Here is a 251,787-nt window from a genome sequence, read left to right as displayed (position 1 = left end):
ACTATATATATATATATATATATATATTATATATATATATATCTATATAGTATATATATATATATATATATATATATGTATATATATATATATATATATATATATATATATATATGTATATATATATATATATATATATATATTATGTATATATATATATATATGTATATATATATATATATATACATATATATATACTATATATATATATATGTATATAATTATATATATACATATATATATATGTATATATATATGTATATATATATATATATACATATATATATATATATACATATATATATATATATATATATACATAATATATATATATATATATATATATATATATATATATATATATATATATATACATATATATATATATATATATATATATATATATATATATATATATATATATATATATATATATATATATATATATATATATATATATATATATATATATATATATATATATATTGCTACGGTTTTGAGATTGGCTCATTGAAGTCATTAAAGGCTAAAGGGTTGCCCCCCATAGTTAGTCACATGAGCAACATATAGGCCCATCTGTAGCATAGTTATGTCTTAGTATGTGTAAGAATAGGCCATTTCCCCTCTTTGTGCCTGCGTTGTGTAAAGACAGGAAAATAGGCTTTACTTGCCACCGATTTCCCAGTCACCCTAGCCTCGATCCAGTTTGTTAAGCATTGGCTTCCCACTAGTCGAGTAACACGAGGTGGGCCTGAGAAGGAGGAGCGCGGGGTCAGGGTGGGCGGCGTTGAGATCGGAGCGGCAGAGGCGATGACTGTAAGAGCCACCAGCCAATCAGGGCTCTAGCGGCATGGCGTGAGAGGGCGTGTTGAGGCGCCTCTGGTGAGTTTGAGAAGGTTCGTGGGGCATGCCTATATAACGCGCTGCGCAAAGCCCTAGGCAGGACTTGTTGGGAGAGGACTCGCACGCCAGGACCCCGCAGAGGAGAGAGAAAGGATTCGGACTCGCAAGATAAGCGCGTTGTTTGGAGAACTTGCGGAGGATACGCGCGTTGTTTAAGGACTTGCGCAGAGAGAGAGAGAAGAAGAGGCGTTGAACTGTGCCAAGTACGTGGGCTCAGCCAGACGCACCGGTAACGCTTATTGCGCTTTCCAGCCACGCGAGTAAGTGTGGCCATAGCCGCAAGTGAAATAACCGCCAGCCGCGTCAAAGTCCGCTCCCTACCATTTCACCCCATGATAACTCGCTCCGTTCGGACGACACGCAGAGAGCTCCTGCCTTCACCTACTCCAAGGGACGTGCCGGGGACCGGAGAGAGAGCTGCACACGAAGCCATCCCTGGACGCGCTGGTGAACATCGTCCTGCCATCTGCAATCCCTGTGTGAGTGTGTGTGTGAGATGGGCCCGTGTCCTTGGGTATTAAGTAAGACTGTTTTTAAGGATTGCTCTGTATCTCTGCTCTTGAACCATTGTACATTGTAAATAATAATAATTAAACCTGTTATTCCTTTGCTTCCCAATTCGATCGCCTTTTTGATTTCTCCATTGACTAAGCGTGGTACGAATAAGAACCGCTTGAATCGGGGTCTAGTAAGTGATAACGGCGCGGATCGCGTGTACCCAACCGCTCAGCGTATCCACACACGTGGTTCATGCGGGGCTTATCTCCTCGCTTCAGGGCAGCGCGAGTATTTAGGTAATAGCGAATTTGGTCCTAATACCCTATTTCGCACTGTCCGGAAGGGACGTCATAGGTCCGGGTCGTGCTGGTCAGTCAAAGACAAGGGGACTAATCCCCCCTTGGTAAGGGGAGAAGGCCAGCGACAGAGCCGCATCAATATATATACTAGCCGAAAGCACCCGGCGATGCCCGGGTTCTTTTTGAATGAATTTACTACTATAATTCAGCTTTTACTTGCAGCCGTAGAAGATTGACTACTATAATTCAGCTCAGCTTTTAATTGCGAAATGGGCCCAGCCCAGCTGAAGTGGCCTCGACCGGCCTCGCCACCTAGCCTATAACCTTCCCGGGGCCCGGCCCCAACATTTTTGGTTCTTTTTGAATGAATTTACTACCATAATTCAGCTTTTACTCGTGGCCGTAGAAGATTGACTACTATAATTCAGCTCAGCTTTTAATTGCGAAATGGGCCCGGCCCGGCCGAAGCGGCCTCGACCGGTTTCGCCACCTAGCCTATAACCTTTCCGGGGCCCGTCCCGACATTTTTTGTATTGGAGGTTTCTTCCTATCTTTCCCCATTCAGATTAGCTTGCGCAGACAAACAAACAAAAACTTTCTTTTGTAAGATAGAGAGAAGAGAAGAGAGAAGAGATATTGAAGGAGCAGCGCTCCTGCTTGAGACGGACGAAGTGACGGACAAGACACAAACTCGTCCGAGAAGATGTTTATTGTATAATCATCTCGGGAACTCTGAAAGTCCGTTTATCGGGTTCGCATATATATATATATCCAAACCAAAAAGCATACATCAGAACCAAAGCCCCGCCTCTCAGACGAGGCACGCTTTGGTGGTCATGTGACCGACAGGTGCAAAGGATTATAACCTCGGCGCCGCGGTTTGGCCGCCGGTTACGTCACCGGCTTGGGCCAGGAGATTCTGTTGCTGGTCTCGAGCTTTGGGGGACCCATGGGTCGCTACACACGCCCCCCCAGAATCGACTTGGTCCAGGAAGGTCAACCTGAGGGGGGTCTGGATGACCCGACCGAAACGACCCCTGGCTAGTCGCGGGGGGGGGGGGGGGGGGGGTCCGGTGTGGTGGCGGGTGGCCGGACGGGGGGTGCAGTGGATGGGGGGCGGCCACGCCGCGGTGGGAGAGCCAGCCATGGCGGCTGGCCGACGTCCATGTGGGCCGGCTTGAGGCGGTCCAACGAAATCCGGTCCGCCCGGCCGCCGATGAAGGACTTGTTGTCCCGTCGTAGGACCCGGAAGGGTCCGTCGTATGGTGGCCGGAGCGGCCCCCGGTGCGCGTCGTGGCGCACAAAGACGTTCTCCGCCGTGCGGAGTGCTGGGGGGGACAAAGGATTGGGGGGTCGCCGTGGCGGGACGTGGGCACCGGGGCGAAACGTTGGGCGGCCTCCTGGAAGTCCATGCGCTGGCGCGCGGCGGACCAGGGGCTGGTGGCGTCGGGCACGAACTCGCCCGGGACGCGGAGGGCCTGGCCATACACCAGATTGGCGGTGGATGCCTGGAGGTCCTCCTTTGGAGCCGTGCGGAGGCCCAAGAGGACCCACGGGAGCCGGTCGGCCCAGCCGTTGTCCTGGAGGCCGGCCATGAGTGCGGCCTTCATGGAGCGGTGGAACCGCTCGCACAACCCATTGGCCTGGGGGTGGTAGGCCGTGGTGCGGTGCAGGGTAACGCCCAACGTGCGGGCGATCGCGCCCCACAGTTCGGACGTGAACTGTGGGCCGCGGTCCGACGAGATGTCCGCCGTGTGCGCCGAAATGCACGACCCAGGTGGCGATGAACGCCTGGGCCACGTCGGCGGTGGTGGTGGAGGTGAGGGGCACGGCCTCCGGCCACCTGGTGGTCCTGTCCACCATGGTAAGCAGGTGGGTGAACCCCTGCGATGGGGGCAGGGGACCCACCAGGTCCACGTGGACGTGGTCGAAACGTCGCTCGGGCACGGTGAAAGGAGCCAGCGGAGCCTGGGTGTGATGGTGGACCTTGGCCCGCTGGCAGGGTGTGCAGGCGTTGGCCCAGTCGCGGACGTCCCGTCGCAACCCGTGCCAGACGAAACGTGCCGACACCAGCCTCTGGGACGCCTTCCGGCCCGGGTGTGAGAGGCCGTGGAGCGAAGCAAAAATGCGCCACCGCCAGGTGACTGGCACAACGGGGCCGAGGTCGGCCTTGGGAGACGTCACAAAGCAGGACCGTGTCCGCGAAGGGGACGTCAGCCAAGCGGAGGCCCGTGTCCACCACCCGGAGCACCTGCACCATGCCGTCGGTGGCCTGGTCCGTCGCTATCAGGGCGAAATCGACGCCGAGGTGGACGGCGTTGGCGCCGGCTCGAGAAAGGCAGTTGGCCACGGCGTTGTCCTTTCCGGCGACGTGCCGGATGTCCGTGGTGTATTCCGACACGGCGGAGAGGTGGCGCTGCTGGCGGGCCGACCACGGCTCCGTGACCTTGGCCATGGCGAAAATCAATGGCTTGTGGTCGACAAAGGCCGTGAACGGGCGGCCCTCCAGGAGGTGGCGAAAATGGCGGACGGCCAGATACAGCCCGAGGAGCTCGCGGTCGAAAGTGCTGTACTTCAACTTGTTGGGCAGGAGTTGCCGGCTGAAGAACGCGAGAGGCTGCCAGGCCCCGTTTACCCATTGCTCATGAACCGCGCCCACGGCGTAGTCGGAGGCGTCCGTGGTGAGGGCGATGGGAGCATGGGGTACCGGGTGGGCCAGCAGCGTGGTGTTGGCGAGGGCCCGTTTCGCGCCGGTGAAAGCAGCGTCCATGTCCGTGGACCAGACGACGTCACGCTTCGCCGGCTGGCCGCGGAGGGCGGTGTACAAGGGCCGCATGATTTGCACAGCTCGGGGCACGAAGCGGTGGTTAAAAGTTCACCATCCCGAGGAACTCCTGCAGCGCCTTGACGGAGCGGCGGCACGGGAAAGCGGCGATAGCCTCGACTTTGGCCGGTAGCGGTACGGCGCCGTTCCGGGTGATGTGGTGGCCCAAAAAGTCGATCGTCGCCGCACCAAAGTGACATTTGGCTGGGTTGACGATCAAGCCGTGCTCGCTGAGGCGGCCAAACAGCATCCGGAGGTGGAGGAGGTGCTCGGCTCTGGACGTGCTGGCGATGAGGATGTCGTCCAGGTAGGTAAAGAGGAACGGCAGGTCGCGCAGCACGCCGTCCATCAGGCGCTGGAACGCCTGTGCCGCGTTTTTGAGGCCGAAGGGCATCCGGAGGAATTCGAAGAGGCTGAAAGGTGTAATAACGGCCGTCTTCGGGATGTCGGCCGGGCGGACGGGCACCTGGTGGTACCCCCGAATCAGGTCCACTTTTGAAAAAATGGTCCGCCCCGCCAACCGGGCGGAAAAATCCTGGATGTGCGGGACAGGGTACCTGTCGGGGGTAGTGGCGTCGTTGAGGCGGCGGTAGTCGCTGCATGGCCGCCATCTGCCCCCCGGCTTCGGGACGATGTGCAGCGGTGAGGCCCAGGCGCTGTCGGAGCGCCGCATGATGCCGAGGCGCTCCAGCGCGGCGAACTCGGCCTTGGCGACGGCGAGTTTGGCTGGGTCGAGACGGCGAGCTCGGGCGTACACCGGCGGGCCCGTAGTGGGAATGTGATGCTCAATGCCGTGACGCACCGCGACGGCCGAAAACGTCGGTCGCGTGAGGGCCGGGAACTCCGCGAGGAGACGCGCGAAGTCGTCTGCCAACGGGAGGATGCAGGAAAGCTCGGTGGCACTCGGCTCAAGGCGCACGCCAGCGAGCTGAAAGTTTCGGCGTTGACGAGACGCCGACGTTTAACGTCGACCAGCAGCCCATGGGCGCAAAGGAAATCGGCCCCGAGCAAAGCCATGGGGACATCCACCGTCACGAACTCCCAGCGAAAGAGCTGGCTGCCGAAGCGGGAGGGCGACGGTGCGTGGGCCGAAAGTGCGGATGGCGGAGCCGTTGGCCGCGATTAAGGAGGGGCCGCAAATGGCGGCCCGCCTGTCCTCCGCCGAAGCGGGAATGACGCTCAGCTGAGCGCCGGTGTCGCAGAGAAAACGCCGCCCCGACGCTTGGTCCGCGATGGATAGCAGGTTTCCGGAACGGCCGGCGCTCATGGCTGGTAGTGAGCGCCGGCCCGACCGTTTCCCGACTTGCCGAATGTGCACGGGGGTCGACATGATCGGGCCTGCCGCCCGAACCTGGCATGGAAATAACACCAGGCCGGGTCTTGCGGGGGCTCCGGTCGACGCGTCGGGGACCGGGCGACGCGGCGTCGCCGCTGCCAGTCGCGCCGGCCCGGCGGCCTCTGGGAAGGAAGCTGCGTCGCGGGCGTCGGGCGGGTGGGGCGGGAAACTGCGCCGCGGGCGCCGACTGGGCGGCGGGCGGGCTCCCGGCAGCCACCGCGACGAGCTGGCTCGCCGCTCCGACGAGCTGGCTTGCCGAATCGAACTTGTCGGCCTCCCTGGTGAGGTCGCGGGGGTTCGTGATGGTCGTGCTTGCCAGGGCGACCCGGACCTGGGCCAGGAGCTGGCGGAGAAAAAGCTCTTGGATAAGGAAATCCGAGGGATGCTCGCCGAGCAACGCGAGCATGTAGTCCATACGTTCGGACGGGCGCGTATCGCCGAGCTCAGGAAGGTCGAGCAGGCGTCTGTGCGCGTTCAGCCGGGGAGAGGGCGAAAGTGCCCAGAAGAAGTGCCTTGATGGCGTCGTACTTGCCGTCAGCGGGCGGGCTCTGGAGGAGGCTAAGGCAGCGGGCGGCGGTCACGGAGCCGAGCGCGGCGACCACGTAATGGTATTTTGTGGTGTCCCCCGTAATGCCACGCAGGGCGAACTGGGAGTCCGCCTGAGCGAACCAGACGGCGGCATGTGCTTCCCAGAACGTGGGCAGTTTGAGGGACACTGCCGTGTCCATCGCGTGTCGTAAACTCAGGGCCACCAGTGAAGGAGCAGCGCTCCTGCTTGAGACGGACGAAGTGACGGACAAGACACAAACTCGTCCGAGAAGATGTTTATTGTATAATCATCTCGGGAACTCTGAAAGCCCGTTTATCGGGTTCGCATATATATATCCAAACCAAAAAGCATACATCAGAACCAAAGCCCCGCCTCTCAGGCGAGGCACGCTTTGGTGGTCATGTGACCGACAGGTGCAAAGGATTATAACCTCGGCGCCGCGGTTTGGCCGCCGGTTACGTCACCGGCTTGGGCCAGGAGATTCTGTTGCTGGTCTCGAGCTTTGGGGGACCCATGGGTCGCTACAATATATATATATATATATATCCGATGTACCTTGGTTTTGCCGGGGCAGCTTCTTGTTTTAGGGCTACTGGGTGTTTTGCCATCCCTCTCCCAGTAGTAGTTATGGCAGGATTTTGTAATTTGACCATGATGCAGGCGATAGCTCACCTACTCTTCAGGAAGAACACCGTAGGATTAATGCCAGCAGACGGCCAGACTGGACACAGGACACCCAGGTTAAGGACGCGCACACCAATCAATGAACCACCCTGCCTGGGAAACACCGGGATGGCTTCCGCGCGATACTCACACTCACCTCCTAGCTTTGCAGCTTGGGTTCGAATCTCGACCCAGCGATAGACTGCCATCCTGGTCCTTAATATTACTGTGAAATTACATCAGGGAAGAAGCTTGGCGGTCTGTCAAATGTCCTTGGGTTCATTTGGTGGATGATGCAACCTGCAACCCTGACAGCTTTAGTTCATTATACAACCGAGAATTGAAGACTCCCAAGATGATGTCATCATCTGGCCATTGATGCGTTCCCAAAGAAAGGGTGCGGCTTTGTAGAGGATTTTCGAAGAGACTATCGAAGGTGGATGATGTAATAATTGAGGGCAATTAGTGGGATGTCATTCCCGGGAAGGTTTATGGAGAAACTATTGGAGCGATCGATCCTTCAGCTTAATTATATGGATGAAGAGGGGGGTATGTAAACGTCAGAGTACAGCTGATTCATGGGCTGGTAGAGGATCAAGGAGGGGGGTTGGGGGGGGGGGGGGACAACCAAACAAACAAAGAAACACAACAACAAAAAAAAAAAATACTTCGACTGCGTGATTTCTCCTTTTTGGTGTGATGTTAAATTGAGGAGAGGGATTAATGGTCAAGGCAGGGTGTCGATTCCAGTCTTATGGGACATGCGGAGCGGGCTGGCTCGCTATGACGTCATCCGCACCAGCACGTTATCCCAACACGTGGGGCTCTCAGTGCACGTGCTCCCTATCGCTCAATCTCCGTGAGTCGATTCGCCAGATCGCGAATCCTGTCCACGTGGCGAAGCATCCGGGTGGTGCAGCGCGATCGAGTGGAAAACACGGTGAATGACGAGAGGAGGGAGACTTTGTACTCCTGCACTTCCACCGCGTGAGGGGTTTCGAGCAGCGCGCTGACGTCACCGGTGACCGTGGCAAGCCATGTGGTGACGTCACCGGCGACCGCACGAGTGGGGAGTCGCAAGCAGCGCTGTCGATTCTTTAGCAGGACAAATAAAAATTAATAAGAATAAATATTTCATGGCGATGGGGGCAATAAGCGTTCGCGAAATGACGCAATAAACCAGAGATTCATCATCACGTTCGAGATAAACATGGTTGATCGCAGATATATTAAAACGCACACTCTGGCCGCGCCGTCCCGTTCCTCACAATGCCAGGGCGGCCTCCGAGCTCACAGAGCCCCTCACCCCTCACTCCTCCGCGCCCAACCCCAAACCCCGCCCGTTCAGCCGTTTAAAAGCGTCTCCAGGTATCGCGCGCATTCATTTGGCCGCGTGTGGCTCGCGCGCGCGCGTGGAACGCCCCCTTCCCGTCGGAGCGCGTGTTCGCGCGCTCTTCGCGCGCGTCATAAATCCAGGCCCCGCCCCCGGACAGCCGCTCGTGGGAGCCTCGTCCCAGAACTGCCCAGAACCGGCGAATCATCCCACCGGAGAAGCTGCGAGAGAGCCCGTGAGTACCTCGATTCCCTCCGCGTTGCCATCCCGTCTCCAGTGCGTCGGTGTCGATTCCCGGGGATCGGAGCATTGCAAATGGTACGAGACTATACACCGCTTTATTCGAACCACCTTTATTTCGCGGACCGGTTCGTATTTAGTGAATGAAAGGCTTCCGCACAAGCTTGTATTTTTTTCACACCACCCGTGTGTATTGTGCGTACCGTCACCCGAACTCGTACCTGCATCCTAGATTACCACGCTGCAAATTAAATAAATACGCGCGGTCTGCATTCTTTGCGATAGTAAATTAAATAAATAATCAAGCGCGCTGACCTTTGGACGTCTCAGGTCAATTGCCGCTCCTGCCTCTGGAATCGGCTGTTTGCTGACCTCGCAAAACTTAGCGCAGGTAGTAAATTCTTGGCAAACCCGCCGAACGGAGCTCTTGGTATTGTTTGGCGAAATCCAAGCCTCGGGACTTTGAGCCTTTTATTGTTTTCCTTTCTACCTGAAATCGACACTGCTACGGTTCGTTCCGGGCTGGTTCCAGTAAAACAGCTGACTGTCGCGAACCGTGCGGTGTATAGGCACGAAGCGCGCGCACGCGGAGACGCGCCGTTCGCGTCTCCTGACAGCGGGAACGCAGCGGGGTGCGGAGCCTTTAATGAGCATAATTTGCCTGATTTTGTCACGACGAGCCAAAGAAAACAACAACCTGCGATATTGTAGCCACGTGATCATGCACTTTTTTTTTCGTTTTCAGTTCGATACGTCGTCGCAACTCTTTAGCTGTCTCATGTCTCTTATTCACCAGCACTCTAATTTAACAAACTTGCACAAATATTACTACCTTTCATCCAAATTCACGGGTATATCATCTGATCTGACCTCACTGGGCCAGCACGGCGGTAATATAGACCAGGGTTTGTCCTCCATCCTATCCACCAGGTCAAGGAGAGTTCAGATATGGACCTGGGTCTCATCAATCGGTTCAGTCGGTCTGCATGCAGGTAATTTGATTCATGATGTCACATATTGTAAGGCTGGCGTGCTCCGCAATGCACCCCCTCCTCTCCAGGCGATTGTGCAATTAAATAAATAAATAAATATTTTTTGAAAAATAAATAAATCAATCAATCAAAATCCAATTTTCTATTTTTTCCCATGTTTACTTGTCACTCTTCCCATCAAGCACACTCTTTGACACTCCGAGCATATCGCCCGACGATTCACTCCTGCCACGTTTGAGCTCGGAACTCTACGCAAGTGACCCCCGTCCCTATGTCTGTCTCCAGCGTCTGACCTCTGCTCACCTCTTAGCCTTTCCAAAGCCAAAGATGTACTTTACCACGTCGGCAAGTTGGTGTGCACATCTATAAATATAATCTGCCGGCTCTACGAAACTTTGTCTCTACCGTTCTAGATCTGCTTTTTATCTACCACTACTTTTTAATGAGACCAGAAACTTTACTGGAGATAAAACACGTTAATTAATCGTTCTTTCTGCCTAATAAGGTCCACGATTTGCTGCCAGTTTCCAAAGCCCCCTTTCTTTCCAACCTCAAACAAGGTGGAAAGAAGCGAGCGGCATTTTATTATTACCTCCGCCACCAAAGGTGGATGGAGGTTGTGTTTTCACTTGCTGTCTGTTTGTCCGTTTGTTTGTTTGTGAACAAAATATCTCAAAAAGTTGTCGACGGATTCGGGCGACATTTGGTAGAGATGTAGAGTATGTCACAAGGATGAAATGGTTAGATTTTGGTGAAGATCCGGATTCGGCTACTCGAATTTTTAAAGTGATTCTTCACCATTGGGGGATAGGGCCAAAAACGATACATAGCAGGATATCTCAAAAAGTTGTCGACGGATTCGGGCGACATTTGGTAGAGATGTAGAGTATGTCACAAGGATGAAATGGTTAGATATTGGTGAAGATCCGGATTCGGCTACTCGAATTTTTAAGTGATTCTTCACCATTGGGACATAGGGCCAAAAACGATACATTGCAGGATATCTCAAAAAGTTGTCGACGGATTTGGACGAAACTTGGTGGAGAGGTTGTGTTTGTGACAAGAACAAACAGATTCGATTTTGGTGAAGATCTGAATATGGATTCGGATGTGAGAATTATTTAATTTTTTAAGTGATTCTTCACCATTTGGAGATAGGGCCAAAAATAATACATCGCAGAATATCTCAAAATGTTGTGGACGGATTTCGACGAAACATGTTGGACCGGTTGGGTGTCTGACAAGGAAGAATCGTTTCAATTTTGGTGAAGATCTGGATTCGGCTACTCAAATTTTTAAAGTGATTCTTCACCTTTGGGAGATAGGGCCAAAAACTATACATTGCTGGATATCTCAAAAGTTGTGGACGGATTTGGACGAAACTTGGTGGACAGGTTGGGTGTCTGACACATGCGATTCGATTCGATTTTGGTGAAGATCTGAAAATGGATTCGGATATGAGAATTATTTAATTTGTATGTGATTCTTCACCATTGGGAGATCGGGCCAAAAACGATACATAGCAGGATATCTCAAAAAGTTGTGGAAGGATTTGGCCGAAACTTGGTGGACCGGTTGGGTGTCTGACAACGACAAATAGATTCGATTTTGGTGAAGATCTGAATATGGATTCGGATATGAGAATTATTTAATTTTTAAGTGATTCTTCACCATTGAGTGATATGGCCAACCAGTCTAGCTATTTCTAGTTTTTTATGTATTTATTTATTTTGAATGAGACATGTAACCATAAGTGATATCAATTATGTACCAACGTGGGTTTTGAAAGCCTCTTGCAACATCTGGTAGAAACAATAACATTGCCTGTGGCTCGTGGAGCACAGCAATAATATACTTCTCCCGAAACTGCGGCCCGTCGTCGGCTGCGCCAGGAGGTGCAGGGCGAGCGTTTGGCCTGCAGATGGGCCAAGATGCGCCGTAAACAGACGTCCGCGTGCCCTGGCGCAAGGAGAGCACTTGCAGTTTGAAATATCGTTCATTTGAAGATCCTTGGATCCGAACGAGATGCTGATGGTGGACGGGCCAGTGGAGCTGCTTGCTCAATTCTATCCCTGGCAAGATTGCTCTCCCCATCCATCTGTCATTTAAGACCGTATCGATTTTCATTGCATTCAATCTGCTCTGCACGAAGTAAAACGACGCAGGTGGAGAGAGAGCAGGTCGTAATATACTGATTTTGATTCCGATGTGCCATATTCTGTTACAGCGGTGCTGCCGAAGCTGTTTCTTGGCAAGTGATATGCTGGGTGGTTTGCCGTTGCCTTCGCAGCAGTAGTTACGGCAGGAATTTTGGAATATTTGGCCATGTTTCCGGAAATAGCTCACCTACTCTTCGCAAAGTACATTGGGATCCACCAACTAATGGCTCAGAGGCCACCCTGTTAGCCCGGGCAAAATTCGAGTTTTTGGTAAAAAAAATTAAATAACGTTGTTATTAAGGACCCCTCTGGACCAACATCATGGAGGATGGAAGGCATTTCATGGAGCTAACAAGACCATAAACCTGTCGATGGCAAAGCAAAGCACGTTAGAAAACATTGGCTGATGCATAAACCATCCTCTGGAGGATCCTTGGAGTTGAAGCTTCGGGTACACCCGCCTGCGGTCTTGCCGTAATGAGCTTGCTCCGGCGGCCCTGCTGTTTTTCATTTGATGACATTTTGCCTGTTGGGGATTTTGTGGTATGAATCACGTGTAGGGTCCTCTGTTCTGTTTGTGTAGCGAATCCTGTGCAGTGGGACAGCAGTACGTTGATAATGGAGCATGCGCCCTGCCGAAGTGAGTAATGGCGGTGGGTGAGCAGTTTGGCAGGAGGACTCTCATGCTGGATTCATTTGTAGTGCTCGTTTCAAACTAGGCAAATGATGGGCTAGCCAAGTGGGGTCTCAACTGAGTACATCCTACCGTGGGCCCGCAAGGAAAGTGTCACGGTGAACGCAAGATGTGATTCCGTGGGACCGAGTTCAGTCTTCTCTGTTCTTCACAAATCACTTCCTTTGCCCATCCCCTATATCCTTTGCTGCTACACCCTTTGCCATTCAGCTCCTCCATGAGCCAAGACCTTTGTATAAAAAAACAGCCAATTAAAAATCTTGCGAATAACAACATGGGACCCCTTAAAACTGTGCAATAACAATAAGCTCATTCTCACCGTGACCAACCACAACTCATCAAATCCGAGCAGAAAGCCATAAAGTTTCACAGCCGAGTTCAACCCAAGCATGACTCTTCAGGTTCTTGAGTTTTTGTGGGAGCACGAACATCAATGCTGTAGATCTCAGGATGTGGGCGGAGCACAGCACGTGCTGTTTGTTTATAGGGTGACACCCACAAGCCAGAGAACTTATAATTTCCAATTCCGTTACCGGCTCCATCCTAGAAACCAGTTTGAGGGCAAGCTCCATTGTCTTGGGTCACGTGACCCGCCATGAACAGAACGACGCTGCACTGGCCGACTTTTATTCATGAATATTTTTGTTCAATAAATTTTCTGCCGGTTTTTTTTCCCCCTGGGATATTGAGTTGCATCAGTATGTGAAATCTCAGCTTTCAAGCCCACCTAGAAGTTACTAAACATTTATATCAATTAGTGAGTCAGGTGGCCGGTTTAGATTGCAGATCAGCTTTGAATGAAGAAGAAAATCTTTTTGGATTATGACGGGAGTATCAAAGGAACGTCAAACTCTTCAAGAGGCTTGAGGATTCGGTTTTTCCGTCATAATTTCTCCTCTCTTTGTGCCATTGCAAATTCCTGTTCATCCACGTCTTTTGCCTGTTGGCTTTGAAAGGTGTGAAAGTGTTTTGTTTCTGTTTTGATCGCGCTCGGAGTTTTTGCTGTACATCACCTTCCTGTCAATGTCCAACCTCCTCCCCCAACTTCCACCTCCCTTCCATCCTTGCTCCATTGAATTTCCTGTATCCACAAGCTATTCATTCCCCAACCTCATGTTGCTATTCTCACCTTCCACCGTTTCCTTCCCTCATTTTGCACTCTTTTCCTGGCCGTTCAGCATCCGGCCACCTCTTAGCCCTGCCGATGGTATGAATATATAACAACCCTTCCAGCCGTGACAGATCATGACCGATAACTTCAGTTAATGGGAAGAAAGGAAGCTATGGGAAATGAGACGCACAAAACAAATTGTCCTGCTTTTAACATTTCCTATGCATTTCCTGCCTCCTCTCCTCCCCCAAGGCCGTGAGGCACAAGGACTTCGCCATGAGGTGCGGGACCGCGCTCTGCTTTCTCCTGGTCCTGCCCCTTGCCCTGGAGGCCTCCATGGAAGCACAACAGTCCGCATCCAAGCCCCGAGCACATCTTTCCTACAAAAGTGAGTCCCTCGGCGTGCCGTGGTTCCGAGCGCCCTCAAACCGTACCATTTGCTCCTTCTCAGCACTTCTGGTCCAAGTGCCGTAACACTTCTGGTACATCTCCCAAACACGACTGCCTTGAGAAGCTGCAAAACAGAACGGCACATAGTAAATCAATAACGAACTTGACTAACACTTAAAAGAATGCAGGGCCTCGCGTGACAGATTCCAGCATGAAGGACTGCTGGAAACTTCAGGATTCTTTAACACTCCCAAGCAATTCCGAGTGGTCATTGGAACCTTTCCTTCCAGCGAAATGGCAACAGTTTTGAGAATCTGTCAAAAGTGATGTTGTGGGGTTTTTTTTTTCCTCCTTCAATGCTCCTGGGGAGTGTTGCGGGGGCCATGTGGCATGATATTCCTGCTGGGGGCTCAGAAGATTTTGCAGCATTTTGTTTCTCGAGGAATCTAGCCCTTGGGCGCAAGACCATCTGTGGCCTGGTGACCAGCTGTGTCGGTATTTTGAGGGAAAAAAAAAATGGAATTAAAAAAATCCTTTTCGCAACCGAGCAGATGTTGTCTGATTGCAACAGATGACGAATCGAATGGTCTATAATTCTTAACAGATTCGCTGAATGGTCTTCCTCACGGTGTTTGTAGGATCGTCGAGTGATACGTAATGAAACCGCAGCGCCTCATTCCTCTGGAATCGAGCCGTGCCAGAGGAAACCGCATATTGACCGTTTCGATTTGCCGCACCGATAGGCAGTTGCCTCGAAGGAACAAAGTGCGAATGACGACACTTTATACATTTACAGGATGAGGAGGACCACCGGAGGGTCGAGGGACAGTTCATCCAATGGTTGATCCATTGCTAAGGGCCTCAAGAAGTCAACTTTGCTCCACATTTTGCATAACTAGATTTTTCTAAACAAAGCGAGCACCTGACATTCACGGTGAGGGTTTGTACAACCTGTGCTTTGTCAACTCGGGTAGATATGATTGTCAACTCAGGTAGTCTTCTCCCCGGAGCACGGTGGGCTTTGGAATGTGTAACCGCTTGTGGGAGCGACTGAATCAAGGAAGCAAACCCCCATTGGCCTGGTCAAGGCTGCACGTGTGCCGTTGTGTTCCTTCCCTAATTGCTTTACCGATGCGAGCGGTATTTGCTTCCAGGTGTGTTTGGCCCATCTGTTTTCCCATGGGAGGCAAGGTGTAGAGGACAGATGGAGACGCATTCCTGTTGTAGTAGTTTGAAGGGGGAAATATGTACTTGGGACATGCCTATCTCATCTTCCTCTTCACCGAGGTCCTGAGCATGTTTGTCCTCAAAGTTGTCCATCTTGCATGCTTTTCAATGTGCATTTTGAAACTGTTGTTGCTTTGTTTCCAGAAATAGTTCCCAGCAACTTACACAACAGCATAGCAACCAGATTATTTTGCATCGAGATAAGAACAAATGCTTTACTGTCGTTTTTGCACCGATATAATATCTACTGGTTAATTTGACTGCTTCTATCGCCGGACACGGTGCAATGTACCTTTGTCTATTCTGCAGCCCTCCAGGCTACGCTCGGTGCTGTCAAGGTAATGGGGAGAGTGCAGCCATAATCACTCCGTACCTCCAGGCAGCGCAACCAGAGGAACGCCACCACGTAGGGCCCCATTCTTTGTAAACGAAGCCAATTTTGTTTAAACCTTCAGGAGTTCCTCCCTTGTGTTTCTTTGGAGATTTAACTTCCCCATATACCTGCTTTCCATTTCCTCGTTGAACCGGCAGGGTGCTGTTCTGGTTTGGGGGGACAGGGGAGCGGGACGGTGGGGGTGTGACCGAATGGAGTCGGGCTTAGAAATCTGCATCCTAATGCTGCCATCCAACAGAGGCGAATGATGTTGCACCTTTTATTAGGTAGTATTGTCAGTATTTTCACTCCAAGCACGGCAGGATGCTGAAGGCTGACGCAGCTTTGTGTTCCCCGCCGTGCTGTCGGGTGGAAAGGTTGCAGCCGACATGGGGCGAACAATAATTGCCTCGGATAATCTCTGTGAAGGACTGGGACCACATTTGCTCTCCGCGTTTGCAAATGAGGTTTTCTTGCAGGTTTTCCCCTCGCTCGTGTACCCCGTGCCCACGAGGACTGCGAGCGATGGAAGAACCTCGCTCGCTGTAAGGAATAAAATACATTTCGAGTGGTTATAACACTTTTCATACTTGTGTGGCTTTTCGTTTCCCCTGAACTGAAAACAATCTTTCCCTATGAGGGCGAGGAATTGCCCTCAGTCGAACAAATGCGACACTAATTGAGGCAGTTTTCTTCCCTTGCCTGTCTCTAACCAAAGTTCTATACCTAAGAGGTGGAATGATGACCCTGCAACTGAATCCTCACGTGTTCTGAACTTTCCTGCATTCAAACTGAGCCGAAAGGGTTTTGTATGCAAGCTACAGATTCTTGAAGCACAGCTCAAGGAGATGAACAATCCATCTTCACCATTTTTGAGCTGGTTGTCCTACACTTGCTCATGGAAGCTGAAAGAAAAAAGAAAGATCTGATTTCCTGTTGGGGGATTCCTGTGGCCATACGTTAGCGGTTCGAAGCTAAATGTCGAGTTGTATTTCACAAAAGGTTAGTAATTGGAGTCTAACGCTCTGGGCCAAGTCGACATCCCAGCCCAGTTAGGATTTGTGGTGAAACGCCCCTCGCAAATATCACTTCTTTTGAGTCGGATATAAATCTATGATTCTACTCTTGTGTGGATTATTTTTTTCTGATTTACTTTTGTCTCTGCATAAGCTCGATCTGGAGCCACCAACACATCCTCCATTAGCAAATCTGCACTGGAGTCGTGTTACCATCTTTTTGTAACGCGCAAGTTTATTTATTAATTTTTTTAGGTGTGACCTTGGAGTGGGGTGGATGAAACGTCATTTTTGAACCACTTATACGAGATTGATTGTTTTTCGTGAAGATGCTCCAATTTTTTTGTGTCGACACAGTTTACCATTTTTGCGCCGCACGCATAATTAGTAGGCCACTTCCTGTTTGAAAGCGAACGGAGTCCGTTTGATTGCGCATGCTTCCGAGCATCAAGAGAAGCCAATAGCTATTTCCAAGATGAGGTCTTTTTAAGATTGGTTCCTACCTCCATCCTGTTGAGATGCATCAGATTTATGAAAATTTCTGTTTTTTCCTTTGGGTAGCTGCAGAGAACGCACATTGTGATTATTTCTTGTTTTGCCAGTTTGACCTAAGAATCAGAACTATCGACCCCATTGGTGCCCAAAATTGGGACCGTAATGAACAATGATGGCAAAAGGGAATTGCCTTAAGAGGACATTGTCTTCCTGTTGTAGGGGTTTCTTGATTCCATGGTAATTAATCCTCTGAACTAATGGTTAGCTTATTCAGCCTCCCTCGAAAAAACTGCAATTGTACAAGCGAGAAAAGGCACGGGCACAGTGTTTCTCACCGACCCGCCGATATCGATCGACGGGCATTTGGCAGGGTGTCTTTCTGGCTAGGCCGCGCGGCATGAGGAGGTGCAACAGATAAGCGAGCATGAGTGCGCAACTTCAATGCACATGAAAGGGCCGGTTTAGATTGCAGATCTGCTTTGAGTGAAGAAGAAAAAAAATATTCTCAACTTCAAAGCATCACGTCACCGCAGTGGTGTCAAAATATCGGTGAATTCAAACCAATACAACAATCAACAGGTTTTTTGAGGGCTTTATTGTTACCGCGTCACTGTTTCATAGTTTGCTGATAAACCACGCGAGCCTTCTCGGCTTCTGACCAGCGATCCTTCTCGGCTTCTGACCAGCGATCCTTCTCGGCTTCTGACCAGCGATCCTTCTCGGCTTCTGACCAGGAAACGTACGGTGTGTTGAGTTGAGGGTGCCAGGTAATTATCGCTGGGTAGCTCATGTTATTGTGGCAACGCCGTATGGTTCACATGTGCGTGACAATTTGGTTATCTAACGATGGGTGGCACCACCTCATGCGTCACCTCGCGTGTACGGTTTGGCTCAATGCGACCGGGTGTGATCTCCAGTTCCAGAGCGTTATCTCATTGGATGCTTTGGCCGATGATAGGCTACACTGCTTGTTGTGGCCTGGGCTCTCTGCAGGGGAGTTTCAGAAGAAGTTGGGAGTGGGATCGAGAAGGGGCTTGAGCGAGGGATTGGGGGTTGGGGTGGTCAGTCAGTGTTAGACAGTGAGAGGTGGGAGGCGTAATCGGATCAGTTTGCTGTCGGCAAGGCCTGTGGCCAGGAGTTGTCACATTTAAGCTCAGGGTTCTGTCTGTTTGAGTCATAAATCCAGCATGTCGGGGAGGCTAGCAGCGAAAATTATAGTCGAGAAGGGTTTCGTGTTCATGAAGCACGTACGTGTGGTGGGGATGAAGGTGGGGGAAAAGTCTTGCTGTCAAAGCTGGTGTGAATATTCGGCGCTTGTGGGAAAAAAGTCACAATATATGGGAAAGAAAGATGAATGGTGCTTTCCCTGTGCATCATTTCTGATGACTATCCTTGTTCCGACTGCATTCACTTCGGGTCAGCCTGCTGGCACAATGATCGATCAAAAATATTTTGACATTTTGGAGCCTTTAAACCTGGATTTTAATTGATAAAGGGCAATTCCGGCACATGATTGTTGTTGTTTGTTGGATGAAAAGTATGGCCCAGATGTATACACCCTCGCTCTAAGCTGTTCACATCCAGACTGGGTTTGAATCCAGACCCAGCTATAAACTGTCATCCTGGTGTTTCACAGGCAGTGTGATTCATCAATGTGTGTGCCGTCCCTCAGATGGACGTTACACTGGGCATCCAATCGGCTGGCATTAGTTTGTGGACGTTAAAGATCCCAAGGTGTCCTTCATAAAGAGTAGGTGAGCCACCATAGGCACCCTGAACAAATGACCAATTCCTGCCCTAACTACTGCTGGAAAGGCAAAGGCAAACCACAGAGGATAGGTAACCTGTGCCAATAAACTACTTTGGCAGCAATGCTGTAACAGAGTGTGGTATGTCGGATCAGATCAGAGTATCCAAAGTCTCATCTCGTGGAAGAGCTAGGACGAACAGAACGGATCAGAATATCAAACTAACATGAACATAGTGGAAGTGGAGGGTGGGGGGCGTGGGGGGAGGGGCAGGGGGAAGGGCATACTATACTGTCTAGATAGAATGTCACTGATCCACACTTACAATCCTCTGCAATTACATGGAGGCCTTGAATTCTTTCTTTGAAACCTCGATATAGCATACAGCGAAGCTTGTGCAAAGTGGGTCAAATGCTCCGCACAGCTAGGAAAAGTGGCCCCGACCAAACTGCTTCAAGCGAGCCTCGGAGGGGTGACAGAACTCCGGCTCAAAATTGTCCGAATCACTCAGACCTCACAGTCGGGACGTTTCGCGATCAGATGACGCGAGCGCGGTTTCGCTCAGGGGATTTGAGCTGCCAAAGGGCGGCGGTTCTGAGCTCAGGAGATTGGGAGTAAAATCTCTAGGGCTGGGTGGAGTCGCACTCACCGAGGGAAAGTTGTGCCTTTGTGAGAAGGACAATGTGAGGCGCTCTCGGGTTATCTCCATTGATGTTCCGATAGGATAGGGCAGGAGAAAGAAATGGAAAGGCCGGGGAAAATAATCTCCTGTTAGAATGGAGCGATCACAGGGTAGAGTTTGGCAAATTTTATTTTATTTCTTTTGTTTATTCTTTTCTTTTCTTTTTAACATTCCTCGTTGCCTGCGGATGCGGAAAACTGTTTTGAGTGAGAATGGTGCGCTTCTCTTTCTCTTCCTACCCCCTTTCTTGATGGTACGTTGAGCATTTCAAAGCATGCTTGCCATATGTCGTTGGCCTCGTGTGCTGAGGGTATCATCTGCTTTTCTCAAACAAACACGCCTAATGGCCAGGAAATCCTTATTGCTTCATCGCAGGTAGGGCACAGTCACGAGAATCAACCGCAGCCTGCGTCCATGAAGGGTCACCTTGCACACGCGTACATTAGTGATGGGACTTTTCTCATAAACTTGCCAAAAATTTAGCCCCTATCTACCAAGCCACCCACTACTCCACAATCAATATTTACAATTGATTTACGAAAAGGATATCCTTTCTTATTCTCTCATTATGTAGAGTGGGGACCTCTTGTTGCGTAGCCGGACTTGCGTTGCCGAATGTGGTTGGATCACGCTGGACGTGATCATGCATTCCAACATCCTGCTGATCATGAACCCGCTCTGAGGTCTGAATCCTTGCCAGGGCCTTGGCGTATTACACAATGCCGCGTTGTGCTCCATGCATAGGAAACGTGTAGCGAGCAAGCATTGGGAATTGCGCACATTCTTATTTCTCGTCAATGGCGGATGCCCTGAAAAGCCCCGACAAATCTTGACTTTTTATTGTTATTATTTTTGTTGTATGCAAGTTCGAGGCTCGTGTAAGAGCTAACATTAATGACAAAAATAAATAAATAACGGACACATAAGACGAAATAAAGGGAGTGGGAGACAAGATGGGGAGAAAGGGGGAAGCACACAAGTACAACATTTGAGAGCAGGGACATCGGGAGATCTGTGGGAGATAGAGGGCTTGGGGGGGGGGAGGCATGGGAAGGAGGTGGGTGTGGGAGAGGTAAAAAAAAAACACATGGACACTGCTCGGACTTCCAGGAAAGAAGTCGGTAGGTACTGAGACTTTGATAAAATGTGTCCTTGCATTGCACAACTTTGAGGTACTGAGAAATTCTGATTTGCTATGAAGCTTTTTTTTTTACCTGAAAACATTACCCTTACTCTTTTTCTTTCACTTACTTTTGGAATGACAACTATGACTTTTTTAATGGGCCCAATTATTCCAACCTTCTTGTGGGGTCGGCCACGGAAGGTTTTGTTTTCCCCAAGTCCTCCGTGACCTGGCTGGCCAGGCCTGATGTTCGACTGAAGGTGATTTTGGCATGGATTTGTACTTTGTTCATGGTGATAACTCGCCTACTGTACTCTTGATGAAGGACACCATGGGATCTTTAACCTCCCCCAACTAGTATCCCTCCAAGGGATGGCTTCACATCCATTCTAGGGATGGCATGCTTTCTGACGCAACGCTCTGCCCGTGAAACACCAAACTGACGGTTTATAGTTGAGACGGAAATCAAACCCACGCATCACATCTCAATGCCAAATGTGCTACACTATTCTTTTGGGACTTTAGAACAATAATACGCACACCATGTATAAACGAAACACACACGCACAGTAATTGGAGTCCATGATGAAGAAAAGGGTAGTGGCTTGGGAGAGCCACTGTCCTTGTGTGGGAAATGGCTCACATCCTGAGGCCTGGGAGACAGGATGAGCGCAAGGCCTCACCCTTAGCGTATCGCCCATGAGTTCACGCCAGTCACTGCTCTCTTCCGTGAGAACCACTTTACGAGTTCAGGGAAACACACAAGTTCACATCCAATGCCCAGTTGACGCTGCCAAACACTCCAGCACAATCTTCGCTTTGTTCTAGAAAATAATATGAATTATATCATAAAATCAATTAAATTGATTTGTTCCTTCGGAGGCTTGGAGGTGTCTTAAGGATCTGCCCAAGCGAATGGTTCATGTGGTTCTGAGCATGGAAGAATGCATGGAGGCAAGACAATCAAGCACTGACTCACTGAGCATGAAGGCATCATTTCGTAACCACAATACATGCTCGAAGGGATAAGAATATTTAATAGTATATATTTTCTGAGGATGTTTATCGTTTCCAAGCACGTCCATGATAGGATGGTGCAGATTTAGCGCAGTTACCCGTGAGCTGTGGTTTCTAGGTTTGATTCCCGAACGGAATATAAACTGTCAGACTGGTGCTTCACTGGCAGGTGAAGCAGGGTTAAAGCAGGTGAAGCAGGGCAGGTGAAGCAGGGTGAAGCAGGTTTATATTCAGCAGGGTTAAAGATCCCACCTTATCTTACTATAATTCACCAAATGTCCGTCTGTCTGTCCGTTCCCAGGTACCGCAAAAACGACTGATCCGATCGCAACGATATTTTGTGTGGGTAATTCTGAGACCCCCTGGAGTAAAATAGGCTATATTGTTTTTCCAATTTTTCCAATTTTCCAATTTTACAGTTTTTCCAAACACGATGGAATAATATTTACCGATATGAACAGTGATGTGGCTTTCATTGAGATTTCACAAATACTGTTTAGATTTTGATGACAATTATGAACCTGCCGTGAATGCGGAAGTGGACAGATGACGGCAATGCGCGGGTTTGATAATATCCAAATACAACCGTCATTCAATCGTAATGTCAAATCGTTAAACGTTAATCGTGTTAATCGTTTTTTTAAAGTATCAATTGATGATTGGAATTGAGTGAATACAATTACGATTTTGAATTCGTAATTGTATTCACCCAACCGTAGGAACTTCACATCAGGATTTAAATATTTGTTGTCACGATTTAAATATTAAATATTTGTCACGAATGTTGTTAAAAGTTTATTTTTTATATTAATGTTATTTAATTTGTGATTGGAGTTATGCTGTTTGGAATGAAAAAAGAGATATCGAGTTCAAGTGAATGACGAAATGCCGTGACGGTTTTACGTTCTAAACATGAAATTTGCGGATCCCCATATGCAGATTCGCCATTGACTTGAAATGGAACACACATACCTGTTTGTATGCGAACGGGTACGTTTTTCATGGAAGTCCTTCACGAACTTGCTGTCCATGTCTGACGTGCGATTGAAGGTGCTATAGGAATGTGGAATTTATTGGTTTCATGCTTTAGCATTCACCGTATCTGCATTGTCTGTTTGCTTCTGGCCTCCCACGCGTGCGTTGCACGGGTATCTCACTAGTATCATAAATACAAGACTTTCTTCAGATGGATGGTAACCTGAGGAGTCCAATCTACCAGCATTAGTTGGCGGTTGTCTAATGACAAATAGTAGGTGGGCTATGACTGACAGAGCAGAACCTATACGGGGCACCGCATCAGTGGCACGGCCATGCTCCCGAGCAATGATGCAAAGCAGCAGCCATGCATTGCCCACTGGAGAAGATTGCTTTTTGGAGCTGAGATGGGGGGGACAACACAGAGGATGGTGGGTGTTTTCCATGACTGAAGATTTATATTCAGCTGCGGTGTACTTCATTAGATGGTGCTGCCGTACTTGCACCGCGAGATAATGATTCGAGCCCAGCCAGTGACAAAATGAAAAGAGATTTAAAAGTGCCTTTTTCATCATTCATGAATCTTTCATGCAATGCTCACAAGCCTGCACTTGAATGATACGGTGAAGGATTTATCAGAAGTCCGTTGTGATGATGTCCCGCAGGCAGGGATTTGGACTATTCATCAAAACGCTTTCATCTGATTGGAACTCCTGCTTTGACCAGAGACCATTGGTAATGCCTGATCTACTTTCGGCTCGTAGAAGAGCTTGTCCGTAAATCTCATGCATAATTATGACGTTGGGACGTGTCGGTGTACCTTTACATGAACCTACAAGGACATGAGGCAGTAGACAAATTAACATGGAGTCTGGGATTTTAAAAACATCTATGTTTCAGCATCATCATGGAAATGCTCAGATGGGAATGTCATTGCAAGGCAAACCCATTTTTTTTTGCAGTTTGCCATGTAATCTCAACCCATTTGTCTTTAGATGGCGATTGTATGTGTTTGTGTTGTTTAATATACTTGACCCCAACGATGCGCCAAACTTGACAACGTACCTCCAAAATTAAAATGGAAAAACGTCTACAAGAGTTATTTAATAAATTCCTCGTGTTCTCCAACCTCACCTCCTGATTGCTGATCTGGCATTATGTGGTGATTACATATTTTTCCTTTATTCGGTGTAAGAAACGTGTGCTTTAAAAATGCTTAGCAACGATAATTCAAAATGCTCTCAGAACAAGATACACACAATAGTTTGATTCAAAGATACGCCAACATGTCTGATTAGGTATTAGTGATAGATTTATAAATATATTCTGTGGTGCTGACAGAGTGCTCACGCAAGCCTAGCTACCAATCAACGTTGCAGATCTCCGGATGTGGGCGGAGCACAGAACGTCCTGTTTGTTTATAGGGTGACGCACAAAAGCCGGAGAACTTATAATTTCAATTCCGTTTCCGGCTCCATCCGAGAAACCAATTTGAGTGCAAGCTCCATTGTCTTGGGTCATGTGACCCACCATGAACAGAGCGAGGCTGCACTGGCCGACATTTATTCATGAATATTTTTGTTGAAGAAATTTTCTGCCGGTTTTTTTAATTTTCCTGGGATATTGGCTTTGAGATGCATCAGTATGTGAAATCTCAGCTTTCAAGCCCACCTAGAAGGTACTAAACATATATATATATATATATATATATATATATATATATATATATATATATATATATATATATATATATATACGAGCCGAAAGCACCCGGCGTTGCCCGGGTACTTTTGAATGAACTTACTACAATAATTCAGCTTTTACTCGCGGCCGTAGAAGATTGACTACTATAATGCAGTTCAGCTTTTATTGCGTAATGGGCCCAGCCCGGCCGAGGCAGCCTCAACCAGCCTCGCCACCTCGCCAATAACCTGCCCGGGGCCCGTCCCGACATTTTTAGTTCTTTTTGAATGAATTTACTTCTATAATTCAGCTTTTACTCATGGCTGTAGAAGATTGACTACTATAATTCAGCTATGCTTTTAATTTCGAAATGGACCCAGCCCGGCCGAGGCGGCCTCGACCGGCCTCAACAGCGAGCCTATAACCTTTCCGGGGCCCGTCCCGACATTTTTTGTATCAGAGGTTTCCTCCTATCTTTCACCTATCTATCTACAGGAGATTAGCGCGTGCAGTCAAACAAACAAACAAACAAACAAAAACTTTCTTTTATATATAAATACATACATTATATATATATAATATATATATAATATATATACATATATATATATATATATATATATATATATATATATATATATATATATATATATATATATATATATATATATTATATATACAGACTTGGCATTTAATATGGAATTTTTTTTTTTCTTGACGGGTTTACTTTCTTAACTCAGTATATCAATCTGGTGAGTTTCTTTTACACTTTGGTGATTTATTTGTTAAAAGAACCACGTCACTGATTGTCTGTCGCAGCAAGAGGTCAACAACAGGATAATATCACAGGTGGCATGGCAAAATGTAAGGACAGGTACATTTGACGATTGGCCTCACAATCGTGTATATAAGGGTTGTTGCGTTATGTATTAGTGGAAAACAACTGCTGCACATCTACAAAAGTTATTGCCGCGTCCTCTGGAGATGGTCCGTCAACTCGACAATGCTGTTTGCCATGGAGTGGTGGCTTTACGAAATTCTGGCATGACACAGTGTGCTATTGCTCGGCAGTATGGCATCACTCAATGTCAGGTGTCAAAGATCCTGAAACGAAATGCTCAGAGGGGTGTCCCTACTCCAATACCGAGGCCAGGACGTCCCCGCAGAACCACAAGGAGAGATGATTGCCAGCTGCACCGGTTAGTCCGCAATGGCCGTACCAAGTCAGCTAATCGGCTTTGGGCTGAGTGGCAGGAACTGACAAATGTGCTTGTATCCAGAAGGCTAGTCAACCAACGACTGGTTCAAACAGGCTATCGTGCCAGGCGTCCCCTGAGAAAGCCACGCCTGACCAGACAACACCACCAGTGCCGATTGCAGTGGGCCAGAGAGCACCGTCAATGGCAGCCAGGACACTGGAATCACGTGATCTTCAGTGACGAGTCTAGATTTCTGGTCTATCGTCAAGATGGCCATGTCCGAGTGCACAGACAAGTGCATGAAGCCTACAACGAAGATTGTATTGTGCCAAGAGGCCAAGCTGGAGGTGGTGGGGTGACCGTTTGGGCTGCTTTTCATGCAGGGGGCAAAACTGACCTGGTTGTTCTGAATGGAAACCTGAACCAGTTCAAGTACAGGGCCATTCTGGAAGAAACATTGCTTCCATTTGTTCGTGCAGCCTTTCGAGGAAACTTTGTCTTCCAAGATGACAATACACGGCCTCGTCGTGCTCGCATGATCCAACACTTTCTTTCTGACCGTGGTGTCGAGCATATAGAGTGGCCTGCCATGTCCCCGGATATGAATCCGATAGAGAACTTGTGGGCAGAATTAACGCGTCAAATCGACACCTTGGACCAGCAGCCGACCTCTGTGCTTGAATTGCAGCAGGCTATTTTCACTGCATGGCAAGCGATTCCTGTCCAAAGCTTGGCAAATCTCGTGAACCGCATGCCTCGACGTGTACGTGCTCTCCTGAATGCTTGTGGGGGGTACATGAAGTACTGAACTGTAATTTTACTGTCCGTAATCCCAGTCATAATTTAACTTTTGTTTTTGTTGAAATTTTTTTTGGCTAATGTGGAAAATAAAGAGATACTTCTGGAGAACGTACAGAAGTTTAACACAGTACTGTCCGTGAATTGAGTTCGATATCAGTTTACATCACTTTCAAGGATCAATTTATTTACTTCAAAATGTGAAATGTGGTTTTTGTTTCTTTTAAAGGTCACATTAACAAAATCTAGAATAATTTCAACATAATTCTAATGAACTTTTGGTTCTAAGTCATCTTGAAAAGTAAGTTCACCCTCACAAAAAAAATATTCCATATTAAATGCCAAGTCTGTATATAGAAAGAGCTTTATATAAAAGAATATTTATAAATAAATTTGGATTTGAGATCAAAAGATGAATATGAGGCAAGAGTACAGAAGGTCAGATTTTATTTCTTGGTATTTATATGCATATATATATTTTACCATTGTAGAACAATAGTACTTTTTATGTTCAGTCCCCACATTTTAGGTAAGCACAAGTATTGGACAGTTTGTGACGGTGACTGTTTAAAAAGTTAATCATGCGTGTTTGTTGTTTATAATATTTTTTAAATATTTCTGGTCGGCCATGATGAGCGAAATGCCACGATGAGCTATTTATGCACGATAACACGGCCTTGGTCCAAGGTGGGCAAGCTTCTTGGGGAGGGGGGGGGGGGGGGATGAAGTTGCTGCAACCTACGTCGTGTGACCCTTAGTCTTCCTTTCAAGTTTTGTTGAGATTGGACAAGTAACAACCGAATGTATTGCGGTCAGACAGACAGATACCAAATTGCGTATTTTAGTAAGACAGATAATAGACATTTGTGTATTGAAAGACAAAAAAGATTTTGGGGTCCCTTGTACAATTGTATCTTATTCCGAGAACATTTTCAATACCACAAGTAAATGCAGTCATCACTGCAAAAAAATAGGTTATGAAAGCTGATTTTTTTTCAACAATCGATCAATTGAATTGGAAGTAAATTGCAACCATTGTTTATGATCGATATGAAAAATGAGTTTCCAAAGGTGGTATATATTTTCTGACATCAATTGTTACCTCCACCACCACGGTGGCTGGAGGATAGGTTTTCACCCCTGTCTGTCTTTTTCTTTGTCTGTTTGTGAACAAAATATCTCAAAAGGTTGTGGACAGGTTCGGACGAAATTTGGCTGGGAGGTAGCGTATGTGACAAGGATGAAATGATTAGATTTTGGTGAAGATCCGAATTCGGATCCGGCTAGTAGAATTTTTAAAGTTATTCTTCACCATTGGGAGATCGGGCCAAAAACGGTACATAGCAGGATATCTCAAAAAGTTATGGATGGATTTGGATGAAACTGTGTGGACAGGTTGGGTGTTTGACAAGGACGATTCGATTCGTTGTTGGTGAAGATCTGAATATGGATTCGGATATGAGAGTTATTTAATTTTTTAAGTGATTCTCACCATTGAGTGATAGGGCTAAAACCGACATATCGCAGGATATCTCAAATAGTTGTGGACTGATTTGGACGAAACTTGGTGGACAGGTTGGGTGTGCGACAAGGAAGAATCGATTCAATTTTGGTGAAGATCTGGATCCGGATCCGGCTAGTAGAAGTTTTAAAGTGATTCTTCACCATTGCGAGATAGAACCAAAAACGATATACTGCAGGATATCTCAAAAATAGCAGGATATCTTCTCCATGCACCTCCTGGGAAAACCACATTTCAAATCTGGCCTCTAAAGCCAGTCGCCGACTGCGCATCCTCCGTCGTGCAAAGTCCTTCCTTGGCACACCTGAGCTTCTCACCACATACAAGGCTTTCATCCGCAGCTCAATGGAATACTGCTCTCCTCTCTGGGCTGGTGCTCCTGCCTCACACCTAGCTCGTCTTCACGCTGTTGAAACCAAAGCATTCAGAATCATTGGAATCTCCCGCGATGAAGCTAACTCCAAGGGCCTCTCACTCACTCACCGCAGGCAGGTTGGTGGTCTTTCCATCTTCTACCGACTCCTCTCTGGCCTTGCCCCCCCAGCTCTCTCTGGGCTCTGTCCCGCAAATATTCCTACAGGTCGCACAAGATCTGCCTGCAACCCTCTTATGGTCAAACTGCCAAAATCAAGGCTCTCTGCTAACCTTCACTCTTTCATTCCCTTTTTCACCCGCCTCTGGAACAAACTCCCTCACTCTCTTCAATCCCACTCCACCCTCCAGGTCTTTAAAACTGCTGTTCACCACCATCTCTTATCTTCCCCCATCCAAAACCTTGATCTTTTCTACCCCGCTAATTTCACCCCAATTCCACTTTTTTGAAATACCAACTTCTGTCCTGGAAGTCCTTGGTGTCCTTGTGTTTTATACTTCTCCCTCCACCCCCCCCCCCTTCCCACGCCTCCTCCCCCCTAGCCCTCTCCCTTCCACACATCTCTCTGCTCTCAAATGTTGTGTTTGTGTGCTTCCCCTTCTCTCCCCATCTTGTTTTCCGCTCCCTCTTTTTGTGTGTTTTGTTTGTCTGGTTGATTTGTTTGTGAAGTAAATGTTAGCTCTTTCACGAGCCTCGATTCAGTATACAAAACAAAACAAAACAAACAAAAAAAAAGTTATGGACGGATGATTTTGATTAAATCTTATTCTGTATTGTGATTTTCTGGTCTACTCTGGGATACAAAACGTAAACTGTTCGTGCCGTCCTCGTTTACTCTCGTTTGCACGTCCACAGTATGTTTGGTTTTGCCAGTTATTATGCCCGTCCTACAGTAAGTAATCTTAGGCTCATGGTGGAGTCTCCATATATATCACGTGCAGGACAAAGACATTAGTAGACATCACTTGAATGCATTGTGACGTGAATTTAATTGTCGACCATGGACAAACACACGTGCATGTGATTTGAACCCGAGTTCCCTACATCATTTGCCAGATGGTCACGTGATGGCATTTCAATTGTCCCATACATGAGATTTCCCCAAATTGCCCAATTATCTGTTGTCCTACATAAGATGGTTCTATGAACGGGACATCAACAATTTATTTTTCAGGTAATGAGTGCATACATTCAATAGGTGTTTTTTATCTTCTCCATGCACCTGCACAAAGTGCTGTTGCAAAGAAAGTGTTGCACAAGTGTTTGTTATTTGCATGTAATGTACGCATTGGCCATTCGGGACAACTAAACGAGGCAACGGAGACAGCTGGGGAAAAGGTGTTAGATTTGTAAGGATAATTTTGGCCGCGAGAGCTCGGTCCCAGCCGAGCTCTAGCCATGCGCTCGATGATTGTCCCTGTGATTGTCCTTTGAAAGTGTTTGTAAAATCGACTCTTAAAGCTTTTGCTGCCTCTTCCCAAAATACACCTTCGTGCCGTTATTGAGGGGCGTGGGGGGCGGTGCCTGTGAAATCTTGGGGGATGAAATTCCATTACCGTTCGAGCTATCTTTCCCCGATCCCATCTGGAAATGGTGACCACGGTAGTGATGTTCAGATGTTTTCTTCTTTGCGGAATCCCTCCTTAGAGCGCATCGCGTGTGGCTGCCTGGAGGTTGTGCGGCGTCGGAGATACGCTCACAATTCAAGAATCGGCTTGGAATCGCAGTTCAAATTTGACCAAGGTGCTGACTCACAGACCGGGTCCACATCTTGCCTTGGTCTTTGAGCTCAAGCATACCATTATTTATTTGGCTTCCAAGCTCATTGGGTGATGCACACGAGCCAGACCATTATAGCTGGAAGCTTATTGCTCTTCCTGGGATTGGTATTATTTTATGTTGGCCAAATTTTGTTGTTCCTATCTCAAGGAGATGCTAGGCCGATAAGCTGTAAACTTCAGGAGGTTGCTCCCAGTCATAAGATCGAGTGCATCAATCCTGAAATGAATTCGAAAAGTGGTGGCCATTTTTAACTTTAAAATTTTTTTTCAATAAAATTTCAAATATCTTCTCCAAAACCATTTAACTGATTGATACCTAACTTCTGATGCATCATTGGTGGCCCAAACTGGAGTTTGGGAAGAAGAAGAAGAATCTCTAATTAATTAAGTGCCAGATAAGGCTAATCAAATTTGACCATTTTATGTTGTCAGGAAGTTGACAGCCTTTGATGAAGGAAACTGGTACAGATTGGTTGTAGACTATAAGGATTGTGATTTGAACACTTATCAGCACATCCCTTGAACCATTACTTCGCAACGAGGAACCGCAGGGCGCACGCAGTCCACAATCAACCCCCTTCTGGTGAAATACCCAAAATCCAGAATCACTACTCACCGCTACTCATTCGTTCCTCTTTTTTCCACCTGTGGACCAACTTCGACATTCTCTTCAATCTCATTATTCCCTCAAAAAGTTCAAGACAACTGTTCCATAATCTCTGATCATACCCCATCCAAAACCATGCTCTTTTCTATCCCCATTAACCTCCAGCCTCCTTCTCATTAAACCCAACCCCACCTCCTTCAAAATTTCCAGTTTTTCCTTCCTGAGAGTTTTCTCCTGTATCCATCTTCTCCACCCAATTATTTGTCCAAGTTTCCCTCTATTTTGTCCTTAAACCCTCCTGTTGGCGTCCCCTCCCTCTCTCTACTGTTCCTTGTATTATGTTGTGTCATGATGCATTCAGTGTCCTAGCTCTTCCAAGAGCCGTGTCTTTGTATCCAAAAAATAAATAAATAACATTCATCTCCATAGCAACCGAGACACTCATGCATGCCTATTTCAAAAATGCTAAATTTAAAGGTGTCTCATATTTCCTTATTTCAACTCGAGGTGTTGCTGATCGTGGGCCTTGATAGTTGCTAACAACTCGAGTTGTTTATTATTATGACTTCGATACGCGCCAGTCACCCTTTGAGATGCAGCTAAATGTGGCGGATAAGTTTTATTGTGAATTCATAATGGGACATTAATAAGACTGTGCCGAACCGTTCTGTTTCTGGATTCAGGGGAAATTAAGCGAGATTTAAATGGACAGTGTACAGCCAGATGTCCACCCAGGCGTCACATCACACCTGCAATTAATTAATTAACAACCAAAGACCACTTTGCTATTTCAATCCTCCCTGTGAATGTCGCTTTTCAACAGAGGCCATCTAATTATTTACAGTCAAATAATTGGCATTCTAGTTTCTCATTTGTCTAACGAATGAGCACAATTTTCTTCAGACTGTGAAGAACCTGTGCACTGAGGAGCAATCAAATAAGGCTACAGTGTTGGTGAGTCATTGTGACGTCATCACTGCTGTGAACCTCACTTGTGTTCAAAGGACTTAAAACTAGGACAATGCCAAAATAAGCCTGAAGATTTGTCCATCATACTAAAGTACGCCATTTAGTGTCTGTCTGTCTGATGAATTTTTGACGCCAATACATTCCGTCGTTACTTATCCAATCTCAACCGAACTTGACAGGATGACGAAGGGTTACATAATGAAGGTTGTAGCGCATTAATTTGCCCCCCTCCCCAAGGGAGTTTTCTCCCCCGAGCAGGTTTTCCCCTCCATTGCCGTCAATGGCGTTGCGTGTTGAGGTGTATAGCAATTTTAAATTAGCTTTATCGTGGCGTTTGTCCAAAGAAGAAGATTTATTGTTGCGTTTTTCCAAAGACGGTTTTAATAACAAAATTAATGATAATCGCATATTGTTAATGTTATTAGAAAACAATATTAATACTAATAATGTCCCACTTCCATAAGGCGTTTTTCCTGCAGTGATAACGTGTATAAATAGCTTATAGTTATAATGGCGTTTTCGTGGGAGCAACGGCTTCTACAGGAAGTAAAAATATTATAAACCACAAACACGTATGCTTAGCTTTTTAAACAGTCGCTAATGCTCTTTATAACACTAAATGAAGAAATTTGGAGGAATCCCGACATCCGTGATGTAAGGTTTACTTACAGAACTGAGCGAAGATCTACTGTACTCTATATAACCCACAAATGTTGGGTTAATAACATGGCCCTTTCTGCCAGTACCGTAGTATTTTTCGTAGTGAACTTTTGAAACTCGCTCCTGCTGTTTGATACGAAACTGAAAGGGAGGAAGACCGGGGTGTGCTCATTTACCAATCAGCTAGCTAGCGCTTGCCAAGCCAGCCGTTCCTTAACGGTTTTGAATGGAGTGCTTGCTTGAATGCTTAAACCACTTGGCGATCTCTTCACAACAAACTTGGTAAATGAGCACACCCAATGTTCTTGAGACCCGACCATAGATCGACTGTAATCTATATACCCCAAAGAGGAATGACCCTCCCTTCCACTCCCATAAATCAGCGGTTGTACTAGTTGTATACAAATGTCCCAATTCGGGTAACATGCATTATTGCTTCCTGATTGATGTGCAGGTTTCACTTACCGAATATGGATAATAAGCTCCTCTCTGAGTCTTGGATTACTCCGATGAAAAGGAAAAGTTGTTTACCGGGCTGAGATGTGGAATGAGTGAATACAGATATCTTTGAATTTTGTGTGTGTGTTTTATGTATGCATGTCTTCTTCTTGCTCTTCTTTTATTTGCAGCAGATAGCTGCAAGGAGCCTCATTTGCTGGGGGTGAGGCTGTGTCGTTGATTCAGCGCCCCCTGTAGGTTATAGCAGGAATTGTAATGTTGCTCGGTACCGGCGATAACTCGCCTAATCTTGGCGGAGGACACCGTGAGGTCTTTAACGTCCACCCACAAATGTTGACAGACGGGACGCGAAGTCTATCTTTAAAGAGGAAGGAAGGGGAAAGTGAGGGTGAAACAGAAAAGGAACAAACCAACGGACAACTAACAAGGAAAAAGAGGAGGAGGAGGAGAAGGAGGGGGCGGAGGGGGGGGGGGAATCACAGTAACCCAGAAAATGGAGACCTTGGAAATGGGGTAATTTGGGGTAGAGGAGATCATTAGTACTGGTGGGGATGAACAGCTGTCCTGGAGTTATGGATGGAAGAATTGGACAAAACAGACTGGGGAAGTTGTTTCCACTGGTAAAATAAAAGGTCAAATGATCGGTGGTGAACAGTGGCCCTGGACTTTGGGCTTTTAACAAGAAGAGGGTTTTTGGCAGACCGTGTGGGCCCTGCAGAAACTGGGATGGACAGCGCCAAGAGACGGCAGAGGGCACAAGACAAATAAGGAGGCTGTAGAATACAGAGAGGCCACCAACCTGTCTGCAATGTGAGACATGACTCGACACTCAGCTTCATCAAGGGTGATCACAATTATTTTGAGGGCCTTGCATTCCACGACATCAAGCTGAGCGAGGTGCGAGGCAGGTGCACCAGCCCAAAGGGGAGAGCAGTACTTCATCAATCTGCGGATGAAGGCCTTTTAGATTGTCAAAACTTAAGATTGGCCAAATAAACACCTTGTACGATGGAGGATGCCCAGTTGGTGGCTGGCTTTGGAGGCCATCTTGGAAATATGTTATGCCCAAGAAAGATCATGGCTGTAGTAAGGCTCAAAATCACTCGATTTATGCTCCTTGACTGGCTACCTGGTACTCCAGGGCCCTCGCTCTCCTTTCCTGCAATCCTGGTTCATATATCCCCTGCATGCTCGGTAGCTAAACCTGTTAGTGTTTTTGTTTTGTCAAGATTGATCTTCCAACTCCATCAGATGTTTTTAGACGTTTGCCAGTGTCATTCTCACTTTATATCACATGCATGACAGACGGCCTGAAAGAGGCATCCATGTTTGTTTAATGGTGTGGGTAAAAAATTCCACTGTGGGCCCTCGGTTGTTTTTTGGGGGTTTTGGGGGGGGGTGGGGGGGGGGTTCACTTCCCTTTATCTCGTACGTCACGTTCTCCAGGCCGCACACAACCCTTGTCCGTCTCGGATTGCTTGTACTTGGAGCGACTGCGAAGCAATCAAACACGGACCGTGTCTGGTCAATCCGTCAGCATTGGCTCGGACACCACCATTATAGGTCTTTCTGCGAAAGGGAAGATGTTTTTACCCGTGCGGACGAACAACCAATTTGACTGGAACCCTCGGAAACCTGTGTAAGAGTCCATCTACTTATTACGTATGTAGGGAGGACAATAGAGTTGTGTGTGCATGGTGAGCATTTGGGGTTTGGGAAGAAGGGTTTGAGAGGAGATGGAATTTGAAGGATGGAAGGGGAAAGGGTGGTGTGGAGGAGTTTTTTTTTTTTTTTTTTTTTGTATACTGAATCGAGGCTCGTGAAAGAGCTAACATTTATTTCACAAACAAATCAACCAGACAAACAAAATATACAAAAAGATGGAGTGGAAGACAAGATGGGGAGAGAAGGGGAAGCACACAACCACAACATTTGAGAGCAGGGAGAAGTGTGGGAAGGAGAGGGCTTGGGAGGAGGAGGCGTGGGAAGGGGGGGGGGGAAGAGGTGTGTGGCAGCATATGGAGGTTGGGGGTCAAAATTCCACCCATATTTGGGTATTTAATAAATATATATTCCTAAATTGTATCCACAATAGGCCGAGTAAGTGCTGTGATATCAAAAAGAAAAGATTGCGAGTTGGAATTTTTACAAGTGTGTCAGATTGTAGAGAAAATGAAATAATGGGATGCGGGAATGAGAGTCGGGGATAAGGGGAGTGATAAGTCAGGTTTGTGAGGGGGAGCGGGAGGGATGGCCGATGGTTGGTGGGGAGTAAAGGGGGGGTGTAGAGAAGGCAGAAACCTCATTCCTCCGAAATCTTTCCCAATTAAGCCCTGCAGTAAAATCATTTGCCCTTTCCGGGCATTCACTAGTGAAGTTCCAGGTGTGAGTTCCCAACCCAACAAACTCAGCCTGAAATCCTGGAGGAAAATGGGATGCAGGTTGACATTCCCCCCCACTCTTCCCATCCCCATCTGCAACACCAGCCTGCTGATTGGAAATTTCCGGCTCCTTGGAGGGGTTTTGGCAGCTGCCAAAGGCGGGGTGTTCTCCCACTGTCCTGCTGACGTACAGGATCAACCATTACTTGCTGACCCTTTTTTATATTTGTCGCTCATTTACCGGGAACGCCAGCTCCCAGCACGCCCGTTGCCTCGCAATTGTGACGTGCGCGGCTTGCCGGTGACGCAGATGTACCTGTCCGTAAATCATTTGAACAAAAGAAAATTCCTCCCATCTCCTGCCGCCAAATGACAGGGGTGACGAGTGAGGCACGTCACGAAGCATGTGCTCGTGGGCCACGTGATTCGCCGGCTTTCCACCATTGGGAAACTGTCTCTTCTTTGGAATTGTTTTAAACTCACGTCGGAGAAAAGTATAAAGGACGATCCATTTATGACGTACGCAAGGTTGCTTCATTTTCTTTTTTGCCTTCTCGACTCCGCTCTCTGCCCATTCCCCTTTACATCACCTCGTCCTCTCCATCCCGTTAGCTCAAATCTCCTCCCAACCTTCTTTCCAATCTGCACTGCCATCTTTTGACTCTTCCATTTCTCATTTTTAGTGATTGGTTATACATGAAGCCAAGGGAGAAAAAATCCTTTAAATTAAAATACCTCCTCTTTTTCCTATCATCTTCTTCTTCTTCTGGTTATTGTTCTTCTTCTTTAATCAGAGAGCAATAACAACGAGCTGGAAATCTACCGCTCATTTAAGATCTGCTCCTTGGCCTTTGGGAAAACAAGTTGGCTGACAAGAAAAATGTTTACTTAGGAGGAGGCCATTAATTGGCCCATCATGGCTGGAGTTTATTCCACCTCCCTTGGATTGTCCTATGAATTTCCTCATTTACAATGTACTAACCCACATACCTGCCATTTACCTTTTGTAACTTAATACATATCCTTTTGATAGACTACTAGGCCTCTAGGCCATTCTGGGAGAAGCTTTTTTTTTTAGTAGGCTCCAACCACATTATTTATACTAGCAACGGTACCCGCCCTATGGGCGGGGCTTCAATTAGGAGGCCCAAATGAAAAGGCTAAATCTATCTATAATTCCAGTAATCTCTGTGTGTATGTTTGTATGTTTGTATGTTTGTATGTTTGTATGTTTGTATGTTTGTATGTTTGTCTGTGACCGCTGTTTCTCGACAACCACGGGTCCGATATACTTGAAACTTGCCAGGTATATTGCTGGGGACCTGAGGATGTGCCTTTTCAAGGTTTCATATTAATCGGACAAGTAGTTACCGAGCTATGGCGATTTCTTTACCAAACTCCGCAAGCCGTTCGCTTTGGACCAAACCATTTCATGTAAATAGAGGGGGGGGGGGGGGGATTGTCACCGTACTCGCAAGCCGTTCGCTTTGGACCAAACCATTTCATGTAAATAGAGGGGGGGGATTGTCACCGTACTCGCAAGCCGTTCGCTTTGGACCAAACCATTTCATGTAAATAGAGGGGGGGGATATAATTTTAGATATATATATATAGTACCGGCATGCCCTAGTATCAGAAATTACGGACGGGGCTTAAATTTGGAGGCCCAAATGAAAAGGCAAAATATCAGAAATTCAAGGGTGTTTTTATATTTTAAACGATTTATATAAACATCCGTTAAATCATATCACACGCAAATCATCAAAATCTAAACAGTATTTGTAGAATTTCAATAAAAGCCACATCACTGTTCATATCTGTAAATATTATTCCATAGTGTTTGGAAAAATTGGAAAATTGGAAAAATTGGGAAAAAATTGGAAAAACAATATAGCCTATTTTACTCCAGGGGGTCCCAGGATTACCCACCCAAAATTTCGTTGTGATCGGTTCAGCCATTTTTGCGGTACCTGGGAACAGACGGACAGACAGACAGACGGGCAGACAGACATTTGGTGAATTGTAGTAAGATTTATTGGCTAAATTTATATTGTATGGAGGTCATTTATGGTGTTTGGCCATTCTGAAAAGTATTTACATGAGCCAGGTTTCTCATACTCCCCTCTAAGTTGTATAGCCTCGGTTTGAATCCCGACCAACTAAAGGTGTCATCCCGGTGTTTCACAGGCAGGTCGATTCATCAACGTGTGTGCCACCCCTCGTCCCTCGGATGGATGTTAAACTGGGCGTCCAGTCTGGCAGCATCAGTTGGTGCACGTTAAATATCCCACGGTGTCCTTTGCGAAGTGTGGGCGAGTTATTGCTGACTCTCTGAACAATTTCAAAATTCCTCCTCTGACTTCCTGTGTCGGACTGGCGACCCCACCAAGATTGGAACCCAAGCCAAATGAACTGCTCCGGCATATCCGACGCTCTCTATAGAGCATGATACATGATCTGATCTGGTTTCTCATGGGGGAAAGGTGAGGCTCTACGAGGAGCAGTGATGCCGAGAGACCAAACATTTAAGAAGTCTCGTTCCACAAAACCAACAATTGCATTTGAAAAGCCTCGGACTTATCATTTCAGCACAGTGAGGGCGAAAGGTCAAAATTATCCCATCTTGTGATGAAGTGCTCTCCAATCCAAGGCCTTGAGTATCATTATGGTTTTACTCTTATGACTCCTTGCTATCCCTGCGCTCAATAATTGCATCAAGTAAAACCTTCCTTCAAACTCCAATTGGAAAGTCTGCCCTTCCTTGAGCAGTTCTCTCCATTCTATCTGCACTTTCCTTCCTCCTCAAGGTCTCTCTTTCCCTCAAACTCCCCCTCATCAATCAATCACCACTTGCTTATCCCATTATTGATGCCCACACGCAAGACGAACAGGCTTTTTATCACACTGCAGTTGTCTCACTTGGATCGTCAGCGCATCTTTCTATTCCACTGCTGTCCACCCAGGCCTCGGGGCGTGCCATGAAGCGTTTGAAAAGTCGGACCAGACATCTGTGGCCAGGGGAGTCTTGGCATGTTTTGTATTTTATCCTTTTATCCTTTTATCCCGACACCATCTGCTTTTTTTCAACAACAGATGCCAAATCTGCAGTCGATGTTTTTCTCGCATTTTGCCGAAAAGTCAAGCGGGCAACGCCTTGCGCTTCTCTCTTTGAGAGTCAGCGGTCCATTACCACTGCAGTACCACCTGCAATGTAGTTTGAAAAAGTGCGAGGGCCTAAGGATGTTAGGCCATTTTAAAATCTTCATCTCTCAGCACACGGCTCTGCTTAGAACCGGTGACCTTATGTCCTGACTCTGGGTACGGCAAACGGCCTGTTGGAGAAGATGAAAGGCGCACCTGTTTGTTCTTCCTTCCTCAAGATTGGATTAAGAACTCGGCCTTGGTTGCGATTTGACACCGCGAGCGGAGACGACATGCGGCATGGATTTTCCTGGGTCTGGAAAAAAATTTCTGACCGCAGCCACGTGCTCGAGGCCTAAGGAAGTTCTATCTTTATCATCTTTCGGTGGTAGTTGCAAATGGAGGATTTAACTGAAATGTACTCTTTTCCTCTAAGCGGGAAGAAGTGTGCGAGATTCCAGTGCCACTTGTTCACACGCATTGGTGATTGGTCCTGGATTCGACCCCTGGTGTCCATGCTGTTGACCCTGAAGTAGAGGTAAGTTTCCTGGTATCAGCTCTTCAGTGGAGATCATTGTCATATATGACAGGACTCTGAAGAATTGTTCATGTTACTGACTTCATGTAAACCACAGAGAGAGGCCAGGGATGGGAGTGGGGGTGATTTGGGATGGGGCCGAATAATGAAAATCTTTCACCTTCAAACTTATGGAGAAGAAGAGTGCGCCATAGAGAAAGGACAATCCAATCAAGGAACCCAGTCATCATAAACCCTTGAATGCGCAGAGCTGAGCACACTCATTCTCGATGATAACCTTGAAACACGTTCTTTCTTGTGAAGAGCCTTATTTATTAGCATTCAGCTTGTGATTTGTCACCGTAATATCATTCAATCGATGGGAACCTACCTGAGACGGTCTTCTTTTTCGATTGAGTCAGTTGTTCACCCGAGGTGAAGGGCCTGGGCGCCACTTAGGCAGCCGTGTTGTGTTCCAAAGATCTCAAGGCCTGGACTTAAATTTGTTTTTTGAATTGATGCAAGATTTGTTAATTTTTTCCCTTGGGAGTTCTTAAATCAAGACTTTGGGATTTCTTCGGAACAACCTGTTTGTCACTCATACCTGAACATTTTAATGATGCTTGGAACCCAGATTTATATCCTACATCCTATACATCCTTCTCCATTTATCTGTATAATACGTAATACACTTGTTTGTCCGTCTGTCCATGTGTAACGCTCCTCTTCACCAATTGGTTGGACCAATGTCTCCACCCACAATTGTAACCTGAAAAATCATACGGCTGCCATTTTAGTGCTATGCGAAACCAAAGACATCTTCTGAGCTGTCATCTATCTATAATTCCAGTAATCTCTGTGTGTATGTTTGTTTGTTTGTTTGTTTGTTTGTATGTCTGTGACCGCTGTTTCTCGACAACTACCGGTCCGATATACTTGAAACTTGCCAGGTATATTGCTGGGGACCCGAGGATGTGCCTTTTCAAGGTTTCATATTAATCGGACAATTACTTACCGAGCTATGTACAAAAAACGATTCAACCAATCAGAGAGCAGCGAGCTATCGCGTGTGCCGAACGTGGCGGACACACTCTGCCTCGGATGGCACATTTGAGAGCGTATTCATTTATTTCACGTTTGCAAACTATGTTGCCGTTAAACTATGTTTTAAAACTAATAAAAACTAATTTGCGATTCATCGTAACTGCGATATACGACCTTCCGGACAGTGAGGACTGCACTTCCGGCATCCAATCACAGAACGCGTTATTGCGTAGGCATGGCCGATGTGAGAGCGAGCTGATGCTGAGCCCAGCGCGTGCGCCATTACGGACTTACGGTACGTAATTCGATTTCTTCCGGAGAAAATAATAATTTCTCGATTTCTTATGCGCATTATTTCTCCCAATTCAGTCAGAGCGAAGGGCGGAAGCGAAGAGCGTTGTTTTTTTTGTTTACGGGCGTACGGGCGGGGTAGAGCGTACGGGTAGCGTTTTTTTTTTTTTTTGGCACATTTGAGAGCGTATTCATTTATTTCACGTTGGCAAACTATGTTGCCGCTATGTTGGCGTTAAACTATGTTTTAAAACTAATTAAAACTAATTTGCGATTCTTTCGCTTTCCTGCGCATTTGTGCACGCTATGGCGATTTCTTTACCAAACTCCGCTAGCCGTTAGCTTTGGACCAAACCATTTCATGTAAATAGAGGGGGGGGATTGTCACCGTACTCGCAAGCCGTTAGCTTTGGACCAAACCATTGCATGTAAATAGAGGGGGGGGGGGGGGGGATATACTTTTAGATATATATATAGTACGGGCATGCCCTAGTATTTACAATCGGCATGCCCTTCCTATTAAGTTTTTCCTTCAGTGTAAACCAACCAGCGGGACTATTAAAAGGATCATCAAATATCGAAAGGTTGGAGCCGATACGAGTCACAGGCCTTGTTAAGGCCACGGTACGTATAGGCCTTAGGCTTCAGGCCTCTGGTGTCAACGTATGGACCAGTGCAATTGGAATCTATCTGAGCAATATAACCACGGTGTATTATATATGCACATGTAGGCAGTGGGTATGTTTTTGATTCAAACCTGCGTTATTGTACACCGCTCCTTTCCTACTCCATCTCCAGGCACTGCATGACGTCATCGCCGGGTACCGAAGGGGGCTCGGCGATGATGCGCGCCAAAAGGGAGTACTCAGTTTTCACTCATGTTTCTTTCTTGTTTGTTTGTTTGTCCGTCCGATATCTCAGCCATCCTTTGAGCTAGGAAACTAAAATTTGGGCATGATAGTGAGCAAGTGCATTGGCAAAAACAGTATTTTTTGTTTTTTGATTAATCAAATAATTGATTAGTTACTTAATTATTATCGATTTATTAAGTACTTATTTATTTTCTTTCTCATCTGGACAATATCTCAGGCACCTTTTGAGCAAGGAAGCTGATATTTGGACATGCCAATGACCAAGTGATTTGGCTGTAAAGGTTATTTTTGATTTATTGATTAATCAATTAATCGATTAATTATTTAATTATTTGATTAATTACCTTTTTTTTTTTTAGTTTTCGCTTTGGATGAAACACTGATGGTTGAGGTATGCTGTTAGGCAATTGAATAATAAATTATTTTATGATTAATGTTTATTGATTTTAATTACGCAATTAATCAATGAAGTATTGTACACCTCTCCCTCCCAATATCGTCTCGATGTGCTGCACGGTGGTATCGCCAGGTGCCTATGGCTCCACGGCAATGCCGTACTGGAGGATGTTATTTATTTATTTATTTGGCATGGGGCGGTGTACTTGGAATGTAGATGTACTTGTTTTTGTTTATTTTTTGAAGAGATTGAGGCAGCGATCTGTTACCTATACACGGGCCAAATAATTGTATCTGGCATTCTCTCGAGGAAGAGTTTTTACCACAGAGGTTCTGCTTGACCCTCCTAGTTATTATTATTTGCAACAATTTTTTTTACAGGGTCCAAGGCTCATGGAGGAGCTGCAAACTCAACTCAACTTCAGACAAACACAGATACTGAGCTTCGGGAGAGTGACGTGTCTTCCCAGTAACACTATGGATACCGTGACATCATATTTATGACGTCACTTCTCTCTCCACACTCATTAGAGCAATTAAGGAGAAGTTTCCTCCTTGGCCACGAATGCCAACCCCTGGTGTTATTCGTGCTCTATCCTCCAAATGCTGAACTTCAAGCAAGGAAGCAGCACATACAATTTCTAAAGTCTTTGGTATGACTCCGGCCGTGGGGGACTCAGAGCAGAGCCTGGTAAGACTTTCTCAGAGCATCGTCCACCAGCAGCCTTTGTTATTCATGAAAAAGCACATTGGTGTCTTCCTGGCATCTTTGTCCTGTATGAAATTTATCAACAAACTCCTCCATGAGCCTCGACTCACTGAAAATATATAAATAATGCAATAAAGGCTGCAAAGTATAAAATAAATGGCCACAGTTCATGTACACACCAACATGCAACATCAGCTATCCCAAAACACTCATGTGGGTACAAACTGGGCAAATATGTATCTCGATATACTATATTAGTCGGAAAAATTAGGACTTGAGAAACTATGAGTTTATTTATAGTTTTATAATTTGGCGATAGTTACCGAGCATTGTGCTAATTTAGTCTGATCGTCGTCAGACGGGGCTTCTATTTATGCATTTATTTTTCTGCACATAGATTCTTCTCTGAACTCACATGTGACCTTGGTTTTATCAAACAAAATTCACATTATCTCAGTTGTATCGGATGACATCGAACTATAGCTCAAGATAAGTGCCAATGCGACCACCATCTGGGATTCCTTGGCGCTAATAGGCCGGCTGTCCCATCCGCTCGCACGAAATTGTGAATGTCTAAAGTATCCGTGATGTAATGCTCAAGAGGACACTGCTTCTTTATCGTACGACGGACAAATTCCAGATGTGGGTGTACCATGCATTGTCCAATAAAGGATCCCTTGTCCGGACCTGCTGAGATGCTGCACTGTCCAGGCCGAAACTTGAGCCCCCCTCTGTTGCCTTGCCATGGGATCGTATTCGATTTGACTGCATTTATCAAATGGCTTTTACTTGCCCAGACAAAGGCAAGCTGTAAAAGCATACCCTGGCGAAGAGCGTTCGGGACACACTCCATGGGCTTCGATTCCAAACAAACAGTGCAGATCGGGCCTCGTTCTCCGGGCCATATTGCAGGTTTGAGTTGCATCGCCCGAAGGCCGTGCAACATGCTTTATATCACTGTGTGTTGAAATACCTGGAACCAAAACAAAGACCCCGCTCCACTCACCTCCCCGCACACTGACCCACTTCTCCCTTCCGCTCTTATCCTCATCGATCTTGTCCTGTCACTGGCATGAGCAATGATTTGGTTTTATCTTGAAGCAGATTTCATGGAACAATTACCAATGTGAACCCCTCTTTAGGTCATTCTATGACTTCATTATTTGCAGCTTGGGCGTACTGACCGGAAGAAGATTGACACGCGGAGAAGCCGACCGGTCTGGCTCCCTGGGAGGCCTTGTTCCCATGCCTTGGCTGTTTGGCCGAAGACTGGAATTTTCCCACATTCTGAGGCCTACGGATTAAACTGTCGCTCGTGGATTGTCGTCCCGCGATGTCCCTAGCTTTTTTATTCTCTTCGCTTGCCATACTGTTGCTCCTTTCAACCTTGTAGTCTGATTCCAGTCATGAGCTGCCATGCAGGTCCCGTCCTGCCTGTCAGCCGAATGAAAGGCCAGAGGCGGGCCTTGTCTATCGTGCGGCTAACCGTGCGGACGTTTTAAATACATCCTTTCTCTGTCCACCCATTCCCCGGCCTCGCCACATCCCCCATACATTATCTCATCTCTTTGTCAGCCGATGTTCATCCATCCCTCCCCTTTGTACCACTGGTCCTATAGTTCAGACTACCCCTCGGACGTTAATGATTAGCCTCGCCATGTTACGGCTAGAACCATGGTCCCGGAATCATTGTGGTTGTGACATCCCTTGCCAGCCAGGAATGCTGTCTCATTGTCCACTTTTCCAACAGCCAATTTTGCAGACCATGCCACCAATCCTGCCTATGTGGCCTTGTGGCCTTTATTTGCTTTAATTTGTTTATGGCTTCGCCCCCATCTTTACACACCCATGGCTCATTTCTCCCTTCTTTGTCCTGGGCAACATCTGTGTACCGGACAGTGAGCGAGGTCGAGGATATTCGCTGGCTCGGCAGAGGTGTAGCATATCTGGGTCATTTGCACCTTGTGTTGTACATCTAACAGGTTTGGTGCTTGCGCGTAAGATGTGTTTTTTACGCTTTGAGCGGAAGGCCCTGCTCAAACGAGATTGTTGCAATTTCAGGAGACTGTCATGACATGTCTATTCCTGCTCTTGACGTTGGCACTGATTAATTCATGTGAAGTGTCTGTTAGAATCGGGTAGGCCTTGCGACAGTAGGTGGAACGGCGATGATCTGCGCAGTCTACAGTGTTACGGTGGCAGGTAGTTTGGCCCTCCGTGTAATTGTCAGTGGCAGAATCATGACTTCATTTCAACCATTTTCCTCGTGCGATAAAGGGAAGCGAGGGAAAATGTGCATAGTTGGTTGAGGGAGAAGCTATGTTGGATTTATTGTCCCCCGTCGCACCGCGGAGCGAAAGGGGGACTATGGTTTCCCCTCCGTCCGTGTGTCTGTCCGTCCATCCGTCCGTCTGTCCGTGCGTGCGTGTGTGCGTGCGTGCGTAAGCGAAGGACCACATTCGAATTTGGTGTGTGTGTGCAACTCACGTCAAAATCCAAGATGGCCGCCGCCATGTATGTCTGATGCCATGTATGGCTGAACCTTGTGAGCTGAATATCTTGAAAAATAAGCGAAGTACCAACTTCTAATCTGGTGTGTGGGTGTATCTAGACATAAGGAAGAACGCTATTGAAAATTGGGTCGCCACGTCAAAATCCAAGATGGCCGCCTTGCGTCTTCCACTTTGTCAACTCGCATCACTTCACCGACGGGGGACCTAGGCGTAACGCTTGTTTATTTACTTATTTTGTATACATTGGTTGAGGCTCGTGGTAGAATGGATTGCAGCAAAATATAAAGGGGGAACACTAACAGTGCAGTGGAAGTGAGAGTGAGATCAAGAGGAGGGGGAGAAGGACACATGGGGGTGAACAAGCTGAATGAAGCACAACAAGATGAAGGGGGAAGCGGATGAAACAGATAAGCAACAAACCCTCCGACAACTCACAAACGACAAGAGTTGAAGAAGAGGAGTTAAAATAAAAATAACTCGGAAAAGGAGAGTGCTTGCGAATGGGGTTGCTTGGATAAGAAGACACCATGAAGTTGAATACATGAGGTCGTGGTCAACCGCTGCATTTAATCCCTGGAGGGAATAATTGGACTGAAGAGACTGGGGAAGTTGGTTCCAGAGTTGAGAGAAAAGAGGAACAAATGAGTGGAGGTGAGCAGCAAGCCTGGATTTTGGGATATTAACAGGAAGCGGATTACTGCAGAGAGTTTTCACCCTACAGAAACCTACGAGGGAAATTGAGACAAAACTACCGAGTTACTTGCTCGTCAGCGGAACGAAGCGTGCTTTCTCGGGTGGCAAAGTGTCGGCGCACATCGCGATGAGGAGGAGTTTTCGGGCTGGCTTTTTCTCTTAAGCTTTACATTTTATTCTCACTAACGTATATTTGGCAAAAAACCCCAAGGAAGTGTTTGCTCACATTCAAGTTTACTTTGGCAGGTCACCGTGTGTGCCAAGTTGTGTAATTCCTGCAATCCTCTCGTCCAGTTCTCAAAAAGCACTAATAACCACCATTGACTCCTCCGATGATGTCTTCCTCTGGTCTGTTGCGGCCTGTGTCTTTATCGCACAATCAAAGTACGTCACTCTAAAATAGAGAAGGGCGAATTAAATACTAATATGGGTTTTGGGGGATGTGAACCCCAAATAATGCTTGGCCTTAGGACATAAGATTATTTATGGTTTGTGTCAGTAATTTCTTCGTGGTTCACTTTGAGGACTAGTACAACCTTGACAAACATTGACTCATACATAATAGCCAGGTAGAATGCGAGTTTATTCTGCGAAAAGTATGATGTACATAGAAAAGTATGAAAAGTATGTAAATAGTATGATCGCCGGCACCCTGGCCAAATTCCGAAATTCCTGCTATAACCTACAGGGGGCACTGGATCAGCGACACAGCTGCACCCCGAGCAAATGAGGCTACCCACAGCTATGTGCTGCATATGAAAGAAGAAGAAGTTCCATGCATTCTTGTAATGTCTTTTTTCGGTAGAGGGAGGGACAAAAATATAAAGAGACTTGGACAAATAAGTGATGTGGGGAAGAATGAGGCCTAGGGGAGGACACAGGGATTGCACACATAGGATATAGTCGCAAATCCTCACGAAGGAAAAACTGGGAATTTTGAGAGAGGTGAGCATGGGGTTGCTTTAACGGGAATAGAAAAGATCATGGTTTTGGATGGAGGATGATCTGAGATGGTGGTGAACAGCTGTCTTGAAGTCCTGGAAGAAAGAATGATATTGAAGAGGATGTGGAAGTTTGTTTCACCAGCTGGAAAGAGAGAGGAATGAATGAATGTAGGTGAGCAGTGATTCTGGATTTTTGGACTTTCACCAGAAGGGGGTTGCTGGCAGATTGCATGCGTCCTGTGGAAACCCGGGGAACAGAGGGGTCGTGGGGGAAAGCAGGAGAAGAGCAAAGGATGTACTTGTTCCAGCGATTTCATAATGACTCATTTCGTGTCGGATGAATTATTTGTTGTGGCCTTGAGGATTTGTAGAACCTTGGACAATTTGGGAATCGGTAAATATTTCTGAGTCCATATTACAACATTCTCCTCCGTTCAAAGAACACAAACATCGTTTCCGTATTTACATTTGCAGCCCCAGGTTCCTTGAAAACTACTCATGCCGAGGGTGAGCGTCTCCATCCGGAGAGTGTGCTCGCTTTTCATCGCACTGTAGATTGTAGAGCACCAGAAACACACATGCGAAGGTCATCCAAAAAGTACCACCACCCCTCTAGGTGATTGCGAAATTAGATGGACACTGCCTCATCATTTACTGATATGTCTGGGAATTTTATTTCAGGTATCTTACTAGAATTCACCAAATGTCCGTCTGTCCGTTCCCAAGTACTGCAAAAACGGCTCAATCGATCGCAACGATATTTTCGGTGGGTATTCCTGGGACCCCTTGGAGTAAAATAGGCTATATTGTTTTTCCAAAATTTTCCAAGTTTTCCAGTTTTTCCAAACACGATGGAATATTATTTACCGATATGAACAGTGATGTGGCTTTTATTGAAATTCCACAAATACTGTTTAGATGTTGATGACAATTATGATCCTGCCGCAAATGCGGAAGTGGACAGATGCCGGCAATGCGTGGGTTTGATAATATCCAAATACAACCGTCATTCAATTGTAATGTAATCGTGTTAATCGTTTTGTTAAAGTACCAATTGATGATTGGAATTGAGTGAATACAATTACGATTTTGAATTCGTAATTGTATTCACCTAACCGTACGGAACTTCACATCAGGATTTAAATATTTGTTTATGTCACGAATGTTGTTAAAAGTTTATTTTTTTTATATTAATGTTATTTCATTTGTGATTGGAATTATGCTGTTTGGAATGAAAAAAGAGATATCGAGTTCAAGTGAATGACGAAATGCCTTGATGGTTTCTACTTTCTAAACACGAATTCGCGGATCCCCATATGCAAATTCGCCATTGACTGGGTATGGAACAAACGTAACGGGTACGTTTGTTTGGCAACGGGTACGTTTTTCATGGAAGTCCTTCACGAACTTGCTGTCCATGTCTGACTTGCGACTGAAGGTGCTACAGGAATTTGGAATTTATTGGTTTCATGCTTTAGCATTCGCCGTAACTGCATTGCCTGTTTGCTTCTGGCCTCCCACCCGTGCGTAGCATGGGTACCTCACTAGTTAAAGTAATGGCACCCGGTAATGGCTGTGGTAGAAAGCTTCAGTTGCGAACCCGTCTGAACTCTTTAGGATCTTGCTGGGAGTGGAGAGTTTTGCCTACACCATCTTCACCGGATTTAAGTCCACGTATCTTCCACTTACTCCCAAATATCCAAAACAAGCTTCGGGTAAGACGTCTGACATTCACCGGAGAGGTTGAGGACACTTCACATGGAAGTACATTGAAGGGGATTGAGATTGCGTAGAATCATGTGACTCCAATACAAATCGCCCACTGTGTACAATGCGTCGTAGGTGAAGTGTTATGTATAACTTACCGGCATGGATGCGGATGGCCTTCGTGTATTCGTGAGGCATCTCGTCGCACCTTGGGCCAATTAGAACGGCACTAGAAAACAATCCGTCGCTTCATTACCTAAAACAGGAATGAGAGAAAAAAAGAAAATGCTTCACTGCAACTTGTCAGTTGTGCTCCAGAGCAGAGAAAGGAGATTGCTTGCCTTTTTTTATTTATTTATTTATTTTTGCAATATTTTCCTTCGTGAGCTGAACGAGAATTAAAAGGAAACCCACTGATGCGGCAAAAACAAGCAGAAATTGCCAAGGAACCAAAGCAGGCTGCGGAATTGAGCGGGGCGAGCCGTGGTAATGGGGCTGCAGGTGGTCCGGACTAGTTGAGCGTGCGTTGGCAGCTGCCCTCGTGTCCGTAGCCAAATTGCCTGCGTGTCAGAGGGAGAGAAGGAGTAGGGGGGAAAAAGAAAAGAAAAACAAAAGATGCATGTGGCATTCCTTCTCAGCAACCAGCCTTATAATTGTGTTGTGACGCAGGGCCTTGCGCGCACGCAGCCCCCTTGGTGCTTCCAGCCTTCCTTCAGCACTGCCCATAGGGCGAGCGCCGTGAATGGACAATGGCGCAGCGGAGATCGCAATGCCAGGCCATTGTGTCCTGTAGTACGCCTTTCACATTGCAGCTGCTTTAATTGAGGCCTTCAATGTATTTTGCTCCAAAAATGTCTTGGTCTTTAAACATGCTTTTCCACCCGGCACGTTTGAGGCCTCGCAAATTTGTTCTGCTTCTTTATTCCGCGTGCATTGGACGGCAAAGGGGGAATCATACAAATTGATCTTTCTCATTCGGCTGAACCACTCATCATCAGTGGGCGTTCAGAGGGAAAGCATCATACTCAGAGGGTAAGTGATCTTAAAGATGGCGTGGCCATTTCCAGAGGTGGTGTTTTGGTGCCCGTCCCAAATTGCCCTGAGAGCGTCAAGTGTCAACGACCATGTGTGGACTGGGATCGCACATAGGCCAGACCAAGCAGGGCAGGTGGATATAGGACAATCATTCATGAGCCACCTGGGTTTTATTTGAAAATCGGATGGCTACTTCCTAATTCTGAGACGAGCTTGTTTCCATGAAAGTTCAGAATCAAAACCCTTTATACTGTTGCCTTCAGCTGGATTTGAACCAGCATCTCCTGGCGCATCAGTCCAGTGGCCAACAACATACTTTTGACATATGCATATCTTATTCTTTAATCTACAAGACAGTGATGGGTTTGTATCAGGAATTGGTCAGTTAAGCATGAAAGCGAGAACAGGTTGAGACATTAAGTTATTTATTTATATGCATTACCAATTACATCATTGCTCCCTCTCACTCTTTCTCTCTCCTTCTCATTCCCGCTCGCTTTCTGACATCTCTCTCTGACGTATGGCTATTTCTCTCTCTCTCTCTCTCTAACCCTCTCCTCTCTCCTACACCTCACTCCCCCATATATCTCTATCTTTCTCTCTCTCACCTCTCTCTCTTTCCCCCTCTCTCTCTCCCTCTCACCCCCCTCTCTCTCTGTCTCTCTCAATCCTCTCTGTCTTTCCTTCTCTCTCTATCTCATATCTCATGCCTGTTCTCTCTCTCTCTCTCTCTCTCTCTCTCTCTCTCTCGCCCTCTCTCTCTATCCCTCTCACCTCCTCTCTTTCTAACCTCCTCTCTCTAACCCTTTCCTCTCTCCTACACTTCACTCCCCCACATATCTTTATATTTATCTCTCTCTCCTGACCTCTCGGTCTCATTCCCCCCTCTCTCTTTCTCTCTCTCTGGCCTCTCTACCTCTCACACCCTCTCTCTCTTTCTCTCTGACCTCTCTACCTCTCACACCCTCTCTCTCTTTCTCTCTGACCTCTCTACCTCTCACGCCCTCTGTCTCTTTCTCTCTGACCTCTCTACCTCTCACGCCCTCTCTCTCTCTTTCTTTCTGACCTCTCTCTCTCTCTCCACGTCTCTGTCTTTCCTCTCTCTATTTCTCTGTGACCTCACTCTCTGACCTCACTCACTCACCTTCTCCTTCTGTTTTCTACCCCATCCCTCTCTCTTGAAATAAATCGTACCAATGGAATCCATCATAACCAACTGAAATCCCAAACTTGCCCTCTCATGGAAAGTTCAGAGAATTTCACTTGAGAAGTCTTCGGCCAGTTTGTCGTTTCAATACAGGTGGATTTCTCTCCGCACTCAACTCATATATTTACTACTATATAAATAAGAGCCCTATGGAATAGACCGAGCAGCGTTTTCAATATGAGACTTTCACTACAAGGTTGTCTTGCAGTTTCCAATTTGGTGAAATATAACATGATGTCTTTTCATGTAATCTGATGGCGTGAGCTTCAAGCTGATGCAATCACCCCCGCCGTGTCATCTTTTTTTCCAGCAGAATGATTCCTCTTGCATTTCTCACCATTATTTTGTTCTGTTTCTGTGCTCTGATCAGTGACTGCAGATTTTAACTAGAACAGCACTTGGTAGAGCGCATACCTCTGCCAGGCTGAACAGTTTATGTATTGTATCCCACTGATAAGGTGGATTTGCATTCGGACCCGAACCAAAATCTAATCGGCTTGTTCTTGTCTCCTACCCAACTCATCCTCCTAGTATTGTCATAATCTATCCACAACCTTTCGAAATATCATGATATATATATATATATATATATATATATATATATATATATATATATATATATATATATATATATATATATATATATATATATATATATATATATATAGTCGTGGCCAAACATATTGGCACCCTTGCACTTTTTCAAATAATGCACCATTTCTTCCAGAAAATTGTTGAAATAAAAAAATATTTTGGGATCCACTGTGTATTTCATTGGTTTGCAGTGGAACAAAACAAAAAAAACTGAAAAAAATACTAAAACTTAGCTTATTCCACACAGAAACCCTAAAATGGCCAAGACAATATTATTGGCACCTTTTAGAAGTTGTTAGAAATAATTTGATTTCAAGCAGGTGAGTCTCCTTTGCTTTGGAATTGAACTCACCTATGATGAGCTGCAGGTGCCTGCAATATAAGAATCACTCATTCAACCAGTTTGAAGAGAGAAAAGGAGTCATTCTGCTGTTTTGTGTCACTGTGTATACCGCAATGAGCATGGAGAAAAGAAAGAAAACCAGAGAATAATTGTCTGAGGAGGTCAGACAAAAGATTGTAGCCAAGTATGGACAATCTCAAGGCTACAAGTCCATCTCCAGAGACCTTGATGTTCCTGTGTCCACCGTATGCAATGTTATCAGGAAGTGTAAGGCCCATGGCACTGTAGCCAATAACCCTGGATGTGGCCGCAATTTTTTTTACAAGAAAGTGAAGTCCATAACTTGCCATTTATTTGTTGAAAAGAACATCGAGGAGATGCACACCATTTCGTCTGACACATTCCTCCAATCCTGGACGCCAATTATTCATGACGTTCTGCAACATGGCCACGTCAATATCATTGATTTCTTGTCTGATGTTTTCCTTAAGTTCATGAAGAGTTTGTGGACGGTTAACATACACTTTGTCCTTTAGATATGACCACAATAAATAATCACATGCAGTCAAATCGGGTGACCTCGCTGGCCATGGAATATCGCCGTTTCTGGAAATGACATGCTTTGGAAAGTGCGCCCTTACAGTAGTCATGGACATTCTGGCGGTGTGGGAGGTTGCACCATCTTGCTGAAACCACGTCATTGGGCTCACTTCTGCAAATCTGTTTAATTCTCTGGAGAAGAAGTTAGAAACCATATCGGTATATCGAGCTGCAGTAACAGTGACAGCATTTCCATTAACGTTCTCAAAGAAGTAAGGCCCTATTATGCCGAACTACGAAAGTGCACACCACACTGTGACTTTGGAACTGTGTAACTGTTCCGTGCATTAACGGCGGTTTCCCTTTCAAAGTTGAACCGGTCCTCTCAAACTTCTGAACCCATAACTTGATAGCACGAACAGACGGCACATTTCCATGATGTTGAACATTGAAATGGAGTTTGAATGGACGTTGTGCAGCAGTTGCACGATCATTATTCTTGTAAAAAGCTTTGATAGCGAAAGTGCGTTCTTCACCCGACCAGTTCCACATGGTCAATCAAGTGTTTTGCCTGCAAAAAATTAAACTAAATCAGTAAAAAAAATTATAAAAATGCATGTTATGTACTTCAATATCATGAATGAATTTGTTTTGAAATACAATTTTTTATTTCCTTCACACGAATTTCAAAAATGACCTTATTTCTGGCACACTCTGTGTGTATATTTACATATATATATGTAAAATTTTTAGATGAGCTCATCTCTCATGCACTTACAGTCTTACACATATGCTTACATATATACATATACACACTCACATTTGGGGTCTGCCTAGTTGGCACATAAGGTATCGGCCATTATATACCTTGCAGTGTTAATATGAGGAATTTCTGAGGCTATCCTGAAGACTCACTAGCTCAGTGGGCTGTCACCGCGTAAGTGATGACGTCCTTGGATTTGAGTCCTGGGTTGAGTCAGAATTTTTTCACACTAACTCCACGCAGGGATTTATTCCTGTTTGTTAAAAAATATATATACAGTGGCCTACAAAAGTATTTACCCCCTATTAATTAATAATGCCCCATTTAGATGAAATGGTACACCCACTCCCTACAAGAGCGGCTGGAACAGTCATGTTATTATCTTATTTGGGGCATATAGAGTGCAGTAGATCTAGACACTGGTCCATTAGTCTGTGTTGGATGCAATTAGCATAGATTGTAATGCCTCAAAGACATTGGGTTTCCTCCAGATTTCTTTCAGCTTAGTGTTATACAGCAGTAGTGACTGTTTAAAAAGGTAATCATATGTGTTTGTGGTTTATAATATTGTAAGCTGTAGTGGAGGGGAGTGAGCTATCCCCAACTCAATTATCAGGATTTTGACCTAACATATGGATACCCCATGGAAAGGCCAATATCGTGAAACAAGCAGCGTTCAGGATACAGTTTTACGTAGGTGACACAATATTAAATAATAATTTATTAAAGTACAAGGACCTTAGCATGGGACGCAATTATGGACAGATTCAGCACATTAAGGCAGGTCATGAATGATGATAAACATAAATTATTATACTCCAAAAATAACTCCAAGGGCCCAGATACACACTCATACATGCACTTTCACGATGAACCCGGCAAGGATTGTCGAAGTGCTCAAATGTCCAGGAAAGTCTTGATCTTGATCGGATGAAAAGCAAGGCCGGACAGTACAGTACAGAGCAGAGCAGTTTCCCGGCAGAGGTCACGGCCTTGAAAATTGTCTCCCACAAAAGAGGAAGTCCTCTGTAGCAGTATAGGACCCTAGCAAAAAAGCAAGATATCCAAAGAGCATCCCCTCCGGCAAAAGATGGCACAAAATATAGCACAAAACCAACAGTGCACCACATTTCTGCAGCAATGGGAGGGCCATCCCATGGGGCCACCCCAGATGATAACATTGCCAGCACCCGCGGTGACATCATGGCCTTGGGGCCACACCAACATCGGAAGGGGTTTGGAGAAAAGCAGTGAACTTTATTGTCGCCACGTACGACCTCGTATTATTTATCCTCTTGTGGATCCCTACATTTCTTTCTTTGGGCCTTTGCTGGTTAGATGAAAAGGACAGATCACGTGACACCCTAACTTGGCTGACTTTTCTACAGCTCACAATACCGCCTTCCAACAACATTCCAAAACAGGACCATCTTAGCCTGCATGGGCACACGGTCATGCTAAGGCCTTACACATACCTTGCCTGTGATCAGCCTTGTTGGATTGTGCCAAAGACCTGAGTGCCACACGGATGGCATCATAATTAAGAGATGATGTTTCAGCATAATATATATGTGCATGACATCAGTGTCATGTCACACCTACGGTTAGTGTGCCTCTTTTGCTATGTGTACACACACACATTGCTCTTATATATATCATATATTGCAAGTATGTTTAAGGGCACTCTTTAAGTCCATGAAATTCCTACACTTGACAACCTTTTTTGTGGTGCGCCTGGTGGAATTGTGCTTCCTCAAAGCAATCCTGGTCAGGCGGTGCTCAGGAGCTGCTTGTGAATCTCTGGAGGTAACCACCACAATACAATCATACAATAAAGAGCAATCAGAGATTGCAGACCCTCGCCAGGACGTGTTTTTAGTGGGTTTTAAGGCTTTTGTGTTAAAACAAATATGGCGGCCGAACCACATGACCGATGATGTGATCTTTTTTTTTTCTCCACCAATTTATCCATAGACGATGCTCCACAAATTTCATCTTTAACAGATGAAGTTTTGTACTTGTCGAATTATGATGTCATAATGGAGGCACCTATGACATCATCATTGCCATGTTATTCCCCATGTAGAGTTCTTTACAATGAGCCATGTCTCAATTTTTTATATACAGTGCTTTCGGGGATGTAAAGGTGCAAAGTTTTACGGTTTTTCCAAGATGGCGGCTGAACCACATGACCGACGACGTCATCGTTATTATTTTTTCACCACCAATTTATCTCTAGATGATGCTCAAGAAATTTCATCTTGATCTGATGAAGTTTTGTACTTCTCGAATTATGATGTCATAATGGAGGCACCTATGACATCATCATTAACATATTTTATTCCCCTTGGAGAGTTCTTTACAATGAGCCATGTCTCAATTTTTTCTATGCAGCGCTTTCGGAGATATAGAGGTGCAAATTTTTCGGTTTTTCCAAGATGGTGCCCGTACCACGTCACATATAACGTCATAATTATCATTAAAATTATACAGGTGGAGGTGTACCTATGGTGAAAATTTCCCGTCAATCGGACCAACCATTGCAGAGAAAATCATATTTATTCTGTGCGGACAAACAAATAGACAGACAAACAGACAGACAAACAGACTCAAATGCAATACCCTCTCCTCTGGCGACGGTAACAACCACACCGATTGAGTGTTCTTGGGCTGTTGTGTAGTCGGTGATCTTTCTGCTACAAATTATCTCTGGAATGGTCCACTCTATTGTTGCTGGCTAAATGAAATCCCGGCTTTCAGGTAGCCACAACTTCCAGACTTTCATTGCAAACACTGAAAAACCTGCGCATTTCCCAATCGATCTCCAGAAAATTCATCTCACGCACGGGAATATTCCTGATTCAAAACGAAATCACCCAACGTAATTAAAGTCACCCTTTGGAAACGCGACTAGTCAAAAGATTTCATTTCTCAAAAAACTTCAGTGTTGAGTACGAGGCACGTATGGGAGCGAACATAGTGAAGAAAATTGATGAGATGTAATGTTTATTTTCCCAGATTGCTCGATTCCGAATTGCCTATGACTAATGTATGAATTACGTTGAAGACTCGGGCCAAATGCTATTTGTGGTTAGTTTGAAAAAAGACATCATGCCTGGCAGGTGAGAACAAATTCAGTTCCTCGGAGATTTGCCGCAACAAATTCAGCGATAAGAGTCTTTGGGCGAGCAAATGGCTCGTAAAAGCATCAGGAGACTTTCGCTGAGACATTGGATATTGATTGCTCCGAAAATGCAGCCAAATTCCATGAATTTTTACTTTCCCCCTTGGGTGCTCTCTTAGCTTTGCATTGACCCAGGCGTCTAATCAACGGCCTTGCAGGCATGAGGAGTCCTGGAATGAATTCTTGGTTTGTGACTCGAGAATGCCTTGGAGGAACTGCTGAAGCCATTTTGGTGTGCCATCAGATGCCCTCTTCATGCAGTAACGTGTCTCTGCAAACTCGCCACTCACCTCTCTCTCTGACCAATCGTTTGTAAACCTACGGTCAAAGGCGATGGGCGGTTTATCACTCGGTAATGGAAGCATTGACTTGTGTCCACCCTGAAAATCGGCAAATGCACTATGCTCTCGGGAGACGTTCCGGTAATGGAGCTGCACATTGAAAACTCTAAGATTTGCATAATTTAGAAACATGTCAAACAACAGCTGCAAAAAACTTTCGTCAATCAATTTTAAATATATATAAATATATATATATATATATATATTTCTTTTTCCACCGGGAAAAAGAATTATTTTCCTGGTTTATTTTCCTACCAAATACTCCACAGAGAACGTTCCAGCTATTGCGGAGGATGTATGAGCCATGGAGGCTGCAGGATTCACGGTTAATGTGGAAATGGGACTAAAGAACGGCCTTAACCTCCGCTCGCTAGTCGAGGCACCCTGCGTTACCTCTTATTTCAGGGCTCACTTGGCAGGAACGCCTGTGGCAACACCGCCAACTAGGCTTGAGAGGGCTGTGGAGTTATTTGAATCGTCTTCTATCAAGATGTGGACTTATTCAATAGCTTTTCCAAAATCACATGCTGCCATTGCCCCCACACTTTCTTTCCGGGTCTATGACATTTGCGGTTGATAGTTACCATATTTATTCAGAATGTTTTAACAATACTCTTTGTAGAATACTACACAGAACATTTTATGTGGGATGATGCCACATAGAACCGCTGCTGATAAGTCCTCAGATGCAGGATAGCTCAGAGGTTGAGCACTGGCCAAGGGGTTGAGCACTGGCCAAGGGGTTGAGCACTGGCCAAGGGGTTGAGCAATGGCCAAGGGGTTGAGCACTGGCCAAGGGGTTGAGCACTGGCCAAGGGGTTGAGCATTGGCCAAGGGGTTGAGCACTGGCTTAGGGGTTGAATACTGGCCTATGGGGTGAGCACTGGCTTAGGGGTTGAATACTGGCCTATGGGTTGAGCACTGGCTTAGGGGTTGAATACTGGCCCATGGGGTGAGCACTGGCTTAGGGGTTGAATACTGGCCTGAGGGTTGAGCAATGGCCTAGGGGTTGAATACTGGCCAAGGGATTGAGCACTGGCCAAGGGACTGAGCACTGGCATAGGGGTTGAGCACTGCCCTATGGGGTGAGCACTGGTGTAGGGGTTGAATACTGGCCTAGGGCTTCAGCACTGGCCTAGGGATTGAGCTTTGGCCTTGGGGTTGAATAGTAGCCTAAGGGTTGAGCACTGGCCTAGGGGTTGAGCACTGGCCTAGAGGTTGAACACTGGCCTATGGGTTGAGCAATGGCCTTGGGATTGAGCTCTCGCCTTGGGGTTGAGCACTGGCCTAGGGGTTGAGCACTGGCCTAGGCATTGAACACTGGCCTAGGCATTGAACACTGGCTTAGGGGTTGAGTTCTGGCCCTGGGGTTGAGCACTGGCCTAGCGGTTGAGAACTGGCCTAGGGGTTGAGTTCTGGCCTAGGGGTTGAGTTCTGGCCTAGGGGTTGAGCATTGGCCTAGGGGTTGAGAACTGGCCTAGGGGTTGAGCACTGGCCTAGGCATTGAACACTGGCTTAGGGGTTTAGTTCTGGCCTTGGGGTTAGGAACTGGCCCAGGTGTTGAGCTCTTGTCTTGGGGTTGAACACTAGCCTATGGGTTGAACTCTGGCCTAGAGGTTGAGCACTGACCTTTGAGCTGTCTAGTCTGGTTTGATTTGCACCCTGACTATCAACTCTCAGACAGCTGTTTCTACAGTATTATTGTGATATGTGTCCATATGACTTTAATGTATCTGGTAATCACAGCAATGTTGAGTGAAAGTTTTCTCATTTATTTTATCTCATTTCTGGTAAACTTCTTGGTAATAGCTAGGTTCTGGCCAGCCCCAATCATCGACTTACTTCAAGGTAAGATGTTGGTCTTCAAAAACATCACTGTATACAGAGGATTGAATAACGGATATAACTTTCATAGTAATACATTCGTGCCGATGGAATACAATAATTGTAATACTGTACTTGGAGAAGATTCCCTATGAGTGATTTGTTGCCAAAGTCCAAAGTTGAGCCCAAGGCCGACATCACAAATAGAGATTGTTTTGTATACTAAGTCAAGGGTTGTGGAATAGCTACAACATAGAACAGATCTAAACGCAACAGTACAGGGGGAGGGAGGAGCACCAACAACAGGGTTGAAGGACAAAATGTGATGAGACTTAGACAAATAATGTGGGTGTGGGGAGGAATTTAGGGGAAGTGGAGGACACATGGGGTAGACAAGATGGATACAGAAGCAAACTCCCAAGAGGGAAAACTGAAAATTAATGGGGGTGGGGAGAGGGATTAATGAGGATAGAAAATAACATCGTTTCTCATGGGGGTGGGGGGTGCCTGATCTGAGATGGTGGTGGATAGCTGTCTTGAAGACCTGAAGGGAAGAATGAGATTGAAGAGAATGTGGAAGTTAGTTCCACAGGTGGGGAAAAAGAGGAACAAATCAGTGTCGTGGAGAAGTGATCCTGGATTTTGGGAGTTTCACCAGACAGGGGTTAATGGTGGAGCATGTTTGCCCGGCAGAAACCTGGGGAGGGAGGGGAAGGGGGCAAACTACGGAAGGAGCAGAGGGTACAAGACCATAATGGAGGTGGAGGAAGACAAAGAGACCACCGACCTGTCTGTGATTAGAAAGTGATAGGCCCATAGACTCAGATTAATCACTGGAGATTTCAATAAACATGCCAAACAATAGAAAAGAAGGGGCATTCAAAAAATCTTGTGTGCATGCTGTACTACCCTTGTTGTCTTAGGAGGAACCAAGTAATGCTCCAGAAAAGTTCATATAAAGGGGCGCCCTACATATATAGGTTAAAAGCTGTCAGGAAGTAAAGTTTTTTGAACTGTATAAATCAAATTGGCATCCCTTTATATGAACTTTTCTAGAGCATTGCTTGGTTCCTCCTAAGAACGCAAGGGTAGTCCAGCATGCACACGAGATTTTTTTGAATGCCTCTTCTTTTCTATTGTTTGGCATTTTCTACAAGCCATGGAATGTTCCTTCTTTTCTATAGTCACCCAACATGGCACAGACCATATAAAGAGGCCTTTTCTATGCCCCTGGAATTTCCCCAGGAATAAACTTGAAGGCCTTGATTTCCACAGCATCAGGAGGCAGGAGCGCAGCCTAGAGGTTAGTGCAGTAACCAGAGTGGATCATTTAAAAGATACCATGTCAGGTGTGCTATGTTTTTTTTTGTTCAAGAATGCAAATTTGTTTCTGTTGAAAGAGTATTGCACAGGTTTAATCACGGCAGCGTGCCTACATACTCTCAGCATTTGGCGGAAAGAATTGAAATTGTGACAAAGTGCATTCCATTGGCATTGAAAGTCGTGGCTGGAGCCGCATGTGTACGGAGTTGGGAAGAGGGGAAGGGTCACGAGAGGGTTGAGAGGGGAGAAATCCCTTGCAGTTCTCAGCTTCCAGAAACCTGCCTGACATAATCCAGAGCTTTTGAGGGCCTTTCGCCAAGGAGAGTAGCAAAACAAAAATGAGAGCAAAGTCCAAATTGAAAAGGGGTTCTTCAGTGGCTCAGCAGCGCGTGCAAGGGTCTTTTGTGGATTTCTTGATGGAAACGGATTTGGCACGCAGTGGGGTGACGCGGACATGACTCTGACCAGCTGTTGCTCCTTCCTCAATGCAAGGCCAGGTGTTGTCCGAGAGCTAGGCACTGGCTACTCTCTAAAGTAGAGCATTTCTACAAATGAGAAAAATATTTTCATCCAGTGGTGAACACTCCGAATTTGATCGAAGAATCAATAACATGTTGGAAAACCTCCAAATGTTCTACACCCATAGTTTATTTATTTATTTTTGGCTTTGCTTTGGTGTGTGATTTTTTTCCTTCAAAAGTTGACTCGTGCAAACACCCGCCGTATGGGAGTTGGGAGTGAGAGGATTAGGAGATAGGGAATTGGAGGGAGATAGGGGTTGGGGTCGGTGGGGTGAGAAACGTACTCGATTCCCGGATCATGACGAAGCATGAGCTCCACTCGAAACGTTTCAAAACGACCGATGGTGAAGGAAAGAAGAGATGAAGGCAATTTCTGAGCACCTGAATAACCTCAAGGAAATATCTGCTTTATGTATACACGTGCTCTTATTAAATGCGGCAATTTGAAAATTGTCAGGCCGGATTCTGCTGAAATGGGGCAGAATGCTGTCGACTTAGGGGACGACTCAGACGTATTGTACATGATTGAGGGGGGAATCCTGAAGTCCGGTAAGAGGAGGCCAAAAGGAATCAATGCTGAACAGGTGGATTGCACTGTTACGTCACAAAACCTGATTGGCCGGCCGGCTCATGCTACATTCCGGGGAAGAAATTGCTGCTATTCTGTGACTACATGCCATGGCTCTTAATACCATGGAGTCATTGTGAAGGAAAATAAGCGTTGGGATTGTTTCAAAAACTTCTTTTTTTTCATCTCTCTCTCACCTCAACTCCCTCCCCCCTCTCTCTCCACCCCAACTAATTATCCACATTATCTGCAGCTGGCCAACATTTTCCAAAACATCAGCTGTGTTTCGACAAGAGCACCATAAACATGAGACCCAATGCCATTTGTGCATACAATAAATTTTCGTTTCCACAATGTTGTCGAAGACTTGAAAGGTTTCTTTTTCAACACATTTGAAGATGACTGCTTTATGTCTCAGCAGAGCCCGCAACCACTCCCTCAAAGTTTCAATAAACACCCGCTCCCACGGGCGTGTGCGTTCCGCCCCGCCGATGATAAAAGCAACGGAGCAGCGAAGCGGAGGAATGACAGGGTGACTGGCTATAGACGGATGGCACACATCAATAATGGCCAGCACCCAGGGATGTTAGCCTCGTCGTCAAAATTGTAAGCGACAGTGCGGGCGCTCGTTCAAGGCTTTTCAGAGTGAGGGTTCCAGGCCTCTCCGATACTCATTTATGGCCTTGCCCAAATATAGCTAAAGTGTGTATGAATGATTTCATGTTTGGTCATACATTCTCCGTAAGCTTGGGCAAGTTGTGATGGATGGTGTTTTTTGTTTTTTGGATGGTGTTTTTTTGTTTTCCAGTTTTTTGATAAACAGAATTGAACTTTGTGGTTTAATTCAGATCCTGATGTACCATAACCTGTTACCACAGTGTTGGTGATGCCAAAGCCGTTTATTGGCAAGGGCTACATTGGGTGCTTTGCCATTGCCTTCACAGAAGTAGTTAAGGTAGGTGCTGGCAATAGCTCATCTACTCTTTCACAAAGGAAACCGTGGGATCTTTGAGGTCCACCAAATAATGCCGGAAGATTTATCCATCTGAGGCACGCACATTGATGAGGCGAGTATGCGGACCTCTAGGCCATCCTGCCATCTTAACAAAAATTCTGAAAGAATACGCTTTACTACCGATAAAACATAAGATTCTCCCGAATAAAAACTTCCAGTGAGTGCAGATCTCCCACGAGCGAATACTGTTTTTGATTTGATCCAATTAGGAATTGTGGAAAGCTCCTGGTGAGGGATTTCTGGATACATTACATGAGTGGTCTCTCATACCACTAATGCTGATGGAAACTCACAGGATGCGAGCACACAATGGCCTACTGTTTGTGAAACATACAATGTATGCATTGGATCTTGTTTTTGAAAACACCTGCTCGGAAGGTCAGCCACCTTTTTGAGCCGAAACATTAATCCACGAGGAAAGCACAGCTTTGCATTAGCTGATGGCCACGCTGGTCAGATTTGAGATCAATTTGGGACCGACGAGCACAGAGAGCATTGTCTGATTGTTTATTTTTTCACTCAAGTCGACTTTGTTTCGAAGTTGGTGGAGCATGCAAATTTTTTTGAGCTGGCATGCATGTGCGCATGCCTTACATGAGTGCATTGTGTTGCGGCAGAAACGCTGAGCATTGAATATACATGGTGTGGGCAGCTTTCCAAAGCAATGGCGGTCGCAGGTACAGCAGGATGCGTGCAATTTGTCTGCTGCGTCCTGGTGACGAAACCTGCTGGATGTAATTGTGGCAACATCGAGGTAGTTATTTTGTCGTTGTGCGTCCATCAGGGACGTCTTGTTTGTACAAGCGGCAGGTGGGAAATGAAGAAAGTCATTTGCCAAATTGTTTGATCGGGCCTTGTGAAAGTAGGCGAAGTTGCACGAGGACTGTGAGCGGAATGAAAAGCTCGCTTTGTTTCCACGGGTTTAGCAACAATTATCGTAATAAATGTGCATTAATGCACGTGCCGCTTCCGCCGAGTCCAACGGCACGGCGTGCAATATACCAGCGAGTCTGAGGCCCTCGCAGACTGCGGCCTACACGCATGTTGCTGCAGCTGGTTCTGGAGTTGCCTTACAAGCCCGGGGGAGCCGAGCCCCCCACCCTCCTCTCCATCACCTTTCTTTGCCATGACCTTACAAAAGCCTTTCCCGTAGGATCTCTCCGCAAAATAGTCTCCAATCACCCGTCGTGCCACTTATAACGATCGACCAATCTTGGCCTTCACCTGCCTAGGCCTTTACCTGGATTTGCATTGTCCATTGTTTTGTGGAAAAAATTGGCGATCATGATAATTGAGGAACGTTATCCTGCTTCTGATGTAATTTATCTGTTTCATTCTCATCTTTCTATTTCACTTCCACTTTGCCACAATTAGTTGAAAGGGCAGATATTGCTTGAGAAGTAATTTTGGGAACTCCGTGTAATGCATTTCACTGTTCCAGTGCTCTTCTGCTAATGCTATATCGACTAGGAGGAACGACTGTGACCGACTGAACAAATTGAAGTCTGCAATAGCAGCTGGAATGTTGTGGTTTGAGGATTGAATGACAGCATGTTTTAGCATGATTAGATTTGCAGGACAATGCCAAAGACCACAGGCAACCCGGCCGAAACCCTGTCAGTGATGGTGGGACAGTTCGTTAAACCTGTAGTTCCTGTTATCGGGGCAGTGGAATTGGATGAAAATGGAGGACACACTCTGGAATTGTAAAGGATAACTGTTTGACACATGGAGGGCTCTGTCGCTTGGGTTTGAGAGGCCTTATCAAAAGGGCTGCACATGTACAATCCCATCCACTTAGACGCTCACATTGTCTTTCTTTGTTTCGTCGCTTGCTTAAGAGTTCGATGTTTCCATCAAAAGCCATCCTACTGCCTCCCTTCTCAGCTTTCCGAAGCGTTCCTCGGCTCTTCTGGCACAACTTAAGAAGTAACACATGCTGGCGGTTGTCCCTCAGGCTTAGGGGGCGATTAAGCCGCTTTTGTAATTCCTGGATTGAGGGCAGAAAATTATGCTGTGGAAATTGGGAATGAAAGGTTATTACAATTATGATCTCCTATTGTCAGTTAAGTGGAGCCGTGGAATACGAGATCGGAGGTGGTGACGGCTGCAGCTGGACGTGATTTTGGTTGCATGGACTCGCGTCTGCGCGAGTTTTTCCTCTGCCCATCGTCACAAAAACACAGAAATCATTTTGAAGCCTCTGCTGTCTTGCGGTGCCGAAGGCCCATCCCCTCGTGTCTGAACTTCGAGCATATGTGAAATTGATGTAGCATTTCAGTTGCAGTTTGAGCGAATTGGCATACGGCTGGGAAATGTACGCAAAACAATTGTGAAATTGCTCTGCCGAGGTCCTGTGGGACTCGTGTTCCGGTAAAGTGCAGCCAAACTTATCAAGATCCCGACTTAATATGTCCAAAAGTTGCTGATTGCTGGAAGCATGCTCAGATGTATGTGTTTCGCAATATTTGTCACATTTAAAGTTTTCCTGCTGGGGCTTGTTTTTGTAATTGGCGCATCTGGAATAGCCATGCTCGATTGTCTCTTTTTTGGATACAAAGTCAAGGCTCATGGAAGAACAAAAGGAACAGCAGAAAAAGCAGAGGAAAATACCAGGAGCAGGGCGGAAGGACAAAATAGATGAAGACGGACAAACAAGGGATGGGGTAAGAATGAGGGGTCGCTCAGGATGCATGGGGTGGACAAGATTGATACAGAATGAAACTCTCATGAAGGAAAAACTGGAAATTTGGAAGGATGTGGGCTTAAGGAGTGGCAGGAGTTAACGGGAGTACAAAATATGGTTTTGTATTGGGGACGATCTGAGATGGCAGTGAACAGCTGTCTTGAAGACCTGGAGGGAAGAATGAGATTGAAGAGAGCATGGAATTGCTTCCACAGGTGGAAAAAGAGAGGAATTAATGAGTGGAGATGAGCAGTGATCCTAGATTTAGGGAGTTTCACCACAAGGGGGTTGACTGCGGAGCCCTGCAAAAACCTAGGGGGGTGGGGGTGGGGGGGGGGGGGCGAAGAACGGAGAGAGCTAAGTGTGCAAGACCAGAAACGAGGCAGTAGAAGACAGAGGGACCACTGACCTGTCTGTGATGACGAAGTGATAGACCCATAGACCCAGATTTATTGCGGGAGTTTCCAATAATCCTGAAGGCCTGGTTCCACAGCGTCAGCCTGAGCAAGGTGTGAGGCAGGAGCACCAGCCCAGAGTGGAGAGCAGTACTCCATCAAGCTGTGGATGAAGGCTTTGCGGGTGGATAAAACAGTCTCCCCGGCTTATATCAACTCCATAAGGGCCCAAGCAGTTATATCATTTGATGAGGTTGTCAAGCAACATTATCCGATCTATTTTACATTGAACTATTATTCAAGCTCTTATGTATAAGCAAATTCACCTGTTAAAATTAATATATCTGTCACTAGTCTTGGTAAAACAGGTGCAAAAATAAAATGTGAAGTATATAATCAAATATTCCTACCATTAACGAAGGACTTAAACATGTAACTGTCTTATCAAACTTTTCCTCAAAGACTTTGTTTTGACAAGAGCACTGACTGCATCGGCCATCAAAGTATTTTGTTGTGTTGCGAAATTTCGTCGAAAGATAAGCCGCGGGACTCGACAGATCAAATCCCTCTGTCGTGCTGAGATTAGGCCATAACACTGCACCATGGCAACACTCAGCACCTCGTTTTGTGGGTGATGTTTACTTTGCCCTTAGATTTCACTCGGTATAGTTTTTACCTTGCGCTCCCGAAGCGAAAAGCAGGGTGAGGCATTCGGGTGCTTGCGGGCTTGTATGTACGTACATGCGTATCTGTATTTTTAAAATTCATTTTCTCGGCAACCGTTGGTCCGATTGACACGAAAATTTCACCATAGGAGCGCCTCGGCCTGTAGAATTTTAGTGATAACTATGACGTCATAGGTCACGTGGTACGGGTGCCATCTTGGAAAAAATCGCACCTCTATATCTCTGAAACCGCTCTATGGAAAAAAAATTATTTAAATATGGCTCATTGTCAAGTACTCGCCATCGGGAATAAGATATGTTAATGATGATATATATTATCGGTGCCTTTGTTATGACATCATAATTCGACAAGTGTAATGCTTCATCCGATCAGTATGAAATTTTTTTCTCTGCAACGGTTGGTCTGATGGACACTAAATTTTCACTATAGGAGTGCCTCCACCTGTAGTATATTTTAATGATAATTATGACATCATAGGTCACGTTGTACAGGCGCCATCTTGGAAAAAACGAAAAATGCTGCACCTCTTTCTCTGAAACCGCTCCATGGAAAAAATTGAAACGTGGCTCATTGTAAAGAACTCCGCATGGAAAATAGGTGTTGTTAATGATGACGTCATTGGTGCCTTAATTATGACGTTATAATTCGACAGGGACAACGCTTAGTCTGATCAGTTTGAAATTTATTGAGAGTGATCTTTGCAAAAATTATATTAGAGGATCTAAACTCCTGATGTCATCGCTCACGTGGTCTGGCAGCCATATTGGATCAAAAAAAAACCCTTCAAAAACAGAAGAGTTGGCTAGCATCAAGTTGGCTGCGCATGGTAAGTATCTATGCACACAATCTATTTTGATAGATTGTTCGATGCTCATAAGGTCCAAGAAATAAAATGTTCACTCCAATGTGGAGTCCACCGTTACCGGACCATATGGTAAGCACAGTCCCTTGTGCATAACGTCAGAAAAATCTGAACATTCACAACAATTGTTGGAATTCCACTCCACAGATTGCATGCAGATGATTGGACGCAGATGATTGGACGTCAACGGCGCTTGTTTACCCCGATGCTGGACCACGTGACCACATTAAGCCTCTCGTGTTGTGCCGTCATCTTTAAGCGGTTTTGAGCGAGATGCAACATATTGCAAGCAGGCCTAAATGGGGAGAGCCATTAGCACAGGTTAATTGCAAGTGCCTTTTAATTGGACTCTCTGGATTTACTTAGGCAGGTGGTTGTGACCACCCTCTGAGGCCGGTCACAATCGTGCTACTCCCAATGCCCGACTATATTGAGTTGATGGAGTTTATTTTGTTTGAACAAAGCATTTGTAGTTGGTGTATGCCCTGTTGAGCCTGAAATTCTTTACTAATGACTCTTTGACAGGCGATTTGGCCTCTTGTCTTTTTAAGTCCGCCATAAATCATGGGACACTCTTGGCAGAAGCTTAGTGTGGCAGCCGTCACAGGCAGTTGTTTTATTTATTTTGTGATGGATTCTGTGTTTGTCAGGGAACCACAACTTTCCTCGGTAGTTGAGATGTAACCACTTAACCAAACAAGTCACGGCGAAAGTGACAACGAACGAAGCTGGATCTCCTTCTCAATAACACGCAACGATAATACCATAACCCTACCCTAACCCTAACCCTAACTCTAACCCTAACCCTAACCCTAACCCTAACAAGCCTACCCTACCCTAACCCTAACCCTAACAACCCTACCCTACCCTACCCTAACCCGAACCCTAACCCTAACCCTAACCCTAACCCTAACCTTAACCAGACTCCATGGCGTAATAGCGCCAGGATGCGGAAGAAAATTTCCAGGCCCATTACTGGATAGGACATAAAACAGCTGGGCCTTATCGCTCTTCATCCGAACTTATCTTCTTTTATTTCCTTGCTATTTGTAGCAATAGCAGCAGTCGCAGTTTCCTCTTTTTTGTTGTATTATTTCTTGAATACGTGCGGAAACGAACTGATTGTTCCATTTGGGCCCACTCGAGTTGTTGTGTAACTGTGTTGTGTAACTTATATATGCCCATTTTAGTAATCTCCTTAACCAATTAACCCGTTTAATGCAAACTAAATAGATCCAGTTGTTTTATAGAAATGACAATTATGAGGATTATCGGATCTGATCTTCCATTGAGAAATTCCGGTTTTATTGAGCCTCTTGGGGCCTCAGGAACGAGTATGGTCGAGGAGGGTGCTTACACACACGTGACTTTAGATTTTACACATGAGTTGTCTGAAGATGTATTTATATTGATCCGATGGGCTGAGCGAAGCTGGACCACTGGTGGGATGATAAGGCCTAGCTGGACGGCTTGGCTAGCATTCCATGTGGCGAGCGGTGAAATGTGCTCGATTCGATGACTGACGTCATGCGTGCATCGGCCATCTTTTGCACAAGTACGTATTCCGGTACATGTAAGTGTACTACAAGCTGCATTACACCTATCATAAGCGATGATGCACAGACGTATTAGACCACAGCTTTACTATGGCATGTCATGTGACACTTTAAACTTACGTGACACTTTACACTTACATGACACTTGTCACGTGATCCACTTGTCACGTGATCCACTTGTCACGTGACACTTGTCACGTGATCCACTTGCGTGACAAAAAAAATTACATAAAGAACTGAACAGGGACAAACAACCATAGGTTAGCAATCAGTGCGCAGTCTTTCAAGGGATGAATGGCCTCTTCCTGTATTGAAGTTACTTGGGAGAGAACCCATATAAAGCCCACTAAGTCTCACTTGGCCACTCTTTGTGACCTAGGCCTTACGAGCAGCCATACTTGGTGCTGCGCTGGCTGCTCACGTCATTTTAAAGCGCATATAAACACTCGTGAGCAGCCTACCTGACAAGAACAGTTGGCCTTTCAAACAGGAAGTACACTCTTTGAAAGGTCAGCTTCCACCATATATACTGGAGGAGTGAAAACAGGAAATTCATGCTTCATCCTCCTTTTGGAGTACAGAAGTTTTAAAGTGTATTTCCATTTTCATGCCATTTGGAGCTGGATGTTTATAATATGGACAAATATTGTGGAATTTCTTTTTAGCGGCACTCCTCCCCTCTCCCAACCCCAAATGCTTTCAGACATGCCCTTTCCATAACCTCCACTCATATATACGTACGCACTCCCGAACTTCTTTCCTTTCTCTCCTTACTCCTTCCACACTCCACTATAAGCTCCTCTCTCTCGTCTATTCCTCCATCGTCTTCCTTTTTTTTTTTTACAATTTCTGTTTCTAAATCAAGACTTTCACAGCCTGGTGTTTGCTTAGCGGTTAGGGTGCCGGCTTGGGATCCTAGGATCCTGGGTTTGAATCCCGGTGGATCGCTGAATTAATGCCAGGGGGGTTGACTCAGCCTGTCATTCTTCTGAGGTCAGCAAATTGAGTACCAGTTCACTGGTAATTCCCTGTGTGTCGCAAGAGGTGTACTAACAGGGTTGGCGGCAGGAAGGGCATTCGGCCATAAAACATTGCTTCAAAAAGGGGACCACGGTGCCAGAAAAAGGCCAACCCCTACTCTGCGGGGGAAAATGGCCTCTAAAGGTGGTTCAGTCGAGACTTTACACACTCCTCCCTTTTTAATGCCTATAAAAGTAAAACAGATGGCTTATAATGGAAGTTTTAATCAGAGTTAATGTGATTATCACTGCATTATCAACATCAAGTGTATTTTTAGAGGAGTGAAGGGAAGGTGTGGGTATGTCAGGTTGATAATCGACATGTCTACTGATTATCACTAAAAATTAGGTGGAAGTTTACGTGGTTTAAAAATGGGATTGTGTGTTTGAGGTCACACTTATCTAACTATCCCAAGACTTTTTGATATATGTAACAGCGATGACAAATGTTGCTGGGGATGATGTGCAGATAGCGAGGTAGGTAGGGAACAGGTGGTCAAACACAGACTGTAAACTAGAACGACACTTGGTAGAGCGCATACCTCCGCCAGGCTGAACAGTTTACATTTTGTATCCCACTGATAGGCCGGATCTGGATTCGGACCTGAACCAAAATATAATCGGCTTGTTCTTGTCACCGAACCAACCCATCCACCTCGTTTAGTCATAACTCTCCATAACTTTTTTAAATATCATGTTATATATCACTTTTCGCCCGATCTCTCAATGATGATGAATTATCATGTAAAATATTAAATAATTCTCATATACGAATCCATATTCAGATCGTCCCCCAAAATCTAATTGATTCGTCCTTGTCACACACCTAACCTGACCACCAAGTTTTGTCCAAATCTGTCCTTAACTTTTTGAGATATCCTGCCATATGTCGGTTTTAGCCCTATCATTCAATGATGAAGAATCACTTTCAAAATTATCTGATCTGGATCCAGATTCGAATCTTCACCAAAATTGAATTAACTATTCATTGTCACATACGCAATGTCTCCACCAAGTTCCGTCCAAATCCATCCATAACTTTTTGAGATATCCAGCTAAGCATCGTTTTTGGCCCTATCTTCCAATGGTGAAGAATCATCTTAAAATTTCTACTAACCGGATCCGAATTCGGATCTTCTCCAAAATCTAATCATTTCGTCCTTGTCACATACGCTACATCTCTGCCAAATTTCGTCCATATCCGTCGACAACTTTTTGAGATATCTTGTTCACAGACAGACAGACCTTCGGTGGTGGTCACTAGAACGTAACTCAGTGGAGCGCATACCTCCGCCAGGTTGAGCAGTTCATGTTTTGTATCCCATTGATAGGTCGGATCTGGATTCAGACCTGAACAAAAATCAAATCAGCTTGTTGTCCTCACCTAACCAACTCGTCCACCAAGTTTTGCCATTATCCGTCCACAATGTTTTGTGATATCTTGCTCACAGATAGACAACCAGGTAGTGGTGAAAACAAAACCTCAGTGCACCTTCAGCGGCGGAGGTAATAAGAGGAGTTTATATTTTGAGGGAGAGTGGAGGATGAAGATAAACTAAATAGGTTTGGTTAGTGCAGATATAAAAGTATCAGGATGTATTTAAAACATAAGGTGATGGTGTGCCACCACCTTCAAACTTTTGAGAGTAGAGAAAAGCAAAGCAATATTGGACCAAGGGAGGCAATTCCACAGATAGAAGAGGGAAAAAAAAGGCACGAAGGACCGACTGCAGGTGCGCAGAAAGATTTGACTCGGGAAGGTTAACAAGGAGAGGATTATAGGAGGAATGTGTGCATTCTGGAAGGATGGGTGGAGGCTCCATTTCACTCGTGGGACGAGACCAGTTGGGACGCAGTAGTAGACCGAGATGTGGCCCCGACATGTTTGCGACATGAAAGCATGTTTGCGACATTCGACCTCAACCTCCTGGCATGTGATGCCGATGATATGCTTGGATTTGCTCTCCACTCGCATTGCAAAATAACATTATTTTTAGGAAAGTTTCTTTTGAAACCGGTCCATACCCACTGAAGGCACCCAGATCTTGCTGCCAGATCATTATTAATCGCATATTGACTGGAATTCTGGCAACCTATGTTAGATCTGCTGCATACCATGGAAAGCTTGCTGTTTTCTTTCTCATCAGCTTGTTCTCTCACTCCGCATCATGGAACTGTTTTGGTCTCATCCTGGCATGCTTCATTTTCAGTGGGCGAATTGATCCGATTTTTGTGAAAATCCCAATCCAGATACTTGAAGTGATTCTTCACCATTGTGCGACAGGGCCAAAAACGATATATACGCACATACGGAGAGATTCGTATTTAACTTAGTGGAGGGGTTGGGAGTGTGACGAGGATAATTAGGTTCGATTTGGTGAAGATCCAGATTTGGATCCGGTTCCGGATATAAGGGTTTTATTTAATTTTTAAAAAAACTGATTTTTCACCATTGAGAGATGGAAACAAAAATGATATATTGATATACAGTATTTCAAAACGTTGTGGATGGATTATGACAAAATGTGATGGATGAGTTGTGTAGGTGACAAGAACAAGCTGATTCGATTTTGGTTCATGTCCGAATCTAGATCTGGCCTATCAGTGGGATCCAAAATGTATACTGTTCAGCCTGGCGGAGACGTGTGCTCTACCGAGTGCCGCTCGAGTTTCATATATAGTTGAAGGGGTTTTCTGCCCTTTGGTCCACAACTTCTCTTTTATATAACTACATCAACCTTTGAGAAAAGCTAATATATCTGTAAAGGTGCTTTCCTGAGTTATGGAGTTTGTGTTGGAGGTGAAAGGAAACGTTTGACTGTTTTGGCATTCCCATATGAGCACGCATCACATGATCTCAGCTCCAAGTCTCATGATATACATACCGTGTTGCCTTGTCCATTCGCAGTAAAAAACAGACGTTAGCTATGAACCGATGACAGAATCTAAATGTAGTCTTACCCAAATGTCACCAAGTATAGTTTCGGACTGATTAATAACCTGGTGAGTGTAATGGTGCCGTTTGCCATGATGTGCGGACCAGGGGAGAGGCATGAGGTGTGAAGTGAACTTGGGGGTGTGTTGGTGGATTCTGATGCTGGATGTTAGGTGAGAAGCTACGAGAGTGGTGAAACACTCCCAAGGAATTAGAGTCCTGTTCATAAGACATTTTTCGACACTGTGCTCTGATGTCGCAGACAAGAGTTGAATTGAGTGCTGTCTGAGAGAATAGAGCATGCGGGTTAAAAAGGTAATTGCAAGGTAAGAGAAAGCATCCAATACTTGATTGATTGGGCCTTGGCAGTGATCGAAAGGCTCTCGGGCTAGGGAGAAGAAGAATTACAAGACCTAATCCCTGCAGGACTGAGCTTCTGTATTGCACTGTGGATTCTATAAGATGATGGCATTTCGACGTATCATCTGAAGCACTGCGGTGACCTTGTGTCCATGTGATCACCACAGACCTGTGACGAGGTGGAGTGTTAACCCCAGCTGCTGTCTCACAGGTGGGATTGCCAAGGCGAGGGTGTGACCAGAAGGCCACCCCATCACAGGGGGTCGTCGCTCCATTTTCTGAAGAATGTGGGCCGGGCAGTGTACCCGTACGGGCACGTCGGGAATGTGGGAAATATCATTTGGAAAGGCAACAGCAGCTTTGGTACTCAGAACCAATCACTGACGCTTTTTAAAATGCAAAGGCAGATTTGGACGATGCCCCCCAAAAGAACAACACATTGATTCCCAAATAATCGATGCCCCTTGGGCATCCATGCTTTGCATTATTACTCTATTGATCTTTGCTTTGTGGTTCACAAAAAGAATGCATTTCGGTGGGTTTTCCTTATTTGATTCCAGGAATGTTCAATCAAAAACTCCGAGTTTATGCTTACAAGCATCTTCAGTTATAATAATAATGTTATATTCTGGATACGGAATCATCGGATGTTGATGGATTCTTCTCTTGTGATTGGAAATTCGACACATTTGAGTCGAAGCACAGGAGTTGTTTATTTTACCTGTGTGTAAAAATGTGATGGATTCCATATTCTAACAAGAAAGAGCAATCAGAGATTGCAGACCCTCTCCAGGACGTGTTTTTCGTGGTTTTAAGGCGTTTGTGTTAAACAAATCTGACAGCCGAACCACGTGACCGATGACGTCATCATTCTTTTTTTTCTCCACCAATTTATCCCTAGATGACACTCAAGAAATTTCATCTTGATTGGATGAAGTTTTGTACTTGTTGAATTATGACATCATAATGGAGGCACCTATGACATCATCATTAACATACACTACATGACCAAAAGTATGCGGACACCCTTTCTAATTTGTGGATTCAGCTGTTTCAGCCACATCCATTGCTGACAGGTATATATAATCAAGCACACAGCCATGAAATCTCCATAGACAAACATTGGCAGTAGAATGGGGCCGTACCTAAGAGCTCAGTGACTTTCAACGTGGCACCATCAAAGGATGCCACCTTTCCAACAAGTCAGTTCGTCAAATTTCTGCCCTGCTAGAGCTGCCCCAGTCAACTGTAAGTGTTGTTATTGTGAAGTGGAAACGTCTAGGAGCAACAATAGCTCAGCCGCGTAGTGGTAGGCCAGGTTCATTTGTCCTCGGTTGCAAAACTCTCTACTGAGTTCCAAACTGATTCTGGAAGCAATGTCAACACAACAACTGTTCATCGGGAGCTTCATGAAATGGGTTTCCATGGCCGAGCAGCTGCACACAAGCCTAAGATCACCATGCACAATGCCAAGCGTCGGCTGGAGTGGTGTAAACCTCGCCGCCATTGGACTCTGGAGCAGTAGAAACACGTTCTCTGGAGTGATGAATCACGCTTCATCATCTGGCAGTCCGACAGACGAAACTGGGTTTGGCAGATGCCAGGAGAATGCTACCTGCCCAAATGCATAGTGCCAACTGTAAAGTTTGGTGGTGGAGGAATAATGGTCTGGGGCTGTTTTTCATGGTTTGCGCTAGGCCCCTTCGTTCCAGTAAAGGGAAATCTTAACGCTACAGCATACCATGACAGGCATGACATTCTAGACGATTGTGTGCTTCCAACTTTGTGGCAACATTTTGGGGAAGGCCCTTTCCTGTTTCAGCATGACAATGGCCCCCATGCACAAAGCGAGGTCCATGCAGAAATGGTTTTCGATATCAGTGTGGAAGAACTTGAGTGGCCTGCACAGAGCCCTGACCTCAACCCCACCGAAAACCTTTGGGATGAATTGGAACGCCGTCTGCGAGCCAGGCCTAATCGCCCAACATCAGTGCCCAACCTCACTAATGTTCTTGTGGCTGAATGGAAGCAAATCCCCTCAGCAATGTTCCAACAACTAGTGGAAAGCCTTCCCAGAAGAGTGGAGGCTGTTATAGTATTATATAGTATTACACCATATTCATACCCATGATTTTGGAATGAGATGTTCGGATGCCCGCATACTTTTGGTCATGTAGTGAATGTTATTCCCCATGGAGAGTTCTTTACAATGAGCCATGTCCCAATTTGTTCTGTGCAGCGCTTTCGGAGATATAGAGGTGCAATGTTTTTAGTTTTTTCCAAGATTGCGCTTGTACCACATGACCTATGATGTCATAATTATCACTAAAATTCTACATGTGGAGTTACACCTATGGCGAAAATTTCCTGTCAGTCGGACCAACGGTTGCAGAGAAAATCATATTTAATCTGTACTGACAAACAGACAGACCAACAAACGGACTCAACTGCAATGCCCTCTCCTCTGGCAAGGGTAAAAATCCTGATTTGTACTGCAGTCAATCAATCTCTGAGGAACACGACATTTTGGGGTCATATAATGAATACGTTTGGCACCCTTGAGGGTGGAAAACGTTTCGAGAGCCCGACAGATGTTCCGGTGAATTTGATGGCACCTTGCCACGGAATTCTTCTTTATTTTTGGTCGGAATCCGGCATTTCATTTGGCGGCTCAAAACAATGGCTGTGCAGTATCGATATTCGAATGAATCGAGACACCTGCTAAAAAAAAAAAAAAGTTTCCAAAACAACGAGGAAATCCTTAAAAGTGAAGCAAACACATCAAATAAATCTCGCTGACATTCTTCGACAGTCAATCGATTGACAAAAGGAGAGATTGTCGACAAAAGAACAAAAAAAAAAAAAAAAACTTCGGTGATGACAGCTGCTGTTGGACTCGGTGGGAAAACCTGCCTGGAGATCGGCCAAGCGCCCAGGCCGCACGAAACCGTATTGCGTTTCTACTCCAAATATTGTGCTTTTGAAAATCGTGCAATGTGAAGATCATAAACTCGGGCACACCGGCTTAGCTGCTTTCTTTTTTCGGGCCTCTTGCGCCAAACTTGGTGATCCAGAGAGCTGTGCAGCGAGGCAGATGATACCTTCACATTGTCATCAACACATAAGTCTGTGACAATGTGACGAGTGCCCGTAGATGCAGATGCACTCCCCCGACTCCAACGGCACTTTCTGCAAGTCCAATCCAAACGGCTTGTGAATGTTTTGATACAGAACAGATACATGTCTCTCCAGCATTGTCGACGCATATACTTTTTTTCTTTTCTTGTTGTTGTGAATAGATTAACGCAAGCTGATGTTGTTTTTAACTTTTCCGCATTCGCCACGATCAGATACTTCCACACATTCTATACAATGTATATCTTGCTTTGAAGTTTGACAATCCTATATTTTTACCTCCACCACCGAAAGTGGAGGGAGGTTATGTTTTCACCCCTGTATGTTTGTTTGTTACTTGCCGGAAAAGATTCCGGCAAGTATGTTTGTCTGTATGCAAGTATGTTGGTTGGTTTGTCTGTCTGTCTGTCTGACATGGCTCATTGTAAAGAACTCTCCATGGGGAATAAAATATGTTAATGATGATGTCATAGGTGCCTCCATTATGACGTCATAATTCGACGAGTACAAAACTTCATCCGATCAAGATGAAATTTATTGAGCATAATCTATCTATCTATAATTCCAGTAATCTCTGTGTGTATGCGACCGCTGTTTCTCGACAACTACCGGTCCGATATACTTGAAACTTGCCAGGTATATTGCTGGGGACCCGAGGATGTGCCTTTTCAAGGTTTCATATTAATCGGACAAGTAGTTACCGAGCTATGTCCAAAAAACGATTCGACCAATCAGAGAGCAGCGAGCTACCGAGCTATGGCGATTTAGCCGTTCGCCGTTCGCTTTGGCTTTGCGAATGGACCAAACCATTTCATGTAAATAGAGGGGGGGGGGGGTTCTACCGTACTCGCAAGCCGTTCGCTTTGGCTTTGCGAATGGACCAAACCATTTCATGTAAATAGAGGGGGGGGGGGGATATAATTTTAGATATATATATAGTACGGGCATGCCCTAGTATATATAAAACACAGTTTGTGTGTGTGTGTGTGTGTGTGTGTGTGTAATGTTACCGATAGACTCCTAAACGGAGAGGCTTACGTGCTTGATATTTGGCATAGACATGGCCATTGAGCCTGGGACGAACATGGCCGAACTCAAAATATTTGACGATCCATATTTTTTATTCATATTTACCTCAGCGCATTTCAGCGCACGGAATCAACGGAATCAGAGCAGGTGGGCGCTGATTCGCTCAGAGCGACCACGTGATGACACTATGAACGCTATGACACTATGAACGCTATGACGCTATGAACGTTATGACGCTATGACGCTATGAAAAAAAAAATCGCTATGACGCTATGAAACGCTATGCACGCTATGACGCTATGAACGCTATGAACGATATGACGCTATGACGCTATGACGCTATGAAACGCTATGAATGCTATGACGCTATGAACGCTATGAACGATATTACGCTATGACGCTATGACGCTATGACGCTATGAAAAAAAAAACCCCTATGACGCTATGAAACGCTATGAACGCTATGACGCTATGAACGCTATGAACGATATGAACGCTATGACGCTATGAACGCTATGACGCTATGAACGCTATGACGCTATGACGCTATGAAAAAAAAAATCGCTATGACGCTATGAAACGCTATGAACGCTATGACGCTATGACGCTATGAAAAAAAAAATTGCTCGCTTTACCAAGGGGCTCGCTCTCCCCCCGTTACCCTCCCCTCCCCTTCCCCCTCCCTTCCCCTCCCCCGCCCGGCAATGCCGGGTACTTCTGCTAGTGTTGGAATAAATTAGTCTAGAAAAAAAATGACGTCATCGGTCACGTGGTTCAGCCGCCATCTTGGAAAAACCGAAAAACTTTGCACCTCTATATCTCCGAAAGTGCTGAATAGAAAAAATGGAGACATGGCTCATTGTAAAGAACTCTCCATGGGGAATGAAATATGTTGATGATGATGTCATAGGTTCCTCCATTATGACGTCATAATTCGACAAGTACGAAATTCATCCGATCAAGATGAAATTTCTTGAGCATAATCTGGGAATAAATTAGTTTCGAAAACAAATAATGATGACGTCATCGGTCACGTGGTTCGGCCGCCATATTTGTTTTAACACAAATGCCTTAACAAAAGCAAAACAAAATAAAAAGCAAAATAAACAAAACAAGTACACATACATTCAAAGTACACCGCCCCCATGCCAAATAATTAAATATCCTACAGAGCGGCATTGCCGGGGCGCCTCTGGCGCCCGGCAATACCGCAGTGCAGCTCATTGAGGCTGCATTGGGAGGGAGAGGTGTACACTAATTGATTGATTAATTGTATAATTAAAATCAATAAAAGATTATCACAAAATATTTTCATAATCAATTGGCTAATAACATAACTAAACCACTAGTGCTTCATCCGAAGATGTATCTTTCAGAAATTTAATTAAATAAGTCATTAATAAAAAATTAAATAATTAATTGATTACTCAATAAATAATTAATCGATTAATCAATAAATAATTAATCGATTAAATGATTAATCAATAAATCAAAAATATCCTTGATAGCCACATCACTTGGTCACTCATGTCCAAATATTAGCTTCCCAGCTCAAAAGGTGCCTGAGATATTGGCCAAATGAGAAAGAAAATAAATAAATGATTAATAATGAAAATAAATAAATAATAATCATAAAAAAATTAAATTATTAATCAATTTGGTCAGAAAACACATAAACTACCACTATTTCATCAGAATCTGTAACTTAAAAAAAAAAAAATTTTTGGTCATTAATCGAATAATTAAATAATTAATCGATTAATTGATTAATTAATAAATCAAAAATATCCTTTGCAGCCAAATCACCTGGTCATTGGCATGTCCAAATGTCAGCTTCCTAACTCAAAAGGTGCCTGAGTTAATGGTCAGAAGAGAAAGGAAATTTGATTAATTAAATAAGTACTTAATTAATCGCTAATAATTAAATAACTCCTCAATTTATTGATTAATCAAAAAATATATATACCGTTTTTGACAAAAGACTTGCTCACTATTGTGCCGAAATTTCAGCTTCCAAGCTCAAAGGATGGCTGAGATATCGCCCGGACAAACAAGAAAGAAAGAAAACAAGAAAGAAAACAAACAAGAAAGAAAGAAACCAGAGTGAAAACTGAGTACTCTCTTTCAGCGTGCGTCACTGCCGAGCCCCCTTTGGTGCCCGGCAATGACGATTTGCAATGCCTGGAGATGGCATAGGAAAGGAGCGGTGTACAATAAATAGCAAAAGGAGGAGAGACGACCATGATGGCGGGGAGTGGTTGGCAAAAAAAAGAAAAAAAAGAAGTACATTCCGGCAAGTCCTCGGTCTCTGACCGATATTTCATTTGTTTGTTTGTCTGTTTGTGAACAAGATATCTCAAAAAGTTGTTGACAGATTTGGACGAAATTTGGCAGAGAGGTAGTGCATGTGACATGGACGAAATTATTATATTTTGGTGAAGGTCCGGATTGGGGTCCGGATACTAGATTTTTTAAAGTGATTCTTCACCATTGGGAGAATGGGCCAAAAACGATACATAGCAGGATATCTCAAAAAGTTATGGATGGATTTGGACAAAACTTGTTGGACCGGTTGTGTGTGTGACAAGGAAGAAGTGGTTCGATTTTGGTGAAGATCTGAATATGGATTCGGATATGACAATTATTTTTTTCTTAAGTGATTCTTCACCATTGAGTGATATGGCCAACCAGGCAGAGGTATGCTTTCTACTGAGTGCCGTTCTAGTTCCAATCTGTTTTGGCCTGGTTCCCCCCACAAAGTCAAATTATTTTTCAGTAAAAGACATTAATTGGATCGTTCTTTGTGATATCTATAGCTGTACTTCTTTTGGTGTGATGTTTAACCTTCAATTCCTCCCTCCTTATGACTATGTTGTCTTACAAGGAACTTCATCATAGGAGGGGGCTGACCGAATGGCCTAGGCTAGAGGTGCACATACTCTCCTCTAAGCTGACTAGTCTGGGTATGAATGCCGGCCCAGCTATCAACTGTCACCACAGTGTTTCTTTCATCCGCAGAGTGATTCATCAATGTGTTTGCCATCCCTCGGATGGGCGCTAAACGGTCCTCCTGTCTGCCAGTATTCGTTGGTGGACATTAAATACCTCCTGGTGTCCTTCAAGAAGAGTCAGCAAGCTATCGCTCTCTCCTTTTTAAATGCTGAGTATCAAGCACGGAAGCAACATGCACCATTTTTCAAAACTTCGGTATGACTCAGCTGGAGGTCAAACTGCTGACCTTTCAGACTCGCAGCAGATTCTCACACCATTGCACCACCGAGTGTTTCAGTTTCTCTGGGCCTGACTGAGATTTATCTGCAGTTTGCACCTGAGAATGCTGTCACACAAGCTGATAATAGCAACCAAAATGAAGAGAAAAAAGATCACACTCCAGTTGGTACAACGAGCCTGCTTGTCTTTGCTAATTGTGTGAATTGTCACTTTTCCAACTTCATTAGCGAACGGTGTAGGGGAAAAAAAAGAAAAGATTAGTGCAACACACATCAAATTTCCACACTATCTCGCAATATGTCACGGCAGGTTACCTGCAGATCATCACGAGAGGAATATGGAAGAATGCTTGAAATTGCGGGCTTGGGATATGTTCCCCCTGGACTTGCTCAGCTGTTGAGTGCAGTGCTATCATCGAGCATTCCCGCACGAAAGCCTCAATTTTGCGGTGCTTTTCTGCAGAGCCAGCAGCTGTTTGGCGAGGACGTGATATCGCCAGAACAGCTGATGGACGAGCTCGCTGCTCCACCAGTTGTTCGGTGGGAATATACAGCACGCAATCCCACTCGAGCCATATCCACCTGGTGGCTCGGTGTCAAAAGTTCCTGAGCACTGGGTCCGTCTTTTACGTTGTTCCAGATATTGAGGTTCTTGAAAGGATGTTTTTTTTAGGTGGACAAATGGAGTAGTATAGGAAACTGGCAATCATGTGGTTTACAGGCAAGGAAAGTTTGGGGAAGAAAAGAAAGGCAACATGTTTGGCATGCGTGTGGGGATTTCACTCGAGATGGTGAGCTGCACCTTGAAAAAATATCCGAGAGAAGCCTCTGATCGAATTGGCATCGGAAGGCAATTGCATGAATAATGCGGATTGATTAAATTGAAGGTTTCAAAAGTGAAAACAAGAAAAAGAGCAATCGGAGATTGCAAATCCTCGCCAGGATGTATTTTCAGTGGTTTTAAAGGCTTTTGTGTTAAAACAAATATGGCGGCCGAACCACGTGAACGATGACGTCATCATTATTTTTCTTTCTAAACTAATTTATTCCTAGATTATGCTCAATAAATTTCATCTTGATCGATGAAGTTTGGTACTTGCCGAATTATGACGTCAGAATGGAGGCACCTATGACATCATCATTAACAAATTTTATTCCCCATGGAGAGTTCTTTACAATGAGCCATGTCTCAATTTTTTCTATTCAGAACTTTCGGAGATGTAGAGGTGCAAGGTTTTTCGGTTTTTCCAAGATAGCGGCCGAACCACGTGACCGATGACGTCATCATTATTTCTTTTTTCTCCACCAGTTTATGCCGACATGGCGCTCAAGAAATTTCATCTCGATTGGATGAAGTTTTGTACATGTCGAATTATGACGTCATAATGGAGGCACCTATGACATCATCATTAACATATTTTATTCCCCATGGAGAGTTCTTTACAATGAGCAATGTTTCAATTTTTTTATTCAGCACTTTCCGAGATATAGCGGTGCAAATTTTTTCGTTTTTTCCAAGATGGCGGCAGAACCACGTGACCTATGACGTCATATTTATCATTAAATAATTCTGCAGGTGGAGTTGCACCTATGGTGAAAATTTCCTTTCAATCGGACCAACGGTTGCAGAGAAAATCATATTTATTCTGTGTGGACAAACAGACAGACAAATAGACAAACCAACAAACAAACAAACGGACTCAGATGCAATACCCTCTCCTCAGGCGAGAGCAACAAAAGCAAATTCAGATACAGTCTTTTATACTGTAAAATATCGAGGCTCATGGAAGGGCGAAGTGACATGGTGAAATGGCAACAAACTGAAGGTGGGGATATAGTTTGGCCCAATGAGCAAGGGAATGAGCGGACAGGAAACGAGGACAGGGAGAAGGGCGAGCAAATGCAGTAACTCGTAAGAGAGTTGGGCTAGGTTTGGCTAATGGGGTAGAAAAGATCACCGGCAGGGGTGGAGGATGACATGAGATAGTGGAGAAGCTCAGCGGGAGTTAAGAGTGCGATTGAACAGCCTTTATTGAAAGCTGGGCCCGAGAAACGAGGAATGAAAGATTTGAGGTGTGCAATCAGCCTGGATTCTTGTAGTTTTATCAGGGAGGAGTTACTGGACGTATGCTGGAGATGGTCAGAAAGAGCAGAGGGACCTGAACCGGTGAAGAGGCGGTATGAAACAGACCACCGACATGTCTCCGATGTAAGAGAAACAGACATTGTGCTTCGGCCTCATTGCAGGAGATCCCAATAAGGCTGAGAGTTTTAGATTCCACAGATTCCAGGACAGGCAGATGTGATTAAATCACCATATTCCTTGTTTAGAACACCATGCTTTTTTGTTTTACTTCTTCCTTCATGCTCCACATTGAAGTTCAAGTTTTAATCTCCTGTTTTCTTGCATTAGTTCCTTCTCAGAAGATAAATTCTGTGGTGTGTGTGTGTGTGTGTGTGCGTGCACGCAAATGCTCGTGTGTGGCCATTCTGGGTAAAGTATTGCCTCCACAAAAGACTTGAACTGCTTCTTGGCTCGGTTCACAAACCAGCGGCTCAGATTCCTGGCTGTGGGCAAAGCAGAAACAGAAAAGGTGGTTGGTTGTATAAGGCCGAAAACTTTATTGAAAGGCCGACAAAGCCCTTCTTAGCAGTACGACAAATGAGCGTGCCGACAATCGCCGAGAGACTGATTTCCAAAGCTCATGTTCCGTACGACGGTACCCTGGAGTGATCCTGATTGATTGTCTGAGAGGAAGCTCTTCGTCTTATTGCTGTTGGTGAGTTACCGGCTCGGGTGAACTCTCCTGCAATTGGCAGCGTGACGTCATGTCACGAGCACTCCCACTGATTTGGAGGACATAGACAATGAGAGAGGGTGAGAGAGGGTGAGAGAGAGAGGGTGAGAGGGTGAGAGGGTGAGAGGGTGAGAGGGCGAGAGGGCGAGAGGGCGAGAGAGAGAGAGAGAGAGAGAGAGAGAGAGAGAGAGAGAGAGAGAGAGAGAGAGAGAGAGAGAGACTGACTGTTTCTTCCTTTTATTACAAGAGTACAAAAAATCAGTTATGTTCAGTCATAAAGAAACAAAACGCAATAAAAATGGTCTCAAGGAAAAGTTATTATCAAATCATCATCATCAAGTGTGCATATGACATCATTAAAAACCCACTTTTCTTTAAAACATGTTAAATTCTTGTTCATTTTAAAAAACCGGTACTCTAGCTTTAGTCTTGCATTTACAAGAGCCTTAAAGGTGAGCAGTACATCACATGACGAGTCAGAAGCGTTTCCCATTTTTTTCTTCCTGGATTTATAAATTGCAAACTTGGCCTGGCCAATTAAAAAATTCATTAAAACCACATTTCTAAGGGAAGACGGTCCTAAAACACCATAAATCAAAACATTGTGATTGAAGAGGGAACCAAGCTTCACAAAGCGTTCCTGAAGGAATGTAAAAAGAGGTTGCAATCGTTCACACTCAAGGTATATATGCGGTAGGGTTTCAATGGATGCACAGAAAGGGCATAGATTAGAGTTAGCAGTAGAAAACCGGTTCAGTAAAACATTATAAGGTAAAATCCAGTGTACAAGTTTCCATTGAATATCTCCAACATACTTTGGAGTAGGCAAGAGATAAAAACTTCGCCAATTGGGGCAATTGGGGGGTATTGGGGGTAAAACATCCCGCCATCGAAGCCTCGGGTGCTCAGAAAATGTTTTTGTGTATAAAATTTTAACGTACGCGTTGTACAAAGTTTTCTTTGGAAAGGCGGGAAGGGATAATGCAGTATCATCAGGGCTGTTCAGGTCAGGAGACAGATTAAGTGGCGGGCTGAAGACTAGGAGTTTGGGGAAGTCACCCGCTGTTACCTCGGGGGAAGGGCCAAGTTCCTCGCAGGTATTACGATACGTTGTGGATATCCCTCGAAGGAACCGACAGATGATCCTGACAGATTTTATTCCGGTTTTTTTGTGCCACAGCGGCAGCACTCAGCCGGCAGCTCCCAGACTCTGTCATGAGGTCTTTCACTCGCAGCAGCTTGGCATCAACAAAACGTTGAACGAGTCCCCTATTATTCAAGCTGTTTTCCAGGAAGGGGTTGTAGCATAGGGGCTCATTCAACAACATTTCCATGTTGTATGTTGTCATTTCATGGGAAAAGGACAGGGCTTGCCAGGCGTTCATCACCCCTTGGTAAAAGGTGGGCAGCAAGGATGAATCGATTTGATGAGGGTTCATCAAGAAAAGTTCTCGGTCGTAACCCAGCTTGCATGTAAGTTGCAATATGCAGTTAGCCAGAGGCCTCCAGAGTAGGGCTTCATCTCCATATACAAGTTGGCGCACGATATGAAGCCGGAAGACCATAATCCGGCTGCGGATATCAATAAGACCTTGGCCACCTTCAGTGAGTGGTAAGTATTCCACGGGGGGTTGGAGCCAGTGTTTCCCGCTCCAGAAAAAGTCGACAATGCTCTTTTGCAGTGTAATAAGAAGGCTCCCGGGCGGTTGTAGGCATATCATCTTATGCCATAGCATAGAGGCGACAAGATTGTTAATGACGAGAGTTCTTCCGCGGTACGAAAGTTGAGAAAGAAGTCCTTTCCAGCGGGCCAGTTTTGCCATTACCTTGTCCGGTAATCCCACCCAGTTCTGCTGCTCAAAGGTGTTGTCTCCTAGGAAAATACCGAGGTATTTAATGCCACTTTTCTGCCAGTTCACTCCTCCTGGTAGGACAATTGGCGGGCAATCTCCAGGTCCTATCCAAAGGGCTTCACTCTTCTTCCAGTTTACCTGGCCTGAACAAGCCTGACAATATGTCTTTAGTGCCTGAGCCACCGCAGTGACGTCAGCACTATTTTTTATATAAATACAGAAATCATCTGCATAAGCAGAGACTTTTAGCGGTGTGGTAAGAATTGATCCAGTGAAGCCAGAAATGTGCGTACGTAATTGGAGCAGAAGAGGTTCGATGGCAAGAGAGTATAAGAGTCCAGATAGCGGGCAACCTTGCTGTACTCCCCGTTGTACAGCAATGGGGCTACACAATACTTGATTAATTTTAAGAACACTGGATATATTACAATACAAAAGTTTAACGTACGAGATAAAAATAGGTCCAAACCCAAAATTCTCTAAAACTCTAAAAAGGTACATGTGGTCAATACAGTCAAAGGCTTTTCCTTTGTCAATGAAAAACAGACCAACATTCATATTAAAATTGTTACAAAACCGAATGGTATCACGGATAAGAAAGATATTATTAAAAATAGTACATCCAGGAATAATAAGGATTGATGTTCTCCTATTAGTACATTCATAAAAGGTTTCATTCGATTAGACAAGGCTTTGGCTAAGATTTTATAATCCGTACATAAAACAGAAATAGGACGCCAGTTCTCTATAAGTTGAGTGTCCGCTTTCTTAGGAATTAAGGTGGTGACTGCTCTCCGGCAACTCCACGGCAGTTGTCCATCCTCTAAACATTCATTCAATACCCGCAGTAGGTGAGGTCCAATGGCGTCCCAAAAAAACTGGAAAAATTCGCTAGTCAGCCCATCCAGTCCAGGGGCTTTATCAGGTTCCAAGGCCTTCAAAGCAGCGGTGAGCTCAGTTAACCTAAGAGGATCCTCCAACTGCTGCTTCTGATCCTCCGCCAATGTTGGAAGGTTAGAAACAAGTTCCGATATTGCATCCTGGTTAGTGTCATGCCGCATAAACCGTTGTTTAAAATGTTTCCGGGCACATTCCCTGATTCTGCCATCTTCATAAAGGAGTTCCCCATCATGGAGCAAGCGTGTAATCATTGACGAAGAGGCCCCCCTTTTAAGGCTGAAGAAGAATTTGGTTGGAGCATCAAGGTCGTGTATGTACCTCATCTTCAGGCGCAATAAGGCATTTTGTGCTCGCCTTTCGGATATGGAATTCAGTAAGGCCGTTTTTCCATGCATTTGTTGCCCCATTTCCCGGTAGCTCACACTTGCAGTTCCCTGAAGCTGTTCCTGTAATTCCATGATTTCATCTTCAAGTAAGGTTGTGGTTTTTCTTTCCTCTTGAACACCATACGCACGATATTGTTGGCAGAACAGTCTGATGTGCGTTTTGGCATTATCCCACCATTGTCTGAGGTTTGAGAAATTCCCTTGGGAGGCAACTAGAATATTCCAAATTTCCGGAAAAATGTCCTTAAAGGTACTATCATCAAGTAAGTTGTTATTAAATTTCCAAAAAGCACTCTTGTGTTTCGGGCAGGGGGCAGAAATTTTGAGAAATGTTGCGCTGTGGTCCGAGAATCCTGATGGGCAAATTTTGGATGACAGAACGAGGCGTTCAAGTGGAGGATTAATATAAAACTTGTCCAAGCGAGCAAGTACAATATTACCCTGAATGCATCGACACCATGTGTATTGCCTGATTGATGGGTGCTGTACCCGCCATATATCTGTCAAATTCATTTGTTTTAAAAATTTGGTGGGAGGGATTGTGGAGGCAGGATGGGGCTCTGCACTGTTCCTGTCTAGATGGGGTTGGAGGGTGCAATTAAAATCTCCACCAATACAAACATGATTGTCTTGGTTTTTTAGGGCGTTTTGGCTGTCGAGGGACGTTAGGTGTGTCCCAAGGTCATTAAAAAAACCCTCGCCGAGCTACAGGCGTACTTGGGGCATAGATATTAAAAATAGTATAAAATTTTCCACAGTCATGGAATTCTAGGGATGCTAGGGATCCCTTGTGTATTTCGTCAAATTTAAGCGATGAAGGCGAAAAGGAGGGGCTAAGAATTATTGCGACACCGCCTTTGCGGGAGTCACCGTTACTAAAAAAGGACAGGCCGGGGAAGAGCCTACACCATTATGTGACACAGCAGTCGTTGGCATGGGTCTCTTGTAAGAGGGCAATGTCGACTTTCTTCTGTAATAAAAAATCCCTTACTTGAACTTTACGGACAGAGCTACATCCTCCGTTAATATTCAGGCTACAAATGGAAAAACTCATTACAGCTACAAGGAGGAGTGACCACCACTCAATTTTTTGATAGCAGTTCATTCTTAGCTTTTTGCAACCACTTCTTTAAACGGTGACGTTGGGAGGAATTGAAATAAAAAACGTGGGGCCGTTTTACCATCAATCTAGCGGAAAGTATAAAATCAGGTAGCTCCGGAAAAAAGGTTTCTATAACAACATTCCTTTTTCGGAATGTGTCCTTAAGAAACCTTTTTATCTCGGAGGGAGGGATTGGAGGGGTTTCTTCTTCCTTAAGGCTACCACATTCACTAACAGAGTCATCTATATCAGATGGCTCAGATGGTGTGTCACACTGGTTTTCATCATTTATCTCCTCACCGTCATCACATCCCTCCACGTTATCGGATGGGGCATAGTCCATAAAGGGAGGGGACGGGGAGGGAGAGAAATGAGCCATCTTCGGGGGAGGGGGGGGGGGTACTAATTTTTGCGGTTCAATCATATCAGTTTCTAGGTCAGTAGACAAGAGCGAGGATTCATCCACATCTATGTCCTCCAATACCGAGAAACGATTTTCTGTGACGAGGGACAAATCTAGGGCAGAGAGGAGGGGCTGTCGGTTTTCAGTTGTAGGTTTTTTAAAGAGATGACCGTTTTCATCTGTTGTTTGCAGATGTCTTTTTCCTTTTGGGCAGACTAATTGAAACTCATCCTGGTTAGTGGGAAGAGATTGCAAGGGTTTGGGGGGAGGGGGGCGGGGGGCGTGATCATCGGGAGGGGATTCCCATCGGCTACCACGGCGAGAGAGGTAGGATCAGTTATAGCAGGCAACAAGCTGTGATTGGACGATGTCGCCTGGGGGGTGAGGTCTATCGTTAACAGGAGATGGCTGCAATTAGATCCTTCAGTAGAGGGAGGGGCCCCTGTTTCAAGGGGAGGGGAAGGGGGTACGGCGGGGGGGTTTGGGTCGGTGGTAGGAGGGCTTGGGTCGGTGGTAGACAGATTGGGATCAGTGGTGGTAAGGCTTGGGTCGATGGTGGGAAGGTTTGGGTTGGTGGTGGGAGGGCTTGGTTCGGCGGCGGGAAGGCTTGGTTCGGTGTTGGGAGGGTTTGGTTCGGTGGTGGGAAGGCTTGGGTCGGTGGTGGAAGGGATTGGATCGGTGGTGGAAAGGTGGGGGTGTTGCTTATTCCCGGTTCGGAGGGGAGGTTGTACTTGTGGAGAATTCTCTTTTCGGGGGCAGTCATGCTTAACATGCCCAAATTGTCCGCAGCCAAAACATTTTAGAACGTTGGTGGACACGTACACTGTATATTCGTTCTGTTGATGTTTAAATTTTATTATAAGGTTTAAATCCTTCTGGGAATTTTTTAAAATCATAAACACTTGCCGCCGGAATGAAACCACGTGCCTTAAATCGTTGTTTCGTGACCCGAAGGGAATCATGGAGATACGAGACACGATGGTACCGTATCGGGACAACTCTTTAATTAGTACATCGTCGGATACAAATGGGGGGCAATTGGATATCATGACTTTTATCGCTGGGCTATCTAGTGGGGAAATCATTACAAATAAATCTGGATCGATTGTCAAACCCTGTTCGACAATTTGTGGGACACAATCCACGTCGGACAAAAAAATAACGATCCGCTTGTTCATCCGCGAAGCGGCAACAACCTTGTCGATCCCGACAACACGACCGGTTGTGAGGACAACGTCCTCGACACTCACCTCACGTTCCGGAGGTACACAAAAGAACCCGTGCTTACGGGTCAGGCTCTGAAAGGCCGTAAATCGAGATAGTGCAGCTGCCATGCTGGAACAGCTGCACTTACAACCCCTCCCCAACTCGGGGAGGGTGAATATATAATATAATCTTCCCTACCCGAACTCCGGGAATGGGAAGTAATCAGACCTCTCCGATTTCCCTAACTTCGGAAAAGGGAGGCAACAAAACAAACTGAAGGAAAGATAAACGAAAGGAAAAAAGGAAATAGAGGTTTAAGATGAAGGAGCAAACACCGATCGGGCGACGCCCAAAAACGGCGAACCCTTACCAGCAATCACCCTGTGCTCTCCGGCTCTCTCTCCCGTCTCAACGTATATGGGAATCACCAGGAAGACTCCACGAACAGGCACAAGGACACGGAGGGGGGAAACGGGGGGGGGGGGGGGGGGAATGGAGCAACAACACAGAGCACTCACAGGCCTCCACAAGCAGACGCCATGACAGTACAACCAGCATACAAACGGCCAGCAGGTGGCGACAGAGAGAGAGACTTTTTTATGTGCTTTTATTATAAAAGTATGAAAACACACATGGAAGAACACCGCAAAATTTTTACAAGAAAAAGAAAGTTGTACAAGCAAAAAGAATGTATATACATGTATATGTGGACATTGAGCGTAAGTATAATTTACAAAAACAAACTCAACACCTCATCTGTAAAACAATCGTCGTTCACACTGCCGAAACCTATCCGGGCCGACACTATTCCTTTGAAGCAAAACAGCACATTTTCATCTCTGCCACTCAATTTGATCTTTCTAGTTTTATATATTGCGAGTTTAGCAATTCCGCACCGAAAATTCAAGAAAGGGACCGCTGTCTTGTTCTTGGTGCTCCTTTCAATGCCATACACAAAAATTGCAACAGAAAAAACAAACTGAAATTTATAAAAGAGCTGTTGGAGGAAACAAAAAAGGGGTACCAATCTCTTACATTTCACAAAAGCATGGGTCACATTTTCAGCCTCTTCACAAAAAGGACAAACATTCAGTACAGAAGGATCAAACTTATTAAGTAAGTATTTGGTGACCAGGGCCTGATGAACTAGTCTCCAATTTAAGTCTCCGGTTCGACCTAAGGTTGGAGACCTATACATCTCTTTCCACACTGGAGATAGGAACGAATTAGCCGGAATGATCTCATCCCACCGATTTTTTAAAGGTTTTGTGAAACCCGGTATAAGCACCTCTTGGCATATCCCATAAATAACTTTTTTTCCCATCACATGGAGCACACCGCAACCATCTGACTTTGAGAAGACACCCTGTTGTTTTTTTGAGGTGACTTGGAGCTCGGCGAAATAGAGACGAGAGTCCACCACTTCATCTGCCCCAGTCCACCCGATATTTAATTCCCTGAAAGTTTTCATCACAACTCTCAAAACTTTGTCCACCATTCTAGATGACCGAACCCCCACTTTTGATGTGAGAGAACCGGTGGATAACCATCCATTTAGGGAAGGCTTTATCAGGTCTCGCACTCTGTTTATTCCATTACAGGTGAAGCAATGCATAAATGACCTGGAGGTTGAAATTTCAGGGAATAAAGGATTCAGAACCAATGGCTCATGCATATATTTTTTTGCATTGTAGGACACCTCTAATCGTTGTATTCCAAGGACTTGCCAGGCATTCAGAAGGCTCTGATGAAACTCGGGGAGCAGAGTCGTGTTGACATGCTGCAGGTCCATGAGGAAGAGCTCTCGGTCATACTTCAACCCATCTGCTTCCTGCAGCCAAGCGTTTGTGAGAGGCCGCCACGGGACACACTCACCATACAATAAACGCTTTATCGTCCACATGCGGAAAGCCATTATCCGACTCGGAACATGTATCAAGCTTTGGCCACCTGCATTTCGGGGTCTGCACACCGTGTCTGGTCCAAGCCAATGGTGGCCTCCCCAGAAAAACTGAGTTAGAACCCTCTGAATGCCTGTGACCAAGTATCTCGGAGGTTGGAGGGGGATAACTTTATGCCAAATAAAAGGAACCACCAAGTTATTTATTATTGTCACCCTTGCCTTAAGCGATAGAAGGTGGTGCAACCGTTTCCATCTAGCCAGTTTCTGCTTAATTCTTTCCAAGAAACCCTCCCAATTTTTTTGTTCATATGCTTGGACTCCGAGAAATAACCCTAAATATTTAAACCCCTCTTTGTTCCACTGCATTCCTCCTGGTAACACAGGCAGAGCTGAGGAAGGTGGACTGTGGCCCACCCATAAGGCAACACTTTTGTTCCAATTTACCTTTGCCGTGGAGGCGAGCTCAAACTGGGACAGACATCGAAAGACCTCACCCACATCATTTTGGCTGGAAACAGCAACACAAATGTCATCCGCATAAGCTGAAGTAACCATTTTGTGGTTTTTTGTTAAGGAGACTCCTTCCACTGAGTTTCGGAGCAAAGCTAGTAAAGGTTCGACCGAGAGACTGTATAGCATTCCTGAAAGCGGGCAGCCCTGACGGATGCCTCGCTGAAAGGGAAAAGGGCAACATAAGCTGTTGTTTACCTTCAGCAGACAGGATGCATTTTCATACAACAACTTAACATAGGAAACAAAATTTTGTCCAAAACCAGCTCTCTGTAGTACAGCAAACAAAAAAGAATGGTCAACACTGTCAAAAGCTTTTTCTTGATCTAAAAGAACCAAACCAAAACCATGAGATGTAGTACGACCGAGACTGATCAAGTCTCTCACCAAAAAAATGTTATCGTAAATAGAACGCTCAGGAACACAATAAGACTGATCAATATCAATCAAAAGGGGGATGACTTCCTTTAGACGTATCGCGAGCGCCTTCGACAATATTTTATAGTCCGTATTTAGGAGTGACACAGGCCGCCAATTTGTGGCGTCTTGCAAGTTCCCTTTTTTTGGAAGGAGACACAAAACTGACCTCCGGCAACTTAGTGGCAATTCACCTTGTTCAAGGCTATCATGAAAGATGTCAAGTAGAGTAGGGCCTAGAATGTCCCAAAAGGCCTTGTAAAATTCAACTGGGAGGCCGTCAAGTCCAGGGGCTTTCCCATCTTGAATTCCTTTAAGAGCAACAGTAAGTTCTCCGAGAGAGATGCCAGGCTCCAGTTGTTGTCGCTGGTCTTCAGACAAAGATGGGAGCAGTTCAAACATCTCGTTTCTGTTTTCCTGGTTCACAGTTCTCAAGGCAAACAGCTTTGAATAAAAGTTTCGTAATTCATCTTTGATGTCACTTTGAGAAGACAGAAGCGCACCGGCAGCAGAGCGCAAAGCGTGAATTTGTCGAGGGGTCTTGGCTGTCTTTTCCAGGTTGAAAAAGTCTTTGTTTGGTTTGTCAAGTTGGATATTGTCCATTCGCAGTCGGACGAAAGCACCAGATGCACGCTCTCTCACCATTTCAGCCAGTAGTGTTCTTTTCTCTGACAACTGCTGGACATTTTCGTTGGACATTCCAGATTTCTGCTCACAATAAAGTATATCGTTTTTTAAGGCAGTTATCACACCGAGTGTGTTACAGGTATTATAACGACAGTATTGCTGGCAAAAACACTTAATTTGGGATTTTGTGCAATCCCACCATTGCCTTAAATTTAGGTAGGAAAACTTTTGCATTTCACATTCCTTCCATACCATTCTGAATGCTTCTTTGAAATGCTCACTTTGTAAAAGTTTGACATTGAAAGTCCAATATGCACTTCTACACACGTGATGAGGTAGGCCACATACAACAACAACCATGTGATGATCAGAAAAACCAGATGGCCTTATATATGAATTCTTGACAAGATTTACCTTATCATGGTTAACATAAATTCTATCCAAAGGAGCCATTGTCAAAAGATTTCTTGCGGCACAAACCCACGTGTACTGCCGGATGTTAGGGTTCTGTACCCGCCACACATCCACAAGTTGAAATTTTTTAATGAGCTGTGCCAAAGGCCTTGCACTCGGTGGATGAGGCTCAGGAGTGTTTCTATCAAGTTGTGGGTTGAGGGTACAGTTGTAGTCTCCCCCCAAGCAAACCAACATGGACAGGTCAATAGTGCTTAAAAAACCTGCTAACTTGTGAAGAAAAGCACTTCTTGCAGAGTTCGCACTAGGGCAGTATACATTAGTCGTGCAAATCTTTTGGTTACCGCTGACAAACTCCACAGATAGTAAATGGCCCTTGCAAATTTCTCTACATCTGATCTCCAACGGCTGGAGTCTAGGATGTAAGACTACTGCAACACCAGCCTTGGCATCAACAAAAGCACTGGAGAAAAAGTGACAACCTTTAAAGATATTACGCCACTCAACCTCAGAAGACTGATTTGCATGCGTCTCTTGTAACATCAGCACATCAATTTTTTCATTCTGAAACATTTGAAACACCTGGAGGCGACGCACACAACTGCGACCACCGTTGATGTTTAAGGATGCTACTTTTATCTCCACTCTGTTAACTATTCATAAAGTTCCTTGCCCGCTCGAGTTGCACATTTTCTTAGCCTCTGGAATTGAGGTTCTGACATGTTAACCTGATAAGGTTCACGAATCATGTTCTTTGCAGTCAAAATAAAATCATGCAGATTCGGAAAGTAGTCTTTGATTTTTACATGTCTTTCCTGAACGTTTCTTCAAGGAACTTGATAACATTTTCTTGAGAAACCATGGTGATGGTATTGTCATCACACGCCTCACTCTCTTGAGCACTTGAAGCACTAAAGAGTGGAGTAGAAGAGGTTTCATCAGAATCAAGTGCTTCATCTTGATCTGCATCTTTTCCTCCTATTTGCTGAACACTTAGTTTTGGAAACAGCAATTCTACAGGGTCAAGGACCTCCGCACTCTTTGCAGACCCTTCCAAATTTACCATATCCTCTGTGGCTATAAGTATGTCCCCCACCTCATCATCCCTTTCATTTTTATCTGTCAGGGAAGGGTTAACGTTATCCTCACAGTCGCAAGGACTTTCCCCTTTATCTATTTTTTCCTCACTAGCAGATCCAGCTGCTAACTCGTCTGAGCGAGTTTGGTTATCAGGACAAGGACTTACCACATCCTTACAGGATCGACTATTTTCCGGGTCATACTCAATCTCAGCAAGTGGTGCCAGCGAATCTTCCTCATGTACACACACTTCCTGTACCATCTCCATTACCGCCAAGGAGTTTCCGGTGTAGGCCTCACCCTGGAGGTCCTGCGAACCTGACACGATCTGAATCTTATTTTGTTTTTCTTCGGAATCACAGGATTCATCACTTGAACGCTTCTGACCTTTTTTCCTGGTGTCCACTACGGATACTTCCATGGTATCGTCCGCACTGTCGTGTACCGTGGACGAAATGAGAGAGGGTTCAACCACTTTTATTCCCACCTTAAGTGGAGGGGCAGGGTTAGTCACCTCACGTTCTAAGTCTATCACTCCCTCCCCCACCCCCCCGGTCGGGGGGGACGGGTCTGGCGCTTCACTCACCGCAGTCGGTGCGGTGGGTGGATTAACCACTCGATCCGCCTCCTCCCCTTCATGGTGCGGTGAAGAGGAGTCGCTCCTCACCAATCCTCCGCGTTCCTGCGGTTTAACCGCATTGGGACAGGCACTCCTCACATGCCCGTAAGCCCCACACTCGAAACACGTCATAGCCTCCGAGGAGGCATACATTTTGTATTCAAAGCCGTTGATTTTCACACTCAACACGACATTGAGCGTTTTTACATTTGCAGGCAGTATCATGTACACCACTCTCTTAAAGGACATGACATGTTTGAATCGATCGCAAACATTTCGCATCGGCACCATCGAAATCCTCGATACGACCTTACCGAACTTGTTTAATTGTTCACGTAACTCCTCATTTCTAATAAATGGCGGGATATTACTGATGTTAATCTTTACCGTCGGGGCTTGTAAAGCGAACACAGAGAGGAACGTGTTCGGTTCAATGAACAAGCCTTGTTCGACTACACTCGCTACCATGTGCTCCTCGGACAAAAAAACGACAAATTTCTTATTCATACGAGAGGCAGCGCGAATACTGTGTGCACCAACGATGTTTCCAATGGCGGAAAGCACATCGTTAATTTCCACCTCGTTGGGAGGAACACAAGCTAGCCCGTGTTTACGAGTTAGCGATTCGTACGTATCAATGCGGAAACGTTCGCCCGCCATTCTAACTCGACCAAAGAAAAGTTCGTAGCCAAGAACCGAGAGAACCCAATGTTTGTCGAACACCAACAAACAGATCAAATTCCCCCCCCCCCCCCCCTTGTCCGGACCGGACAAGAGGGTATCAAACCTAAATAATCGAGCTAAAGTAAATAAAAAACGTGCGTTCTAAGCACAAAAATGGCTTACAAAGCGCCGTCAAAGCCAGTAGGCCGCACCCAACAAGGGCCCGCTCTCAATCCTCTCTCTCTCTAAGACAAGGGTGCAGAACGGATGAAAACACAATGCCGAAGCACACAGGCTGGAGAAGGAGAGGGAGGGGGGGCAGGGGAGGGGAAAAACGCAATGGGCTCACCAAAGCACAGAGCAGTTGTTCACAGCCGCCATGACGCCACACCCAACGCACCGACAGCCGATAGGTGGCGACAGAGAGAGAGAGAGAGACTTTGACTTTTTAGTCCTTTTATTACAAAAATATAAAAGTAACAATATACACGTTTTGCAATAAAATCAATAATGCCAACAAAAAGAAGAAAAGAAAAAGAAGAAGAAGCACCCAATGATCATCAAATAAAAAACAATCAGTATCTCACAACAGTATTCTAAATTCATTTTCTTTAACCTCACAAAACCCACCAACACACCAAGTATCAACAAAGTTATGAATATTTCCAGCCTCGTTGGACAGGATAAATTCCAGTTTCAATCTTGCTGAGATTAATGCATTCAAACACAACATGATATTGCAGTGCTCTATCGGTTTGCCAGATAGTTTGTCTTTTCTTGTTAAATAAACAGCAAGTTTCGCAGTTGCTGTTAGGAAACTAAACAGTTTAGATGCAGGATTCTGTTTAGGGGCAAAACCAAAGACGAAACTTCTCAAAGAAAAAGTAACATGCATTTCATGTGCAATGTAATTCAACCAATGAAACAAAGGAAATAATCGGATACAGTCTATGAATGCGTGAAACAAGTCCTCATTGACTGTACAGAAGGGACAACAAACAGATACAGGAGAAAAATGTCTAATAAACGTGTTGGAGGGAACAATCCAGTGGGCCAAACGCCACTGGAGATCACCTGTTCTTTTGGATGTGGGCTCACTATACATGGCTTCCCAGATAGGTTCGGAGGGGGGTCCTCCGGGTAACAATCCTTTCCATCGGGTAACTCCATTTAACGAAGGGTTCCCATTTAACAGCTTGAGGCACATCTTGTAGATGCCCTTGCTGTCCATTGTCTGGAAAAGCTTTGACCCATCGCTAACAGGGGGCAAATCGTTTTGAATGGGTTCAACAATTAATTTAGGCACTGTCGGCTCATTTAGATCTTCTTCTGTACCTCGAGTCCAAGTTAGGCCAAGTTGCCATCCCAACTGAATCACTTTCCTCAAAATTTTTGCAATCATCCTATGGGACCAAATCCCTGTCAGGTCGGCGATTTCACTTACGGATTTCCAACCATACCCTGAGTCATGTCGGAGATGCCGCACCTTCACAATACCAGCTGCTATAAAGTGTTGGCAAAAATCTCGACTCTTTGGAATGTCGGGAAAGAGAGGGTTATAGAACAAAGGCTCGTGTGCCAGCATTTTCGTTACATATGTGTCCGCCTGACGACTCACAGAAAGGCTCTGCCAGGCATTTAAGAGGCTTTGGTAAAAAGCAGGGAGAACCGATATGTCGACATGCTGGAGGTTCATTTGAAAGAGTTCAAACCCGTACCCGAGCCTACCCGCTCGCTGCAGTACAAGGCGTGCAGGGAGCCGGCCTGGCAGATGTTCCATGTAGAGGAGACGTTGAATGGACCGCAGCCGGAAGGCCATTAGGCGGGCTTTGATGTCGACGAGGTTGTGGCCACCCTCAGCCGAGGGGCGACATATCACATCGGGTCGTAGCCAGTGGTAGCCTCCCCAGAAGAAGTCCACCAGTTTGCCCTGGAGTGCTTTGAGTAGGGCCTCCGGCGGTTGCAGGCAGATGAACCTATGCCACAACATTGTGGCAACTAAGTTGTTGATCACTAGCACACGGCCCTTGAAGGACAAATGAGGTAAAACCCTTTTCCATCGGTTCAATCTTTCTCCCACTTGCTCAATTACCCCGTCCCAATTTCTTTGAGCATACTGTGGGGAACCAAGGAATATGCCCAAGTACTTAATTCCCTCACTTCCCCACAGCAACCCTGCGGGGAGGGATGGGGGCGGCTGTGGTACAGGCTGAAGAAGGTTGCGATAAAGGGAGGGTATCCATAACGTCTTGCTCTTGTTCCAATTGATTTTTAAAGAGGAGGCAGCGTGAAACTTTGACAGGCACTCAACAACGATATCAATATCATCTTTATCTTTTACAAAGATGCAAACATCATCCGCATAAGCACATAGGGTTAGCGGTGCACTCATGGGAGAGAGTGCTATTCCAGAAATCTTCTTTCTCAGTAGATTGAGAAGAGGCTCTAAAGAAAGAGCAAACAATAAGCCAGAGACTGGGCACCCTTGCCGGACCCCTCTCCGAACCTTGATGGGGGGAGCCAGCACATTATTAATCTTAATTAAACTAAATACATCCGTGTATAGCAAGGAAATGTAGGAACGAAAGTTTGCTCCGAGGCCGCATGCCTGTAACACATGATGCATAAACTTATGGTCGATACTGTCAAATGCCTTTTCAAGATCAAGCGACATCATTCCAAAGTCTTCTTTAACACGGTTACCATCAATGAGATCTCTGATTAAAGAAATATTATCATGGATGGATCTTCCAGGAACACAGTAACTCTGTTCTGGCAGTACTAGATCACCAATAACCTTTTTTAGTCGATTAGCTAGTACTTTTGAAAAAAGCTTGTAGTCCGTGCACAGCAGGGAGATCGGTCGCCAGTTCACCAAAAGTCGGGGATCCTCAGTTTTCGGGAGCAAGCACACTACGGCTCTTCTTAGACTCAGCGGCATTATACCAGTCTGTATAGAAGTGTCCAAAACATTCAGCAACTCAGGGCCTAAAAGGTCCCAAAATGTCAGAAAGAATTCGGGAGGTAGACCGTCAATACCCGGAGCTTTCCCTGAATCCATGGCAGCAAGAGCACAGGTTAGCTCAAGGAGGGTGATTGGTAGGTCAAGCTCCAACCGTTGAGCCTCAGTTAGGGAGGGGAGGTGAGAGGTTAAATCCATCATTGTATCATTACAAACAGTCTGCTCCTCAAAAAGTTTTGTAAAGAATTCAATAATGTTTATTCTAACATCATCCTCGTTGACAACAACGTTGCCTCTTGAGTCCAAAACAGAAGAGATTAGCCGTGATGGCTTGCTTAAGGATTCTAAGTGAAAGAAAGACTTGTTTGGGGTGTCTGATAACTTTACATTCTGTATTCTAAGTCTAATTAATGTTCCGGCTGCTTTCTCTTGAACTAACTCCCTTAAAAGAGCTTTCTTTACAAGCAATAACCGGTAATTGGCGTCATTGTTTTCATGAGCCAATTTATTCTCCAAATGTAGAATATCCAATTCCAACCGGGCCATTGTAATGTGCTTGTCGTTTGTGCTGTGTGATTGGAAACATTGACAAAAAACCCGAATTTGAGATTTCATGTTATCCCACCATATGCTGGATGAAGAAAAGGAAGATTTCTTTGCTACTAGACTTGCCCAGAAAACACGAAAGGCTTCCTTAAACATACCATCTTCTAGAAGTCTAACATTAAACTTCCAATAAGCGCTCCTACTTGCGGGTTGAGGAAAGGAAAGGTTTAGGGTTACCATATGATGGTCTGAAAACACGGAAGGAAAAATATTTGAAGAAACCGCAGTATTTTTAAAGGGTACGTTGATGTACCATCTGTCAAGTCTTGCCAAGGATACTCGACTATTGGCGCATCGACACCAGGTGTACTGGGATGTGCTTGGGTGGTGCAACCGCCAAACATCAACGAGGCCCATTGTGCTAAAAAAATTGGATAAGTGTACATGGGACTCAGGATGGGGTTCGGCAGAGTTTCTGTCAACCGATGGGTCGAAGGTGCAATTGAAATCACCTCCGACACACACACAATGATCAAGATCAACTGATCTTAAGTGATTTATCATTGAGGTGAAGAAGGACTTACGCTCTACGCTATCACTTGGCGCATACACATTAAAAATGGTGTAATGGAAGTTATGGCTTACTAGTTTGAGAGAGCTAAGCCGACCATTTATTACCTCCTGAAAATGGCATGACTCACACACGAGGCCTGGCTTCAGCAAGAAGCCGATTCCAGCAGATGAAGCTGATAAATTGCTGAAATAGCATTGGCTCTTAAAAAGTTGATGCCAGTTATGTTCCACATTTGGTGTGATGTGAGTTTCTTGAAGTAAGATCACATCCACCTTTTTCCGTTGAAATATGTTTTTTACTTGAACCTGGCGGAGGTGTCTAGCACCACCACCGTTAATATTTAAGGTTGCAAGTTTTATAGTTTTCATCCTGTATTGATGAAATCAGCCTGTGGCTGGGAACACTCTACACCTGCACGTGTGATGAATTTTCTTAACCTGTGGTATTGTGACTTATTCAGGTCAAATTGTTCAGGCGTTTTAATTATGGATTTTGCAGTGTGGATGAATGCAGCCAAATCGTCAAAATGGTCTTTAATGACTATGTTACGCTGTCTGTACGTTTCGGCTAGAAACGACACGATGTGTTGGGGGGGTATCTGTGACTGAGATGCTGATGACTGTGACAGCTCAGTCACTTCCACCTCGTCCTCAGACTCTGACAGGTCTGATAATGTCCCACCTGGATCTTGGGCCTTACTTGCAGCTCTCACGAGCTCCTCTGGAGGCATCTCCTGAGATTTCGTTGGGTACTCTGGTACACACTCACGAGCAGACTGGTGCTTACTTTCTTTATGTGTGCTTTGGCAAATGGCTGCAGATCTCTGCGTAGCCGGGGTTACGATTTCTGTTTGTGAGACAGAGCAATTTATTTGGTCACCAGTCCGCTCAGCTACTGGAGGGGGGACCGGTGGGGCTTCGCGTTCAGGCTCAAGAATGGCCGCATTGTTCGGATCAATGTCGGCTTTATTCTCAGAGCTTGGGAAATCAGTAACATCTTCTTTACCACTTTGGCGTTCGATATTTTCGTTTGCTGTAAACGTTTTGCCCTCTTTTGCAGAGACAGTGTCTCTGCCCAAGACAGCCTTCTTTATCGCACCATCGGGGCTATTTGTTAGTGGTGCTTTCCGTTTTTTGGTCAGTATGACAAGTTCTTCATTCATGGGTTCGTCAGCAGTACTAGCATCACCAAGTGCCATCTCACTGGGTTTGGGTAGCACCGGGTCGTCGGGAAGCACGGTCGGGGCGTCGGGAAGCACAGTCGTGGCGTCGGGAAGCACAGTCGGGGCTTCGGGCAGCACGGTTGGGGCTTCGGGTAGCACGGTTGGGGCTTCAGGTAGCGTAGTCGGGACCTCGGGAAGCACAGTTGGGACATCAGGAAGCACAGTCGGGGCGTCGGGAAGCACGGTCGGGGCTTCAGGTAGCACGGTTTGAGAGCCAGGAAGCACGGTTTGAGCGTCGGGGAGCACGGTTTGAGCGTCGGGGAGCACGGTTTGAGCGTCGGGGAGCACGGTCGAGGCGTGAGGAAGCACGGTCGAGGCGTGAGGAAGCACGGTCGAGGCGTGAGGAAGCACGGTCGAGGCATGAGGAAGCACGGTCGGGGCGTTTTCTTTTTTACAGCCCACATTGGTGTGTCCCAATTTGCCGCACTTCGTACAAGATGCTTTGGGACAAAACCTTTTAACGTGTCCGAAGGCTCCACAAAGGAAGCACGTTAAGGTGCCTGACGAAGTGTACATTTGATATTGACGATCATTTACCGAAATTTTAAACGAGATGTTTAGTCCTGTATCGTCGCCGCGATCAGGAAGCACCATGAATACTTGTCTCCGGAAACTCATAACATGTTTCATTCGTTCATCCCGACATCCCAGGGGAATCATCGAGATTCGGGAAACAACAGTTCCATACCGGGTCAGAACAGCCATTAACTTATCATCTGTGATAAACGGAGCGACATTTGAAATAATAACTTTAATCGCCGGTGTGTCCATCGGGGAAACCATGACGAACTGCCCACCTTTCAATGACAGACCGGTACTAACAACATCATGCACGAACTTCTCGTCCGACACGAAAACAACAAACTTTTGGTTCATCCGCGACGCGGCGCGGACATTTTCATCGCCGATAACATTCCCTACAGCTAGGATAATGTCCTCGGTAGGAACACCTTCGGGAGGGACACACACGAAAGCATGCTTCCTTGTTAGGGTTTCAAACCCTTCCTGCCGTGCACGAACACTCGCCATAACGGCGATGTCTCACCTTTCCACCTTGACCAGGCGGAAAGGACACAAAATAAATAAAGTCGAAATGAAATAATGAATAATAAAGTTCACACGACGCGAGTAAGGTAAACAGCACCGACGGAGCAGGTAAACTGAACCGAACGGGTCTGCTCTCACCTTTGGGCTCTTCTCTCACTCTCTCTGTCTCAAGGGAGGGAAAGGGGCACAGGTGGTAAAGAAGGACACGACAAAGGCGCGATAGGAAAGGAAGGAATGGGGGGGGGGGCAACACAACACAAGCACGGAGCTACAGCACACGAACACCAGTGCACGCCATCTTGCCACGCCCAACACACAAACGGCCAGCAGGGGGCGCGAGAGAGAGAGAGAGAGAGAGAGAGAGAGAGAGAGAAAAAGAGAGAGAGAGGGTGAGAGAGGATGAGAGAGGATGAGAGAGGATGAGAGAGAAAGAGAGAGAGAGAGGGTGAGAGAGGATGAGAGAGGATGAGAGAGGATGAGAGAGGATGAGAGAGAGAGAGAGAGAGAGAGAGAGAGAGAGAGAGAGAGAGAGAGAGAGAGAAGAGAGAGAGAGAGAGAGAGAGAGAGAGAGAGAGAGAGAGAGAGAGAGAGAGAGAGAGAAAGTTGCCAAACCAACCAGAAAGCTACTTGTTTGCAAAGGAAGATAGTGATGTTTACTCGCGTATCCATGAACTTTTCATTTTCCGCGTCACATTTTTTGGAAGAAATCGCTCTGGCATCTCGGTTGTCGTCTTGGAAGTGCGCGTTTTCCTTAAACGACTAACAGCTTTGACATTTTGCAGTTCTTGGCCCATGTATACAAAACAGGCGTGACTGATACTCAATCCTTGCGCCTGCTGATGTGGTTGTCTCTGCGAGCTCGGCCCCGCCGTGCCAAACAGAGGACTCTCTGTGCCGTGATCGGTGGAAGTGGTTATGGGAGGGCCGAAGAAGAGAGCGCAATAGAAGGAAACTGTCGACTCAACCGTTCTTCTTTTTCCTTTTTTGTCATCAACCTCAAATTTCATCCGGCTGCGGAAAAGATCCCCAGCTCTGCCTGAGAGTGCTTCGTATGGGACTGTGCAAAGTTTTGCACCACTTCAATTTATGGATTGGTGAAGTTGGGAGAAGACTTCCAAAGGGTTTTTTTTTAATTTAACTTGTGATTTTTAAATGCCTGGGAAACAGCAAGCGACTTTAGCGTTGATTAACCTGTCACAAAATGAAATTTATTGTAGCACTTCTAACTTGAGCTTGTGGTGTGACTTCTGGTCATGGAAGTGCGACAACAGAACGGAACCACCTTTGGAGGCCATTTTTCCCCGCAGAGCAGGAGTTGGTCCTTTTTTGGGCACCTTGGTCCCCTTTTTGAAGCAATGTTTTACGGCCAGATGCCCTTCCTGTCACCAACCCTGTTAGTCGCCTTTTGTGACACACAGGGAATTACCAGTGAACTGGTACTCAATTTGCATGACATCGGAGGGATGACAGGCTGAGTCAACCCCCCTGATGTTAATTCAGCGATCGACCTGGATTCAAACCCAGGATCCTAGGATCCCAACCCGGCATCCTAACCGCAAAGCCAACACCAGGCTAGCTACAACAGAATGGAATGGAACAAAATGGAAAGGACGAACCACCGACAGCAGAGCAGAGGTGCGAGTGAGACTGAGATCAAGGGGAAAGGGGGAAGGACACATGGAGGTGGGCACGAGCTGAATGAAACACAACAAAAGGGAGGTGGAAGCGAGGATGAAACAAACATGAGTTAGTGGAGAACAGCTATCTTGAAGGCCTGGAGGGAAAAATAGACCTGAACAGACTGGGGAGGTTGGTTCTATGGGCAAGAGAAAAGAGGAACAAATGAGTGGAGCTGAGCGGAGAGCTGGGATTTTGGGAGTTGAACAAGAGGAGGCTAACTGGCACACCGTGTTGCGGTAAATCTCGGATGAAACGTCGGAAGTAATTGTTGTCATCCGAATGAGTATCGGACTTGCTGAAAGGAGCGATCCCACTCTTGCAGATCTGTGGCCCGTGACACGATTGTCTTTTTGTAATTAAATATTCACAATAGTTGTATTTGTGATTGTTTTTTTATGAGGCAGCCAACAAGCTTGGAATGCGGATCTCTTTCATTATGAATTGCCGCGACCTCCCATGTGAGTCGTCGGTGGATTTATTTCCATTATTTATGATTTGCGTATGCTACGATGATATCTCGGAGGTGTCGCAGTCACCTTTGCCTCGCCTCGCTGTTGATCCACTGCCATGATTTTCATCACAAAGCATGCCAACAAGCCAGCTGCTCCATCTCCCATGTGGAAAAATGATAATGAAAAAAGCCATGGTGTGTTCCACAAAGAGTTGGCCTTTGGTTACCTATATTCACAATGATCTCACCGAGTTCAATCGGAAGTCTGCTGACCTGCACTGTTAGGACCCTTATATTATCCGTAGCCATCTTGGCAGTACCAGGAAGCTCCTGGAAAAGGCGAACCTTTACCAGGAAGCTCCTGGTACTGCCAGGATCGCTCCATACATGGGTCTTCATTTGGTGATTGGATGGAATTTCCAAACGTTACATCGGGTTGGTCTGCTCAGCGTTACCCACCTCAGGAACACAGCTCAGAATGTTATGATCCCAGTGTCGGACTCCGTACACTGCGTTGATTTGTCCGTTGTCCTGTTGCAGCCTTGTTTTATACATGGAAAAGGTGTACAACCTCTACGAACCTTCTTAGATGTATGACATGAAAGTTAACGCATGCTTGCTACCTCTGCCACCGAAAGTTGACAGAGGTTATCTTTCACCCCTGTTTGTTTGTCTGTCTGTCTGTTTGTTTTTTGAGAGACGGATCTCTCAAAATGTTATGGACGGATTCAGCCGAAACTTGGTGCACAATTTGGGTGTGTGACAAGCACAAATTGACTTGATTTTTGTGATGATCCGGCTTCAGATACTAGAATTTAAAACATTTTAAAAAACGGATTCTTCTTCATTGAGAGATGCGGCCAACAACAATATATAGTATGATATTTCAAAAAGTTGTGGATGGATTCGGACGAAACTTGGTGGACAATTTGGGTGTGTGACAAGGACAAATTGACTTGATTTTAGAAAAGATCTGAAACAGATCTGAGAATTTCCCAGAAAAATTAAAGTGATTCTTCAACATTGAGAGATGGGGCCAACAACAATATATAGTATGATATTTCAAAAGGTTGTGGATGGATTCGGACGAAACTTGGTGGACAATTTGGGTGTGTGACAAGCACAAATTGACTTGATTTTTGTGATGATCCGGATTCAGATACTAGAATTTAAAACATTTTTAAAAAGTGATTCTTCAACATTGAGAGATGCGGCCAACAACAATACATAGTATGATATTTCAAAAAGTTGTGGATGGATTCGGACGAAACTTGGTGGACAATTTGGTGTGTGACATGGACAAATTGACTTGATTTTAGTGAAGATCCGAACCGGATCCGAGAATTTTCCAAAAAATTTAAAGTGATTCTTCAACATTGAGAGATGGGACCAACAACAATATATAGTTTGATATTTCAAAAAGTTGTGGATGGATTCGGACGAAACTTGGTGGATGAGTTTGGTAGGTGACAAGAAGAAGCTGGTTAGATGTTGGTGTGTGACAAGGCCGAATGATCCGGATGCAGATCCGGCCTATCAGTCGGATATAAAACATCAACTGTTCAGCCTGGCGTAGGTGTGCGCTCTGCCGAGTTCTGTTCTAGTGTAGTATGTGAACTGGCTTTAATTAATGTTTTGTCCAGAATGAGTTCTGCAAACCCACACATCTCATCACTTGTGATCTTTTGAAAATGCACATAAAAGCATTACTATGTCCAGCCTTGGTTATAGGCATGCAGACAACATGCAGACCGATCCTCATATGGCGTAGCGGATATTTCACAGAGTGCAATTCACGGCTCCTTATGTGAAAATGACCCAATATTTTACCACACTAAAGGATTTCTGTTATTAGCCGAAAAGGTCTGGAAAAAAAAAAGGAATACCCTCGGTCACTCAGCTTCAGGAATGAACTAAACCACGTGTCTGGGTAAGGGTACAGAATGTCCGGGAACGTGGGAAGCCGATGGAGGACTCCTCATCCTCGGACGCAGCCAGCTGGCCTGGAGGTTTTGCCAGGGCTTAATAAACTGGCAACGTCTTACATCTGCATTCTATTCGTCATGAGAACCCTGCTGTACGCATCTGTGCCACCACAATAGAATTACACGGAGAATGCCACGGTGCTTCCTTGGGCCGCTCTAGAAATCTGTTGATTTGCGCACCTCGAAATGCACCGCTCCGACGTTAAGTGTGAAATATCGTGCTTTTTGCCACTTAAAGTATGCGTGCCATTCTGGAGTAAATCCAGTGTAAGCCGGAGATGTTTAGCACATCTGCACCCGAGCTATCGGCGTTGGTCTTTTCTGATGCGCTGAGGCCGCCTGAATCTATTACTAAAAGGAGAAGATTTTTTTCCTTTCTGAAAACCATTAAAATGCATTAATCATCGTCTAATTTGAAGGGATTTGTTTTTTGAATTTTTTCGCCAATCTCAATGTGTCGATTTTTGCCAATGACGTCACACTCACAATCCACCTTGATCTTCATGGTGGTTTACATGGAGAAACAGTGTATGTCGAGCTCGGATTCCACCTTCATTAGCAACTCTGAAGGTTCTCATGAAGTTGAAACTGATCAGTGGGATTTTGTAGAAACTATTAGAGACAAAATTAGTGACGGAAATGCTTTCGGGGGAATTGTGGAGCCTTATCGTTTTCGAGCCATGTGCGACTGATTTGGATGAAGATGGTGTTAGTGAAGATGGCGGTGTTAGTAGCGCAGATGAAAACATTGGTCGCATGTTCACTGCAGATTGGTAGGTTTTGTTTTCCCGTTCAATTTACGGTTTATCGGGGATTTTGAATTAATTGATAAATCGGTTACATTACTTGAGAAGAAATATGGCACGACACAGCACGGACATGACACAGCCTGGACACTTCCCAGGCGCACTCGGACACCGCCGACCAAATGGGCGACGGATGCTTTGTCAACCCTGATGTAGGTTTCAGATGGTGACTTTCGGCATCAAAATAAAGTCAAGAGTTCAAGATCACTTGGAGGAATGTTTGACTGCTCCCTGGTGCCTTGTTTGTTTACATACCACGAGGAGAGCTTCCTTAGCCCGAAGGATTTCTGGCAAAGTGAACGAGGGAATACGGGGTGGTGTCTCAATCCCATGATGTATATGTGGATGAGCACCAATCTCACTGTATACTCCTCAACCTTCACACCCGGAACGATTGAATCTTGGACTCCCGGAATGATTGCATCTTGGACTGTGGACTTCCATTCCCAAGCCTTGGATTTTGTGGAAGCTGCTGTGAGAAACAGCACAAGATAATTAATTAAGTGGCCCCATGATGCTTGCTGTACATTCTTACACGTGAGGTCATTCCCCACCACCCCCAAGGAAACTATTGGCTCTCTTGGTATTATATAACAAACTCCTGTCAGCTAGGAGACCTTAGAGGCGGATAAACTGGATGCCGTCACGTGCCGTCCCTGACGAGGAGAGGCCTTGCAGTTGAAGTAACAGCTGGAATAACTGAGTGTAGAGTTTTTAGTGCTTGCATAAATGGTGGATGGAAGGGTGCGCACACAGCCAGGATTCTTGCATGAGGACACAGAAAGAAAATGACAAAAAGAGCACAAGATGGAATGAAGAATGACGAATTAATCGGTCTGCAGTGAAGGCAAGTGTCGATCTGCATTGGTGGACACGTGTAACGACAGATAAAATCGACAAGAAGTTGGTGGAGGTGTCAAATAAAGGAGAAGCTGACGTTTCGGCCATTTACCCTTCGTCAGAGCAAAAGAGTGAATGGTTAACGACTTCGATCAATGTCCTGTTGATTTTAGCCGTTGTGTCTGGATCAGCCTGTTCAGCACGAAATACAATGTTTATAAAAATGGAGCAAGTGTATGCATGTATGTATGTATGTATGTATGTATGTATCATACGTGTGCATGTATGTATCATATTTGTGTATGCATGTATGTATGTTTATGTATGTATCATATGTGTGTATGTTTGTATGTATCGTATGTATGTATTATATGTATCATATGTAGGTATCATATGTATGTTTGTGTATGTATGTATCATATGTATATATCATATTTGTGCATGTATGTATGTATGTTTATGTATGTATCATATGTATCTTTATATGTATGTATCATATGTGTGTATGTTTGTATGTATGTATCATATGTATATTTGTATGTATGTATCGTATGTATATATGTATGTATGTATTGTATGTATGTTTGTCTATGTATGTATGTATCGTACATATGTATGTACTGTATGTATGTATGTATGTATCGTATCGTATTTTTGCATGTATGTATGTTTATGTATGTATCGTATGTTTGTATGTATGTATCATATGTGTGTATGTTTTTATGTATCGTATATATGTATCATATGTATGTATGTATATATGAATGTATGTATCATATGTATGTATGTTTGTGTATGTATGTATATATGTATCGTATGTATGTAACATATGTATCGTATGTATGTATGTATCATATGTATGTGTATGTATGTGTATGTATCATATGTATGCATCATATGTATGTATGTATCATACGTATGTATGTTTGTAAGTATGTATTTATGTATGTATGTATCATATGTATGTATGTATGTATGTATGTATGTATGGATGGATGGATGTATCATACGTATGTATGTTTGTGTATGTATGTATGTATCATACGTATGTATGTTTGTGTATGTATGTATTGTATGTATGTTTGTAAGTATGTATTTATGTATGTATGTATCATATGTATGCATATGTGTATGTATGTATCATATGTATGCATATGTGTATGTATGTATCATATGTATGTATGCATGTATGTATGTTTGTATGTATATATGTATGTATGTCTGTAAGTATATATTTATTTATGTATGTATGTATGTATGTATGTATGTATGGATGGATGTATCATACGTATGTATGTTTGTGTTTGTATGTATTGTATGTATGTTTGTAAGTGTGTATTTATGTATGTATGTATCATATGTATGTATATATGTATGTTTGTATGTATGTATCATATGTATGTATGTATGTATGTATGTATGTATGTATGTATGTTTGTATGTATATATGTATGTATGTATGTATGTATGTTTGTAAGTATATATTTATGTATGTATGTATGTATATATGTATGTATGTATGTATGTATGTATGTATGTATGTATCATACGTATGTATGTTTGTGTATGTTTGTATTGTATGTATGTTTGTAAGTATGTATTTATGTATGTATCATATGTATGTATATATGTGTTTGTAGGTATGTATATATGTATGTTTGTATGTATATAATACTATATATGTATGTATGTATGTATGTTTGTAAGTATATATTTATGTATGTATGTATGTATGTATGTATGTATGTATCAATCATACGTATGTATGTTTGTGTATGTATGTATTGTATGTATGTTTGTAAGTATGTATTTATGTATGTATCATATGTATGTATATATGTGTTTGTAGGTATGTATGTTTGTATGTATATATGTATGTATGTTTGTAAGTATATATTTATGTATGTATGCATGTATGTATGTATGTATGACGTATGTATGTATGTATGTATGTGTGCATTATCTACTCCGAAAGGATTTGACTAAGGAATCTGAAACTTTGAGGAATTATTGAGGGCACCCTGAAGTATGCAAGTTTACTTTGATACAATTAAGTTTTGGAGAAAAAAAAATCCCTCTTTTTGGCAATTTATTCCTTTTGAGAGTGGGGGCGGATGCCATTGGAATTATCCGAGCTATATAACCACTATGTACTATATATGCACATAAGCAGTAGGTCTACTCATGTGTTTGTTTCATGTACATACCCCGGGTAATTTTTATTTACCGGAGCAATCGAGACAGCAATCTGTTGCCTATACACCACCCAAATAAAGGGACGCATCAGAAGAATGCTACCGTTTCATCTAAATCCCTGTGAACAATAATTACTCATCATCAAACACTAGATCGTGGCAGTTCTGAACCTTTTTCAGTTGGTGTTCCCCTTCATGGTCTCAGGGTGAGTGGTCATGTACCCCCTCTCAATGATGACTCAGTCATTTTTATATGATACTATGTGTACATGCAACCTCAAATTGCTGCCTCAAATTGAAATGTATCTAATGTACCCCCTGATGAGGCATCACGTACTGCGTGGGGTCATGGACCCCCGATTCAGAACTGCTGGTGATTAGATGAATGTCTTAGGATGAGTCATGTTAAGTAAGATTATGTAATGCTTTTTTAATATGGGGTTGGAAAATAATTAAATACACTCTGCTCATCATTGCCTGAATCATGTAATGTCATCATAGGGGATAAAGACGGCTAACGAAACGAAGAAGAAGAGGCAGTCGTGCAGATATCCCGAGGGATGGAGATGTAATGAAAAAGATAGTTATCCCGACAGATTAATGGGAAAAAAATTCTCATCTCTCTTCCTTTCCTGCCTGCAGAGTTGTCCCTGCGACGCTGGTCCAAGCGCTTCTCCCTACCTGGGGTGGTTGATGGGGATTACCGTATCCTCCTGCTGGACGAGGACCTAGATCGGGTGTTCTTGGGTGCCAAGGACTATGTGATATCGCTCAACGTCAACAACATCAGCAGGCTACCGCTCACGGTATGTATCGCCCATACGGTTATCCTCGCTAACTAACCACCACTCTACCTTACAGGTGCATTCTCGAGTCGTGGCCTCTACCCAACTGAGGTATCTCTTTATATATAGTGTTGTTACCTGGTGGAATACTTGTGTTGTGCCGTCCCTCGGGTGGATGGTAAGCCGGAGGACCCTTATGCCATCAGTGATTGGTTCAGGATGTTAAAGATCCCTCGGTGTCTTTGTTGAAGAGTAGGCGAGTTATCTCTGGCACCATGAACAAATTATACATTCCTACCCGAATCACCTTCAGTCGAACGTCAGGCCTGGCCTGCCGGATCATGAAAGGCTTGGGACTCTACTAGTAGTAGTTGTCCCATTATCTGTACTTGAGGCTAAGAACACTTCCAAACATGACTTCTCTTTCTTCTTCAGCCATGTGCAATAGTATGCGGTCGAGAGCCATAGATCATGTAAAATTGGGCCAAGTCTTTCATAAACCAGCTGACCAGTGCCGATGGTCTACGGGAACTGATTTGGAGGTGACTTTGTAATTTGTTCAGGGAGCTGGTGCTCATGAGAGACACCGTGGGAGCTTTAAAGTCCACCAACTAATGCGAGCCAGTTGGACAAGCAGCTTAATGTCCATATGAGGGGCGGCGCACACATTACAAGCACACACACCACTTACATGCACACACACACCATTTACACGGACACACACACACCATTTACACGCACACACACGCACACACACACACACCATTTACACGCACACACACACACACACACCATTTACACGCACACACACACACCATTTACACGCACACACACACACACACAACACTTACACATATACACACACGCACACACACCACATACACACACCACTTGCATGCACACACACACACACACCATTTACACGCACACACACACACACACACAACACTTACACACACGCACACACACCACTTACACGAACACACACCACTTACAGACACCACTTGCACACACCACCTACACACACACACCACTTACACACGCCACTTACACACATACACACCACTTACACACCGCTTACACACACACACCACTTACACACAAACACCACTTACACGCACACACACACCATTTACACACACACACACACACACACCACACACACACACACCACACACACACACACACACACACACACACACACACGTACACACACACAACACCTGCTCATCCATGAACCTTATAGACAAAGCCAGGTCAAACAACCAAACAAATCAGTAAATAAATAAACGAGGCTTGTCTATGGAGTTTTCACTTCATTGTGAAACTCCAACATGAATCCCTTCACTCCATGTCATTGTACAAAGACCCACCATTCTAACAAGGGTCGACGTGAATATGAAAAAACAAACGTCTGGTCCCCAACTTAATATTCACACAAACTGCTGCACGAAGGGTCATCATGACCCTTTGTGTTCGAGCTGGCAATATGTTATTGTATGATTTTTATATTTAACTGTACCCTGCCTAGTTGATGAAGTAGTTGTTCTTTTTTAAATGTGTTTCTTTCTCTAGATGACCTGTTGTTGACCATACTATGTTCCACACAAGGCCAAAAGACGCACCCACGGTACTCGCCATATTGTTGTGCCGTACCGCGAACTTTTCGAGGCCATATATTTACTACGTACGCATATCTGGCAGAAAGTTTGAAAACGCGCTTGCGTACGTAATAATTGGATGGATACTTCGATGCGACAAAAGCTGGCGGTACTGTTCAGGCCACTACTGTGTGCTGATAATTAAATAATGATAAGCGATGAATATCGGGTCAAGAAGAAGCCCCGCCATTGCGCACCGACGTGTGAATCGGGCTGTGACAACAGGTGTAACATGTGATGGACAGCCCCATTGGATTTACGGAGAAGATGGAATTGGAGCTGGCCGGATGGCATAGGCCCAATAGGAGTGTTTTCACCTCTTAGGTGTCGAGCCCGGGTTGGAATCTCGCCCCGGCTGTAAAATTGTCACCCTGGTGTTGTGCATGGAGGGTAATACATCAAGAGGTGGACCGTCCCTCAGATGGATGTCAAGCTGAATACCTGTCTGCTTATCATTGGCTGTTGGTGGATTATAAGATGCCACGATAGTGTCCGTGAAGAGTTGGTGGGTTATCGCTGGCACCCTGAACGCATGACAAATACCTACCTAGACTGGTAAGAAGACAATGGCAAACCATCTACAACAACCAAACCACCTAGTACAACCAAACCACCCAGTACAACCAAACCACCCAGTACAACCAAACCACCCAGTACAACCAAACCACCCAGTACAACCAAACCACCCAGTATAACCAAACCACCCAGTACAACCAAACCACCCAGTACAACCAAACCAACCAGTACAACCAAACCACCCAGTACAACCAAACCACCCAGTACAACCAAACCACCCAGTACAACCAAACCACCCAGTTCAACCAAACCACCGAGCATAACCAAACCACCCAGTACAACCAAACCACCGAGCATAACCAAACCACCCAGTACAACCAAACCACCCAGTACAACCAAACCACCCAGTTCAACCAAACCACCCAGTACAACCAAACCACCGAGCATAACCAAACCACCCAGTACAACCAAACCACCCAGTACAACCAAACCACCCAGTTCAACCAAACCACCCAGTACAACCAAACCACCCAGTACAACCAAACCACCCAGTACAACCAAACCACCCAGTACAACCAAACCACGCAGTACAACCAAACCACCCAGTACAAACAAACCACCCAGTACAACCAAACCACCCAGTTCAAACAAACCACCCAGTACAACCAATCCACCCAGTACAAACAAACCACCCAGTACAACCAAACCACCCAGTACAACCAAACCACTCAGTACAACCAAACCACCCAGTACAACCAAACCACCCAGTACAACCAAACCACCCAGTACAACCAAACCACCCAGTACAACCAAACCACCCAGTTCAACCAAACCACCCAGTACAACCAAACCACCGAGCATAACCAAACCACCCAGTACAACCAAACCACCCAGTACAACCAAACCACCCAGTTCAACCAAACCACCCAGTACAACCAAACCACCCAGTACAACCAAACCAGCCAGTACAACCAAACCAGCCAGTACAACCAAACCACCCAGTACAACCAAACCACCCAGTACAAACAAACCACCCAGTACAACCAAACCACCCAGTTCAAACAAACCACCCAGTACAACCAAACCACCCAGTACAACCACACCACCCAGTACAACCAAACCACCCAGGACAAACAAACCACCCAGTACAACCAAACCACCCAGCATAACCAAATTATCCAGTATATCCAAATCACCCAGTATAACCAAATCACCCAGTATAACCAAATTACCCGGTATAACCAAATTACCCAGTATATCCAAATTACCCACCATAACCAAACCACCCAGTATAACCAAACCATCCAGTATAACCAAATTACCCACCATAACCAAATTACCCCCCATATCCAAATTATCCAGCATATCCAAATCACCCAGTATAACCAAATTGCCCAGTATAACCAAATCACCCAGTAAAACCAAATTATCCAGTATATCCAAATTACCCAGTATAACCAAATTACCCAGTATAACCAAATCACCCAGTATATCCAAATCACCCAGTATAACCAAATTACCCAGTATAACCAAATTACCCAGTATAACCAAATTACCCAGTATAACCAAATCACCCAGTATAACCAAATTACCCAGTATAACCAAATCACCCAGTATATCCAAATCACCCAGTATAACCAAATTACCCAGTATAACCATAATCACCCAGTATAACCAAATTACCCAGTATAACCAAATCACCCAGTATATCCAAATCACCCAGTATAACCAAATTACCCAGTATAACTAAATCACCCAGTATAACCAAATTACCCAGTATATCCAAATCACCCAGTATAACCAAATCACCCAGTATAACCAAATTACTCAGTATAACCAAATTACCCACCATAACCAAACCACCCAGTATAACCAAATCACCCAGTATAACCAAATTACCCAGTATATCCAAATCACCCAGTATAACCAAATCACCCAGTATAACCAAATTACTCAGTATAACCAAATTACCCAGTATAACCAAATCACCCAGTATAACCAAATCACCCAGTATATCCAAATCATCCAGTATAACCAAATTACCCAGTATAACCAAATCACCCAGTATAACCAAATTACCCAGTATAACCAAATCACCCAGTATAACCAAATCACCCAGTATAACCAAATCATCCAGTATAACCAAATCACCCTGTATAACCAAATTACTCAGTATAACCAAATTACCCACCATAACCAAACCACCCAGTATAACCAAACCATCCAGTATAACCAAATCACCCAGTATAACCAAATTACCCAGTATATCCAAATCACCCAGTATAACCAAATCACCCAGTATAACCAAATTACTCAGTATAACCAAATTACCCAGTATAACCAAATCACTCAGTATAACCAAATCACCCAGTATATCCAAATCACCCAGTATAACCAAATTACCCAGTATAACCAAATCACCCAGTATAACCAAATTACCCAGTATAACCAAATCACCCAGTATATCCAAATCACCCAGTATAACCAAATTACCCAGTAAAACCAAATCACCCAGTATAACCAAATTACCCAGTATAACCAAATTACCCAGTATAACCAAATCACCCAGTATAACCAAATTACCCAGTATAACCAAATCACCCAGTATAACCAAATCACCCAGTATAACCAAATCACACAGTATAACCAAATTACCCAGTATAACCAAATCACCCAGTATAACCAAATTACCCAGTATATCCAAATCACCCAGTATAACCAAATCACCCAGTATAACCAAATTACTCAGTATAACCAAATTACCCACCATAACCAAACCACCCAGTATAACCAAACCATCCAGTATAACCAAATCACCTAGTATAACCAAATTACCCAGTATATCCAAATCACCCAGTATAACCAAATCACCCAGTATAACCAAATTACTCAGTATAACCAAATTACCCAGTATAACCAAATCACCCAGTATAACCAAATAACCCAGTATATCCAAATCACCCAGTATAACCAAATTACCCAGTATAACCAAATTACCCAGTATAACCAAATCACCCAGTATAACCAAATCACCCAGTATAACCAAATCACCCAGTATAACCAAATTACCCAGTATAACCAAATCACCCAGTATAACCAAATTACCCAGTATATCGAAATTACTCAGTATAACCAAATTACTCAGTATAACCAAATCACCTAGTATAACCAAATTACCCAGTATAACCAAATCACCCAGTATAACCAAATTACCCAGTATATCCAAATTACTCAGTATAACCAAATTACTCAGTATAACCAAATTACCTAGTATAACCAAATCACCCAGTATAACCAAATTACCTAGTATAACCAAATCACCCAGTATAACCAAATCACCCAGTATATCCAAATCACCCAGTATATCCAAATCACCCAGTATAACCAAATCACCCAGTATAACCAAATTACCTAGTATAACCAAATCACCCAGTATAACCAAATCACCCAGTATATCCAAATCACCCAGTATAACGAAATTACCCAGTATAACCAAATTATCCAGTATAACCAAATCACCCAGTATAACCAAATTACCCAGTATATCCAAATTACCCACCATAACCAAACCACCCTGTATAACCAAACCATCCAGTATACCCAAATTACCCACCATAACCAAATCACCCAGTATAACCAAATTACCCACCATAACCAAATCACCCAGTATAACCAAATCACCCAGTATAACCAAATCACCCAGTATATCCAAATCACCCAGTATAACGAAATTACCCAGTATAACCAAATTATCCAGTATAACCAAATCACCCAGTATAACCAAATTACCCAGTATATCCAAATTACCCACCATAACCAAACCACCCTGTATAACCAAACCATCCAGTATAACCAAATTACCCACCATAACCAAATCACCCAGTATAACCAATTTACCCACCATAACCAAATCACCCAGTATAACCAAATTACCCACCATAACCAAATCATCCACTATAACCAAATTACCCACCATAACCAAATCACCCAGTATAACCAAATTACCCTCCATAACCAAATCACCCAGTATAACCAAACCATCCAGTATAACCAAATCACCCAGTATACCCAAACCTTCGAGCACCACCCTTGCCATGATGCCTCTTCTCCGGTTCTCTGGTTCTGTAGTCTGGTACACTGATCACCAACATCACCATGATAGACAAGTTTCCCCACATGGTTCAGGCTTTGGAAGCAACGTCGAACCGATGGGAAACAAAACTAAACCCCTCAAATCCCAAAACGTGAAAATGAATAATGCAAAAGATCATTTAAAAATCCACCAATTTCGTGTAAAAATCTCATTTTCAGAGGATGTGCTTTTCTAAGACCTGGTATAGATTTTCAACAAGTTGAAAAAAAAAACAATGTTCCTCGAAAATTAAGTTTGGTACATTCGCCTCATCACCTGGAATTGTGCAAATTGATATTTTTTTTTTTGGAACTACATGTTATCAAGACGGAACATTATCAAGACGAAATGAAGTCGGAACATTTTTCTTAATTCTTGCCCTGCAAAAGTCGTTTGTGCGACAATACTTTGGGGATAAGTCGGTTTGTTTTTTGGGGGGGAGGTGGGAGTGGGGGCGGTGAGGCCTTTTGGACCTGCTGCACATCGGCCCCAAGGCAGGAGATGTGGCTGTTATCGAACTCCTACCAGCTGTGCGACTCTTAGAGGATTCCGCAATGGTCTGGCAATGGGATGGGGATTTCAAAGGTGTCACCTGATTAAATGAGCCGCCATTCCCCCCTCTTCTTTCCTCCCCTTTGTGTGCTTTGTAGGCGTACTGGCCGGCTGGAGAGGACAGCAAGGAGGAATGCAGTCTGGCAGGAAAGAATTACGAGGTGAGGCCAACTGGCTGCTTGGTGAGATGATGTACTGCTGTGATTAGGATTCATTAGTCCTGTTGGTTTATTACCCTCACCAGAGGAGGGGGTATTGCTTTTGGGTGCGTCTGTCTGTCTGTCTGTCTGTTTGTCCGCACAGAACGTGAGTATGCTTTTCTCTGCAACCTTTGGTCCGATAGACAAGAAAGTTTCATGATAGGAGTGCCTCCTCTTGTAGATCTTTTTGAATGATAATTATGACGTCAGAGGTCACGTGGTCGGGCGCCTTCTTGGAAAACAAAAAAAAATCCACCTCTATATCCCCAAAACCGCTCCATGGCTGTCTTTCCCTCGCAGTCCCCATGTGCTGTCTTTGTCTTTCCCTCGTGGTCCCCCTGTGCTGTCTTTCCCTCGCAGTCCCCATGTGCTGTCTTTGTCTTTCCCTCGTGGTCCCCCTGTGCTGTCTTTCCCTCGCGGTTGTCAGCTCTTTCGCGAGCCTCGATTCAGTATAGGAAAAAAAAAAAATGGAAAAAATGTAAACCTGGCTCAGTGTCAAGTACCATATATTCATGATGATGTCATCAGTGCCTTAATTATGACGTCACAATTAGACAAGTATAACGCTTGATCAGATCGGTTTGAAATTTGTTGAACGGGATCTACACAAAAATTGATGACGTCATTGGCCACGTGGTTCGGCAGCCATATTGGATTGAGCACAAGTCGACATGATCAATAAACCACAGAAACACAGCAGCTAATAAACACCACACAAAATACACCACATGATCCTGTCCTGGCGAGGGTGTGCGATCTACGATTGCTCTTACTTGTTAATTTGTGTGACACTTTTCCAACGGGAAGTTTCACTGTTTGACTCGATTGTTCTTGATTGTTTGTCGGGAATGCGCGTATATGAGTATGTCGCTCCACACGGTAGGCCTAAGTCAAACAACGCAACATTGAAAAAACCTGAAATTTTACTCACTGCTTCATTCACCACCATCTCTTATCTTCCTCCATCCAAAACCTTGATCTTTTCTACCCCCGTTAATTCACCCCAGATCCACTTTTTTGAAATTCCAACTTCTTTCTTGGAAGTCCTTGCAGTGTTCATATGTTTTATACCTCTCCCACCTCCCCCCAAGCCCTCTCCCTCCCACAGTTCTCTCGATGTCCCTGCTCTCAAATGTTGTGTTTGTGTCCTTCCCCCTCTCTCCCCATCTTGTCTACCGCTCCCCTTATTTTGTGTTTTATGTGTCGGTTTGACTTTTTGTGTGATTAATGTTAGCTCTTTCACGAGCCTCGATCTTGTATATTTAAAAAAAAAATTTTTTTGAGTCAACAAAGATCTGGTGACGTCATGGTGGCGATACTACGACTGACTGCTGAAGACGTCAGGTTCATATGTGAAGCTTTTCAACGATATCTCGGGAACATGGAGGAGGATGGCCGAACACCTTGATGGCAAACCTCAGTCTTCACGAGTTACGTCGCAGATGACGTCATCAACAAAGTGAAATCACCGGAATCGTTGCGTATTTATTCTCTCTGCGAACAATAATCGTGCGTGCTGGATTTGGTCGAATGACTCGTCACTAATCACGGAACAAGCTGGCATAGACTTCATCTCTCAGTGTTCGAACAAGTCAGATAGTGTGTAAATAATATTGTCAGTTGCTCTTTCATGAGAGGCGTTTTCACTTGGGATCTTGTGCCTCGTTCCTTGAGCTTGACCTTTCACCAGATGCATACTCATGGCAAGCCGTTGGCATGGCCGTAGATCGGAGTAGGCCTTTGTGAATGAGTGGCTCTTTTTTCTTTTTTTTTCTCGGGGGAAGCAAGCGGTCAGAGTGTTTCCTTCCTGCAGTGAATGGCTGATGTATTGGAAATCAGGCCCGAGGCCTCCAGTGAACCTCAACCAGATAAATGGGCAGACGCGTCACGGATGTGTATGCCAGGGCGATTTGAGTGTCGAGTAACGTCAGTTGAATGTTGAGCACTGCCAGTAATTTCAGGAGGTTTATGCCCAGCAGTAGTCCACATCATTGGGAGGAATACCATGCCTCATCACGCGCCAATCGTGTCTAGCTGAGCTCTCTGATTTTTTTTGGGTGCGACATCCGGGGGAGGTTAATCTGAATGAGACTGTAGTCCTGGCACCAATCTTAATTAAGCAGTGGTGAACCTTATCCAGAACTGGAGGCCCTTGAGACACCGGACACCCACGGAAAGCCCACTAAGAGATTCAATGAGAATTGGGATGCAAATTCGAATGTTCGGTGTGTACACAAAATGTGGGTGGTAGGTGTGCCAAGGAAGAAGAAGACTCAAACAATACTGTATTGACATGACAAAGGTACTTTGGGCACATTTATCTTTTGTGCAAATTTCCTTTTATGACCACATGGAAGAAAACACAGGCCTCTTCATTAATTAGTCACCACTGAAGTGGTATATTGACTCCATAATGCAACTGGTCCTGCATATTTCCCAGAATGCAGTGCAGTCAATCACAGTTCTGGTGCCAAGTAGGTTTTCCACACAAATGGGAATAAAATGTGAAACCTTTGGACCTGAAATCATTTCTTAACCCGTTGGCACCCACACGCATGTGCAGAAATAAACATACATATGTATGTTGATCCTGTATATAGATATGTGTGTGTGTGTGTCTGTATATATATATATATATGTATATTTTACTAGAATTCACCAAATATCCGTCTGTCTGTCTGTCCGTCCGTTCGAAGGTACCGCAAAAACGGCTGAACCGATCACAACGATATTTTGGGTGGGTAATCCTGGGATCTCCTGGAGTAAAATAGGCTACATTGTTTTTCCAATTTCAGCTTTGGCCTCCAGCATTTTCAGGTTTGGACTCCCGCATAACGTTATTTTCCCGGGTGCCGCACAAACGGCTGCACCAATCGCTGCACGGTTGCACCGATCGGACTCAGTGACCTTTTATAAGACCTATTATAAGGACATGGGTTGAATCACTGCTTGAGAGAATGCCAAACCCCTCCCCGCCATCATGGCCATCTCTCCAACACACAATCCCACGAGATATGCGGAAAGGACGACCCAAAACCAATTTTCTTCTTTTTGATTCATATATAAACATCATTAAAAGTAAATAATGACCTCGGCTAAAGTTAAAACGTGGTTTTAATCTCTACATGAGAGAATTACACATAGCTATTTGGGCGGTGTATAAGCTAACAGATCGCTGTCTCCATCGATCTTGCCGAGGCCGTAACACCTATCGGCTCAAAATCCTTTTTAACTGTTGACTTGGTAGTTTTTATAATGAAGGAAACATTAACAATGTTGTTAAACGTTTATTTTGTGACTAATTTGTGATTGGAGTTATGTTGTTTCGAATGAAAAAAGAGATATCGAGTTCAAGTAAATGACGACATGCCGTGATGGTTTCTACTTTCTGAACGTGAACTTCGCGGATTGCCATATGCAGATTCGCCACGGACCCACGATCGATGTTTCTATTCGTGAAAGTACCTGTTTGTTTGCGAACGGGTACGTTTTTCATGGAAGTCCTTCACGAACTTGCTGTCCATGTCTGATGGGCGACTGAAGGTGCTACAGGAATGTGGAATTTATTGGTTTCATGCTTTAGCATTCGCCGTATCTGCATTGCCTGTGTGCTTCTGGCCTCCCACCCGTGCGTAGCACGGGTATCTCACTAGTATATATAATTCACATCAAATTTTATCCTTATTGATTAACACTTAAAGTTTGCTTAATGAAGTTGAAACTTTACCTTGTGGCTTGCATTACATCCGTGTATTCTGAATGTGGAGAAACATTTGCTGATGGCATCCCTCCTCGTGGAGTGTGATTTATGGTACCTGGAGCCAAGCATCATGCAAGATGGATGGCCAAGACAATATATTCCCGCAAGATCTGGATGTTTAGGATACAGTTCAAGCTCCCTGGCCGTGAAGAAAGAGGACGCCATGATATCTGCATCTTTGTTGTTTGAGTCTACCTTGTGGCACGATTCACTGTTGCTCATGCCATTTCTGGTCATCGCAATGACTTTAACTTCCTGCAACATCTTGATAGGTATGAGAAGGTGAATTCTGCCCTCTCACAATCAAATATGCTGGACATCCACATATCTCAATGAGAAGCTTATTGCTTTGGCATTCTTTGATTCGGCCGTATCCACAGAGCCAAAACGAGCAATGGTAAAGGCCCTCAATGAAATGGAAAGCATGGATAAACTTCCAGAGTCAATCCAGCTGAAGATCAGGAAGTCTGACGACATGCCAATTGAAGATTTTTTGAGAAAGAACGCAATGGACTTCTTCAGATGCCTCAAAATTCCAGCTGGTTGTCTGGATTCTAACACCGAGTCATGGGAACTCAGGGAGGATTGAATTCCAAGGAGACACTACAGAGAGTTGGATGCTTGAAGGCGATAAAGGACAATGCTGAAAGGTGTGTGGCCCTTATTTAGGGATATAATGCCATTGTAATAAATAAAGAAAAGAAACAATTTCTCCTTCAAGTTGGGCATGACCAGAGAAGCCGCTTCTCCACCAGCAGATCAGTGCAAAGGTGCCGAACCACAACAGGCCAGAACTTCAACCTCATTGAGCAACCTTTAAATATGGTCCAAGAAGGATGAACTTTCACGTCATTTTGTTTTGTACACTGGAAAAATATTAGGGGTGACAGCTTTAGAATTCAGACTTCCCTAATGTAGATATATGTAGAAACCTGGAATGAGATATTTGCAGTCATTCATCAGGAAGTTTGGGAAGTTTGGGAATCAAACCCAATCTCTAGACATCTCAGAGGTAATTGTGCTACCTCCCGTTGAACTGGGAATTTGAGATATTCGAAAAAATGTTTGCTGTTCTCATTGAATGCAACTAAATTGGGCAAAATGGAGAAGATTGTCATGGGGCCCGCAAGGCTAACCCACGCTCTAGCAGGGAAAATGGCCTTAAAATGCCTGTTGTGTTTGTTGTATTGAATGCAACTACAGTGATCATTGATTGAATGTCATGAAGATCAGACCCAAGGGAAGCTGTTAATTCCTTTGGGTGCTCTCAATGACATTGGACTTGCTTGGGTGGCTTGCACCATTGCTGGGAGGTCTGTTTCCCTCACACACATCTCCATCATGGTTGTCCCCATGGAGAATCTGGGATTTCTGGGATCAAGCTCTGATCCACCTGCCACGTGAGATGACTGTGACCTCATTTACAGCTGTGAGATCACACACTAAAAGTTTGTGGCCAGGTTGCAGCCATTCCCACTATCCACATTCCCAAGGTCAAGGGCCTATGTTTTTGAAGCTGGCTTGTCGGTAACAGCTGTTTCAAAACGTTTTATGATGGTGACGTCATTATTCAATGGGGTTTTAGCTTGAACGTTGTTTTTTGACATTCATTTCACTTTGATGAAGACCACCCTATAGTGGGATAAGAATGAATGCTAGAAGATTTCCAAGATCATGTCATTTTGAGAAACGAGCAATGATAGATTATCTAGCTCTTTTTTGTACATTATTTCACAATTTGTCAAAAAAGAAAGAAAAACTACATTTTATTCCTTGGTGTTGGCCATGTTATATCTTTGCCACCTGTTTGTCAGAGTATCATCTTTGATGGTTTTTTTGTATCATTGAGAACTTGCGATTTTTTTAAATTCATGATAAAAACTTGGAGTTTGTTTATTTTTAACTTTTATAAAAACTTTAAAGGCATTTATAACTTTTACAATAGCCATTGAGGTATTTTTAACTTTTACAAAACCTTTTAAGGTATTTTTTACTTTTACAATTACTAAAGGCATTTATAACTTTTACAAATAACTGTTGAGGTAATTTTAACTTTTTTCAAAACTTTTAAGGTATTTTTAACTTTTACCAAAACTTTTATTTTATTTTTAACTTTTACAAAAACTTTTATTTTATTTTTAACTTTTACAATGGCCATTGAGGTATTTTTATCTTTCACAAAAACGTTTACGGTATTTTTAACTTTTACAATGGCCATTGAGGTATTTTTATCTTTCACAAAAACGTTTAAGGTATTTTTAACTTTTACAAAAATTTTAAAGGCATTTATAACTTTTACTATAACCATTGAGGTATTTTTTTTAACTCAACTGGACTTCATCACATACTGAACCCTCCGGCGTCCGTCGTCTGTCGTCGTCGTCGTCGTCGCCTGTCGTCTGTCGTCCGTTAACTTTTCGACGTTAACACTCCAGCGTCCACAAATATCAACCGATTCTGATCAAACTTGACATGCAGCATCCTTACCCCAAGGACCAGGTTGGTATTACATTTCAGCCCGATCCATTGAAAAATTGCGAGATTAGGCGACCATTTTGTTTTTGGTCATGAAAACGACGGCACAAATATTAACAGATTTTGATCAAACTCAGAATGTTTAACCCTTAACACACAAGGTAGGTTGCTATTGCATTCCAACCCGATCCGTCACAAAATGGCTGCCATAGGCCGCCATATTGTTTTCAGCTCCGAAACGACATTAAGACTTTAACGTCCACAAATATTTATGGATTTTGATCAAACTTGGTGTGTGAAGTTGTCCAGTCAGTTCAGTTGAGTTCTGCTTCCCTGGGAGCTCTAGTTGACTTTTAAGGTATTTATAACTTTTACCAAAACTTTTATTTTATTTTTAACTTTTACAAAAACTTTTAAGGTATTTTAAACTTTTACAAAAACTTCAAAGGCATTTATAACCTTTACAGAAACTTTAAAGGCATTTATTACTTTTACAATAGCCATTGAGGTATTTTTAACTTTTACAAAAACTTTAAAGGCATTTATATCTTTTACAATAACCATTGAGATATTTTTAACTTTTACAAAAAACTTTAAAGGCATTTATAACTTTTACTATAACAATTGAGGTATTTTTAACTTTTACAAAAACGTTTTAGTTATTTTTAATGTTCACAAATCCTTTGAGTTATGACAAAGATAGTTAAGATTGACCTTTCCCGACAGAATTGTTGTTGTATGACCAACGTTATTTCTGTACTTACGTTTAAGAACAGTTTCCAAAACTTAAACTTTTTCTTTTTTCAATTTTATTTTTGGTTACGGGTATTTTGGACTATTTTGAACTTTTGTGGATAGCATTTGAGTGACCGTAAGTGATCCTGAAGGCATGAAAAGTCAAGTATAATGTGTCAATTGAATGGCACGTTGAGTGATGGAGGCAGATTACCCCCTCCTGAAGTTCGTTATTTTGTCAGCATGGTTGAATTATCAATCCATTTGAGACATGGAAATTCATACGAGGTCATCCCAGGGTTCTCAAAGCTAAGAGTCTGATTCATTAATGTTGTTACCTTTCTTATATTATTTTATTTTTATAGGGTTTGATTGAGGTTCATGGAGGATCCGTTGCACACATCTCACACACAAATGCAGACAGAGACGTTAGAAAACACCGAACATAACTTCAAACAAACACAGCCGATGACCTCGGGAGACCAGTGGGTCCGTTGTTCCATTGGACCAAATTTTCATTAGTCCTTCAATGCCTTCTAGTATACCTGCCTGCTGTATTGCTTGAGCATTAGCTTGCCTTTCACCAGGCCCAGATGTGCTTGGGCCAGGGTGAGGGAGGTGGAGGGATTATATGTTCGTTACTATTATTGCCAAATTATGCTACTATTATTATTGTTGTTAATATTATTACTTACTAGCCGAAAGCACCCGGTGTTGCCCGGGTTCTTTTTGAATGAATTTATTACTATAATTCAGCTTTTACTCGCGGCCGTAGAAGATTGACGACTATAATTCAGCTCAGCTTTTAATTGCGAAATGGGCCCAGCCCGGCCGAGGTAGCCTTGACCGGCCTCACCACCTAGCCTATAACCTTCCCAGGGTCCGTCCAGACATTTTTAGTTCTTTTTTAAATGAATTTACTACTATAATTCAGCTTTTACCCAGAGGCCATAGAGGATTGACTACTATAATTCAGCTCAGCTTTTAATTGCGAAATGGGCCCAGCCCGGCCGAAGCGGCCTCGACCGGACTCGCCAGCTAGCCTATAACCTTCCTGGGGCCCGTCCCGACATTTTTAGTTCTGTTTTGAATGAATTTACGACTATAATTCAGCTTTTACTCACGGCCATAGAAGATTGACTACTATAATTCATCTCAGCTTTTAATTGCGAAATGGGCCCAGCCCAGCCGAAGCAGACTCGACCGGCCTCACCACCTAGCCTATAACCTTTCCGGAGCCTGTCCTGACATTTTTCGTTCTTTTTGAATGAATTTAGTACTATAATTCAGCTTTTACTCATGACTGTAGAAGATTGACTACTATAATTCAGCTTTTACTTGCGACTGTCGAAGATTGACTACTATAATTCAGCTCAGCTTTTAATTGCGAAATGGGCCCAGGCCGGCCGGGGTGGGCCTCGAACGGCCTCGCCACCTAGCCTATAACCTTCCCGGGGCCCGTCCCGACATTTTTTGTATGAGAGGTTTCCTCCTATATTTCACCGTTCAGGAGATTAGCGCGTGCAGACAAACAAACAAACAAGCAAAAACTTTCTTTTATATATATAGATTAGTATTATATTTGCTTTGTAGCAATGTTGTCATTCATTTTGTTCCTTCTTTTGTAATTAGAATGCCATGCTGTGGAAGAACCGATTAAGCTGCTCTATCCACCTTAACATGGCGTGTGTTCTAGACATCGGCATTCTTCCGGATTATTTGTCGTTAATGAGTCCAATCAACTCGGAAGGTCATGACGATCATTTTAATGTATCACACTCCACATCAGAAAGCTCCAGTAGACCTCCACAAAAAACATGCCTCACACAGCTTAGCACAGATGCTCTGAACATTATGCCACTGAGTCTGGTGGAAAAAATAAACTATGGCTACAATAAGTAAATAACAACAATAACTCTAAAATATAAGCATTGTAGTAATTAGCTGTGTTTGATCACCTTCTAGGAAGTCAGTCCAATGTCCTCATCACTGATCCCACTCATAATATTGGTGATCATCATTCAATCTGTATGTACGTACATCACAAAGCGATCAATGACATCATGGTATTAAAAAATTAAAATCACGTTTTAAATTGTCCCAATCTTCTCTCACCTGAATGACCTTTTCCCTAAACTTCTTAACGAACATGTTCACATTTGATATTCCAAGGTAAGGCCGGCAAACTTTAGGACATACGAAGAACAATAGGACCGCTGAATTTATCATTTGTGACATTCGTTATATTTTAAGGGCCTGTGCAATCAGAGGAAGGAAATGTTAGTTGAGATAATGATTGGACATTAACTGATGTGGATTGGAAGAGATTGTCTCTAGAGGCCGTTCCACAGGTGAGAGAAGATCGGGAAATGAGCGAGTGGAGATAAGGCGGAATTTCTGATGAAGGAAGAGGTAAAAGAAGGCCGTCAAAATGCGTGCGGATGATTGCATCTGGCGTTGAGGTCATGGGAAAGGTCATGTGACAATGAGAGCAAGGCCAATGAGAAAGCGATGGGAAACAGACCTGGTTGATGCTGAGAATATGCTCTGTGAGTCAAGTAGCCATGTTCCTGGGTGGGAAGGGACAATGGTGATTAAATTTTCCCACAATTTTCAGTATCACCAGAAACCGATATCAAGTGCTTGGAAGTGCGGAGCCTCCCACTTAACAAAGTATGAGTGAGCACGTCTTGCCCGCTTAACGTCTGCTCCTCCTGCTCCTCCAAGGGGAATTCATCCATGCAATATGCAATTAAAAGAGACTGCAGTTTTCAACCATTGAAACTCTACCTTGGCAATATCCCCAATACCTCATGGAACAAAGAGAGTACAACGACCAGGGTGAGTGATGGTGCAGCCGGGAAAAACAGGGGTATGGATGTTGTGCGCAAGATTTAAGGTCAAGTCCTATGCAGGATGTCGTAGGATGTTTAACATCTAAACAGACGGAGCAACTAGCTGACATTTGTCAAGATTTAATATTGCACAAAGCAAAGGTTTTGGCCACCTGCCTGTCGTATTGCCTCACAAGGACGTTATAAATGGTGGACGGTTAAAGATCTCACATGGTCCTTCGTGAAGAGTATGCGAGTTACCCCCAGCTCCCCGAGGAGGCCTGAACAGATTACAAATTCCAGCCCAAATAACCTTTTCCATCCGATCCCACAAGAAGATGGAAATGGAAATAATTGAGGCCATTAAAGTAGTAGTCTGCCTGTCATGCAACATCAGGCCAACTTGCAGTCACATCGTATTTGGGCTGCCAGGATGGCCGAGAGATACGCAGACTCTCCTGCAGCCTGTGTTTCAATCTCGGTCCAGCTAAGAACGGCCATCCTAGTGTTTCACTGCCAGGGTGATTCATCAATGTATGTGCCGACCCTCGGTTGGACGTTAAGCGGGAAATTACTTGGAATCCCACCCGATAAGGTTCTCATCGGGCTCTTATCAAACCTCATCGGATCTGATGAGGAGTGCAGACAGGCTTTATTTATTGAGCGGAACCAGTTACACTGCTGGTACAAGTGTAATTGCAAGTGGACCCTTTAGCATTCAGGAAGTTTTATCGATCAGGCATAAACATTTTTTTATCAATCCACATAACGCATCCAATAATGAATATCCTCAAAGAGTGGCCCACAATTTTTGTACGAATCTGTGAAGATAAAAAAAAAAAAATGGGACAACTCAAGAGAAAATATGACATAATAGTTCCGTGGCCGAAGTACTTCTTTTTCTGTCATTTTCAAATCCTAAATGCACGTGTGTCTCCAGAAATTCCGCCAGGCCTTTCAGAGGACCTTTACTTTGTTTGAGGTTCATGGCAGAGAATCAAAGGTTAACCGGGAGACAAGCAACACACACACACACACACACACACACACACACACACACACACACAAGGGGATGAATTGCAGAAAGGATTCGGGCATGGGAGAGCATAAGGGAAAGGAGCACCGGAAGTAGAAAAGAGCATGGATGGGTGTTGGAGGAAGCATGAGGTGACTATGGGCAGCGCTCTTGAAAGACTGGAGTGAAGGGCATGAGGAGACAGATTTAAGGTCAAGTCGGTTCCGCGGTCGAGAGAACAGTTGGATGAAGGAATATGAAGCCATCATGGTGGTGACGGAACATTGATTTTTCACGCCGGGTAGATTGAGCGAGTCTGGAAATTTTCGAACTCCTGTAAAGAATTTGCCATGACAGGAATTCCGCCTGTAAATTAATTCCCTCGGAGAGAATGAGACGTGCGTGTAATTTATTTCCAATATCCTATAATAACCGTCAAATCAAATCAAATCAAACCCAGACCGGAGAGCTCAAGCGCGAATGCGCTATCTCCGTGACTGCCCATCCTGTCGGCTGATTCATTTACTCCCCATTGACAGACTGGTTATTGTCCGTGAAACTTGATTCTTTCAAACTTTCAATTTCCAAATGCTTCATGTCTCGCACATTCTTTTTTTTTAGTGCAAAGAATTGCTTTGGAATTAAATAAATCATTTCACTTCTCTTTTCACTGCAGTATGTCCGACAGGATGGTGAACAGGTGACCCTCTTGCATTTGTGCTGTCTACCCAGGTATTAACCGTCCGATTGGTGCTTCACAGGCGTTGCATCCCAAAGTGTTCCATCCCTCAGATGGACCCTCAGCTGGGTTTTCCATCTGCTGGCATCGTCTTATGGACTTTTAAGACCCCATGGTGCCTTTCGCGAAGACTGGGCGAGTTATCATGGACAACCTGAAATAATTACGCATAGGCCACTCCACCGGGGACGCAGCCTCACCTTAGTTAACTGCAGAATAATTGAAGTTAAATTCAGCACCTAACTGCAGAATCGACACCGTCTGCCATTGTGACGTAATATTCGGTGATATCACTCGGCCTTGCAATGGAACTGCGGGATGAGAAGCGACAATTGATTTAAAAAGAAAGCCATCTTGTTATCTGCTCAATGAGAAGGAATTATCTAACTATAATTCACCAAATGTCCGTCCGTCTGTCCATTCAAAAGGTACCGCAAAAATGGCTCAGCCGATCGCAACGATATTTTGGGTGGATAATCCTAGGACCCCCTGGAGTAAAATAGGCCATATTGTTTTTCCAAGTTTTCCAAGTTTTTCCAAACACGATGGAATAATATTTACTGATTTGAACAGTGATGTGGCTTTTATTGAAATTCTACAAATACTGTTTAGATTTTGATGAGAATTACGAACCTGCAGCGAATCCGGAAGTGGACACATTACGCAATGCGTCGGTTTGATAATATCCCAATACAACCGTCATTCAATCATAATGTTTAATCGTTAAACGTTAAACTTTAATCGTGTTAATCGTTTTGTTAAAGTATCAATTGATGACTGGAATTGAGTGAATACAATTACGATTTTGAATTCGTAATTGTGTTCACCCAACCGTAGGAACTTCACATCAGGATTTAAATATTTGTTTATGTCACGAATGTTGTTAAAAGTTGAATTTTTACATTAATGTTATTTAATTTGTGATTGGAGTTATGCTGTTTGGAATGAAAAAAGAGATATCGAGTTCAAGTGAATGACGAAATGCCGTGACGGTTTCTACTTTCTAAACGTGAACTTCGCGGATCGCCATATGCATATTCGCCATTGACTGTGTGTGGAACAAACGTATCTGTTTGTTTGCGAACGGGTATGTTTTTCATGGAAGTCCTTCACGAACTTGCTGTCCATGTCTGACGTGCGACTGAAGGTGCTACAGGAATTGTGGAATTTAATGGTTTCATGCTTTAGCATTCGCTGTATCTGCATTGTCTGTTTGCTTCTGGCCTCACACACGTGCGTAGCACGCACACCTCACTCGTATTCTTTAAATCGCAAAGACCTCTTGCAATGTTCAACTCCCTTTTCACTGAAATTGCACCGATGAAGGATTCACTTACACGTCCTACGCTTAAACACCCGGCACATTTACCAACTGGAACCAGATGTAGCCTGTGATCATACCATCCTGGATACGATCTGGATACGATATATCAATGCTAAGGAGGTCCGGGCCTGGTTTATTACTTGGAGGCCTAACTAGTCTTTGTGGCATAATGGTTAGAGTGCCAGCTCTGAGTCTGGGAGTTCGGTCGTTTGAACCAGGGCCGAGCTAAACCAAAGACTTAAAAATGGTATGGGATGCTTCCTTGAAGGCAACGATTGCACAAGCTTTGATACGCCAAATGGCTTCTGCTGCATTGAAATTCCTTGTTAGGAAAGTCATGTTACTGTTATTATTATGATCTCATCCAGATATCAACGTTTCTCTGACTGGAGTTATCAAAGGCTAGCATGGCCAGTACAGCCTAGTTTGGGCTAGTATGTCCAAGTACGGATAACATGGACTGGTATGGGCTAATATAGGGCCAATAAGGTCAAGTATGGGCTAGTAGGGTCAGTATGAGCCAGTATGGCCTCATATGTGCTAGTATGTCCTAGTATAAGCTATTGGAGGCAAGCCTTCATATCGACCAGTATGTCCTATTTTTAGGTAGTATGGCCAAGTATAACATTGATGCTTCAAATCAGCCACCTGCATACATAACGACGATTATGCCTGGAGTATTGATTTTGTGGTTAGTTTATTTATTTATTTATTGTTTATTTATTTATTTCTTGCTTCTAGTCATCACTGCTATGAATATCATGCAGTTTTTAGAGGTACTCACCAGCACACCTTTAAATATCAATTGGTCACTGAAGTCCTTCAACGATATTTTGCCAATTTAGTGAATCCTTCCTCACATTTATTTATTTAAATAATGCACAGGATGCAATGCAGACAGGAATTTCTAATCTTTTACTACTGAAGCATCGTAATTGGTTTAAGTTTTGTGCAAATCCATTATTGCCATAATTTTGAGTTTTCCTGCACGTCCTTTTTTGTGAATTTATGATAATCGTATTTTTATACGCCAGCTGAACACCAATGCGGAGCATTTAATTTTGTCCAATGTACCGCCTAAGGTGAGCACAGCAGCCACACGGGGTCAAAGGTTACCAAACAATTATTGATGGTTCAAAGCGGTTTTTCTAAGCCCTTGATGGGCTGGCGAGGAAAAAAAGACGCGGCTCTGTCAGCAACACAGTGGCCGGGCCTAATTAGCGTGCCCCTGAAAATAACTGAGCTTCGGCCCTCCGGGGTAGGAAGGGTGAGGGTAGAGGGAGGATCGACTCCCACCCTTATAATCCCTACGCTTTGTACAATGCACCACAAGCACCTGCATGCTGCTCCCTCTCACCTCTAACCTTGCAAAGTGTCTGCATTTTTGGACCAATCTCCTCTGAGCCAACCAAGCCCGTGGCTCTTCGGGGGCACACAGAGTGGCAAGGCGAGTCTCAACAAAGGCCGCACGCCTTGTACCCACTAAGCGCTTGGTTAGTAAACAGCCGCTCGTGCCCACAAACCACCCGTGAAGGGAATCTCATGTAGGGCGGCTGAAAGCTCCGAGGTCCGGATACTGCTTAGAGTCGATTGTCTGCTTAGAGTCGCTCTCAAATTATGTGCTTTGTGCCTTCCCTGTTACAGGCACAGAACCTTTTGATTCAAATCCAGACCAAATCCTTCTGCCATTGTGACTGCCATTCAGGGCCTGGCCGCACAGATGGTAAATTGGAAATGCCAGACAGCTACAGGCACAAAGACCTCTTGGGGTTCAACTTGACTTCACTTGACATTTGACTCTTGCTAGAATAATTGCTATTGTTATTCTTCTTCTCATTGTTTCGACTTTTAATCGCAGAGGTTTGACTAGAAGGCGCTTATTTTAAGCGATACTGTTTGAATGGTGTTGTACTAAACAGAATGCTTTTTCAAGACTGCAGGTCCTTCAGCACCTAATGTTCACTCCGATACAGAGCTTTGAGCTTTTCGACTGCCGCAAACACTGATGCCCTTCTTGCTTACTTGACTTCCATATTCTTGCTCATTCTTTCCCTGCCTATGACTACTCTTATAATTATCTACCGGTATCAGGCAAGTGTGTCTGTAGTATGCGCTATTTGTCTAACTGTGGCCCTCAGCTCAACTGGTGATTTGTCAGACTTCCATCCTGAGTAAGAACCTGTATGAATAAATAAATAAATGAAAAATCACTCATAGAGCGACACTTGGCAAACTGGACAAAGTAGAATGGCACTCGGTAGAGCATCCTTTTGACTTCACAAATAATTGGTGGTTGAATTATGTGACCTGATATGCAAATCTTCCTCAAATGAAGTTAATCGGATGAAATTTGTCAATTTTAGAAATGTGGCCTATGTTGACCTTTTGGCCTATGTTGACTTCAAAAATTGTTGGTGGTTGGTTTCTGTAAGTTAATATGCAAATCCTATTCAGATTTCAAGTCAATCGGATTAAAATTGAGGATTTTAGAAATGTGGGAAAAGTGGTTGACCTTTGGCCTATGTTGACCTTTTGGCCTATTTTGATCTCAAAAACAGTTGGTGATTGAATTCAGTTAGCGGATATGAAAATCCTATGCAAATTTAAAGTCAATCGGATGAAAAGTGACAATTTTAGAAATTTGGCCTATGTTGACCTTTTGGCCTATGCTGATCTCAAAAATAGTTGGTGATTGAATTAAATTAGAAGATATGAAAATCCTATTCAAATTTAAAGTCAATCGGATGAAAATTGAGAATTTTAGAAATCTGGCCTCCATTGACCTTTTGGCTGATGTTGACCTCAAAAATAGTTGGGGGTTGAATTCAGTGACCAGATATGCATATCGTTTTCAAATTTTAAATTAATCGGATGAAAATTGACAATTTTAGAAATTTGGCCTATATTGACCTTTTGGCCTATGCTGATCTCAAAAATAGTTGGTGATTGAATTAAATTAGAAGATATGAAAATCCTATTCAAATTTAAAGTCAATCGGATGAAAATTGAGAATTTTAGAAATCTGGCCTCCGTTGACCTTTTGGCTGATGTTGACCTCAAAAATAGTTGGGGGTTGAATTCAGTGACCCGATATGAATATCGTCTTCAAATTTTAAGTTAATCGGATGAAAATTGTCAATTTTAGAAATTTGGCCTATGTTGACCTTTTGGCCGATGCTGATCTCAAAAATAGTTGGTGATTGAATTAAATTAGCAGATATGAAAATCCTATTCGAATTTAAAGTCAATCGGATGAAAATTGACAATTTTAGAAATTTGGCCTATATTGACCTTTTGGCCTATGCTGATCTCAAAAATAGTTGGTGATTGAATTAAATTAGAAGATATGAAAATCCTATTCAAATTTAAAGTCAATCGGATGAAAATTGAGAATTTTAGAAATCTGGCCTCCGTTGACCTTTTGGCTGATGTTGACCTCAAAAATAGTTGGGGGTTGAATTCAGTGACCCGATATGAATATCGTCTTCAAATTTTAAGTTAATCGGATGAAAATTGTCAATTTTAGAAATTTGGCCTATGTTGACCTTTTGGCCGATGCTGATCTCAAAAATAGTTGGTGATTGAATTAAATTAGCAGATATGAAAATCCTATTCGAATTTAAAGTCAATCGGATGAAAATTGACAATTTTAGAAATCTGGCCTATGTTGACCTTTTGGCTTATGTTGATCTCAAAAATAGTTCGGAGTTAAATTCAGTGATCAGATATGAATATCGTCTTCAAATTTTAAGTTAATTGGATGAAAATTGTCAATTTTAGAAATTTGGCCTATGTTGACCTTTTGGCCAATGTTGACCTTTTGGCCTATTTTGACTTCAAAAATAGTTAGTGGTTGGTTTCAGTAAGCTGATATGCAAATCCCATTCAGATTCCAAATCAATCGGATTAAAATTGACAATTTTAGAAATTTGGCTTAAGTTGACCTTTTGGCCTATGCTGATCTCAAAAATAGTTGGTGATTGAATTAAATTAGAAGATATGAAAATCCTATTCAAATTTAAAGTCAATCGGATGAAAATTGAGAATTTTAGAAATCTGGCCTCCATTGACCTTTTGGCTGATGTTGACCTCAAAAATAGTTGGGGGTTGAATTCAGTGACCAGATATGCATATCGTTTTCAAATTTTAAATTAATCGGATGAAAATTGACAATTTTAGAAATTTGGCCTATATTGACCTTTTGGCCTATGCTGATCTCAAAAATAGTTGGTGATTGAATTAAATTAGAAGATATGAAAATCCTATTCAAATTTAAAGTCAATCGGATGAAAATTGAGAATTTTAGAAATCTGGCCTCCGTTGACCTTTTGGCTGATGTTGACCTCAAAAATAGTTGGGGGTTGAATTCAGTGACCCGATATGAATATCGTCTTCAAATTTTAAGTTAATCGGATGAAAATTGTCAATTTTAGAAATTTGGCCTATGTTGACCTTTTGGCCGATGCTGATCTCAAAAATAGTTGGTGATTGAATTAAATTAGCAGATATGAAAATCCTATTCGAATTTAAAGTCAATCGGATGAAAATTGACAATTTTAGAAATTTGGCCTATATTGACCTTTTGGCCTATGCTGATCTCAAAAATAGTTGGTGATTGAATTAAATTAGAAGATATGAAAATCCTATTCAAATTTAAAGTCAATCGGATGAAAATTGAGAATTTTAGAAATCTGGCCTCCGTTGACCTTTTGGCTGATGTTGACCTCAAAAATAGTTGGGGGTTGAATTCAGTGACCCGATATGAATATCGTCTTCAAATTTTAAGTTAATCGGATGAAAATTGTCAATTTTAGAAATTTGGCCTATGTTGACCTTTTGGCCGATGCTGATCTCAAAAATAGTTGGTGATTGAATTAAATTAGCAGATATGAAAATCCTATTCGAATTTAAAGTCAATCGGATGAAAATTGACAATTTTAGAAATCTGGCCTATGTTGACCTTTTGGCTTATGTTGATCTCAAAAATAGTTCGGAGTTAAATTCAGTGATCAGATATGAATATCGTCTTCAAATTTTAAGTTAATTGGATGAAAATTGTCAATTTTAGAAATTTGGCCTATGTTGACCTTTTGGCCAATGTTGACCTTTTGGCCTATGTTGACTTCAAAAATAGTTAGTGGTTGGTTTCAGTAAGCTGATATGCAAATCCCATTCAGATTCCAAATCAATCGGATTAAAATTGACAATTTTAGAAATTTGGCTTAAGTTGACCTTTTGGCCTATGTTGACCTCAAAAATAGTTGCTGGTTGAATTCAGTTCGCTGATATGCAAATCCTATTGAGATTTCACGTTAGTTGGATGAAAATTGAGGATTTTATAAATTTGAAATTGTTGTTGACCTTTGGCCTATGTTGCTCTTTTGGCCTTTTTACCTTTTGACCTCAAAAATGTATAGGATTTTGTCGGACCACGAACTCTACCATTTGGTGAAGTTTCGTGAAGATCGGTTTAAAATTGAGACCTGTAGGCAAGTATAAGTGAGCGGACAGACAAACAAACACGCACACAAACAAACACACAAACAAACACACAAACTGGAGTGATCAACATACTTGTCCAAAATAATTTTTTTGGCCAAGTAATAAGTAAATGGTGTGTGTTTATTTAATAGTGAATTCGTTTTATTGTCGTGATTTACAGTATTAGACATGACATATCATCCAATGAAATCGCTGAGCCTTTAAAACAGCATGAAGGTCATTGTTGCTGCCATCGGGTAAACGTACAATACCTTAATACAAAGGTACCTACCGGTCATATATTCTTCCTGTTTTCCTCGTCCTATTGTCAACATGATCATTATTATCAGTGTAAATATTTTGAGTCCCAAAGAATCAAGACAACATCACAGATTAGACCAATGGAAGATAATTTATTTTTTACATGTGGTGTCTGAACTTTGACCTCAGCGTTCCCAATTGTGCATTCATGTGGTGGGTGAGCTTAGACAGGGAGATATAAAATTGCCCGAAAACTTTGTTGCCATACTTGTATCAACAATATCTACTTTTTGTGTTCGAAGATTTGCAAATTCCCTTTAAAATGACAGATGCACATGTGTCGCGACCCTCCCTCCACGTGTGTATCATTCTTTCCTGACGACCTTCACGAGGAAATTAAAAGCATGTTTATGTTGCTCCAATCACCGAGCACAACGATGTCAAGCGAGATGATGAGGCCGGCGAGGCCAGCTTTGTTAGTGTTTATTTAGTGGGCAGCTGTCCTCGCTGGCGCGCCATCTTACCTTGTCCAAAGGTAAACGTGATGACGATTCCTCGAACGTGGTTATATGACGGCACCCTAAGATCACAAAAAGACAAACTGAAATGTAAAACATATGATAAAGGGAGCGGGAGACAAGACGGGGATAGAGAGGGAAGCACACAAGTACAACATTTGAGAGCAGGGACATCGGGAGATCTGTGGGAGGGTGAGGGCTTGGGGGGGGGGGGGAAGAGGCATGGGAAGGGAGGAGGGGAAGGGTGGGAGAGGTATAAAACACATGGACACTGCTAGAACTTCCAGGAAAGATGTCGGAATTTCAAGAAAGTGGATCTGGGGTGAATTAACGGGGGTAGAAAAGATCAAGGTTTTTAATGGGGGAAGATAAGAGATGGTGATGAACAGCTGTTTTAAAGACCTGGAAGGAGGAGTGGGATTGAATAGAGTGAGGGAGTTTGTTCCGGAGGTCGGCGCTTTGCAAATGGTGTGGGTTCCTGCGGTGTCGGATACTCATGAGGGTTTAAGGCACATAAATGTTAGGGGATTGAACTACCCAATCAGAATTGCTGGACATTTGAGCACAAGTAAACCTTAAGGTCATTTGGCTTGTCCAGTCTGTGCGACATTTGCCTCCCGACATTGTAGCTAGTGCTAAATATACATCCTCCTGTAAGCAAAAGCATGAGAGCAGGATACCAACAAACAATGCATGACCTACACATGGCCGCTCCAATAATAGATTGCGGCCATTGTGAATTAAAACTGAAAAAAACTGACAGTACAAGTACATTTGTATCAAGACGAGCAATTACAACTAGAACAGCACTCGGTAGAGCGTGTACCTCCGCCAGGCTGAGCAGTTTACGTTTTATATCCCACTGATAGGTCGGATCTGAGTTCGGACCTGAACCAAAATCGTAATTGGCTTGTTCTTGTCACCTGACCAACTCATCCACCACGTTTAGTCATAAGTCGTCCATAACTTTTTGAAATATCATGTTACATATCGTTTTTGGTCCTATCGCTCAATGGTGAAGAATCGCTTTCAAAAAAATGAAAAAAATTCTCGTTTCTGGATCTTGATTAGGATCTTCAACAAAATTGAATCAATTATTCCTTCTCACACACCCAATCTGTCCACCAAGTTTTGTCATAATTCGTCCACAACCTTTTGAGATATCCTGCTATATATCAGTTTTGGCCCTATCTCTCGATGGTGAAGAATCACTTTGAAAATTATACTATCCGGAGCCAGATCTTCACCAAAATCTAATCAATTCGCCCTTATCGAACACTCAAATTGTCCAGCAAGTTTCATCCAAATCCATCCACAGCTTTTTGAGATATCCTGCTGAAATTCTTTTTGAGATATCCTTTTTTGAGATATCCTTTTTGAGATATCTGCAGCCTCCTCACTCTCTGCAGACCTGGACAAAATCACAGACTGGGCAAACAAGTGGAACATGTCTTTCAATCCTGACAAATCTCACACTCTTACGATGTCTCTCCGAAAAGACCGACTGGACAACCCTCCCATCCACTTTCTGAATAATCCTCTCCAAGAAGTTCTGTCACTCAAGCTTTTGGGTCTCTCTATCTGCCATGATCTTTCCTGGGAAAACCACATTTCAAATCTGGCCTCCAAAGCCAGGCGCCGACTGGGCATCCTCCATCGTGCGAAGTCCTTCCTTGGCACACCTGAGCTCCTCACCACATACAAGGCTTTCATCCGCAGCTCAATGGAATACTGCTCTCCCCTCTGGGCTGGTGCTCCTGCCTCACACCTAGCTCGACTTCACGCTGTTGAAACCAAAGCGTTCAGAATCATTGGAATCTCCCGCGATGAAGCTAACTCCGAGGGCCTTTCACTCACTCACCGCAGGCAGGTTGGTGGTCTTTCCGTCTTCTACCGACTCCTCTCCGGCCTTGCTCCCCCAGCTCTCTCTGGGCTCTGTCCCCCAAATATTCCTACAGGTCGCACAAGATCTGCCTGCAACCCTCTTATGGTTAAACTGCCAAAATCAAGACTCTCTGCTCACCTTCACTCCTTCATTCCTCTTTTCTCCCATCTCTGGAACAAACTCCCTCACTCTCTTCAATCCCACTCCACCCTCCAGGTCTTTAAAACAACTGTTCACCACCATCTCTTATCTTCCCCCATCCAAATCCTTGATCTTTTCTACCCCCGCTAATTTCACCCCAATTCCACTCTTTTGAAATACCAACTTCTTTCCTGGAAGTCCTTGGTGTCCTTGTGTTTTATATTTCTCCCCCCCCCCCCCCCTTCCCACGCCTCCTCGCCCCCAAGCCCTCTCCCTCACACACATCTCCCGATGTCCCTGCTCTCAAATGTTGTGTTTGTGTGCTTCCTCTTCTCTACCCATATTGTCTACCGCTCCCTCTTTTTATATATTTTGTTTGTCTGTTTGATTTGTTTGTGTGATAAATGTTCGCTCTTTCACGAGCCTCGATTCTGTATACAAAAAAAAGAAAAAGAAAAAGACAAACAAATAGACAGGGGTGAAAACATCACCTCCAGCCACCTTAGTTGGCGGAGGTAGCAAACGGCAGAAGGGAACGAGATAAGGGAGAAATCTTTCCTTCCGCCAATTTAAACCAACATAACATCTTAGATCTGTGCTTTTAAGGTTCTTTTTCACAGCTCAACCTGTGTCAAACCACACTTAATTAATTCTGAAGCTTTAGAAATGCATTGGGCATGAACAAAAAATTCACACTCAGCAAGCACACATTGCATGACTGTGTAATATTGCCAAAGGCGAGTGCACTAACAGGCTTGCTTTGCTTATATATATATACACACAATGTTGCGGCCTGACATTGTCATCTGGTCAGGTGCAACAAGACAGGTCATCTGAGGGGAATTGTCTTTACCTTGGGAAGAGAACATTGAGGAGGTGCACGAGAGGAAGAGAGGAAAGTACAATGAGCTGGAGGCAGAGTGTCGTGAGAAGGGTTGGCGAGTTTCTTGTCAGCCATTTGAGGTGGGGTGTGGAGGGTATATTGGCAATTCCTTTTCTGCATTTCTTGCTCGGCTTGGAGTGTGTGGGACAGAAAGAAGGAGGATGTGTGACAGAGTGGCCCAGGTTGCCTTGAAAGGCTCACTTTGGATATGGAGGAAGTTTATGGAGGCACGTCAAACGGTGTAGGTTGAGTTTGTGGGGGGTGGTTCATTTCAGTCTAAAGGGGTAGTGACTGAGCACGGAAGAGAAATGGAAATGTGTGAATGGTGTGTGTGTGTGTGTGTGTGTGTGTGTGTGTGTGTGTGTGTGTGTGTGTATGTGTGTGTGTTGCAGAAGTGTGTGTGTGTTGCAGGAGTGGGTGTATGTGTTGCAGGAGTGGGTGTGTGTGTTGCAGGAGTGGGTGTGTGTGTTGCAGGAGTGGGTGTGTGTGTTGCAGGAGTGGGTGTGGTGTTGCGTGAATGTGTTTTTGTTTCAGTGGTGCATGTTGCAAGGGTGGTGGTCGGGTTGTTTTTTTGTTGTTGCTTTTTTTTTTGGTGTGTGAGTGAGTGGATGAGGGGCTGTTGATTCTGGGAGTGGAGGCGGTTTTGTTGTTGTAGTCGGTGTTCTCACTGGTTGGGGGTGGGGGTATGTATGCAACCGGGTGTAGCTGCTGCATGTGGAGGCATATGTGCCCCTGCTGGCCCACCTTAGCTGACTGTATCGAAGTTGAAGGGCTGAAACGGGATGATGCCGAGGACCTTGACTGAGGACCCGGTCAGTGAGGCACACTTGTGACCAGGTGTGTTTTGAAATTAATTATATATATATAATATAATATTATCATGTTATATGTCGTTTTCCCCCGATTTCTCAATGGTGAATAATTATTTTAAAGATATATATATATGTGTGTGTGTGTCTAATATCGAGACTGGTCAATTATGTCAACTCTCACCTGACCCAATTATTTGTGCCAGCCATACCCAGCAAGTCCACCACCGACCTCACATTCATTACCACCTGGAATTATAGCACTTGTTAGTTCACAACCTGTCTCAATTATGGCTATTTATTGGTTTATTAGAACACTTGATAAATAGCAAGCAGTTATTACAAAGGTTATTAGACTTTAAGGAGTGAAATTTATGTCCGACATTAACCACACCCATTTAGGTGTGATTGGCACATGTGCCGTTGCCCTGCCTGCACAATGTTGATTGACTACACCCATTTAGGTGTGATTGGCACATGTCGCCATGGCCCCACCTCCACAATGTTGATTGACAGGCATGGTCCCACCCACTCCTGTTTTCCTTCATATTACTATGCCAAGAGATAGCTTTCTTTTCGTGAAATCCTTTAGAGTTATAAAAATTCCGAGTAGTCATGGACCTTCCCACTATAAAATGTACTCGAACCATGTTTAAACCAAGTGCTGAGCTTAAACCATTTTTTAGTTTGGCTCTCTGAAGAAAATAATAATAAAATTCAGAGGAAACCTTATAAGAAAAATTAACAATCGCCTGTTTTGGATCAGTCAATTATTTATTTTATTGAAGTCCAAAAGTTCATTTCATGTTATTGGATGTGAAATTCCCCGCATATGACTGGTAGGTACTTTATACGTTTAAAAGTTTGTATTTTGGTTCATTTTTATATTTTGAGGATTGATGTTGGTTTAAACCTATTGAGTGTCTGGGTCATTCCTACATAGTAAATCTATCTACTCCCTGATATATATATATATATACATACACATACAGGGTGAGTTCGAAATATGGTTATATTTAACACTTGTAAAGGTAATAAAATGTTGTATTTCAAAACAAATTCTTACAAGAAAGTGAAGTACATAACATGACATTTATTTGTGAAAAAGAACATCTCAGAGATGCGCACCATTACGTCTGACACATTCCTCCAATCCTGGATGCCAATTATTCATGACGTTCTGCAACATGGCCAAGCATTCCCTCACAAAAATCTTTCGGGCAATCTCATCATCTTGGTTTAATTCCTGGACAGTTTGAATTTTATAGGGATAAAAGTTTAAATCCTTGTGCAATATGTGGCGAAGTGACGTGTGAGAAATTATTAAGGCTGATGCAAGCTTTCGGATGGAGCGATACGGACTTCTCAAAACTGACTCCCTTACATGCTCAATGTTTTGTGCCGTTCTTACTGATTTGGGTGCTCTCGGCGGTTTCTCTTTTAAAGTTGAACCGGTCCTCTCAAATATATATATATATATATATATATATATATATATATATATATATATATATATATATATATATATGCGGAATTCACGACGCACAACCTGCCAGTCCCCAGGGCTCTGCCATTCTAGCACTCGAGCTTTGATGAAAGGTTCCCCGTTTACCTAAGGTTCCCATTGTCCGGAGTCAGTGAGGTTTCAATGAGAAACCATCAGGTTCCCCAGGAAACGCGTCCACTCTGCAAAGTGTGACCGTGAAAGTAGGGCGAAATTAATTGTGTCATAATGAAAGTGTTTCAAACAACTGTTTGGGTAATAATCTCGTTTTTATCCACTACATTTGGTTAGTTCGTGCTCCCCATCTCAACCGCTGCCTCGTGATTTGTGGAACCCAGGTTTAAATTCCATCTTCCATGTGTGTTTGTCAATTGTCTACTCTTGTCCTTGCACTTAATTCTGGTGTAAACTTGAACAAACGTATAAACTCCAAGCGAACACCACGACTCCAATATTATTTAGGCACAGAGTGATGTAAAGAAGAGGAAGGATGTGTATTTGGAATATAGAGAAGGCTATGTTGAAATCCAAGCCAAACATATTCACTTTATGTAAGTCATTGGAGGCAATCGAATGGCGAAAAACCCAAACGGTCCGATTGTTGTACACAATCAGCCGCAATTTTTCCAGTTTTATTTTAATGGATTTTACGACTTGGTCACGAATCGGACAGAGATTTGGGAAGATTTTGGCAACAAGTGCCATACTAAGCACTCTAAATGGAAATTGCTTTCGCTCACCCAGTGAGTGCTTGGAAGCCACTGTGGCCTGAATTTCAGGCTTCTTAACTCCGATGATGTCGGAAAGAAAAGAGAGGAGAGAATATAGGAACCCAACATGATCCATCCACGGTGAATGCAATTGGAAGCCATGGCAAGCCCCAGAAGGCTTAACACATCCTTTACAAATGCTTCTAGTAAACAGGTGCAAACAATGCTCGAGTGTGAGGCAGCCCGGTTTGACAAGAAGAATCGTCGTGTTGTGCAAACATCCCGTGCAGGATTTTCAATGGTAATTCACATCCTTTTTTTGGTTGGAGAGCTCAATGAAATATCTTCCACACCAAGCTGTTAAATTCAACATGATGTTTACTGCAAGCTACCAATACTTCCTCAACTCTCAGGCCCTGAAACAATCAATCGCCATTCGGGAGTAATCGTTTATTTTTCATTCTTGTCGACTCGGCATGTTTTAGGCCCATCCATCTCGTTAGATGTTACCAAATAGAATATGTCTCCATCTGCAAGGCCTACCATTGTTAAAGTCGACTGAAGACTTCCAGCCTCTCCCGAAAGCACCTTCGGTTACAACCCTGCGCCTGTGCCATATCAGGTACTGGGTCGTGCACTTGATTTTGATTAATTAATTATAGAAGGCTGTTCTCCACTTGATGTCAAAACCCACATTATTTGTGTAATCTTAACCTGACTCTGTTAGAGTCGCCATAGGCAGTCTGTGATGAAAGACCATTGGCATTCAGGACTCAAACTTTCATCGTCGGGTGAAAAGGTCAATATTGTCTTCCCTAAACACCTGTCTGTTCTCACTCGCAATTTGCTCTCATCCTTTCTCATATGTATGTATGTATATATATATATATACATACTCGTCTGTGATAAACAGCAAATTTCAAATCCAAGAAGAAATAGGAGCTTCAAATCAAATATCTAGAACGGCACTCTGTGGAGCACGTTACTCCGCCAGGCTGGACAGTTTATGGTTTTATCCCATTGATAGGCCGGATCTCGATTCGGACCTGAACCAAAATCAAATCGGCTTGTTCTTGTCAACTAACCAACTCGACCACCAAGTTTAGTCATAAGTCGTAAATAACTTCTTAAAATATCATGTTATATATCGTTTTTCGCCCGATTTCTCAATGGTGAACAATTATTTTAAAATTAAATAAATCTCGTATCCGAATCCACAGTCCGATCTTCACCAAAATCGAATCAATTCGTCCTTGTAACACACCCAACCTCTTCACCAGGTTTCGTCTAAATCCGTCCATAACTTTTTGAGATATTGTGTTTTGTATCGGTTTCAGCTTTATTACTCAATGTTGAAGAATCACTTGAAAATTAAATAATTCTCACATCCGAATCCATATTCCGATCTTCACCAAAATCGAATCAATTCGTCCGTGTAACACACCCAACCTCTCCACCAGGTTTCGTCCAAATCCGTCCACAACGTTTTGAGATATCCTGCTGTATATCGTTTTTGGCCCTGTCTCCCAATGATGAAGAATCACTTAAGGAATTCTACTATCCGGGTTAGTGAATTTGTCCCCTTCCCACCCCCGTCTGTCGCCGAATATTACCATCGGTGTCCATCGGCACCACACCCATCCGATCGACCTCACCCGTGATGGAGCCACACACATCCAATGGACCACACCCATGATGGAGCCACACCCATCCGATCGACCTCACCCGTGATGGAGCCACACCCATCCGATGGACCACATCCATGATGCAGCCACACCCATCCGATCGACCTCACTCTTGATGGAGCCAAACCCATCCGAATAAGCACACCCATGATGGAGCCACACCCATCCAATGGACCACACCCATGATGGAGCCACACCCATGATGGAGCCACACCCATCCGATTGACCACACCCATAATGGAGCCACAACCATCCGATGGACCACAAGCGTGATTTCACCACACCCGTCCATCCAAACGACCACATCAATGATTTCACCACACCCATCCGATCAACTACACCCATTATTTCACCACACTCATCCGACGGACGACAACCGTGATTTCACCACACCCATCCATCCGATTGACCACACCCATTTTATTCGACCACACCCATTTTTTTCCACCACACCCATTTCATCCGATGGACCACAACCGTGATTTCACCACACCCGTGCATCCGATGGACCACGCCCATTGTTTGAAAAATTGACAATTTTGATGTAATTGGACCACAGGCATGATTGAAAGAAAAAATATATGGAAAAACACCAGACTATTGGAAAATGTCCGTGTCTGCTGGATTTTCATACAGACAAGTCATGAGTAGAACATGGACAAGTCAACTTACTTAATATTTGGAATTTGAAGCTTGTTTTGCAATTTGGAATTTGAAGCAATTTGAAGCAAATTTCATCTTCGGAGATAAGTGCTCAATTGTTGGCGTTTTTTTTTGAAGTTTTTTTTGAAATTCGGATGGGTTTTTTCAAAAGTGAAGATGAATTTTGTTGAAAGCTTCTTTTGTTGAATTTTTTTTTGAAAATTGAAAGCGCTTTTTAAAAGTCAACATTCGTGAAGATGAATCTGGCCACCAAGGTGGCCGTAGACCACCGATGGATTGTGCTGGTGTTCCAGTTATAGCCTGCTGAATTTTTGCTGCGGTGTTTAATGAAGTTTGTAGGAATCAGAGTTTCCTGTTTATGTTAGATTGAGTTTGGTGGAGGTTACAATGACCTCGGCTTGTGGGCCTGGGTCACTCTGACAGCACTGCGTTGCAAATGATATCAAAGAAAAAGCCCGACAGGAACGTGATTGGAACGTCAAACCTTTGGTAATCGAACATAAATAATTATTAAGTTAGCAATTCAGTTGTATTGGTACGTGCCATTTGTCCTACCTTGGTATGTACGCACAATTGTCCTGTATATGGAAACGCTGATGCTAAGCGGCCGTGCGTGGAGCACAAACTTGGGAGGTTGGCTGCTTTTTACATTTTTTTCTATTTTGTATACAAGATCAAGGCTCGTGTAAGAGCTAGTACTTTAAACACAAAAAACATAAACGGACACATAAAACAATAAAGGGAGAGGGAGACAAGATGGGGAGAGAGAGGGAAGCACACAAGCACAACAGTAGAGAACAAGGACTTCGGGAGTTCTGTGGGAGGGAGAGGGCTGGGGGGGAGGAGGCATGGGAAGGGGGAGGAGGCACTGGGAGAGGTAAAAAAAAACATATGGACTAGGACTTCCAGGAAAGAAGTCGGTATTTCAGAAAAGTGGATCTGGGGTGTATTAGCGGGGGTAAAAAAGATCAAGGTTTTGGATGGGGGAAGATAAGAGATGGTGGTGAACAGCTGTTTTAAAGACCTGGAGGGAGGAGAGGGATTGAAGGGAGTGTGGGAGTTTGTTCCAGAGGTGGGAAAAAAAAGAGGAATGAAAGAGTGAAGGTGAATAGAGAGTCTTGATTTTGGCAGTTTCACCAGAAGAGGGTTGCTGGCAGATATTGTGCGACCTGTAGGAATATTTGGGGGACAGAGCTGGGGGAGCAAGACCGGAGAGGAGTTTGGAGAAGACAGAAAGACCACCAAAAAAAAAAAACTTGTGCTCAAAACCTGTTTTGTAAACCCGCATTGAAAAGGTAAATAAAAAAACCTGCATGCCATCCATCATTTTAATGACATACAGATTATGAGCTGAACATTATTTATCGATAGTCCAAACAAAATGTCTTGGAACTGCGCGTGTTCCACCGAACTACTTTTTGATATACAGTTTATTGCGCTCTTTGTATTGATTAGGAAGGTATCTCCATTGCTCGCTCGGTAGTTGTTACCCTGAGCTGCTTGAGTCTGGGTTCAAATAACTGGAGAGAGGGATCAAAATATTCCATGGAATGGGGGGAGTTGGGGCAACCCATTGTGTCTCACACCTTTCTTTTGAAGAAGTGTAAGGCCGGATGTCCACTCTGCAATAACTTAGGTGAAAACATTTCACCGTTAGCGTTTTGCTAGAGTACAGGTCCTTGGCTTTTGGACAGACAAATTATGAATCCTCCATACAGGTACAGGTCGATTGCAAGGTTGACCTATTTGCCCTTTCGGACCCCTTTCTGTCCTGTAACTGGCCCCGGGTGGCATTGCTCGGTGATGTTCTAATCCTGCCTGCATTTTGAAGAAATCAATTTGTCTTTTTATGCCTCCGCCCCTGAAGGTGGCCGGAAGCATTGTGTTTTTGTGTTGTCCGTCCGTCCGTCCGGGCTAAACCTCGTTTTTCTTAGCAACCATATGTCCGATTGAGACGAAACTTTCAGGGTAGGAGTGAAACCCATGCAGAATGTTTTCATGATAATTGTGGCGTCATAGGTCACGTGGTATGGCAGCCATCTTGGATTAAACAAATAATTAAAAATATATTTATCGGAAACCGCGTAATGGAAAAATTTGAAACTTGGCACATTGTCAAGTACTCCCAATGGGGAACAAAAACATCATAATGTTGACATCATAGGTGATGTGGTATACCAGCCAAAAATGTTTTAATCGAATTCCTTATCCTAAAAATCTGAAATTGCATGCACATGATCTATGACCCATTTGTATTGAAATATTAAAATTTATGATATCATAGGTCACATGGTTTGGCAGCCATATTGGATTTAACCTAAAACCTTAAAAAAAACATCTTCTCCCTAACCACCAAATCGATTGACTCAAAACTTTACTTGTGTCATTGACTCGGCATGGTGATAAAAAGATGATCACGAAAACATCATTGGTCACATGGTGTGGCAGCCATATTGGATTGAAGGAAAATATTAAATAATTATATTTCTGAAACCGCTTACCCTATTGATGCTAAATTTTACAAATATAATCTAACAGCACTGTTGCATGTAGTTTGAAAATGATTATGTCGTCGGTCACATGGTATGGCAGCCATATTAGCTTGAAAGCCGATATTTAAAAAAATCCCTACTCTGAAACCGCTTCACTGATCGATGTGAAACCTGTCATGGATGGTGAAAATGTGATGCTTCATAACAGCTGAACGGATTTAATCAAACTTATTTATTTTTAGTACAGTGAACGACGGCATCTACTCGTTGTGGGACTATGCGGAGGCATATTGGTGACACAGTCACATTGTTCTAGTTTTTTATATTTATTTTTGTTTAGCCCATTTGAACTTCATAAATCAGCCTATTGTGCCACTATCAGATATAGAAAAACGTTTTTTAAAATATGTTTTGTTTTCATCCAGGTAAATGTCATTTGCCTGCCCATTATATTGAAGAAACGTTCACAATGTCATGTTTTTCACACTAACCCTCGAATTGCCGTCCGCAGGGTGAATGCGGAAACTTCGTACGAGTGATCCAACCGTACAACCGTACGCACCTGTACGTGTGTGGGAGCGGAGCTTATCACCCCGTGTGCACTTACGCCCTGATCGGAGCTCGTGCGAAGGTTTGCTGCTCAACCACCACGTATTCACCATCTACCGCGTTTCTCACTTTGTTCTCATAGGACATGATCTCAGCTCATCACCCTTCCATAAATGTCCCCGGAGTCTCGTGAGATTATGATCTGATCTCTCGATAAACTGTAGATTTTTGTAAGGGTTATTATTGTATCGATGACTGGTGCAACCTTCCTCTCATGGCAAATTTTCATCCATCACTCGTGCAACAAATCGATTAACATCCCTGATGGCATTTTGCATTGCACAAATCTTACTTATTACATTGTTTTAACTGTAAAAAATATTAGGTCTCGTCTCTGATGTCTCAAATCATGATTTCTAGTTTCTTTACAAGATGGAGGCTCGTGTAAGAGCTAGCACATTAAACACTAAAAACATAAACGGACACATAAAACAATAAAGGGAGAGTGAGACAAGATGGGGAGAGAGGGGGAAATCGAACTTTGTCTTTTTCTTCCTCCATATGTAGCACATGGGAAGCCTGGTGTTGGCTTAGCGGTTAGGGTGCCGGCTTGGGATCCTAGGATCCTGGGTTCGAATCCTGGTCGATCGCTGAATTAACGCCAGGGGGGTTGACTCAGTCTGTCATCCTTCCGAGGTCGGCAAATTGAGTACCAGTTCACTGGTAATTCCCTGTGTGTCGCAAGAGGCGACTAACAGGGTTGGTGACAAGAAGGGCATCCGGCCATAAAACATTGCTTCAAAAAGGGGACCAAGGTGCCCGAAAAAGGCCAACCCCTGCTCTGTGGGGAAAAATGGCCTCTAAAGGTGGTTCAATATGTAGCACATGGCTGGCGTAACATAATTTACTGGGAGTGTGGCTGTACCATTGATGCAGTCCCTCTTGTAGGTTAGAGAAGAAAGTTGTTACTTGTTCATGGTGTAGACTCTTCACGAAGCTGGACACCGTGGGATCTTTAAAGTTCACTGGCAGATGCGACGCCCAGTGCAACGTCCATCCGAGGGACGAAACACACATTGCTGCTTCACCCTGCTAATTCATCATTGTAGTGTAATTTAAGCAGAAAAATGAAAGACAAAATATAATTAATAATTCACCCCAGATCCACTTTCTTGAAATACCGACTTCTTTCCTGGGATTCCTAGCAATGTCCATGTGTTTTATACTTCTCTCACCCCCCCCCCCCCCATTCCCACGCATCCTCCCTCAAGCCCTATCCCTCCCACAAATCTCCCGATCTCCCTGTTCTCAAATGTTGTGTTTGTGCTTCCCCCTCTCTCCCCATCTTGTCTACTGCTCCCCTTATTATATACTTTGTTTGTTTGTCTGTTTGATTTGTCTGTGTGATAAATGTTAAAGAAAAAATAAAGAAGAGTGTGAAGAAGAAGAGTGAAGTAAAGTGAAGTAAAGTAAAGAAGAGTGAAGAGTGATAAATAAAAAAAAGTGTGCTTTACGTAAATGCTGGAATATGTTAGGCGTGTTTACGTTGTGGTTGAACGGCCCACGGTTTATCTTGGGCAGACCTCTCGGGAGCATTTTATGTCCCTTGAACCGTCACGAGTGGCCAACCTGGCTGGAACCACGCACCATTCATTTTGGCCTAGGCTGAGGGGCGGCCGAGCAAGACTTGTAAGAGGACCGTCGCCAACACGTTTGGGCACTTATTTGTGGACGAGCGAGGGAAAATGGCGAGCACCTGCGAGGATACACTCTCACTACAGAAATGCTAAACCAGCCTCATAATCTCACTTTGCCTGGTTCTGCTAGGCCCAAAGGAGCAATACATGCATGCAGATGCACGGTGGAAGCTGTGAGTTTTGAAACATTAAGATTACATCCGTATGCTGCGCTGTGCACTTTATGTACACATTAGTTTTGTAATAATTTCAGGGCTATAAAAGCCAAACTGTTTTGCTCTCTCATTTCCGAACATTTTTTCGCTCGCTCAGATAATCAAGAAGCTTGTCTGAAACGTTTGGAATTGCAATCTCCATATACATGTGAAGTTCGTGACAACACAAATTGCTGAGCATTCCGCCTTTCTCATGTAGCTTTACATTTACCAGAAACATTAAATAGATTGTTTCTAAACACCGATATTAGCTGGCGCATTTGTATTTCTTGGCTGCACCTGCTATTCCAATTCACGCAACCGGCTCGTTTCAAGAATTGGCTGCGGTTTCTTACGAGGGGTTCACAACCGATGAAGTTACGTGCAAATTGTAGTTAACGCAGCGGAAGCAATTTTCACGTGGTAATGGCGGCCGTGCTCGCTTTGTGGTGCTGAGCAGCGCAACGTGGTGCAAATTTGGCGCAGAGCATAGAGCAGTGGATGGCGGCTTTGATTGTGCACGGAAGTAAGAAGCACCTGTTTAGCTGAACTGTCGGAGAATCACCTTCGAGCACACTTTTCCGCTTTCATTCTTGAGCGTTTGTTCTTTACGCATCGGTCGGTCGCACAATGGCGGGTGGTTTTGGTGGAAAGCGCGAAGGCCTACAGCTCAGAGAGAATACACGTAAAAAGGCCTTTGTGAGGAGCACGTGAAACGTCAATTGGTGCTTAGTTGTGCGAGGTATAGGATCAGCAATCAATACTTGCTCTGTTTTGTATTCGAGCGTCTGTGCATCAACAGTTTCCTATGCACTGTAATGGTTTGGAGAGCAGGGAGATTGCAGGCCAAGGCCTACGTCAGGCCGCGCTTCTACTGTCAGGACCTCCTGATACAAACTGATGCATACGTTGTGGCCTGCAACGGTCCAGCCCGGCCAGCTGTCCCAAAAGCTGTACTTCTATCCAAGCTTCGATCCAAGCTCTATCCAAGAAGCTTCTATCCATGCTTCTATACTTCTATACTTCTATACCTCTATACCTCTATCTATACTTCTATCTATACTTCTATCTATACTTCTATACCTCTATACTTCCAGCTATACTTCTATACTTCTATCTATACTTCTATCTATACTTCCATCTATACTTCTATACTTCCATCTATACTTCTATACTTCTATCTATACTTCTATACTTCTATCTATACTTCTATACTTCTATCTATACTTCTATACTTCTATCTATACTTCTATACTTATATCTGTACTTCTATACTTCTATCTATACTTCTATCTATACTTCTATACTGCTATCTATACTTCTATCTATACTTCTAACTATACTTCTATACTTCCATCTATACTTCTATACTTCTATCTGTACGTCTATGCTTCTATCTATACTTCTATCTATGCTTTTATGCTTCTATCTATACTTTTATCTATACTTCTATACTTCTATCTATACTTCTATCTATACTTCTATCTATACTTCTATCTATACTTCTATACTTCTATACCTCTATACCTCTATCTATACTTCTATCTATACTTCTATCTATACTTCTATCTATACTTCTATACTTCTATCGATACTTCTATACTTCTATCTATACTTCTATCTATACTTCTATATATACTTCTATACTTCTATCGATACTTCTATACTTCTATCTATACTTCTATACTTCTATCTGTACTTCTATACTTCTATCTATACTTCTATCTATCCTTCTATACTTCTATCTATACTTCTATCTATACTTCTATACTTCCATCTATACTTCTATACTTCTATCTGTACTTCTATGCTTCTATGCTTCTATCTATGCTTTTATGCTTATACCTATACTTCCATCTTTACTTCTATCTATACTTATATACTTCTATCTATACTTCTATCTGTACTTCTATCTATACCTCTATCTATACTTCTATCTATACTTCTATACTTCTATCTATACTTCTATACTTCTATCTGTACTTCTATCTATACTTCTATCTATACTTCTTTACTTCTATCTATACTTCTATCTATACTTGTATACCTCTATACCTCTCTCTATACTTCTATACTTCTATCTATACTTCTATACTTCTATCTATACTTCTATCTATACTTCTATCTATACTTCTATACTTCTATCTATACTTCTATACCGCTATCCCTCTATCTATACTTCTATCTATACTTCTATACTTCTATCTATACTTCTATACTTGGATCTATACTTCTATACTTCTATCTGTGCTTCTATACTTCTATCTATACTTCTATACTTCTATCTATACTTCTATGCTTCTATCTATACTTCTATACTTCTATCCAAGCTTCTATACTTCTATCCAAGCTTCTATACTTCTATCCAAGCTTCTATACTTCTATCTATACTTCTATCCAAGCTTCTATACTTCCATCCAACTTCGATACTTCTATCCAAGCTTCTATACTTCTATCGATACTTCTATCCAAGCTTCTATACTTCTATCCAAGCTTCTATACTTCTAGCCAAGCTTCTCTACTTCTATCCAAGCTTCTATTCTTCTATCTATACTTCTATCCAAGGTTCTATACTTCTATCCAAGCTTCTATACTTCTATCCAAGCTTCTATACTTCTATCCATGCTTCTATACTTCTATCCAAGCTTCTTTTGTGGTGGCCGCTGAGCATACACAATCGCCTTACGCCTGCCGAAGACGCAACCAGGGAGCGATCACTGGACCGGGCTCGCCCAGACCGCCCGGAGACGCTCAGTCTCGCCTTTCCCGGGCATGTCCAGACTTGCCTTTCCCGGGCTCGCCCAGACCGCCCGGAGACGCTCAGTCTCGCCTTTCCCGGACATGTCCAGACTTGCCTTTCCCGGGCTCGCCCAGGCTGCCCGGGCACACCCACTCTCGCCATGTTTGATTGCATATATATATTGCTGCCCGATTAACGGGCTTTTCAGAGTACCCGAGTTTGGTTTTGCTGAAGAAAGAAACTCGGATGAATTCCTGTCTTTTGTCGCGTCAATCCTTTCAACTCGCGTAGGAGCACAGCACCTTCATTGGTGACCCCCGACATGGACACAGCAGTTGCCCTTAAACTGCCTACCTTCTGGGAGGCTCATGCGGCGGTTTGGTTCGCCCAGGCGGACTCCCAGTTTGCGCTGCGAGGCATTACCGCCGACGACACCCGCTTCCACCATGTAGTAGCGGCACTCGGCTCCGCCACCGCGGCCCGCGCCCTGGGCCTCCTCCAGCACCCGCCAGCCGCTGACAAGTATGGGGCGATCAAGACGCTCCTCCTCGACGCATTTCCCTCTCACCGTCGGAACGCACATGACGCCTGCTCGACCTGCCCGAGCTCGGCGACACGCGCCTCTCCGAGCGAATGGACTACATGCTCTCGCTGCTCGGTGAGCACTCCCCGGATTTTCTTTTCCGAGAGCTGTTCCTCCGCCAGCTGCCTAGCCAGGTACGCTTTGCCCTGGCAGGCACGCAGATCACGGATCCCCGCGCCCTCGCCAGGGAAGCCGACAACGTCTCCTCGGCAGGCCAGCACATCGGGGCGGCTACCTGGAGCCCGCCGCCGTCTGAGGCGACGCCGATGGCGCACGAGCGCCCGGTGCAGTTGCAGGCCGAACTGCCGGTGCAACTGGCGGCCGCCACGCCGCGCCGACCACTTCCAACACGACGGCCGGGGCCTCCACCTGACCAAGCGTGGTGTTAGTACCACGCCAGGTTCAGACACAAGGCTCGGACATGCCGACCCCCGTGCACTTTCAGCAAGTCGGGAAACGGCCGGGCCGGCATTCATTACCAGCTATGAGTGCCAGCCACTCGGGCAACTTGCTTTTCATCAAGGACAAAGCGTCCAGGCGGCGTTTCCTTTGTGACACCGGCGCCCAACTGAGTGTCATACCCGCCTCCGAGCAGAACAGGCAGACCGCCGTTTGCGCCCCCTCCTTGGTCGCTGCCAACGGATCGGCCATCCGCACCTTCGTCCCGCGCAACGTCACCCTCTGCTTCGGCAACCAGTGCTTTAATTGGACCTTTGTGGTTGGCTTTGCGAGGCGGCGACTTCCTCTGCGCACACGGGCTGCTGGTCGACGTCAAACGGTGTCGCCTTGTCAACGCCAAGACTTTCAGCTCCCTGGCATGCACGATGAGCAGCTCCACGCCGACTGAACTAGCATGCGCCCTCCCGGCGGAAAACGAGTTCGCTCACCTGCTCGCAGAGTTCCCGGCCCTCACACGGCCGACGTTTTCGGCCGTCACAGTGAGACATGGTATCGAGCACCACATACCAACTACGGGCCCGCCGGTCTACGGCAGAGCCCGCCGCCTCGACCCAGCCAAGCTCGCCATGGCAAAAGCCGAGTTCGACGCGTTGGAGCACCTCGGCATCGTGCAGCGCTCCGATAGCGCGTGGGCCTCGCCACTGCACATCGTGCCGAAGCCGGGGGCGGCTGGCACCCATGTGGCGACTGCCGCCGCCTCAACGACGTTACCACCACCGACAGGTATCCGGTCCCACACATCCAGGACTTGTCCGCCCGTTTGGCAGGGCGGGTCATTTTCTCGAAAGTTGACCTAATACGGGGATACCACCAGGTACCTGTCAGGCCGGCCGACGTCCCAAAAACGGCCGTCATCACGCCGTTCGGCCTGTTCGAATTCCTGAGAATGCCGTTTGGCCTCAAGAACGCGGCCCAGGCATTCCAACGCTTGATGGACGGCGTGCTGCGCGACCTGCCGTTCCTCTTCATCTACCTGGACGACATCCTCGTCGCCAGCACGTCCCGGGCCGAGCACCTCCTCCACCTCCGAACACTGTTCGGGCGCCTCAGCGAGCACGGCCTCATCGTCAACCCGGCCAAATGCCACTTCGGCACGACGGCCGTTGACTTTTTGGGCCACCACATCACCAGAAACGGGGCCGTGCCGCTGCCAACCAAGGTCGAGGCCATCACCGAGTTCCCGCGTCCCCGCTCCATCAAGTCCCTGCAGGAGTTCCTTGGCATGGTGAATTTCTACCACCATTTCGTGCCCCGCGCTGCTCAGCTCATGCGGCCCCTTTACGAAACCCTCCGGGGCAAGCCAGCCAAGCATGACGTCGCCTGGTCCGCAGCCATCGACGCGGCATTCACAGGCACAAAGCTGGCCCTCCCCGACGCAACGCTGCTGGCTCACCCGGTGCTCGACGCTCCCATCGCCCTCACTACGGACGCCTCCGACTACGTGGTGGGCGCCATACACGAACAATGGGTGAACGGGGTTTGGCAGTCACTCGCTTTTTTTAGCCGGCAACTCCGGCCGAACGAGCCAAAAAATAGCACATTTGACCGTGAGCTCCTCCGTCTATACCTGGCCGTTCGCCATTTCTGCCACCTCCGGGAGGGCCGCCCATTCACGGCTTTCGTCGACCACAAGCCGTTGGTTTACGCGATGGCCAAAGTCATGGAGCCGTGGTCGGCCCGCCAGCAGTGCCACCTCTCCGCCATGTCGGAATTTACCACGGACATCCGGCACGTCGCGTGAAAAGACAACGCCCTGGCCGACTGTCATTCTCGGGCCAGCGCGAACGCGGTCCACCTCGGCGTGGACTTCGCGCTTATGGCGGCCAACCAGACCACCGACACCACGGTGCAAGCCCTCCGGGCGGCGGACACGGGCCTCCGCCTGGCCGACGTCCCCTTTGCGGACACTGTCCTGCTCTGCGACGTCTCCCAAGGCCAGCCTCGCCCCGTCGTGCCCGTTACCTGGCAGCGCCGCGTTTTCACCTCCCTCCACGGCCTTTCCCACCCGGGCCGGAAAGCTTCCCAGAAGCTGGTGTCAGCGCGTTTCGTCTGGCACGGACTTCGACGGGACGTCCGCGATTGGGCCAACGCCTGCACCGCCTGCCAGTGGGCCAAGGTCCACCGCCACACCCAGGCCCCGCTGGCACCTTTCACCGTGCCCGAACGGCATTTCGACCACGTCAACGTGGACCTGGTGGGCCCCCTTCCCCCATCACGACGTTTCACACACCTGCTCACCATGATGGACAGGACCACCAGGTGGCCCGATGCCGTTCCCCTCGCTTCCACCACCACCGCCGACGTGGCGCAGGCTTTCATCGCCACCTGGGTCGCCCGTTTCGGCGGACATCTCTTCGGACTGCGGTCCGCAGTTCACCTCCGAGCTGTGGGGCACGGTCGCCCACAACCTGGGGGTCAAGCTCCACCGTACCACGGCCTACCATCCCCAAGCCAATGGGTTGTGCGAGCGTTTTCACTGCTCCATGAAGGCCGTGCTCATGGCCGGCCTTTAGGACGGCGGTTGGGCCGACCGGCTGCCGTGGGTCCTTTTGGGCCTCCGCACGGCCCCCAAGGAGGACCTCAGGCGTCCACCACCGAGCTCGTCTACGGCCAGACGCTACACGTCCCGGGCGAGTTCGTGCCCGACGCTACCAGTCCCTGGTCCGCGGCTCGCCAGCGCTTGGACCTCCAGGAGGCCGCCCGACGGTTTGCCCCCGTGCCAACGTCCCGCCACGGTGGCCCCCAGTCCTACGTCCCCCCAGCGCTTCGCACAGCGGAGTACGTTTTTGTGCGTCATGACACATACCGGGGGCCACTCTGGCTGCCGTACGACGGACCGTTCCGGGTCCTGCGAGAGGACGACAAGTCTTTCGTCGTCGACGGCGGCGGCAGGTCGGACCGGATTTCGGTGGACCGCCTCAAGCCGGCGCACGTGGACGTCGACCAACCACCACGGTTGGCCCTTCCTCCACGGCGAGGCCGCCCCCCGTCCACGGTTCCCCCCGCTCGACCACCCACCACCACACCGGACCCCCCCGCCCCCCCCCCCACGACCCTCCAGGGGTCGCTTTGGCCAGGTCATCAGGACCCCCCTTAAATTGACCCTGCCGGTGCAAGTCGATTCTGGGGGGCCGCGTGTAGCGGTTGCCACTGAGCATACACAATCGCCTTACACCTGCCGAAGACGCAACCAGGGTGCGATCACTGTACCGGGCTCTCCCAGACCGCCCGGAGACGCTCAGTCTCGCCTTTCCCGGACATTTCCAGACTTGCCTTTCCCGGGCTCGCCCAGATCGCCCGGAGACGCTCAGTCTCGCCTTTCCTGGGCATGTCCAGACTTGCCTTTCCCGGGCTCGCCCAGGCTGCCCGGGCACGCCCACTCTCGCCGTGTTTGATTGCATATATATATTGCTGCCCGATAAACGGGCTTTTCAGAGTACCTGAGTTTGGTTTTGCTGAATAAAGAAACTCGGATGAATTCCCGTCTTTTGTCGCGCTATCCTTTCAACTCGCGTAGGAGCACAGCTCCTTCATTTCTATCCAAGCTTCTATACTTCTATCCAAGCTTCTATACTTCTATCCAACCTTCTATACTTCTATCCGAGCTTCTATACTTCTATCCAAGCTTCTATACTTCTATCCAAACTTCTATACTTCTATCCAAGCTTCTATCCAATCTTCTATACTTCTATCCAAGCTTCTATACTTCTATCCAAGCTTCTATACTTCTATCGATACTTCTATCCAAGGTCCAATAAATGCAAAACTAGGAGGGCATCACAAATATTGCGATTTTAATATGTTTTTCCTAATTACCATAATGATTCACAAGCTTCATATTGCATCCTCCACTTTGGCCTACAATTTTACAATTACTCATTTCAAGATGGTAATAGTTCCACCAATAACATTCGAGTACGGCATAGGTGAGTCATTGCCACCTTGTAGATGAGTCTGCTTTACTCTATGCCCTGAAGACTATTCAGAACAGACTGACATGATCGCTCACAGGTAGCACGCTCACCTTTGAGTTGTCTTGTCTGGGTTTGATTTTCGACCCGACAGTGAACTGATCCCGGTGCCTCCCAGGTAGGGTGTTTGAAGGACAATCGTCCAGGTGTCCTGTCTGCTAGCACGATTTGCTTACTTACGTTGAATATTCAATGGTGCCGTTACGATAAGAGCCCTCTTCCGCAGGGGCGCAGCAGCCCATCGGTGATGATGCAACTGGCGGGTCGGATTCATCATTGATTCGCGATGCAATATGCTTTCGCTCGAATAAAATGAAGAAGAAACAGATGGAGTTCCCAGCAGTATGAAACATCATTAAACCCCTGTGCGCCCCCCCCGCACCCCCCCCCCCCAATAAGAAATATGCCAAGTCTGCTTCTCTGTCTTCCTCCCTCCCCAGGACCACGTCCTCCATTTGACCTCGGAAACATGGGAGTCTGGAAAGGGCAAGTGCTCCTACAGCCCCAAGCTCGACAGCATATCGCTGATGCTACGTAAGTACATCACTTGAGTGACACACGCAGATAATTCTTACAATAACGAGTTGGCTCCAGATGGCTCGGGGTTGGAGACTAGAAGGTTCCGTACATGGGCATGTTCGATCGAGACCCGAGGCACACTACCTTAGGGACATTAGAATCCCAGACAGCACAGTTGCCGTGCATCGTTGAGCTAGAGGAAGACGAGTTTCGAAATGAACTCGAGCGAATGAGGTGGGTCGAGGGTTCATGGAAGATGTGAAGAACCATCAGCAGTTCCCACAATGCTTCTTGCTTAAATAAACACGGCATAGAACCTGACTCGTTGGCATAATGGTGTTTGAGCGAGGACCATCGCCAACGTAAAGAGGAGGGCACAATTGGAAGAGAGCATTCACTCTGAACATCAGTGACATCAGTCATCATCATCATCATCAGTCAGTCACATCATCATCATCATCAGTGACATCATCATCAGTGACATCAGTGAGTCAGTCATCATCAGTGACATCGGTGAGTCAGTCATCATCAGTGAGTCAGTCATCAGTGACATCAATGAGTCAGTCATCATCAGTGACATCAGTGAGTCAGTTATCATCAGTGAATTCAGTGAGTCAGTCATCATCATCATCATCATCATCATCAGTGACATCATCATCATCATCATCAGTGACAGTGAGTCAGTCATCATCAGTGACATCAGTGAGTCAGTCATCATCAGTGAGTCAGTCATCAGTGACATCAATGAGTCGGTCATCATCAGTGACATCAGTGAGTCATTCATCATCATGATCATCATCAGTGACATCATGATCATCATCAGTGACATCAGTGAGGCAGTCATCATCAGTGACATCAGTGAGTCAGTCATCATCAGTGACATCAGTGAGTCAGTCATCATCATCATCATCAATGACATCATCATCATCATCAGTGACATCAGTGAGTCAGTCATCATCATCATCAGTGACATCATCATCATCAGTGACATCAGTGATTCAGTCATCATCAGTGAGATCAGTGAGTGAGTCAGTCATCATCAGTGACATCATCAGTGACATCGGTGAGTCAGTCATCATCAGTGAGATCAGTGAGTGAGTCAGTCATCATCAGTGACATCATCAGTGACATCAGTGAGTCAGTCATCAGTGATATCAATGAGTCAGCCATCTTCAGTGTCATCAGTGAGTCATTCATCATCATCATCATCATCATCATCAGGGACATCATGATCATCATCATTGACATCAGTGAGTCAGTCATCATCGGTGACATCAGTGAGTCGGTCATCATCATCATCAGTGACATCATCATCATCATCAGTGACATCAGTGAGTCAGTCATCATCAGTGACATCATCAGTGACATCAGTGAGTCAGTCATGATCAGTGACATCATCAGTGAGATCAGTGAGTGAGTCAGTCATCATCAGTGACATCATCAGTGACATCAGTGAGTCAGTCATCAGTGACATCAATGAGTCAGTCATCTTCAGTGTCATCAGTGAGTCATTCATCATCATCATCATCATCATCATCAGGGACATCATGATCATCATCATTGACATCAGTGAGTCAGTCATCATCGGTGACATCAGTGAGTCGGTCATCATCATCATCAGTGACATCATCATCATCATCAGTGACATCAGTGAGTCAGTCATCATCAGTGACATCATCAGTGACATCAGTGAGTCAGTCATGATCAGTGACATCATCAGTGACATCAGTGAGTCAGTCATCATCATTGACATCATCAGTGACATCAGTGAGTCAATCATCATTGACATCATCAGTGAATCAGTCATCATCAGTGACATCATCAGTGACATCAGTGAGTCAGTCATCATCAGTGACGTCATCAGTGAGTCAGTCATCATCAGTGATATCATCAGTGAGACAGTCATCATCAGTGACATCATCAGGGACATCAGTGGGTCGGACACCATCTGATTCATACAAAGACATTCTTTTTAAAAAATCTTCCCTGCTAGACATTTCACATTTAAAAGCAATGCGGATGAACAATGCGAAACCACCCAGTATAACCGCAGGCCTAGGCCTAGCCAATAAACTGCTTGGGCAGCACCTACACTCTGTAAAGATTACAGTACATCAAAAACATTCACAACAAGGGATGTTCAGCTTATTGTAGTTGGAAACGTCGTCTGCTGTCACTCATTGCTTTGACGAATGGTCGCGCCGTTGCCAGTTACGTCCGAAGCTTGCGGAGAGGGTGGACCAGACGGAGCATATCTCTGCTTTAGGAGGCAATCATGGCCTGCACTTCAGGACACATCCTGTGCTGTTGCTGTGCCCATGGACAAAGGTTATCTGCAAGCTGTATGCACAGGCTGGCTCATAAACGGCTTGTTATTCCCGTAGCTTGGACCATACATAAGTCGTGCCTGTTTCGGGACGTACAGCCAGGTGTCCCATCTGCGGGCATTTGCTTGCGGACATTAAAGTTCCCACGGTGCCTTTAGAAAAGGGCAGGCCATTATGTGTGCCGGTACCGCAGCCTGAAATTGAATGGTGTTTTTAAAGAAGGATGTTGATGGTTTTCGGTTGTTTCTCGATAGAAATTACGTGTACATGTCTCAAGCCACTTGATCGTATCGTTCCTGGGTATTTCTTGACATCGGGCATTTTTTTTGTTGTTGTATCCAAGATCGAGGCTCTTTTTTTTTTTTTTTTTTTTTTTTTTGTATACTGAATCGAGGCTCGTGAAAGAGCTAACATTTATTTCACAAACAAATCAACCAGACAAACAAAATATATAAAAAGAGGGAGCGGAAGACAAGATGGGGAGAGAAGGGGAAGCACACAACCACAACATTTGAGAGCAGGGAGATGTGTGGGAGGGAGAGGGCTTGGGGGGGGGCATGGGAGGGGGGGGGGTGGGAGAAGTATAAAAAAACTTGGACACTGCTCGGACTTCCAGGAAAGAAGTTGGTATTTCAAAAAAGTGGATCTGGGGTGAATTAACGGGGCTAGAAAAGATCAAGGGTTTTGGATGAGGGAAGATAAGGGATGGTGGTGAACAGCTGTTTTAAAGACCTGGAGGGTGGAGTGGGATTGAAGAGAGTGAGGGGATTTGTTCCAGAGGCGGGAGAAAAGAGGAATGAAGGAGTGGAGGTGAGCAGAGAGTCTTGATTTCGGCAGTTTCACCAGAAGAGAGTTGTGGAAGATCTTGTGCGACCTGCAGGAATATTTGGGGGACAGAGCCCAGAGAGAGCTGGGGGAGCAAGGCCGGAAAGGAGTCGGTAGAAGACGGAAGACATACAGTTTGCCTCTTTATGGGACCTGCGTTCAAACAAACCAGATACAGTACTAGAACGTCACTCGATAGAGAGCAAACCTCCGCCAGGCTGAACTGTTTATGTTTTGTATCCCACTGATAGGCCATATCTGGTTCCGGATCTTCCCCAAATCTCATCAATGCGTTCTTGTCACACACCCAACATGTCCACCAAATTTCTTCCAAATCCGTCCACAATTTTTTGAAATATCATGCTCACAGACAAATAGACATGGGTGAAAACATAACCACCGTCCTCCTTTGGTGACTGAGGTAATGAAGGTCACCTGGAATAAAATCGGAATGTAGGCCCAAATGTGACGAAGGTTCAAAAGAAGCTCCGTGTGCCAGGTGGCATGATCCAGGATTTGTCGGTACTTTGCGTGTGGCTGAGTGATCGTGTACATGTGGAGTGATCGTGATGTCTATGGGAGGTTCTCATCGAGGAGTGAGTGTGTGGCCTGAGACGGATTTGTTTGGTCAGGTGTTGGTGTACCACAGGCATGATAGGTTGAATGGCCCCCTCCTGCATCCGTTAATTGTTACCTCCGCCACCAAAGATGGATGGAGGTTATGTTTTCACCCCTGTCTGTTTGTCTGTCTGTTAGTCTGTCTGTTTGTTTGTATGATTGTGAACAAAATATCTCAAAAAGTTGTGGACAGATTCGGACGAAATTTTGCAGAGATGTAGCGTATGTGACAAGGACGAAATGATTAGATTTTGGTGAAGATCCGGATTCGGATCCGGCTACTAGAAATTTTAAAGTGATACTTCACCATTTGGAGATAGGGCCAAAAACGATACATAGCAGGATATCTCAAAAAGTTGGGGATGGATTTGGACGAAACTTGGTGGACCGGTTGGGTTTCTGACAAGGACAAATAGATTCGATTTTGGTGAAGATCTGAATATGGATTCGGATATGAGAGTTATTTAATATTTAAGTGACTCTTCACCATTGCGAGATTCGACCAAAAACGGTACATAGCAGGATATCTCAAAAAGTTATGGACGCATATGGACGAAACTTGTTGGACTGGTTGGGTGTCTGACAAGGACAAAGAGATTCACTTTTGGTGAAGATCTGAATATCGATTGGGATATGAGGATTATTTAATTGTCCTCCCTCACACCGCAGAGCGAAAGGGGGACTATGGTTTTCCCCTCCGTCCGTGTGTCCGTCCGCGCGTGCGTCCGTCCGTACGTGCGTGCGTGCGTGCGTAAGCGAAGGACCGAATTCTAATTTGGTGTGTGGGTGCAGCCCACGTCAAAATCCAAGATGGCCGCCGCCATGTATGTCTGACGCCATGTATGTCTGAACCTTGTGAGCGGAATATCTTGAAAAATAAGTGAAGTACCAACTTCTAATATGGTGTGTCGGTGTATCTACGCATAAGGAAGAACGCTATTGAAAATTGGGTCGTCACGTCAAAATTCAAGATGGCCGCCGCCATGTATGTCTGACGCCGTGTATGTCTGAACCTTGTGAGTGGAATATCTTGAAAAATAAGCGAAGTACCAACTTCTAATCTGGTGTGTGGGTGTATCTAGGCTTACCGAAGAACCCTATTGAAAATTGGGTCGCCACGTCAAAATTGAAGATGGCCACCGCCATGTATGTCTGAACCTTGTGAGTGGAATATCTTGAAAAATAAGCGAAGTACCAACTTCTAATCTGGTGTGTGGGTGTATCTCGGCATAAGGAAGAACGCTATTGAAAATTGGGTCGCCACGTCAAAATCAAAGATGGCCGCCACCATATATATGTCTGAACCTTGTGAGCGAAATATCTTGAAAAATAAACGAACTACTAACTTCTAATCTGGTGTGTGGGTGTATCTAAGCATAAGGGAGAACGCTATTGAAAATTGAGTCGCCACATCAAAAATCCAAGAGGCCTCCTTGCGTCTTCCACTTTGGCAACTCACATCACCTCACCGACGGGGGACCTAGGCATAACGCTTGTTTTTAAATTATTCTACACCATTGGGAGATAGGGCCAAAAACTATACATAGGAAGATATCTCAAAAAGTTATGGATGGATTTGGACGAAATTTATTGGACAGGTTGTGTGTGTGACAAGGAAGAATCGATTCAGTTTTGGTGAAGATCCGGATCCGGATCCAGCAAGTCGAAATTTTTTAACTGATTCTTCACCATTGAGTGATATGGCCAACCAGGTGGAGGTACGCTCTCTACTGAGTGCCGTTCTAGTTAATCTTTGTTCTTCCTTGTGGTAAGTGGTAGGCAGGCTTCGCTGAGATACGGCACAATCGGAGGAGAGGGAGAAGAAAAAGCATGAGCGCAACTTTCCTGTCTGGACATGACCTATTTATTTACGAATCCAACCAGTAACTATTTACTACAATAATTACTTTCCGTGTGTGTTGGGAAAGCACACTCAGTGTCACGTGACTCAGCGTTTGCTTGGAGAACGGGTCACGAGTGCCGCAATAACTCACTGATTGGTTTGCAAGAGTGATAGGTAACTGGGAAACTCAGTCATTGGTAGAGAGAGGGGTCAGACCAGTGAGTTGGAGATAGATGTTAGAGCAGGGGTCAGGAACCTTTTTGACTGGGAGAGCCATAAAAGCCAAATATTTCTAAATATATTTCATTGAGAGCCATATAGTATTTTTAACGTATAATAAATTAAATATGTCTTACTTTTAATGCGACTTCTGGTGCTGCATGGTTTTGCTGATGGCCTTGTAGTCTGGTTCATACGTGGTGAGGTTGAGCTTCATGCAGGCGTTGAGGCTTCCATCAGTTAAACGTGAGCGTAGGTTTGTCTTAATGTTCCTCATATGCGAGAATGACTGCTCACATGCATATGTAGAGCCAAACATGGTCAATACGGCAATACTCACACGCTGCATTGTGTGGTATGTCACAGGAAGCTCGTTCCAAGTTTTAAGAATCAGCTGGTCTTCAGGTTGAAGATTTTTCATTTCTGTCCACTTGTGTTCCCTCGCCAGCTCTGCTCGCTGTCGCGCAAGACTTTCCAACTCTCCATTAAGTGACTTGAACTTACTCATCCACATGTCTGATGCCTTCAGGTCAGCAACTTCCAGCTCAAAGTCTCCGATAGAGACCCCGGGGATGCATGTCAGGTCGATTTTGTCCACTGCACACTCATGTGGATGAGTGATGAACTTGAAAAGACCAGTGCGTGCACGAAATTCTCCAAAACGTGCTTTGAATGACTGCAGGAGATTGGACGTAAAGCCAGCTAGCTGCTGGAGATCCAGATGTTGAGTGGAGTCACTTGCTAAGCATGCATCTCTAAATTGTTGCAGTCTTTCAAAGTGCAGAAGACGACCTGTTTCAATGTCCCTGAGAAAGACTTCCAGCTTGCTTTCAAATGCAAACACTGCTTGTTGAAGGGATGAGATTGTATTTCCAATACCTTGCATTTTCACATTGAGCTGGTTCAGATGGCCAGTTATGTCCACGAGATAGTGAAACTGCAGGAGCCAGTCAGTGTTGTCTCGCTCAGGATGCTTGACGCCTTTCATTTCAAGAAAAGTCCGGATTTCACTCAGGCAAGCTGCAAAACGGCTGAGCACCTTCCCCCTTGACAACCAACGCACGTTGCTGTGTAAAAGCAGACCGGGATAATGATTCCCAACTTCTTCTAACAGAGCTTTAAACTGGCGATCATTTAAAGCTCGGGCAACAATAAAGTTGACCACTCGAATGACCAGCGACATCACCTCACCAAGCTCCTGGCCACACGTCTGAGCGCAAAGCGCCTCCTGGTGCAGGATGCAATGAAAACTTAGGATGGCTCTCTTTTCATGTTCACGGAGAAGCGCTACAAATCCTTTGTTCTTCCCCAACATACAGGGTGCACCATCAGTACAGACAGAAATAAGTTTATCCATCGGTAGTTTTTTTTCTTTAGCAAACTCCATGAAAGACGTGAATAAATCCTCTCCTCTTGTTGTCCCTTTCATTGGCAAAACAGCCAAGCTTTCCTCACGCAGTATGTGTCACCTGCAGCATACCTGGCAATTATACTGCACTGAGATAGATGGCTAACGTCTGTTGACTCATCTAACGCGAGAGAAAAGTATGTCCCGGCGTTTATGTCCTTAATTTGTGTTTCCTCGACTTGATTTGCCATCATGATGCTACGATCGTGCACAGTTCTTGCTGACAGGGGCATGTCTTTTATTCGTTTGATTTAGTCCTTGAGCCAACCGGCCATATTTTGAAGTGAATGCTCCGGCGGGGGGAGTAATTCTCATTATGATTTTCCATTAGACCAATGTCTCAAGTGTCAGAAAAGGTGTGATGGACATCTGAGAACGGTAGCTTAGTGCCCGGATGGACGCCATCTTTGAAACCACCCAGCTCGAAAATGCCCATTTGGTGGGGTACATTGTTGCACGTGTATCTGGACTTCTATACTAGCTATCGATGTGCGGTTGACGACTAAATATACGTCCGATGTGTACCGTCTAAATAAAAAATAATATGAAGCATTTTGTTTTAGATTAATTATTATAAAAATCAATTATCGAAAAAAAATCATATATTTTTCAATATTTTATTATTAGACTTGTACTTTTTTTAGTGAAACAACACTGGTATGATTTTCCAAATTATGCATTGTGCTACACCGTTTATCTGTCTATAAAAATAACTCAAAAACTAAAACATATCATCCACCACGAGTGTACACAAAAAATATATGAAAAGGCATGCACTTTCCACAAACCGAAACTATGTCAGTTGGAATTTCCCGCCGATAATCAACCCACAGAACCCAGTGCCGAAAGTGACGTCAGTCTATTCTATATCTATATTCTATATTCTATATCTCAGTCTGAGATTTGTTGCGGTGACCTGATTAATTTCTGAGGGGGGGGGGGGGGGGGGGTGGGTGGCTTAAGAACTAAAAGTGAACATGTTAGATGGCGCCACATACAACTCTATTATAGAGTTGTATTGTGGCGCCATCTAACATGTTCACTGACTTGGATGAGTATGTCTATGTAAGCTGGCGAGCTTTTCGGATATCGGAGTAATCTAACGTCAGTCTTTTTGTTCTTCGCTCATCTTCGCTCATCGCTCATCTTCTTCAATGTGAAACACCGTGTATACTTGATGCCCGATAATCTGACAAAGCGAGAGATTGCTGCAGAGTGCGTAAACCTGAAAGCAGAAGTGAAAGCATTTGAACGAACGGACGGTGAAGGTAACATTGTGCGTGCAGCTACTTCACTGCGACACCAGATCAAAGATGCTCATTACAATGAACGTTGGCCGCCTCAGCCAGCAGAACTCACTTCAGATTACGTGAAGATACCAGATTCTCTTCGTGTATTTCTGCATACTTTGATTTGCGGGAGTGGGGGTAGCTCTGCGCGTGCCGACACACTGGTATGGTCGATGGCTCAAGATATCATCAATGCTGTACACCGGGGTACCATCAGAACATCAAAGCATGTCCTACTTCCGTGGGTCATGAAAACGCTCACCGGTAATACAGAGGTCATCAGAATATTGAATCGACTCGGGCACGGATGTTCGTACACAGTTCTGGAAGAAATCGAGACAGCGCTATGCATAGACAAATTAGCAAGTGTGGAGAAAGATACAGTACCACTTCCGTCACATGTGCACCCTTCGGTCCCGACTGTATTAGCATTCGATAACATCGACAGGCTAGAGGAATCGCTGAGTGGTGGCGGAACATCGCATTGCGTCAACGGTATCATCGTCCAACCGAAGTCGCAGTCGTGTTTGCCGCCCCAACCTCCATCGGCAGTATCCAAAGCAGATAAGAAGCGATCTATCCCGTCATCCAGCGATTTAGTTCCAATATACAGCGGTGGGAAACGAGAGGGCCCACCTGCAATCAAGCCTGCAGATCTTTCTGACACTCTTGCAGGCGCAACATCCCTTGCGCAGCGCCGAAATCACGTATGGATTATGACTCGCATGCTGGAACCATGCGACCAGACAATCAGTTCGTGGACTGGTTTCAACATCATGACTAGAGATCGTGTTCAGGTGACGGAAGATGTAGTTGGCTACCTGCCGACTATAAACGCGCCTGCCACAGATATGGCAACAGTGCAAGAAATCCTCAGAGAAGCTCTGAACATCATGTCATCACTTCAGCTTGAGCGTATACCGGTGGTGCTAGACCAGGCACTATTTGCTAAGGCGACCGAAATAGCATGGAAAGATGTCGATCGATATGGAAGAATCGTGCTCATGATGGGGAACTTCCATACCATCTGTAACTTCATGTCGAGCATTGGGAAAATGTTTGGAGATGCAGGCCTTCGGGATGTAGCTGTTGAGTCAGGAGTAATCGCTGAAGGTTCCATCAACAGGGTTCTGGAAGGCAAGCAATACAACCGTGCTGTGCGACTCCACAAGTTGATGTACGAGGCACTAATGCGCATCATTTGGAAGGGCTTCCAGGTGTGGATAGAAAGCAATCATCCTGACAAGGAACCCCAGATTCGAAGCACTGACCTCAAAATTCGCAGCATCAAGGAGGATGTTTGCCACGAGACTCTCGCTGCTGCTCTCGATGATGATTCATGTGTACAGAGCTTTGACATGTTCGCGAAATACCTACATTTTCTGCGAACCAAACATGGAGACCTGGCTCGCTTCTGGATGATGTATATTGATATGGTAGAGACCCTGCTGGGGTTGATTCGTGCGGATAGAGAAGGCGACTGGATGCTTCACTTGGCTTGTGTCAGAAGAGTGATCCCTTGGTGTTTCGCAATGAACAAGGTGAACTATGCTAGATATCTACCAGTGTACTATGCACAGATGACGCAACTCCACGAAACATGCCCCGAGTTGTACAGGCATTTCAATCAAGGCTACTTCTCCGTACAGCTTAGACAAGGGAATCCATTTGCCAGAATCGCTGTTGATCAGACAACAGAAGAAACAGTAAACAAAGATACGCAAACAGCTGGAGGAACACGAGGTTTTAGTCTTCGACAAGGGGCTGTGTCACGATACTATCTAACTGCAGAAAATCGGGCTACTGCACTGAGGCAACTACGAGAAACTATCCTTGTGAATGGCAGCGACACATCTCACGCCAAGCACCCTGACTTGTCTACTTCTCGCATCAAACGTGATGAGTCTGGCGTCACAGCTATCTGTGATCTACTGGAAAATGACTGGACCAATCCATTCGCCGATGATCCGTCATGTCTTCTCAGTATATCTACCGGAGCGGCTGCGAGGGAGGACGTTTCTAATGACCTACTCAACACCCTGCAAAAGGGGGAAGCGGCGTATCAAAGCTTCCAGAAACGTCTTGAAGAGGGAACAGGCTTTCATGACACATTGAACAAGCTAAACTTGAAGACCTTTGGTAAGATCAAGCAGAAAGTTGTGAAGGGCACAAACAAGGAGATCGTCCTGAGAGCTGACAGACAACTGTTTGCCACCATGATACTCATCGCCAAGACAAGGAACCTCGACATGCAACTTGTCCTTTGTCACCCACTAGGGCCGTTACCATGGTCTTTGGCAAACGTTGATGGGTCAATGAAAAAAACGAACAAAGCTGCACTTGCGAAACACATGGAAGGTCTTGTGGAACCAGCCGAGAACGTTGACAAGCGAAGTGCAACAATAATTGATGCGATGGCTCTCATACAAAAGATGCATGGCGAGAACGACACGTTCGAAGAACTATCTGACCGCATCCTTGCTGCAGCGCTTCACGCTGGTCAAGGCAGTGAGCGCATCGATGTTGTCTTTGACACATACACAGAAGAATCCATCAAAGCAGCTGAGCGTGTGAACCGCGGTTCAAATGAAGGCATCAGTTTCAGCGAGATCAGACCCGCACACAAAATCATGAACTGGCGGCGTCTCCTTGCTTGCAGCCAGACAAAGGAGAAACTGGTTGTGTTTCTGGCGGAGTCGTGGAAACATGAAACAAATCGCGAAAAGCTAGGCAACAGAACACTGTATGTCACCTGTGGTGAAAAATGTCTGGTACTGACCCGCGATAGGTGGAAGTTGGTGCAAGCACTCGAATGTAGCCACGAGGAAGCAGACACGCGTATGTTTCTCCACGCAAAGCATGCCGCTACCCACTACAAGACGATCATCTTAGTGGCAGATGACACCGACGTTCTGATCATCAGTCTTCATCTCAGCAGAACCATCGATAGTCAGCTCTTCATCAGACGAGGAACAAAGGTTCGAGTCAGAATGATCGACGTTGGAAAGTTGGCTGCGGTATTGGGGTCTGGAGTTTGCAGTGCATTGCCAGGGCTTCATGCATGGAGCGGGTGTGACACTGTGAGTGCTCTGGCTAGCCAAGGAAAGATAAAGGCTTTGAAGCTTGTGCAAGCGAATGAGCTGTATCTTCAAGCATTCACAGATCTGGGATCTTCGTGGAATGTACCAACAGACGTCTTCAATAGCATTCAGGCCTTCACGTGTCAGCTGTACGTCAAGAACACGAAGATCGTCGGTGTTAATTCGCTCCGTTATCACATGTTCTGTGCAAAGAAGGGCCAGATCGAATCTGGACAATTGCCGCCTTGTGAAGACTCCTTGATGCAGCATACGCTTAGGGCCAACTATCAGGCGGCTATCTGGCGACGCAGCCTTGAAAACCTACCAGACGTCCCAACACCATCAGCAGGACATGGTTGGGAACTCGATGATGGCGGTTCGCTCACAATCCGATGGATGGCGGGTCTACCAGCTCCAGATGTCGTCTTGAATCTCATATCATGCACATGCAGAAGGACGTGTCGACCATCAGATTGCTCCTGCATACTGAATGGGTTGAAGTGCACTGTTGTGTGTAAGCTGCAGGGATGCTCCAACATGGTGCAGGATGATGCTATCGTGGCTCAGGATGCCAATGACTCTGATGGCGACTCTGATGATTAACTTTGTGTGCACTGTATATTGTATAGCATATGTTGTTCTCTATTATAATGCAGGCCAAATTGCCTGAAAATCTTTATAGACAGATAAACGGTTTAGCAAAATGTATAATTTGGAAGATCATACCGGTGTTATTTGACTAAAACATGACATGTTCAATGATACCTCCGCTTGCTTATTAGGAATATACATCGTATGGTGTTAAAATCAGCTCCATACGTCTTTCCAAACTCTAGTAATGAATAATTAATATAATTGGCGGCCATTTTGAAATCCAAGATGGCCACCAAAGTGCAGATTTCCTATGTAACAATTTCCGCCTGCTTATTAGATATCGTATGGTGTTAAAATCCTCTCCGTACGACATTCCTAACTTGCGTTATCGTCAGAATAGATAATGCCAGCGGCGGCCTAAGTCATTTTATGCCTCTTTACATTTATTTGTTGTAAACTCGTGGTGGATGATATGTTTTAGTTTTTGAGTTATTTTTATAGACAGATAAACGGTGTAGCACAATGCATAATTTGGAAAATCATACCAGTGTTGTTTCACTAAAAAAAGTACAAGTCTAATAATAAAATATTGAAAAATATATGATTTTTTTTCGATAATTGATTTTTATAATAATTAATCTAAAACAAAATGCTTCATATTATTTTTTATTTAGACGGTACACATCGGACGTATATTTAGTCGTCAACCGCACATCGATAGCTAGTATAGAAGTCCAGATACACGTGCAACAATGTACCCCCCCAAATGGGCATTTTCGAGCTGGGTGGTTTCAAAGATGGCGTCCATCCGGGCACTAAGCTACCGTTCTCAGATGTCCATCACACCTTTTCTGACACTTGAGACATTGGTCTAATGGAAAATCATAATGAGAATTACTCCCCCCGCCGGAGCATTACTTTTGGTCTGGCTCAAGGACTAATTATCTTGTCTTTATTTGGGAAGTCATCAAACAGTTCATTGGCCACATCAAGCATGAATGTTTTGGCATACTCGCCATCTGTGAATGGCTTTCCATTCCTTACTATTGCCAAAGCACCCGCAAAGCTAGCGGAATTCCCGTCACCTTGCTTGGTCCACACACGTAGTTGCTGCTGACTCGTCTGCACTCTCCGCTGTAGCTCCTCGCATGCCCTTTTCCTGCTGTCCCCCGCTGGATATTTCGATGCAAATGAAGCATGGTGCGTATCGAAGTGCCGCTTTATATTTGACCGTTTCATCGATGCAATTTTATCATTGCATATTAGACATACCGCAGATCCTGCTCTCTCACCAAATGCAAATTCCTCTGTCCACGCAGCCTGGAATGCACGGTAATCATCGTCTTTTTTTATTTTCGCCATCTTTTCCGTTACAAGGGTTGAAGCGGATAAACTAGTTGGCTATCTGATAAAATTGATTTCTTCACCTTTACAATGACGCGGACATGCTCGCGAGCCATTGGGTCCCGACCCGACCCACGGGTGACCAGTGACCCGTGAAATTTATCTTCAAAACTAATTGCTGTTTACTTTAAAATGACACAGTATTATTAAGAAATATCACAAGTATTTTAAAATCAGTTCCAAACTGATTTTTTTTTTAATTTTTTTTTTTCAACTCAAAATTGTCTGGGAGCCATATGCCGTCACCGGAAGAGTCATATATGGCTCGCGAGCCATAGGTTCCCGACCGCTGTGTTAGAGCATGGTAACCCTGGCGGAGGCAGCTGGAGCGACAACTGGGCTGGCACGGCAGACACAGGTCCAACGATTGGCAGAGCTGGTTGAGTAATTGGTGGGGTAGCGATTGGTGCTGGAGTGGTGAAGTACTGATCACAATTGTAAATCCATGAAACTCCAACACCTTGTCTTTCAATTCCTTTAGCCTCGTCACAATCATTCTGGAGATCATTTCACCTGGCTTCTTCTCCAAAAACCAATGCCACCTTTCAGGAACCTGCGGATTCCATATTTTTTAATACAGACCGGCATTTTTGTAATCATGCATTGCAAGCTGTAACGTCCACCAATCTAGTGTTTAGCTCTCCATTCGGTTGTCCAAGCCCTCCAATGGTCGACATCATCAAGAATGTTGCACCTGCCTCGGGGGCATGGTTTGCTAGCTCTACCTTCCTTAAGGGCACTGCTCAGCTTTCTGTCTGCTTCGTGTCGTTCAACATAGGATTACCTTGTTCTGATGCTGGGCAGGCCTGTCATAATCTTGGTATTTGATAAAGTTGAATGATCTGGAAAGTTAGACAGCTGGTTAATCTGGGGCTAATAAGCCATTATGCACAGAAACATTGGCGGCATGTTGGTTCGACTCTCGGTGTCCTCCGCGCGCTTGCGCACGACAGATGGCGACGAGACCCCTGACTTGTCAGAAAGAGACGTGTTCCTGCTCAGACGCAGTTTATTACAAGACGGAAAATTGTGTAATATCGTTCAATATGTTCTGCGGATAGCTTTTAGCGGTTAGGGTACCGGCTTGGGATCCTAGGATCCTGGGTTTGAATCCCGGTCGATCGCTGAATTAACGCCAGGAGGGTTGACTCAGCCTGTCATCCTTCTGAGGTCCGCAAATTGAGGACCAGTTCACTGGTAATTCCCTGTGTGTCGCAAGAGGCGACTAACATGGTTGGCCACAGGAAGGGCATCCGGCCATAAAACATTGCTTCAAAAAGTGGACCATGGTGCCCAAAGAAGGCCAACCCCTGCTCTGTGGGGAAAAATGGCCTCCAAAGGTGGTTCTATGTTCTGCAGATAACAAGCTTTGTGTTGCACCAGCTGGATTCCCTCAATAGACCCCGCGACCAAATTCGCGAATCCGCTCCGAAGCTTTTTCAGCCCTTTTGTTACCTCCGCCACCAAAGGTGCATGGAGGTTATGTTTTCACCCCTGTCTGTCTGTATGTCTGTCTGTGAACAAGATATCTCAAAACGTTGTGGACGGATTCGGACGAAATTTGGCAGAGATGTAGCGTATGTGACAAGGACGAAATGATTAGATTTTGGGGAAGATCTGGATCCGGATCCGGCTACTTGAATTTTTAAGTGATTTTTCACCATTGGGGGATACGGCCAAAAACGATCCATAGCAGGATATCTCAAAAAGTTGTGGACGGATTTGGACGACACTTGGTGGACTAGTTGGGTATGTAACAAGGAAGAATTGATTAGATTTTTGTGAAGATCTGAATATGGATTCAGATACGAGAATTATTTAATTTATAAGTGATTCTTCACCATTGAGAGATAAGGTGAGAAGCAATATATAAAATGATAATTAAAAAAGTTATGGACGAGTTGTGTCAAAACTTTGTGGATGAGTTGGTTCGGTGACAAGAACAAGCCGATTAGATTTTGATTCAGGTCCGAATCCAGATCCGGCCTATCAGTGGGATAGAAAACAAACTGTTCTGCCTGGTGGAGGTATAATAATAATATGTCTTTATTCTGCCATATTCTGGGAAATTATTCTTTGGTGACACCGGAAGTTAACCATCATAAAAAACATAAAACACAAAGGGAATAAGAAAACAAAATAAAAACATAAAATATGGAAGATGGACTAAACAGCAAAATGGGCAGGAATTTGATTTTGAATTTAGCATTTGAATTCCACATGGTGCAAATGACTTTTTGAAAATGTTCTTCTTCATCCTCCTTACATGAAAGCATCTGCCTGATGGCAGTTTTTTTAAAAGTCCGTTCAAGAAATGGCTTTCATCGGTACACACCTGCACCGCTTTCCTTTTCAATGCCCGCAAGTATAGAGACTCCAGACTGGTTGAAGGCCCACCCACTTTAAATGCCAGTATAATGACCTTTCTCAATCGTGACTTATTGTGCACATTTAGATAACTGTACCAGGAAATCAAATTCAATCACAAAACACTGATCAATAAGGAATTCGGCTACATCCGCATCTCACGTGAGCGAACACCAAATGAATTCAACTTCCTGAGAAGATACAATCTTTGCATTGATTTCTTGTACACAGCATCAGTATTAAATTTGATAACAATTTCCACCTTATCACCAATTGTGGTTACAGGCTCATGATTGTGACCTTTCCGAAAGTCAAAAATCATCTCTTTAGTTTAACACACATTCAGAGTTAGACAAAAGTCCCCACACCACTTGTTCAATGTGTCTCAGAAACTCCACATGTATGAGCTGTACCGAGTGCCGTTCTAGTTCCTCTTGATTTGCTTGATAGTTTAATTGTTGGTTTGTGACCTTGCAGCCATTTTTGAATCGAATAAACCTTCCTTGATGTAGTTGCAGAGCACTGTTGTTGAGAAATGTAAAACCTTGTATCATAAGCAGCACACTAGTCGAAAAGTTTGAAACCGTGAGGTTTGGAGCCCAATTGAATCATTGGTTATGTCGTTATGCATCAAAAACAAAATTTATTTTTGTTGTTGTTGTTGTTGTTGTTCTGGTCCGTCAGGAAAGGAACTATACTCTGGAGTATACCTGGACTTTATGGGGACAGATGCCACGCTCTCACGGACCCTGGGGCACCGACATCCTCTCCGCACTGACCAATACAACTCCCGCTGGCTTAACGGTGAGCTTGATATGGAGGAGGTGGACGAGGGACAAAGACGAAGTCACTTTTATTGAGAACGACTTCTGATTGTAACGACCTACAGAACTCGAGAGTTTGATTGGTTGAGACGCGTACAATTTTGCTAAAGTAATGCTAAACTGGAGGCTTTTGGAAGTGCCAACAAGGCCATTTGGGTTGCACAGTGTTCAAATATATAATTTAATTTAAATAAAATAAAAGTTTTAAAGGCCGTAAAAAAAGCATTGAATCGGAAGTTTACTGCTGTTGATGCAGTGTCTTTTACACCACCTTATTTAATATGTTGAATTAGCTATTTTTGCCTGTTTTTAGCTCACCTGAAACGAAGTTCCGAGGAGCTCATGCGATGGCGGGCCGTCCGTCCGTCAGTCAGTCCGTAAACACTTGCAACTTCTTCTCCGAAACCACTCAAGGGATTGTGACCAAACTTGGCACAAATGATACGTGTTGTGTTGTGATTAAAGTTTGTTCACGGCATTTAAAAAATCGCGGTCTAAGGGGGTTTACCGGGGTCAAAGTGGTTCCAGGTTTGACCCCCCAAAATAGGAATTTGCTTTTTCCTCTGAAACTACACACACTGTTTCGATGAGACTTGACCACAACCTTCATCATCCGTGATGTACCAATGTTTGTTCAAGGCATTAGAAAAATTGGGGTCTGAGTATATGGGATGGGGGGGGGGGGAGTTACCCCCCAAAATAGGTATTTTTTTGTTTTTATTACTTAAAGTCTTATGATTATGTTAGTATGATTCTACATGCTGCCCTGACTTCTAGCAACCATTGAAATTGGTTTAAAATACCCTTAGTTAGTGCAGTATACTGTTTATTCTACCAGGTGGGCACCAGGGGTATTGCCCCTATGTTTTGTGTCCTTTATGACGTCATTAAAAAAACAGCAAGTTTCCCATGAAACGATTTTAAAGACTAATGCTGCAATCGCGTCTTATGTTTGCAGAACCCGTCTTTCTGGATATACACATGATCCCAGACAGTGGAGACCGCAACGATGACAAACTTTACTTCTTCTTTCGCGAGAAATCGGCCGAATCTGGCAGCCAGAAGTCTGTGTTCGCACGCATCGGCCGCGTTTGCCTGGTACGTGTCTTCTAATGTCCGTGTGCCTGGTAATATGTCCGACGGCGATCTTAGCACGATGCTTTGACCTCAGACTCTCATTGTTACTGCAGTGGTGCCATGCGCTCGCTCGTGGTAAAACACACGACAGATGGCAATGAAATCACTAACCAACCAACCAACCAACCCGAAACCTTTTGTTGCAGTAGCATCTGCTCTTTTTACCCGCAGAATGACATTGGAGGCCAGCGAAATTTGGTGAACAAGTGGAGTACGTTCCTCAAGGCACGGCTCGTGTGTTCGGTCATGGGAAGTGATGGGATTGAGACACACTTCGACGAATTGCGTGAGGACTCTATTCCTTTACCATCCTCTCGTTGTTTTCATTCTCACACACATTCTTGCATTGCTCGCTGAAGGACCTCAACGATTCACGCGTGGGTATAACTTTTTGAAATTTGACTTTCGAAAATCAGAAGGTGGAGGCATTTCAAACGTGCTTTCGCCTTGCCCCCTTTCGCCTTGCCCCATCTAACAATGTTTATTTTTCTTGTTTCAGAGGACATATATGTCCGGAAGACGGAGGACTTACGAAACCCAATTATTTACGGAGTCTTCAGTACAAGCGGGTGAGTACGTTTTACTTGAATTTGGTTTACCTGGACAGGAAGGAATCTTTTTAAAGGCACAAGGAGTAATCGTCAGTGTGGAACAAAGGGAGTGGCTGTCGTTTAGCTTCACTACACATTACGTCTCCATAATTAGTAGGATCTGGGCACAGGTTGCAGTTGGGTATTCAGACTGTACAAAATAGGTCAACCTGATGAACTGCAAATGTGTGAGATATGTATCTCACCAGGGGCCGTTTTCTTGTTATGTAGATAGAAAATGAAGTGGAGCAGCAGAATATAAGTGAGAGTGAGATCGGTGGGAGGGGGAGGAGGACACGTGAGAGTGAACAAGCTGAAAACAAGCTGAATGAAACACAGCAAGAAGAGGAAGGGGAAAGTGGGGATGGAACAGAAAAGAAACAAATCAACTGACAACTGACAAACAAAAAGAGGTGAGGGATCATTTGGTGGTTGAAGAGATCATGAGTATGGATGGAGGATGACCTGAGGTCGTGGTGAACGGCGGTCTTGAAGCACTGGAGGGAAGTTTGTTCCACAAGTGAGAACAAGAAAGAGCAATCAGAGATTGCAGACCCTCGCCAGGACGTGTTTGTGTGTTGTATTTTGTGTGGTGTTTATTAGCTGCTGTGTTTGTGTGGTTTTTTAACGACGTAGATTTTTGTTCCATCCAATATGGCCGCCGAACCATTAGACCATTGACGTCATCAATTTAATTATCCCATACAATTTTTGTGTAGATCATGCTCAAGAAATTTCAAACGTTTCAGATCAAGCGTTCTACTTTTCTAATCACGACGTCATAATGAAGACACCGATGATAATGCTTGATAATGAGCCATGTTTTAATTTTGTCAATTTCAGCGGTTTTGGAGATATGGAGGTGCAAAGTTTTTAGGTTTTTCCAAGATGGCGCCCGTACCACGTGACCTATGACGTCATAATTATCTTTTTAAATCTACAATAGGAGGTGCACCTATGGTGAAAATTTCTTCCCAATTGGACCAACGGTTGGAGAGAAAAGCATACTTATTCTGTGCGGACAAACAAACAAACAAACAAACGGACCAAAATGCAATACCCTCTCTGACGAGGGTAATAAAGAGGAACAAATGATTGGGGGTGAGCAGTGAGCCTGGATTGTGGGATTTTAACAAGAAGAGGGATACTGGCATACCAATGTGCAACACCCTCAGAAACCTTGGAGGGACAGATCCAAGAGATGGCAGAGGGTGCAAGACCAAAAAGGTGGCGGTAGAATACAGAGAGGCCACCAACCTGTCTGCGATGCAAAAGTAACATGAATAGACTCTCAGCTTTGCCGCAGGAGATCCCAATGATTTTGAGGGCCTTACATTCCATGATATCAAGCTGAGCAAGGTGAGAGGCAGGAGCACCAGGCCAAAGGGGAGAGCAGTACTCCATCAATCTGTGGACGAAGGCCTTTTAGGTTGTCAAAAGTTAAGATTGGCCAAGGAAAGGCCTTGCACGACAAAGGATGCCCAAAGGATACCAACTGATATATGTAGTTGCAGAGCAGTCGAGGCTCGGGTCCGATGTTTCGATCTTCCCCCGGGACTGTCCAGGCGTCTTTTGAAAGGTGTTAAGTATCTACCCAACGTCGTTATCACCTCCAAACTCATCATAGGGTTGCTTCAAGTTTGCAAAATAAGCTGATTGTATTTGCAAAGATCCATATAAAAAATGAAGGCCCCACCAACTAGTGTAGCAGCCCAGAAGATATTGCTACATCTATGATTTTGGAACTAACCCTCCCGTCCCAGCCTCCCCACACCCGTTTGCTCGTCTGCTCAGAAGTAACATTACAACAACATGAAGCACACAAGGTGATGGCGCGTAAATCTCGAAACAACATTCTGCGCAAACTGGAGTTGGTCACAAATTCTTTTGTATCTACCTCTGCCATTGAAGGTTGACGGAGGTTATATTTTCACCCACTGTCTGTCTCTCTGTTTATCTGTGAGCAGCATCTCTCAAAAAATTAAGGACGGATTTGGATGAAACTAGGTGGGCAGGTCTCGTCTGTGAGAAGGACCGCTTGATTTTATTTTGGTGAATATCTGGATCCGGAGACGATAAGTTTTACATTTTCGATGTGATTCTTCACCTTTTTTTTTTTTTTTGTATACAAGATCGATGCTCATGTAAGAGCTAACATTGATCACAAAAAGACAGACTAACACATAAAACACAAAACATGATAAAGGGAGCAGGAGAACAAGATGGAGAGCAGGGACATCGGGAGATCTGTGGGAGGGAGAGAGCTTGGGGGTGGAGGCATGTGAATGGGGGGTGGGGGGAGGTAAAAACCACATGGACACTGCTAGGACTTCCAGGAAAGAAGTTGGGATTTCAAAAAGTGGATCTGGCATGAATTAACGGGGATAGAAAAGATCAAGGTTTTTGATGGGGGAAGATAGAGATGGTGGTGAACAGCTGTTTTAAAGACCTGGAGGGAGGAGTGGGATTGAAGAGACTGAGAGAGTTTGTTCCAGAGGCGGGAGAAAAGAGGAATGGAGGAGTGAAGGTGAATAGAGAGTCTTGATTTTGGCAGTTTTACCACAAGAGGGTTGCTGGCAGATCTTGTTTGACCTTTAGGAATATTTGGGGGACAGAGCACAGAGAGAGTTGGGGGAGCAAGGCCGGAGAGGAGTCGGTAGAAGACAGAAAGACCACCAACCTGCCAGTAGTGAGTGAGTGAAAGGCCCTCGGAGTTATCTTCATCGCGGGAGATTCCGATGATTCATTGGGGATTATCAATAATCAATCTTCAATTTACCAGTAGATTCATCAATCTACCATTCAAGAAATGGGGCCAAAAACGGCATATAGCACAATATCCAAAAGAGTTATGGAGAAGTTGTGACGAAACTTGGTGGATGAGTTGGTTAGGTGACAAGAACAAGGCGATTTAGATTTCGGTTCAGGTCCGAATCCAGATCCGGCCTATCAGTGGGATACAAAACATAAACTGTTCAGCCTGGTGGAGGTATGCTCTCTACCGAGTGCTGTTCTAGGTACATACATGATGTAATATGTAGATGGTCCCTTAGTCAGCACACTTGCAATACCCACCCACTTATTAGTCCCCTACCGGTGTACACCGGAGGGGACTATAGGTTTGCACTCCGTCCCTCCGTCTGTCCATCCATCACGCAAAGACCAGCTTTCTGGACTTTTTTCTAAACTCTTAATGCTAATAATTTCAAACTTGGTACATGGTTTCCTCATGATAAGTTACAGATCAAGTTCGAACTTCACGACGTTTCGATCATTTTTGAGAAAGTTATGGCACTTTGAACTTTGGTAATTTCACCAACAGTTTTCCGGACTATAATTTGGAGTGCGGTAAGTCAAAGCTGTTAATATTCCTTGTTTTAACTCCAATTTACATTCTTTTCCCCCTTTTAGTGAGAAGTAGGGGTCTGTGCAACCATTCATGAACTTTATTTGGTGCAAATCGGATAATTTTTAGCCGAGTTACCTCAGACCGTGAGTTGGTAATTATATAATTCACACAGTGCAATACGTGCAGGCTGCCCCAACAGTTTTCTGGATGACAGACTGCCGGTAGGGGACATGTATTGCAGCGCAATACTCAAAATGCTTGTTTGTAATACCTCTCCAGGGTCAATATGATGTCCACCATCTTGGAAAGAAAGCCAGTTTGTGAGGTGTGTTAGACAACTAGAATGAGGTGATTCATTCAGAAGTTAAAAAGTTTATGAACCATTTCCATAACATGTTAATCACTTGAGCATTGGAATAAGCGAAACAATTTGGAGAAAAAGGGGGGAATGGGAGTAAAGCGTGAAAGAAGAACATTTGCATGACTTATGAAGAAGGGAAAGGAGGGGACATTATGGATTCCATTACGTGTGGTAATGATATAGTATACTGCCATTTTAATGCCTCCGCCGATGAAGTTATCCATCCGTCTGTCCGTCCATCCGTCCGTCTGTCCGTCCGTGATAGTTATTCGTTACCGCGATAATTTGAGAACGGCTGAAGGTATCTTAGTTAAACTTGGTGCAGGTATGTATATTTAGGTAGAAATGAACTCATTCGATTTTTGGGTCATGAGGTCAAAGGTCAGAGGTCATATTAGGTAAAAATCTTTACTGCGATAACTTGTGAACCAGTGATGGGATTCCGATTAAAGTTGGTACCAGTGTGTACTGTGATGCAATCATGAACTGATTTTATTTCGGAGTCAAGAGGTCAAAGGTCAAAGTCTGTAATTGACATGTATATATTATGATGCAAAGATGAACTGATTATATTTTGGCATCAAAGGTGAGGAGTGAGGTGATTTTGCGATTTTGGCGAGGTCAGAGGTCATGTGAGGTAAAAATATGATACCTGAGAACAGCTGAATGGATTTACATCAAACTTGGTACAAGTATGTATAATGATGTCATAATGTGGGAGGAGGCATATCGGTCGACGTGGTGACGTCGTGACGTCGAAAAGTGTTGTTCTAGTTTAATGTAAAATGCAGATGGCCTTGCATACCTGGAAACAAATCCTCATCTCTTTGCAATCAAACAATATGAGCGTGAAAGCACAGACTCTGGGATTCAAACTTACCATGGTCCAATTGTCTTTCCGCAGATCTGTATTCAAGGGCTCGGCTGTATGCGTTTACAATATGGCCGACATCCGGATGGTTTTCAACGGTCCTTTTGCACACAAAGAGGGGCCTAGCTACCAGTGGGTCCCTTACCAAGGCAAGATTCCTTATCCTCGCCCAGGAACTGTAAGTACAAAAACGGTGGACATTTTATCACACTTAACATTGATGTTTTCGCAGCAATGAATGATTGTTAAGGTTAGTGTTGATTCGGAAGACGTCGTACTTGAGAGAAGCAATTATTTGGACCAAATAGTACTTGATGAGTTTTCACGGAGGATGTGGCCATGACCTGACATGTAGGGTTATAATGCTTGGCCGGTCGTTTTCAGGGAAACCGAAGCTATATATAGATAAATTACACCTGCACCAAACACCTTAAGTGAGATGGATTCAAGAGATGTAATCCATGAAATCATTTACTTGAAAGGATCACTGAATGTGCCTACTATTGTGTGTGTGTGTGTGTGTGTGTGTGTGTGTGTGTGTGTGTGTGTGTGTGTGTGTGTGTGTGTGTGTGTGTCTATATATATATATATATATATATATATATATATATGTATATATATATAAGTTTAAAACACACCTGGTCACAAGTGTGCCGCACTGACCGGGTCCTCAGTCGAGGTCCTCAGCATCATCCCGTTTCGGCCCTTCGACCTCGATATGGTCAGCTAAGGTGGGCCAGCAGGGGCACATACACATCCACATGCAGCAACTGCACCTGGATGCGTACATACCCCCACCCCCAGCCAGTGCGAACAACAACAACAACACCTCTTTTATGGCCGAGGCCTTTTTTATTATAGAAAAAGGTAAAAAAACACGCTCAAAAGACAATCAATAAACCCATCACCATCACCACCACACAAGAACCCAGGAAAATCAAAAACCAAGAATTCAAAAGCCAGGAAACCAGATATCAAACAATAAATAGGAACTCAAAGAGAGAAAGCAAACCAAAGGATCAAGAAAACGCAAGAAAACAAGGTTCAAAGACCAAAATGAAAATCAAATCAAATTCAATAAACCATAAATCATAAAAACCAAAGTCCATCATCCCTATCCCAAACCCCCAAAACCCCTCTCCCACCCCAGGCAGCAGACACCTAACTCTAACTAACCAAAGGGGAGGGAGAAAGGAAAGAAGACCCTATCCCCCCTCCCACCCCCCGAAAACAACCAAAGAAGGGACACCTTAAAACAATAAGGGTCAAGGGGCCTTTTTTCCTTTGCATACCGAAATCAACAACCGGCTGCTAACCGCAGCCGGGAACATGCAGCCACGAACACGTTGAGGGCTCGACCCACCGCTGGAAATAATAATGAAAGAAAATAAAAATCAAACCAAGGCAAAATCGAGATCAAACAAAAGGAAACCCAACTGCCCCCACCCTCCCCAGGCCGCGCCCGGGAGGGCCCACCCGGAAGATGCCCCACAAGGAAGGCCCCGGCTCCCTGAGCTGCCCACGAGGCGTGAGTGTCCCAATGAGAATCACCGCCCGACAGGGCCCGCAAGCACACCTGCCGAAGCACCCCCAACCTTTCCAAGCCCGGGCGGCAAGCTCGGTCAGGGACTACGGCTGCACATGACTGTCGCCCGCACATTTGGAAGTAACCTCCCGCGGGACCCCCCCCCCCCCTTCACCACGGAAAAGCCCGGTCGTATTCTCCGCTCCAGGGAGGGCTTTACGACACACCTGACGCATCGTTGCGGCCAGCGCCCCGCCCCGTCGCCCGCAGGCTGTCGCCAAGCCTGTACCTTTGGAGGCAGGATTGGGCCATGCCCCATATCTGCCCAGGATCCAACCACAACCTGGTATGGAAACCTCTGGTTCTTGCTCGCCACAAGACGGTCTTGATTGTACAGACCGTTCTCCAGGCCTGCCGCCACTTGCGGCCAGGCACTGGTTGTGGTAGGAGCCCGCTAAACGCAAAGACGTCCCGGCTGACCATCACCAGCCAAGGCACATAGCATTCGAGGAGGCCAGCCGCAAGCGACCAGACCCCCTCGGCGACAGGGCAGTCCCAAAGGACATGCCTGACGGTTTCGTCCCCTGTGCATCCGGGTCGGGGACACTGGACCGACACGTTCAGGTCCCTCTGGAACTGAAACACCCGGACCGGAAGACACTCATGGGCGGCTTGCCACGCGACGTCCTTCTGGACGTTGGCGAGACAGCGAGCCGAAACGTTCTCCCAAACCTTTCTTGCCGTACGTTCTGCGAGAGGCCTTCCGCGAAGGATACGCACCTCACGCAGCACCTCCCTTGGGCGCAAGTGATCCAGGACCCGCGACAACTGCCAACCGATGGGCCGACAGGTCAACAGGCCCTGCTCACGGGCGAACCCCTCAAACATCCGGAAATGCCCCGGACACGACCCGGAAAAAGGCCGAGACAGCGGGAGGGACCGCCCTTCCAACCGCGCGACGGACGGCCCCAGAAAGAAAAACAGAAAGTCCCGCGCCAGCTGGCGACCCGGGTCCTCAGACACGAATAACTCCATGAGAGTACACGCAAACGCAGACATACATACAAACACCGGGCAGGGGACACCCTTCCCACCCAAGGACGGGCTCATCTTCACGACCCTCCTACTCCTGCGCTCTGCTCGGGTACCCCAGAAGAAAGTGAAAATTATTCCTTCTAGAGCCCGTCCCACCGCAGGAGGAGGTGGGGAGATTCTCGCCAAATACAACAACTTACCGATCAAAACATTCTTGATAATTAAATTTCGCCCCTCCATGGTTAGGCGACGAGACCGCCAAGAAGCGACCTCCAATTCCAATCCCCCAATGACCGTTCGCCAGTTCTCAGCGGCCATGCCGCCTGGGTCAAAGCAGACCCCGAGGATCTTTAATCGATCTCTCCGCTCCGTGTACGGGCAAGGGGGGGCGGAGCCCGTCCTGTGCCGACCAAAGTGCATGACCTCACTCTTCTGAGGATTGATTTTAGAAGAGGAGGCCAACCCAAAACGCTCGCAGAGACCCACCAGTCTGCACATGGCGACTGCATCGGTGACAAACACCGACACGTCGTCCATGTACAGACTCACCTTTAGGCGCTCCCCATGGGTTCCGGGAATCCACAACCCAGGGAAGGATGGGTCCGCTCGCAGTGCACAAGCAAACGGTTCAATACAAAGGACAAAAAGGACTGGTGACATTGGGCAGCCCTGACTGACCCCAGAAGCGACTGGGAAGGCTCCCGAAAGGTGTCCGTTGACCAAAACGCGGGCTTCAACGTCCCTATACATCAGGTCTACCCAATGCATCAAATTTGGCCCAAAGCCAAAACGGTCCAAAACGGCCATCATGTATTCATGTGACACTCTGTCGAAAGCCTTCTCCTGGTCCAAACTGACTATGCTCAGTGGGAGGCCTCTCTCCTCCGCTAGCTGGATCGCCTCTCGAACCAGGCCCAGGCTGTCGGACACTCTGCGTCCCGGAACAGCACAAGTCTAGTCCGGGTGCACGAGGTCCACCATGACACCGTGCACCCTCTTAGACAGCACCTTTGTTAGTATCTTGTAGTCGACATTCAACAAAGTGATCGGGCGCCAGTTGGACAGATCCTCCCGATCACCCTTCTTGTGCACGAGGTTTACGATGCCCCGGCGCATCGAATCTGGAAGCCTCGCAGAGGTGGCTAGCTCCCTCACTACCTGCAGATAGTCCTCGCCAAGGACGTGCCAAAGGCGGCGATAAAACTCCACAGGCAGGCCGTCGTCACCCGGGGTTTTATTCGCGGCCAAATCCCTAACAGCGGAGGTCAATTCCTCCAGGCTCACCGGCTCCTCCAATCGCTCCTGCTGTTCGGGGCTCAGATGATTCCTCAGATGGCCGAGAACGTCGGCCATCTGGATTTGGTCAACCGGTCGTTTTTCAAAAAGCCTGGAGTAATAGTCCTCCACTGCTTCAGTAATTTGGTCCGGATCCGAAACACGGCCTCCCCCCACATTAACCTGGGCCAAGTCGCCCCTCTGCCTGGCACATCGTTGGAAGAAAAATCTGGTACACCTTTCGTTCCCCTCCAATGCCTGCACCTTGCTCCGGAAGATGACGGCCCTCGCCCTGGCTTCGAGGAGGCAAGAAAACCTCCCCTTCACCCGGCGGATTTTCCCCGACACGTCCCTCCCTTCGCAAAGTTTCTTATGCAGGCGCTGGAGGTATGCCTGCATGCGCTTCAAACGCTCTCGTTTCCCCGCGGCCCTCATTCGCCCGGGCGTACGGAAAAACCCTATGGTCCTACGTTTCACCTCCTCCCACCAGGCTGCCGAGGTAGGGAAGAGGCACCTAACCGTTTCCCACTCCCTATACTTCCGAACGTAGGCATGCACTAAACTGTCATCCTGCAAAAGGCGACAGTTAAGCTTCCAGAGTCCAGAGCGCCGGGGACGCACCCCATTTAATTCAATACCCAGAGACAAACGACAGTGATCTGAAAATGCTACCGCGTGAAGTACCAGGTCCGGGTCGCCAAAATTTGGTGTCAAAAGGATGTAATCAAGCCTAGCCCGACTGGTACCAGCCGCATCGGTCCAGGTGACCTCATTCCTTTCCGCACCCGTGTCCCTCAACCTAAGATCCTGAACAAGCCCTTTAAGGGCCCGCGCCGATGGCCCCAGGGGTAACTTGTCCAATCTTATATTAAAATCTCCCCCGACGATCACGGGGCCAGAGGTGGAGAGGAGGGGCCCCAACTGGCGCAGGAGCTCCACTCTTTCTTCCCCCGTCGTTGGAGCGTACACGTTGACCAGGGTCAGTGGGGTCGAGGACACCACCACCCTGAGCACGGCCAACCGCCCCGGGATAATTTCTTCTAAACTAAGGACCTCGACATTCGGGCTCTTAATAAGGAACCCTAATCCTGCCGCCCTGTTAGTATAGCTGCCGGACCAATATGACTCTCCGTACCGCCAATTTGCACGGAGGTATCCATACTCACCGTGCGGAATATGGCATTCCTGCAACAGGCAGACATCCCATTCAAAATTGCGCAGTTCTTCAAAAATAGCGATCCTCCGGACCGTGGTACGGACTCCCCGTACATTTAAACTCGTTAGTTTAAAGCTCATAGGTGTTAGTGTATTAATCACCAACCCTAGTGCAAACCACGAAAGGGGAGTCATAGGACTTATGAAGCTCCTCCCTCCTTGCCAAGACACGACGAGCTACCATTCTTCCTCCCCCTGCGGTTCTTCCCACAGCCGGGAGCCACGAGGGTGCCCGGGAGCCAGTCCCCATCTATGCAGACATTCTCCCCGGGTAGCAGGGAGAGGTCCTCCTCCTCGGGGGTCAAATAAATTACCCCCCCTCGCCCGCCACCCGGGGAAGAAAGCCACCAGTCCTCCGCGAGCAAACCCTCCTTGAGGCCCATGGCCACAGCTGCCCCCGGAGGAGGGGTAAGGTCAACGGGTGGGGAACGACTCACGGGGGAACGGGAACGTGAGCATTCAGGGGAAGACGGCATTCGGGCCCTCCCCCGGAGACCTGCTGCGGCCAACCCCGACTGCGCCCCACCCCTACCACGAGCAGGCGATCCCCCAGGCCTGGATGGGTCGCTTGATGCACGGGGGGCTCTGCGCCCCACAGGGGTTTTCTTGTTTGACGTTCTTGTGTTCTTTCCCTGTGGGGCTTTGCCCAGAGGAGCTTTTCCTTTGTCCTGGCCCCTCCTCCGACGCTTCTTCTCGATCCATTGTCCAGGGTCACTTTGCTCATAGCCGGAGGAGGAGCCATCACTTCCAGCCTCCGGCAGCGGGGTTTCTGGCACCGAGGATGTTTCTTCTGACCCCGCCACCGGAGCCACCATTCCTCGTGCATCCTCCCCTCCCACCGCAGTGGGCCCGACACCCGGCGAAGCCACATCCAGGTCCTGATCTAACCCTCCCTCCTCCATGTTCTCCTTTCCCTCCACCTCCCTCCCTTTACTTTCTACGGGCGGGGGGCTGACACACACACAAACACATTAGTCCCCCCCCCCCCACCGACCCCAGATGCAATACCCTCCCCTGTCCCTTGGGCAAACCCCTCCCCCACCCCTTGGGCAACCCCCTTCCCCACCCCTTGGGCAACCCCCTCTCCCACCCCTTGGGCAACCCCCTCCCCCACCCCTTGGGCAACCCCCTCCCCCACCCCTTGGGCAACCCCCTCCCCAGCCCCTTGGACAACCCCCTCCCCAGCCCCTTGGGCAACCCCCTCCCCCACCCCTTGGGCAACCCCCTCCCCCACCCCTTGGGCAACCCCTTCCCCTATCCCTTGGGCAACCCCCTCCCCAGCCCCTTGGGCAACCCCCTCCCCCACCCCTTGGGCAACCCCCTCCCCCACCCCTTGAGCAACCCCCTCCCCCACCCCTTGGGCAACACCTCCCCTGGTCCCTGGAGGCACACCGTCCCCTTTCCCTGTCCCTGGGGGCACACCGTCCCCTGTCCCTTGGGCAACACCCCCACTCCCGCCCGCAGCAGCACGCATCTTGCTCGCGTAACTCTGCGGGCAGGAGCGGAAAGTGTGCCCCGGCGCACCACAGAGGTTGCACCGCACCGCTTGGGTGCAGCGCTCCCTCAAATGTCCCAACTGACACTGGGTGCAGATACTCGCTGTACACCCAGTAATCAAGTGGCCAAGTTGACCGCATCGGCGGCATAATTTCGGCTGTCCCGCGTAAAAGACTTGGCCTCGGTCCATCCCAACCATAATTCCATTAGGGATATGGGTGGCCGTGCCGTCCTGCCTCGTCCGCAGCTTTACCCGGAACTGCCGAGAACCGGTCCAAATACCGAGGCTGTTCCGGACGAGCCGTACTGGGCCTCGGATGTCCGCGTATCGACTGAGCCAAACCTTGACATCATAGTCACTCACGCCTTCATTGTACAGGTGGACGGTCACGACTCTCTCCTGTGTTTCTGAGAGAGCCTCGACCGCCCAGTCTGCCAGTTTCCCAGCAGACCGAGCGGTAGCCCACCGGCGCCAGAACTCGGCAAGTCCCTGCCCTGTTTGAAAGGACACGTCGAAGCCACGGGCGAGGGAGATCAGGCAGAAAAAGTCAACAGCCTTGAACCCCAGCACACCCAACAATACATCTTTCCCGAATCTATCTCCAGCCGGCACACTGCAAGCCACATCAACCAACCGAAACCGGACACAATTATGGCGCCTGCTCGCCATGCCGGGGTTCTAGGAGGGGCGGAGGACAACACTCGGGGTAGTGGGGGGGGGGGAGGGAGGGAGGGACGGGAGACGAAGGGGGGCACAAGACTCCCCCCTGTCTGGTGGGCAACGCCCCCCAAACAGGAGGAAGATGGGGGAAAGCAGGGAGGGAAAAGACGAACGAAAATGCAGGACAAACAAGCAATAATCAAAGCAATAAGTAAATAATAAGAAATGCAAACACAGCAAAACACAGGAAACGAAAACACCGGCAAAGGAGAACAGAACTGGTTCACTATAGCCGACACATCCAGAATCCACAGCACCAAACAAACATGGTGGAACACTCAAACACCCACCTTTATACCCTTCACCACTCACCAACAAAACACACCAGATCATTCATATGCACACCCATACACACACATACACACACACAACACCAACCAACCAACCACCTACCCTTACATCATACACCACTCAACATACAAAAACACACACTCATGCAAAACTTAATTCATGCAAAAACACACACCCTCACCCACTCACTCATATACACAAAATAAGAAATAATAATAGAAACAACAAAAAAAACAAATAAAAAAAACACAACCAACCTACACCGTTCGACGTGCCTCCATAAACCTCCTCCATATCCAAAATGAGCCTTTCAAGGCAACCTGGGCCACCTTGTCACACATCCTCCTTCTTTCTGTCCCACACACTCCCAGCCTAGCAAGAAATGCAGAAAAGGAATTGCCAATATTCCCTCTGCACCCACCTCAAATGGCTGACACGAAACTCGCCAACCCTTCTCCCGGCACTCTGCCTCCAGCTCACTGTACTTTCCTCTCTTCCTCTCATGCACCTCCTCCATGTTCTCTTCCCAAAGTACCGACAATTCCCCTAAGATGACATGTCTTGTTGCACCTGACCAAATGACAATGTCAGGCCGCAACCTTGTCACACAGATCTCCTCTGGGAATACCAATTGTGGCTTTAGGTCTGCCACCACCTGCCCATCACAAGCATCTGACAGCCCTCTTGCTTTCCACCTCCTCCTCTTTCCACCTCTTACCACTTGGCCCTCTTTGACAAACCACACCTCTCCCCCATCAGTCTCATTCTCCACTCCTCTTTCTCTCGACCTCAGCACCTCTTGTTGCACCATCTGCACCACCACCGCCAGCACCTGATCATGTCGCCACCTGTATTGTCCTGCTGCCAATGCTACTGAACATGTACTCAGTGCATGCTGCACCGTTCCCACACCTCCACACAAATAACATCTCTCCTCCTGCAACAACCCCCACATTCTCAAGTTTACTGGTGATGGAAGCACATCATACATTGCCCGCAACAGGAAATTCAACAATATTGGCTCCATCCTCCAAATCTCTTGCCACTTCAACATCCTCACCCGCACACCTTCCCACTTAGTCCAAGCACCTTGCTGTGCCTGACCGACTGCTTTCACATATCTCCCCTCCTCTTCCTTTCTTCTCACCTCCCTCTCAACCATCTTCCTCCTCTCTTTCACACATGCCTTTCGCCATCGCTCATGCTCCATCCACCCCAAGCCATGCTTCCCATGCTGTACCATCCCCATGACCTCCTCCTGTTGCAACCGCTGCTCCATCTCGTCCACCTCTGCTCTTGCATTCCACTTCCGACTTCCCTTCTTCTCTGGGAGAGCATTCTTTACCACTGAATCACTCGAATCCCGCAACACCATGAACTCCCGCACCCTCACCACCTTAAACTCCTCGGTTAATGATGTCAAAGGAAACTGGAGTTTTCCACCCTGACCATAAAAGGCAATGTTCGTCAAACAGCGTGGCACTCCCAACCACCTCCTCACAAACCCACTCACCACAACCTCCATCCTCTCTACATGCCCAATCGCAATATCATACATCATCAATGGCCACAATACCCGTGGCATCAACCCAAACTTCAAACACCATGCCTTCAACTTACCTGGCAAACCACATCCATCAATCCTCTTCAAACCTCTCAAAAGCTTGTTTCTGACCTCCTCCACTCTTCCCACATCATTCAACTCCACTGTATACCATCTTCCCAAACTCTTCACAGGGGCCTCTACCAAAGATGGAACCACCTCCCCTCCCTGCTCAAACCTGTGCATGTTATCCACCACTCCTCGTCTCACTACCACACTCCTCGACTTTCTTGCTTTAAATCCCATTCTTGCCCACCGCATCAACCTTTCCAGTCGTCCCAGTACCTCGACTGCTGCATCAGCAGACTGTTGGACAACTGTCAGGTCATCCATGAAAGCAAACATTGCTAGCAACCTCTGACCAGGGGCTGGCTCCACTGCTTTCCCATGTCCACTCACCGCACGTATCAACAACTCCATAACCAGCACAAACAAAATAGGGGAGATGGTACATCCCATCGGGATCCCCACTTCCAACTTCTGCCACTCTGTTACATGTATATATATGTGTGTGTGTGTATATGTGTGTGTGTATATATGTTTGTGTATGTGTGTGCATACATGTATATGTGTGTGTTTTTTTGTTTGTTTTGTTTGTTTTTTTCTATACTGAATCGAGGCTCGTGAAAGAGCTGACAACCGCGAGGGAAAGACAAAGACAGCACATGGGGACCACGAGGGAAAGACAAAGACAGCACAGGGGGACCACGAGGGAAAGACAAAGACAGTACAGTGGGACCACGAGGGAAAGACAAAGACAGCACATGGGGACCACGAGGGAAAGACAAAGACAGCACAGGGGGACCACGAGGGAAAGACAAAGACAGCACATGGGGACCGCGAGGGAAAGACAAAGACAGCACATGGGGACCGCGAGGGAAAGACAAAGACAGCACAGGGGGACCACGAGGGAAAGACAAAGACAGCACATGGGGACCGCGAGGGAAAGACAAAGACAGCACATGGGGACCACGAGGGAAAGACAAAGACAGCACAGGGGGACCACGAGCGAAAGACAAAGACAGTACAGTGGGACCACGAGGGAAAGACAAAGACAGCACATGGGGACCACGAGGGAAAGACAAAGACAGCACAGGGGGACCACGAGGGAAAGACAAAGACAGCACATGGGGACCACGAGGGAAAGACAAAGACAGCACAGGGGGACCACGAGGGAAAGACAAAGACAGCACATGGGGACCGCGAGGGAAAGACAAAGACAGCACATGGGGACCACGACGGAAAGACAAAGACAGCACAGGGGGACCACGAGGGAAAGACAAAGACAGTACAGTGGGACCACGAGGGAAAGACAAAGACAGCACATGGGGACCACGAGGGAAAGACAAAGACAGCACATGGGGACCACGAGGGAAAGACAAAGACAGCACATGGGGACCGCGAGGGAAAGACAAAGACAGTACAGGGGGACCGCGAGGGAAAGACAAAGACAGTACATGGGGACCGCGAGGGAAAGACAAAATCAGCACATGGGGACCGCGAGGGAAAGACAAAGACAGTACAGGGGGACCGCGAGGGAAAGACAAAAACAGCACATGGGGACCGCGAGGGAAAGACAAAGACAGTACATGGGGACCGCGAGGGAAAGACAAAAACAGCACATGGGGACCGCGAGGGAAAGACAAAGACAGCACATGGGGACCGCGAGGGAAAGACAAAAACAGCACATGGGGACCGCGAGGGAAAGACAAAAACATAACACGGGGACCACGAGGGAAAGACAAAGACAGCACATGGGGACCACGAGGGAAAGACAAAGACAGTACAGGGGGACCACGAGGGAAAGACAAAGACAGTACAGGGGGACCACGAGGGAAAGACAAAGACAGCACAGGGGGACCACGAGGGAAAGACAAAGACAGTACAGTGGGACCACGAGGGAAAGACAAAGACAGCACATGGGGACCACGAGGGAAAGACAAAGACAGCACAGGGGGACCACGAGGGAAAGACAAAGACAGCACATGGGGACCGCGAGGGAAAGACAAAGACAGCACATGGGGACCGCGAGGGAAAGACAAAGACAGCACAGGGGGACCACGAGGGAAAGACAAAGACAGCACATGGGGACCGCGAGGGAAAGACAAAGACAGCACATGGGGACCACGAGGGAAAGACAAAGACAGCACAGGGGGACCACGAGCGAAAGACAAAGACAGTACAGTGGGACCACGAGGGAAAGACAAAGACAGCACATGGGGACCACGAGGGAAAGACAAAGACAGCACAGGGGGACCACGAGGGAAAGACAAAGACAGCACATGGGGACCACGAGGGAAAGACAAAGACAGCACAGGGGGACCACGAGGGAAAGACAAAGACAGCACATGGGGACCGCGAGGGAAAGACAAAGACAGCACATGGGGACCACGACGGAAAGACAAAGACAGCACAGGGGGACCACGAGGGAAAGACAAAGACAGTACAGTGGGACCACGAGGGAAAGACAAAGACAGCACATGGGGACGACGAGGGAAAGACAAAGACAGCACATGGGGACCACGAGGGAAAGACAAAGACAGCACATGGGGACCGCGAGGGAAAGACAAAGACAGTACAGGGGGACCGCGAGGGAAAGACAAAGACAGTACATGGGGACCGCGAGGGAAAGACAAAATCAGCACATGGGGACCGCGAGGGAAAGACAAAGACAGTACAGGGGGACCGCGAGGGAAAGACAAAAACAGCACATGGGGACCGCGAGGGAAAGACAAAGACAGTACATGGGGACCGCGAGGGAAAGACAAAAACAGCACATGGGGACCGCGAGGGAAAGACAAAGACAGCACATGGGGACCGCGAGGGAAAGACAAAAACAGCACATGGGGACCGCGAGGGAAAGACAAAAACATAACACGGGGACCACGAGGGAAAGACAAAGACAGCACATGGGGACCACGAGGGAAAGACAAAGACAGTACAGGGGGACCACAAGGGAAAGACAAAGACAGTACAGGGGGACCACGAGGGAAAGACAAAGACAGTACAGGGGGACCACGAGGGAAAGACAAAGACAGCACATGGGGACCGCGAGGGAAAGACAAAAACAGCACATGGGGACCGCGAGGGAAAGACAAAGACAGCACATGGGGACCACGAGGGAAAGACAAAGACAGCACATGGGGACCGCTAGGGAAAGACAGCACAGGGGGACCGCGAGGGAAAGACAAAAACAGCACATGGGGACCGCGAGGGAAAGACAAAGACAGCACATGGGGACCGCGAGGGAAACACAAAGAGAGCACATGGGGACCGCTAGGGAAAGCAAAGACAGCACATGGGGACCGCGAGGGAAACACAAAGAGAGCACATGGGGACCGCTAGGGAAAGACAGCACATGGGGACCGCGAGGGAAAGACAGCACAGGGGGACCACGAGGGAAAGACAAAGACAGCACATGGGGACCGCGAGGGAAAGACAAAGAGAGCACATGGGGACCGCTAGGGAAAGACAGCACATGGGGACCGCGAGGGAAAGACAGCACAGGGGGACCACGAGGGAAAGACAAAGAGAGCACATGGGGACCGCTCGGGAAAGCAAAGACAGCACATGGGGACCGCGAGGGAAACACAAAGAGAGCACATGGGGACCGCTAGGGAAAGACAGCACATGGGGACCGCGAGGGAAAGACAGCACAGGGGGACCACGAGGGAAAGACAAAGACAGCACATGGGGACCGCGAGGGAAAGACAAAAACAGCACATGGGGACCGCGAGGGAAAGACAAAGACAGCACATGGGGACCACGAGGGAAAGACAAAGACAGCACATGGGGACCACGAGGGAAAGACAAAGACAGTACAGGGGGACCACGAGGGAAAGACAAAGACAGTACAGGGGGACTACGAGGGAAAGACAAAGACAGTACAGGGGGACCGCGAGGGAAAGACAAAGACAGCACATGGGGACCGCGAGGGAAAGACAAAAACAGCACATGGGGACCGCGAGGGAAAGACAAAAACAGCACATGGGGACCGTGAGGGAAAGACAAAGACAGTACAGGGGGACCGCGAGGGAAAGACAAAAACAGCACATGGGGACCGCGAGGGAAAGACAAAGACAGTACAGGGGGACCGCGAGGGAAAGACAAAAACAGCACATGGGGACCGCGAGGGAAAGACAAAAACAGCACATGGGGACCATGAGGGAAAGACAAAGACAGTACAGGGGGACCACGAGGGAAAGACAAAGACAGTACAGGGGGACCACGAGGGAAAGACAAAAACAGCACATGGGGACCGCGAGGGAAAGACAAAAACAGCACATGGGGACCGCGAGGGAAAGACAAAAACAGCACATGGGGACCACGAGGGAAAGACAAAAACAGCACATGGGGACCACGAGGGAAAGACAAAATCAGCACATGGAGACCGCGAGGGAAAGACAAAAACAGCACATGGGGACCACGAGGGAAAGACAAAAACAGCACATGGGGACCGCGAGGGAAAGACAAAGACAGCACATGGGGACCGCGAGGGAAACGCAAAGACAGCACATGGGGACCGCTAGGGAAAGACAAAGACAGCACATGGGGACCGCGAGGGAAACGCAAAGACAGCACATGGGGACCGCTAGGGAAAGACAGCACAGGGGGACCACGAGGGAAAGACAAAGACAGCACATGGGGACCGCTAGGGAAAGACAGCACAGGGGGACCGCGAGGGAAAGACAAAAACAGCACATGGGGACCGCGAGGGAAAGACAAAAACAGCACATGGGGACCGCTAGGGAAAGACAGCACAGGGGGACCGCGAGGGAAAGACAAAAACAGCACATGGGGACCGCGAGGGAAAGACAAAAACAGCACATGGGGACCGCGAGGGAAAGACAAAGACAGCACAGGGGGACCACGAGGGAAACACAAAGACAGCACATGGGGACCGCTAGGGAAAGACAAAAACAGCACATGGGGACCGCGAGGGAAAGACAAAAACAGCACATGGGGACCGCGAGGGAAAGACAAAGACAGCACATGGGGACCGCGAGGGAAAGACAAAGACAGCACATGGGGACCGCGAGGGAAACACAAAGACAGCACATGGGGACCGCTAGGGAAAGACAGCACAGGGTGTGTGTATATGTATGCATGTATGTGTGTATATATGTGTGCATGCATGTGTATGTGTGTGTATATATGTGTGTATGCATGTGTATGTGTGTGTGTGTGTATATATGTGTGCATGCATGTGTATGTGTGTGTGTATATGTTTGTATGTGTGTGTGTGTGTGTGTGTGTGTGTGTGTGTATGTGTGTATATGTGGATGTGTGTGTGTGTGTGTGTGTGTTTGTGTGTCCATACATAATTATGTATAATGATTGGCATTAAGCTAAGGCAAATAGCATTATCCGTAATCCAAAGAACAAAAAGCACAGCTAATTAAGAACTTTAACCAAAGTAGACCAAAACTCTACCAGTTCTGTAACAAACAAGAAAGAGCAGACCGAGCCTCAGGTGCATTCACTCGCAGACTAATCATGCCTATATTTGTCTTTTTAACCCTAACACTGTAGTGAAGTCCATGAAATGCAAGAGTTGGATATTTACTTGTTCCGTTTGTTTTCCATTTGTCAACATGTGTCTGGATTTTTAAAAAATCCTATTAACAGTCGCACTATAAAACTTGGTCACCTCCTACAGAGTGGCAATGTGGCTTTCGTCGCAACATTTGACTCCGCAACAATGCATGAACTGGCATCACATTTAAAACAGATGAGAGTGGGCAGTCACATTCACCTGTCTTCAGGTCATTAGTGAGCCAGCTGGCTTTTTGCCTACAACGGCCCGTTACTCGCTACTTTTACAAATACTCAAAATCAATATCCTTCATGCTGCTGCCTTCATCTTTATTTGAACCCACAATATTTGAACCCACAATATTTGAACCCACAATATTTGAACCCACAATATTTGAACCCACAATATTTGAACCCACAATATTTGAACCCACAATATTTGAACCCACAATATTTGAACCAACAATATTTTAACCTACAATATTTTAACCCACAATATTTTAACCCACAATATTTTAACCCACAATATTTTAACCCACAAAATTTGAACCCACATTATTTGAACCCACAATATTTGAACCCACAATATTTGAACCCACAATATTTGAACCCACAATATTTGAACCCACAATATTTGAACCCACAATATTTGAACCACTTATATTTGTTCTTTTATAAGTTACTTATATTTATATTTGTACTTACTTATATTTATATTTGTACTTACTTATATTTATATTTGTACTTACTTATATTTTGTGGGTTCAAACCACAAATGAACCACAAAATGTGGGTGTGGGTGAGAGGGTTGATTACTTATTATATTTGTACTTATATTTGTCCACAATATTTGAACACCACTTATATTTGAACCCACAATTTGTGAAATGACCATCCAGAGGTTGTTGTTACCTCTAAGTTATAATCATACTTGGCTTGAACTTGCTTATTTTACTTAAAAACTCATAACTTAGGCCGATGTATCGTCACTGCAGTGTCCCGGTGGAACTTTCACCCCAACAATGAGATCCACGAAGGACTTTCCCGACGATGTCGTCAGCTTCATCCAGTCGCACCCGACCATGTACTACCCGGTGTACCCGGTGCAGCGTCACCCCCTCGTCGTGAGGACCAACATTCAGTACAAGTACACGCACATCGCCGTCGATCACGTCTCTGCTGCTGATGGGCGCTACGAAGTTCTCTTTTTGGCCACAGGTGAATCATCAGACCATTTGACATTCCTGACAGAGCACTTAGCAGACCTAGGCCTGAGCTCGCAGGTTGAAATGCAACATACCGTGATGACTTATCCATCGTGTCCTAATGTCCTTGCAATTCAACCGAAGGTAAATTGATGTCACCTAACGATGCGCTTTGATATGTGTGCAAGTTCCTCTGCGAGTACGAGTAAGTCCACCTTTTAAGTCAGGAAGAGAAGTGCATTCCCTTCCAAGGCCTTACCTTTGGTCTGTTCAAAGCTACCGGCCTGTTTTTAGAACTAACCTCCCTGCGTGTTGTTGCAAACCTTTCATCAGGCTATAAATGAAGACGTAAAAGTTCTAACGACATCCACTTCAGAGGAGCCAATCCCTCGTGTAAATTTACGCACAGATTGTCATTGTTACTGCGAAAGAATCGAATGATCCCAGAGGTTTTCTGGTCCGCTATATGACCTGTGCAGCAATCATAAGGCTTTTGAGCTCTTGCCATATTCTGATCTCCACTATATGATTGACTAAATCGTTGTCTGCTGAGTTGATATACCTGGGTGGCAATTCCATCTCCGCTATGAGAGTTTCTTCGTAATCGCTCGACATGGGTGAAAGCAAAGGGGAACCGGAGACGAACTAAAGGTTTTTCGCGAGTCGGGTCAGGGGGTTCGGGCAGACCAAGTTGTGGGAACCGTTATTACTTCCGCCACCGAAGGTGGAATGGAGGTTATGCTTTCACCCCTGTCTGTCTGTCCGTTTGTTTGTTTGTGAACATGATATCTCAAAACGTTGTGGACGAATTCGGACGAAATTTAGCAGAGACTAAGCGTATGTCACAAGGACGAAATGATTAGATTTTGGTGAAGATCCGGATTCGGATCCGGCTACTAGAAAATTTTAAGTGATTCTTCACCATTTGGAGATAGGACCAAAAACGATATATAGCAGGATATCTCAAAAAGTTGATGGATATGGACGAAACTTGATGGGCAGGTTGCGTGTGTGACAAGGACGAATTGGTTCGATTTTGGTGAAGATCTGAATACGGAGTCGGATACGAGAACTATTTAATTTTTAAGTGATTCTTCACCATTGAGAGATCGGGTGAAAAGTGATATATAAATGATATTTTTAAAAAGTTATGGACGAGATATGACTAAACTTGGTGGACGAGTTGGTTCGGTGACAAGAACAAGCCAATTAGACTTTGGTTCAGGTCCGAATGCAGATCCGGCCTATCAGTAGGATAGAAACCACAAACTGTTCAGCCTGACAGTGTGTGCTCTACCGGTGCCGTTCTCGTTTATTGAACGACTCCAAACGGGCATGCAGATATTGAACGACTCGTTTACTCTCAAAAACGTCCTTGCATCACGCAGATGTGGGAACGGTGCAGAAGATAATGGTTCTTCAAAAGGAAGGTTTGAACACGGAGGATGTATTGCTTGAAGAGCTTCAGGTTTTCAAGGTGAGTTTGAACCCAGCCCACACAGTTATCGAGTTTTTCTCTTCTCGTTAAATAACCCTCTTTATATTGTGAAACGTCTGATTTGTTCCCACTCTTCACAGCCGTCGACACCAATCTTGTCTATGAAGATCTCCTCCAAACGGGTAAGAGTAACCTGATTCTCCTTGGTAATGTTTTTGATCTGTAAAAATGATAGAATCCACATGAGCATTGTCCTGCAATCAGGGGACGGTTTGATTAAGTGAACTTTTCGACGTGTGTTGATTTCCTCCATCTGCTTTACGAAGGCCTCAAAAGAGGCTTTGTAAGTGAGCCTGGCCCTGTAAATGTTGATAGCGAATGGTGAGGTACGTAAAGATGGCCAGGCCACACCTTATCCGCAAAGCCTTTGTGCCATACCCGAAGCGCATCCACAAATCTTGCATCACTTGGAAAGAAGAGACAACCTCAAAATGGTCTTGGCTTTAAAGCGCTGATTAAAGGGCACAAATCCGATGAGATATCCACATAGTTTGACCTACTTTAAAAGAGATCCAGTTTAACTTGGCATTGCGGCTCGGTTCTGAATCGGATATAAATTGAATCCACATTCCTTGAGTGTCACGAGGTGTGGACACGTTTACATATTCTTGGAGGTGTTTGTTGTTATTGTTATTACCCTGCACTCGATAAGTGAAAAGCAGGGTTAAGTGATCGCTTGCGTCCAGACGTGTGGCGTGTGTACATGCATATGTGCGTCTGCATTTTAAAAATTCATTTTCTCTGCAACCGTTGGTCTGATGAACACGAAATTTTCACCACAGGAACGCCTCCTCCTGTACATTTCATATTGATAATTATGACGCCATAGGTCGATATATAATATGATATTAAAAAAAGTTATGGATGAGTTATGATTAAACTTGGTGGACGAGTTGGTTAGGTGACACGAACAAGCCGATTAGACTTTGGTTCAGGTCCCAATGCAGATCCGGCATGGGCTCCATCCTGGAAAAACTTTGCACCTCCATATCTCCGAAACCACTCCATGGAAAAAAAAAATAAACTGGGAAAAATGGAAAAATGGAAGAAAAAAAAAGGGGGGAAAAATTAAACGTGGCTCATTGTAAAGAACTCTGCATGGGTAATAAGTGTGATTGATGATGACGTCATAGTTTGATAAGTACAATGCTTAGTCCAATCGGTTTGAAATTTATTGAACGTGATCTACGCAACAATTATATTAGAGAATGCAAATTTATGATGTCGTCAGTCACGTGGTCTGCAGCCATTGTGGATCAAAGAAAAATGAATACCATCGAGTTTTTTTTAATGAACGAAGCTCTTGCCTGTTCTTTGCAGCAACAAATCTATGTCAGCTCCTCTGCTGGTGTAGCACAGGTCTCTCTTCATCGCTGCAACATCTACGGCACAGCGTGCGCAGACTGCTGTCTCGCGCGAGACCCCTACTGTGCCTGGGATGGAAAGCAATGCTCAAAGTATTTCCCAACTACCAAACGGTACGTCTGTTGTGGTTGTTGTTGTTGTTGTTGGTATTTCCGCAGCTTCGGGGCTTCCAGGTTTTTAGTTACGCTTCTCTTCTGCAGACGCACCCGGCGGCAGGACATCAGGCATGGAAACCCCAACACCCAATGTCAAGAAGACAACCACAAAAGTGAGGCAACCTAACTCGTGCACCTCATTCCATCCATGGTTGTTGCACTTTATTTGATTTCCCATTGCAAGCTTAAGCATTGGAGTATAATGTAGATTTAAAAAATAATTTTAAAAGGTTTCATCATTCTTCTTTTAAAAGATTCTCGGATGTTTGACCTTTCATTTGAAGGTTCATCCACATCATCCGGAAGCAAAAGATAAACATTCAGGAAAGCGAGATTCATTAACTTTGACCTATTCAATTCGCTGCGTTTAACTTCACTGCAGATATTTCATTACATCAGGATGAAGGTCCAGAAAAAAAGTTTTTCTTGAACCTCAATATTTGCAGGTTTGTTCAAACCGCATGGAATGCATTTATATTTGGCGTCAACAGGTCGTTCCAGCAAAGGAGTGAGTTTAGTATTGAATTGAACTTCGGGCATAACCTGAAAATCCGAGGCTTGATAAAAGGTGCTCCCCAACCCTTTGCTATGGACACGTCTGACATTTGCTTGAGGTTCCGTACAATTCTAGAGATTTGTTTTGGGCTTTCCTGTCCACGTTCTCTCCTGGGTAGTGATTTGTTTCTATCACCAGAACATGCAATGTGCGTGTGAAGTTCCCCCTCGTTTACTAACATGCCATGGTCGATAGGCTGCCGGTATCGGAAAGCTTGCCCATCAGCAGGTGATCCAATCCTTATTTTCCACGAAAATTTGATTTGCCTTTGTAATGTGTCTGTGTGGAACTCAATACTGCTTAGATATTGTTGCTCTATTGATAAGCTTGTTTGGCAGGATAGCCTAGGCCTAAGCACGCATGTCTCTGAGCTGTCTAACCTGGGTTTGAATTCCGAACCGGCTATAAACCGTCATCCTGGTGTTTCACGCCATCCATTGGAAGGCTGGAAGACACGTCTGCCAGCACTGGTCATTGGTGGACGTTACAGATCCCATGGTGTCTTTCAGGAAAAGGACAGTTGATGCCGGCACCCTGAATAAATTAGAGTTTATGTTAGGTTCACTTGGCTGCGCCTGGATGGGTTTGAGGGTAGAGGAATGACAGTGGAAACCCGAATCCCATCCAGGTTTTTCTTGATGACTCCATCTTGGTCTATTCGTGTTCCTCCACGCAGAACAGAACACTCAGTCACTGGACAGGGATTAGACAATAGTTTATCTTTACATTGGACACTCAAAATTGATTTTTCCTTCTTGATTTTGAAGATTTATTCAAATCCACCAAAATTCAAGCTGTGAGAAACGGGAAATATCTATTGGTCGGATATTGTGATGGCCGCATATTGACCATGTCTTGCGGATTTGGCAAATATAATGGAAAGCAGTGAATCTTCCCATCGCTAGCTTTCTGCTTCAAGCTAGAATTGCACAATCTGATTTAGCGATAATCCATGCTGCGCTGAATGGAATTCCTGACGAGATGCGCATGGTTGCCGATTTGCACCTGGCCCCTTGTCCATGTGCAGAATGCTCTGGTTGTTGGTGGATATAACAGGGAAAAGGCTAGGGAGGAAGAGGAGAACATACAAATTCCACTTGCATGTGTCCGTATTATACAGTATATAATAAACATAACAACAACGGACGTGATGATAAAACTGCAAAACAGACGACACAATTGGCATTGCACAAATTTGTCTTCTCTCAAGAAGTGCAAAAATGGGTTTACATCTTTCAATGATTGGTTTTGCTGTTGATTCACAAGGTCTTGCAATCTGTTTGGGCGATTTTGTTTCATAACTTCAAGCAAACAGAAAAAAATGAAAATCTCGAAGACTTGGCAAAAATTTTATGAGCTACTACTCACCACTTGTTTCTTTATGAGCTGAGCTGGCATTCACAATAACTCTCCACCTGGCAATGTCACACTTCCCTTAATCCATCATATTTATAGCATCTTCTCCCAGTCTCTTTATTCCAGATCCTTTTTTCTCGTCGAGCTTGCCCACCAGATTCATTGTATAAAATAGTGTTTGGCTTTCCAGCATGATGGATTGCAAATAAACTTGCCATGTAAGGGGATTTCCACTGCACCGGGCTGACTGGTTGAGCTGAATACTATCCTCAAACTATGAAGATTATTCTTTGTTTTTACCTGGGAGAAAATAAAGTATATAACTATACATGTGTATATATATATATACATCCATCCATACATACCCGATCTTCGCCTTACTGCTTCACCAAGTTAGGGAGTTTAATTCATAATTTACCAGTCACATCAGTATTTTGAGACATGTAATCCAGTGCTACGTGCCACATGGACGGGTTGTCGTCGACTAACCGGACACCCTTCACTGGCTTAGCTAGTATGGAGGGTGACTGTGATACCCTGCCAGTCTCTTTGTTCTGGATCCTTTTTTCGTCGAGCTTGTCCACCAGTTTCATTGTGTAAAATAGTGTTTGGCTTTCCAGCATGATGGATTTCCACTCTGCAAGGACTAAAACCAGCACCTGACAAAGGGTGGATGAGCTCCCCTTTGGGAGTCAACTGCCATCTATTACCGAGCTGGTATATCCTAAAAAACACTCATTGGGGGTAGGAAATGTATTTTTCCACCTGGGCTAGTTATCCCTTCCTGCACAGTGGTCCTGTGAAGAGCTTCTCTTGTTTCAGGACTAGGTGAAGGTTTTGCCAGTTTTTCCTCTTCTTCCTTTTCTCTGTGGCCCTTGATATTTAATGGATCTCAGCCTTGTTTAGGGCGAATTTCAATAAAAAGCCGACTTTGTTTTGATTACAAGTAAATGCTTTTGCGGTATGCCATCCTGATGAGCCCAAATAAGGGTGAAACCTGGTCGGCAGTTCCGATTTCCTTTACGTGTGCCCTTTTAAATCCCGGTCTTCAAAAAGACCTGAGTAACTCCATGGAAGCCATCCAGAATTGGGGGTGTAGTGGTGGTTTGAGCATGCCCATGACATTTAGTGATGTCTTTCAGGTTGGAGGGGCTAAACATTTGCATCGACTCAGCCTATTAGGTTTGAGCTTAGCAGAGCTACAGCCCCCTAAATCTCTGTAGGAAAGTACTGCAGTCAATACCTGGAAGATAATTTAATTCTCAATTTTATAGACCAGTCCACCCTGGAGAAGGAACATCTGGGCATGCTGGCCCTCGTCAGAGTGGAGAAGAAGCTCTCCCTAGAGTTAACTGGTCACACCCTACAAGGGAGATCAGACCCCATTTATGGGATCTGGAAAAGTAACTAGATCTACCCTGATAATGTCAATAAACCCGGCAAGAGCAGAACTGGTCTTGGGTGACATTCCACCCGCTTTCCAGTGGGTTTCATCAGGCCAATATACCCCAAGCCTTTCAATAGTCCATAAATTTTTTGTTAAAATATGAAATAACTGTTTGGAGCAATCGGGTGTCATATGGCGGGTTCCCCCATTGGCAGTGAGAGGGCCGCAGTTTGAGCTTTGCCTTCAAGTTTGAAGGTGTGTGTGTCATGTGGAGTATGGAACCTACAACACAAACTATTTATTTTTAATATGCTTTGTTTATTTATGACTTTATCTGAGCTAATAACAACCTTCTTGACACTTTGCTAAAGTCCAACTAATAAGATCTTGATTGTGTGACCCAACAGGGTATATATATATATACATATGGGGGTTGGGGGGGGGGAATGGGGGAAGGGCCACGAGCGCTTACCTGCATGGGTCCACCAGATGTCTTCGAACCTGCGATAATTAATTCCAAGCTGCCACAGATTTAAAATGTACAAAAATACCGGATTTATTGAAGAAATACCAGTAACAAAGGAATGCACGATAAAATTAAGGTTTATGAACGGGACCTCTCCACACTGACTTGTGTACAACACAAGGGGAAATATATAAGAATGAAAGTAAAAATGTGTGTGTGTGGGGGGGGCACTTAGCTCTGAGCGGCTCCTGAACCCCGTCAGGAATCATCCAGGCCCCGAGCGCGCAATCCGGGTGCGGCACAGGCCCTGACAGGAAGTAGGCCTCAGCACACCCTCGTTCACTCAGCCGCGCTCGTCCGCATCGTCCGCCTCACCAGCACCCACGTCTCCCAACACAAGAGCGCTACGAACTGTGGCTGCACGGCACCAATGTTCCAACGCAAGAGCTTATTGGCGATCGTTCACCTCCTGTCCACAAGCTGGGAGAAATCCTAGAGCGCTCGTAAACTCCGACCGTTCATTGTCAAAGACCGAAGCAGAGCGAGATATTCATTCATTCATTCATTCTCAATGAATGTCCCTCGCTCAAGAGCGCACCATATATGTGATCGTTCGCTATGGAGGCCAGCCCGGAGAGAGCGATCGAACCAAAGAGACAAAATGTCGGGAACATGACCGTTCGTCACCAAACCCAGAAAATGAGAGAGATAATGTCGGCCCTCCAACTCCTTTGTACTCAAAGCTCTGACATCATCCGACGACGTCTGCGTCCCCACTCCTATCAGTTAGTGCCATCTCATCGCTATTGGTGTCCTGGACAATCTCTGTTCTTAGGGGCATGGCCTTAAGGGCCTGCCTGCTTGATGTGGTGATGTGGCTGCTGGCAGAACCAGCGGTATTGTTCAATGTCTTGTTCCCGGTTAGCTTTTATTTAGTGTTATAAATGCACAATTTCTTGCTAGGTGTGTGTGCTGCATTGCCATAAGGAACAGAGGAAAAAATAACAGAGGCAATTACATACAGGGGATTAATTACCCATAATCCCTAACTAATTAACATAACCCCACTCCTCTCAAGGGGACACTTATACGCGCTTTCACGACATCCGGGTTCGGACTAAACGAATTTCTTACTTACGATACATGGGGTTTCTTCTTATTGACGACAGTCGGAGCACACCACCTATACAATTATACCTGGACTAAGGTATTGCCTACCTTCTCCCCCCGCCACCCCACAATCTTATATATATATATATAAATATAATCGGGAGATTAAATCAGACGCGGACGTAGCTTCAGGATGTCTATCTTTAATTTTCGACAAGCTTTCGACCAACAAAGGTCTTCTTCCTAGTCATCCCCAAGTTCAACGGAAGAAGCAAATGAGACGCCCTGCTCGTACTGTGGAGTTTATATATATATATATATATATATATATATATATATATATATATATATATATATATTATATTATATGTATGATATGTATGTTAAAAGTTAATCCTTGTTTGTTTTCTCTCCCACCCGCTTCCCTCATCACGCAGTGCAAAGGATGTTTCCGGCAATGGTGCAGTATGCCGTAGAAGGTAGCAGCACGTTTATGGTTTGCACTTCACGCTCACCACTGGCCTTGATCAAGTGGTTTAGCCATAAAGCTGGCGTAGAGGGACGTAATCCGGTGAGTGGACACACGTATCGTCATGCACTCCCTTACTACCACTTTCCTCGAATTTCTTCTGTGTCACTGTGACATATCATATGTACCAATTTTCCTCCTCGGAAGGTAGAGTCTGCCTCCCCCTTGATTTTGACATTGCAGAACAAGATCCGACTACAAACTGCTGTCTGTTACATTTCCAACAGGGGGTGCTGCCCCATTAAGGATGTTGATTTTCTTTCAGATTGTTAAGCTGGCTATCCCACTTTGTAATGTGGATGCTTAAAATATATAATTGTATCTTTTAATAATAGGCCTTTCGGTCATCACTTGATTCCAAATTTTCCACTTGGCCGAGTATGAGGTTGACCACATTGAGTCATAAGGAATTTTAGTGTTTTATAATTGACCCTGAAGCTGCACGTGCCTCCATTAACAAACTGAGCTCCAACCAGCATACAAATTTTGAAAATCTATTCAGTTACGGAAAATGTCACCCATCCTTGGTCATTTGTAGGATGTGGAAATTACATTACAGTTTGTGGGTGGGAAACCCGAAGTAACAGTGATTATAGAAAGAGCCTGACTCGGTCCCCTATAAGTTGGTCCCCAACATGACCCTAACAATCTCTCGGTTGGGAAGCTGTGATCCACACACTGAAGTCCAACCACCCTGCTGATGAAAGCGGTTATAACCCAAAACATGTTGTAATGGCCAATTATTCCCTTTGGTACATGTTTTCAAGTCAGTCTATTTTGCTATCTTGGTGGTGTTGCTGAATTTAATTAAATGAGCACACCGAGTGCAGGACTTGTTTGGAGAACAAGACTAAATACTCATGCATACTTCATTCCCAGAACAGACTACTTTTCCTCCTTCACCCCCACCGATTAGTTCATCAGTACTATGATGACAAATAAATCTAACATCATGAATGTGGCTTATGATTTCCTACTTCACTCCGGTTACTTGGAAAGTGGCTTCCGCCTAATGCTGGCATGTTTCAACCTCAACGTTCTACACACCAATGTAGATGGTGGAGTCCTGGGAGGAAGGGATGGGGGGGAGGGGGGAGAATGCCCTTGTATGGGGAAGCAGGTGCTTCGGGACATGGGGCCGGTGCAATGATGCATCTCTATTGAGCTGCTATTCTTGGCCGACGATATTAATTTTCAACAGAGTAGCGTATAATTATCCATTATTTGATCAAAAAATCGATTTTTCCAAGGAAATGCCATGAAATTGTCATTAAATATCATTGGCCAAATAATATCTGCGAAAAGGGGTCAAATTGGACGCCAGTTTCCCCAAAACGATCCTTATGCTGCAAATGTGTACTATACGCCTATTTTCAAGAAGAGGAATGTTTCGTTGTGGAAGACATCCATGGTGTTTCATGAAACTCATTGGTATTTCAAATTGCGACATGTGTGCATGATGCTTGAACACTCACCTAACAAATGATGTTGAAACGGTGCGGTGAATTAAAAAGGGTTTATTTGTTTTCTTTACATGAGCCTTAATTGATTATTGCTGATGGAAGAGAAATGATTCTTGACGATTGTATACCAAGTCACTATCTCCAAATTAGAATGCCTGCCTGGGTCCGGTGATCCGTTGCAGGCATGTGTTGCGCGGCCCTCCCAGGAAGGTCCCATCGGACTTGAGGGCACATCTTTTGTCAAAGTATGAATGAATGAGAAAATGTTGGCCATTTTGAGACCTTGCTCCACAAGTCTCGACTCTGCATACAATTTTTTTTTTTACAAAAACCAGGGTAGGCTTTACTTTTACAGTTTCCACAAAGTGCTTTCGCAACTCATGTTGTGTATCTATACTGCATCTTGCATCACAAGGTTGCATATTTTCTGCTAGTTCAACTGTTTGATGATTTTGCAATAACAAATCAGAGATGCTGTCCAACCGATAGTGATCGGCTCTTGTTTTCACAGACATTTGGCCTGGTATCCTTATTTTACTTTTGATTTTATTCATTGTATAAATCCCACTCCTGCCACCAATTTTCCTGATGGTATTCAAAGGAGGAAACTTTGTTTTTATGTATGAATCAGAAACGTTACAGTTTCACAACTTTGTTTCTCTTATGCGTGAAACGCTATACACATCGACATGTCAATTTGCATTTTCTCTTTCTTCCTGGAATTTTTAGGTGAAGAGGAACAAGCGTGTGGTGCAGACTGATCAGGGGCTACTCATCCGCAAAGTTCGTCCGAATGATGCCGGTCACTACCATTGCTTCGCAAAGGAAAATGACTTCCGCCACATGCTGGGACGTTTCCACCTCAAAGTTCTACACGCCAGTGCAGTCGGTGGCGTCCTGGCGGGCGATGGAGATAGTGCCACTTCTCTGACTCCACGTTCTGGATACAGGCCTTATCCGGCATGTCCTTCCTACATCCAAGGCAGGCTGCGGGGCACTGCGGCAACGATGGCCAAGTTGAGGCTTTTGTCGGCCAAAGAGCGGCAGCGCAACCGACGTGACCATCACCATATTGTGCCAAGGCAGACGTAAGGCTGAGGAATGGTGGCGAGAGGTCTCAAGAGGGTTGCAGGAGGGGCACTGACGGTTTTCCGCAAAACTGCTGGCAAGAACGATACAGCGGTTCGGGCACATCGAGAGGGAACCCAGCTACTCTCTACCTGTGTCTCCTATCGTTACAGCTCATTTGACAATGAACAAAGTTTGCGTCTTTGGCACAGGACTGCATGCTGTGGATGAACCTGGCCATGTTTGCATAACATCCAAAAACCAGGCTGTATCACATTCTGTCCTCAGTCTGTAAACGAGGCTAACACAAGGCTTACAGTGCAGGCACTGTGTGTAGACATGCTGGTAACGAACGACCCCAAAATGGCCCAGTTTTTCCACAAAAATGTATAAACTCCTCGAAGTTTTTATTCCATTTACTTTCTGACTGTTTATCCATGCTCAATGTAACTTTTCGTTTTTGTCTCGAACAGCGCAACCCACACACCTTTGGAAAGGGTTCGCCAGACCGAAAAGGAAAAAAAAAAAGAGAAAAATCTGATTTCAGAGCAAAAACGCAACTGCAATGTCTTTTATTTAATAAGTTTAGGCTATGCATGTGAAACATAGCTATCGTATTGTGGGAACAGCAGACATTTGGGTTTCTTTGAGGATTTGTTGCTGCTTTTTTTTTTTTTTTTTTTTTTCAAAGGTTTTAAACAATGCTGTGCGTGTTGTTAAATGGAATTATTTGTTTATCCTCGTTAACGTCTATTCCCCGATTGAGCCACCGAGAAGTGAACTGGGCTATCCAACATGACACGCTTTCTGAGACCAAGGGCTTCATAGTTCAGATTCCCATTTAGAATTCCCTTTCGACCCACCATGGAACAAAGATCGGCCTCAAACTACTTAAGTTAAAACTGACATTAAGGCCAAAGTTGTGCCGAGCTTCGAAAGATCATGTTGGTGCTCGGGACCCAACTCGGCCTTGGATGTGGGATAGCCCAGTTTACCTCTCATGGGCTCAAATGCTATTTCACAATCACTTAATATCTTGTGCAGTGCTCATGCTTAGTTGATAACGGAGGAAACAATAATTTGGGGTGGGGAGAGTGGAAGGGGGTTTGTTGCTTGAATGTATGGGGAAGAGGGGGCCAGCTATAGTGTACAGAGGTTTCTTACAACAGTTTTATTTCTCACCAGAAAAGATTTGTGCATAATGAAGTTACACCTGAGCATCGTTGCCTTCCATTAATCGGAAATTTCTTTTGAATTGGCTGGAAACTGATTTTCACAACGCTCCGTACTCTTTCCGGCGCAGTACTTTTCCCGCAATCCTTTTCAAACAAGTGAGCAGCCGATCGAGGTGAAGCCAGAGCGAAGAAGGTGATATATTGAGGTTGGATTTCCACTCGCTGCCCATTGTCCTGAAGCCGCACCATTCCAGTTTCCCGCCAAATGTGAATTAATGCGTTTTGGGTTCGGTGCATCATGGGGACCAATCCAGCATCGAGTCACTGAGCCTCTGCTCCGTCTCTCCACTATTTCTTCACGGTGCATGAAAAATATCCGAGTTGGCCTGATGGCCTCTAACCCCCTCAACTTTATTGGACTATACAGACCAATTTTGACGCAGCACTCATAAGTACAGGTCTAGTTCCCTTGGCAACTTCTATGCAAGCAACAGCACCCTTTATGCGGATACATGCCAAATTGTAGGGTGCGGTGAAACGTCATAAAAGTATTAATTTCATCCAGCAACGTAAATACTGCCAAGTATTTGGCCCGTTAATAGATTCATACCTTTGGAAGTCCGGACAATGGTTCATTTTCACTCTGGTCCAGTCTGGGCCCAAAACATGTGGGAATACACCGATTCTGGCATTAGATCAGATATTCCATCAGCGCTGCCGGTCCCCACGGTGAATCCGCACTGTAGAAATGGCTCAGAAGATTATATATCAGAGACATCCAGTAACGAGCGCTGATACTGACCGATTGTACTAATACAGTATTTAATGTAGGATGTATATAGTGTACCTTGTGCTTTATTCTAACATTTCATCCGTCGAACAGTGTACTATACCATTTCGATAGCTTGCCTGTGCATATATGGGTATGTATGAGAGGTTTAAAGTAAGAATTGTATTTAAGCATCTTGTGGATCTTATTGAGAACATTGACCGTTTATGCGAATTTCTCGAAACAACAAAAAAGTAGCTTCTTTTTTTTTTAATTGGGAACAATTTTTTTTTTTTTTTCGAGGGGGTGGGGAGTGGGTATACAGGATCGAGGCTCGTGAAAGAGCTAACATTTATCACACAAAAAAAATCAAACAGACACAAAACATAATAAGGGGAGCAGTAGGCAAGATGGGGAGAGAAGGCGAAGCACAAACAACATTTGAGAGCAGGGACATCGGGAGATCTGTGGGAGTGAGAGGGCTTGGGCGGAGGAGGCGTGGGAAGGGAGTGGGCGGTGGGAGAAGTATAAAACACAAGGACACCAAGGACTTCTAGGAAAGAAGTTGGTATTTCAAAAAAGTGGATCTGGGGTGAAATTAGCGGGGGGTAGAAAAGATCAAGGTTTTGGATGGGGGGAGATAAGAGATGGTGGTGAACAGCTGTTTTAAAGACCTGGAGGGAGGAGTGGGATTGAAGAGAGTGAGGGAGTTTGTTCCAGAGGCGGGAGAAAAAGAGGAATGTAGGAGTGAAGGTGAGCAGAGTCTTGATTTTGGCAGTTTGACCATAAGAGGGTTGCAGGCAGATCTTGTGTGACCTGTAGGAATATTTGGGGGACAGAGCCCAGAGAGAGCTGTGGGAGCAAGGCCGGAAAGGAGTCTGTAGAAGACAGAAAGACCACCAACCTGCCTGCGGTGAGTAAGTGAAAACTGGAAAACTGGCGTACAAGTTGAGTTATTTTATGAGTGCAAGGCATCTTTTAAAATGTCCTATCGAAAGACTGTTTGAGATGATACCAAATGGAGAATATGCATCATTGCACGACACTTGAATTTTCAACGCTCTGCTCATCTCCTCCTCACACCGTTACCCCCATGAGGTTAGGGTCAGTCCGAAGTCTAGGCTGGCCAGGCTCGGCATTTGAATAGTTGTAACTTGTTGAGGGTGCTGCTGATTACTCGCCCACTCTTCACGAAAAGACTATAAAATCCACTGAACCACACTCCAACTCAAGTCAGAGGCCAAATCTTGTTTGAGAGCAGCAGGCTTGTTCGAGAGAACTTTCCGGGGCTAAACAACAACTAACTCGATGGCAACTATTGGGGATGCCTCTTCATGGTGGTTATACACCCCAACGCAAGTCAGGGGCCAAATCTTGTTCGAGAGCCAGATTCGTCAGGGCAGCGCGGTCATGTTCAGAGTACCGATCGGTCCCCATGGACCGGCCCTTTCCCTCTTGTCTCTCTAACTCTGTCGTGGCCCTGACTTCGTGAAGGTGAGGGTACACCATCCTGTATGTGGCGGATTCTCTGGATCGCTCTTGGGAGATCGATCGGCAGCGGCCTTGTTCGGGAGAACCGTCTGGGGCTAAACAACAACTAACCCGACGAAGATCCGAGTTGTGGCCCATTGACACACAGGACAATGCCTGGTCCGCGAAGGTCCAATCCGACAAGTTATGACCGGGTCGGAAATCAAACCCAGACTAGACAGCTCAAAAAAAAGTACGCTACCTCCGCACCTTCCTGTCGGACCTTGATCCCCTTCTCAAATCTGCCATCGTTATAAGACTCCATAAACTTTACAACCCTCTTCTTAAAGTGGTCGTGCGTTCTAAGAGTCGGACAAAGGTTCCATTTTGTTTTGTGATAAAGAAAAAAGAACTCAAAAGGCTTTTCCTTTTGATGCAAAGTCAAGCGGAACGTGCGAATTATGCTTAATAAATTATCCACACAGCTATACTTGACCATAAATATTACATCATAATGCTCGAGGCCACTGTCTGCCTTAAGGCCTTGTGGGAGGATAACTTGCTTGAGCACAGAAAGGACCAAAATGAACGAAAATAAATTATCTTAATTCTTCTTCTTCTTGCTGTGGTTTTTTATTTTGTTTGTTTTCAAGAATTCCGTGTGAAGCCTGTGATGACGTCATAAATAGATGGAACCTTAAGGTAGAAGTAGCCAAGAACTCACCCTTCGTGCGGCTCGAAATGTGTGCACCTGTTGTATATTCTGTGATTGCAATTATTAAAGTATAGATGCCTTGTATATAAACAAAGCTGTGAGCTACGTTTGCAAAGAACAAAATCTGTTGACATGATGCAAGAGTCCACTTTCCTGTCATTTGGGTTCAATAAAAGCCATTCAATACACCTAATTTGCTCATCTTGTATGCCTGCCCGTCTCTCCACAGAGAGCATTGGAACTTTACTGTGATCTTTGGATTTTGCTCAATCGGTTTATCGCCATGGTGATGGACACAATAGCAACAAGACTTAAATATATATATGACGTCACAATTGAATGCAGGTTCAGCAAGCAGTATCCGAAGTGTCGAAGTTTTCCCTCTATGAACAATTAAGGGGTTCAATATTCTCTGTACGACTGTGTCCATATCCGTCTGATGGTATAGATTATAGAACAGAGATGTAAAGAGTTACGTGTAATATTCCGGTTCAGCAATAAAGGTCTGATTTCTAATTTGGTTGGTGGTTAGGCCCGTTGCCTTCACCACCACGTTGTCGTCATTTTCAGTCATCCCTTCGAACTGCATTTCCTATGCAGCTTTGTGACTGCTGGTTGCATCATTGCTGGGAACTTGCCTCCACTTTGCCAACTAATGGGACGACGAGCTTAACGGCCACCCGAGAGACGGCACACCCATTGATACCTCGCCCTGCCTGCGAATTGCCAGGATGGAAGTTTATAGTTGGGTTGGAACTCGAACCTAGGCAAGACAGCCGAGGCGAGTGTGCATACCTCCAAAATATCATTTTTTTTTCTCCAATTCGGGTAAAAAAAAAAAAAGCCAAACCATATTGATCGAACACCTATTTCAATAACAATAGACACAAATAAAAACACATAAACACACACAAAAACAAAAATACACAAACCCAAAAACACACAACAACAAAAACTCATAAACCAAAAAATACACACGTAATCACACAAAAACAAAAATTACTCAAACAAAACTACATACAAAAATACACACAAATACAAAAATATCAACAAAAACACACACAATCACAAAAATACATACATACACACAATCACACAAAAACACTCAAACACAAAAATATAAACACAAAAATACACACATACACAGACATAAACACACAATAAACCATTGTGATAATGCTCTATCGGACCTTGTATAATGAATTATTGACAGTTAGAGCAAGCAAACATTTTAGGGCCCAGACACCTCAACCCCCCCCCCCCCCTAGTCTCCCTCCAACTCCCTCCCTTGCCCCCATCCCCTGTCACCTTCAAAAGTGTTTAATTGTTTTTTCACACTCGAGGTTTTGGCCTCAAATCATGCTATGAATGTTTTAATATGGCCTGGATGCCACGCAAAGAAGCACACCATGATGCCTTGTAACGCCAAGAAGCACAACATGATTACATGCCAAGAAGCACACCTTGATTACATGCCAAGAGGCACACCTTGATGGCATCACGGTGTGCTTCTTGGCGTGACAAACCAAGAAGCACACCTTGATTACATGCCAAGAAGCACACCTTGATTACACGCCGAGATGCACACCATGATGCCACGCCAATAAGCACACCTTGATTACATGCTAAGCACACCTTGATTACACGCCAAGAAGCAAACCATGATTACATGCCAAGAAGCACACCTTGATTACACACCAAGGACACTGATGCCAAACGAAGAAGCACACCATGTCATGCCAAGAAGCACACCATGATTACATGCCAAGAAGCACACCTTCATTACATGCCAAGAAGCACACCTTCATTACATGCCAAGAAGCACACCTTCATTACATGCCAAGAAGCACACCTTCATTACATGCCAAGAAGCACACCTTCATTACATGCCAAGAAGCACACCTTCATTACATGCCAAGAAGCACACCTTGATTACATGCCAAGAAGCACACCTTGATTACATGCCAAGATGCACACCATGATTACACGCCAAGAAGCACACCATTATGCCAGGCCAAGAAGCACACCTTGATTACACACAAAGAAGCACACCATGATAACATGCCAAGAAGCACACCTTGATTACACACCAAGAAGGACACTGATGCCAAACGAAGAAGCACACCATGTCATGCCAAGAAGCACACCTTGATTACATGCCAAGAGGCACACCTTGATTACACGCCGAGATGCACACCATGATGCCACGCCAATAAGCACACCTTGATTACATGCTAAGCACACCTTGATTACATGCCAAGAAGCACACCTTGATTACACACCAAGAAGCACACCATGATTACATGCCAAGAAGCACACCATGATTACATGCCAAGAAGCACACCTTGATTACACACCAAGAAGGACACTGTGATGCTAAACGAAGAAGCACACCATGTCATGCCAAGAAGCACACCATGATTACATGCCAAGAAGCACACCTTGATTACATGCCAAGAAGCACACCTTGATTACATGCCAAGAAGCACACCTTGATTACATGCCAAGAAGCACACCTTGATTACATGCCAAGAAGCACACCTTGATTACATGCCAAGAAGCACACCTTGATTACGTGCCAAGAAGCACACCTTGATTACGTGCCAAGAAGCACACCTTGATTACGTGCCAAGAAGCACACCTCGATTACGTGCCAAGAAGCACACCTCGATTACGTGCCAAGAAGCACACCTCGATTACGTGCCAAGAAGCACACCTTGATTACATGCCAAGAAGCACACCTTGATTACGTGCCAAGAAGCACACCTTGATTACATGCCAAGAAGCACACCTTGATTACGTGCCAAGAAGCACACCTTGATTACGTGCCAAGAAGCACACCTTGATTACGTGCCAAGAAGCACACCTTGATTACGTGCCAAGAAGCACACCTTGATTACATGCCAAGAAGCACACCTTGATTACATGCCAAGAAGCACACCTTGATTACATGCCAAGAAGCACACCTCGATTACATGCCAAGAGCACAACATGATGCTAAAGCCAAACCAAGAAGCCCACCTTGATTACACGCCGAGATGCACACCATGATTCCACGCCAGTAAGCACACGTTGATTACATGCCAATAAGGTAAAGCCAAACCAGGAAACGTACCTTGATTACACGCCAAGAAGCACAGCATTATGCCAGGCCAAGAAGCACACGGTGATGCCAAACCATGAAGCACACCTTGATTACAGGCCAAGAAGCACACCATGATGCTAAAGCCAAACCAAGAAGCACACCATGATTACACGCCAAGAAGCACACCGTGATTACACGCCAAGAATCACACCGTGATTACACGCCAAGAAGCACACCGTGATGCCAAACCAAGAAGCACACCGTGATTACACGCCAAGAAGCACACCGTGATGCCAAACCAAGAAGCACACCTTGATTACATGCCAAGAAGCACACCGTGATGCCAAACCAAGAAGCACACCGTGATGCCAAAACAAGAGGCACACCTTCATTACATGCCAATAAGGTAAAGCCAAAACAGTAAACACACCTTGAATACATGCCAAGAAGCACACCGTGCTACCTTTTCCTATGTAATACTTTAGTACCTGTGCCAAGTTCCCGTTAAGAGTAGTGCACTGGCATCATTATGTACAGCAGACCAGGTGGGGCAGGTGGATTACATCCAGCACACCTAAGGCCATTAATGAGACAGCTGGGCTTTGTTTAATCCACCATTTGTTAATCATCTCGAGCAAGCTCGGTCTCCAGCAGCTGGGGATCAAAGTCTTTAACTCTGCTGCCTTAAGCCGGATTTGAACCCACAACCATCTGGTACACCCGTTCACCCCTTCATTACTCGGCCAACACGGTTATATAAGGGGATTGATCTCGACTCGCAAGGAGGGATGGGTAAGATAGCCGAGACTCCAGGTCGGCGCACCTGCGGTTCAGGATCCGCATGCGGTTTTTAAAAGTAATGAAATCTCTTGTTTCATTCATATGACGTCACATTACGTTAGTGGTGATTTGTTTGAAATGATAGAAAGTGAACGGTATGTCTGTATGTTTACTGTACTCATTCAGAGAGAAAGAGAGAAGGTAGGGAAATTCAGAAATAACACAGGTAGGGGAAATAGTGAGTGGTAACCTATAAACACAGATGTGGAGTGTGAGGAAATAGAATATACTCGTACCCGACTGCAAAGCCGCAATGAGCCGGCGAAGCCAAAGCCTCTTGCCACCATTTTACCCATCACTATGGCATCAGTAGGTTAGGTAGTTGGTAGTAGGTAGGTGTAGTAGGTATCATACCTAGTTCAAAATGACACCATTTGCATTCTGGATGAGATTAAAATATATGAAATTTCCTTCTTGATTAATTCGGTGAATTCCGTCTTAACTTCGGATATTTCCGACCGTGAAAAACTACGCCCGACGGCCGCGAGATTTCTAAAAAATAATTCTTCGTCAATTTTAGAATATTTGACGCTGTTTTCAGCCTCCGAAACGCGGTAATAAGCTTTTTTGAAATATTTTTTCAAATGCTCGAATCTCATTGGTTCCGCTGTTTGGTGACGATTTTCGTTGAAGATAACCAGGGCCCGGGGAACGAGGTTGGTCTTAAAGTATTTTAATTACAAATGAGAGGTGCATAAGATGGTGAATCAAAAAAATACTGGTGAAACAAACTCCTATTGAACTTTTTCGCAATTTTTTATGCATACTTCCGCATCCGGAAGATGGTGGCCTCCATTGAGTGATTTGGTTTTTGAAATATTTTTTCAAATGCTCGAATCTCATTGGTTCCGGTGTTTGGTGATGATTTTCGTTGAAGATAACCAGACCCGTGCGGGCCGAAGTTGGTCTTAAAGTATTGTTACGGAAATGGGGACGGCGCTCCCCTGATCCCCCTTGTATTTTGCACTGGCCGTCTCCGATCCTGAAGCTACCCCGCTCCCCTGTGGGGTGGGATTGGCCGAGGTGATTGGTCAAGGGATTCCCGTACACCTCCGCCAATCCCTCCACAAGGCAGGTGGGTAACTCCGCTCGAATCCCGGACAACATGGAGTTTGCCGAGCGGTTTAGCAATCCGAAATCCGAGCCGTTAACAACACTAACCCGATTCTGAGCGGTTCTACCAAATCGTGCCACGTATATTCAATAGGGGACAGGACGAAAGTGATCGGATGAGAAAGAAGGAACCAAAGGTAAGAAGGAACAGGTATTTATTATTATTTACACCACCAAAGAAACCAAAGGAGAAGGAAAGAAATGAAAGTAATTTACAGAAGAAGAAGAAGAAGAAGAAGACACCGTGCAATCCTTAGCTTATACAGTCCTACTTATACCCAGACAGGACAACACAAACAGACTCACACGAATAGGGAATTGCAGGTAGGATTGGCTGGAGGGAGAAGAAGGTGGGACCACAGGGCTGGAGGGATGAGGTTCGATTCCGTACAGGATGGCAGGGCTGGAGGTGAGCGGCCGCCGGCTCTCTGCGCTTGGGTCCACACGGCAAGGTTTGCTCGAAGCAGCACGTCAGAGCTGCACGCGGCTGGGGCTGTTTGAAGCAGCGTCTCTCCTCTCTCTCTCGTACCTCTTTCTCAAGCGTCTTCCTCCCCAGAACTCAACTCGGTCAATGCGCCTCCCTCCACAGAACTCTCAGTGCGTGCTACCTCACTCATCTGCATAAGCAGTCCCTCAGTCACCCTTTTATGGCCCTCCCCGAGATCAAACCGCGGGCTAAGAGGGCACACCAACCGGGTCGCTCTCCGCGGTGCCGATTGGTGGGCACTGGCTCTTCCTGGCTCCGCCCATGATGATGAGGGGCGGGAACCGCCCTTCTTCTCCGAGCTGACCACGTGCGTAATGGAGGCGAATGCTGCTGGCACTGGAGTTTTGGGGCTATTGAAAAGGGGATCTATCTTATTTGATTTGGTGCAACGTAAGATCGACTAGTGGGAACATAGCCTTAACTGAAACACAGACTAATGAAATAACTATTGAGAAGGTCCGATGGTGGCCTACGTGGTGTTCATGGACTAACTAAGGTGCACTCATTTCAATTAACAGCCAATTAAAGGGGAAATGTACACAGGGGTTATTTATTAGGAATTTTAATACTAAATTTGATAAAGTGAAGGTTCTAAAAACTGCAACACAGCACCCTCATTCCTCATGGGACGTCCCGGCCCGAAAACTTTAACTTAATGTGACACTCAGGTGTAGTTCCCTCTACAATTAACCTGACCCTGAGTGTGACAGTTTTAAAACACCAATAAATATGTCCTACTATTACGTTGCACCCTACCTAACAGATTCACACCCACAACGAACCGAATTGCGGATTTAATTCTCAAACTAAACATGAACGGTGGGGAGCATTATTTATAAGTGATATTATTTGATTATTTACAAAACGCAACCCAGGACCTGTCATTTTTCCTTTTAGGAGACAAAAAGAAAATCCTGTGGGTGGGAGGAGACAGCATGCACTGCATCGACGCACCAGTAACAATAAACACCAAAGCACCAAAATGCACAGTCATGCACCATCCAGTGCGACATTCCACAACACAAATAAAAAAACGCAACTGGTGGTCTCCTCTTGCTCTGCTGCTCCCTCTGCTGGCCGTCGTCTCTTCCAGATGTTGTCGTTCTTGGTGTTCACTCTTGTGGCTTGCTGCCTATTTGCAATAATGAATAAAAAAGCACAAAGCGTGTCCATTTTTTATTTATAGCCCACAGGGGCCAGCTATGGGTGGTCCACCTGTAGGGCAAAAAGCGGGCCACCTCTCCATGGTCCGCAAGCAAGATCTTTCTCTGGCCAACCTGGCCGGTCCCAGCAGAGGGGCCATGCCACAAAACGTGTGGTCCATATGTGGTGCTCGGCCACCGAACCGTGGTCCATAAGTGGTGCATGGATTCAGGCAGCTGGTTGCGGGGATTCAGGCACACAATTGCGGCTCCCACATGCTCTCCCTCAGTGCCCAGAGAGCATGATCCATGGGGGGGGGGGGGGGGAGAGAAGACAAAGCAGAATTAGCGAGGGCAAGGGCGCAAGGGTACACATCAACACAGGCAACGCAAAGCGAGGTGAGCACGGAGAGCGGGCGAAGAAAGCTCGTCCCTAACGTACATCACCCCCCCTGTCACCTACTCTACCCCTTGCCCTTACCCCATATTTACAAAACCTACACATTTATAAATTCGTCACTACCGTCACGTCTTCCCCATATCTCCCCTAATACCAAATTCGTCACAATCCCTCTAACCACATTTGCCATCACCCAAATTCCTCATCAATTCCTCATAAGGAGGAAGAGATGGAATATCCAGCACAATGTCTCACCCACGTCATGATGTGTCTCACCTTTCCAAAACATTTGCACAAAAATAAAATAACAAAACATGGCATGGTGTGGAGTTCTGTCATCACCTCAGGTGAGTGGGTGTAGATGGTGCGAGGATATTTCAATCCTAACTACTTCCTAAATGACATTAACACACTTTACACTACCCGGGGTCTTTCCCTGCCAAACCATTGGCCGTCTTACTCTATGCGGTTCTACAAACCAATCTCCCATTGACCATCTGTGGCTCTCACCAATTTGGGGTCTCACTTCCCCGGTTCAACTCCCTGTGCCTTTGCACAATTTCAGGGCTGAGTCGTGTGGCTCTCCTAACAGGTCTACCTACCTGCACGCCTCCGCCACTGAAGTTGCCACCCAAGCTTACCTGCTCCTCCCTAACCTATCTAACTGGGGAAGGCCCTCCCTGGCACTTACCCCCTCGGTGCGCTCTCTGGCACTGGGCTACCCGGGTCCGTCCTCCGGATCCTAGGGCCCCATCCACAACAACTCTAACTGGCTCCCAGAGCCTACCTGCGGCCTCACCTGGCCGACGGACTAACAGTGGTGGAGCGCTCGACCAACCATACCTCTAACAGGCCACACGCCCAGCCATTTCCATGTCACTAATGCACCCATCCAAACACCATTCTTCCACACGCACCACAGATGCCAATATCCAACCACAATTTACCTATTCCCTCTACCTACTTTTAAACTACCCTCCCCGGGTATTCGTGATGGGGTCCATCCTCCCCATCCACTGCCTTCGCACCAACCACTCCACTCCACAGTTTCCACCATACTCACTCCACACCATCCATTCCATACTCCATGTATTCCATCCCAGCTATTCCACACAACCATTCTCCATACACCTGTTCTTCACTTGCACACCTGTGCTCACACACCTGGTGCTTCCTGCACCCTTCTTCCTCCCAGGCTTCTTCATTCATTCAATACAATGCCATTCACCCCACACTCACAATACTCTGCTCACTACTCAATCATCACACTCACCACAAAGAACCTCCTGCACCCACACTGCATCATCTAAGCTGACTACTCACTTCTGAAACTCGCGCTTCCCAGTCGCCCCTTATATTATTGCGCTGCCTCGTCGTTTAATCCACTAATCTACTTACGTCCCCTACTACAGGTATAATGTCGCTACTTAACCCTACAGTTACCTATTGTCATTTCTCTAGATCCCTAATCCATTATCCAAACCCTCCCTCGGTGAGCTTGCACTGCCAAAACCCCATAACTAGTGCTCATGTGCCCGGGTGGATGGGAGGGATGGCAGAGTTGCCATCCCACCACATCGGGCATCTCCCATTATCAATTTTGCCCATCAAATTCCAATTCTTGCCAATCCAAAATTTGCCAATCACCTGCCAATCATCTTTACCCATCAAATTTGCCAATCATTACTGCCAATCCTATTCACTATCCCCAATTTCGAGTCAAAACACTATCATCATCACAGTCCGCTATATCTGAGCCTCTCGGTGCGTCGTTACATTTACACAGCTCGGGTTTGCACAGCCGAGCAATGAATTCAGGTGGTTTGTCTACCATAGGTTGGGTCCGTCCGGCATTTACGATTCTGGGGAGGAGTTTTGGTTGGGCCGAGGTTCAAAGCACCATCCCTATGCAGGGCCTCTCGCTCCCAAGCGCGATGGGCCAACCTTGCCCGGGTGGAACGCCGCCACCACAAGGGGGCACCGTTCCGATCCCTCCTACCTGCCCTCAAACCGGAACGGGTCGCCTTGCCCGGCAAGGCCCGGACTCGACCGTGCGGGGTGGGCCCCGGCCCGGATCGTGCACGACGCTCCGAACAGGAGGGACGCGGCACCGATCCCGCCGGCTCCCGCAACAAACAAAGCGCACCGCGCACCGAGTGCTCGCGTCGGCTATCCGTCGCCCTAAATGCTGGCCCGGTCCACGTCGATGCCTTACTCGCATACGCGACCCCTTTCACACTCGCAAAACCCGGCGTCTCGGCGCCTCCCACGCATCCCGCACACTCCGTCCATTCCACCACCGCACTCCCTGTAACACACCACACCTCTCGCGCACCTTCTTGCGCACATTCTCCCGGTACGTACTCCGTACCACTCATGGGGGTGCACTCTTGCATCCACCCACTCACGCGCTCTGATGTGCCCTCCCGCAACCGCGCCACAACCAACTCAGGTGTGCGTTCTCGCACACTCTCAACCATTCCAAGCGTGCCTTCTCGCACCCGCTCCACCACCAAATCACTATCCGGGTCACACTCTGTACACTCTGTTTCACAGAGACCCTCCGACGTGCATTCGCTCTCGCACTCGGTATCACTTCCACACTTTGTAACACGCTCACTCCCCGACGCACACTTTTTTCTTACACGCGTGCCATTTTCTCTCACACAGCGCCCAACGGACCTCCCACAAACGCCCGCGGTACGCTGGGATCCCAAGCGTGCGAAAATTCTTTTCGTGCCAAACATCCTCCTGTAGTCCAGCAGCTAAGTAAGCTAAATATAGCATAACAATTGTGCATTTTGTGAGGAAAGCACCAAATTTGGCACACTAGTACTAGTAGACTATCATATTATGAAAAGATCTGGATATTGGGCCATCTCAGATTCAGAGATTTGATTTTTGCAAGATTTGCAGATTTTGCAGATTTGCAAGCTGAGATTGCAACGCCAGGGACTGCCGACTCCTTCCTGCGAGCTGCCCACGTCACCCGCACAAGAAGAGCTCATCAAATCACTGCAGCGGCACTGCACATCCTGCAACACCGTGCGTATGAACGCCACTGTATGACATATGCTGATGATGCAGAAGACCTGCCTGAGTTCGAAGACTGGTGTCACCAGAGAGGAGAAGACATTCCCAACTTTCAGTACTGGGCAACTGTGCTGGAACTAGAGATGTTGGGACTGGTCCACGTGCGTTCTCTGCGGCAGGCTTCATTCACGATGTACCTTCATGCCCTGATGGAACTGGTCCCATGTTTCCATGCCTTAGACTACACACACTATGCCAGGTGGATCCCTGTTCACCTGAGGGACATGGTTGCATTCCCAATGAAGCACCCAGATGTAGCCAGAGAATTCAGGGCTGGCAACTTCACTGTACAGAAGACGAAGAAGGTGTTCTCTTCGATCCCAATCGAATCGAAATCTTGCAAAAATCAAATCTCTGAATCTGAGATGGCCCAATATCCAGATCTTTTCATAATATGATAGTCTACTATGTGCCAAATTTGGTGCTTTCCTCACAAAATGCACAATTGTTATGCTAAGTTGCCCCACTACTGCAAAACCTCTTAGCACCATATACCACCTTATTCACCTTTGGGATCCTCCTCTCCACGTGCACCTGCAAATCTTTATAAGGATTAGCAAGTACAGCATCAGGATGTGAACTTAGACTTTGTACATTTTCCATTCCTTCACCCCGCGAGTGCTCTTCTAAGTCCCCGGTCTCTCCAATTTCAATTCCCACTACTGCTTTTTCTTTATTCACCTCGACGACCGCTGGCTTTATTAAAATTCCCTCTTCCACCTCAGCGGTCGCCGGCTTCCCCACACCCCGGTTCGTGATTTCTACCCCAGTCCAGTTACCTGTGCCTTGCTCCGAATCGCACAATCCGTGCTCCTCGACCCGCGTTACCTCATTGCGTACCCTTGGGACCTGCCCGCCCAACTCGCGGTCTCTGTCCCTCTTCATTTTTTCAGTACTACGCCTTGCTTCGTCTATTATGGCGTCCATTTTAGCTTCATTTTTTTTCGCTTGTGCTCGGATTTGTGTCATGAGCATCTGCACTCTGCATGTCGGGACTCACTTGCAAAACGGTTTTGGCCTTCGCCGCCATGTGCGAGGCGCCGCCATCGCGCGCGCCTGCAACCCCCCACTGCACACCTTCTCCAACCCCCTCCTCCATTACTCCCACTGCTTCCCTGGGGTCATGGGTCGACTCTACCCCCGCTTCTATCTCCCCTACTGCCATCCGATCACCTTGATCATCCATGGCACGATTTTAAATTAGATGTTATAATAAAATTTCGGCCGCTCCAAATTTTGAGTGCGTTAAGCGCACTTCGGGTCCAAATCTCACTCCCAGACACCAATTGTTACGGAAACGGGGATAGCGCTCCCCTGACAAAAGGGGGGGGGGGTTAATCCCCCTTGTATTTTGCACTGGCCGTCTCCGATCCTGAAGCTACCCCGCTCCCCTGTGGGGTGGGATTGGCCGAGGTGATTGGTCAAGGGATTCCCGTACACCTCCGCCAATCCCTCCACAAGGCAGGTGGGTAACTCCGCTCGAATCCCGGACAAGATGGAGTTTGCCGAGCGGTTCAGCAATCCGAAATCCGAGCCGTTAACAACACTAACCCGATTCTGAGCGGTTCTGCCAAATCGTGCCACGTATATTCAATAGGGGACAGGATGAAAGCGATCGGATGAGAAAGAAGGAACCAAAGGTAAGAAGGAAGAGGTATTTATTATTATTTACAACACCAAATAAACCAAAGGAGAAGGAAAGAAACGAAAGTAATTTACAGAAGAAGAAGAAGACACAGTGCAATCCTTAGCTTATACAGTCTTACTTATACCCAGACAGGACAACACAAACAGACTCACACGAATAGGGAATTGCAGGTAGGATTGGGTGGAGGGAGCAGAAGGTGGGACCATAGGGCTGGAGGGATGAGGTTCGATTCCGTACAGGACGGCAGGGCTGGAGGCGAGCGGCCGCCGACTCTCCGCGCTCGGGTCCACACGGCAAGGTTTGCTCGAAGCAGCACATCAGAGCTGCACGCGGCTGGGGCTGTTTGAAGCAGCGTCTCTCCTCTCTCTCTCGTACCTCTTTCTCAAGCGCCTTCCTCCCCAGAACTCAACTCGGTCAATGCGCCTCCCTCCACAGAACTCTCAGTGCATGCTCCCTCACTCATCTGCATAAGCAGTCCCTCAGTCACCCTTTTATGGCCCTCCCCGAGATCAAGCCACGGGCTAAGAGGGCACGCCTACCGGGTCGCTCTCCGCGGTGCCGATTGGTGGGCACGGGCTCTTCCTGGCTCCGCCCACGATCACGAGGGGCGGGCAATGCCATTCTTCTCCGAGCTGACCACGTGCGTAATGGAGGCGAATGCTGCTGGCAATGGAGTTTTGGGGCTATTGAAAAGGGGATCTATCTTATTTGATTTGGTGCAACGTAAGATCGACTAGTGGGAACATAGCCTTAACTGAAACACAGACTAATGAAATAACTATTGAGAAGGTCCTATGGTGGCCTACGTGGTGGTGTTCATGGACTAACTAAGGTGAACTCATTTCAATTAACAGCCAATTAAAGGGGAAATGTACACAGGGGTTATTTATAAGGAATTTTAATACTAAATTTGATAAAGTAAAGGTTCTAAAAACTGCAACAGTATTTTAATTACAAATTAGAGGTGCATAAGATGGTGAATCAAAAAAATACGGGTGAAACAAACTCCTATTGAACTTTTTTGAATTTGTTATGCATACTTCCGCATCCGCAAGATGGCGGCCTCCATTGAGCGATTTGGTGCGTCAAAGCTTCGAAATTCTCAAGGGATCCAGCAAAATCTGGCTTTTCAACATAATACGTACGCGTTCATTCACATCACCGGCTTCGCCGGCTACTAGTACCCGACTGCAAATCCGCAATGAGCCGGCGAAGCCAAAGCCTCTTGCCACTATTTTACCCATCACTATGGCATAAGTAGGTTAGGTAGTTGGTCATAGGTAGGTGGAGTAGAAACTGTACCTAGTTCAAAATGACACCATTTGCATTCTGGATGAGATTAAAATTTATAAAATGTCCTTCTTGATTAATTCGGTGAATTCCGTCTCAACTTCGGATATTTCCCGCCGTGAAAAACTATCCCCTACGGCCGCGAGATCTCTAAAAAATAATTCTTCGTCAATTTTAGAATATTTGACGCCGTTTTCAGCCTCCGAAACGCGGCAATAAGCTTTTTTGAAATATTTTTTCAAATGCTCGAATCTCATTGGTTCCGGTGTTTGGTGACGATTTTCGTTGAAGATAACCAGGGCCCAGGGAACGAGGTTGGTCTTAAAGTATTTTAATTACAAATTAGAGGTGCATAAGATTGTGAATCAAAAAAAGACGGGTGAAAAAACTCCTATTGAACTTTTTCTCATTTTTTTATGCATACTTCCGCATCCGCAAGATGGCGGCCTCCATTGAGTGTTTTGGTGCGTCAAAGCTTGGAATTCTCAAAGGATCCAGCAAAATCTGGTTTTTCAACATAATACGTACGCGTTCATTCACAACACCGGCATTGGCCGGCTATAAAACGTTTCTGAACACCTTGCACTAATGTGTTACATTGCAAATCATTATGTGTGTGTGTGTGTGTGTGTATGTGTGTTTATATGTATGTGTGTGTGTTTATATGTATGTGTGTGTTTATACGTACAGTCACGTGAAAAAGTAAGCTCACCCCAAGAAAAGTTTTGACTTTTTCAACATATTTCAACATACGTCTATTTGATCTTCATTTCAACAATATTGATAGGTAAAGGTGATATAATATAACAAATATCATGAAACATTTACATTTTGTCGTCCATTGTATAATTTAAATAAACATAAATGCAAATTTTGCATGTGGAAAAAGTAAGTACACCCCGACATTTATCACAACTTCAAATACCTAAAATTAGAAACAGGTGCACCAGCTCAGGTGCAAATGATTAGAACATCGTTAGAGAGGATCTTGGAGGAACCTGTCTTATTTAAACCTCAGACATTTAGTTTGGTTTGCTCTTTGTTGTTGAAGTGTGCAGCGTCACCATGCCTAGATCAAAAGAGCTCTCTGAGGCCTTCATAAAGAAGGTTATAGATGCCTACGAGTGTGGGAAGGTATTTAAAAAGATCTCCAAACAATTTGAAATCAATCATTCGACTGTCCGGAAGATCATCTACAAGTGGAGAAGATTCCAAACAACTGCCAATTTGTTCTGGCCAGGCCACCCCAGCAAGTTCAGCCTGAAAGCAGACCGCAAGACGCTGAAAGAAGTCTCTAAGAACCCCAGAATGTCATCACGGGACCTACAGGTAGCTCTTGCCACTGTTGATGTCAAAGTGCACGAGTCTACCATTAGAAAGAGGCTGCACAAATTTGATCTACATGGGAGGTGTGCCAGGAGGAAATCTTTGTTGTCCAGAAAGAACATCAGGGCAAGACTAAAGTTTGCCAATGAACACCTAGGCAAAGACCAGCACTTCTGGAACAATGTGCTCTGGACAGATGAGTCAAAGGTAGAGCTATTTGGCCACAGTACCAGAAGACATGTTTGGCGAAAACCAAAGACAGCATTTGACCACAAGAACCTGATACCAACTGTAAAGCATGGTGGTGGAAATATGATGGTTTTGGGCAGCTTTGCTGCATCAGGGCCTGGGCAGCTCACCATCCTAGAATCCACTATGATTTCTTCATTGTACCAGAGGATGCTTGAGGATAATGCGAGGCCATCTGTCGGAAAGTTGAAGCTCAACATAAGGTGGACCTTGCAACATGACAATGACCGTAAACATACCAGTAAATCCCCCACGAATGGCTGAAAAGAAAGAAATGGAGGGTTCTGGATTGGCCAAGTCAAAGCCCCGTTCTAAATCCCATTGAGATGTTGTGGGGGGATTTGAAACGAGCTGTGCATGTAAGAAACCCCTCAAACATCGCACAGCTGAAATAATTCTGCATGGAGGTGTGGGCAAAAGTTTCTCCCAGTCGATGTCAGAGACTGGTGGACAGTTATAAGAAACGCCGACTTGAGGTTGTTTCTGCCAAAGGGGGCAATACCACCTATTAGAGCCAAGGGTGTACTTACTTTTTCCACATGCGAAATTTGCATTTATGTTTATTTAAATTATACAATGGACTACAAAATGTAAATGTTTCATGATATTTGTTATATTATATTGAAGAGCGGGGGCTCTGCTTGAGACGGACGAAGTGACGGGCAAGACACAAACTCGTCCGAGAAGATGTTTATTGTAAAAACCAACTCGGGAACTCCGAAAAGCGCGTTTATCGGGCTGCATATATATCCAAAACCAGAAAGCATAACCGAAACCGAAAGACACGCCTCTCAGGCGAGGCAGGTTTCGGTGGTCACGTGACCGACAGGTGCTAAGGATTATAACCGCATGCGCGGCACGCTTTGGTGGTCACGTGACCAGCCACCCTGGCGCCGAGGTTGTCCGTCGGTGACGTCACCGGCTGGAGCAAGGAGATTCTGCTGCTGGTCTCGCTTGGGGGACCCATGGGTCGCTACACACGCCCCCCCCCCAGAATGGACTTGATCCAGGCAGGTCAACCTGAGGGGGGTCCGGATGACCCGACCGAAACGACCCCTGGCCAGTCGCGGGGGGGGGGGGGTCCGGTGGGGTGGCGGGTGGTCGGACGGGGGGTGCAGTGGATGGGGGGCGGCTGCGCCGGGAGAGCCAGCCGTGGCGGCTGGCCGATGTCCATGTGGGCCGGTTTGAGGTGGTCCAGCGAAATCCGGTCCGCCCGGCCGCCAATGCTGACGATGAAGGACTTGTTGTCCCGTCATAGGACCCGGAAGGGTCCGTCGTATGGTGGTCGGAGCGGCCCCCGGTGCGCGTCGTGGCGCACGAAGACGTACTCCGCCAAGCGGAGTGCTGGGGGGACGGAGGATTGAGGGTCGCCATGGCGGGACGTGGGCACCGGGGCGAAACGTCGGGCGGCCTCCTGGAAGTCCGTGCGCTGGTGCGCGGCGGACCAGGGGCTGGTGGCGTCGGGCATGAACTCGCCCGGTATGCGGAGGGCCTGGCCATACACCAGCTTGGCGGTGGACGCCTGGAGGTCCTCTTTGGGGGCCGTGCGTAGGCCCAAAAGGACCCACTTGAGCCGGTCGGCCCAGCCGTCGTCCTGGAGGCCGGCCATGAGTGCGGCCTTCATGGAGTGGTGGAACCGCTTGCACAACTCGTTGGCCTGGGGGTGGTAAGCCGTGGTGCAGTGTAGGGTAACGCCCAACGTGCGGTCGATCGCGCCCCATAGTTCGGACGTCAACTGTGGGCCGCGGTCCGACGAGATGTCCGCCGGTGCGCCGAAACGCGCGACCCAGGTGGCGATGAACGCCTGGGCCATGTCAGCGGTGGTGGTGTAGGTGAGGGGCACGGCCTCCGGCCACCTGGTGGTCCTGTCCACCATGGTAAGCAGGTGGGTGAACCCCTGCGATGGGGGGAGGGGACCCACCAGGTCCACGTGGACGTGGTCGAACCGTCGCTCGGGCACGGTGAAGGGAGCCAGCGGAGCCTGGGTATGCCGGTGGACCTTGGCCCACTGGCAGGGTGTGCAGGCGTTGGCCCAGTCGCGGACGTCCCATCGCAGCCCATGCCAGACGAAACGCGCTGCCACCAGCCGCTGGGACGCCTTCCAGCCCGGGTGAGAGAGGCCGTGGAGCGAAGGAAAAATGCGACGCCTCCAGGTGACCGGCACAACGGGGCGAGGTCGGCCTTGGGAGATGTCGCCCAGCAGGACTGTGTCCACGAAGGGGGCGTCAGCCAAGCGGAGGCCCGTGTCCGCCACCCGGAGCGCCTGCACCGTGCCGTCGGTGGTCTGGTCCGCTGCCATGAGGGTGAAGTCGACGCCGAGGTGGACGGCATTGGCGCCGGCTCGAGAAAGGCAGTCGGCCACGGCGTTGTCCTTCCCGGCGACATGCCGGATGTCCATGGTGTACTCCGACACGGCGGAGAGGTGGTGCTGCTGGCGGGCCGACCACAGCTCCGTGACCTTGGCCATGGCGAAAACCAACGGCTTGTGGTCGACAAAAGCCGTGAACGGGCGGCCCTCCAGGAGGTGGCGAAAATGGCGGATGGCCAGGTACAGCCCGAGAAGCTCGCGGTCGAAGGTGCTGTACTTTAACTCGTTGGGCAGGAGTTGCCGGCTGAAGAATGCGAGCGGCTGCCAGGCCCCGTTTACCCATTGTTCATGGACCGCGCCCACGGCGTAGTCGGAGGCGTCGATGGTGAGGGCGATGGGAGCCTGGGGTACCGGGTGGGCCAGCAGCGTGGCGTTGGCGAGGGCCCGTTTCGCGCCGGTGAAAGCAGCGTCCATGTCCGTGGACCAGACGACGTCGCGCTTCGCCGGCTGGCCGCGGAGGGCGGCATACAAGGGCCGCATGAGTTGCGCAACTCGAGGCACGAAGCGGTGATAAAAGTTCACCATCCCGAGGAACTCCTGCAGTGCCTTGACGGAGCGGGGGCGTGGGAAAGCGGCGATGGCTTTGACTTTGGCTGGCAGCGGCACGGCGCCGGTCCGGTGATGCGGTGGCCCAAAAAGTCGATCGTCGCCGCACCGAAGTGACATTTGGCCGGGTTGACGATCAATCCGTGCTCGCTGAGGTGGCCGAACAGCGTCCGGAGGTGGAGGAGGTGCTCGGCTCTGGACGTGCTGGCGACGAGAATGTCGTCCAGGTAGGTATAGAGGAATGGCAAGTTGCGCAGCACGCCGTCCATCAGGCACTGGAACGCCTGCACCGCGTTTTTGAGGCCGAAGGGCATCCGGAGGAATTCAAAGAGGCCGAAAGGTGTAATCACGGCCGTCTTCGGGATGTCGGCCGGGCGGACGGGCACCTGGTGGTACCCCCGAATCAGGTCCACTTTTGAAAAAATGGTCCGCCCCGCCAACCGGGCGGAAAAATCCTGGATGTGCAGGACGGGGTACCTGTCGGGGGTAGTGGCATCGTTGAGGCGGCGGTAGTCACCGCATGGCCGCCATCCGCCCCCCCGGCTTCAGGATGATGTGCAGCGGCGAGGCCCAGGCGCTGTCGGAGCGCCGCACGATGCCGAGGCGCTCCAGCGCCGCGAACTCGGCCTTGGCGATGGTGAGTTTGGCGGGGTTGAGACGGCGAGCCTGGGCGTACACCGGCGGGCCCGTAGTGGGGATGTGATGCTCGATGCCATGGCGCACCGTGATGGCTGAAAACGTCGGTCGTGTGAGGGCCGGGAACTCCGCAAGGAGTTGTGCGAAGTCGTCCGCCAATGGGAGGGCGCAGGAAAACTCGGTGTGCGCTGCACGGCTCAAGGCGCATGCCAGGGAGCTGAAAGTTTCGGCGTTGACGAGACGCCGGTGTTTCACGTCGACCAGCAGCCCGTGGGCGCACAGGAAATCGGCCCCGAGCAAAGCCATGGGGACGTCCGCCGTCACGAACTCCCAGTGAAAGAGCTGGCTGCCGAAGCGGAGGGCGACGGTGCGTGGGCCGAAGGTGCGGATGGCGGAGCCGTTGGCCGCGATCAAGGGGGGGCCGCAAACGGCGGCCCGCCTGTTCTCCGCCGAAGTGGGAATGACGCTCAGCTGAGCGCCGGTGTCGCAGAGGAAGCGCCGTCCCGATGCTCGGTCCGCGATGAACAGCAGGTTTCCGGAACGGCCGGCGTTCATTGCTGGTAGGGAACGCCGGCTCGCCCGTTGCCCGACTTTGCCGAACGTGCACGGGGGTCGACATGATCGGGCCTGCCGCCCGAACCTGGCGTGGAAATAACACCAGGCCGGGTCCGGCGGGGGCTCCGGTCGATGCGTCGGGTCCGGGCGACGCGGCGTCGCCGCTGCCAGTCACGCCGGCCCGGCGGCCTCCGGGAAGGAAACTGCGTCACGGGCATCGGGCGTGTGGGCGGGAAGGCTCCCGGCAGCCACCCCGACGAGCTGGCTTGCCGAAGCGATCTTGTCGGCCTCCTTGGCGAGGTCGCGGGGGTTCATGATGGTCGTATATGCCAGAGCGACCCGTACCTGGGCCGGGAGCTGGCGAAGAAAGAACTCCTGAAACAGGAAATCCGAGGGGTGCTCGCCGAGCAACGCGAGCATGTAATCCATGCATTCGGACGGGCGCGTATCGCCGAGCTCAGGAAGGTCGAGCAGGCGTCGTGCGCGCTCAGCCGGGGAGAGGGCGAAAGCGCCCAGCAGAAGTGCCTTGATGGCGTCGTACTTGCCGTCAGCGGGCGGGTTCTGGAGGAAGCTCAGGCAGCGGGCGGCGGTCGCGGAGTAATGGTATTGAGTGGCGTCCTCCGTTATGCCATGCAGGGCGAACTGGGAGTCCGCCTGCGTGAACCAGACGGTGGCATGTGCTTCCCAGAAGGTGGGCAGTTTGAGGGACACTGCGGTGTCCATCGCGCGTCGTAAATTCGGGGTCACCAGTGAAGAGCGGGGGCTCTGCTTGAGATGGACGAAGTGACGGGCAAGACACAAACTCTTCCGAGAAGATGTTTATTGTAAAAACCAACTCGGGAACTCTGAAAAGCCCATTTATCGGGCTGCATATATATCCAAAACCAGAAAGCATAACCGAAACCGAAAGCCACGCCTCTCAGGCGAGGCGGGTTTCGGTGGTCACGTGACCGACAGGTGCTAAGGATTATAACCGCACGCGCGGCACGCTTTGGTGGTCATGTGACCAGCCACCCCGGCGCCGAGGTTGTCCGCCGGTGACGTCACCGGCTGGAGCAAGGGGATTCTGCTGCTGGTCTCGCTTGGGGGACCCATGGGTCGCTACACAATCACCTTTATCTAGCAATATTGTTGAAATGAACAGCTGGATGTTGAAATATGTTGAAAAAGTCAAAACTTTACATGGGGTGTGCTTACTTCTTCACGTGACTGTATGTATGTGTGTGTGTGTGTGTGTGTGTGTGTTTATATGTATGCTTATGTATGTGTGTGTTTATATGTATGTGCATTTGTGTTTATGTGTGTGTGTATGTGTGTGTGTGTGTGTGTTTATATGTGTGTGTGTGTGTTTATATATGTGTGTGTGTGTTTATATATGTGTGTGTGTTTATATATGTGTGTTTGTGTGTGTGTGTTTATATGTATGCTTATGTTTGTGTGTGTTTATATATGTGTGTGAGTTTATATGTGTGTGTGTTTTTATATGTGTGTGTGTGTGTTTGTATATGTGTGTTTGTGTGTGTGTGTTTATATGTATGCTTATGTGTGTGTGTGTTTATATATGTGTGTGTGTTTATATATATATGTGTGTGTGTGTGTATATATGTGTGTGTGTGTGTGTGTGTGCTTATATATGTGTGTTTGTGTGTGTGTTTATATAAGTGTGTGTGTGTGTGTGTGTGTGTGTTTATATATGTGTGTTTGTGTGTATGTGTTTATATATGTGTTTGTGTGTGTGTTTATATATACACAAAGAATTAAGTTAAGCACCCCCCCCGTTTTTTTACAACCTCGCACATTACAAGTTTGTTGTCGTCAAAACAGTGTAATATACCCATGATATTGCTATATTTTCTGGAGAAGTGATATTATGGTCACATAAAAACATAACAACCATGCCGTTTTCAATATTTTATTCTGAATAATTTAAGGTGAAAATTTTTGGGAATTTTAGGCATATTTTCACCTCCATTTAAGTATGGAGCTATAGGTCCATCACGGACAGTGTGGATGACGTTTATGTTTTCTAACGTACAGTCATTGTTCTGAGAAGACCTCTAGCGATCTTTGCGTCAATAACGCGTGTAGGACCCACGTGATCGGATCACTGACTCAACCAATCACTTTTTTCACTTTGATCACTCAATTTCATCAATGGATAATTGCTAATGTCATACCAATCATTATTTGATCTCACATACCTTAGAATATATGCCAATGTATACATATACACAGAGAATATATATTAGGGGGTGCTTACCTTAATTCGTTGTGTAGGGGTGCTTAACTTAATTCTTTGTGTATATATATGTGTGTGTGTGTGTGTGTGTGTGTGTGTGTGTGTTTACATATGTGTGTTTGTGTGTGTGTGTTTATATGTATGTGTGTGTTTATATGTATGTGCATGTGTGTTTATGTGTGTGTGTGTGTGTGTGTGTTTATATATGTGTGTGTGTGTGTGTGTGTGTGTTTATATATGTGTGTGTGTGTGTGTGTGTGTGTTTATATATGTGTGTATGTTTATATATGTGTGTGTGTGTTTATATATGTGTGTGTGTTTATATATATATATATATATATATATATATATATATATATATATATATATGTGTGGTGTGTGTTTATATGTGTGTGTGTGTGTGTGTGTGTGTTTATATGTATGTGTGTGTGTGTGTATATGTGTGTGTGTTTATATGTGTGTGTGCGCTTATATGTATGATTGTGTGTTTGTGTGTGTGTATCGCAAGGAGGAGAGGGTACATTTCAAAGACGCCTCACATGTATGTTTGTGTGTATATTTACATGCAGTGTGTATGTATGTGTGTGTGTGTGTGTGTGTGTGTGTGTGTGTGTGTGTGTGTGTGTGTGTGTGTGTGTGTGTGTGTGTGTGTGTGTGTGTGTGTTAATATGTGTATAGCATGAATCCTGGAACCATGGCATCTTCTCAATAATCCTACATATGCAGTTTGTGCTTTAATTTACATCATCATTTTATTATTTTATACATATCCCTCCTATTAAATATTCCTCAGCTGGAAGTGAATTCATAACCATGATTTGAGGCCAGGGTTCGAAAACCTCCCCGAGTGTGAAATCTTGATCTCTCAAAGGTGCAATAGTCGGTGCAAGTTGCGAAGACAACAGGCTTACAGTCGCCTCACACGAATGGCGTTCTCCGTGTTGTAAGGTTCGAGCTCTGAATCACGACATTTGAACTTGAACCCGTTTCCCGAGGAACTGAGCCCAGGGTAGGACACGCAAAGACATTTAGCTGTCCCACTGAGGGTCGTCTACATATTACATACGTACAAATTCCAGAAATCCGACTACAGTGTGCCCCAAACATCTTCGACTACCATTCTACCACCCAATCCACCCATTATTGTACACCGCTCCTTTCCTATGCCATCTCCAGGCATTGCAAATCGTCATTGCCGGGCACCGCAGGGGGCTCGGCAGTGACGCACGCTGAAAGGGAGTACTCAGTTTTCACTCTGGTTGTTTGTTTTCTTGCTTTCTTTCTTTCTTGTTTGTTTGTTTGTTTGTCCGGGCGATATCTCAGCCATCCTTTGAGCTAGGAAGCTGAAATTTCGGCACAATAGTGAGCAAGTCCTTTGTCAAAAACGGTATTTTTTGTTTTTTGATTAATCAATTAATTGATGAGTTATTTAATTATTAGCGATTAATTAAGTACTTATTTAATTAATTAAATTTCATTTATTTTCTGACCATTAACTCAGGCACCTTTTGAGTTAGGAAGCTGATATTTGGACATGCCAATGACCAGGTGATTTGGCTGCAAAGGCTATTTTTGATTTATTAATTAATCAATTAATCGATTAATTATTTAATTATTTGATTAATGACCAATTTTTTTTTTTTTAAGTTACAGATTCTGATGAAATGGTGGTGGTTTATGTGTTCTCTGACCGAATTGATTAATAATTTAATTTTTTTATGATTATTATTTATTTATTTTCATTATTAATCATTTATTTGTCTTCTTTCTCATTTGGCCAATATCTCAGGCACCTTTTGAGCTCAGAAGCTAATATTTGGACATGAGTGACCAAGTGATGTGGCTATCAAGGATATTTTTGATTTATTGATTAATCAATTAATAAATGTATCGATTAATTATTTAATTATTCGATTAATTACTAAAAAAAAATATTTTTTTTCAGTTACAGATTTTTTTTTTTTTTTTTTTTTGTTGTATACAAGATCAAGGCTCGTGAAAGAGCTAACATTAATCACACAAAAAGACAAACCGACACACAAAACACAAAAAACAAGGGGAGCGGCAGACAAGATGGGGAGAGAGGGGGAATGACACAAAAGAGAGGGGGAAGAGGGGGAAGGACACAAACACAACATTTGAGAGCAGGGACATCGGGAGGACTTGGGGGGAGGTGGGAGAGGAATAAAACATATGAACACTGCAAGGACTCTGGGGTGAATTACCGGGGGTAGAAAAGATCAAGGTTTTCGATGGGGGAAGATAAGAGATGGTGGTGAACAGATGTTTTAAAGACCTGGAGGGAGGAGTGGGATTGAAGGGAGTGGGGGAGTTTGTTCCAGAGGCTGGAGAAAAGGGGAATGAAAGAGTGAAGGTGAGCAGAGAGCCTAGACTTTGGCAGTTTAACCATAAGAGGGTTGCAGGCAGATCTTGTGCGACCTGAAGGAATATTGGGGGGACAGAGCACAGAGAGAGCTGGGGGAGCAAGGCCGGAGAGGAGTCGGTAGAAGACAGAAAGACCACCAACCTGCCTGCGGTGAGTGAGTGAAAGGCCCTCGGCGTTGACTACATCGCAGGAGATTCCAATGATTCTGAAAGCTTTGGCCTCAACAGCGTGAAGCCGAGCAAGGTGTGAGGCAGGAGCACCAGCCCAGAGGGGGGAACAGTATTCCATTGAGCTGCGGATGAAAGCCTTGTATGTGGTGAGGAGCTCAGGTGTGCCAAGGAAGGACTTCGCACGACGGAGGATGCCCAGTCGGCGACTGGCTTTGGAGGCCAGCTTGGAAATGTGGTTTTCCCAAGAAAGATCATGGCAGATAGTGAGACCCAAAAGCTTGAGCGACAGAACTTCTTGGAGAGGATTGTTGAGAAAGTAGATGGGAGGGTTGTCCAGTCGGTCCTTTCGGAGAGACATTGTAAGAGTGTGAGATTTGTCAGGATTGAAAGACATGTTCCACTTGTTTGACCAGTCTGTGATTTTGTCCAGGTCTGCAGAGAGTGAGGAGGCTGCAGACTGCCGATCTGAGGGATGAGGAATGGAGCAACAGAGAGTTGAGTCGTCAGCAAAGAGATAGAGAGGATTTTCAAGAGAGTCAGAGAGATCATTGATGAAGACCAGAAAAAGCACAGGGCCCAGAACACTACCTTGGGGAACTCCAGCCTGAACAGGAAGAGGAGATGAGAGAAACCCATTCAGGGCCACACGTTGACTATGACCAGAGAGGAAGTCCGCCAGCCATGCGTGGAGATTTCCATGGATACCAAAGGAGGAGAGTTTGGTGAGCAGAGCAGGGTGCCAGACCGTATCGAAGGCACGTGAAATGTCAAGGGAGAGGGCTCTAATTTCCTGTTTGGCGTTGAGGACCTCCATCCATTGTTGAGAAAGCAGAAGCAGCATCTCCAGAGTAGAGTGACCAGGTCTGAAACCAAATTGATGATCAGAGATCAAGCCATTGGAGAAGAGGAAAGATTTAATATCTGAAGCAATGATGGATTCCATGACTTTGCTGATAATTGGGAGAAGGCTGATTGGTCTGTAGTTGCTGGGATCTGTTTTTGCACCTTTTTTGTGCAAACCGGTGATGTTGGCCGATTTCCAAGCAGATGGCAGATGACCTTGAGCAAAAGAGAGGGTGAAGAGAACAGAAAGAGGGAGTGAAAGAGCAGAAGAACATGATTTTAGGACCCGTGGGCTGATGCCGTCAGGACCAGTTGCAGAATCAGAGTCGAGGGTTGACAGAAACTTTTCCACCTTGTCAGGAGGAAAGGACACAGAGTCCAGGAGCAGCTGGGTACGACTGGGTATGGTGGGTACAGAGAGGGATGGGTTTGGGACACAAGATTTAGAGGCAAACACAGAGTTGAGGCATTCAGCTTTTTCACGTGCGGAGTCAGCCGTTAAGCCGTTTGAGGTGAGGGAGGGGATGGAGGGGGAACAAACACCAGAAACAGATTTGACCAGACGCCACCAGGATTTGGAAGAGGGAGACAGATAAGAGAGTTCGGTCTTGAGAATGGTGAGATATTGTTTCCTGGCTCTCCTGAGGGTGGACACACACTTGTTTCGGGCTTTGTGAAAGGAAATGAGATTTCCTTCCGTTGGATTTGCTTTCCAGGAGACGAAAGCAATTGTTTCAGGGCAACAGCCTCACCACAAGATTCCGTGTACCAAGGACGGGAGGAAGGGTATGACAACTGAAGACGAGATGGTATAAATCTGTGCATGAGAGAGAGCAATTTACTTTGAAAGAATTCCCAGGATGAGTTGATGTCAGAGGCGGTAGAGATGGGAGACCAGTCCAGATGATTGATGGCTGCTTGAAGACCGTGCCAGTTGGCCTGAGTGAAATGCCAGACTCGTCGACGCTGAGGAGGCTCTCTGAGAATGGTCAGAGAGATGTCCACTTTGACAAGCACATGATCAGATGAGTCGATTGGAGCAGAAGAAGAGCAGCAGACATTTTCAGGGAAGTTTGTCATAACCAAATCCAGAAGAGAAGATGCTCCGTTGACTGAGATCCGGGTCGGGAAATTGACAGATTGTGTCAGTCCCAGTGAGTCGCAGAAGTCCTTTGCTGAAGAGCCATGGCTGGTGAGAGAGGTACCCACCCCCAGCCAACTGGCATGGTGACAATTGAAATCACCACATATGAGGAAGTTTCTGATGAAATGATTGGTGAAATGGTGGTGGTGATTGATGAAATGGTGGTGGTGGTGGGTTATTCTGATGAAATGGTGGTGGTTTATGTGTTCTGTGACCGAATTGATTAATAATTTAATTTTTTTATGATTATTATTTATTTATTTTCATTATTAATTATTTATTTATTTTCTTTCTTATTTGGACAATATCTCAGATACCTTTTGAGCTGGGAAGCTAATATTTGGACATGACAGTGACCAAGTGATGTGGCTATCAAGGATATTTTTGATTTATTGATTAATCATTTAATCAATTAATTATTTATTGATTAATCAATTAATTATTTAATTTTTTATTAATTATTTATTTAATTAAATTTCTAAAAGATACATCTTCGGATGAAGCACTAGTGGTTTAGTTATGCTATTAGCCAATTGATTATGAAAATATTTTGTGATAATCTTTTATTGATTTTAATTATACAATTAATCAATCAATTAGTGTACACCTCTCCCTCCCAATGCAGCCTCAATGAGCTGCACTGCGGTATTGCCGGGCGCCGGAGGCGCCCCGGCAATGCCGCGCTGTAAGATATTTAATTATTTGGAAGGGCGGCGGTGTACTTTGAATGTATATGTACTTGTCCGTTTCCTTTTCTCCCATATAGTCTCCGTAATTACCATACCTTCCACATCCTTCCCATATTCTCCGCATTTCCTTCCAAACCTCCATCTTGTCCGGGTTACATGTCGACAACCATGAGTTACAATCTCTGCACGGCATTATAGTGATTGCGCAATTGAACTTTGTGATGGCTTAATAAAAACAAACCAATATTGTGATGTTTTGTTACCATGGTACATTTCAAGTGCCCTCATTGTCTCCCTTGAATAAATACTACTTAATTGTGTACCACTTGTACTTCAACCTTTGCTTTTTACATTTAATAAATAAATGCAGAAAGAATACCAAAGATAAAGAGCAATTGATGCTTTAAATTTGTTATTTTGGTCTTGTGACAAAACGGGGAGGAAAGAGAGAAATATGCAAATAGCAAAGGCAGGGAGGGTTTGTTGGATGGCCTAGATGTTGACATACTCGCCTCGCCTCTATAGGCTATATAGCCTGGGTTCGAATCCTGACCCAGCTGGAAACTGTCATCCCAGTGTTTCAGAGGCAAGGTGATTCATTCCAAGGTGAATTGTTCCGATCCTCGGATGGACGTGTTTGTGTGGTGTATTTTATGTGATGTTATTTCGCCACTGTGTTGGTGTGGTTTATTAACCTTTGGATGCAGTGATTGGGCCTCGGAGGCCCACAAGGTTTTTTTTGATGAAAAAACTATGCTGTACAATTTTTTTTTTGGAATGAGCCTCATTTTCACCGACATTCATGTTGTTACACAAAATTCAGTATAATTTCAACATAAATAAATAAAAAATTTCATTCAGGCTCGTGGGAAAATCTTCATTCTTCACTTATAAGCCAAAAATCCGATACGAATGCAGGCCTGGGGCCTTCGAGGCCCCGCATAAATGTTGTTGTACTACTATGTTATATCATTATTTTCTTGATATGAGCCTCATTATTTGCTCCTGTAACTTGGTTACAAATAATTCAGTGACAAATATATGAAAATTAAAAAACTTTACACTAATACATTTGTGGGGCCTCCAAGGCCCAATGGCTGCATAGGTGTAGGAATTTTGACAGGTGTGGACATATACATTCTAAATAAAAGGATTAGTGATTCATATTTTTTGAGCAAATACCCCTCCATGAGCCTCAACTTTTGAGAGAAGAAAAATTGAAAAACCAAGAACCAAAAAACTTTTTTGCAAAAAAAAGAAAAAAGATTCATTACTTGTATGGGATTCTTCCAACTAATAGGATCAATGATTCACATTTTCTGAGCAAATGCACATCCATGAGCATCGACTTGGTTTGAAAAAGGATATGAAACAAAAAAAAATCTATAAAAAATAAAAAACAACAAAAACATGACACGAATACATCCGTTGGGCCTCTGAGGCCCTAATGGCTGCGTTTATGTAGGATTTATGACGCCTGCATCTAAGAGTTAACGACGTATATTTATGTTCAATCCAATATGGCTGCTCAACCACGTGACCGATGATGTCATCAATTTAATTCTCTCAAACAATTTTCGGGTAGATCATGCTGAGAAGAAATTTCAAACTAATCGGATGAAGTGTTGTCAAATTATGACGTCATAATGAAGGAACCAATGACGTCATCATGCATATACGTTGTTCACCATGGGGAGTAATCGATGATGAGCCATGTTTAATTTTTTCCCCATGGAGCGGTTGTGGAGATATAGACGTGCAAAGTTTTTCTGTCTTTACAAAATGGCGCCTGTACGACGCCATCACTGACGTCAAAAAATTACTGATAACAATCTCATCAGATCTCTACCACATCCCATGAGAAATCACTGGAGGCTCCAGACATTCACAAAAATTCTTCCAAATAATTTGTAACAATATCACACATATTCATCATATTACAAAACATTTGTGATAATGACTCAACACGGTTTAATACCCATGTAGTAAGCATCGGATAATGGTACTGCAAAAACTTTTTAACAGCTCAGATAATAGTTACGTTACAGCTTTGTCACAATGACGATTTATATTATGCTTTTGACAATGGATGCCACACCTGATGGGGGATAATGACATTTTGTTTATAATAACACGACAGAATTTCAACTGAGTACAACAACTCCGTACGGGAGCGGCAGGAAGGGTTATGTTATTATCCTCTCTGGGGTATATCGATGACAGCAGATCTAGGCTTGGGTCTGAAGTACTTTGGGGGTGTGTTCAATTTTACAATTACAGCCCCTGCCACTGAAAAGCATCCCCATAGCATGATGCTGCCACCACCATGCTTCACTGTAGGGATGGTGTTTGATGGGTGATGAGCTGTTCTCAGTTTCCACCAGATGTAGCACTTTGCATTCAGGCCAAAGAGTTAAATTTTCCTCCAAACAGACCACATAATCTTTTGCCTCCTGTTCTCAGTCATTCATGTGCCGTTTTGCAAACTCTAGGCATGTTGTCATGTTTACTTTAGCAAGTTTATTTTAGAGAGCTCGCCAAGTGGCTTAAGCAATCAAGCAAATACTCCATTTCAAACCGATGATAAGGAACGGCTGGCTTGGCAAGCGCTAGCTATCTGCTTGGTAACTGAACATACCCCGGGTTTCCTCCATTTCAGTTTCGTGTAAAACAGCAGTAGCGACTGTTTCAAAAGGTAATCGTATGTGTTTGTGGTTTATAATATTTTTTTTAGATGCCCCATGAAATGTCATAATAAGCTAATTATATTGTTATGTTTGTGGGGTACTGATATGTAGACTCAGGTAGATTTGTGGAGGTATCATGCTCTGGATGTTGGGTAAGAACCATCACCATGTAATAAATTTTGTTCAGCCGAATGTCGGAGTAAGGCGTATCTTCGTCTCCATTATGAGGAATGGGGCATGTTAACTAGTATAGGGATTATGTTAATTCCCCTGTTCGTCAAACCTCAGTAATTTATTCTTTATCTCTTTTGGCACCGCACCATAGACACTAGTGAGGAAATGCCCATGAATTAAACCACACATAACAATAAAACCAACCGGAGGCCAGGTGCCGGGCACTGGGACTGACATCCTGCCTGGCAGGCACACATCGCTCGGACAGGCCGAGAGCCATGCCCAGAAGGACAGTGATTGGGCGGGAGTTGACCAACAGGAAGGCCGGGGTAAGAAGGGACTCGCTGATTGGCCAGGGCGGAGCAAGAAGGCACTCATCGATTGGTGAAAGAAGGGCGAGCAAGAAGCGGCGCGCAGATTGGTGGAGATCTGGGCAGGCAGTGGTTGCCTACAGGCTGATTGGTGGAGAGGCGCTAATGACGTCACGACCCCACCTTAAAAGAATGCTCGGACCGACATTTTCTCTTGCCCTCTGCTCCTTGCCTTTGTTTTTGCCTTCCTCTCTCTTGCCCTCTTGCTCAATTGCTTCTTCTCCCTTGCGCAATTGTGCTTGGACCGACCCTGTTCAGAGGCGCCATCGGAGACGTGCAGAGGCTGCGGGAGGAGCCGCAGCCTGGGAACTGCGGTTCTCCGAGTGGACGACGCGTGCCCCGGCGAGGCCTAGCAGGGCGAGAACGAGCGGATTGCAGCCTCCTTCCTGCCAAGAACACCGCAGCGTCTGGACGGCGAGTTTGGGGCCGACACTATTCCTGATGAGGTTCAAGCCGATTGAGATAAGTGCACACACACATAATTTATTTTATCCAGTTTATCCTCCCCATTTGTCTGTGTTCCAAGTCTGGTGAGGGAGCGCTCCATTTAGGAATTTAGTTTACCGTCGCGTTTCTTGTTATCAGCATTTCTTTTAATAAACCTTTTTGTTATTTTTTTTTGTACATTTCTAAATCCGTGTTTGTTTGAGTTTATTTTCGGCAGGTTTGAGGACTGCGGCGGGACCACATGTAAGCTCTTCAAGTTCCTCTTCTTCTTCTTTCTTCCTCTCGCACAAAAAAGTAAAATCCGCATTTGATCATCACCTCTGAATTAAAGCTTACTATTGGCCATCCGTGATCCCTGTGGTGTTCACCTAGGGAATCACACGACATTATGCATATTAACATGCCATTTGTCCAAGGAGGAAAAACCCTTTGGGGAGAGGGGAAATGAATATTTATATTGTTTGATAATAACATTGATATTATGCTGTTCTCATTAGTGTTATTACTTTTGTTACTAGAAGTGGCCTTGGAAAAATGCCACAATAAGATATCTAACCACAGATATACACATTAACATGGAATTTTTCTCCCCATTTGTCCGTCTAACCACAGATATAAACCACAGATATACACCTTAACAACATGGGTGGGAGATGTAAAAAAACACATGGACACTGCTAGAACTGCCAGGGAAGAAGTCGGTATTTCGAAAAAGTGGATCTGGGGTGAATTAACGGGGGTAGAAAAGATCAAGGTTTTGGAAGGAGGAAGATAAGAGATGGTGGTGAACAGCTGTTTTAAAAGACCTGGAGGGAGGAGTGGGATTGAAGAGAGTGAGGGAGTTTGTTCCAGAGGTGGGAGAAAATAGGAATGAAAGAGTGGAGGTGAGCAGAGAGTCTTTATTTTGGCCATTTCACCATAAGAGGGTTGCAAGCATACCTTGTGCGACCTGTATGAATATTTGGGCGACAGAGCCCAGAGAGAGCTGGGGGAGCAAGGCCAGAGAGGAGTCTGTAGAAGACAGAAAGACCACCTGCCTGCCTGCCTGCGGTGAGTGAGTGAGTGAAAGGCTCTCGGAGTTAGCTTCATCGCGGGAGATTCCAATGCCTGCGGTGAGTGAGTGAAAGGCTCTCGGAGTTAGCTTCATCGCGGGAGATTCCAATGATTCTGAAAGCTTTGGTTCCAACAGCGTGAAGACGAGCTAGGTGTGAAGCAGGAGCACCAGCCCAGAGGGGAGAGCAGTATTCCATTGAGCTGCGGATGAAAGCCTTGTATGTTGTGAGGAGCTCAGCTGTGCCAAGGAAGGACTTTGCATGACGGAGGATGCCCAGTCAGCGACTGGCTTTGGAGACCAGCTTGGAAATGTGGTTTTACCAGGAAAGATCATGGCAGATAGTTTGGCAGCGATTACGGCTTCAATTCTTCTTGCATATTTCTGTATCAGATTTTCACATCTGGATTTGGGGAGTTTCTCCCATTCTTCCTTGAAGATTTGCTCAAGCTCTGTCAAGTTGGATGGGGAGTGTCGGTGAACAGCAATGTTCAAGTCTTTCCACAGATTCTCAATGGGATTCAAGTCTGGGCTTTGGCTGGGCCCCTCAAGGATTGCACATTCTTGTCTGAAGCCATTCCAGTGTTGCTTTGGCTATATGCTTGGGGTCATTCTTCTGTTGAAACGTAAATCTTTGCCGCAGTCTAAGGTCTTTTGCACTTTGAAGCAGGTTCTCCTGAAGGATTTGCCTGTATTTGGCTCCATTCATTGTTCTCTCTATCCTTACAAGTCTCCCAGTCCCTACAACTGAAAAGCATCCCCATCCCGATTTCCGTTTCCGGTCCGGTCGTGAGAGGACGCTGGCGTCACTTGCTCGCCGCTTCTCTGACTGGACCATTGTCCGTATCTTGCTTTCCTGGTGGTCGTGGCGGATTTTTGGCCATTGAGTCTGCCCTCTGCACGGTCCCGGCTCTGCTCTGCTGCTCCTGGCTTCACCTGCTCGGCTCCTTAGCTGTTTCCTCGGGCTCACTCTCGTGGGTTGTGCCCATTGTTTGCAGCGGCGGTGGTGGCGGTTTGCCGCCATGATCTTGATTAGCGGCGGCGGTCGTTTGCCGCTGCATTTGCCGCTTTGCCTCCTCAACCTTGGCCTCGTGCTCGTCTCTTCGCTCCTGTCTGCCCTCTGCATGGTCCCGGCTCTGCTCCTGGCTTCACCTGCTCGGCTCCTTCGCTGTTTCCTCGGGCCCACTCCCGTAGGTTGTGACGATTGTTTCGCCTCCTCACCCTTGGCCTCGTGCTCGTCCCTTCGCTCCTGCTGGCATGGCTCTGCGGTACTCCGCCGCAAGGCTTCTCCTGCTTAAAACCCGCTCCACCCCATCATGCATCTCTGCAATCAAATCGAATGGACTCCTGCGTCGACCCAGGTACATTCACCGTGGCTCCGGTCGTAAGTTTGTTTATTTACAATCAGGTCACTCCATCCCCATCCTCTGGTCGGCTCAGCGCACTCCCACTCATCGTCCCAACACACCTGGTCACAACAACGCACAAAATCGCACCTCCTGTCTGCGAACCCTGGCCAAATCACCTGGATTCATACCCGCCGTACAAAACAACATCAAGCTCACCCTGTTCAATACCCGGTCCCTCAACAACAAATGCCTCATCCTGAATGACTACATCCTGGAAAATAAACTGGACTTTCTCTGTCTCACTGAGACCTGGCAACAACCAATGGACTACTACACGCTCAACCTCACCACACCCAATGGATATTCTTACATCAATAAACCATGCTCGGAGGGCCGAGGTGGTGGAATTGCCGTTATTCACCGACAAGACATCAAGACCAACCTCATCTCCATCTCATCTGCTCCATCATTTGAACACCTGGCTTTTAAACTCTCTGGTCACACACAGTCAGTCATGGCTGTTGTCTACCGCCCTCCCAAACCACACCCATCATTCCTGTCTGACTTCTCCTACTTTCTGACCCAGCTATGTTCCCTCTCCCCCTCAATCCTCCTCCTTGGTGATTTCAATATCCACATGGACTCCACTGACTCCACGCTAACCACTGACTTCACTGATTTACTCACCTGCTTTAACCTCGCTCAACATGTCAACTTTCCTACCCATAACCGTGGTCACATTTTGGACCTTGTCTGCTCTACTGGACTAATTTTGCACCATCTCTCTGGCTCCGACCTCACTCTCTCTGACCACCTAGCCATCACTCTGACCATCAACATCCCCACCCCAGCACCAAGGCATTATCGCACTATCAACTTCCGTAAGCTAAACGCTCTTTCACCTACCTCATTCTCATCGACCCTCTCTGAAAAAATGTCCACTTCTCCCTTCGTTGACCTCCACACCCCTTCTGACCTCACTGACTACTACAACCACACTCTCTCCTCCTGCCTTGACCAACTTGCGCCTATAAAAACCAAAACAGTTTCTTTCACCCATTCTGCTCCCTGGTTTACCCCTGAACTCCGCCTGATGAAAACTCGTGCTCGCCAACTTGAAAGACTCCGCAATAAAACAGGTCTCACAGTTCACTCCCAGGCCTACAAGGACCACATACATCACGATAAAGATGCCCTCTCCCATGCCCGCTCCGCCTACTACTCTCAAATTATCCACTCTGGCTCCGGAAACCCAAAAGCACTCTTCTCTACAATAAACAAACTCCTCAGCCCCCTGAACACCACCACCCAGTCATTCACAATAGACAACTGCATCTCCTTCCTTTCATTCTTCCAACGCAAAATTGAAAACATCTACAACAGCTTGACCACCGCCGCACCCGCTCCCCCTCAAACCACCTGCCCCCCCTTATCCTGCCATCCCCTGTCTCAATTCTCCCCAGTCTCCCCTACTGACCTCTCTGAACTCCTCGTCGGAATGAAAACTGCCACCTGCACTCTTGACCCCATCCCCTCCAGCTTTGTCAAGGCCTCCCTTCCTGCTCTCTCTCCACTTATCATTGCAACAATAAACTCCTCCCTGTCTACAGGCATCGTCCCACCATCCCTCAAAATTGCTGCTGGTACCCCCATTCTGAAACAACCTGGACTAAACCCTGACACCCTAAATAACTTCAGACCCATCTCCAACCTACCCTTTCTGTCAAAGGTTTTGGAATGCGCTGTAGCCACTCAACTCAAACATCACCTCTCTGCCAATAACCTGTATGAAACATTCCAATCCGGATTCCGCTCCAACCACAGTACTGAAACTGCTCTCCTCAAAATCACCAACGACCTTCTCCTCTCCTCTGACGCTGGCAACCTCAACATTCTCATCCTCCTCGACCTCAGCGCCGCCTTTGACACCATCGATCACACCATCCTCCTCACCCGACTTGAAACCACCTTTAACATTACCGGCACTGCCCTCTCTTGGATTAAATCATACCTCTCTGACAGACGTCAGTTCATCTCCATCAAGAACTGCAAATCCCCCACTGCTCCCCTCCCCCAAGGTGTCCCCCAAGGTTCAGTTCTTGGCCCCCTCCTCTTCATCCTTTACCTGTCCCCCCTCGGTCACTTAATCCGCCGTCATGGTCTCCAATTCCACTGCTTCGCCGATGACATCCAGCTTTTCATCTTCACCAAGTCCATCTCCACCGCCACCCACTCTATCCTGACAAACTGCATCACTGAAATAAAATCCTGGCTTCAAATCAACTTCCTCAAACTTAAATGTGATAAATCTGAAATAATCATCATTGGCCCAAAAACGCTCACCAAGTCCACCCATAACTTTGCCCTCAACATCGACGGTTTCCCAGTATCCACCTCCCCTCACATCCGGAATCTTGGCATCATCTTTGACCAAACCCTCTCCTTCGACAAATACACTAAACAGATCACGAAGACAGCCTTCTTTCACCTGAAAAACATCGCCCGTCTCCGTCCATCCCTCTCCTCCGTGGCTGCAGAAACACTCATCCACGCCTTCATCACTTCCCGTCTGGACTACTGCAATAGCCTCCTTTATGGTTCACCCTCAACAATCACCAATAAACTCCAATACATTCAGAACTCCGCTGCCCGTCTACTCACCCATTCCCGGACCCGTGACCACATCACCCCCGTCCTTTACAAGCTTCACTGGCTCCCCATCTCCCAGAGAATCCAGTACAAAATCCTCCTCTTGACCTACAAAGCCCTACATAACCTGGCCCCATCCTACCTGGCTGACCTCCTCTCCAGACACACTCCCACCCGCAACCTCCGCTCTGCTGGTACCAACCTCCTGACCCCCCCCCCCCCCCCCATCCGGACCAAATTTAGATCCTGGGGGGACAGGGCCTTCTCCATCGCTGCTCCCACCCTCTGGAACTCGCTACCTCACACCATCAGAGACTCCTCCTCACTCACCACATTCAAAACATCACTCAAGACCCACCTGTTCAACACAGCATTCAACATTTAACCCACAGCATCTAACCCCTGACTATCTCCTCTCCTCCTCCCTCCTTTGTGCTTTGAATATTTCCCTATTGATTCTTCTTTTTTTGCAATTGTTTTTATGTTTTGCTATGCATTATGTTTTGCACTCTGTCAAAGCGTCTTTGGGCTTCCTGAAAAGCGCTATATAAAATAAATGCATTATTATTATTATTATTATAGCATGATGATGCCACCACCATGTTTCACAGTACGGTAGTGATGGTGTTAAATGGGTGATGAGTTGTGCTCGGTTTCCGTCAGACATAGCATTTTGCATTCAGGCCACAGAGTTCAATTTTCATCTCGTCAGGCCACAAATATTGTGCCTCATGCTCTCAGAGTCTTTCACGTACCTTTTTGCAAACTCCAGGTGTGCTGTCATGTGCCTTTTTATCAGGAGTGGTTTCCATCTGGCCACTCTCCCACAAAGCCTATATGCTGTCCTTCTTCAGGTTCTCCCATCTCATTCAAGGAACTCTGTAGTTCTGTCAGAGTGATCATTGGGTTCTTCATCACCTCCCTGACGAAGGCCCTTCTTACCAGGTTGCTCAGTTTGGTCGGATGTCCAGCTCTAGGAAGAGTCTGGGAAGTTCCATGTTCATTTATTGCCTAATGATGGAGCTCACTGTGCTCTTGGGAACTTTCAACATCCTAGAAAATGTTTTATTCCCTTCCCCAGATCTACGCCTCCTCACAATTCTATCTCGGAGTTATATGGACAGTTCCTTCGACTTTATAGTGGAGTTTCTGCTCTGACATGCACTGTCAACTGTGGGGGCTCATATAGAAAGTGTGTGTTTCTTTCTAAATCATGTCCAATCAATTGAATTGGCCACAGGTGGACTCCAATCAAGTTGTTGAGACATCTCCAGGATGTTCAAAGGAATTTGGATGCAGCTGAGCTCAATTTGGAGTATCATAGCGAAGGGGTTGAATAGTTATTGCCTCGAGACATTTCAGCTTGTCTTTTAAAATTATTTTGTAAAAAATTCTAAAAATAAAATTACACTTTGACATTACGGGGTATTATGACTGTGTAAATCAGTGAGAAATATCTCAATTTAATCCATTTCAAAATCAGGCTGAAACAACAAAATATGAAAAAAGTCAAGGGGTGTGAATACTTTCTGAAGGCACTGTATGTCGTCATCAAAATCAATGCAGTTGGTCGGGATATTCCAATGTAGTCTATCGATTTTGGATAACAAAGCATAACAAAGATCTTTTGTTACAAAAACAAAGATAATAAATATCACAAAGGTGATCATGTGTTGGATTTAATTTGAACCGACACTGAACTTACAATAAATAGATGGACTTCTGGCACAGTATTACATACTAACAGACGCTGAATATATAAAGCTCATTCTAACTAATGACTGATATTAATGTTTGGTAGAAAGCTAAAATTTTACGTGCCGCCCAAAATCGAAGCCAATGCACAGGGAAACAAATCACTGAACCATCGGAAAGTATCCGTAAATGAAATTTATGTAAAAAAAACCGTAAACTTAAAGCAGTGTCAGCTGCTACACTGTTAACCAAAGCATCAATGCCAGCTTTCCATAGGCTTTTTCAGACGCTCAGCCAACGATGCTACCCTGCAGCCTTGTGCTGCATACGAATGAAGAAGAAGATGGGCTTTTTATTGAAGCGATTTTATGCTTCAGGCGGTTTTGAGCTCGTCACAGATTGCAGCTGAGCTAGAATGGCTATTTGATATTGATATAGTTATCATCAAAAACTCCACAACTCAAAGTTCTAATTATCTGGCAATGTGCACCAAACCAGGATGGATGAGTAAAATTCTCCCCCTCCCCCATACTCCCCTCCCCCCCCCCCCCCCTGATGAGGGCCAACAAGCCTGAAACGATTGTGCCCATGGATGTTCCCTCTCCAGGGTGCACAGGTCTGAAAAAATTGAGAATTAAATTCTCTTCCTGGTATTGGATGCAGTAAAATCCTAATGAGATGTCGGGGGCTGTAGCTCTACCAAGCTTGTGCTTCATAGGCGGAGCCTATTGTTTAGCCAGAACAGCAACTGTTTAGCTAAAATAGCCTTTTTAAATGTTAAATTGTTCCTCGCTGCTCCCAGAACTGTTTTGTGTTGCATAGACAGGTTAATGTGTGGCAGCCATTTCCTATTAGTCAGGATGCATTCAGCAATAGCTGGTGTAGCATTTGCTTCCTGGTACACACTACAGAAATGGGGTCTGGTCTCGACACACACACACACACACACACACACACACACACACACACACACACACACACACACACACACACACACACACACACAACAGAGGCAAATCGCTTCTCTCACCCATAATTGAAGGAAACAACCAATCAGCTCGCACCTAAATAATTATCCCCACCTGCAGATTTAACTTCCTAATTAGTGAACACTCAGCCCGTCTAGCTAAAGAAAGCTGCATAATTCAACCAATAAAAGCTACATAAGGTAAGCCCTTTGCTGTATCAAACCCTACTTGGGATCCTCCACAGCTGCAGACATTTACAAGTAACGTTTGCATGGGAATTCTAATGATGCACGCCCCCATCAGCCGCCGGACCAGTTTCATCACTTATTTGCGAGCCATCAATGACAGCGTAGACCGCGCACCACCGAGGCTGTCAAACATGTATCATGTGCAATAGCAGTCAACATACAAATACCAAAAGCGCAATCATGTCTCTCACTCGTAATTGAAGGGAACAACCAATCAGCTCTCAGCTAAAAAAAAATATCCCTAGCTGTGGCGATGACTTTTTAATTAATAACTCCCTGCCCTTCCAGCTAAAGAAAGCTACAGAAATTATCCAAGAAAAGCCACACAAGGTATGCGCTTTGCTGTTTCAAACTCTACATGAGTTCCTCTACAGCGACACAAATTTACAAGTAGCACATGCATGACAATCCCAATGTTACACATCCTCATCAGCCGAGATATATAGATTATTAAAATATATGGAATGAGAGAGAAAGCTCCAGTCAAGATCAGGAGACCAAAGGTAGAAATATTTTGTACCTCACTTAATAAAGACTTCAAACTAAACCTAGACTTTTGTAGCAACTTTACTTTCAGTCACCAATGACACAACAACACCAACTAAAACAAAAAAGGAAAAGAAAGAAGAAAACGTTTTTATTATCAATATTTGCTTTTATGGAAATTGAATGGACATGCATATAAGTCTTAAGCATGAGAAAATTTTCATCAACTTTTAAACCCTTTTCCTTACACAGTTTTCGTGTGTGCACATCCGTTAATTATGACAAGAGCAATTCTTAATTCCATTATTACGTGAACAAATTGCACTGAAAGTCATAACTCATAAAGTGCGACAATTGTTTGGTTTGCATTATTGAAGACATATTTACCTTTAAAGTTTGGTGAGTTCATTTCATTACAGTTTTCCAAATGATGACATAGTTGACATTAAATGTTAGTTTTCTCAAAATTGCTGTTGATAATTCAATGAATAATTACACTCATTGAACAAAGTGGATCATCATGTTTCTTTGTGCGTCATATTTGGTTTGAACAGCTTGGTCCTTTTCAATCATGTCTATTATTATGAAGGACCATCAGAATGTTCTGTGAATGAGATATTCATAATAGTCCAAGAGAAGCTTCTTTGTATAATAATGATAATATATATATATATATATATATATATATATATATATATATATATATATATATATATATATATATATATATATATATGTAATATATGTAATATATGTAATATATGTAATACATACACTACCAGTCAAAAGTTTAGGTACACCCAACATAATGTGTTTAATGTGCAAAATGAACACAAGTTGGGAACAAAACTCTTACCAAAGATATATCTGCTTATCTACTGATAAATAGATTGTGCTTCAATGCATCTTTCTTGTGCGGAATGAAGGTTTAAAGCAATTTTTGGAAATAGGTCGAAAAAAAAAGTGCAATACTAAATGCAAACTGAAACGCGAAGTTAATGTTATTAATGTTTAATCTCAGGAGCAAAAACTGTTTACAAATTATCTGCTCTGTGGGGAATGAATGTTTGTGCTTAGTTTCTTCATCACTTGCAATGTCTATCATTGCCAGGCATTGCAAAAAATGTTTACAGAAAGGCCAGCCATGCAATCTAATGGGTGTTTTTGTGTTTCAGATTGCATGAACATGGGTGCCAAAGCTCAGCTAACACCAGAAAAAAGACAGGCAATTGTAACTGAGAAAAGAAGGCCTTGAAACAGTTGCAATGCTGGAGCTGTTTAGTTGGCTCTAATTTCTGATGCTGTAAGACGTCTGTTGCACAGACTGGTGACTCGGATTACTTGTACTGCAATTCTGTTGTGATTCTTGATCGACCAGAACGTTTTCTATCCGCATTTTTACCATTTTCGTTATGTCGTTTAATGGCACAAGCAACTGCATTTACTAACACTTGTAATTTTTTTGCAATTTCTCTCAAGGATTGGTCTACTTTTCTCAGTTACAATTGCCTGTCTTTTCTCTGGCATTAGCTGAGCTTTGGCACCCATGTTCATGCAATCTGAAACACAAAAACACTCATTAGATTGTATGGCTGGACTTTCTGCAAACATTTTTTGCAATGCCTGGCAATGATAGACATTACACGTGATGAAGAAACAAAGCATGAACATTAATTCCACACAGAGCAGCGCATTTGTAAACAGTATTTGATACTGAGATGAAACGTAATTAACATTAACTTTGCGTTTCAGTTTGGATTTAGTATTGCACTTTTTTTCCAACCTATTTCTAAAAATTGCTTTAAACCTTCATTTCGCACAAGAAAGATGCATTGAAGCACAATATATTTATCAGTTGATATGCAGATTTATCTTTGGTAAGTTTTGTTCACATATAATGTTCATTTTGCACATTAAACAGTAAAATATCAAAGAATGTTGGGTGTACCAAAACTTTTGACTGGTAGTGCATATATATATATATATATATATATATATATATATATATATATATATATATATTAGGGTGGTCCACAGATATATGTAATATTTAATACTATTACAAATCCATCCTCCACAAGGCTGCCCTTGTTCCTATGTTTATAAAGATCATATGAACCAAATATGAGGTCAATTGGAACTTATTTAGAGGTTGCTCAAAAAATAACATCTTTAATTCATCCTGTTTTTTTCAGATGGAAGAACTCGCAGCTCTTCCACAGTTTGGTTGCTGGGCAAGTCTGAAAAGGAAATAATATGTGGAGGACTACCAACCAAAGGACACACATTGCAGAAAATGGTGTACCATCACATTGCAAGAACACCATACAGTTCGTGAAAGTGCCAAACTTAGTGTACAAGCTGTGTGTGCATACTGGGAGAAAGTACGAATTCCAGTGCAGAGAGTAGATTCCTGTGAGCACCAACTTTTGAAGTTGTATGATGCCTACAAACTGGTAAAGAAAAATAGAACCAAGACATTCGAAAACTATAGAGTGAAGGAGCAGATGTTCAAAGATGATCTTCAATCCCTCTTCAATATCTCACCAAATGATGCGCTTGAGAAAATGACGAATGAAGAAGACAAAGCATTTCTTATCATG

General features: G+C 45.4%; 1 protein-coding gene and 1 long non-coding RNA gene across 3 annotated transcripts; one reads left to right on the top strand and one right to left on the bottom strand.

The window, feature by feature from the left end:
• Positions 1 to 8,478: 8,478 nt before the first annotated feature.
• Positions 8,479 to 208,016, top strand: LOC137415573 (semaphorin-3F). 2 transcript variants are annotated; one of them, XM_068101184.2, is made up of 18 exons: positions 8,479 to 8,641; positions 13,855 to 13,990; positions 108,891 to 109,054; positions 115,993 to 116,055; positions 146,520 to 146,639; positions 156,642 to 156,735; positions 173,379 to 173,498; positions 174,477 to 174,616; positions 174,827 to 174,941; positions 175,155 to 175,224; positions 179,860 to 180,004; positions 195,519 to 195,741; positions 197,117 to 197,205; positions 197,307 to 197,348; positions 198,547 to 198,704; positions 198,792 to 198,859; positions 204,059 to 204,192; positions 206,343 to 208,016. In XM_068101184.2, exons 2-18 carry the CDS (start codon positions 13,879 to 13,881, stop codon positions 206,703 to 206,705), a joined length of 2,220 nt encoding a protein of 739 aa, XP_067957285.1. In that variant the 5' UTR covers positions 8,479 to 8,641; positions 13,855 to 13,878; the 3' UTR covers positions 206,706 to 208,016. The 2 variants fall into 2 exon arrangements, with proteins under 2 accessions (XP_067957285.1, XP_067957278.1); XM_068101177.2 differs by having other exon boundaries at positions 8,590 to 8,724.
• LOC137415589 (uncharacterized) lies at positions 45,821 to 101,033 on the bottom strand. Its single transcript, XR_010982101.2, has 4 exons — positions 100,908 to 101,033; positions 48,322 to 48,467; positions 48,066 to 48,163; positions 45,821 to 46,437 (listed from the first exon to the last, which is right to left on the bottom strand). It is a non-coding gene; the product is annotated as an uncharacterized LOC137415589 (long non-coding RNA).
• Positions 208,017 to 251,787: the final 43,771 nt, after the last annotated feature.

This window comes from Myxine glutinosa, chromosome 1 (genome assembly GCF_964187855.1).
Source record: "Myxine glutinosa chromosome 1, kmMyxGlut1.1, whole genome shotgun sequence".
NCBI lineage: Eukaryota > Metazoa > Chordata > Myxini > Myxiniformes > Myxinidae > Myxine > Myxine glutinosa.
Note: the sequence above shows the minus strand (reverse complement) of the source record. Positions and strands in the feature narration are given on the sequence as shown.

What these genes read in the sequence shown, in the direction of transcription:
- LOC137415573 (XM_068101177.2), top strand. An exon ending in GCATCGGCCGCGTTTGCCTG is followed by an intron (nt 174,617 to 174,826) that starts GTACGTGTCTTC and finishes TTTTACCCGCAG; the next exon opens with AATGACATTGGAGGCCAGCG. An exon ending in AGTTCTCTTTTTGGCCACAG is followed by an intron (nt 195,742 to 197,116) that starts GTGAATCATCAG and finishes TGCATCACGCAG; the next exon opens with ATGTGGGAACGGTGCAGAAG.